General features: G+C 34.5%; 24 protein-coding genes and 1 long non-coding RNA gene across 38 annotated transcripts; 11 read left to right on the top strand and 14 right to left on the bottom strand.

Moving 5' to 3' along the window:
• Positions 1 to 33,020: 33,020 nt before the first annotated feature.
• LOC128672386 (uncharacterized) lies at positions 33,021 to 38,757 on the bottom strand. The gene is made up of 5 exons (XM_053749507.2): positions 38,597 to 38,757; positions 37,082 to 37,144; positions 35,992 to 36,081; positions 35,318 to 35,411; positions 33,021 to 34,119 (listed from the first exon to the last, which is right to left on the bottom strand). Exons 1-5 carry the CDS (start codon positions 38,688 to 38,690, stop codon positions 34,074 to 34,076), a joined length of 387 nt encoding a protein of 128 aa, XP_053605482.1. The 5' UTR covers positions 38,691 to 38,757; the 3' UTR covers positions 33,021 to 34,073.
• An 8,406-nt stretch (positions 38,758 to 47,163) lies between these two features.
• Positions 47,164 to 56,574, bottom strand: Tsp26A (Tetraspanin 26A). 2 transcript variants are annotated; one of them, XM_053749612.2, is made up of 9 exons: positions 56,184 to 56,304; positions 55,595 to 55,715; positions 54,477 to 54,550; positions 53,984 to 54,058; positions 53,608 to 53,706; positions 52,719 to 52,898; positions 51,720 to 51,833; positions 50,880 to 50,996; positions 47,164 to 50,486 (listed from the first exon to the last, which is right to left on the bottom strand). In XM_053749612.2, exons 1-9 carry the CDS (start codon positions 56,271 to 56,273, stop codon positions 50,418 to 50,420), a joined length of 939 nt encoding a protein of 312 aa, XP_053605587.1. In that variant the 5' UTR covers positions 56,274 to 56,304; the 3' UTR covers positions 47,164 to 50,417. The 2 variants fall into 2 exon arrangements, with proteins under 2 accessions (XP_053605587.1, XP_053605586.1); XM_053749611.1 differs by lacking the exon at positions 51,720 to 51,833 and having other exon boundaries at positions 56,184 to 56,574.
• An 878-nt stretch (positions 56,575 to 57,452) lies between these two features.
• LOC128672684 (transmembrane protease serine 9-like) lies at positions 57,453 to 77,042 on the bottom strand. Its single transcript, XM_064436178.1, has 22 exons — positions 76,888 to 77,042; positions 76,456 to 76,519; positions 75,903 to 76,065; positions 75,287 to 75,492; positions 74,896 to 75,098; positions 74,498 to 74,695; positions 67,694 to 67,804; positions 67,544 to 67,622; positions 67,092 to 67,257; positions 66,284 to 66,492; positions 65,688 to 65,890; positions 65,394 to 65,460; positions 64,734 to 64,778; positions 64,384 to 64,449; positions 62,438 to 62,505; positions 62,213 to 62,243; positions 61,819 to 61,990; positions 60,197 to 60,405; positions 58,750 to 58,943; positions 58,327 to 58,384; positions 58,013 to 58,057; positions 57,453 to 57,580 (listed from the first exon to the last, which is right to left on the bottom strand). Exons 1-22 carry the CDS (start codon positions 76,936 to 76,938, stop codon positions 57,507 to 57,509), a joined length of 2,682 nt encoding a protein of 893 aa, XP_064292248.1. The 5' UTR covers positions 76,939 to 77,042; the 3' UTR covers positions 57,453 to 57,506.
• LOC128672454 (acyl-CoA Delta-9 desaturase-like) lies at positions 68,832 to 71,610 on the top strand. The gene is made up of 6 exons (XM_053749605.2): positions 68,832 to 69,096; positions 69,180 to 69,310; positions 69,593 to 69,798; positions 70,001 to 70,186; positions 70,329 to 70,524; positions 71,129 to 71,610. The coding sequence occupies exons 1-6, from the start codon at positions 68,847 to 68,849 to the stop codon at positions 71,354 to 71,356; spliced, it is 1,197 nt and encodes a 398-aa protein (XP_053605580.1). The 5' UTR covers positions 68,832 to 68,846; the 3' UTR covers positions 71,357 to 71,610.
• On the bottom strand, positions 71,615 to 74,497 carry LOC128672459 (serine protease 33-like). Its single transcript, XM_053749613.1, has 6 exons — positions 74,035 to 74,497; positions 73,854 to 73,908; positions 73,309 to 73,444; positions 72,834 to 73,036; positions 72,328 to 72,521; positions 71,615 to 71,994 (listed from the first exon to the last, which is right to left on the bottom strand). The coding sequence occupies exons 1-6, from the start codon at positions 74,071 to 74,073 to the stop codon at positions 71,809 to 71,811; spliced, it is 813 nt and encodes a 270-aa protein (XP_053605588.1). The 5' UTR covers positions 74,074 to 74,497; the 3' UTR covers positions 71,615 to 71,808.
• A 549-nt stretch (positions 77,043 to 77,591) lies between the features above and the next one.
• On the bottom strand, positions 77,592 to 91,242 carry LOC128672683 (transmembrane protease serine 9-like). The gene is made up of 14 exons (XM_053749979.2): positions 91,011 to 91,242; positions 89,844 to 89,958; positions 88,941 to 89,103; positions 86,687 to 86,892; positions 86,335 to 86,540; positions 85,633 to 85,693; positions 83,688 to 83,807; positions 81,055 to 81,086; positions 80,688 to 80,778; positions 80,413 to 80,575; positions 79,931 to 80,136; positions 79,110 to 79,318; positions 78,639 to 78,696; positions 77,592 to 77,812 (listed from the first exon to the last, which is right to left on the bottom strand). The coding sequence occupies exons 1-14, from the start codon at positions 91,059 to 91,061 to the stop codon at positions 77,691 to 77,693; spliced, it is 1,803 nt and encodes a 600-aa protein (XP_053605954.1). The 5' UTR covers positions 91,062 to 91,242; the 3' UTR covers positions 77,592 to 77,690.
• A 2,350-nt stretch (positions 91,243 to 93,592) lies between these two features.
• Positions 93,593 to 106,736, bottom strand: LOC128672455 (trypsin-1-like). Of its 3 annotated transcripts, none has more exons than XM_053749606.2 (8): positions 106,217 to 106,736; positions 101,433 to 101,562; positions 100,466 to 100,507; positions 99,416 to 99,578; positions 97,847 to 98,055; positions 96,505 to 96,665; positions 96,010 to 96,100; positions 93,593 to 95,300 (listed from the first exon to the last, which is right to left on the bottom strand). In XM_053749606.2, exons 1-8 carry the CDS (start codon positions 106,310 to 106,312, stop codon positions 95,179 to 95,181), a joined length of 1,014 nt encoding a protein of 337 aa, XP_053605581.1. In that variant the 5' UTR covers positions 106,313 to 106,736; the 3' UTR covers positions 93,593 to 95,178. The 3 variants fall into 3 exon arrangements, with proteins under 3 accessions (XP_053605581.1, XP_053605583.1, XP_053605582.1); XM_053749608.1 differs by lacking the exon at positions 106,217 to 106,736 and adding an exon at positions 106,022 to 106,152; XM_053749607.2 differs by lacking the exon at positions 100,466 to 100,507 and having other exon boundaries at positions 106,217 to 106,734.
• A 3,717-nt stretch (positions 106,737 to 110,453) lies between these two features.
• LOC128672453 (heterogeneous nuclear ribonucleoprotein A1, A2/B1 homolog) lies at positions 110,454 to 113,368 on the bottom strand. Its single transcript, XM_053749603.1, has 6 exons — positions 113,047 to 113,368; positions 112,559 to 112,782; positions 112,076 to 112,320; positions 111,665 to 111,793; positions 111,254 to 111,574; positions 110,454 to 110,973 (listed from the first exon to the last, which is right to left on the bottom strand). Exons 1-5 carry the CDS (start codon positions 113,362 to 113,364, stop codon positions 111,264 to 111,266), a joined length of 1,227 nt encoding a protein of 408 aa, XP_053605578.1. The 5' UTR covers positions 113,365 to 113,368; the 3' UTR covers positions 110,454 to 110,973; positions 111,254 to 111,263.
• Positions 113,369 to 114,799: 1,431 nt separating this feature from the next.
• LOC128672457 (heterogeneous nuclear ribonucleoprotein A1, A2/B1 homolog) lies at positions 114,800 to 119,533 on the top strand. Its single transcript, XM_053749609.2, has 7 exons — positions 114,800 to 115,066; positions 115,629 to 115,852; positions 116,037 to 116,281; positions 116,642 to 116,809; positions 117,081 to 117,293; positions 117,863 to 117,969; positions 118,585 to 119,533. Exons 1-6 carry the CDS (start codon positions 115,037 to 115,039, stop codon positions 117,952 to 117,954), a joined length of 972 nt encoding a protein of 323 aa, XP_053605584.1. The 5' UTR covers positions 114,800 to 115,036; the 3' UTR covers positions 117,955 to 117,969; positions 118,585 to 119,533.
• Positions 118,862 to 132,606, bottom strand: ro (rough). The gene is made up of 4 exons (XM_053749615.1): positions 132,294 to 132,606; positions 122,374 to 122,494; positions 121,893 to 122,006; positions 118,862 to 121,278 (listed from the first exon to the last, which is right to left on the bottom strand). Exons 1-4 carry the CDS (start codon positions 132,571 to 132,573, stop codon positions 121,176 to 121,178), a joined length of 618 nt encoding a protein of 205 aa, XP_053605590.1. The 5' UTR covers positions 132,574 to 132,606; the 3' UTR covers positions 118,862 to 121,175.
• A 467-nt stretch (positions 132,607 to 133,073) lies between these two features.
• Positions 133,074 to 134,186, top strand: LOC128672460 (uncharacterized). Its single transcript, XM_053749614.1, has 2 exons — positions 133,074 to 133,362; positions 133,633 to 134,186. The coding sequence occupies exons 1-2, from the start codon at positions 133,218 to 133,220 to the stop codon at positions 134,166 to 134,168; spliced, it is 681 nt and encodes a 226-aa protein (XP_053605589.1). The 5' UTR covers positions 133,074 to 133,217; the 3' UTR covers positions 134,169 to 134,186.
• Positions 134,187 to 134,938: 752 nt separating this feature from the next.
• Mpi (Mannose phosphate isomerase) lies at positions 134,939 to 139,600 on the top strand. 2 transcript variants are annotated; one of them, XM_053749753.2, is made up of 7 exons: positions 134,939 to 135,144; positions 135,396 to 135,719; positions 136,019 to 136,160; positions 136,296 to 136,472; positions 136,927 to 137,094; positions 137,506 to 137,708; positions 138,339 to 139,599. In XM_053749753.2, exons 1-7 carry the CDS (start codon positions 135,085 to 135,087, stop codon positions 138,546 to 138,548), a joined length of 1,284 nt encoding a protein of 427 aa, XP_053605728.1. In that variant the 5' UTR covers positions 134,939 to 135,084; the 3' UTR covers positions 138,549 to 139,599. The 2 variants fall into 2 exon arrangements, with proteins under 2 accessions (XP_053605728.1, XP_053605729.1); XM_053749754.2 differs by lacking the exon at positions 134,939 to 135,144 and adding an exon at positions 135,217 to 135,288 and having other exon boundaries at positions 138,339 to 139,600.
• A 20,152-nt stretch (positions 139,601 to 159,752) lies between these two features.
• Positions 159,753 to 189,257, top strand: cysu (Curly Su). 2 transcript variants are annotated; one of them, XM_053749525.2, is made up of 14 exons: positions 159,753 to 159,895; positions 167,544 to 167,693; positions 172,184 to 172,260; positions 173,131 to 173,221; positions 178,099 to 178,290; positions 178,905 to 179,101; positions 179,319 to 179,492; positions 184,854 to 184,932; positions 185,353 to 185,498; positions 185,889 to 186,130; positions 186,437 to 186,569; positions 186,918 to 187,380; positions 187,615 to 187,761; positions 187,893 to 189,256. In XM_053749525.2, exons 1-14 carry the CDS (start codon positions 159,885 to 159,887, stop codon positions 188,029 to 188,031), a joined length of 2,241 nt encoding a protein of 746 aa, XP_053605500.1. In that variant the 5' UTR covers positions 159,753 to 159,884; the 3' UTR covers positions 188,032 to 189,256. The 2 variants fall into 2 exon arrangements, with proteins under 2 accessions (XP_053605500.1, XP_053605499.1); XM_053749524.2 differs by lacking the exon at positions 159,753 to 159,895 and having other exon boundaries at positions 167,530 to 167,693; positions 187,893 to 189,257.
• Positions 189,258 to 189,487: 230 nt separating this feature from the next.
• Positions 189,488 to 192,136, top strand: LOC128672681 (uncharacterized protein DDB_G0283697-like). Its single transcript, XM_064436177.1, has one exon. The coding sequence runs from the start codon at positions 189,488 to 189,490 to the stop codon at positions 192,134 to 192,136; it is 2,649 nt and encodes an 882-aa protein (XP_064292247.1).
• A 2,173-nt stretch (positions 192,137 to 194,309) lies between these two features.
• Positions 194,310 to 194,907, top strand: Pfdn6 (Prefoldin 6). The gene has a single exon (XM_053749644.2). The coding sequence runs from the start codon at positions 194,447 to 194,449 to the stop codon at positions 194,813 to 194,815; it is 369 nt and encodes a 122-aa protein (XP_053605619.1). The 5' UTR covers positions 194,310 to 194,446; the 3' UTR covers positions 194,816 to 194,907.
• A 527-nt stretch (positions 194,908 to 195,434) lies between these two features.
• Positions 195,435 to 200,470, bottom strand: Tes (Testin). Its single transcript, XM_053749642.2, has 6 exons — positions 200,282 to 200,470; positions 200,045 to 200,174; positions 199,719 to 199,871; positions 199,391 to 199,470; positions 198,087 to 198,245; positions 195,435 to 197,579 (listed from the first exon to the last, which is right to left on the bottom strand). Exons 2-6 carry the CDS (start codon positions 200,172 to 200,174, stop codon positions 195,975 to 195,977), a joined length of 2,127 nt encoding a protein of 708 aa, XP_053605617.1. The 5' UTR covers positions 200,282 to 200,470; the 3' UTR covers positions 195,435 to 195,974.
• A 631-nt stretch (positions 200,471 to 201,101) lies between these two features.
• On the top strand, positions 201,102 to 205,024 carry Mtl (Mig-2-like). Of its 2 annotated transcripts, none has more exons than XM_053749426.2 (6): positions 201,102 to 201,286; positions 201,371 to 201,486; positions 201,576 to 201,725; positions 202,099 to 202,181; positions 202,479 to 202,639; positions 203,160 to 205,024. In XM_053749426.2, exons 2-6 carry the CDS (start codon positions 201,371 to 201,373, stop codon positions 203,235 to 203,237), a joined length of 588 nt encoding a protein of 195 aa, XP_053605401.1. In that variant the 5' UTR covers positions 201,102 to 201,286; the 3' UTR covers positions 203,238 to 205,024. The 2 variants fall into 2 exon arrangements, with proteins under 2 accessions (XP_053605401.1, XP_053605402.1); XM_053749427.2 differs by having other exon boundaries at positions 201,146 to 201,286; positions 201,363 to 201,486.
• Positions 205,025 to 209,433: 4,409 nt separating this feature from the next.
• Sur-8 lies at positions 209,434 to 211,849 on the bottom strand. The gene has a single exon (XM_053749425.2). It carries the CDS (start codon positions 211,497 to 211,499, stop codon positions 209,796 to 209,798), a length of 1,704 nt encoding a protein of 567 aa, XP_053605400.1. The 5' UTR covers positions 211,500 to 211,849; the 3' UTR covers positions 209,434 to 209,795.
• A 1,347-nt stretch (positions 211,850 to 213,196) lies between these two features.
• CstF64 (Cleavage stimulation factor 64 kD subunit) lies at positions 213,197 to 220,768 on the top strand. 2 transcript variants are annotated; one of them, XM_053750118.1, is made up of 11 exons: positions 213,197 to 213,377; positions 213,497 to 213,765; positions 214,475 to 214,600; positions 214,872 to 214,979; positions 215,505 to 215,592; positions 216,273 to 216,332; positions 216,977 to 217,112; positions 217,620 to 217,649; positions 218,905 to 219,008; positions 219,435 to 219,517; positions 219,943 to 220,768. In XM_053750118.1, the coding sequence occupies exons 1-11, from the start codon at positions 213,314 to 213,316 to the stop codon at positions 220,063 to 220,065; spliced, it is 1,191 nt and encodes a 396-aa protein (XP_053606093.1). In that variant the 5' UTR covers positions 213,197 to 213,313; the 3' UTR covers positions 220,066 to 220,768. The 2 variants fall into 2 exon arrangements, with proteins under 2 accessions (XP_053606093.1, XP_053606094.1); XM_053750119.1 differs by lacking the exon at positions 217,620 to 217,649 and having other exon boundaries at positions 213,200 to 213,377.
• LOC128672754 (uncharacterized) lies at positions 219,586 to 222,125 on the bottom strand. The gene is made up of 2 exons (XR_008404998.2): positions 221,985 to 222,125; positions 219,586 to 220,143 (listed from the first exon to the last, which is right to left on the bottom strand). It is a non-coding gene; the product is annotated as an uncharacterized LOC128672754 (long non-coding RNA).
• CREG (Cellular Repressor of E1A-stimulated Genes) lies at positions 221,381 to 227,718 on the top strand. 5 transcript variants are annotated; one of them, XM_064436184.1, is made up of 6 exons: positions 221,381 to 221,541; positions 223,550 to 223,770; positions 223,997 to 224,151; positions 224,481 to 224,600; positions 225,064 to 225,145; positions 226,668 to 227,718. In XM_064436184.1, exons 2-6 carry the CDS (start codon positions 223,560 to 223,562, stop codon positions 226,811 to 226,813), a joined length of 714 nt encoding a protein of 237 aa, XP_064292254.1. In that variant the 5' UTR covers positions 221,381 to 221,541; positions 223,550 to 223,559; the 3' UTR covers positions 226,814 to 227,718. The 5 variants fall into 5 exon arrangements, with proteins under 5 accessions (XP_064292254.1, XP_064292255.1, XP_064292252.1 ...); XM_064436185.1 differs by lacking the exon at positions 221,381 to 221,541 and adding an exon at positions 222,052 to 222,193; XM_064436182.1 differs by lacking the exon at positions 221,381 to 221,541 and adding an exon at positions 222,206 to 222,328.
• Positions 227,711 to 231,616, bottom strand: LOC128672749 (uncharacterized protein). The gene is made up of 6 exons (XM_053750116.1): positions 231,457 to 231,616; positions 230,874 to 231,370; positions 230,413 to 230,550; positions 229,910 to 229,971; positions 229,106 to 229,490; positions 227,711 to 228,804 (listed from the first exon to the last, which is right to left on the bottom strand). The coding sequence occupies exons 1-6, from the start codon at positions 231,482 to 231,484 to the stop codon at positions 228,661 to 228,663; spliced, it is 1,254 nt and encodes a 417-aa protein (XP_053606091.1). The 5' UTR covers positions 231,485 to 231,616; the 3' UTR covers positions 227,711 to 228,660.
• Positions 231,617 to 231,964: 348 nt separating this feature from the next.
• On the bottom strand, positions 231,965 to 233,382 carry Grx3 (Glutaredoxin 3). The gene is made up of 4 exons (XM_053750121.2): positions 233,104 to 233,382; positions 232,694 to 232,862; positions 232,344 to 232,615; positions 231,965 to 232,195 (listed from the first exon to the last, which is right to left on the bottom strand). Exons 1-4 carry the CDS (start codon positions 233,151 to 233,153, stop codon positions 232,018 to 232,020), a joined length of 669 nt encoding a protein of 222 aa, XP_053606096.1. The 5' UTR covers positions 233,154 to 233,382; the 3' UTR covers positions 231,965 to 232,017.
• On the top strand, positions 232,819 to 236,219 carry Pfdn5 (Prefoldin 5). Of its 3 annotated transcripts, none has more exons than XM_053750124.1 (4): positions 232,819 to 232,960; positions 234,310 to 234,392; positions 234,861 to 235,070; positions 235,307 to 236,219. In XM_053750124.1, exons 2-4 carry the CDS (start codon positions 234,324 to 234,326, stop codon positions 235,478 to 235,480), a joined length of 453 nt encoding a protein of 150 aa, XP_053606099.1. In that variant the 5' UTR covers positions 232,819 to 232,960; positions 234,310 to 234,323; the 3' UTR covers positions 235,481 to 236,219. The 3 variants fall into 3 exon arrangements, with proteins under 3 accessions (XP_053606099.1, XP_064292256.1, XP_053606098.1); XM_064436186.1 differs by lacking the exon at positions 232,819 to 232,960 and adding an exon at positions 233,915 to 233,990; XM_053750123.1 differs by lacking the exon at positions 232,819 to 232,960 and adding an exon at positions 234,137 to 234,157.
• A 268-nt stretch (positions 236,220 to 236,487) lies between these two features.
• Positions 236,488 to 283,753, bottom strand: pb (proboscipedia). The gene is made up of 4 exons (XM_053750115.1): positions 283,502 to 283,753; positions 273,201 to 273,839; positions 239,117 to 239,259; positions 236,488 to 238,886 (listed from the first exon to the last, which is right to left on the bottom strand). Exons 2-4 carry the CDS (start codon positions 273,676 to 273,678, stop codon positions 237,489 to 237,491), a joined length of 2,019 nt encoding a protein of 672 aa, XP_053606090.1. The 5' UTR covers positions 273,679 to 273,839; positions 283,502 to 283,753; the 3' UTR covers positions 236,488 to 237,488.
• Between the last annotated feature and the right edge of the window lie 4,605 nt (positions 283,754 to 288,358).

The raw sequence follows: 288,358 nt of genomic DNA, 5'->3' as shown, positions 1-288,358 counted from the left end.
AATCGCTTATAAAATACAAGTAGTTTCGTCTTATATACCTACCTACACATGAAATCAATTTATAGGATTACCAACACTAAATGTTTTTTATTAATTTGTAGATCTGTGTTATAAAATAAGTATTATATACTCGCATAATATATTACTGATATTTGGTCATTTTAACAAAACAAATTCAAAGAATACGTGTCAGAAATCGAATAATAAGAAAAAGTGTCAGAAATCGAAACCACGAAAATATAATTACTTATTTACCTACCTGAAATTTATTTTGCGAAATAAATTTCATTTGACGCACAGAAAATTTATTACAGACCTTTTTTAATTTTCATTTGTTTGTTTTCTGTATAGCTCGGCAGAGCTAAGGCAGGTTTATACGAGTACTGTTTTTTTTATACTTTCCGTTTTATGGTTTTGTACTTCTGATATAAGAGAAACCATTGTCTGTATGATTTTACAGTTTTTTTTTTGTATTTAATAACATAAATAATACACAGATTAATTTATAATCTAAGCTCTGTAATATTGATTAAATACTATATTACATTGTACACCGAGAAAATAAACTAACAGATTTTAATGAGGCTTATGGAGTGGTTTAATAATCAATTAGGTAATATGCAGGTTTGCTGGAGGCAAGTAGTGGTTGATGAAAACTCGTGTGGCACCAGTAGAAATCGAACCTGGGACCTGTCGATCTACAGACGCTTCCAAACCATCACACCACCACCGCTTCAAGATCTATGACGACAATAAAAGCATGTGTTAAAAATTTATTGTAAAAAAATGTATATAGCAATAACCGTTTAGAAAAATATTAGAAAATAACTAGATGTAGACGAGGCTTTATAAAATCTGAAGGTTGATTCAAAGTTGGAGACAAAGTATTGGGAACAAATTAAAGGTAATTCGAAGTCTTTCCCTGCCCCTTTACTTTATTATTTGGCCATTTTAGCTGATTTATTTATGAAACTTATGTTCAAATTGTTTTCATTAAAATTTGTGAAATCTTTGCTACTATTAATAGCGATATGTTTTTTTCAGTAAATACAACTGATCTTTTTGTCATTAACTTCTCACGTTCTTCGACATCCTTAGGGTTGCGCCAGTCAACTTTGACGTTAACTTTAACCTGGGAACTGTTTTCGTTTAAATAAATTGGCTTGGCATTTTTCTGCGCAGATTAAAGTTAACGTCAACTGAATGACCGATAAAACCGAATCTCAGTTGTCATATCATTAGCACATTTATAAAGTGGTAAAGGGTAGTGTTGCTGCTCGATAGTCAACTATCAATAGCGTTTCGATTAACTATCGATACAGATATTTGAGGAAAAGCAATAGTATCGATAGTCTTCTCGTCATAACAGTTCGATACTGCCGATACTATCGATAGTATTGCTCCAAAATAGCTATCGATTGTATCGACACTATTGCTTTAAGCTTGTCGATAGTACCTATGGCCTTTTTCGATTGAAACTATCGATTGTAAAACTATCGATATAGTTCGGCAACACTAGTAAAGGATACAATTAATGTTGGTGGTGTGGGTAAAATTGTTTTATCTGTCCAGCATAAATACATACCAATCATATCATATTAAATCATCTTGACATTAAATAGAGGATTTCGAGGATTTCAACGTGTTCAAAACCGTGCAAAATCTTACTTACTTATCTCTTCATGTTGATCACCCATCGGTGCATGCTTAACTGCAACCAGTTTAGCCCTAGTGCTCGTACCAATGCATCACGCAGCCATTTTGTAATAAATCCTATTAATAATATTCAATGTAAAAGTTTGAATATATTATTATGATAGGGTGAAGATGTTTATTACTCAGGTATATCACACATACAACACAAATCTTTATATTGTTACTCATGATGCGGTAGTGGTGACCAGTGTATCAAAAGGTCTCACGTTCGAATCCTACTCATGCCACATGAGTTTGTATACCAATCTGACTTATGTATAGTAGATTTCATAGACCACCTACCTACTTCCGGTGAAGGGAAACAAAGGTTGATGAATTGGTGAAGGCAATGGCAAACCACTCCAATAATAGTGCCAAGAAAGTTGTTGTGTGTGTTTTATTCCACGTAATAACCAGACCCTCAGACATGAGGAAATACGACTATGAAGAGAGATTGTTACTCAATCGTGTCAATCTGATGATTTCTAGGATACACTAATATTAAATGTGAAAGTATAGTTATTTGTTTAGTTTGTTACCTTTTCACGCTCTATTACTCAAGCAATATTCTTGAAATTTTGCATACATGTAGTTTGAAGTATTGAGAAGGACATAGGGCACCTTTCATCTTGAAAAAATAACTGTTCCCGTGGGAAATTAACGTAAGTGAAGTCGCGGGTAAAAGCTAGTAAACTATACGGTAGTTTTTTTATCTCGAAATGACTTCCGAGAGCCCCAAGGCGCACCTAGTAAAATATAACAATGAAAATTCAGCACACTGCTATAAAGTAGAGCCTTCAACAGGAATCGCATAAATCGTTTAATTGTTTTACATAATTCACGAAATGAATCTGTAGCTTGGCTTGACTTATGTGAGCAATGTTCAGACATAAACCCTGTTTTAAATGGTCCATTAAATTTTAACGACTTTACTTACGACTGACAACAAAAGTCTTACAAACGATGACTTTTAAGTTTTAATGTGAAAATGAAGTTGAGGTTGAGGTTGTGGAAGTGACCGGGAAAACATACAGTATATCAAATGGGGATATATCAAAATCACTTTCAGTATAGAAAATGCTTTATACAATTATAATATTAAACCTCATCGCATCAATCACAAGTTTAATTTGTTTTCATTTATGTGTGACGGCATAATATTAATCTAAAGGGAATCGGATCCTTGATAACGTCATCGATTTAGCCCAATATGTCCGTATTAGGAACATTTTATATTGTAAGTAAAAGACGAATGTGGGATTTGCCTATCGCGCGCAATCGAGGACTGTAAGCCACTTTAAGTATTTCACTAAATCCGCCCAGGGGATCGCAGAATCTCTGCCCAGATCTTTTCAATGAAATTCAATTTCTCGCGATGCGCACATTTGTTTTCTTTTTGCTTTACCCCGTCAGTTTTATTCGTATTTTATCTTAATGGCACATGAGTTTGAGTTATCTTATTTTGCGAGGATTCCGAACGAACGCCTTAGTTGCCGATTTCATTTTTTTTAGTTGTAGAATTGAATTCCTCTATGGAGCGGATTAAATTAGAAATAATATTCTTTTTAAAGGTGATTTTTAATTCTAAGTTAAATATATTTATATTACAAGCAAACCCTAAAATTCGACGCTTCGATGCTTCCTGGCTGAGAAGACTGCCTGGAATTCGCCGACCCCAAATAATGGGAGCTGGTAAGGAAGACGACGATGATGGCATAGGTATACTAATCCAATGTGCATTTTATGTACAAATTTGAACATTATTCTTTTACAGACTTCCTATTATAAGCAAGTAAATAATTTCAGCAATACCTTTAGTTTTATTGTCGTGCAAACTCATCACACACTTGCTTGTAAAACCAAAGCAACGCGTAAACCTGAACTTTTATTACCAGTGGCCGCTTTATGGCGCCCGTAAAGAGGCCAAGTCGACGCTTTGCAATAAACACGACGCTTCTGTCGTGTTAAAGTGGTAATTGCGTATGTGAGCTATCCGTGAGATAGGTTTAGATAAAATCTTTGTATCCTCCCTTGGCTCCTGATTTTCTTGGGAATTTTAAAATCTGCAGGTATATAGTGACGCCCGTGTATGGTCAAACGGTTTCAGGTACGTTCTTGGTTAACCCAGTTGTAATTACAGTAGTTATCCGCCAATCCACGATCGGCCCGCGTGGTTGGTCATGACCTATTCTTCTCTTATCCAAAAGGAAGAACAGTGCCCCAGCAGTGGTGATGTTAAAATGGCTGATGATGACAATGAAGATGGTGCAAGAATAACAATTTTAATAAAATCTCATTATTTTTACTAACCCGGTTAATAAGTATGAGTAACAAAAGTTTTGAGTCCTTGTACTTGCCGATAAACATTCATTAAATAATAGCATATTTCTCGAATATGTGAGAGCCATAGAAATAGTGATTCCTCGGATATATAAAGGTTCGTGGTGAGAGCACACGCCACAGACAACCTGTCGATGCCGGACCCTTGTCAGCCTGCTGTGAAATATTGTCGTTAAACCTGCATTTTACTTTTAAAAGCCAATTTGTTTTCTTTGCTGCCAGTATTTTTGGACGATAAAATATTGACTGAATGCGAAAATAAAAAAAATTTAAATAGTATGTTTAACATGTGCTCTTCTTTTCTTTTTTAACGTCGCCTGTTATTTGTTGATTCGGGGCTGCGATGTAACAAAACCCTGTTTCAATAATAAACTTTAAGATTTTGAAGATTCAACTATGATTTTACAAGCGTGTCGTACCTCAATTCACCTTGAAAAGACTATGTGTCTGTTAGTCGCCTCATACGACATCCACGGGAGGATATGAAGTGGTCCTATTCTAGGGCGGAACCACACACCATGAAACTTGCTAACGTTCATTGCTTCATCAACGGCATATAATATATTATCTTTTTGAAATAACTAAACATGTGAAACGTTGCAATAATCGCTCTTATATAATCTTTGGATTGCCTTAGTAAGTGAATACAGAGCTACAAGGCGTCTGTCTCATTCCTGAGAAAAACAAAAAAACTTATCAAAACGTATTGACGTTTTGATAAGTTTAAGTAAAAAATATTTTTCAGTTCAGTTGGGCATTTTATTGAAAATGCCCAACTGAACTGAAAAATATTTTTTTTTGTATCGAACGTAAAATAACAATATTAAACCACAAAAACCTCTCATTGTCGCTAGATGGAATCTAGGTCACAAACGGAAATAAAGTATAACAATACTTATTTGGTATTGTATTGACCCAGTCTCGCATAAATAATGCTTTTAGCTCGTCAATGGCCGGAGCTTAAAAGCATTTAGCAGACAACCACTCGCATTATAGGGTTTAAGTTATTTACATAACACTGCCTCCAGTGTTATGTAACTTAAACTTGACTTAATATCCTCCATTTATTACATCTGAGCGAAGGCGGCGTATTAAAGTCACAACTGTTACTGATTGGCGATATTATGTACTAGACCCCAACCTAAGGTACGTTGTGACTTTAACACGCCGCCTTTTTTTTTTAATGCGTTGCACTAGTAAACCAACATTGGCGTTAACTTTAACCTATGCAGAAAAACACAAAGTACGCCATTTTGTTTAAATGATGGCGGCGTGCAAAATCAACGTCAAAGTTGACTGGAGCAACCCAACTTAAATTATTAGGGGAAAAACATTGACATGTTTTGGGAATATTTTTTGATAACGTAGATTTATTTTAAATATCATATGATCATATTATTACTTAAGCTTCAAGGACGCTAGGCGTCATAGCCCTGGATGAAATCAAGGGCATGCGAAGATGTGAGAGAATTTTTACAAGTCTGTAAATTCTTCTTCACCTGCGCTTTGTAAATTGGCAATAGTAGACGTCAATAAGTGATGTTTACATCTTTAAAAATAAACATACACAACGATAAGCAATTTATCAAGTCCACGAATTACACAATGTTAACTGTGAAGATTAAGTCGGGTTAAGCCAGATAAATACAAAAGATATTATTTGGATATACCATGTAGTCTAGTAGCACAATTCCACAGAGAAACAAAAACAGACGTAGTTTGGGAGACGGGTGACATTTAAACAAAGTTTTTGGCGTTGACGTGGGTTTCACAACGGACTGTTGGACATATTTATCCGGAGAATTAGCACAGGTGACTCGACGTAGCATTGTCTAACAGGCACAAAATTAATTTAATAATAACGTTATTTACGTTCAAGAAAAAAATGACATGATTAGACGATTCTAGAGTCCTAGATTCTTATATAAAAAAGTGCACAGTTGATTTTGGTCCATTTCTCAACTATTGTCTATTATATTACTAAGAAAAATGTCCAATTGCTAATTGAATATAGAAAAATCACTTTTTTCAGCTGTCGGATTTTCTGCATCAGTATATGAAAAAAACCGTTTCTTCTGGGACGTGCTGTTCAAACATTATGTGCTGATTTTATCAGTGTTATCCAATTTCATAGACAATATTTCACATATTTTTTAACTGTGAAGGACGTACCTATTAGAAATATTAAGCTAACTTAAGATTATCTTACAGGAATATTAAATAGTCACCTATGTATATAAAAATAAAGGCCTTCATCGAAATCTCCGCTTTTTCATTTGGTTTCCATAAATAGACCGGTTTATTTGTGACATATGCCGATCCAGCCCCAAGCAAAAACTTTGTAATTTGTAGTTTAAAATGCGGACACTATGTATACTGCAATTTGAATATTGCTACTTTAGCACATCATCGCAATAGCAGGCAAGGCGATCGAAGACACAAAAGCACAATCCTATTAAATAATCTCAAAATTGACGAACAAAGAACGTTAAAGCTTTACTTTAAGCTTTGCTAATGAAAGTTACGATGTCATCAAATTTTACTCTACTACTGGTAAAGAATAGTTTAACATTACCAGTTCGGTGAAAATTCCCAACACCATTTTTGACATTTTTTTCGTCTCCACTTTAACTTATTCGAAAGTTAATAAAATTGTACAAGACTGACATATTTCTCGAATGAAGAGCCAATTTTACTAAAAATAAAAGAACACAACTAAGTATTTAATTTTTAGCTTGCAATGTACTTATTTAATCAGCCATATGGTTTTTATATTTTTGATTGGTGTTATAAAACCAGAAACGAAACGGAAAAAATATGAAAAATTTAATGTAATGTATGTAAAAAAGAAAAAATATTAAAAGAGGTAATAGTCCGAAACTAACACCCTTCTGCACCTGCCGCGCATTTCTAAAAATTTATTATATTAAACGGAATATTAAAAGAGCACTTACCACTATTCTAATTTCTACTTAATAGTGATAAGTGCTAAGTAACTAAACTATAAGACCAAATCAACTAGAATTCTCTTCGAGTTTCGCTCTATGTATATAAATGTTGCATTACATGCAAAACAAAATTGATTAAAGTCCTTATGGAATTAAATTTAGAGTAGTACACATAAATAACAACAATAATAATTTTAGAATATCTCCTAACAAAGTATAATAAAGAGTAGACATATGCTCTGTTTATCTATACCTACATATATGTATTTGTTATAGAATATAGCATCGTTGAGTTAGTATCCCATAACACAAATTTCGAACTTATTTTGGGGCTCTCAATCTGTGTGATTTGTTGCTATATATTTATTTATTTATTTATACTGTGTTGCATTGTCCTATTGGTAAAACGAACATATTTGTACACAAAAATATTTGTAATTTAATATTTTAATAAATGCCTGTGAAGGTCTAATTTCTGAATTCATAAACTTACCTATAAATAAAATATAAGTTATATAATGCCTATACTGTCCAAATCCTATCTATATTAAGCGGTCCAAACAGAACTAAGCACTGACGTCAAATATACATTCTACACTGGATTATATAAAGACATTAATATCTATCAGACAAGCTTATTCCGAGTATTTGTTTCCGAGTATTTAAGCTAATATACACAATTCATTCTTTTCGATGTTGATTTTTTTAAGTACATCGCAGAAAAGCCGTTGTTACCGTTTTTTTTTATATTATTACGATCCGTCAATTTTCTTGAGAAAGGATTTTCTAAAAAAATATACAAATTCTTTATTTATTAGCCAGATATATTATAGAATTTATTCTTGTCTTTCTTAAAATTTGAAAACTTGTAATAGACTTCATAATAAAGATATTTTAGATATGTGCGGCCGCAGCGGTCGAAGCGCTCTGAGGTCACCCTATAGTGATAGATAATACAAAAGGCATAAGGATTCTTCGTTCTTCGTGTCACCAGCCTTATAATGTGTTGCCTTGCTGACTTCTTAAATACATACCTACTTATAAATTATACTATCAGTAATAAGTACACCATAAAATAATGTCACTGGCCTGAAGTCCAGCTTTCTAGTATATAAGTCAGTGAGAGCTAGGTACATGACGTTTCAGCGATAATGCCATTGTCAGTCCGGCACACAATGGCTCAAAGACGGCAAACACAACTCGACTTCAATTAAAACGCCCGCATAATGCACAGAGAATTTGAGTACTTGAGTACTAATAAAAAGCGTTCATTTCAAACTAATTCTCATATACCTATTTGATAAGTAATTTCTCGTATTCTCGTATCTTATAAGGCAAAGATAAGGCAAATAAATAAAAAAACTGTCGTTCTTATTACTTTGATAGATAAGATAATCTATATAAGATATATGAGTATTTTTTGTGATAGCTGAGTCCAATTTCCAAGAATGCCGAGCGAATTAATATCTTCATTGTGGATTTGATTACAATACGTAAATAGTTTTAAAGCCTGATAGGTGGTTCTAGAACTATGTGACTATGAATTATTTTTGTAAGAAAATCGCTAAAATAAAATGGGGAAACCATTTTAGCACTTGTCACGTGCTAAATGTATTTTCACCGGAAATAGAAATTGGCCGTTGGATATTTGACGCAAGTGGGCCACGTAGCGTACATACTGGTAGAGGTCCATACTGGAAATACACACACATAACTTTTTAGAAAGTATAGCCATAGTGAGTACATCAGCCAATTCATGTAAGTGTCTATAAAATTCCATGTATTTGAGATGCCGTCGACTGATTTTCTGAATCAGGATAATGTCTGGCCAAAATAAAATGCGAACCTTCTAAAGATGCAAGTTATTCAAACAACTTTACTAGACTGCTCTCTCACTAGAAAATGGTTAACGCAATTGAATCTATCTCACATACTATACGATCTCAGAATATGAAAAGAGAATCGAGATGATAAATGTGATTTCTGTGTTTCGATATAAATGTTTCATATCATATTCTTGCAAATCCATCGCGCCAATTATGACACATTTTAGACTCTTGAAAAAGTATAAATATTTGCAGTTAGCGATTAGGAATAAGTATTCCTAAGAAACAATTGTAAACAATGTATCGATTCATCGAAACGTACTCGTTATATTTTGAAATACGCAGAAGCAAATACGTTCCAGTTAATATAATATTTGTTTACATTATTTAAAATATAGCGTTAGTGAGTCTAAGCAATTCTTAGATATTATCAACAATAACTGTGCTATGTTCACTGTTTAGTGCTCAAATGAAATCATATAGTATGCTACACGACACCACATTGTAATATTAACTTCATGGAAGGTAAAGTTTTGAACTAATCAAAAAGAACAAAAATATCACCAGTACAGAAATGGAAATATCTTTAAAAGTTACTTTCTCATTAAAATGATTTATAAGCAGCGACTTCCTCACTCGGCTACATGACCCACTTGTTCTGTTTACGATCCAAGGGAATTATTTTTTTTAAGTGATACGTTTCACTTTCCTCACCTACTAAACTGCTTGGCATTTGAATCGTTACCTATTTAATACCGCCATACCAAAAAGAAAATGTGTAAACGCCCAATTTATTTTCTAAATGCTCGGCAAACAATGCCAATAGTTTTTACATACCTAGATACTGAACATTTGGAAAAAGTTCTTTCTTGCAGTACTTGACGTTCCAAGACAAAAATTGACGACCAAGAATGATGAAATATGTCATCCTTTTTTATAACATTATGACAAACATTCACTCTTTCGTGTTCGAAGTTCTTTTAAATCTAGTTAAATTTCTTAGCGAGTGCCACGGAGTGTTAGCATTGAGCCAGGTGGTGTAAGTACCGTCAGCCAACAAGTCTTCAAACACCTGGAGCGAGCTAGCTGTTTGCTTTGATTTCACACACGTGTCCAAAACTATATAAAGGAATGTTACTCTGTGAGAAAATCTTTCTCGAAACGGAGAAAGGAGGGTTAGGGGTTTTAAAGAAGTGTTTTATTTCAAATTTATTAATCATGATTATCATCTTCCTCGTAATTTCCCAGCATTTCTGGTCGGCTTTCTCTGTTTCATTTTTTCATGATTCTGGGATTTCCAATTACACTTGGCTATACCCCTAACAGATTTATATCTTCTCTCATGTACAAGTACGTGTTAAGTGATTGACTAAGTGGTCCTTACATCTTGAAATGCGCTCTAATAAAATGTATAAAAATCGTAACTGAGAAAGTTGAGTTTTCGATATTTTGCGCTAAATTGAAAAAATATATATTAAAACAAGTTGTTTATCTATAGCATTTTTATATTGCTGAATGCATAGTCTGAATACGATAATTAGTATTCATACGAGAAAAGGAGCATGCTTACACATTCCGATGTTCTACAATTCTAACAAAGATCAACAGTAAATCTTAACTTTTGGCTAAACTTCTGGCATCGCAATGCAACACAGTAGTGCCACAAAGCAGGTACTGAGTACAGAAATAAAGCTTCGTTGGGGCCATTCTAACACATAGACAGAAGGAATTTTGTTACACTGATCCTACAGGGTAGAAATAGAATACTCAACTTATAAAGGTTTACACTGAAGTTTATCTAAATATTTTTAAATTGTTTTTTATTAATAAAATTGTTCAATATATAGATGAAAATTTAATAACTAATATTACAAAGACATTATTATACTTAATTACTATGGTTTTGGATGAAAATATGCAAATGCTTCAATTCCTTTCCACTTAATTAATAATTATCCTCACTAATATTATATTATAAATGCGGAAGTAAGTTTATTTTTCTCTTATCTCTTCATTTTTCTACTTATCAATGTTCTTAAAATTTGCATATATTTAGTCAAGACTACGTCTTGAAAAAGGCCATCGCGGAAAAAGAACTGTTTATGAAATTGACGCAGGTGGAGCCGTGGGCAAAAGCTGTTGATAAATCCGTACTACACGCGTACCAATCGGAACCATAATATCATGAATAGTACATAATTAAATGACATTTTCAAAAGTTTCATGCGTAGTTTTCGCATGGCTTTATTTATGTATCGCCTGTGTTTTATGGCCAGCATCTAAACAATGTAACAGTTCGAACATCCACGGATAACTAGTGTACTCCGACTGAACGTCAGACACACGTTAACACCTGGGAAATCCTAGTGTCTGTTTCGTATTAGGCACTCCCATCCATACATGGGTTTATTTACGTTTCTTCCCAAAAAGTCGCTGACAAAAATAAACTAGGAAAATACGCAGCAGAGATCGCCCAATCTCTGCTCCTTACTTAAAAGGTATAAGTTGTCTGGTATAAGTCGATTTTCACCCAATAATATCTCATATCATCAATATTCTCGCAAATATTTTTGAAGGTTTAACATAGTTCACAGAAATGATAATCGCAAAAGTTCAATCCACGGATCGACAGATTTTGTAAATTTTTGTACATATTCGATTGTGAATTTGTGTACACCCTTAGAAAAAATATTGAGAAAATTGCTAAAATTCATGTCGATTGCGTGTCAATCATACATAGGTATAGCAATTATGTGTAGGTATATACTCCAGAGATTGTCACGCCATCTTACAGCAACCTAAATGTGGAGAATTTTGCCTTAACTAATATGTGTCGCATACCTACTTAATTCGCAAATTAATTTTATTTTAAAATCATATCTGTAAATATCTCGTAAGTTAACAAAACTTAATGCCAAGTACATTTCAAAACTCTATACGGACACTCCGTAAAACACGAGCTGTACCTATGCTGTGGACAGATGGCAGAAGCTTTGTGAGCGGAACAACCCACCTCGCAATAAATCTTAGGCACAAACTCGCAGCTGTCGATACAGTTTGCGAGACCCGGAGGTTGCAACGGCAGCCATAATTTTGAGTAATTCTTCTTTTTCAGCCAACTTTTATCTGGAGCACGGTGTGTGTTTTTTATGTCCTTCAATTGCATGCAAAACACATCTCTCTCATCGTACTTTGTACCAAAACAACCTACATGTGGAGAATATTGCCTTAATTAATATGTGTCGCATACCTACTTAATTCGAAAATTAATTTTATTTTAAAACCTGTGTAAACATCCATTCTGTTTTATTTGGAATACGGTATAAATGTAGTCAAAGAAATATTGTTTTCACTTCACATCTTCACAGACAATTCATATTGTATATTTAATACATTGTGTTGTAGCACACAGCGTTTTAATGAAAATATCTCATTATAATATGCAATGCCTGCAAGATAAGGTCAAATGTAAAAAAATGCTTATTCAAATGAGAGAACGTTTTCCTAGCAGCTTCCGCGGTCATTAAGCATCTCTCTCTCACGTGTTAGCGTGTCTCTCATCTCACCCTCACGTGTTCCCGGTTTCTTTCGGAGCTGCGACACCCCTTAGTCCAGGGATCACGTAAAAATCAACCATTAAATTTTGAAGATTTCGCTATGCTTTTACAACCGGCTGCCAGCCGAACGTCAATCTTCCCTGCGAATGCTAAGGCATGTGTCCCTTAATCGCCTCGTCATCCACGGAAGGATTTGGAGTGATCCTATTCTAGGGCGGGACCACACGCCAAAATACAGCTTATATTAACGGCTAAATTTGTTTCGAAATCAAACGCTTCATTGCTTTCCGCTTGTTCTAAACCAAAGCTGGATGTTGACAACTATTTGGTCTCCAGAAACTATCCTCGTTGGCTCGGACAGCGCGCATTGTATTGCTCTCAGACAATGAACCGAAATCATTGTTCAACTATTTTGAATTCTCCTATAGATTTAGTTTAGATTACTACTTGTTCTAAGAAAGAGAAATTCCTCGAAGTAAAATTCCTTGATCGCGAAGAATAGAGGTAATCCGACCGCCAACTACGATTCAGATTTATTGCAAGCCACAAGTTTGTAGTTGTTACATAAATATACTTATAAGTACAAGTGACGCCCTGCAAGGGCACAGCAAACATGAGGGCAACTAGTTGACAAATTACTTACAAAATAAATATGTCAGTAGTGAAGGGTTAATATGAATATCCTTACATATTACCCTCATGGTAAAAGTCACAATTTACAATTTCGCATACAAATTAAAGCTTCACAGTATTTTTAATTTGGCTTGTTTGTTTTTTCATTTATTTATTTGGAAGACCAACATTAGTTGTAGTTTAACAACTTGTGCAATAATAGATTTGTTCCTTTTATTTGGCAACGGCGAATCCGATTATTTACGGCATGTTAATTTTTCTGTTTTATTTCACACATAGCAATGGAAAATAAATAAGCAAAATTGGAAATGGTTGGATTGGAAACCTTGTTAAAAAAAATATTATACAAAAGTTGAAATCAATCGACGTAATAGGGCTAAATTACGCAAAGCCCAGCGCAGATGGCGCTACTGGTACAACTAAGGTACACAAACATTGCCAATGGAGGCAAAAAGCGCCAATTTTCAATATTTTTGTAGATTTACGACCAAAAATACCTTCTACGCAATCGTGGTGCGAGTTTAAAGAAAAAAGGAAGGATTCAGTGGATTATCCTGAAAATAATAACACTATTTTAGGATATGGTCAATTCATTATTTGGTCAATTGAGGTAACAAACAAACTCACTTTCGCATATAGTATTAGTTAAGATATAAATAATATAAGGCATCGAAAGTGGGTCGCGTCACGTATAAGCTTTTCGTAAGACATAAGTCCGAACACGGAGGATCATTAATAGTATTAAATAAGAGTTATAAGTATAAAGAAAGGAAAGACATAGTAAGTCTATCAGTTGAATGCACTATAGAACTTTCTTGTGTGGAGTTGGATAAATAAATTATTATTTCTGCTTATAGACCTCTTCACGCTCTATCGACTCAACCAAATCTTCTTGAAATTTTGCACATATATGTTGTTTGAAGTAGAGAAGGATATAGGGTACTTCTATCCCGTAAAAATAATTGTTCTCGTGTGAAATTTATGCAGACGTAGCCGCGGGCAAAAAACCAGTTTTATTATATGTTTGATCATTAGGCTTAAAATTATATGAGGAAATATTATCCACTGAATGAAATCTTAATTTTTTAAATTACCCATGTCAATATAGACTTGATTGATTCAGCAGTACCTAAGAACATCAATCGCATCCTAACTTTGTGCGTTCAATAAAAATTGGTTTATGAACTTCCAATCATTATTATGAATCATTTCACTGAAAGTGTTATTTAATTTTTAAGCTCCGTGGGGGACCCTATTATTAGCTAAATACATATTAACATAAACATTTCGTAATTCGATTCTCATTCAACATTCATGTCCAATAAAATGTTAAATTTTCATCTGTAGACAGATTCGCATTACTCGAATCCCGCGTGTATTTACAATGTTCGGGATGTAGATATTCTTTCGTATTTATTCTGTCCAGATTTCGTGAGGCATTAAATTGGGTTTGCGGTTGGCCGCAGATGTCTTCGCGGCTTTCCTTACCCCGGCGTCCTCACTGAGCGGCTGCGCGTTGTGCGTTACAACGTGACGCTGTTGAAGGCTACAATATGCGCAGCAAATAGTTTTATTTGTAGGTATTGTCTCAACGCGCCGCGCCGCGGTGCCTTGTCGTGTTTGTAGCTAAGCTACGACCACGGGTAAGAACCGAAGCGTATGCCGACCCGCGGGATTTGAATAGGCCCGTTCTGGCTATTCTTCGGATCAGTGCAATTCGGGGTTATTTTTGAATTTAGAACTATCTGTTTTCTTTTTCTTTTTTTTGTATATTAAAGACTTTTTACGTTACTTATTTACATTAGTATTTGTGAGCGACAATTAAGTTATAATATATATATATATAACTTAATTGTCGCTAATAGAATATACCCATTACACTATTTAAGGACGACCTACGTCTAGACTTAAGCCTCGAACTAAATACGACTTATTATCAAAATCATAAATAAACTGATATAACGTCGCGAAATCGCGAAAAAATACTGAATTCTAACATCATAGAGCGTTTCACCGTCATAAAATCCCTTTTATATATCGACGGAACCCGAATGCTGTCGTAGAAATACGTGCTTGGCACACTTTATTATACACTTATAGAGGATCTCATGACGTACGTCTCGAGTAAAAGCCACAAAAGGAGAAATAACGATATTCAGTGACCTCGTGTGAAAGGTTAATCGAATTCCCTTGACATTCCATAACTGAGTATTTGCATTGTGGAGATAGAATTGATTTGTTTGTGCATACTTTAGTTTTAATAAATTACAAAAATGAAAATTTTGCACGAAATTTTATCGTTGTCAGAGATATGTTAGTGCTTTCAATGTGGGACAAAAATCATGTTACTATTCGATATGTCCGAAGCTACCATCGATCTAAAATCTACTTTTATTATTCAAAAGCAGAGTTTTAGATTTAAAATATGGTACAAATTTTGCATCGACATTATATGACAGTAATGTATGGTGACGTCACAAATTTTGGAGTCAAAAAAGGTTTCTATTATAATTTAATAAGACCGAAAGAAATATTAAATCTCGTAATCAATAAAATTTCTTTGTAAATACTATATATTTGTGCTAAATTTAAAATAGGAATAGGAGACGTTTATAATAAATGTCGTGGTTGCACTAAACTACCCGTCGTGTCTTTTAATAGTTTGTTGGCATACAAAATAGAGGGTATTACTGCACATTTATCCCGCCAGAGTACAGCACTGTATGTTAGGTACACAAAAGCTTTGCCGCCTTTTGCTATGTTGATTAAAACGTTTATTTTAGAGTAGGTACTTTATGAATCCTTTCATTATGTAAGCATTCGTTTATGAAAATATACAACAATGTAGCATATTCGGGTCGAAATATTGGGAAAAATAGTTTTCTATAAGATAAAAAAACTTCGAAAACCATGGGATACGCCTTACGCTGTAAAATTTTCGTGCCAGTAAACAGTCGAAAAGAAGCTCGGAACACTTCACACGTGAAGACTTATTAAAATATGGACTTCATACAGGTAAGATCTTCAGTGAAAATCAAGTTTATTATCAGTTTATGACCTCAATTGACCAAATAATGCAGAACATAAAATAAAATTCTGATTGTGTACTGCAGTTGCATTTAACTACGGACATCAGTTGTGACATTTTATTCTTTAACTCAGCGTTTAATCCAAGCGTTGTCATCATTCCTTTCGCTTATTTCGAAGTGTTATTTTGGGTGTCGAGTCGTAATCCATTGACGTCAGATTTGGCTGTGATCCGCTCGGTCTAAGATTGTTGTCACTTCCAGTCGGTGATCGTTGTACATTCATTGTATATCGTTGGTGTAGTTCAAACAGGCGGATTAGCGCTACGCACAATGGTGCGAGCAGGCCAAAAAATAAAGAGCTTGTCTCGTTTACCCGAGGGGGTGAAGAGCTGTCACCGCTTCGTCAGCTCCGGGTCACTAATAGCACTCAGATGATAATGGGCGTAATTAGAGTATTTAAATTTTTAGTAAACGCGCTGTTATGTTTGAGCTGATCAGGTTCAATTTTAAGTAGATGCTGATTTTCAAATTTAAAATATATATTGCGACACGTCTGCTCCGCATGCGCATCAGCTGATGTCTTACCAATTTCCCTACTATATTATATTTGGTCAATACTAAACCATAATGGATTAAGGATAACTATATTTATTTTAGTTCAAATTATTACAATAGGCACACAATAACCAGATTATATCATCAAAGCCTACTTGCAGTTGGTCGCTATCACAGACCTCAAACGTAGACCTCAAGTAGACCTTCACTACTTAATCGGGGGAAATGTGGCCACAGTCACAAGGATCAATTAATTAGTTGTGTGTAAGTATATGTTATTATAAAAATACTATTATTATAAAGTGTAAGTTTTTGCGAGTTTGAGACGGGTAATCTCCGAAATTACCGAACCAATTTCAAAACCATTAGAAAGGTACATTATCCAAAATTGCTACATTTTATCTCAAAATTCAATCTTAAACATCTTTTCTGTCCCTTTGTTTTTATGTGAGCTTGAAGCTCACAAAAAATAAACACTAGAATTTTTTTATTATATTGTATATATACGTTTTTTCAAAAGTACTTATCAATGCATAAAAACCACAGATGGCATTACTTGGTGTGCGATAACTTTTAAAAAACTACTATTAATTTTGTAAACGTTGTCATTTTTCTATGTTGGCATGATGATAACGTATTAAATTAAATTCTCTAGCCATGTAGCGCAGCCAAATTCATTTTTCACGGCTTCCCAGAGACGTACTCGAGAGTTATGTTTGTAAAAAATTTAATTTGAACATAACTTGGAAGGGTTATTACCCCGTAGGAAAAGCTACCAATAACTTTGACGACTTTCCTTCATTCAAAATTTAAACCCTTTAAATTTCAGAACACCACTTTGCAAAGTGCTTTAGAAGTGGAAGAAAGTATTAAATTACAATACAGAATGGACGAAATTAACAAACCCGTATAAGTTGGGAAGAACGAGAATAAAAATAAGAATTTAAAAAAACAGAATTGCCTAGCATTACGATAAAATGCAAAATCAAAATCAAATCATTTATTCAGAAATTAGGCCTTCACAGGCACTTTTTCACGTCATATTCTAAATTAAATGATGTTTACCAAAGCTACAAACTACTAGCATTTCGGAACGACCACTGCTGAGAAGAAATGCCGAAAGAAACTCATTCAAACAGTGTTGGTCCCTATTATGCCAGAAGGGCTTACCATTTTTTAAATATAAATTTATGCTTCTGCAATGATAATGCAACGAAACTATGGATTAGTTTAGTTGCATTATCGTTGCTGTTAAAGGAATTTTGTAAAAAATTAAGTTTTGGTTTCAGCAATAAAGGCTTTATTATATCTGTGCAGGACTTTTTTGTTAGTTATTTGAATATTTTTAAACTACCTAATAAAATATTTCGTCGATACAAAGCACTGTCCTTTTATGTTTAGTAATGAAACAAAATACTTATATGCAAGTAAAAAGAATACGACCATTTTTTGATTGTGTACCTAAGTTTACTTTTGATTTTTGTATTATTTATCCGTGACTAAATAATAAATTAAATATATTTTATATCCATAATTTACCGTATTATTGTATATTAAAAATATATCCATGGTTTGCCTGCACCTTATTCACTGTTCGAATGCAAGATATGATCAGCTTTTTCTCATAAATGTGGTTAAAATACCATAACACATATAACCTTTTCTTTAATGATACTTGCTGCTAATTTTACAGTCAATGTATAAATACAATACCTACGTATACATATAAAAGAAAAAAGCATTTTTAATGTCACTTAACTTACGAGAGAGAGAGAGAAATTTAATTGTACAGACAACAAATGTAACGATACCTATACATACAGAAGATGCTAATCAGACTGAAACGGTATGTTTTCTATAGTTTCGCTGAACTATTATTACTCTTCTTCGGGTGTTCCAAATCTTCGATTTTCATATCTCAACAGAAAGTGCTTATCGGACTGAACAATTTTTGTGAAGTCGTCATTTCTATATTCCCTATAGTTTAGCTGTACCATCATAAATCTACGTCAGGTGTTCCAAATCTTCGATTTTTATATCTCAACAGAAAGTGCTCATCGGACTGAATAAGTTTGTTAAAGCTTCATTCAATATTTCCTACAGTTTAGCTGTACCATCATTGTTCTCCATCCTGTTGCTGTGACTCTATCGCCTAATTTTATTTTTATGTAAATTTATTCAATGTACAGGATTTTTTTTCTACTGTTTTATTATATGTATTGATGATGTATTGATGATTGATTAAGTAACAACACACATAACAATTTCCATTGGTTTATGTTATAACAATTCAGCTATAAATAATATTGCATTAATTCAAAGGTGCATTACTGTTCAAAATGGATAACTATTACCTTATGAACATTTTGTTTTTCCTTGCAACGAGTAAGTGCTCAAAAATTATATTTTAATTTATTTTGTATATACATATATTAGATTTTTAACTTCCATCATTCTTTTTCAGTTTCATTAAGTTTTATATTTCTTTCTGCTATTTGACTATTCTAATATTAAGATCACATATATGATGTTACTTCAATATCAACGTACCAATATTGATTTGATTTTGGGCAATGAAGTTGTACAATAAGTCTCATTACCATACCTAATTTACCTTAAAGAAGTGACGACCTCGGTGGCGCAGTGGCAAGGTTCTTGCCACTGAACAGAGAGGTCCCGGGTTCGATCCCCGGTCGGGTCATGATGGACAAAATGATCTTTTTCTGATTGGCCCGGGTCTTGGATGTTTATCTATATATGTATTTGTTATAAAATATAGTATCGTTGAGTTAGCATCCCATAACACAAGTCTCGAACTTACTTTGGGGCTAGCTCAATCTGTGTGATTTGTCCTAATATAAAAATAAAAAAATAGTATTTCTCTTTTTTCTTTTACGTCTATGATCTCAACTATGCAACTTGCTGTCTCTTTCTCACATATCGTGTACGCAACCTGTAAAAAACGAGAGAGAATGTTTGAAGCTACGTTTTTATGTTTCATGGTAAATTAAACACCCCAGATGACCAAATCTTTGAGTTTGGTAATCATAACTTGCTCTAGAATGTCCTGTAATGACACACACACAAGGATACACAATAACTTGACTTAGATTGATGTGCTTCAAAACATAACACACAACGCCAAAACACAACACAAGCAATATGTTTTATTTATTTTATTTTTAGCTTCGGTGGTTACCGCAGTACCAAATTGTTTATGTTATCTCACTGCTTCTCCCTTGTGTGCAAGCGATGGCAACACATATATGAATGAATGTTATATGAATTGCGCCAGTCCAAACCTATATGTTTTATACTACGGCGAGTGCAAATTGCATCAAGGGAATCAAGGTAATGCAAATTAAATAAAAGTTTATCAAAAAATTCACCATGAAAATTCTTCCCCTTATATATAGTATTTTTATATCTTCACTTTAGAATCGATAATCTACAGAAATAAGAAACTTATATGATATAGATCTATACTGCCAGGTGGTTTCTTCATAGTAGTGATCATCGAAAGAGTAGGTACGTATAACATCCTTACGGTAACCAACAAACCAGTTAGATTTACAGTGCCTATACCTATAAAGGTCTTGACTTTACACTTGACAACATAGTTTTTCCATTGTTTTCGTACCAAGATTAAAAAATAAAAGCCGTGAAAGAAAGACAGACACATTCCAGTTTTTTTTTACTTTCCTTTTTTAGTTGATGACCAAAATCCTACCGAGAGCTGTGGATGTCCATATATATACCGGCCAGTCTGTGGAAGCGACTGGAAGACATACCCGAACGAATGTGCAATGAGGTGCAGTGCTGGAGGGCAAGATCTTCATGTATTATATTATGGTGAATGCAAGTACTGGAATCAAATGCCTGTGAAACCCTAAATGAGTTGAAGTGCTACGAATAATGGCAAGACTGTATAAATGAATTACGTGAAATAAATGTGATCATAAAAAATATTTTTATTAAATTGTTACAAAGGTTGTAACAATGTAACACAATTATTTTGAATATTACACTAAAATCACCTCTCCATTTTAGTTTATTCATTTATAATTATTATAATTATCAGAATAACATGATACAGACAGAGAGAGAGAGAGAGAGAAAGAAACATAATCTTAAAACGTCGAATGCATGCATGGAATAAATAATGATTTGAAGAAATATTGAATTATCTATATGCCAATATAATGGTAAGATCACTATAGACATACTCTTATTTATTAGAATAATAAAATGCCTTTTGAATCTGTAATCGTAAAGGCTTTAAAAAGTATTTAATTAAATGCATAATTTGTGAAAAGCAGTGGATGTTATCTGGAATATTTATAACGTTATTAGCTAGAGTATTTGTCTGGGCAGATTTTCACGGATTTTCGCCAAGTAAATGGGTCCCGGCTTGCTTACCCGGGCCATTTGGCACAACTATTAGCGCGCGAGACCGTCGCCAATTCTATGAAGTTTGGTGCTTATGTTGCAACAACTGTTAGGCTTGCATTCACACCAGCTTGTTTTACAAACCTCTCTCTCATTTTAGTATTTAGCGGTTCCTTTCGCCGCCATTGTGCGTCGGAGCCCAAGGTCTGCTTTCCTACTTTTCTCCTGCAGTCTTTGGCACCCTTGATTTATTATTGCTACCATTATTGCTTTGGCACATCATCCTTGACGCCATCAATCCAGGACTTCTTAAGTTAATGTCATCAAGGATGCCTACGATGGTATGTGTTCGAATAGTACCCTATCACCATTGCCCAGCTTGTTAGAAATATACTATACCAGCTGTTGCCTACAGCACCGCCCAAGGTATGCTATGTTTTCGGGTCATTAACTTTCATTATATCATCTTTTATACATTGCTAAATTATATAAACTAAAATTTCGTAGATAAACTACTCGACCGCGAATGTGTAAGCTGGTGTTTTTAATTAATTGCCAAAATGGCGACCCGACACGAGCGATGGCTCCCAGTTCATTAAACAGAACACTGATTTTATTTTTTATGTTGCGATCGAAAATTAGAGAACAAAATACGTCTTTGTTAAATACGAATAAATGCATAATTAATCATTATTTTAAATATGTCCGTGACTTATTTATGATATAACATATTATATTTTTATTTTTGAATGAGTACAAATATAAAAAAAAAATATAATGTCTTTACACCTTTTATAAAATCTATTTACACCATAATGGACCGTAAACCATACAACAATTATGAGTATAATAATATTTTCTGATAAAATAATTTGCTAAATCATCGACATACCTACTCATACTCGTATTTAATCCACATCCGTACTAATATACTAATATTTATAAATGCAAATGTCTGTCTGTCTGTTCTTTCACGGCTAACCGCTGGACCGATTTTAATGATAATTTCATTAAAATTGGCTACTTTTTTAAAAAAAAATCAACCCCTATTAAAAGGGGAGTGAAAGTTTGTCTGAAAATCATCATGTTCCGCATTCACAGAGAAATTCACGCGGACAAAACTACTAAATTATATACCTAAGTACAAATACCTACCATATCTGTTACGTCGCAATAACTAGCAATTATTTTTGTTAGTCACAACAACTTCGATTACACTGTTTTATAATAAACTAGGTATATACCTATATAGGTATCGATAGTTTCACAACACTATTTTAGTTGTAGTTGGCTTGAACAAATGGAGACTCTATTAGTGTGCCAAAAATTTTATCGAGTTAGTTAGGATCGAAAACTGTTATGTAGTTTCAAAACTAGACTAACAATTACGTACCAACATATATAATTACATACGTATTATATGGAGTTAGAGGTGGTCATTGTTTAATATATGGTAATAAAATCAATGGAAATATAAGGCTGAAAAAAAATTATTTAGTTATTATGTTTAGTTTGTTTCATATAATTATCAAAAATAAATAAAACTTGATAAATATTTCACTATTCCAGGTGTGTACCAATTTTTTTCATTGTGAGTCACAAATATACATAGTCATACATTAGTAGAAAACTCTTTTCTTTTTTTTTGTTACTGTTGTATTTTAACATTATTGAAAGTCGGAATAACATGATTCATGTAATTCACACACATTATTTCAGTGTGTGTATATTAATTTATCACACAGGCACCTCATCCGAGGAAGTTTCATATTAATGTCGTAATTACAGTGCAGTTCCCAAAACGTGAATATTTGACTAAACGAGGTGGCAATTAATATCTTTCTGACATAGCGGCGTAGCTACATAATCATAGACCCAGGTGCAAAAACTATTAAGACACCCAGCCCAATTAAATGGACGGGCTCACCGCTCCGCCGCGCTGCGCTCCGTAAACGCATCGCAGTATTGTACATTATACGCTACTATATCTATAATAATACAAAAAAAAGTTTAATTTAAAGTTTATACACGCAAACATTCACGGGCACTTTTAAATGTCAAATTTCGCAAATTTTCATTCCTAATAATGATTCATAAAGCTAACTAGACACTATCGTTTCGGAACGAAATTAATAGATCTTTATTAATATATTTTTTATCCACTTCGCCCCTTAGATTTCGTCTGTGCGTTGTTGTTGATATCAGCAAGTGAATAAACAGTCACAGGTGTCGCCCGCACATACGTGTGACGAACTAAAGAGGTGAGGGCCCCTGAACTTTGGAGCCCAGTTGCACGGCACTGTCTAACCCTTTGTTAGCTACTTGTCTGACATCATTCGCATTAATTTAACTTAACAATACAAAGTTGGCATTTTGCGTGGATGCGTAGTCGGCGGGAATTACAAGTGATTAATTATGTCCTAGAAGTATTATTTAGGGATTTAGCTGCGAAACATGAACCATATTGACTAACGGCTTTTAGAAGTCATTTAAATTACCTTGGGTGTTATTAGCGTGGCATCTTTAGAATCATAGTATAGAATTAATGAAGAGCTGCAACGCATAGATAATGTTTAGTGTTAATTGACGACCTCGGTGGCGCAGTGGCAGGGTTCTTGCCACTGAACCGAGAGGTCCCGGGTTCGATCCCCGGTCGGGTCATGATGGAAAATGATCTTTTTCTGATTGGCCCGGGTCTTGGATGTTTATCTATATATGTATTTGTTATAAAATATAGTATCGTTGAGTTAGCATCCCATAATACAAGTCTCGAACTTACTTTGGGGCTAGCTCAATCTGTGTGATTTGTCCTAATATAAAAAAAAAAATATATTTATTCACACGACATCTCAGCTCTTCATATTGTGAACAATGAACTCAATGCAAACAATGATCACTAAATAGGACGTTGTCTATAAGCGATATACGCTTATAGAATCGAGATAATATGCTTGAGTACTAAAAGTCTATTTAATGTGCCATTGTACAAGTGTACGTAGACTTTTAAGGACCACGACAGTTCTTCTCAGACTCAACAACTTAAGACAAAACATGCCTATTACACGAATCAAAATCTAGTTACAACTAAACTTTACTTATCAATACTAAACGCTATTGATTTTCAATTCAAGTTGTTACACTCGAGCGCAGTGGTAGCTAACTCCACTTTAGCAACACGTCTACTATAACAGAACGTCTACTTTCGCAAAACGACCACTTTCCTTCCACTAACAGTAAATACTCCCATAGGACTTGCGGCGTTGAGATCAACAATTTAACACAACCGGTGCTCGTGTTAATTTATTAATGTACAAATATATAATTATTGGATCATTTATTTATTTGACAGTTTATGTATAAAAAGAGAAAGAAAACAAGAAAGAGACAGACAGTAATTTATTTTTGTATGATTAATTCGGGGGCCACAAAGCGCGTTTTCAACACTTGGTGTTGAAAGCAATAAGGTGCGGTACGATCACCATTTGGTGCACCGCATGTTGTTTGCTTGCTGTCAGTCGTATCAAAAGAAATTGACGCGCATTTTAAATAACAATCCTTCATTGTTTTCTTTCCAGTGAAAAAAGGTTTAAAAAATTTTGCCTGTGCCTTAATTACGAAATGGGGGTCTAAATTTACGACTCAGTATAGACCTGTTTTGAAATCATTGCATAGTATAAAACAAAATCGCTTCCCGCTGTCTGTCTGTCCCTATGTACGTGTAGATCTTTGAAACTACGCAACGGATTATGATGCGGGTTTTTTTAATACCTAGTGTAATTCCACAGGAAAGTTTAGGTGTATAATTTGTTATGGTTTTGCCCGAGCGAAGCTGAGACGGGCCGCTAGTGTTATCTAAATTGTCTCGTCATAACAAGTGTGATCTCTCACAGGAAACTCAAAAATGAAAAGAAGTTATTGAATCGTATAGACATTTATTGAATTGTAATAACTTGTTACATAGTTTGTACACATAATGGTGTATACCATTATGAATGTTTGTATACTTAGGTCTTATTCACAAATAGATTCATAGATAGGTTTTAATTATTTCTTTACATTTAATTCAATAATTAAAAGTAATATGTACTATTTTAAAGAATCAATGTACAGATCTATATAAATCTCATTCGCTAACATACTCGATTGAGATATCGAAATTATTGCAGAGTTATGATTCTTCTGTAAATGGTGTACTATAGATATAATGATAAATTATTTTTAAAGTATCTAAAGTATGAATTTCAGATTGTATTAGTAGTGTATAAAAATATTACAAAAATATTTCCCTTCGACCACGTAGTCCGACTCCCTTTGTCCGACAGATCGACGATATAAGCTTTTTTTTCCTGTTGGTTCGATCGGACTGCGAGGAATTGTAACTCCTCTGTGTCCTCCCGATGGAACGACCTAAACTTTTTTTGTTATTGGTTAGTATGTACAATTTCTGTGTCCATTTCTTCGCACTCTATATTTTGTGATAGGGTTTCATTTGAGGAAAGTACTTACCACCTCTGTCACGTCCCTACAAATTGATACAGAGTACGTGACCCTCTCTGTGCGATGCCGCTCATTTTTGGTTCCGTACCGGGATAAGAAGATACTTTATGGCTATTGACCTCATTAGAACCTACATCCACAGCGACATTAACAGATAATTAATTTCGTTGATTCGCCACAAACGCAGTTTTGTGATTATTGTTATATTTTTTTAATATTTGACTAAGTACACTGGCGGGGATCACATCATTTTCATAAAATTCCTAACTATTATTCTGTACTAGTTATTGCCCGACGCTTTGCCCGCGTAACTTTGTAGCTTCATCCACTCATACCATATTATACCTGATTTTATGTTAGACCATAAGTCTGTGAAAACGGCATCAAATTCAATTTAGTACTTTTTGCGTGATGCGCGAGCAAACCTATAGATAGACGGTCAAAAAAATCGATTTAGTATCTACTAGCTATTGTCCGCGGCTTCAACACGCGTTTATTATATGTACGTCAGAGAGATCTTCTTGGATTCAATACGTGACAAGAAATCAAATCCGTGCAGTAAACCTTTGAGGAGTTCCCTCATCGGGAGCCGTTCCTGGGTGCACCATTAGGCTCATCATAATAATTCATTTCAGTTTAATCGGTTGAAGATACCTGTTTAAAAATGAGTTATAAGTTTTCCGAATAAACATATAACTAACATATATTTTTATTTGAAATAATAATATATTTTTACATTTTGCTTATTACATAACAGACATGAATTGACATGATTGACCGTTCGTTCGACACAATTTATACGATTTAAATGAATTGTTATACGGTTCCCAGACTAACGCCATTTGAAGACAAATAAACTTCGAAAAGTTGAAAGTTTTCATGTTTATTAAATACTAACTTCGCGTCTAGCTAACTTAAATTGTTTTCGAGATGAGATATTCTGAGGCATATTGTTTTGTATACCCCATATTTCAGGTTAGATGGAGCGTCAAATTAACTATTGACGCTTTCATGCAAATATTTAATTATTCTGCGCCACGAGTCACTCACTGGTAAGGAAAAAGATCAAAAGGGTAAATTAGTCTATTGATTCTCATTTTCATTAATTATAAATGCAAAGGTTTACAAGGGTGAAAGGACAATTAGTTACTAGTCTATAAAATTTTCAGACATTACTGAGCGATTCTTCTTCACGTCGAGACAGTATGTAAGCACCGCTCGCTAGTATGACATGTTTAAAAATTCCAATTCAAAATTATTTATTCAATTTAGGATATATCGCTTATTGACGTGAAAAAAATTTACGAAAATCTACGTCTACCGATTTCCAAAGCGCATATAAAGAAGACACGGCGTAACGAATTTCACTGCAGCCTTTTATTTAAAGACGCCAGTGGACGTATGTACATTAACTATATCTGATCCAAAATTTATCATAAACGGCCTAGCTGTAAAAGCATGACATACCTACCAACGTTCGCATGTATAAGTAAAGAAGTATGGATCCATTTTAGTAAATCCTTATTTACTAAACCGTACACATAATCATAAGAGATTTTATTTCGCTTGGTTTCATAACAGATTGGATTGGTATCTAATGAGGGAAGATACATTTTAATCTAAATATTATACGGGTATTATTACTTGATTACTTTATTTACTACTAGCTTTTGCCCGCGGCTTATAGTCTGTGAGTTTCTCAGCAAAAGCAGAACAGACATGAGTTTCATACAAAAAAATCCCTCATTATACTTATATAGTAATTTTAGGGTTGATTAAACAAAATAGAATATATTTGAACGGGGGTATTTAACTATATGCATACCAAATTTTATCAAAAGCGGTTTAGCCGTGAAAGCGGAACGGACAAACCGACATACTTCCGCATTTATATTAATATGGAAGTATTGCTGTAGGTTACACGAAGAAAACCAAATGTTTACATCAGAAAATATCAGTCAGATTAGTATTAAAACCCTACTTTTACACCATATCATCACATTCAAGACAATTTTCTTGAAAACTAGGCCCAACTACCACATGCTCTATAGACCGTGTGCCCAGATTGCTTATGGGGGTCACGTATTATTCAATAAACCCAAAATTAATACTTGGGACGTGAGGCGCATCCCTGACTACGGGTTTTTCGTTATTTTGCTCTAATAAAGATACAGGGGCCATAGTGCGGGCTTGTAATTAGCTTTACACATCCCACCAATCGCAGTGAGAGCCAGCCAACCAATCACATTGCGGTATGGATGTCGTCGCGTCATAATTTGTGGCATTGTTGTGTTTCTGTTTGAAAAGTGAGAAAGGCAGTGTAATTTAAGGATTTTTAATCTACTGTAGCAAAAGATCCTAAGCTACAAAGTAGTCAAAGCCTTTGTGATATCCATGGTAGTGCAAGATGAGAACGGGGTATCAGGTAACTATAAGTACCATCAGTTTTAAGATATGGTCACATCTCACATGATATGGTCAAAGATTTAATAGTGATTGCAACCCGCACTAAGGCCTGTATATCTAAGTCCGTACTATTTGCTTAATACAACTTATAACAAATCCAAATACAAATAAAAAAGTATAGACAAGATTAATCAAAATGAATTCATAGAAACAGCATCTACTCTCACACGTGAGATAGAAGTGTAAATAGTTATTAATTTTTTTATCGTATATTTTTAATATTTTCTTTATCAGAACTGTTGCCGTGATTTTAATTTTTCATCAATTTCCGTGATACTGGAGGACCCAGGTTCGATCCTCGGTCAATTTAAGATGAAAAATTATCTTTCAATTAGTCTGACTGTAGCTATATTGAACGCAAATTTGACATAGAGGCCTATAAATATATAACATTTTGGGTAATGATCATTTTGGAAAATGCACAACCGAAGTACATTTTAGGAAAGGGAGATTATGAAACTCAACTATTTATTTAGGTAGATATTAAGTGCTGATTCGTGCTCTGTCCATTTTGTTTTTAGTCTACGATTTCGACGAAATGGCGGAGCCATTCACAATAAATCGCGTGAATGTAATTCATTATTTTATCACATTAAAGAAACTTCCACGCCGTGAAAGTTCCGTCCTGTATCTGGGCCAATCAACTTTTGAAGCATTCCTTTTTCACTGCATTAGGTACGTTGAATATTTCGATACCTTTTACAATAAATATTTACGTCGCAATAAAAAATTATACAACAAAAAAAGACAATACATTAAAAATGACATTAAAAAGGAGAATTTTTATTGATATAGGTACGATTACCTGACATTTGGGTGATTTTGTATGAAAATCAAAACTTCCCCCTTCATTTTTATTAAAAAAAAAATTGAGTATTTATAAAGCTAATGATATACATGTCTGAGGGTCTGATTCGGTAAATATCTAGGAAATAAAAAAAAACTCTCTAATAATGTTGCTCATTATCTTTAATTGTATAAGGATAAAAAACGAGTACCTACTTCAAAAGTTTGTTCACCCATCTAATAAATTTAACCGCAATAATTAATAAGACACAATAAATTTCGCAACACCCGGCAAAATTAGAGAAGTCCTACGCGAGTTTGGACGCGGCTCACGTCCTTTATTAATTTCCGACGAAATAGATTTCAAATGCGACTAATTAAGTGCCACGTCATTTGAATTGTGCTCCATTTTTGTCCAGCACTCCATTCGCCTTAACTTAAAATAACAGCAAGTGATAGATTTTTATGACTTAGATCTTTTATTGCAAACTAGCATTTTTTCTCTCAAAAGTATATCTTTTTCAAGTTCATTTATCTTACGTACGCTTCTAATTTACTTTCATATAAATAAATTATTATAAAAATAATTCACACATACTCCACTTCAAAAGACAGAGTCATCGGAGACAGAGGAATGTGCTTTATAAACGACTAGATGTTGCCCGGGGCCTCGCTTCCTTGGGAATTTTGAGATAAAATATAGCCTATATTAATCTTGAATTTCTAATGGTGAAAGAATATTTGAATCGGTTCGGCAGTTTCGGAGATTACCTGCCTCAAACATACAAACTCACAAAGTCACAAACGCTTACCTCTTTGATAATACTAGCTTTTGCTCGCGGCTTCGCCCGCGTAATTTTCCCATGGGAACAGTTATTTTTCCGGGATGAAAGAAAATATACCCTATGTTCTTACCCATAGGTACTTTAAGTCAATGAGCTGAATTTAGACACTTTTATATTATCGAATTATAAATTGTGAAAAGCCTGAATACAATACATTCGCGGTTCATTAGGTGCTTAAAAAACTCATCTCACGAGCTGGAAGTACGATCGCATTTCATCTCGTCAGATCTTTTTGCGGAAATTCTAAAGACACACAAAGACACTCTTTATAATTGTATAAATATTTCGGCGTTTATATTACGATATGTATTTTGCCTTCTAAAAAAAATATTCAATATTTCGATTTTTAAACGGTCTGGGGGCCCGATTTTCACGCAATCGAAGTTCATTTCACATTTTTTTTTAGAATGTTTAACACAGTTTTGATCGAATTTTCCCATTATGAATTTGCTAAAAATCTTTGACTTTTTAAAATACAATTATGAAATCAACCTCTATTGCGTGAGAATCGGGTCCCTATAATATATGTATATTTTGAAGCATGGAAGTATATGAATTTATGCAAAAACTAACTTGCATTAGATATGGTTAATGAAGATTGAGAAGGAAGATTTATTTTTAAATTATTCTAATTTTTATCTTTTATTAATTGTAAAATAATACACTTTAAATAAATATTTGTATGTACAATATACTCGTAACACATTCATATAAAAACAAATATCAAACAATAAATAAAAATATATAAGAATACAAATATATTACAATAGGTTATCAAATTATGAAATGAAAAAAAAAACATTTTTCATAACATAATATCTACGAAAGATTTTATCAACTAAAAATTCAGTTTCAATTTTCGAAACACCAGTTACCTACTGCTAAAGTGGGAAAAGAGTAAATCGCTCCAGACGGGTCTGGCTCTCACGGGAACGAATTACGGGCTCTGGAAGCACTCCCGATATTATCTGGTTTGAACCGATTATATGCAACCTACTTTTTGGACCTTCTAGATTCGACCCAAAGTAAAAAATGCCATTAAGCCGTTATTTACAAAGCTCATTCTGACCTGTCTATTTTTTTGTAAATGGTTCAGTGGTTCAATAACCCTTTTTTAGTTGGTACCTTCACAATCAGAATATGAATTTTATTGTTTTAAATAATCATTTTTAAATCAATAAAATGTGAATAAAAAACTGTAATCGTATAGTAATTTCGGTATATCAATACTTATAGGTAAAGGTAGTTTAGTTGTTAGTGAATTGGGCAGTAAATAGGGGTCGAATAATGAAGGCCCATATTAGTGTGTACTAGAACCAAACTTCCACGGTATTCGAAAATTGAACGTTACATTTTCCCCTAGATATTTTCGAATATCGAATTGTTTTAATCAAACCAATTTTTTATTTGCTAACAATGGAGATCCTTTGTTTTGTATATGTAGATCGGGTGCTGTCAATCAAATTTATATAGTGGTATTGTATAATTAGTTCACGCTTATACAATTACCTACTGTATGAACTAATTAGTTGAATTTGCTTTCCGAAAGCTCAACTAATGAATCGGTTAAAATCCCAAAAAAAAACAGTGACCGTGACGCGAGACGTGATTAATCGTGATTCAGTTAACTACATCAGTATATCTTATAAATGGTCAAATCCATCGAAAACCTTGTTAAAACATTCAAATAATTAACATTTGATTCTGAACTTAAACAAATTTAATGTCCTAAGTATTTAGGTACTTACTTAATTCTAAAAAAGGATTTTTATTATTAATTTAATATAGAGTAAGGAACGAAATTTGAATGTTCTAATATTAATTCAGATGTTAAAGCTAATAAACGCCTTTGATTTAAGAATTTCTTTGTTTAGCGAAAGCAAATTCAAGTCTAAGTAAAACATAAATTAATTAAACCCTTTGCACCCTAAATGCAAACGGCTTAGAGGGAAAATGGAAAATTATGAGCTGATTATAATTATTTTTTTAAATATTTTAAGAGAATTTTTATTTTAATCATGTTACTAGCGACACCTCCATATTCAGCTGTTATATGATTTACACGTAGAGGGAAATTTATAAGTATGATAGGTACTTACTTAATAAACCTGTGTCTTTCATTTGCACTCTCCCCAAAAATTGTCTTTTCTCTCTGCATCACCTCTTAGTTGACAGGAAGTAAAGCCTCAGGCTTTAAGAACACCTTTTACATGTTTGAGCACAATACCGGGTTTTTTCACAGCCATAAAACATCAGAAACCAGAGCATGCTTTCATACATTCTCCTCCACGTCGCACGGTCAGTGCATCAAGCCAGCGATGGACGTCAAGAAGGATATGGGTTGGGTACTACCACATATCTTCCTTGACGACATCAAGCCAGCATTTATTGTACCCATATGCTCCTTCTGCCAGGACATCATTTATAATTTGCCGATTTGTAATGTAAATTCCTTGTATATGTATGCTACCTCTACATAAAAGGAACATTGATATAGAAATAAATGCCAGCATGTATGTAGGTAAAAAGTTTGAAAATAGTAGTATAGTCTCTACCAGACGCAATTACCAATTCCTATGAAATCAAACAACGTTCATTCCCAACTTTAAAAAGCTGAAGGACGCAAGTTACATTGTCTTGAATGCATAAGCAAGCAGCTTGCAGGAACTACTGAACGTTATATCTTTTATTCAAAAAAAATTCAGCACAGAAAATGGGGTTGGGATTAATTAGCATTTATATATATGTCTTTTTATAAGTTCTTTCTAAAAGTAATAAAATAGTAAATTATTATTAAAAACGAAACTAAGTACCTAATTTATTTTTGAAAACTGCTTTTATCTAAATGTCAATGTACTAAAAAGTAAATATTTTTGTCATTAAAACTAAAGATGTGACGTGAAACGGGTAAAACGCTTGAAAATTTTACCCACACTCATAATAACGAGGCGAGTTAAACAAAAGCTTTTAAAATATGCCTATGTATTAATGTATGTCTGAATTATAACAACTAATGTTTTTGTTGCGAAAAGTACTGCTTTTGGAGGGAAATTTGCAGTAAACGTCAGCATCTTTTGAGATATACAAACACGGATTAATATCGAATATACTACATATTGTACGTACCTACACACATGATTTAGTAAACGGATTATTGTGACAATCGCTGAATTCACATCTTCATTCGCGATTGACTTAACAATATTGTTGATTTTATAATAATGTTATATTACATCATTGTACAATTGTTTATTTAGCCATTATATTTTCATACACGTCTATTGTAATCCAGTTAAAAATCCCATTTTTTTGTGTATTATTTTATTGTGTAGTTTTTGCTTATTGTGTGTATTTCTCTCATCCTTTGATAATCACTTCATATAAGATCTGTCTGCTCAAAAACTACACGACGGATTTTTGTGCAGTTTTCACCAATAAATAGTATGATTCCTGAGGTAGGTGTACAACTTATAATAGCCTAGATGGGCCGCTAGTATATCATGAATAAATCCATAAAAATATAAGATTGCCGTCATTCTCGATTGACTGCCTTCTGTATTTGGACACGTTTCCACCATCCGTCAATTAGTTATCTAGATTTACTGGACAAGTCAATTTATAATTGGTTATTCAGTTTTTAGTAGGTACTGTACTATTTCGGCCGCTTTCATATCTTTGGATGAAATCTTAAGAACATTAAGTATTTATAAGTAAATGCATTCCATAAGAAACAGTATATCCTAAATCAATACATTACGTATCGATCCCCAAAATTACATGGTGTAAAGTGAATATTAGAAAAAATAAACTTCTACTTAGTAAAATTTATTCCACAGTTGACATCATATAGTGTGTTCCTCTGTACCTAAGTAACTAGCTCGGTAAGTAACCGACATAGTAACTCGCCATATATCCAGTGCATGTTTTTAGGATTTACTTTATATTTATCTTGCATTAATAGGAGTATTCCTGATTATATTTTTTTCAGTTAGGTACGCACTCAAAATGTACAGGTAAAATCATTGCAGTACAAAGGAAACTAATGATACCTCACAAAACGTTATCTGATAAGGCATTTGATAATTATGACGGGTCAAAGAAATTCACATCATACAAACATGAACTTTGAAAGCATTACATAACTTTTTTGGGAGTCCTATAAGAACTAATTGTAGATAAATATTTTCTCAACAGTTTATTTTGTTTTATAAGGAGTGAGGATAATAATAAATTATGTATTATACGCATGCTTAAATCACTTATTTTATTATAATATATATTTGACTTTATTTTAAACACAATCGTACTATTATGTAATAGACAAAAACATATAGATACCTTCATGATTACATCTAATCTAACAACATCTAAGACAGCGATCGAAACTAAAGATTACCATTCGTATCGACATGATTTTTATTTACTACCATAAAACAATTTATATTTGTCTTGGTGTACAATAATATTACCTATTATCGTAAATGCCTATTATTTGAATAAATCAGTCCTAATCGACCGGTATTTCGTCGTTGGTCTCCTGTAAATTTTCGATTCTGAAAAAAAAATAGGTAAATTAGTTTTGTTTCAGTTATAAATATAAAAAAAATATCGTGAATTCGTAACTTGATACAGAATCAACTTTTTTTTGTAGGAGTGACCATAAATTTGTATAAAATTACTATTTATTGACAAAAACATTTATTGTTCTTATCAAATGACCTACCTAACTTCAAACTATTTTCCGTAAGGACAGTAATTTCCTGTGTTCCTGTAATATAATAATAATATAACACTTATATTTTATATGTTGCTATAATTTTTATGGATAAAATATCGTTGTTTTTAAAATCGGATTGTTTTATCATATATAATTCCTATGCGTCATCCCTTCTCATCCCCAATAAAGGTATGAATCTGGACGCTAGCGGCTTTTTGCCAAAGTATCCCAAGCCTAATGTCAAACCTTTTTTTTATAATTAAAGTAAACAGGAATTTTGATGAGGGATGGAAGGCTGACTTCAATTTTGGAACATCAAAATCATTTTATCAAAAAAAAAAAACAAACTTATAATCACTGGATTATGAACATGTTTTTTTTATAAAAATATATTTGGATAAATATATTTTAAAGGGGATCCTTTAACCTAATACGCAATAGTCCTAAGGACAAGTTAGTGATAAATTATTATATTAAGTAATAAATTATAGTAAGTACCTATTTATAATAAAATCGCAATTCTTCCAAACATAATTTAAAAATAAATGGTTAGCATAACTATTTCTAATAATAATAATGTAGAGTTTTCCATATAGATATAAATCGCAAATAGTCTGTAAATGTTAAATTGATTTTCAGAAGAAGCTTCATTTCATACGTCTTTCATTCTAACTACACAAAGGCTAGTAGGGATTGCGTGATAAAAACCCTGTCTTTTTAGTCTATATGTAAAAGTTTTATTTTCATCTTTAATTTTATGAGTACAAAAGATAATATATTTTGAATTGCGGTGATGCCCGCTTGTGATCGAAAGGTCGATTCGAATGCTACTCGTACCACATAACATTGTATCTGACTTTTGTATAATAAGTTTCGTTACATACGAGTATTAAGTCGAAAAACATCATCCGGAAACGCACGCTGGTAGACTATAACGTTTACTAGTGTGTATGCGATTACTTTCCACTAGTTATCTATCTGACAACAGTTATCAACAAAACAATAAAAAATAAAGTATTGTAACAAAAACTTACGCATAATAAGGCTTCCCCTGCAGCATGAGGGAGAGGGCAGCCTTTGAGCTCCTCTTGCCCGGCTGTTCCAGGGTCTCCTTGCTCAACATGTGGTCTACAAATTCAATGAATATGTTCTTTAATTTTTTTTTTATATACTAAGAAGTAAACAGACATGCGACCTTATAGTAAGTGATCACCATAAACTATGGACGCCTGCAACACCAAGGGGTGTCACACGCGCGAAAGTCACACGACATTATTCTTATAACGTGACGATTATTATCGCATTTATAGTTCTGAGAACATATCGAAAACGTTTTGGAAGTGCCAATCTCTCTCTTTTAAACGCTCATGTGAACAAGTCCTTACGGTTTTAATGGCTTGCGAGGCAGTCCCGCGACTCCTTTCTCAACATGTGGCTTGTAACGACACATTCAAACAAATGGCTGCGTTTACAAACTTGCTTTATTGTTACGTTTACGGACCAAGGGACAAATTCAGTAGAGAAATGTGTTGCTTGTATCGCGGGTCCGATGGACACAAATACAAAAATGGGCATAACACATCCAGAACCGCAGTTTTCGAGTTTATTCATTACAAACAAAAAACAACGATGAAACAAAATTACAAATCTTTTCTCTTTATAACATTAGTATGGAAAGGATTTTGTTAAAGAATGATTCCAAACTTACTTTTAAAAGCATTGCCTGTCCTCTTCCTGTATTCTTGCTCAAGCACTGGCAGTAATCCCGGATACAGTTGTACCGGTGTTCGGTAGAAATCTAGAATATATAAAAAAATTCACAATTCATTATATCACTATCTGACGCGACGACTGTCTACTGTAGTACTACTTTTTTAAAGGCTTGATGAGTCCAAGGTATCGCATGTTACTACTTCTAATGTAACGTGTTTCTAATGTGTAATAGAATCGTTGAGTTAGTATCCCTTAACACGAGTCCCGAACTAAATTTATGGCTAATAGTACTTGTATGTGTGATTTTTCTCCTATGGGTAGGTCATACTTATTTATTAACAGTGCTCGTCTCTCCCAGCGGACATTTCCACCCGACTATCTCCACACCAAAAAATCACCTTAATCCCAACGGATTAAACGAAGCAACCTTCGTTTTGATGTGAAAGACGGACAAACAGACACACTTTAAGATTTATAATATTATTAATTTATACATTTTGCACAACAATGACAGTAATGTCATTTCTAGTACAGTGTAACCGCTTAATAACAAACACAATGAGTGAAGCCGCTATGGTTTCTACTATGTAATTATAGAGACACGCCATGCCTGTCTGTCGTAAACGGAATGTACGACTAAATTACATAGGTAAGCTTTAATCATTGGAGATGCTGTTTGGTAGTAATTAAATTACGGTATTGTACAAGCCGAATTCCTAACCCTTGTAACAGACATGTTTTAACCCCAACGGAAAAGAGGCGTTTCCTAAAAACGATAAGTTTTAACTTCTTATTGGCCGCGAATGAAAGAGAGATAAAAACACGGAATAATAAACTTTCCGCGGATAAAAATGACAAAAAAAAATCGCTTGTATGTCACAGCAAAAGAAGTTGTATGTTATATTGCTTATTTGAAGAAAATTGTTCAACAGTTTAAAAGTTAGTCAAGTTTTCATTTTTATTGATTGGGCAAACACTTAATAAATCTAAGTCAATCATCTCTGTATGAAACAAACCTACATCGATACTTAGGTATAATTAAATGTCTTATTAAAAAAAAAAAACAAATTTCAAAGAATACAAACACATCATTCGCTCGCCGGGCGCGGCCTCCAGCATGACCTCGTCGTTGCGCGCGCGCAAGTAATCTGCAATTTGATTAATTCCATTTTATTAAAAAAAAAGTAAAATGTCATACATTATTTTTATGACCTTCCTTTCTTAGCGTACATATATTTGTGTACATTTACCTATTTCATACTTATGTACTTGTTTAAGTCTTATTTTCTGTAATCTCAGGTCTTACTTACTCTCTAAAATCAAATTACCTAAGTCTAAAATTGATGTAGTTTGATATAACTATAAAAAAAAAAGAAAGTATTAACCTCTGTGTCCATTATGATAATGTTCTCATAATACTTAAAATTTATAATCGTGGATGAAAAATCCAGACTCTTTTAGAAATAACTAAGTTATCACATTTGAAAAAAAAATTGTAACGTAATCGCTGCTTTTTAAAATAAATAATACTTAATTAAAAATTTTAAAAGTCTTATTAAAATAACTAATTGTACAATCTCGCTGTAAAAGGCCATAGTGTAAATCACAATTTATGAAAATGCCTTGTAGCTAGCTCTGTTCAATTTAATTAACATTCACTTTAATTAAAAAAGTGTTTTAACCATTTCACAATGCAAAATGATGATATGGAAATGTCTTTAATATATTTTTGCAAATAAAATACCCTCAAACTGTGGCTGAAAATTGTGGGTCGTGTAATATGACAAATGAGCCACATTTTTTTAAACTACTACTTCTTTTTAAACTTAGAGGTAACTAATAAACATATAAAATTACTCAGTAAAATTTCAGAATAATTCATAGAACATTTTGTATTACGTATAACCATGGCATATCCAAGATCTGTTCAGTAAATATGCGTGAACATCTTAGGTTTACCTACGTTTTTATATATTTTTTAAATTAAAAACATAGAGATTCGAATTTACGAAGCAGCTGATTCACATTCATTAAAATATTACATTTAAAATTCTCATTCAGAGTGCTGCGTTAAAGTCTTTGTGAAAACTGTGAAGCTTCTTTATAACGCGGCTGAAAGGCGCGCGAGGCTGCGGAGCGCAACGAGGTTTACTAATTAAAATCAACCGGCAATGGAGGAAAACAATTCCAGGTACGGCCCTCTTTTAATTACTAGCCTCGTGATGAGTATTGAAGTCTTCTTTTAGTTTGTTTTATTCTTGCATAAATTAAAAAAAAACTATTAATTGTGTTTTTATACTAGTGGCCCGTCCGGCTTCGCTCGGGTAAAACCATAATAAATCATACAAGGAATCATACTATCTATTGGTGAAAACCGTACAAAAATCCGTCCGGTAGTTGGATACTTAAACTACTCGATGATATGTCAAACCTAATATTCTTCTTATTCTTGGCGTGTCAGTCGATGCTATCCCAACGCTACAATTCAGAATAACTGCTTAGTAATCTAAATTACATATTGTGTGAAAAGAGAACATTCACGCCATGATATTTATACAAGAGGATCAATTTTAATCCCCGATCGCTTTCTTAATACGTACCTTTATAAAAGTTAACGCCCTTGCCAATTTCGGAAGCCCGCGTCGGAGCCGCGCACGCCAAAACAGCCAGAATTGATATAAATGCCTCCCGCATTTTGCAAGATTATATTAAGAGTAATGAGTTAGCAAGCGGACATTGCAATGCGATTTATCGCTCCCAAGTCCGCCACTGGCTGGGTAAGACGCCGCCTCTCTTTTTATAATACCCTCCCGCGGAGGAGGATTAGCGAGATAAACGGCTCAAGGAGTGCAGTTTGATTCTGTTAAATCAATTAGTAACTGAGTTAAATGAAGAGCCGAAAAAGTATCATTTTCAATCATTTAGAATTGTCGTTCTGAACGCACGCAGCTAAGTTAACCAGTTACCTGGCTTTTTTATGTTTCACGATTTTTGTCTTTTTATATTACGTTTGAAGAAAATAAAAGCGATGTGACAAATAAAAGTTGAAGAAATATAAATATGAGTTATCAAAAGTTACAATTATCTTGTTTGCCAAATATCCTATACAGAGCTTATAATCCTACTTAAACCTTATATCTACAATATATATTTTATAACATATACTTACGTAATACAGAATCTGGTAACGTTCATTTTCGTTCAAAATTCATGTTCATTCCAATGAATAGAATTTTAAAAAATTGAATTTTGACCTGACCGTGATCAAACGCGGCACCTCCAATGTAGCAGTCCAGCGTGATGACCATTAGGCCACAGAGGTCTACATACTTTAAATTAAATATATACTATGTTCTTACTATATACTTAATACAATAATGCAATAACGCAAATATGTCTAATTTCATAATTTAAGGTTTAAACTTCAACATTAATGACTATAAATAAAATAATGGCAAAAAAATGCTATGTGAAGGTAGGTACGTGTATACCTAGTCACCATTTTTCATAAAAACTCCCAAAGGCGTCGCGGTGCCAACTGAAAAACGAATCTCCTGAACCTTAATTAAAACAAAAGCTACAAAAGTTTGAACGACCAACACAAACTGCTTTTCAAGGTATTCTGTTACATTTTACGTCCAGGAACTAGAGGTTATTCACAGACACAATTAGAAATAGATACTCTCCAAAGCAGGTAGTAAGTTTAATATATGTAAACGACCAGACTTCTGTGCGAAGCTATAAACCTATAAACCTTCTAAAATTAATTGTCTAAATAACAGTGAAAACTGAAATATCCGTTGCGTGGTTATAGAAGTAGTCTTAGAAACAGAGGCGGAAGGCGACTTTTTATATCCTATGTATTGAGTGCATGTTGTGCTATGTATTGACTGTTTTATCCTATGTATTTAGGTTAACCATTTGATCTGTATCGATCGAAACTATGAAGATTTAAAAGTGCTACATAATGTTACTTATTTGAAGTGAGCCAATTTTGCCTTTTTCAATATCAATACAGACGCTAGTCAGAATTTTATTACTTTTCCCGAAATCATAGAAAGTAGAGAAAATAATACCTCAATGTATCGGTGTCTAGTAAGTATTAAATTACTAGATAGATTTTTTGATACTTTTATATATAAATACTAAGAACAGCAGCTTACACACATCTGCAACCAATGAGATGTTCCCACTGTTATCCATTTTAATACTTGCCCTTTGCATGCTTTTCACGATAAACCTTGCCACGACCCATCGTAAAATAAAATCAAACGCGAGTGAAGCTACTTCTGTATAACAGATAACTATAAAAATGCTAGTGAAATGTAAAAGGCCACTTTGCCCGGGCAGTGTCGGTGACAGCGCCGCGGGTTACCGGAATCGCTCCCGGAGGATGCAAATGGCGTCGTGGACAGGCGTATTTTTATAGCATTCAAGATGATTTGAGCGTTGGACATAGTGTTTAGTTACGTGAGACATTTTATTTCTATAATTTCAAAGGATTTGAAATACGATATAAAATATACATCGGTTAAGTAGACATGTCACGTCAATTGCCTCGCCTTTTTGAGGAGTATTTTCGATGGTCGTCAAAAAAGTTAAAACTAAATAAATGCATGCGCTACTTTTGTACTTAAATGAACGACTACTACGATGTAATTTTACAGAAATCCCTTTAATTACCGAATAAGTTTGTTGCTTACATATTTACGTTTCAATCTGCTGACACTCAACATTGTTTGTACTTTGCCGTCAGTTTGTTTTAGCAACAGCTAAGATTATCGGAAAATCTACATAATACCAAGTAAAAGAAAAATCTCTTTAATTTTACGAAAATCACGTAGAGTCAGGTACTAAAATTTTAAAACCTCGGTTTACTTTTTAATCTTCTTGAAAAGTGCCAGTCCGTTTTATAGAGGTGCAGTAAACGTCAAAGAATACTTCGAAATTCAAAACATCTCATTTTTTAATGGCGGTGGTGAAAATGGCGGGTTCCTGACGACACTTGAGGCTTTCAGCAAATGAGCGCCGGCCTTGCTGTTGCAGTTGCTGCGGACAAAGAGGCCTCTCGCGTCCCTTGCTCTAAAGTTGGTGACACTACGGGTGTTGTAAAGTTGAGGATATAAATTATTATATTATAAATTAAGACGTTGTCGGAATAAAGGTACCAGATATAACTCAGGAATAATGTAACTTTCTACCGGTGAAAAAAATTTATAAATTGGTATAGTAAGTAGTTTCGAAGATTACACAGTTATCCCTCTGTATAAATTTGTAGTGTGTATGATTTGTAGAAACTTGTTAAGTATACGGCAAAGACAGTTTCGAATACGTATATAAAGTTTTAAATATTAACTTATTTAACTTCCACTACTAACAGGGATAGATCAATAGAGATGTGCGGAACAGGCAAACGGTTTTGTCATACCATCAAAACAATCAAATAATTATTTATTTGTCGCGTGGTATTTACGCGACAACCACAGAATATCATTATAGTGTCCCCACAGTATCACCAACCTAACAACCAACCAGCGTCCCGTGATCCCCGCGGCCTCATCTAGACAAACCAAGAAACCAAGTCTGCATGTACTGGCAGGGACCTGGCTATATTGGACGAGATATGAAACATTCAACAATGTTGCGCTTTTGGCTGTGAAGCCGTTTCGCTCGTCATATAATTGCAATCTTTTTAATCGCACCTGTTTTTGCATGTAATAGTTATTTTTTAAATTATATTTCTAACACGAGTTTATATTGTCTTTATGGGATGATCTTGGTAGTTAGACGTAGATAAAATGCGTTATTTACCTACCTTAGCACCCTCATCCTTTCGTGTTCCCGGTACACATTCTGAGAAACCGTGAAGAATGGCGTAAAAATTAAGTGCATAAGTCGTGAAAAAATAATACCCCCTGCTGTTGTGGCACGCTGATAAATTCTCTCGTTGGATGCCGATCCTGGTTGCGCCATCTGGTTATGCTTGTCCTAAAAGTGTACTGTTATCGAAACTGAGGCCACGTAACTATAAAATTCGGTCAATCTGGGAAGTGGATCAAAAGCCTGCACGATGTGACCCACACTAACACAACATGATAAATTAACGCTTGTAAAAATATCTATGAATTACATCTTAAATGGCTTTCCAGATGTCGTATTATATAAAACAGCTCAAAGACTATGTATACAAGTTCGAATCAGATTGTAGTAGAGTTATTTAGACGACCCAATAACAGTTTACCACACTCCTAAAATAATTATGAAATATTGCATCTCAACCCCTCACAAAGTGAATACTTGTATAGATAATTAGTAAAAAATAACAAATGTTTGTTTTCAGAAACCACTTTGAACATAATTTCACATAAATTAATTTTATTCTCGCTAATGTATCGCTAATGATAGTGTATGATATGATTTATATGAGATGAGAAAGCTTTGTACCCTCCGCTTTTGTCACAATCTGTCATGTATGTAATTTATTAAAAGCCCTCTCTGTTCGTAATAGTTATTATGCTTGTAGAGAGAATACGAGAATACATAATTTATTAACCTAATTTTGAAATGAAATACAATATTTTATTAAATTAAGTTGCCGCTACAACGACATTATATATAACGTCAATTTATTTAAAAAACGTGAGTGTGCGAATTTATCAAAAAGAAATACCTGACAGATTTGCGTAGCATTTACAGACTACCCCTATGTTATTCTTAAAAAAAGTTAAAATACTTTACGCTAAAGTATGTCTTGTCTCTTTTTGTCAACGGCGAATATTATAAATTGCGGTGGTGACAAAACATATTTAGTTGTTTTTTTTTACAGGGTAAGACGTATCTTCTACGTCGTAGCTTTTGTGTGTGTAGAGGGGCTACAGTCGGCCATAGCAAAATCATAGGAAATAAATTCTCTGGTTGATTATATATTATCTAATATTATAAATGCGAAAGTAAGATTGTTTGTTACCTCTTCACGAATTTTGCATACATGATGAAGCCGCGGGCAAAAACTAGTATCCTAGAAATAGTTATTTATATAGTTTTCGAGTGTGTTATTGCTAACGCCTAAAGGCATTTGACATGAATTTTAAAACTACCTACAGGCAATATATTTGACATGATTTTAAAACTACCTACCGGACATTATCATTATTTATGCCCACTACAGAGTTTCTTTAACAAAATTCAAATTTATGTCAACAGAAGGATAACTCCAACCGATTTGTATGTACTTACAGTCGTACACACTTCACTCGCTTTATCAACGCTCCCAGTGAGTCCACCCAGACATTAGTGTACATTGTTAGTTGTTCGACAAGAAACACGTCCCGGACGTAAACTGTGATAAGTCCGACAGGAATGGTGCATTAGTTTTAGTTAGTCCAGCTCCAAATGGACTCGGACGCGACGAATTGTAAATTAAATACAGTGTCACGTGTGGACCCGCTTTATTGGAACGGAGCAATAGCTTTCTATTACTTGTGTTGTGTTGTCGTTTAGTTGCTGACTTATAAGTCAACAAGATACTATTTACAGAATTGGGAGTTACATTTTTAGGACTGGGAAAGCTCGACTGTTTTTTTCTTCTTTGATGTATTTTATTCCTCCGACTCCGACATCAGTCCCACAGAGATGGATACGCCCAGTATTGAGTTTCTTCACAAACAGTCCGGTGCAACCCCAACGTGATGTTGGATTTGCGCCAGTACTGTAAGGTACTGAAGATACTGTACTACCTGAGGGCTAGACGGGACGGCGCCCTGGGCCTCACAAGCTCAGGGCACCCCTCGGAATCTGACTTACAAACTATAAATTGATACATATATATTTTGACTTTTATTGATTATGTGTATTAAGTCGAATGTGGAGTACATCGAATACTGAACAAACGATATTAAATATTTTAGATAGGGCCCTAGTTTATATTTTACTCCAAGGCATAGGCCTTGGAGTTAAATATAAACTAGGCGTACCTCCATTATTCGTAAAGCAACTGGGATAATACTGATATAAATACTACCCATAATATAAATGTAAAAGCACGTTTATTTATTTGACAAAAACAATTTTACCAAAAACAAAATCTCTCATCTCACAAAACCTGGGCTTAACCGATAATCTAAATAAAATGAACCGACGGGTAAATTAGCTGCAACATTTAAAAATTATAATTTAATTAAAAATAATAATATAATGTTATAAGTATCATAAAAAAAAAACAGATTATGATTTATTTATATATTCTTTTGTCTATTCTACTGTTGCTCTAAAATTCCTAAACCAAATTACAGCTGCGCCGTGCACTGTCTACAGTAGTTATGCTAAAATGAATAATTTACAAACAATTAAATATTCTATGCACCGTGTGTTTCTGACACATTCCCGAAAGAGATGGCTGGACAACCTAATCTCCCATTTCAAAGCTAGTACTGAGCCATAGAATATGTAATATTAAAACAATAGAATTGTGTCAAAGTGAAAAAACGCAACGCGCGTTATTTCAGGACATACCTACCTACCTATGCCAGGCATTTCTCTCGCACTCGATCGAATCTTCCGTTCCATTCTCAATGCATATTAGAGAAAATACCCAACGAGTAACTAACGTTTACACGGCATCTGCACTAAAATAATCGAATTTCATGTTTGAACTTATATAAGTGAAAATACATAATTGAAGTCGAACAAAAACCGGCCTGAAATTTTTTATGCAAATCTATTGTTCCTCTTGGGAACAAATGGCATCACAAGTCGCCTGTAAAAGGTGACTAAGTTATAGATAAGCACTAATTGCTAACACTTGGTTGGCAATTATATAATATGAATATGAATTATTATAATGATCGAAATAAATATGAACCATGGAATTAGTAGGTACTTACGGAGTACTTACTAATTCCATGATATGAACATCGCTGCATACAAACGTCATTTAGACAGATTTTTATATAGCAGACAGGCAAAAAATATGATTGTATTTGAAAAAAATGGAACTAAGTAGGTACATAAGGTACCTACTGGGAATGTGAATATTTGATGGACGCAGTTGTAATTATTTATGTACATATTAGAAATCGCAGTTTACTCATTATCATCGTAGTCGTAGCACTATGTATCACTCGCAAGAATGTACGATTCACTACTAGTGTGTTTGTGACACTAATTGTGAATCGTACCTACTAAGAATACAATACAACCTCATTACAATCTATAAATTTAATTTTTCGGTGAACGTACTATTTTATGAGCATAAAAGCGAAGATATAGTAAAAGATTTGCACTTCTAATTTTCCATATTTCAAAATCTGTGACGGCCAGACGGAAAACATAGACTAGCCAGATTTGTAAGTAGGTCCACTAACTCTAATGCTGCTATTAAATTCATGAACAAACAAATTTACACTTGCATAATTCACAACAAGTTATATTCGTGATACGCCCAAATTCTGACACGTAAATTGGACGGTCCTAGTTGAGCTACAAATCCGATAAAGCAGCGCGACCTGGCGCTATAAGTCAATATCAACAACATAATTAATCCTTTGTCTGTTATCACTATTGTGTCCATATAAAAACTCATAGCTTCGTATCGAGTCTTTCAGTGACCCGCCACTCAGTACACGGACGCCTCGTTAGAAAGAGACGGCATGAGCTTAATCTCCCGTTTCAGATAAAGCCCGGGTAGACAAAGTGGGCCTGGACACCATCATACATTTTTAATTCGGTGGCTCGTTAGCTCTCCGCTCAACCACAGAGTAGTGACAATCAAAGAGATTACAGAGGGTTTGCATATACTATTGGAAAGGAAATTGTGTGGATCCATCGAAATAGTACTTAAATCCTTACGGATATGTATCGTCCTTAATAAATATGAATCATAGAAAAATCAAAGAAAGATCATGGAAAACTGAATAATGTACCTAATATTGCACTCGTCCCATCCGAATTTTATTCCCGTAGTTTAGATGAATGTTTTACATCTGAAAATAAATCTAAAAATGCGATGTACTCTTGTCTTTGCATGTTCCCGATTTCATTCAGGGCATCGGAGCTGTGACGCCACGAAACCTTATCATTTTAAAGATTCGGCTATGAATTTACAACCGGCCGCCTGACGACCATCCTTGGAAATGCTAATAGGTAATAGAATAGCCTATCAACAGCCAAGGCTCCCTAACGCGCCTCGTACGACATCCGCGTCAGGCCAGGATATATGGTTCTATTCTAAGCGGAACCACACGCATGCCACCACCAAAATGCAATGTAAATATGGCAAAATACAGACAGTTCATCAATAGTCCATTGCGAACTAATAGTAACTGTTATCGTCATGTTCCAAGCGACTATCGCCGTCTAATCCATGTGTAATCCTCGGCGAATGGAAATAAATAGCAGATCAATCTAGTTTCGATTAGACTCGCATTGGTTTCGCATCGCATCGCGTCGGCTGTCTCGTCACTCGGGCATGTGTCGCGACGGCTCAGCGTGTCATTTGTCACCATGACATATACGATTTGCGCTTGTAATTCTCGAATGAGGAGGTAAAATTGTTTCATGTTTTTTTTTTTGTAGAAACTGATTTGTACGATTAAACTACAGGAGATATTAATACATTTTTGTGCTTTTGTAGGTACAATTATTGCACATATGAATTTTAATTCTTGTCTATTGGAGGTACTAAAGAGGGCATCCCCGGGTCACTAGCACCACCAGCACAATTTTATCGATTTCTTTTAGGTAATTTATACCGAAAACTCATTATTTACGACAAGAATTTATATGGCTACACTAGAGAAATTTATTTTAGTTTTCCATTAGAAAACTATTAAAATAAATATATCTAGTGTAGCCATAGGACATGTCATAACTACTAATAACATTTTTAATTTGCGACCCCCAAAAATTTTCCGCCCTGGGATCCAGCCAACACAGCCTACTGGTAAATCCAAAGAGTGTAGCATAATTTGTAGTAACTTTAATTAAAATGATGAAAAAGTGATGGTTGGTCCATTCTTAAATTAAAATTCTATATTAGTTGACGATGTCCATTACTGATTTTGTCTATGTTACGATTAACGTGTCAACATGTTTAAGCAACATCAATAGTACATAACATACATTTAGGTATGGAAAAAGAGTATGTTTACTATAGAATGAAAGTCAACAGTTTCCTCATAAGTCTATATTTGTGTATAAAAATCATTTTTACCTTCAAATAATTGTAAATTTCTACACTAATCTATAAATACATGGACATTTTACAACATTGCAATACTTTTTGGCGGTATAACAAACAGGGTAATACTTTTTGACAATTCCTAAAATAGTAAATAGCAAATAACGCATTATTTTCAATAACATTTTTTTAATGATTGCATCAAAAATATTGGGTACAACCGTTTAAAAAATGTTTACAACCATTTAAATCTACGTAAAGGATAAATAAAAAATAACAAGATACAATATAATTCAATTACGAATGCGCTCAGTACGAACAATATGATTGTATCGTAGTCATCAAGGCGTAAAAATATCTAAATTGAAAATTGTAAACAAGCGCGGCTTTGCATAAATATCTTTCTAAAATTGAGTCTTTTTCATTATCTAGTAGGTACTTAAAAGCAGAGATTACAAATGAAAATGTATAAAAAAAAATGAAAATGTATATAATAAATTGTATAAAAGTAAAAATCATTTATAAAACTGAATTAAAATTATTAACGCCATCTACTGGCAAGTTGCTAGAAACCATACTCGGTCGTCAAGTCAGAAGCTCCGCCCACCGTAGAACTTTCGAGAATATTACTTCCCCGACTACGGCGCTTGCGGTAGGTAGCACACAAATTTTATATTTTTTTGTAAATTTTCAAATAAAGTATTTCGTTGTCAAATAAAGGAAGTTTATTGAAGAAAACCCCCAATCCTGCACAAAATTGGTCCTTCGAGCCGGATGACGAAGAGGATTCTTCAATCAAGCGAAGAATATATACGTCGATCGTAGATCTATACGTCGTGGACCTCCAAGTCAAGTCAAAGCTATACGTCTACGTGAGAACCAGATCAGCAGTTTAACGGTCAGGTTTTCCTTTTTCAGGTTTCAGTTTTAGCTCAAATTTGAATACTGAGTTTTGCTGTGTACGTACATCCAACATGGCAGAAGCATAAATATTACATAATAGGACGTCAATCCTGCTACCATAAAGTCATAATTGTGTGTCAATGATGTTTCAATAGTACGACTTTTATTGTTACTTTTTTATCAATTAATGACGATTTATCTACTTTATCTTAGCAAAACCAAGACCCAGAAAATGTTACTGTTACCTTAGGCTCCGTTAGTCTACATACTACTAACTTCATACGAAGTGTACCACCGCATTGATATTCAAACAACTATATTCTTATATATTATAGGAGTATATAAAAGGAGTCCCCTGTCGCGTCTGTCTGTATGAACGCGATAAACTCTAAAACTATTTTTGTATGGTTTTCATCAATAGATGTTGTGATTTAAAAAAAAGTTTAATTACACGGTGGTACACCACGATATCTTAGCATTGTAAAATGAGCTTAGTGGAACAATGAGTATTACTAGTTTTAGTATAACTTACATTAACATTATCCTAATGGGTATAGTACATTTTAAACTTACAATATTGTCAGCCATTATTCTCCTACGGCATACGCGACCCAAACGCTCTCGACAGATTAAAAAAAATTTTTTTTGGTAGAAAATGCAATTCTTGAAATATAATTTATACTGTGATAATTATGTTTACAGTTTATTATTTCCTTAATACAAGTCTGGTAAAGAAACAAAAATACAGGGGGCGATGACACAAAGTACAATTATTAAAATAAAAAGTATACTTTTAAATCAATATAGGCAATATTATAAAATTCAACGATTTCGTACACCGGAAAGCATGTTTTTTATGATTTACTTTTACAATGTACTTAACTGTTGTTACTTTTATGGGCTGACTTCTCTAGTCACGATTATAAAAGTGACATACGCACGATTGTTTTTTTTTTATATGACCCAACTAAAAGTATTGGTTATTCAGCAAACCTGTTTATCGTATATTAAAACAGTAAGTGCAAGATGGCAGTGTAATAATAGTTTATCTTCAATACTACATCTCACAGCTCCCGATAAGGCTCGTTTAGCCGATTTTGAACACAATCTGATGTCTGCAGATCTTACAATAACTTCAAATAACATTTCTTTATATACTAATGTTCGAATACTGATTTTAAAATTTTAACGAATGAGATCTTCAAAATTGTAAAAGTATTTTAAGATCTGACTAACATCCTCTGACAGTATACATTAAACATCTGCAACAACGAATCTTAAATTATCAGGCACAGTGGGAGTGAAGAGAAGTGTATCCAAGGGTAAAGGGAAACAGTCCAAAGAGTTTAGAACACAGAGTATGCATAATGATCAAGAAAATGAGATTCTTGTTTTGTTGATACTCGGGTTCTGAACCGGCAGTCTGATCAAGCGAGGCACCCTGACCAAGCGAGGCAAATGCCTCGTGTGGCTGCCTCGTAACGCTACTCAGTCAGATCCGACTATTGAGAAACTTCATAATATAAATAATTTTTATATGGAATTATTCTAGAAGTTAATTGAAAACTTCGCGTGACATGCAAAAAACAATTTGAGATTCATATCTCTATACTAATATCTCATGATAATGCATACTCTGAAGGAAGAAGGTATGACATTGGGACTTGAAATGAGATCACGATAATCGGGAAAATCCTTAGCAATATATAACTTCAGCTATATAAACTCTACAGGCATTTGGCAAAATTGAAAATCAAAAATCAGCCTGACGCTTTGTTTAAGCCTAATAAATTTTGTACAAAATGTTTTTATAGTTACGAACAATTCAACTTTCCAAATGCCTTTAAACAGGAACTTTATGTAAATATCGTATTTAATATCAATAAAGAATTCATTATCTACTAACTTTTAAAAGGCATTGATATAGCAAATTAAAATCGATTATCAAGTCACCGTTTGCAAAACAGATAAATAAATGCCAAAGGAACTTACCATTACGACAACTGGGCAATGTTAATAAAACAGACGAAGCGCAATGCATATTACAACAATAAAAAAGCATAAAATTCCAACTTGTTGCATTAAAATACGAATTTTAAAATTCTATAACTCTGTTAATTTTCAATACTGAACACATCGGTTTACATAACAAAATCATCAAAACCTACCCGATAGTCGGTCAAAAGTTGCGCAAAATCTACACGTCGCACCTGATTGGCTGTCGATTGCCGCGTCAAATTTTTGCATTGCACCTGATTGGTCGTCCAATGATCGTAGAGGGCGCTGTATGGGTCGCCAGTGCGACGATTGGTTCGTCACACGGCCGCAGGAGAGGCTGATTGTCAGTGCCATTTCGCCTTTTGTGCGAAGATGTCCGCTCGCAGGTTTTGAGCGAAACAGATGCCGAGTATCTGTAAATATTCATCTATTGTTATTTTTTCTGTATTTTATTTACAAATTTTAAGTTAAAATAACAACACTACAAACGATTTCCTTGCACATGAATAAACTATGATTTTGTAAATTCAAAACTAAACGCAATTCCTTAATAATTCCTGGATGTCAATTTATTAAGTTATATAATAAATTGATACCAAGCAACCGAGTTTTATAATCAGCCTTTTATCTGACATGCCGTTATTTTAATTACGACTTTCATCAAAACTATCTACATATTAAAATAATAAAATGCAAACATGCTTTTTATAATGAAAAAATAAAACTATACGGACTAGAATTATAAAATATATATATAGTAATGTGTACAAATTGAACCACAAAAGAGTGCATCTAAATACACTTACTTGTGCAAAAGCGGTACAAACAGCGGACGTGGCTACTATCAAGAGGTTGTGGTCGAACCACTCCTCGGCCGCCTCTAGACAGCCCTTGTCATAAATTATCTTACCAATATCAAAACTCTAGAACAAAAAGAAAATAAAACAACTAAAAAAATGTTTCTTACATTGATCTTAGATCTTTACCTTCTCAAACGAATATTTAAATAAAAACTTAAATATTTGTTTCAATGTGATAATTATATAATTCTAAATATATAATAATGATAAGTAATATATAGTTTGATAGTTTGTATAGATTTGTTTGAAAAAGCAAAATCTAAAAATGAACAGGTCAATCAAAACTACACTTCTACAAGATAACGATTGTATGTACAATTGTGCACGCATTGAGCTTCTGGAAGAAACAAATTTGCATTATAAATTACCCTTTATAATAAAATATTTTGAAGCCCAATGCGTGAAACTTATTTACTATACATAGGTACGTATGTAATGGCCAATGATCAAACGTCTTCGAAATCGTGCTTCAATGTACATTTACAAAACTTTACATTAGATTTTTATCTTTTGTTGCAATATGTAAAAAGAGATAAATGTTATATAACTGCTGTGTAAAGTTAACACTTGGACCACGGCTCGACTAAAAAACGACTGCAAATTTTGTAAGGGTTTTTTGTTCGCGATATCACGTCGTGTGAGTGTGCCAAACGGTAGCCAAATAAAGGGAAGGAGAAATATGCTAACAGAATGTGTTTTCACGCCCAAAAAGGCACGCGTTCAAAGTGTTAAGCACTTATTGTTTGATCTTTAGCCTGAATCAATCTACGGTCATAATAATTGGACCTTGAGAGTGAGTGGGGTCATCACAATGGCGGCGACGTAAATGAAATGCACGTGCAGCCAATCCTCCGCCGCCGACATGCAGCCGCGCTCGTAGATCACGCGCCCAGACAGGTGCTAGGCCATACAGGTTACAAATTCAAACCTACTCACCCGGGTGTAAAGAAATATTCATGGAGAAAATTTTGTAGAGATCTAAGTGAGCAGACAAAAGTAAAACTGAGCACGTAGCGCAGACGCAACTAACCAATCACAGTGCGCTATTGTGACGCAACGACAACCACAACGCAATTGGATTGGTTCGCTGCGTCTCACTACTAATAGATTCCATAGTAAAAAGTAAAAGGCAAATACGCACTTCGCCCTCTGAACATATTACGTAAGAGTGTAACAAACATAACCAAACTTTTACATGATGTTATCTGAGCCTGGTGCATTTCCATGAAAATTTCGGAAAAATTTCGTGAAAGTATCCTGTGTTATAACAGGTTCTACCGGTTCTAAATTATATCGAAATTCATCAAATATAATTTGTGTGTTTGGGTAACAATTATCCAAACATACATCCAAATTTTCGCAATATAAATGTGAAATATTAGTAGAATATGAGTAAACAAGTTTTAAAACAATGTCATTTTAAACAACAGCTTTTATTGTAATCAAAATTGAGTTGTAAGTTGCAAGATGCCATCCGAAAAAACATATTTACCGTCATACATACATACTTCATAAAAGAAATTTTAAACGAGTATATAGTCTAGGTATAAACCTAGCGACGGTATAGGCTAGTTATCATTGCTATCAAATAAAAAAAAACCGCATCCAAATCGGTTCACCCGTCGATGAGCTACGATGCTACGTACACAGACAGACACACTTAGCGGTCAAACTTAGAACACCCTTCTTTTTGCGTCGGGGGTTAAAGATTACGAACGGCTGACTGAAAAGTAAATGTGATACGAATAAAAAATAAATCGGTATTGTGAACATATGAAGACTCACATAGGTGGGTTTCCTGACGTCGTAGCCGCACTGCTTGTTGCGGATGATGTCCTGCGGCTTGCTGCGGCAGCAGCTGAAGGGCACGCCGCACGCCTCGCGCGACCCCACGGCGCCGCTCGAGCAGTTGAAGTACGCGTTGCGGTCCCAGTCGCGGGGGCCCTCCACGCCGCAACATTGCAACTACCAAGCCAAGTTTACATGCTACAGTCTCTCTCATATGAGCGTCGCAACCCAAGGTGCGCTTTCCTACGTTTTCGTCTCCACTTCGCAAGGTTGTCGTTATCCCTAGTTGTCAAACCATTGGCAGTATGGCATGCATATCATTCTTGACATCAAGCCAACTTTTGTTTGATTTACATAGTATAAATACAGACATATTTACATAGTATAATTAAACATTTCTTCTTTTAAGCCCCGCAACGGAATACGTAATGTGTAATATTTTACACATTACGTAATCCGTTGCGTGGCTGAAACATGTGCCTGAAATATTAAATAGGTGATCATTTCAATTTATTAATTGTAATGATCATCTATTTAAAATTTCAGGCACAATAACATTTATAATCTTCACAGGCGGCTTCACGGGTTACGTGTAAATATAAACTTTCATCGGAAATCTAACTATAATCAAACTATCTATTGGTGAAAGCCATACAAAAATACGTCCGGTAGTTTTGAGTTTCGCACTCATACAGACAGACGTGATGGCCTTCTTTTTATAATACGTAAGGATACATTATATAGATAGACATATCCAAGACCCTGATCAATCTGAAAAAGATAATTTTCCATCTTGACTGGTGATCGAATCTGGACGACTGCAGCCTAATCACCACTATCCTATGGTCGTCGTCGTCTATAGCCACAAAAAATAATAATGTCTTACCCAGTCTTCCTGGATCCAGTCAATCAAGTTCTGCTGGTCTGGGTCCTCTCTGTAATGTGTGATGAAAGTTTGGAAACCAACCGTCGCTTGCTGTTTTATCTGGAACATTTGTAATGGACACCATCAAGCATCATGAATGAATATTTATTATCAAATACCAAGGGCTCCAATTAAATATTATATTTAAAACACATTGGGTGCTAAGATAGTCCAATAATGAAGCTAGAAGATAGGAGTTCCTCTGGACAAGTTCCAAATTGTCATGTAGAGTAATAACATAGATATAAATCACCTACTAACTCTTTGTATGGATTTTGGAAAATAAAATATTATTATATTAAAAAAAAATTATGAAACTTAATATAATTAAATTTACCCAGTCTTTGAATACGAAGAACAGGATACCAGTCGTCATTTCGGCCAGCAACAACAAAGCCAGGAATACTGCATACTGAAATAAAAAATAAATTGCTACATGTTCTTTTAAAAAAAAATACTACTATTAGGTACATAATAAAAATACTATTGTATTTGTATACAATATAATATTGCTTAAACATAATATTGCTGATATAATTGTTTATATCAGCAATATTATGTTTAAGTTTCGAAAGTTATAAAATGCCAATAAGACTGGAAAGCAACAAATGCCTACAACATTAAATATAAAAATGTGAAAGAAGCCAAAGCCTTCTTTGGCTTCTTTCACATTCACATTCATTTCAATGAAATATTGGTTAAATAAATTTCATTTCAATTCAGAATCAAAATCATGGAACACAAATAATGTGCTGTTAAATCAGTTAAACAATGAAGAGGACAAAGAATGTAGGACGATAATAAGTACTAAATTGTACTGTAATACTCACGCAAGCTAACAAGCAAGTGTTCTCACGCAGTGCGCCGACGCAGCCCGTGAAGCCGATTATAAATGTTATTGTGCCTGAAATTTCAAATAGATGATCATTACAATTTATTTTACACATTAGCTGCGCTGTTAAATGTCCCTATGGGATATTTCAGAATATTTCAGACTACCGGCTCGCCCTGGCTTCGCTCGGGTAAAGAAGTTTTTGAGTTTATTTAATTACAAACAAAAATACAAATCTTTCCTCTTTATAATATTAGTATGGATAGAATGGAAATGAGACTGACAGATTAGATGGATGGATTGTTTAAACAACTATACAACAAACCCATTAGAAACACAATAAGAATACTTTTAACTACTCAGTGCTCTCATGGCCCTATACACTATTGCTGTTCAATTGATCATCTCCTGGCTTGAAGTGGATACATAGGTATAGTGATCAAAAGTGATGAAATACAGACTCAAGAGACGTCAAATGATTCACAAGCATGTGGTGGAAATGCATAAAGTCATTTAAATGCTGTTAAATATTTATGATATCAGCATTAAGAAATAGTTTTTTTTAAAGAGCCTTGAAATCAAACAATGCTAATTTGATTATACACTAACACAATCAGTGAATACAATAGATCAGTGATTTTGTCTACACTAAGTGAATCATATGTGTAGTCTAAAATCATTCCTAAAATGCATTTAAAAAAATAATCTACACTTATAGGGATTAATAAATGCCTGATAGTAGATCATTAGGTATGGATATCCTGCAATGGCACTAGTTTAAAATTACAAATTAACAAATAGTGTTGATTTGTAAAGATTGTAGATCGATAGAAATAGAGGTGGCACAAGAGTATTTTTCATACAAAGTTTCACCTGTCTTGCATGTCCTGTGCGGTGATTTTTTAAAGTTAACTTTTTATAAAAAATCATGAACCTTGGGTTACAAACTATATCCATACCAAATTTTATTGCCCAGCAGTTTAGCTGTGAAAGCTAACAGACAGACTTTCACATTCATAATATTAGCTCATGCTAATCATTATTTTCTTAAGATAGATTCATACTTTCTCTATTGATATAAGAAAACATACATGTTTAAATTCCAATGTAACTCACCAACACAAATAAGAATAAATGCCGGATCCAGCGCAATGTTTGTCAGCCGGGAGAGGTTGTTAAATGTATCTTTTTCCGTCCATGCCCACACACCTACTGCTAACACTATAAGTCCCAGAAACTGTGAATAGAAAATAAGAAATATTAAGCAAATCTATGTACTATAGTAGACTAGAAATTAAGGAATGACATTTCGAAGAAATACATACAAATATTAACTTTAAATTTTGTGTTGATAGTACATAGACTGTCTACAAGATTTATATAGCTATGATGAGCTCCAAAAAAAAAGTATCAGACAATAGAACCCTATTTATTTGGTCCCTTTATTAAGAAGTTTGTTCAATATTTTATTAAATTACAACCACAAAATAATTTTGCAAGAGGTAAATATGTATAACGGTAGTTCTCTATTCATCAAACAACTAGTAGGTTCTACCTAGTTACTGTACGACTTTTTTCTTAGTAGGTAGCCTTGGAGATTGTAACCATGTAGAAAGGCCAACTTTGAAACAGAAGCTAAATTTTAACTAAATCATGAGTACATAAATTTATACAAAATTAATCAAAATATCAAGATGTTACTCACCCAGAACAATACATTTACACCAAATATTACATATTTTAGGCAACAGCTTACTTCGCTTGTATCGCGACGATATTTCCGAATACTGGGCATGTTTAGTATTTTTATGATTCTCTTAGCATTACAGTATTAGATGCTTGAATCATTTTAATAATAACTAATAGCTAGAGATACGTAAAACGACACAATAACAAGTAGGTCAAAGCAAAAGGCCTGCGAGCCTGCCGTCAAAAATTGAACACGAATCGAAACAACAAAAAGCACAAACTGTATTCCGGACTGAGACAACTGAATAATAAAGTCACCCCTTGTACATGTTTATCTCGTTTCTACACATGTATATTTCTTGAAAGAGAAAGAGATAATACTATCTTATTATCTACTCTTCGTTTTTATTGCATTGTAAGTACCTATGCTTGCTGTTGCTTGGGGAGTCACGTCAAGTGTCAAGTCAAGTCAAGGACCGTGAATATGTCAAAGTCAAACTCGACTCATCTGACAAGATGAACAAGTGTTGAAGTATTGATGGTGAATGAATATAGATAATTGAAAATGATTGAATCATGGATTAATAAGTACTGACGGAGTACCTACTAATTCCATGGATTGAATATAATATGGATAGATAGAATATTGATAGTCAATCGTAAGTTAGAAACAGTAGGTATTAGTTCGCTCAAAGTATGATCCAAAAGCAGGTGTAGAGTGCGTGAGCTGGACCCTAAGCACTTTCTTCAGAAATTTGTTCAGTAGGCAAAGAGTAAACATACACTAAAAATCTCTAGGAAAGGAAAAAACGGTATGGAAGTTATAGAGGAAAAGTGTCTGCTACAATGACAGTTAATAAAATTTTCTAGTAATAGTAGTCTTTCGAAATTCTTAACAGTTTTTGAGCAACACGCTCCGAAATAGTGACATTTTCGAAAAAAAAACGATTTATCATTGGATGAAAAATAGCCTGCATTATAATGTAGGTCCTAACATATGTATATATAGGTACATACCAATTTCATACAAATCTGTTCAGCCGTGTTTCCTTCAGAAGAGCTATCGAAACATTTGCCTTTTTTAACTTTTTTATATCATACTAGCTGCGTCCCGGGGCTTCGCTCCCGTGGGAATTTTAGGATAAAAATTACCCTGTGTGTTATTCCAGGTTATATTCTACCCGTGTACCAAATTTCATAACAATCCGTCCATTAGATTTTGCGTGAAAGAGTAACTAACAAACAGGGACAAGGGTGTAATAGGAAAAATAATTTATACCATAAATAATAAAGAAAATACATTTTTTAAATTTTTATTTAGCTTTTTACATTTATGTTTTCACGGACAAGACACGCCGTCACTCGTATGCTCGTGGATCCAATCGATGTAATTGCTTACTTTGGTATAAACGCCTGAAAATAATTTCATAATTAAGTACTTAGTACATATTTAAAGCACCTACAAATTATTTCTATTTAAGTAGGTATATTTAAAAATAGGTACTTATTGACTACCTAATAATAATATCACATACCGCTCTCAAAGATCAAACATATTGTTGTCAGCTACTTCTTTCGTGGCGAGTACTTTAGATAAGAAGGACTTTAAATATGGTCTACTTAAAAATCTTAGCCTATTTGATACTTATGTATCAAATAGGAGGTATCCGTTTAAAATATAAAAGTATTTTAAATGTTACTTTATACCTATCCACTGTATTTTCAGATTTACGAGTTGATGTTATACAACATAGGTACTTATTCGTATACCTAAGTAAGTACCTACCTATGTCTTCTTTTACTAACCAAAATACCTAATAATTATTTTAATAGTCAGTAACATACCTGGATACCGTGGATCAGCACACCCTATGCCCCAGGAGATTATTCCTGCCGGCACAACAAAATATCAGTTACTTATTAGTGCTTCGTAGTTACTTAATTTTATTTAAGTGTATTTTTTAAAGTCCAAATTGGATTGCGGGGTGTTTCAATACCCTTTATCCTGACGTGTTTGCCTGTATGAACGCGATTAACTCAAAAACTACTTACCGGACGAACCACTGTGTGATTTTCATCAATAGATAGTGTCTACCTAATATTACTATTTCATTACATAACCGTAGAATTTAAGTATTATAAAAATTTTGTAAAATTACCAGCTTGTAAATATTTTCCATCTGGTCTTAGTACTATTAATGGTCCACCACTGTCTCCCTGAAAAAAGAAACAAATAGGTACATGACGTAGTTGTGTAGGTCATGAGGTTAAAAGTGTAGATGATGTGAGTAAATTATTAAGTAGGTAGATACCTAAGTACCTAAATTGCGTGCATCACGCAAAATTTACAGAACGAATCTGGATGAAATTTACTAAGAAATATAAAAGAAATAGAAAATTTCTATATTTTTTTCTTAAACAAACTCAAGATCTTGATAAGTTTTAAGTAGGCTGGTAGTTATCAAAAACGAAGTAGTACTTATGTAAAACTTGAGCTTATATTTGAGGTGATTCAGCTTTTATTAGATAGATTCACGACTAATCTTCAAAATTGCAATCCACAAATCAAAATGTCTAAATACCTGACATCCGTCTTTTCCTTTGGAGAAAGCACACATCATGGTTGGTTTCAGGTGCTGTGCCAACTCGGACTTTTCACACTTTTCGTCGGGCAGTATTCGCAAACTGGCCATCAACAGTGTTCGTGACGAGGCCTTCTCGACTCCCACTCGGCCCCATCCAACTATGGTGCCAGCCCAATCGCCAAAGTTTTGATCTGAATAGACATTAAAATCATCATCAGCCATTTTTATATGCCTGCTGGTATAAGGTGGATGTAATATGGGCCTCGCAAACACAATGAGAATTGGCGGGATTTTAACAACAACGAATACCCACACCTCCCGCAATTGGACCCGAGACCAACGGCTGAGCTCCCTTTCGAAGCACATTCACTTTACAGAATGACCATAAACGAAGAAATACACGGCCAGTATTGAAAAAACAGCCTTCACCGATTACCCGTTGAGGGTGGAACACATGACGGGGTAAAAAATGTCGTTTGAAGTAAAATAATACGCAACCTGAATCTTTAGTCAAAAAATGATCTTTCAACACGCATAATATTTTTAAAGACCTAACCAGCAGACCTAAATAAACTTGGCAGCCAAATCACAGTTTTCTAGTACTAGTCTCTCAGCTAAGACGGTGACTAACAGACGGACAGACAGACATGACGAAACTATAAGAGTTTCTTCGAACCCTAAACCCTAAAAATATATAGAGAGATCGCCAAATCGATTTCGAGACCCGGTATAAATTATTATTGCCAAGACTATTAATTGCAAGATCAACTAATAATAGAGTCAATTCTATCCTACACGTCCCATAACCTTACAATTTTCAAAAACTCTCAAACATATTAGATTAAGAAAATGAAACTATCAAGTTTATACAATATCTACAGTTCATTGATAGGCACACAAATAAGAATGGACCATGAAAACGAGAAAATTTTCTTGACACATATAACTAACAAAAATAAATTTTACTTTTGCACGCTACTATGCCGAATTGGTGGCCAATTTGTGAAAGAGCACAGCAAATAATACAATTTATCGAAAACCATTTTGACTTTTACTTGACTTTGAAAAATTTCGTTCAAACAAAAGTATGTAGGTACTCTTGTATTTACAAAAGTATTGTAATTCGGGTAATAAAATTTATATAAATACATTTATTCTGGAGTAAGTAATGTCCTTCCAAATTATACACCAATAAACTTGGTGTTATTGCTAATGCAACTTACCTAACCTATGTCACCACATAGGTACATCAATATTAAATGCGTGAAAGACTGTCACAGTTAAATCACTAGGCCTATTTTGATGAAATTTGGAATATAGTAGGTAGATTTTAGGCAACTTGTTCTAATTCTCAGATGCCAATGTGGCCGGAGGGACACAGGCTACCGCGGGCGAAGCTGCGGGCATCAATTAGTGTCATAAATATATAGGGACAAATACTTGCCTCTATCTGGTAAGCAGACTGGAATAATATAAGGCGAAAATGTAACAGGCTGGTTGAGTGTGGCAATGGCAATGTCGTTCTCATCTCTGACGGCTGTTGATGTGAACTTCTCGTGGATCACCACCTTCGATATAGTCCTGGTGGTCACGTTGTTCAGTTTGTCCAAGTCGTGCAAACCAATGAGGACTTTCATTGTACGCGAATCGTCCCTAAAAAAGAATTGTCTTTAAAAACATAACTTCCGAACATGCATCAATATACATATAATAAAATTGAAGAAAGGCCAAATTTGTACATTGGATATTTTTTTTTAATTCTTCATGGAATATTTTTCTTCATGGAACTTAGTTACTGATATAGATGACGAAAATATAGTTTTGGAAATTTTTGTCTGTCTGTCTGTCTGTCTGTCTGTTTGAACGCGCATCACAATCTACTGGACCGATTTGCTTGAAATTTGGTATGTAGGTATCTTATATACCGGGTTAACATCTTAGATACATTTCATCCCCGTAAATGATCAGGTTCCCGTAGGATAATTGAAAAACTAATTATGAATCAAAAATGCCTCAGAATCTCGGGTTGACATATTATAGACATTTCATCCCGGAAAATGAGGAGGGTCCTGTAGGAAAATTAGATACATTTCATCCCGATAAATGGTCAGGTTCCCGTAGGATAATTGAAAAACTAATTATGAATCAAAAATGCCTCAGAATCCCGGGTTAACATCTTAAGACATTTCATCCCGGAAAATGAGGAGGGTCCTGTAGGAAAATTAGATACATTTCATCCCGGTAAATGGTCAGGTTAGAAAGCATTAGAAAGCTACATTATCCGAGATTCCGAGATTGAAGATTAAATTAGTATTCAGCCAGATCAATCGACATTTATAAAGAAATCCTAAAAAAAGCTCTAGCGAAAATCTTTACGTTCGTGGGCTGGCCCTAACATTGATTATACTGCACACAATGTACTACAAAAATATAGGTTTTTAGTAGATCCATAAAAAAGTCCGCTACCATAAAACGACGCGTTATTTATTTTTTATAATTACCTATAAGGCATTTTATAGTAAATACAAAAACTCTTTCATTTACGTTTGAGGTTAATAAACAACCAGGACGACAAACGTCATGGTAAATAGGACGGCACGCGTTGCAGAAAGCGGGAGTGGAAGTAGGAGCGGGAAATGGGAAGACACGTAGTGGGATACAGGACGGGACACATTGCAAAAAACGTACGGGATATCTACTTGCTGCAGAATGTCGGTTACATCGAACCTCCATTGAACCAAACACCTCCATGTGTGTGTGTATACCTACCTATTAGTCATTTTTAACCTTTTAGTTCCCGCACGCCCCAGTCGGATTGCGATCCTATTTTGTTGTTTAATCATTAATCATGAAAATACCTACATTAGGCCTCTTCGCCCATCTGAGAGTTTATCCATTTCCTTTCTTAGTCAAAAAGTGGTAAATGTCCTCTTTTCTGCTTCATCATCTTCATCTAACGCAGTCTAATTCGCTGATCTTCCATACGATTGGATACGGCTATGACCAAAATGGCCACGATCATGACTACGTGGAATCTGCACGACAATTTCAAAAAAGTTGACTTACCATTTGAAACAGTGCCCAGCACTAAGTATGTGCTTGTCAGTGATAAGGGCGCCTCCACAATGCATCCTGTCGTTCTTCAGGATAGCCATTGCCCAGGGAAACGAGTGGGGTTGTGCCCTTCGACCCCCCACTATCCGCATTGATACTAAAACATCTTTCTGTCGCCCACATTCTGTAAGAGAGTTTCACCAATGTTCTAAACTTGAATAAAAAATCTTCACATTAACTAAGTATAGTATATATCAGCATAAAATATAATTTAGTGTCAGCGAACAATATGGTTTATAGCACTGGTTCTCAGCTCAAGGATGTGAACTCCTTGACTTTAGTGTAATAATAATAAATACCTAATTATTATAATAAATATATGTAGGTCTACCTAATGTCTACTCACCACACCAGTTATTTTCTGTCCCAGACAGCACCTAAAACATGATTCAAACGCTTCAGCTACTGAACCAATTGTTCTTTACATAAATTACAATGTGACGTCAGAAACCCACCTCGAATCCAGTTGCTCGCTCACTAATACATAGCATAACAACACATAATACAATATAAAACATATTAGTCTCTTATATCACAGACTACGACGAGCGAATGGTGTAATTGTAGTCACTTCGAGAACTGTGCCTTTTTTCGTATTTGCGTGTAAAGATGACGAATTATCCACGCGATAATAGGCTACTACATAAGATTTGCATGGTCATATTTTTCACCAAAAAGAAATATTTTCCCACTTTCGACATTTCCTCTTTAAGAAATCTTCAAAAACATTATGTGTCTGTATCGCAGAAATTACTTTTGATATTACCTAAATAACAAAATTTTGTAAAAATATTTGATACGTATCTTCAAGAGTGTTTTAACAGAAAATAGAATGTAATTGATTTCAAATAGGTTTTTGAGCGTTTTGTGCATAAAGCAATACAAAAAGTTTCATATTTTATGAAAATTATGATGTACTGTGTTATTAAATCACCGATTGAGCCTTTACACAACAATTGAAAAACCTAATCGCTATACTTTTCACATTCAGAATTAGCATTAGCGATAAGGACGCTAATATACATCAGAATACGATGTAGTTTATTACCCTAACTAATTACACGCGAATACAAAAAGGGTTTTGATAGTTTTTTAAAACACACAAGAAAAGACAAAACAATAGCTAGTTCTACTGTTCTACCATATACCTAGGTGTGCATAATATACAAAATATATAAATTATTTTAAAAAAATGAAACCAAATCTAGAATCGAGATATCTACCCTAAATGACAAACTAATACAAATATAATTAATGAATAGTTAAATAAAGATTATTAGAAAAACACAAAACGTCCCAAACCTAAAGATTCGTTAAGCTATAAAATAATAATTCAATTTGTTTTATCGCTACCTTTTATTTCTTCAAATCGATTTAGTTGCAAATACTGTGTTTACCGCTTATCAATTTTTTTTCACATGTTCTTTAGCGTTACAATAATAGGGCTGAGGTTTTCTACAGTAAGGACATAATATTATATAATTTATCTACGTGTGAGTGATTAATTTATTTTACTCAGCAAATAAATAGGTATGCGGCCCATACCTAAAGACCTACTACATAAGAAGTGCTCATCGCAACCTATACCGATACTGGCCCTTAATAAATCTTTACACGCCCTTTTTGAATACCTCCAATTCGATTTAATTTCTAGTACTTGTATGTAGTTTTAGTTAGATAAGTACCTACTTAATTAAAATATTTTCATGGTTTTGTTAATTATTCTAAACAAAACCATTGTTCAATTTATCTAAAAACTGCAGTACCTAAGTATATTTAAAAGCCAAGTATCAAGTAATCACAGTGATCTCAGGTCCATGTATGATTAATAGGAACCTGGTACCTATTAGTCTGACGTGAGACGAAATTGTGTCAAGCCGTCAAATGCAATTAAGCATACATAAATCGTCAAGCCCACGTCATTCCGCATACCATTGCACATCATGTAGTACCTAGTTCTCGCGTTCCATAAGTATTTTTTTAATTTTTCGTTTATCTAGAGAGTAAAAACATTTAGGCTTTCTTAAATTTATCTCTGCATCTGTGTGATGTACGTAAGACTATTTAAACTAAAGTAATAAATTAACTCTGGAACGAGATCCCTTTTTTGGTCAATAAAATCGCCATATAATTTTTTTCTTTTAATAACTTAACACAAGTCATTTTCCTTAAAAATATACTAACAACACGAGTCTACTATTGCCATTATTTTTAGGTGGTTTTTCACAAAACGACATCACATATTATCATCAACGAAGGGAATCTTAAAATACTGTTATGTATAAAAAGTGGAAATAGATACGTTATATATTTATCATTTTAAATATATAAAGTCAACGCGAGAAGAATGTTTGGGATGTGCATTTTGCTGAGGACAGTTATGTATGTATTATTTTAAATGGGCATATAAACAACTGAACTGAATCAGGTCCTCACATTAATCTATCTATTCATATCAAATTGTAACTAAATATTTTTTGTAACTGTTGCCTGTACATGTGAATTTCTGCTACGCACAATACATTCCTTCTCTACTTTGCTGTTTTATCCACTTGACATATTTCGACACGACGGTATAAACACCTGAAATGAAAAACAGATTTTATAATCGATGTTTGTTTTAATAAAATAACTTAATGCGGGCAAGGCCTCCCTTTTTTGTAACAAGGCTATAAAATAACAAAAGAAGAGATTAATTACATATCTCACGTGTGATTATCGACGGAAAAGTTTACTGTATAGTTTCAGTCTATTTACAAGACGAGTGTCACTCGACATACTAGATTATTAAACAACACGTGCACACACAAACCCTTTTTGATTCACAACTGTTATGCAATTAATATTTTATGGTACCCATTTCTTACCTGGATAGTCGGGTTTGGCACAATCAATCCCCCAAGATACGATTCCTGAAAGAAAGAAAATTATATCATTATTCGTAAAGCGTGCTTTGAAGCCGTCGGTCCCGGCTGTAATTTCAGTAGTCCCCATTACCCAATCAGTATTGAGCGTAGTCATCATCATCATATCGAGTGTATTATTGCTAACACTAGTGTCAGATTTTATTCAAGTCGCCTAAAGGCAACTGACATGACTTTTACGACTACTTAGCAGGCAGGCTGGTAGTCGCATACACACTAGTGAACTAAACTGTCAATCAGTGTGCAGGTTTCCTCATGATGTTTCCTTCACCGGAAGAAAGTGGTGGAATATGAAAACTACTATCAGGAATCAGATTGGTATACAAACTCATATGGCACGTGTATGGATGGTTAAAATAGGATGTCTTTATATTCATACGTAAGGAAGGCTTGTGCCCCAGCAGTGGGTACGTCTAAATGGCTAATGATGATGCCATATACTTATGTAATTATGCCATTATTTACATGAATAAGACTCGTTATAAGATCGGTTTATTTTCAATATTACCTATGTTTTCCCAGATTCAGTCGACAATATACAAATTATGCTAAGTTATACATGTAAGAGAAACAATGTAATTATGTGGAGTAACATATTCTTACCAACTTGATACCATTTCCTATTTTTCGATTTATCGTGTGTTGCAAATAGGGGCCCACCGCTGTCACCCTAAAAATTTAAATTAAAAAATACTTTTTTATTTATTCATTCATTAACTTTTAAACTACATAAAAAAAGCCTTATCAGGCTTATACGTGCATAAGATTCATTTATTCATCAATATACATTCATCGCTTACTTAAAATTTAAACAACTTTCTAAAATTTAATTGAACTTGAATCAAAATACAAAATCGAATGGATGTATGTACATGGCATAAAGAAAACATTTTTTACCTGACAAGCATCTTTTCCAAGACTGTAGGCACACATCATAGTCTCCTTAACCAGGTTGTCCCTGTAAATGTTCGACTTTGAACACTTTCTCGGGTCCACTAAGCCCACTTTAGTCTCCAACAGGTATCTGGAAGAGGTCAATGCCCCCTGTCTTGTTTTGCCCCACCCGGCTACTGTCAATGGAATTTTCCTGAAATCCATTTCTGAAATAATTTACATCAATTTATTTTTTCTTCTAGTAAGTAGGTATAATATTTACAAGTTGTTTCAATAACTACTACGAATAATTAGACATACAGTATCACGTCTTTACCTCTTACGGGGTAGACGGGCCCAATCGTTGTTGCGAAACTCTAAGGCCTTGTTTCCAGACAAGCAAGAAAGACTAATTTTGAAAGTAAATAATTTCATTTCGTATCCTTACACGGATAATAAATTAAGGTAAGGATATAAATTAATTCTCATGTGAAATTTACTTGCAGACAACGAGTTTGGATGCTTTTTTTTCACATTGAGGCCAATGAATCTAAAATCTAGCGTCATCATCATTGTACCTGTGGTTTAACGTAATTTACGTCCTATTTTAAACCTCCTACCTTCATCTGGTAAGCATATAGGCAACACTCTATCAGAAAACTTGAGTTTCTGACTCAACGTGAGCACGGCAATGTCGTTTATGTCCCGAACAGCGTTGGACGTGAACTTTGGGTGTTTGACGCCATTGATAACGTTTAGCACTGAGTAGGCGTTTGTTTCCAGACGATCGTGCATACCAATGTTTACAGTCAGGTCGTGGAAATGCACTCTGAAAGTCAAATTAAGCATGTTGGATATTGAAATTGGATCACCGCTAACAAGTAGTAAACTTTAAGAAAGAAGAAAAGAAAAGAAAATCCCACAGAACTTGTATTTTAATGTGCCTTAGATTTATCCAAATTCTGTAGAAACTGTTGGTGAAATCTCCAATTTTCATTTAGCAGTAGATCGTAGTTGTCTACTTACAACAGTGAGTGATGGACAGAAAAGAGTTATACCTATAACCTTTTATTCCTTTGATCCACTAAGATTGGACTAAAATTGCAAACTTGACCCAGATTTCCTATTAGATTAACTCGAGATCGCAGATTTCGGGATAGACCTGTCAGATTTCTAAATACAACATGCGTCTATAGCCTATTTCATGTAATTCTTGATTCCATTTCTCGCGCTCACTCATAACAAGAAAACCTTTTTGTATATGACACGAATGTTTGCTGGTGATAATGACATATAACTATCATGAGTTTTCTATTTATTATTCTTTGGAAGGTATTTCAGCGTTTTGTGGTCATGTCACTAGTATACCAGCTATTGTTATCTCTAGAGTTTACATATGTAAATTTTTAGATAAAAAATTAAGCATACCCAAAAGTGATACAATGTCCAGCCGTAAGGACATGCTGGTCAGAGATGATGGCCCCTCCACAATGCAGCTTCTGACCCAACATGAGTGATACTAGCCATGGATACTGATGGGGCTGAACTGTCGTGCCACCGACAATCCTTCGATTCTTTCCAGCAATTCCACATTCTGTAAGGCGGCCACGAGTTATTACGAGTAATTTTTGTTTGATTTAAATTTATTTATTTATCAACTACATTATCCTAACTAAAAACATACTAATAAATTAATTGCTAAAACCATTATGTCTCCGATAGCGAAATTGCAAAAATAAAATAACATTGTACCGTAGACTTCAAATTTAAAAAAAAAAAGGAAAACGAACCGTCCCAAATGATCATTTTATTTTTTTACTTTTCTGTGTTCAAATTACACTTAATATTATAAGTGACTAAAAGATTAACTAAGTTCTTACCGCATGAAGTATTTACTTTCGGTTCATCCAAGCGAAGGTGTCTGTTTTTCTGTTTTTCAGCATTTCCCTGTGAAAACAACTACTATTCAATGTAAGAATATAAGTACTTGACATTTGAGCAATACGATTATATATCTTGTCCTTATTTACCAATTCAATCACCAAACAAATGATGAACCATGATTGTTTCATTTTATAGTTGAACATAAAATCAGGTACATTGACTGTAAAAATTCCAACGTCATCGGCATCATACTCATGATTTCAGCCATAAATTATGAAAAGTATGATGTTTTAATTAAAATTTGCTTCAGGAAATAAATCTCACTCATGCATAGTTTATGTTCTAGAACATAACTCCAAGATTAATATTTTTTATGCACATTGTGCATACACATGCAAGTATGTAACACAATTAACATATTTCATACTGGCAGTGGCTCTGCTTCTGTGGGAATTTTAATGTTCTGGATTGTCTTAGCCTTCTTCACGAATCATACATAGAAAGAATTACCGAAGTCCCTAGATTTTGAAAAAGTTAGACAAAAAAATCATATATATTTTTAAGAGCTAAGTATACAATCAGCCTAACGATCCATTCAGAATAACGTGTATGCATTCGATTTACACGAGTACTCGTATGAAAAACGTTTACGCTTTCTATTACCTAATACTAACTAATGTCGTAATAGATATTTTTTATTAATATAACCTTCAAGAGTTAAACAATTTTATAAGCCCTGTAATGTAAATAGCTTATAAAATGGCACACCAGTATTATTCTGTTTATTTCGTTATATAAAGCAATCCTAAGGCGCAATATCTAAAAATAATTTTAACACGCAGAATTGGTAATAATAACCATTCAATAAAAATGTATTGAATATACGTTTTTTGTTGAATGTTTTTTATTGAGATACATTCAGTAGCGGTAGTTTAGTAGTTCAGTAGCTTTTAACTTTATTAAAAGAATGTAAAAAGCTTGAGAATTTACACAAAATCGCCTATAAACAATTGTACTAGAACATTAAAAGTAGGTCACACCTACTTACGAAAAAATAAGGTACATCATTCCTATTAAAAATCCACAAAAGTACAATCGCTCTCAATAAAATGTATACATATTAATGAATTTAATTGTACTGCATAGATTAACATACAAAAGAACATACAGGTTCAAGATCTAATAAATGACAATGTCAAATGTCTTCATCTACGTCTCCATTAACAAACAAAGCTCCTAATATAAATTGATTTCAATCTTGTTTAAAATTAGTGTTAAATTGACGGTAACACAGTCATCATGACGGTTAATATTATTGATCGTTCAAAACCTAATAACGTCTCTGATATTCACTCTGAAATGGAAACTGAAAAACTAACAAGAAAAGACGATGATTCACCTGTTTCTCAATACATAGGAACAGACTATAAGTACAAACATGAGATCGTTTGGAAAAATGCTATTGGATTTTTAATTCTCCATATACTTGGTATATGGGGTTTTGTAGTGATGTTAACAGGACAAATTAATTTGAAAACGTTTTTATGGAGTGAGTTATTTTTCATTAATATAATCACAAGTATTTTAGATTTATCTAAATTAGAGTTTTTAAATTTAATTCTCTGTTTGCAGTGGTATCTTACGCTTACATTGGAGTAGAAGGAGTGACGATTGGTGCTCATAGGCTGTTTACTCATAAATCTTTCAAGGCCACACCATTTCTTAAAGCTACTTTAATTTTGATGCAAACCATTTCTGGACAGGTGAAATATCTCAAAAATTACTATCTATTGATATGTCAACCTCAGATTTTTCCGAACTACAGGAAGTGTTATTTACAGTGTGATTTTGAAATGATTTCTAAGTATTGTCTGAATTTTAACTATCAGAAAATGACAAAACAAAGACAATGTTTCTCCTGTTCCAAATAAGTATAACAATAGTTTTACGGTGATTTAGAATGGGTCAATTAAAACGTAGGAATATTGTACCTAGTAGGCGCAACAGTAATAGTGTAAATAAAAACCAACAATTTTTGCTTATAGAACTCGATGTTTATTTGGTGCCGTGACCATCGCCTCCATCACCGTTACACCGACACCGATGGAGATCCTCATAACTCAAAACGAGGCTTCTTCTTCTGTCACATCGGATGGCTGATGACGAAAAAACATCCTTATGTCATCGAGTTAGGAAGAAAAATTGATATGAGTGATCTGCAAGCTGACTGGATGGTAATGCTGCAAAAAAAGTAAGTTACTTAACTGAAATGCTTCGTCACTATTCATTTAGATTGGTTTTCAAATTTCTATCTAGATCAACGCATGTTTCCAATATTTTTCCTAGATATATTTTAAAATATTAACAATAAATCTGTAACAGGTACCACCATAAGTCGATGCACGCTCTGCATGCGTAGACGTTCTAAATCTATAACAAGTATTCTATTTCAGATACTACTATGAAATGTACTTTTTACTGGCATTTTTGATTCCTGTGTGGGTTCCAGTGTATTATTTTGATGAGTCGTGGCTAAGCTCCGTTCTCTGCTGTTACTTCTTTCGCTACGTTGCAACTTTAAATGGCACGTGGTTGGTCAATAGCGCTGCGCATCTATATGGGACTAGGCCCTATGATAAGTGAGTACTAAAAGCTGTATCAACAATGAAAATTAGCAAATTATCTGGCTAGAATCATAGGCGCTTCCAAAGGGGAATTCAGTTTTCTTTTCCCTGTCCTATTATGAAAATTCAAAAAATCTATATGATAATTTTGTTTCAGAAATCTCCAGCCGGTAGAATCCTGGTTTGTCTCGTTCATCAGTTTGGGCGAGGGCTGGCACAACTACCACCACGCCTTCCCCTGGGACTATAAGGCTGCAGAACTCTCGATGCATTTCAATCAATCAGCGTCAATCATCAGATTCTTTGAGAAGATCGGGTTGGCTTATGACTTGAAGACCGCTTCGCCAGAAATGGTATATTTGTTTGCTTTTTTCTTAATAGACTAGAGAACTAGCTCACATTTGTGTGAATTATGTTTTTCAACTACATCATTTTTGACATCCGACAATAGAAGGAGGGGTGTTATAAGTTTTACGTGTCTGTGTACTGTACTCTGTCCGTGGCATCGTAGCAATCAAACGGCAGAACCGATTTTGGTCTAGTTTTTTTTATTTGACGAAGAATTTAATTGAGAATGTTTTTTGATATGTTTCGATTGTTGTTTCGGTTGTTATGATCGTCAGTTCTTTTCTAGCGCATGAGAGGAGGCCAGCAACTTAGAAGTCAGACGTTTCATAACTTTTTATGAATTTATTTTTAAAAAATATTGTTTTTGCATTGCATTCAAATCACTGTTTTACGCTTTGATACAGTTTGACCTTGAAAGTGTGCGTAATGCATTCTGCAAATAAAGAAATAATTAAAATTTAATCTACTAGGTACCTAGATAGGTACCTAGTAGATTTAATTTTAATTATTTATACACATACAGTGACACATTGTCGCGTCATTAAATGTACCTGATTTAACAGTTTCGGTATTATAAATATTATTAATTTACTAAATTTTTCCCTCTAGGTAAAAAATAGAATTAAAAGAACTGGTGATGGAACCCACTACGAACTAGGAAATGAAGAATCTAAGAAAATGGTGGACGCACGTGGTATTCTACACCCATTGAACCCTAGCTATAATGTTGTCTATGAACCCCCCCAAATAAAACTTAAACTTGAAGGCCTGCCTCTCTTCCACGAAAAGGATGTTCTGACTGATAACTCACCTGTACGTCTTATTGGATCTCACTAATTACCAAATGAAAATTACTATAAATTAATTGTTAACTTACATGTTTTATTGACCTAGAACAAGCTTAATTTAATTAGTGTTAGACTTATGAATGTTTAAGTCCAACTTTTACCTTTTTTTTTTTTTTTGTAATAAAGTTAATGAAACAAAAAATAAATAAACAATTTACTTATATGGATATATATGAATAAGTACATTTTATAGGATATAGGTACATTTTATAGGAATATTTTTCTAATAAAAAAATAAATATACCTTCAATTTTTATTTACTTGATTCAGTTGCAAATATACCAATTCACATATTAAGTATCACACAAAATTTTACACTTTTGTCGTGGTTCCACACATACATTTTTCAAAACGCTTAAAAATGTGCACAACCCTAGAAATTTGGAAAGATATCAATGATAATACCACAAATTCTATTTCATCCAAACATTGGACAAGTGATCAAAAACAATTGCAATCAGATCGTATCCTGTCGTAGATCCATGGAAGGTAGTCTGCAACCTTGGTGAACAAGGATGTGGCGTTAGGTTCGAGCGTGGGACACGTAGGTGAAGATGAGATCACTCCGATTACGAGGAATGGAAAGTGACTGGAGCGTCGCCAGAACACAGGGGCTCCTAGGTCCAACTGGAATTAATAAGAAATAAATAATCACAAGCTGTTGGTGGTCCAGTAGTTAGGACTCCCCAGGTTCGGATCCTACTCATAATAAATGAATTTGATTTATATTGGTATTCGATAAAAATCACAATGTATGGGAATATATTACATTTATAAGTGGTACCTATTCGATAAAAATTACAATGTCCCATACATTTACACTTGCAAAGAAATTGGGGTTGCTACATGTACATAGTATGTAGCCATATGTATGAGGAAGACCCTCATAAATATGGCTATAATCCTGTGTTCGCAAAATAGCATTTTCATGCTTGAAAACTGACTATTTGAAGAAGTTACCTCACAAATAAAACTCCGTGAGCCTAAAGGATTAAAGCAGCCTTTATCAGAAGTCAGCAGCTCATGGTTCACACTGCCGGCACACGAGCTGGCAGGGAATACCGGAGAGATAGCCAGACGAGGAATACACGAAGAAAAATCTGAGTTTAGACGCCAAGCCGATGTCCATGCTATTAGTCCGTAGTCTTGCATACCTGGTATTTTATAAAATTACTTTAAAATATTGATCACATTGATGATGATCGAATTTTAGAAGCTTCAATAAATGTGTATGTATTAGGATATATTAGGACAAATCAAACAGATTAAGCTAGCCCCAAAGTAAGTTCGAGACTTGTGTTATGGGAATACTAACTCAACGATTCTATATTTTATAACAAATACACATATAGATAAACATCCAAGACCCGGGCCAATCAGAAAAAAATTTCGAAAGAAAAAAAAATAGTTTGTATTACTCACAGAAATTCATTAAAAAAAATAAAGTGAAGTGGTGACTTACTAACCCAAATACGGCAGGCAAACAGGAGAAATAAAATCATTAAACGTGACTGGATATCGCAGTTTTATCAAAGCTAGATTACCCACTGAGCTGGTGGGAGAATACCCTGGGTTTATGGACACCAGAGCTGCGCTCACGTTAATGCTGTGACCTCCTCCGCAGCGGTCATGAGAGCCTAAGGTAATACTGATTTGTGTGTGAGGTAAACTGGAATGTTAAATAGCAAAGATTAAAATTAAAATAAAAAAATTTACAAGTTTAGGCCAGTTTCACCGCTTGCTATATGTACTTAAAATATCAAACAGATACCTAGCGTAAAAAATTGTGTTTCTCACACAAGAGTTGAAGAGAGCTAACTGGCAGTTTTATTTTTACTTAACTTATAAATACGGTGTTTAGTAAAAAATTCCAATCATTGATATAACCATCATTTTCGAATAAACAATATACAAATTTTCCTTTGTATAATAAATCCATACCCAAACAGTTCGGACGCTGAAGTTAAAACATGCTGGTCTGAAATTAATGATCCTCCCACGAGTTGAGAACCAGTGTGCACGACCGCTAACCATGGAAATTGATATGGATAAGTCTTATTTTGTACCACTCCACAACCTGTAATTATAAATAACTATTTACTTATACAAGAATAAAAAACAATGATAGCTGAATAGGCAATAACTGTAGAGATAGCTCTCCGACAATCGAAGAAACGTTTTCGAGCCAATCGCATGTTTGATCAAACGACATTAGGATTCGAATAGGGGAACTGCATGTATTCACAAAGTAAGTTAACATTAGGAAGGCGGCTAGTCATAAAATCACATAAATGCTTCCGGGCGTCACAGCCGAGAATTACACCGGGGGAGGAATGACTATCAACATACCCTCCTATAGTAACTAATCACTCATCATCTTTAGTTGAAACCACGCGTGTGTCATTTACTAGCATTAAGCACGTTTATATGTTAAACAAGATAAGTAAATAATGTAATAGGTGAGTAATTTATGTAGATACACTTACGGCAAAGGCACATTTTCCTCAAATTAACACCAAAGACACTTCCATTGGCGTAGGTCTGAAATAACACTGTAAATTATTAAACTATTCTACATCAATCAACCATATAATGAGATACCATATAATGAGAATGGTATCTCAATCAACGAAATATTTGTATTAACTATTTAATATTACAACTTACCAGGAGAGTTCCTATCAATACAACTGCAGGAATCGACATTGTCTTCTTCAAAGGTATTTAATGAATGTGTTTTGGAAGTGTAGTCATTATCTATGGGTTTGTATGCATGCGGGTAAATGATTTCAACAGCTTGATGTCAATGTCATAGGTATACGTAATTAGTATTTTCAATAAATGTATACCATGCCAAGGTACATTACTGATTATTTTTTATCGTGTAAATTAACAAGAATTCATTTAACGTATTTATTAGCTGGTGTTTTAACTACTTTGCTTATTAAAAATAATAAATAATTACCATATGAAAACTACGTCTAGGTAAATTTTTAAATCTACGAAAGTCTTATTATAAATACTCCAATGATTTTTAACATAAAATATAATAGTGTTTTCAAGCATCTCTCTTCCCAATCATATGGGGTCGACCGGCACAGTATGTTAACTCCTAATCATAGTGTTTTTAATAACCATGAGAATTAGTAGAATTAGTACAAAATCCCCCAGGGCAGCCATTATCCAGGATCCAGTCCAGATACTTGGTGACCCGAGTGTAGACTCCCGGATACCCGGGCCTGCCACAGCCGATTCCCCAGGACACTACTCCTAGAAGTTCATATCGGTTTCCACCCTTATCGGCACATAGAGGACCACCGCTGTCACCCTGAAAATAGAATTAGGTAGTACTTTGAAGGCCTAATTTCTGAATAAATTATAATTGTTTGATGTTAATTTGGTCTGTAGGCAACTAACTATGCTAGTTATTTTCTCTTCAAAAAGTTAGAACTTTAATTTAGGGATATCGATGATTGATATTATATCATTTTAATAATATGGGTAGTTAATTCAATAAGAATCTTTTACTTGGCACGTGTCCTTTCCTCCCTTGGCCAGTCCAGCACACAGCATATTATCGCTGATCATATTGGAATCATACTGTGAGCTCCTGCACTCCTCGTTGCTGATGATGGGCAATTCCACCTCCATCAGTACGCACGATTGGTTCTTGGACTCAGTCACCGAGCCCCAGCCTGTGGCTATAGCTTTTATTCCAACATACGTTTCATCTGGAAAGTGGGTATATGTATCCAAATCAATTGAAAATAAAATTATTCTTTTTTGTTCTATGTAGTTGCCGTTCTTGTTCTCTTCCATTTATCATGACAGAGAAAATCGAAGACCAAGTTCTGATTCAAAGGCCAACATGAAATTACCTGTCTTGCATTTAATTTCATTCAATAAAGGTGTATCTTACCGTCATTGAGAGGCAAACAGATTGGTTTGATCACATCACTGGTAGCCACTGGTCGGTTAAGCTTCAGGAGTGCGATGTCGTTTCTAAAGGTGGCAAAGGTAAAGTTGTGGGCGATTGCCTTGGTGACATATCTGGTTTCCGGGCGGTGGGTCGCGTTGCATCGGTTGTGCTCCCCCAATGTCACTCTTATCATAAACCACATGAATCTGTAATGGAGATTTGATGAAATTCAACTTTCGTAATCACTTATTATTTTCAAATTTACTTTTACAATCTTGATTAGCGAATTAATTTAATAGCTTAATCTTACTTATTGATTTCTGAGTGATTCTGAGTGAAAAAAAATATCGTACTTTATATCCCATTCAAGGGCAGTAAACGACACACAAAAGAAATTATTTTTTTAAGGGCTATATTCAGATTTTTTATTGCAAGTCACAAGTGTTTGCTTTAGAGTTAAACTAATTAGGGTGTTAGGCATATTGAGATAGATACCAGGAGTTGCCGGCAATAGGTTCAATGAACTAAGAATGAGGTGACATCATCATGATGAGAACACAGGATTCTCAAAAGATGGTTTTCAAATTCGACTCTAGGTGTAACATAACCGACTCACCCCTTGACGCAATGCGCTGCAGTAAGCACATACTTATCATTGATAAGCATGCCGGCACAGTAGAACTTGTTGAAGTAAGAAAGCCGGGCAACCCACGGGAATTCGTTCACGCCTGTCTCCGTGCCGTCCACGATCCGGGGAGGCTCATTACGTTCGCCACAACCTATCGCAGAGGAAATATGAAATACTAGCAGTTGTGAGCAGCTCCATATGCGGTATCCGCTATGTTTAATCTCAGGAACTATATCTAATATATTCTTTTTTTTTAATTAGTCCCTCGGTCCATCTACAGTTTAGGCGTAAAAGCGCAAACAGATAGACTTTTGTATTTATAAATTTTAATGTCAATTAATATGGACGTATAGATTAGCTGTACATAAAACATAACCTAGCTTCGTTGGAAACCACTTGATTAATTTTCATATAAAAGATATCGATGATTCAGCCGTAAAGTGCTGTAATGTTGTGATAATAGCGTTATTATTAAAATTGAAAGAAGTTGGTAAAATACAAAAGTTATTAGGTACGATAAACTAGACAAAAAAATACTTACGACAGTTACATGCGCTGGTTTTGTGTGATGGAACATATTTTTTTGTAGATTCGTCTGCATTGACCTATGGAGAATTTCCTATTAAAATTAATGGATAACCAAGATTAGATCTAATCGATTCGAAAAAAAACTACGGCTGAAGCTCCTCTTCAGTAATATCATAATTTAGATAGTGTCCTACAGACAGATGAGAAAAAAATATCAAAAAATGGTTTAACACTTTATCTAATGTGAGACTAAATAAAATAAATACACAAACATAAACTTTCCTATTTGTATTACAACTTAAGAGTTCAACAATAATAGCATCAACTCATCGCACCTCAATATTTTATCACCACAAATCTTGTATTACTTAGTGGAGTCTAGTACTCGTAGGTCCCTTTAAAAAAAAGCAAAAAAAAACATTCACAAGTGTACAAATCAACTCACCAATACAATTAAACACACAATCACAATACACAGTACAAAAATTTTGCACATAATTGAAATATTTAACCCGCGAGACTCCCAACAGGATGGACAGGCGAGATGCAAAGCAACAGGGTTATGCGGCCGTTGCACCTAGCCAGCTATACTATGTAACCAGTCCTAATGCATTTCTAGGCTTATTCCTTGCTCTGTCTAGTCCTAGACGAGCAATGTTGTAGGAAAATGGGGTTTTAAATTTCAATTACATGATGTGCAGTAAATGTTTATTGAATTAGCAGTTTATTTTTAAATACCTCGTGGAATTTTGGGATGAAATTCGTATTCAGTTCATGTTCAGTTTTTTTCTACCAATGTACCAAATGTTATCGAAATTCATCTAGCAGTTTGAGTACTTGATTTTTTTAACGTGTCTAAAATCGTTTCTGTTAATATCCTCGAATCTTCACATTCTAACTCACGTGTATTTTTGAGTTTATTATTTGCACTTATTAACAGGATTTGTTTGTAAAAAAAAACACATATTAAAATAAAACTGACTAAATAAAAGACTATTACCTACTTAAACTTAATTCAATTAATACCTTACCATGTTAGTAAAATTAAGTACGTTATGGCGGCATTCAAAGATGCTCAATATGAATCTGTAGAAGACAAACAAATATGATTTTTATTATTATTTTATTCTGAAATTTTCATTTTATGAAAAAAAATCGAATCCCTCGGATTGAACTGCTAAGATTAATATCACTGGCAAGACACTTCAAAGCCATATAAACGGTGTCAATATTTGACACCGTTTAGTGTCAATATTTGCAATAACATCCATCGAATGTGTTTTCTCTGATCCAGTCTAGGTACATGGTGACCCTAGTGTAGACTCCAGGGTAACCCTTTCTGGCACAGCCATAGCCCCAGGACACGACACCTGCACAAACAAGTTTTTTTGATAGACAAATTAAAAAAAAACCCCGACTTTCAATATTTATTTCGCTACAACTTTTGAACGGCTGAATTGATTTTCATGAAACATGGCTGAGAACACTCGGGATAAAATTACCTATGACACAAAAAAACTAAATAAAAATCGGTTCATCCATTTGGGAGCTACGACGCCACAGACAGATACACAGACAGACACGTTAAACTTATAACACCCCTCTTTTTGCGTCGAGGATTAAAAATAATTATAATTATTTCGAAAATAATAATGAGATGAAAAATTATCTGGGATGGAGCGGGAATTCTACCCACGCCCCTGTCTATCCGCGATAGTGCTCTTAACTACTCAGCTATCGAGACTGCCATCTCAATATTAATTTCAAAATTAGTTAAAAAGCATGTGTGTGCATATATATCAGAACCATTAAAATTTAGCATGTATCGTTGAATTATTTCCACTGAAGTTTTTCCCTTCAAATATTGATCAAATCTTTATACGTATAAAGATTTGATCAATATCTATTAGGCACTAATCTCGCCCTCTCATCTTGGCATGTTCTCGGTTGCATTCGGGATGATGCTATAAAACCTGAGGTCAGCGTAATAAATAAACCTCGAAATCTTAAAGTTTCGGCTGTATTTTACAACCAACTGCGTGCCTAAATTCAACCCCAAATGGGAATGCTTTTGTTGCCTATCAGCTGCTAAGGCTATCTGTTACTTAGTGGCCTCACTTTACATAGTACATGGAAGGTTATGGAGTGGTCCTAATTCATAGCGAAACAACACATTATCGTTTAGTACCTACTTACCTATCAAGTCGTAAGAATGATTTTCATTTTCAGTCACCAACGGGCCGCCACTGTCTCCCTGAAATGGTAAAATAATAATTAAATAATATATAGATGACGTAATAAAAATAGATAATTTCGACGACCTCCGTGGCGCAGTGGAAAAGGGTTCCATTCCCGGTCGGGTCATGATGGAAAATGATCTTTGTCTGATAGGCCCGGGTCTTGGATGTTTATCTATATATGAATTTGTTATAAAATATAAGAAGTATTAAAGGATTAAGTATCTGAATTAGTATCCCATAACACAAGCCTCGAACTTACTTTGGGGCTAACTCAATCTGTCTATACTTACTTTTACTACAATAAGGACAGAAACATTAAATAAATAAATATAAATATATACGGACAAATCACACAGATTGAGCTAGCCCCAAAGTAAGTTGACCACTAACTAGATGATCGTCAATACAAAATGCGAAAAATGCTTACAGTACAAGCGTCTTTGTGCGCGGTGGCAGGGAAACCAGCACACATCATGACGTCCTGAATCTTGGACTCGTTGTAGTTGGTGTTGTGTTTGCAGTCGTTGTTGCTTAACACTGGAAGTTCCGCCTCCATTAAGGTGCACGACCACTTGCCCGTCTCCGCGGTGGCGCCCCAACCAGCCACCACGGCTGTGGTACCAACGTAGTCCTTGACTGTAATATACAAATTAAAAATTATTTAAATCTACGATCGAAGCCATAAAAATTTCGATATTCCCACCTGACCCTCTTTTAATGCAAATAAGTTGTATTGCCAAAACAAAAAATTCCGAGCCTTAAATTTTTATTGATCAATAAAGCAAGGTAATCCTGCTGCGAATGCAGTTTTTAATTAGTGCGTTCCCTGGACATAATTTATAATAATTGTTTTCCTCAAATTAATTTAAGCAATAAAACAAATAGACTAGAATCCTGTTAAAGAATTTGATGCCTAAGATGATGCCTATCCTATCCACGTAAGATATACCAAATATTAAAATAAGATTGTAGTGCTAAATGTTTCTGTTGCAAGAATTTAAAATCAATGAAAACATGTATTATTAATTATTAGTCACGATTCAAATTTTTAGACTACCTTAATTGTAAAGGAAATGTTGCAGCTACTTCAAAATCCATGGTTAAAGCAAGTTTTTGATAGAAATTAGAAAAATAACAAGTAAATTCCGTCAACAGCTGCATATCACCTGTCCAAAATTATTGCAAATTTGCCCCTATCACCATTGTATAAAATGCATGTTGACTTAACTTGGGTTTGATTGTACTTACAAGAGCTCTTCGGCAAGCACACTGGCCTCACAGCATGGGAATAAGTGACTGGTTCGTTGAGCCTCAGTAAAGAGATGTCGTTCATCAAGGTCTTCAGAGAGAACTCATGGGCGATGACCTTCACCACGTAGCGCGTCTCTGGTCTAGTTGAAGTGTCGCAGCGGCTGTGCTCACCCAGAGTCACGCGGAACATGAACCACATGAATCTGGAAGTGGAAAAACATTAAGAAATAAATTATTGTTCTATGCCAAATATGAACTGTTCTAATATTCAAAACGGATGCCAAAGTCGATCAAACGAAAACGTAAACTTTCGCAAAGATTGTTCGTAAGAATATGCGTAATGCCAGAGTTGACTGATGCGTACAAACCTAATCTTTGAATGATACAAGGACGATTGAAGATAATCCCGAACACACAACATGTTCAAAACCAAATATTCACTTCCATCCTTCAATTAATAGAAGTAGTTTGCAACATACCCAATTACGCAGTGTGCAGCAGACACCACGTATTTGTCGTTAATGAGAGAAGCGCCGCACCCGAACGACTTATGGTAGATCAGCCGCGCCAGCCAGGGGAAAGCATTCACTTCGGAGTCCAGCCCACCGACTATCCTGAGCTCTTCGTTCCTTTCGCCGCATCCTGCCGACAGTGAAGTTTATAAAAATCATAAAATACTTAGGTAAATAGCAAGACCAGAAAGACAATCATATAAAAAATCCGTTTCAATCATCATACTTCAAAAGATTCTCACCGCAATTTTGACAATTAGGCCGCTGTCTTTCAGCGAAATAGTCAATGTGCGGTGGACTTCTTATTGACCCCTGTGATATCTGCAATCTATCCTAAAACAGATGACAATTTAAATTTTGCGGATTATTTTATTGCCGACGCATTCATTACACTTACCTTGCTGTGACCATTTCTTAAATTCATCTAGAACTTAAAGAATTATTAACGTTTAATTCAGAATAAATTATTTTAAATAATAATTATTACTATTTAATAAATTAAATTGATTAATATTTAATAGATTAAAATTTACTAAGGAATAAACAAAACTACACAATATTTCAAGAAATACACAGATACTCGTAGCAAGCAAAAATAACATTACTTACATTATTAGCTAATCCAATAGGCACATATAAAACTAGGCACACATAATAAAACCACATTATTTAATATTTTTCGTAACTTAAATGAACTTACTGCTCGAAGAAAGTTCATGTGTATGAGGTTCAATGTTTTCGAAACACTAACTCATGTCTTAAATCCAATGGTACTTTATGGTCAGTGAACTACTAAAATGTTGCATGAATATATAAAGTTTAAAATAAGTACAGTATATAAGAACAAATTCAGGTATGACACAAGTTCGCAATATTTCGTTTTCAACTAAAGTAAGTATCTTTTCATAAATACAACATTCGGAATTTCCAAAGATATACCAGAACCTGTTGCCTCAAAAATGCTACAGATATTGAGTTACTTCAGTACATACTTAAATATAAAACTTGCTTCTACTTAAATACCTATGAAGCTTCGCCCGCGTTCATTTCGTGCGTCTGCTTACTTATTATTATGGATATCTCAAGTTATAAGCAACATATCGTGATGAAACCTATATCAGATTTTAAGGTAGACCTTTCGTTATGCAACTGTTAAAGCCGCATCGAATTTCATCTAGTAGTTTTAGCGCAATGCGCGAACAAACAGACAGACAGAAATTAAAAAAATAATTGTTTTGGCTTCTATCAGATAAATACATACATAGCCAGACATAGCCCACTTAGTTTTATTACATGCATAATTAGTAAATATTTAAATCTAGTTCTATACAAACTAAAAGGAAAATATAAATGTAACCTATACACGACAATGATAATAGATTTTTTTTTAAACCCTTTTACTTTAGCTAACATACAAAAAGCAACATTTTAGAGGCCCAATGGAGGCTGTATGCCCGTAATATTTGGCAATGACCTGCAGATCAATGAACTCCACATGTATGCATAGCGACTAATCATCGATTGATTTTGTATCCTATTCTTCTTTACTCAAAGTAAAAATTATCTGAACCATCCTTTTCAAATTCGTTTGTTTTGATTAGTACTTAAGTTTCGAAAATTATATTGTCATCCAAATTATACCCCCAATTTACACGAAAGATGAAAAGTTTTCTGTTTAATTATTTTATCTTCGTGCGAAATTTGGTTTGAAGCATATAGCGACAAAACGTATCACTCACATAGTCATTATTACTATGTCTTGTGTGATTAATTTCGATCGTCAATAATTTAAAGAAGCTAAGTAGTAATGTAATTCCTCTTATTTTTCTCAGAAATATCATTGAATGAGTTAAATAAAATTCTGTCCTTAAATAATAATTATGCAAGGACTCTAATTATATATTGTTGATACGAAAACGCGCATGTTTTGTGAAAACCACCAAAAAGTGTTTGTAGCTCTTCTCTTTTCATCTCTATTTTCATGGCCACGTTTTACAAAATAAAAATATTTCCGAAATTGAAATTATGATTTTTATACACTCATTTCACGATTAGGTATATTATGAAATACAATATCTTCATAGTCATATTCCTCATGGCTGAGGGTCGTGGTCATTACGTGGAATGAAACACACACAACAACTTTTTTGGCATTATTAATGGAATGGTTTGCCATTGTCTTCTCCATTTTACACACAAGTTAATATTAATCAACCAGTGTGCAGGTTTCCTCGCGATGTTTTCCTTCACCGGAAGCAAGTGGTGGTTGATGAAAAGTACTATACATGAGTCAAATCGGTATACAAACTCTGTGGCACGAGTAGGATTCGAACCTGTGACCTTTCGATCCACTGGCTTAACCATTCTTCTTAACCATTACAACACCACCGCTACAACATATTATCTTGTATTATCTTAACACTACTGTCAACTGCATTATTTTTTTCTTTGTGTTGTACTATGGTTTACTGGGAAAAAGAAAATTAAAACAAAAACTACATAGAGATACTTAGATTTATTGGTATAACAAAAGTTATTTACTGTTGTTTAACAAAAGTTAGTTACTTAGTAGCTAAACTGATTTTCTATGATACGATGATCGATATCAAAAACCGGGACAAAATGAACATTTTCATGTATTTCGTTACCTTTATGACTTTAGGAAGACCAAATAAATGATACAATATTTTATACACAATTTCGCTATAAAATAATTAATAAATAATTTAAATAGGCATTTTTACAGTGTAAGTATATTAATTTAATTCATCAAAATATGGCAAAACAATACTTTGCTAATATAAAGTAATTCAAAATAACCCCTGTAGATCTCCTTACACGATACTCCTTACAATTATAAATGCGTAATACTATAATGAGAATGTAATATTAAGATCACATCATATTACTCTTGTTGCAAACGAGGTGATTTTATCATTTTAATTTGAATAAAATCTACGGAAAATATTAGTTATTTAACTAACACATTGCTAATGTGAACCTTATGAACAAATGAAGTTTTTTCAAAGACACAAGAATGGAATCACCATGCCAGAGAGGCGAACGAAGCTTAGCAGCTTCTGTGTCTGCTATATTTGTATACAATATACATACATATATATAAAGTTGTAATCAACTAGCAAAACCTAATAGTGGCTGGCATCAACGTCAACAAATCGTTTAAATAAACAACTCGTTAAACAACTCGTTTAAAAACTATAACGATCGTCAATGGTAGTTCTATTCGTTGCAGTAACAAGCATCCTTGGTGTTCTCCTTGATCCAGTCCAAGTAGTTGGTGACCCTGGTGTAGACCCCTGGGTACCCGGGCCGGGCGCAGCCGTTGCCCCATGACACCACTCCTGCAAGGAAACTCAGTAAAAGTTTGCCGTAAACTTGCTTCGAAACAGGAGAGCTCTGGAGAACTGTAATAAAAGCCCTGCCTACATAAGTCTCCCTAAGTATTATACAATCACATATGTGAGATTATATAGAGAATATTAAAAACATTTTTACTTAGGGTGTGTTGCACTTTGACGTTGATTTTAACCACCTACGGACCGCCCCGCCGCTGACGTTTAGACAAAATGGCGTATTTCGCGTTTTTCCGCACAAATTAAAGTGAACTTCAAAATTTACTGTTACTATTAGGGTTCATTGTTGTGTGTATGTGAGCATTTTTAGTCCACTATAATTCTCAAACGCCTTATCAGATAACGTTATGTGAGATATCATTAGATTCCTTACTATATGAAATCAATATGGTGGATTAATGTAAGTTGAAAAATAAAATTCGGACACATGTAAATGGATGAGAAGTATCAAAATTAAGGGTTTTGAAAGGTGATCACAAAAATATCTATGCAACTTCATTCCTTTTTTGAAAAAATGTAACTAAATGTCGTTAAATGAAAGGATAGACTAGTAGATAGTATTCTGTGTGAATTTACAAAGTTTGCCGTTTATATCATAAGTTATATCTATGTAATGTAAATAATTGATTGCTTTTCTACTGTATTAAATATACCTGTAAGAATGAATAGAATAGGTAAGCTATGGAGATGGAGAATTTATAGAGGACGCAGTCGTGTTTTTTAATTTTTGAAGATTCGGCTCATTATGACTATTTTAATGCGATTTTGTACGGTGTGTGGGTAATGGTAATGATATGAAATGCGATTTGAAATTTTCGGCTTTCAATTTATTGGTCAAGCAAATGAAAACAAACCTTTTGTAAGTATCATTAACACAATATGTACCAATAATAATTCCTTAAATTAGATTCAGTAAGTGTTGTTAAAGCTATAAATTCTATGAGTCACTTTACATAATACACATATTTAAAGCAACCCAATTGAGAGAAATCGTATCGTTGTATAAACGATTCAAATTACCTGATGAATTATGTATTAATGTTATGTATTATGTAACGAGAAAGTACCCACGTGTCAAATTGTCACACGTGTGCGACAATGAAGCGATTGTAATGGTATTCATACCTTTGTTTTTAACCGATACAATAAAGATATGTGTGTTTGGTTGGACGCTAGTCTCTGCAACTACTAGTCCGATTCATGAGGAAGACTATCCAGAATAAATAATCCTAAATTTCCATGAGAGCGAAGAAGTTGTCTGATACCTAAAACCCAAATTCCCATAAATTTTACTCTACCTCGGAGAGGTGGGGCCTGGTGACTTGTAACACCGTTATTAAACCTTAGTACAAGCACCAGTTACTACAAAAAAATAATGTAAACCAATATAAACATAGATAGGCATAAAATTGCCTTTTCTCACATTTTTATTGTGAGAAATAAAGAAATGTTGTTATACTATTTTTTTAAAGTTCGTCTATTCATAATAAATATATTCCTTTTATCTGTGGTAATAAACTATTTTTATATAAGTTTACTTAAGTAGAAACTCTTTTATTAAACTATTTTTTTATTCAATATTGGTACATGGAATTAGTAGCATGTACTTACTACATCCATGATCTGATATTATTAAGGTATTAGTCAGTCGTGTCAAGATAGTCTAATTTTTTTTTCTGTTAAATCTGGGTTGATTTAGTAAAAACCTGAACTAAGAATTTTGTATGAAATTGGTTCAAAATAGATATTAAATTTATATATAGCTTAATATAATTATACGATTTCTGTTTGTGATATTTCATTTTATAATTACCTATTAGTTCGTAGCGGGTGTCGAACTTTCTCTCCGCGATAAGTGGGCCGCCGCTGTCGCCCTGAAAAATGAAACGGTGTTTAAAGCATTTTATTCTTTACTTTTTTTGAGTTATACCAAAAGAAAGTTAACTTAATTGACTGGAGCAAAAACTCTAAGCTATTTTTTATAATAACGTCTCTCGTATTCTGTTTTCAAAATACTCTATATTCTAGTTTTTCAGGCAAATGCGGGTTATATTACTATAATTATGAACTGCATTATATCTTCCTCTATATTCTTCAGAGGTTCTGCTTAAAGCAATATTAGATGTATTGTTTAGTAACAATGAGCCACTAGATGGCGGCACTCGTAAAAGTCTTGTCAGAGGCCTTTAGGCGGCTTAGAAAGAGAGACGTCAATAATGGCCCGCAAAATAAATACAATACTAAAAATGAGCTTTATTAATTTACAACTTCATATTATGTAATATTCATGTAATAAATACAATACACTTTTATCATAGGTATATATTTAATTATTAATTAGTATTCTTTTATTTACCGAATTGTTTCATATGGCGTTAAATATTAAGTGGGCTATCATCGACGCCTGCATCTTAGTAGTATGTTTGCCGGCAGCTAATTTTGTGTGAAATATCCATACACCCACATCCACGCATCCTTGCAGCAAATAAGATTTAGAAAGCCAAAAATGTCTGACCTGACAAGAATCCTTTTTCCCCGTATCAGGGTATCCAGCGCACAGCATGTTGTCGGTGATCATGTTGTTGGTGTACTTGGTGCTGCGGCACTGCTGGTTGCTCATCACGGGCACCTCCACCTCCTGCAGCGTGCACGACGGCTTGCCTTCCTCCGTAAGAGTGCCCCACCCGGCGGCTAGGGCCTTCACGCCTACGTATAGCTCTTCTGAAATTGTACATACTTCAATGTGTTGCTGAGTCACTGGACAAAATGCAACAGGAACAAATTGCTCACTCATAACACAATTTTGCATATTCTGATTCGATTTACGCATGTTGAATAAGCTCGATAGCAAACACAAGTGAACTTACGGTTATTGCTGGGCAAACAGATTGGCTTGATGGCGTCAGAGATGGGCACCCTCTCATTAAGTCTCAGCAAAGCAATGTCATTGTCAAAGTTGCTCAGGGTGAACTTGTTGGCGATGGCGCGGAGAGCGAATCTAGTCTCTGGCCGCGTGGTGGAGTTGCAGCGGTTGTGCTCCCCGAAAGTCACCTTGATCATGAACCACATGAAGCTGAGGGTGGACAGAATCGAACAAACATTAAGTCACATATTTAATAACCTTATTAGTTCCAGGAACTAGTATAAAAACCAGCAATTCGATTCAAATACGCGAATTCAAAATACGCATATCTGAAAATTTGCTTTGTTTTGGATGTTTATAAGGATAGCTTTTGAATATACTAAACATTATGATTTAGAATTGATTGGTTTTAATAATATGGATTTTGGTTACACATTGATAGAGTAAATCGATAGCAAAAAGATGCCATAAAGTTAATTCAAAGTTGAATCAGTTTATAGCATGTAGTTTTATGAGGCAATAAAGTTGTTTAAGAGCTGTGAGATCTCAATACAATAGATATAAATAAAGTCAAGTTCGTGGCGGCATTAGGCGAAAGTGACATGTTTTTGTGACCGCAGTGAATCTTCTGTTAATGGCGCATTGACGCTTTCACTGTATAGGTACGTTGCATTAATTGAATTGACTAGAATTAGCATTGTTCTCGTAAAATTGCATAATATTTGTCTTTCACTGTCTGTCTACCTACTGTACCAAAACTTACTAGTAGTCAAATTCAAATTGATTTTTTCCGACACTAGACTGCCTAGTGAAACTGAAATGTTTAGATAGTTAATCGGCCTATATTTGTTTTTGCAGTAAGTAATTACATACTTAATTATCTATTAAATGTAGTGTATTTCTTTTTTATGAAAACTTGATCATTATTTACATTATTACCTAAATATATCAGTTATGATTTAGGTTATTAGTAAATATTTTAAAATGAACATTCTACTTTGATAAATTATAATTAGGTAGGTTCGTTTTGTACCCCTATTAAATTTGAACATTGCCTCAATAAAAAAGTTTAGTACCTTCCAAAAATATTTTTCCCCGTAGTTGACGTAAACAGAATTCGGGCGCAAGGCAGGCAGGCGCAGGCGCCAATCGCCATAAACGACATTTGGAGAGGATAATGAACTCAAAATTTGGAGCCTGGGCCGGTTCCAAGGTGAACGTACTTATTGCTACTGATTGGAATTCACAAATTCTCACAGCCACTTTATTTTCGTCTTGTTTGCCGATCCAAGGGTTATCGGACCCGTGCCACAGATTTATGGTGACATCTATTTTTTTGATTCACACGACATTAATTTTGGTTTTAAATATGTCATTCTTATTTTGTCGTTCAATATCGACATCAACATGAGTTATAAAAGTTGCATAGCCACCTTTTCGCATCTCTCTCTCGGCTTAAACTAATAAATTGCTGGAGCATAAAAATGGTGCATTTCCTTAACACATGGATTACTTTGGCGTGTGGTCCCTAAGGATTTCTTAAGGATTTGTTAAGATAGTTCTCCTTTAAAAGAAGAATGAATGTGTTTTTAAAATACCTCTTTTAAGTTCAACATTAGTTACGGATCAAATAAAAATCACATATGCAGTCATTAATTTTAAATGGCTTATTATCACTGGATAAAAAAAAACTAAACTATGTTTTAACTTTATAACATGATGTTGATTACCAATTTGTCATTAACCTGGTTTTCGTGTTAGAAGTCAATGCCTTGCATTGTTATTGTTTATTTGAAATAAAAGAGTTTCATCATTTTGCTTCGATTAACCTTAATGTTGATCCATTTGGAGAAATCAATTTGGAAATTTAGTAATTTTATTGGTCTTAATGACACAATCAGAACAAGCCTGGCCCTCGCAATAGGAGTGAACCCGAAGAAGTGCGGAAAGATATGTTGTGCTATAAATTACGTGGAAATTTATCTAAGTACTCTTTTTTATTTAATGAATATAATTTATATTACCCTTTAAACGTATCAGTCGTTTATGAACATGCCGCCGCAGCAGAACTTGAAGTGGTCGGCCGCGCCATCCACGGGAACTCATTGATCCCCAATTCAAACGCGTTGGTATTGCGAAACTCATTTTTCATTGTTTATTCGTTAAGTGGAAATAGTGAAATGTCGCATGAGGATTCTCTTGTAAGGGAATTTATCTAAGTAATATTTTCTTAATTTAACAAAGATAATTTCTATTACCCTTTAACGCAATGAGCGGCAGTAAGCACGTATCGGTCGTTGATGAGCATGCCGCCGCAGTAGAACCTCTTGAAGTAGGTCAGCCGCGCCATCCACGGGAACTCGTTGTTCCCTGCTTCAAACCCGCCCACGATGCGGGACGCTTCGTTCCTCTCACCACATTCTGAAAAGTAATATCGCCTATTTATCTTTCGGAATTAAGTCTTCTAGAACCCCTGATATATATTAGCTTTTCTGAACTGTTTAAATTTTCTTTACAAGCACCATGCAAGCAATGTAAATTTCATGATAGCCGAGTATATAATAATTCGACAGTAGGTACATTTCGATATTACTTACAGATTTAGATTACCAGACATTAATTTTGAAATAGGTATCTAGAGGAACTGTCTAACATAGCAATATATCTTGTACTCGTATTGCTATGTTAGACTGTAATTTATTTTCATTGATTAGCCCGTTTGAGCAAAGTGTCTAAAAAAATCATTCTGAAATAAGTAGTAATTTATAAGTGCTATGTGTGTATATCTAAGTGGTTAGAGCCTTGCCCCATTGCTCAGTCGTGCTCCGTTGCGACGACGCAGTACGTGGCGGCTCGGTTGTAATCCGATGTTTGTGATACTGACATGCGTTTACATACGTCGAATCTCCATTCGTTTTCCGCATTGACAGATCACAACGGAGGAATGGGACATGGCTTATAAGTGGTACAAGTCCACTTCAGCTCAATTTATGTATTCTGCATTCGGCTGCAGAATGATACAGAATCAGCAGGATGTATTTCTGTTTTGATGAATTTTGGCATTATAACGATTTAGTTACCTGAATATGGCAGAGATTTTGTACTTATTTGAAATCGAACGATTTTTTTTTAATCTTCATAAAATGCAAAGAAATACAAACTGCATGTGCACGTGGTCTTGGGCTGGTTAAGCTCCATGAGCGGTGGCCGGTTTCCCCATACACCGCCGAAGAAGTTCTTGGTGAATACTCCGCGAGCATCGCGAACCTCATCCCCCTGGAAATGTTAACGTTAATGATTGGTTGGTTTGGGAATAGCTAATGGAAAACGATGCGATTACTGATAGGACGATAGAAAACAAGTTTTAGGTGAAAACGAAGCGAGTGTCGTTTACTTCATCATTATCGTCCTGGGAATGTAACTATTTCAATGATAAAATAAATTCTGATGGCTTCAAAAATGATGCGGTTTATGAACGGACTAATAGTAAAGATCTTGGCGAAACCGACATGTTTCTCTGGAAATAGGTAATGAGACATACTTACTTTGTTTCATTCTATCACTCATAGGTCTATGTGACTAGATCTTATTAAACGTAAAAACAACCGCCTACATCATGCCTGCGAATTATTGTGCGATGTTTGCTTTTCTATAGTTGATATATTTGAGAATTTGTAGCGATAGGGATTCAAAATAATCGCAGGCGAAAGCGGTAGACAGCCCCCGAGCAATGTAGTAAATAAAAAACCAACAATGTCCAAGTTTGAAAACTCTAGACTTCTTTTCCGTAATCGTTCCAACACATTTGAGGATTGTGAATCAAAATATTCTTGTCCAACAGTTGTAGCCAGTAATTCAGAAGCTTGATTCAGAACTACCCCGACCCGCATATCCAGCCGTTGGGATATCTGATAGATCCTGTGACTTCATCTTCGTGGTCTTTTGACCTATATTTTTCCTTCTGTCTTGTATTAATACAAAGCAAATTGATGGATGGAAAGGTAAGTAACTTAACTATTTTGGTACGCTACGTGCCTGTACATATCCTTGTTCTTGGTTAAAATTTGCTAGACTTAGTTAACTCATGTAGTTTGATATATTTACATAATTTACACTGACATTGGAAAGAGCAAAATCCGAATAGATTGTTAAAATATTTCTAACGGAAGCAACAAACTTATCGTAAGTAGTTCAAGTGCCAAGTATTTGGAGTACCTACGCACTTCACTGGTAATGATTTGTACAAAGTCTTGTTATCATAAGAGAAATCTTTTAGAAGAAATAAAAAAATACAAGTATATAATGGAAAGTATGAAGATGACACAAACCTGAGAGAAAGTTGCGACCACAAGCACTAAAATTAAAGGACACTTCCACATGTTGGCAGCAAAAATAAAGAATAAAAATTACGCGGGAAAAATGTTCGAAACTTGGGAATTCGTATTTGGAATTTCGCTCACGACAGCCGCATGGTACACGGTGATCTTGTCGCGGTCACCACGGACACACACTGAGATGCGCTGGCGCAGGTTGGCCCGACCAACGGACGTGATTCGGGTGTCAATACCTAAACCCCACTAGTTTGCCATTATTCTTTATCACCAAGAGGTGCGCTAATGGCCTTATATTTTGGTGATAGGTGGACAAAGACCAAGCTATATACTTATTGATATCATCGATCATTATCAAGAATAAGATCATATTGTTCCCAATAGGAATCTAAAATGCAATTGGAAAATGTTCGTACTGGCAAAATTTGGCCGACTGACAAAGTCAAAGGTCCCATTTCATTCGCCCATTCGGATCCAAGACGAGATTTATTTTTAAATTTAGGTAATTTTCTTTTGGATTTTAGAGATTGGATATCTATTGCTATATTGGAAGCCTATTTGAAAGGTAAATAATATACACAAAAATATCAAGGTAGTATCTTTTCATATACTGTTATGTTATGATGTTATTATTTATTGCAGTTCACATATTTTCGATATTACATACATATTTACATTATAACCTTGATTTCAAGATCAAGAACAATACAACCACAGCCGCTTTTTTAAATTTTTTATGTTTTTTGGCGAACTTCGGACTGCCATTAATTCAATCAGTTACATGCTCTGATATGAGCGAGATTTTTATCCCATCGGCTGAACGCCTTACTAGCCTAACTACACTATGGTTCTGAGATCCTGTGAGTTACAGATTTATATTACAGCAATAAATAGTATAGTCGAGTGTAGTAACCGATGTCCTTTTAGTGCGACCGGTCGTGTGGCGAAAGTGACACTTTCCAATTGTCACAATGGCCTATGTGTTTTTGAACATTCACTGATTTTCCGTTGCTACTATGTTACAGTCGATGTGAAAATGTATCTTGCGCAAAGAATAAAAAATCTCTTGTGGCAGAGCAACTTGTAAGGGCTCGTGATTTAGTAAATGCTACTTTCTGAGATCTGAGAGAGAATCTAGGAAAGCGGACTTCTTCGACCAGCATTGGTTGAGGAAATAACTTGGAATACGCTCAGATGAGAGAGAGGTTTTTTGGACCATAGCATAACTTAGTAGGTAACAGTTAATGGGTACTATTTTAGTATTTTTTTTTAAGTTTACATTATATCCGCGGAAAGTGTGCAGATATGTATCATTCGCATAGCATAGCAAATGTATAGCACTATAATCTGCAATATATTTCGTCAAAATGTTTACATAAAATAATCCACAACATGCTTCGTTAAAAACACCATCCTAGCTAGAAGGTTTCCGTTATACCTATAACTATTTTAGTTACTTTCATGCGAAAGGAGATAGCTGTGGTGGCGTCTTGGTTAGGGCGTCTTAACTATTACACACCACCGCTTCTTCCTGTTGATCGAAAAGTCCCAGAATACAAAATCGTGGTACGAGTAGTATTTCGAATATTTCGATTTTGTATTTTGTTAACCAATCTGACTCATGTTGCACCACTGGGTTCGACAGTATACCCAACCCATACTGTTATATATAGGTACGAGTGATAATAAAGTTGATACAGGTGTACATCCAAAAGAAAAAAAATATAGGTTTATAAGAATTCTTGGAGTTGGATAAGAATTGCAAAAGAAAATAAAGTAAGTATTGAAATAATATTTTATTGTTCTAATTGACACATGTAAACAACCGTTTATAAAATTAAAAGATCAATCAACAATAGAACTAAACTTTACCACTTATAATCAATAAATTAATTTTAACATAGGTTATCTGTTATAAATTACTTCAAACGAAACTATCTACTTACATAGTTCTATTAAAAAATACTTTATCGTGAAAAGGATCACAGGTATAGCCTAAAGAGCATTTTCCTTAACATATTATCATCTAAGACTAAAAATTCATCATAATTTTAAAAAATAATTGTTTTTAAAACAAAAATAAGAACACAGTTAAACTATTTAGGTACTGGGCTCTTAATATTATTAAAATTAAAGTTTCGCATTGGACATTATATGCAAATATGTATTCGATAAAGAGTATTCGATGTTTCGTAATTTAATAGATAAATCACCTAAATAAAAATAAAAAAATAACGAAAATATCTATTACAAGTATACGAGTAAATAAAATATAGTATATTTGAACGAAAAACCCTTTCAATTTGAATAAATCCATAAGAAAATAAGATAACGCTTATCTAAAGTCAAATTAATAAAACATCTAAACCTTACATATTTACAACAAATCGATTGAACACTTAGGTAGTCAACAGTAATCACTAACAATATATTGGTAATCTGCACCACCGGCCTGACAAAACATTAACTTAACTATACTTAAGTGATCTTATGTTAAAGTTAACAAGGAAAATGACAGTGAAATTAACAACCTACTATAATGGAGACATGATTGAATAAATGTTAATGGAAATTTGAATATTTGAATGATGTTTTAAATAACGTGAAAATTCATGATTATCATTCTTATCATCATTACGATGAACTATTTTAATGTGCCCACTGATGGGGCACTGGCCTTCCTTTTGAATGGAGAATACGAGCCCTGATCCACCACGCGAGCTCAATGCCGATTGTTGGGTTTTAACGACTGCAAATGCAAGATTGTCTAATTTATTTCAGAATAAAGACAATTCGCGTAGAATTATATATTTATCTAAGTTTAAATTACATATACTTTTTATAATTTTGTTATAGACAGTTGTAGCATATAGAAAATACTATTTACTTTAATATCTTGTGGGCAATATGACGGTGATACTTAGAATGATGATGCATAATGAACAGGTCTTTCTCTTTTCATACTTATTATGAACATATTATAAATGACTCCGATGATTTTATGATGATATCGTGCATGAATGATGAATTACAAACTACAGTATAAATAAAGCCATTAAATGACTTTTCGTATGCTAAAATTACAATTAAACTAAATAATAAATAACGAAACAAAATGTTTGTTGACAATTCTCATCATTAATAAATTAAGTGATTAGTAACAAGTGCAAGTTGATAAGAACCAGAAGTGACCTTAGAAATTTCATATCGTTTTATTCTTTCACTTTGTTTTTTTCTACTTAATATAACCGTTTGTCGTACAAATAATCTAATATTTAAAATAAAATATTATAAAATAATAAAATCCTATGAGATTCAGATACCCCTCGCAAAATATCATTTAGAAGTAGGTACATACTAGCTAAGTATTCAACTCAACTCCATATATCAGTATGATCGTTTGCACCAATGAGGATTCTTGCTCTAAAAAATGACATGGTTAATGCTGGCTCCACTATCCGCGAATAGTTCGCCGAACTTTGGCGAATTCGGTAGAAATTTCAAATATTTACTACCTATACTGAGTAAATACTCAATATAGGTAAGTTCGGCGATAATCCTACATAACAAAAATATGAAGGAAGAGACATACCTACCTATTTGTTGGACATTGGAAATTTCCTTAAACATGCTATGCTATTAACGTATATTTGAATATGTTCAAACTTTGTTTTAAATGACGATACTTAATTAGAACTTTGTCTCAACCAACGTATGATTTTGTCATTTAGCAACAGGTTTTTATCTAATACAATGATATAACGAACTTAAATTACCAATATTTAAGTTGAATACGTAAATAGTTATTCTTCTATTCAGTGTAAGATATTTTTACAACTTATTTGCTAGCTCATTTGTCTTCTTTTTCAATGGGTAATTGTCACAGTTTATTATCGAACTTAACCATGACTTAGTTTAAACCATTAAAGATAACACCTATACTTCTTCCACTGTTTTAACTAAGACCTATCGTGAAATGATTCATGAAAAACTATTTAATCATGAGAGAGCTTCTTTCTGAACATAAGATTCCAACTTTTACTTCAATAATAATGTAACACTATAGAAACATTTCAAAATTCTTGTTTTCTTTTGTGTTTAAAAAAATCTGCGATCACAAAACTTAGTAATGGCTATATCTGAGTATCGTACGATTTCGTTCGTATCAGTTGGTACATAGACAGCTTCCGTTCAGATTGGACCTGATCCACTTGAGATACTGGGTAATCCTGGTGTAGACACCTGGGTAGTCCGGCCGACCGCACCCCACTCCCCACGACACGATGCCTAGAACAGACGAACCGCAATGTTATATTTATTAAATTCTACAACGATTGCCTTCCATTATTCTAAAGGCAATGAGAAACGTTTATGCCCAAACTACAAAAGTATTAAGTATACCCATTCTCTTATCTTACTATTGACATACTATTTACTTTAAGCAAGCCATCTATTATACAATTCCAAGCAGTAACCATGGGTACTGCTGTCGCAATGCCCATCTTGGATTATAATAATTACATTTTAATTGCCATCACAGCAAAGATACAACAAGGAGTTAGACAAGAATGCCGATTATCAACAATATTAACATGTTTATTCAAAATGGTTTTCAAATAAGTAATAAAAGTAGACCTATTGGAAGGATCAAATTTAATTGTGAAAAAGTATAGTTAACTTATTCGATATGTTGATGATATACCCAGAAGTACTCACGGGTATGAGAGAACAAATTTCATTTGATATAAGCAGAACCTTGTTACTATTATTTCCTGGTTGAGGACGCCAGTGAAAGCACCAGACAGATAATCGTCCTCCCATTCTAGGACCATTTCACCCATTTCCGCGAGACCCCTTTTTTGGAGTGCAGATTAACTGGTAAGCACTTAATACTTGCTTTCTTATTTACTGTCTGTCTCTTTCTTATATATATACTATTAAATAATTGAATGACACAACTATCAATGTGCGAACAATTTCCGAACAGCCGACTCACCAACAATTTGATATCTGTCCCCGTCCTGCACCAACAGAGGGCCGCCGCTGTCTCCCTGACACGAGTCTGTCGACGCCCGACCCGCACACAGCTGGAAATCAAAGGATATATAGTAATATAGTAAAACTCTTCTTTCTTCCTTATCATTTCGTAAAATATTCCTTACATTCATTAGGATCCACATTTGTATTGAAAGATACGTTACTCTCCTTAAATTCACGTTTTCATCGAGGAATAAAACTACCTTACCACTTATTTTCCTTTCGTCTTAGATTCACAAGAATTTATACTTGTCATTTTTTATTTTATGTTTAGAGTTTGTATCCTAACCACTTGCAACACCAGTGTTAGCTATCCACCCTCAAATATCTGACCCACCGACCATTCCATACATTTCTTTAGAGAAAATAGATCAAAGACAATAGGCAAAAGCGTTACAATTAATACATGAAATAATAACTAATCTCTCAATGATCCATTCCTAAATCAACTCACCATATTAGAAGTAATCCTGGAAGCTTTATATCTCTTCCTGCGGCACTGGGCTAACGACAGGATAGGGACCCTGACTTCTTGCACCACTGCCGGCAGTTGTCCACCCTCCGAGGTTCGCCCCCAGCCCACCACAATACCTTCCTTGCCTGCCGGGTCGATGCCTGAAAAATATTGATAAGTTTTAGAAAATTGATTTTATTGAGGAATGGATTCATATTAATAAAAAAAATGTTTATTGGGTAAACATATTTTTTTTTTACATTTCAATAAGTTGTGGGAAACTTCCTTTTAAGCAAAGCGTGCGTGTGCCAGGAAGCTCCGCTCTTTCATAGCTAGTTAGAAGAATATTTACCTTTCTATAACTGTAAACAAGACTTATCTTAAATTTTTTACAATCAACAAAATTTATGTGATATACATAGCCGTGCAATTAGTAAGCTTATAAAACATAGTATACTTATATATACATACATAAATAACATACATTTATTATGATACATAAATAAATAGTATTTGTAAGTATAATAAATATAAGATATTATAAATATAAACAATATACATAAACAATATAAATATATAATTATAGAAAATGTCATAATCTATAGTGTGTGTATGTATGTGTGTCTACATATAGGGGAATTGTTAATAAACGTCTCGAGTTCGTCATAAGTTTTGCCTTTGAACCATGCTAACAACATCGATTTACACTCATAATATGCTTTGTCATAAATATATAATACTTTGTTTATTTTATTGTAAATGATAGAAGCACGAGAATCTAGCTGTGTCCTTGCAAATTGAGTATTTACTAAGGGGGTGTTAGCTACAGCCGTTTTTCTCCTTATCCCTCTCCCAGCAATATCAGTAATATAAGGTAGGGTTTTATGTTTTTTTAATATAATTTGTAGAACGTACAATTTTCTCACAGATAACAAATCACTAAATTGGTATAATTCCACAGTAGGAAATTACATTTTTTGAAGTACATAACTTTTATCAACATTCTTTGTGCCCGTTCAACCTCTAGAAAGCAAGATTTTAAAGCACCACCCCAGATCCGAATACAGTATGTAATAACCGATTGAACTAATGCAACGTAAATATTATTTAAAATTGATTTTGATGTAATATGGCGTAGTCTTAAACATCCAAATAAATTTTCGGACCCTAGCCGATATTGGAACGATCACTGAGTAAATTTGGATAGTAATGTTTTCGATGATTACGTGTAAGCTTTATTAGGAAACTAAGTATAATCCGGTTCTCCAGTGCTCAAATTTGACTCTCAAATGTTTTTAAAAATAAATTCCAAATCCATACCACTAAGTTACTATCTACTCACTTGCAGGAGGAAGACACACCGGCTTGATGATCTTGGAAAAGTTGACCGGTTTCCTCAGCTTGAGCAGCGCGATGTCATTGTTGTAGGAATCCGCGTTGAAGCTGCGATGTCTAACGATCGCTACCACCGCCCGCATGATGGCGGCACTCTCCGTCGTTATCGTCTGATCGTGGTCCCCCAGGATCACTTTGATCTTCGAACGTTTTAGTCTGAAAAATTGGAAAAAAAATTCATAAGTTCCAATTTTTTAAAATCGAATGACTGACCTTTTATTTGTCGTCGAACTTGTGGGCATGAATATTCTCATGGCGAATATTTATCTTTACTGTGATTTGCGCAGTTTCTTCATGGAAAAATCTTAACTTATGTATTTTGGACTTTAATCTTCAACGCCAATAATATCTTAAAATAGTGCCTAAATATAATTTTCAAAAATCAAAGAAGTTCAAATGTAACGTCCGTATTCGTCTAAGAAATAATAGCATTATCCAATATTGCAAAACATCAATTCAGCGGCGGGATCCTGTTACGCAGACCAACTAGGTCCGAGCTTATCGTGTAGCCTGTACAACTTTCACTTGCAACATTTGGATATGTTCGCTAAATCTCGTTCTGACATGTAACGTGCACTTCGTGTCACTACATGCATGTTTTTATGCTAATATTTATCGATGTAGCTGTTTTATTGATGTTATGTAATGATAAAGGTACCTATGTATAATTTATTTATATTTTGAATGCCTCAATATATATTCAATTGCATTGCAATTGTATACACAAAAACTTGGTACTTAATAATAATTTTAGGTAAACATTTTAATAACTATATTGAACCGAACTACGGCCGATCCTAAACCGTATTTATGGAATTAGTGGGACTCAAGCAAAAAGGAAAAGGGCTTATGAATTTTTCAACAGCTTCTGTTACTTTCATGTGCAAGTGTACAACATAGGTAGTTTTTTTACGTACATGATACGCAGTTACGAGATATCTACAACAAAAATGTAAGCAGTTGTATTATACCAAACCGGAATAGAAGTGAACATTTGCATAATTACGACTACCACGGCAAAACTATTGCAATAATGCGTGTTGATGTTACTCGCCGTAGTTCGTAACATTTTGAAGTCAGTTGGGCAGACAACTAACTATATTCGTGTTAGTGTGTTGGTAGTTAAATGCTAATGCCTTTCACAGCTTCCTTTTATTCTTAGGTTACGTAAGCTGACGGTTGAATAAGAACTATGATCGTAAAAATCGACAAGGTGATCTAGGTAGTGTGCTAGAGATTTAATACCAATTTTCTTTAAAATTCTACAGTCATGACAGTACGTGGTATATGATTTATAATGACTCACAGCAAAATCTGATTAAGTCATTACTTCAGTTTTGAATAAAGGCTTTTTTCGCTAATATATATCTCTGTGGATTTTTAATATGGTGCTAAAATATTTTAACAATAGGGTTTCAGTTAGGACGTTGCATTACGTTGTGCGTATTTACTTGCGCCATTTTCTCTGATTAATGATCTTTTCCTTTTTTGGATTGGGTTAATTACTGATACTTACTTCCTGACGCAATGCGCGGCTGTCAGCACGTAGTCCTTGGTAAGCAGCGAAGCTCCACAGTGGAACTGGCCATCATACACTATCCTGGCCATCCAAGGGTACCGGTTGAGACTGGCCGGCATGCCGCCCACTATACGGTTCTCCTGGTTCGCCCCGCCACACTCTGCGAAAGTAAGTTTGTTGAACTAAGGAAGGAAATGTCAACCAGCTCAACAGGTTTCAGGTTTGTTATTTATAGTGTAATGTTAATAACATCAGGTACGGGAAGATAGAGCCGTTACCGGAAATAAAAAGTTAGTTTTTCACTTCTACTTTTATGATTATCTACCGTAAAATTTAGATACTTTATAAAAAGTAAATAGAAGAATAGAGAGAAAACTCAAGTAAATAAATTAGTATTAAATAATATATACAATATTCGATATTATATAGTAATAAAAAACATGATATAAAAAACTAGGTACGAAAAATATCATTGATCAAGTCAGCTGGCTTGCCTGTACAATTAGAGACATAAAATTAAAAAGTTAATGTCTTCAATGGCTGAATCCAAAGGATGCTATATTTCTCACGGCTTGCCAGGTCGCATCTGAACGCTTTCACTGTCATTTTCATAGTTCAATGCACAATCTCGACACAGTCAATGGCTTACACTTTTTGCTAGATAGATAGTTTCCAAGAATCTTTCATGTTGCGAGAAATACGATATTACGTAGATACAAATAATAGAAAAATCGAAAGTTAGAACCAAGCATAAGTACAATCACATCTACTTAGGTAGTTAAAATTATTCATAAAGTGATTGCAGTAAGGTATTAATGCCTAAACCACTAAAGAATAATGAAAGTAACAGAATTATCAATAATAAATGATTACTTCATACATGGACGTACACAAGGTAATTAAATGTTATAGGGTTCAAGACAAATAGCGTAAGACCCATTTTAGCACATACAAATATAAGAATACATATGTAAGAATCAACTATAAATACATAAAAGATAGACGTAAGATACGTGCGTTGGCATTTCAGTGATACATGTAACTTACCCTTACCGATCTTCCTAGGAAGAATGTTTGCTCTCCCGCATTCTAAAAGTGGATGTGAATAACGACAGTCATCAATAAAGGTGTATAGACAATACATTCATTAATTTCTTCATCTATTACGAACATGCTGAATGAAGAGATAAATAAAATAAGTCTATTTAATATTTTCAGTGCAGAATTTCTTGCGTCGTGCAAAATATTGAAAGATAAAATTAGTTTAACGGACGAAAACCGCTATTTTCTCTAATAGTGCAATGATTGTACTTACTATAGAGAATAAGTACACATAATAATATACATCTACGTGTTGTACGTAGACAAACTACGAATAGTAGCAGTGCTTTCAAAAGAAGATACATTTTTACAGATTTTCTTTATTTCATGAAAATTTATATCGACGTGCCTGTTTTCGATCGACTTGTTTTCGATGACCTATAAGCATTTTGTGAAGTCGCGAAAATATAAGTACTTACTTAACTTATAACTTAATTTTTAATAATCCTACTAATATTATAAATGCGAAAGTTGTGAGGATGTATGTATGTATGTTTGTTACTTTTTCTCGCAAAATCTACAGGAACGATTATTATGAAATTTGGTACACGGGTAGACTATAACTTGGAATAACACATAGGGCACTTTTTCTCCCGAAATTGTCACGGGAGTGAAGCCCCATGGGGCTTATCCTATCTATCGTAGATTATCCGAGAATACAAATGCACATTACTTATCTACAATACACTTTTTTCTCAAAATGCCACGAGCGCACTAGTACTAACTAAACATGTAGAACCATTGTTATCAGAGGCAACAATAGTATTCCTAAAGAGGGTTGACATCAGACAGGCCGGTAATAAAATAAGCTAAAACTTCATTTAAAGTTTTATTTTCACGAGGATCCCATGTATTCGGGACGTCATGGCCCGGGATTGGACAAAGGGAGAGATAGATATAGATCTCCACGTACCGCATGGGCAGTTCTTGACGTTGGTGGTGGGCTCGTCGTCATCTTCCACGCTCTGCTCCTCCAGGATCGGGACCTCCAAACCGAAGATCGCGTCGAACAGAAACCTTTGGGATCTGTTACCTGATGACACCTGGAAAATGCCAAGTTGCCCATTTACTTAAAAAGCCTTTATCTAGAGTTACTTGTAGTTTGTGAACACCAGCAACCAACCACAAAAGACAAGATATTTTTTTAAAATTCAGACCAAAATAGGTACAAAATACCTACTCAAAAACTTATGTAACATAATTTTTATGTTTTACGGCCGGCTATACATTATCGCCATACAGTTTGCTGAAACTTTGACGGATTCGGCATACATTGCCAGTTTTTCATTGCAATAAATAAAAGCTGTTACCTACAAACTACGCTATTATCACGCATTCACGTTGTAGTGCATTACATAGATCCACATATGGCGCTATTACGTCACTTTTAAGTGCGACATCTGGTATTTCCGTCGAAAATGGCCTTACATAATTTTGTTTACCATTTTGTAGGTAAGCAACGCAACAGCGCTTTCGCGATATGCCTCAAGAGCCTCGACTCTTGCGCAATCGCCAACTTAATTGGGCCGTAATGTCAATGTTACTTTCACAATCTCAACAACCATGAACTAAACTGCCATTATTCGTATTTTTCCTATTTTACTTTCTCATAAGAAATTGCAGAGTTAGATAATAGTTTGGGATTGGGTACCTAAAATATTTTGTATCTAATATTTAGTGTTCTGAGCTTGAAGCAATAAAAGTCATAGTATAAGTAAATGGTATCTTGGTAAGTCCTTGTAGTTTCTATCAAATTACGAAACTGGCGTCTTGAATAAAATCTGACACTAGTTGCAATAACACACTCGGTAACGAAGAAGATCGATCTACTTCTGTACCAAATTTGATCGAAATCCATCCACTAGATTTTGCGTGATTGAATAACATTCTTCATTCATTCTTTAGGAGTAGGTACCTACAATTATTACTAGGATTCATTAAATAGAATATTGTCCAAAAACTAAACCATAAAGCTGGTAATAAATGAATGATACTATCAATGTAAGCCCTACTTTCTCTCACACGGCCTATCAGAACCCATGTCACATATATCGTTACGTATAGAAACGTAATGTGTGTTGTTAAGTGTTATGTAATAGCATTAAAATGAGGCTAAGGTTGTCACACGACTATGGACTTGACTTGCTACCTGGGAGGCATAGACCATGAATATTTCAACTTTTTGTTGAAGTCACTCATGGAATCATTGATAATGTCTTCGCCTACATTCAGTAGTTATTAATTCTAGCTAATCCATCCGTGACAGGGACGTCAAAGCCGTTAATGCTACTAGAAACACATGAGAATGAGTGACAGCATATGTGACTTTTAAGCATATTATTGCTACATGTAGAATTATGAAGGAAAAGTAGGCAAACGCCCCTCGATGCTCTATTGCTAAGGTTTAACATTAGGTATTTTGTAAAATTTTATTGAGGTCTTGTGTGAAACTACGGAGCAGTAGTGATAAATGCTCCGCTCTTATTCAAAGACGATTTGAATGGTAGTAGACAAAGTTATCTATAAGTAAGTAAATTGATTGTATTGATATCAGTAAGCGATGATTTAAACCGTACTTATTTAAATATATAGCTCAAATGTCATTTTAAATGCTACGCTGCATGCAGAATGTAGCCAAATAATGTATCATCATGTCGAAGAGTGTATCAATCACCTACCTATGTAATTAGGTTCTTGAGCGAATGAACTTATCAAACAACGAATGCAATGATATAGTTAGATAGATGCTCGATTAAATCTAGATCTGCTGTACCTATTGTAATAACAATTTTAAGTACAGTCTCTGTACCAAAGTTAAAATCAATTAGCAGTACTTTGGTATTACCTAATTATTTAAATACAAGGCCACGACATAAAAAGCATAATTATCTTAATCTAGAAATGAAAAGTGCATCTAACTGCAATGTAGTGCCGTGACCCCATTTACCAGATGATTTAGCAAGCGACCCTGACTGCGACCTCATTGCTGGTTTCGTCGAAGTTCAATGTCAACTACTGTCTGCTTCGGAGGATATCTTGAGCTAGGCCTTCCTCAAGCAATAAAGTATATTATTGACCGAAAGTGGTTCAGTCCTAGAACAGGACCTAACCTAACCTACCCCCTATGGATGTCGTTCAAGGCGATTAAGTGACATCTGATAGGCAACCATAGCATTACCAAGGAAAGCTGACGTCAGGCAGACAGCCGTTTATAAAATCACAGCCAAATCTTCAAAACTCCATAGCTCATGTTTTACGCTGTTGCTTATGTTTAACTTTAAATGTAACCGGGAACACGCAAGAATGAAACAGAGATTGAGAGTTGTTGCGAACATAGGTAAATGAAATATATGTTGCGAACATAATTAAGTAGTACTTTTGATCATGTTTCGCGGTTAAGTGAAACAATGTACTTAAACAATCTTAATTCTGCGTCACGATAAGTTTACCAGTTCAAATATTATTCTGAACGTACCTACTTCAACAGAATTAAGAGTTACGATAAAGAATTATACGTCAAATCGTTAAAAAAACAAGCAAACGAGTATGCCCACTCGCAAACTGAATGCACGAAACCATTTCCATTTGTAATGCTAACTGCAAGACGAGGAAACAAAAGCAATAATCATTTTATTTCTTTGTATGCAACTACAATGTTATATGCAAAGCAAAAACTGATTAAAGTAGCACTACCATTGAGCACAGGCCTATTCAATCCTATGAATTTGACCTACGACGTACTCGTATTTCATCGTTCTAATTGCAATTTACTAAGTTAATTAATAAAAATATTATTAAAATGAGTAACTTGTCTACACAGTAATATTTACAGAATCCCTTCTTACGCGCCTGCTGAAACCTAGAAATCTCATAGATAAAGTACCTACTTACTTACTTTACATCCCAAAATTCCCTCGGGAGTGGAGCTTCGGGACTCAGCTTGTATTTTAATAATTAGGCACTAATTCCTTACAAGTTCTTGTTTATTTTGTTCCAGTGATAGCTATGATTTCGTAAGGTCGTACTTTCCAAAGAATTGCGAGTGCCTTTCACGCAGTAATTGTAGCTCTCGTTTTTGTTATCCGCCGTTTATCAAATATAAGAAAGCACGCGGCGCCGCTCGTAAACTTGATACAGAAAGGGTCCATTACTTGCGTCTGCAACTAGCATAGCAGCCCTATCTGTCTTTTAGGAAGTGCTAAGCATTTATTTTAAAGAAATTAGATATGATGATTTGTCTTTACCACTAAGTTGTTTTATAATTTACCACCTACTTAGGTTTTTTGTGAGAATCACCGTCCTCAGAACAGCAACCTTCAACAAGCCCAGAACCTCACTTCCTATTTGAGTTTTACATCAGTATAGGATACCTAGTTGAATATATCATAAGATTTATTTTTTCTAATAAATTGTTGTTTTGTATAATTATGTAAGTACCAATGTAAGTTAAATCTGGATTGGCTGTGGAAATTTGGCTAACATTAAAACAATAGGTATTCTTCTTAGCGAGTCTACTGGATGGTTTAAATTTGCCAGAACTTCGCAACTGCCAAAGCTATGTGCGTTATATTGTCAGGTCTTGGGTAATTTGATAGATAAGCCTATGCTTATATAGGTACGGCTATCCGTACCTATCGCTTAAGTCCAAAGTTATACTACCTAAATCAGAATTTTTCAACTCAATCATTGTGACGGAGAGTTATTTGATTATGGAAGAACACTGGGCCAAACGTTTATAGAATTACATAATAAAGTAAAGCTAAATTGTGGCGCCGCTTCAACGACCATAGATCGTATCTCTCGTGATCATAATATTTATCTAATTGGAGTAATAACTTCCGTTCCAACTCGGAACTAGCTGAGAAATTATACTAATTGGTGGAGCATAACAATTTACATAATATGCACCGATTGTAAATGTTGTTCGGATACATAGAGATATATCTACTTGCTTTCTCAGTCTCTGTGGAAGTCTTTGGGAGAGACCTGAGTATGTCTAGCTTTGGATTTTGTCGTTGAGATGACGATGATACCGTATAAAAGTAATAGTATATATATAACTAGTAATCTATGTATAGTCTACTATCAACTTTATACGTTCATTAATATTTTTTTGAGATGACAATGGGAATTAGCGGACGGTTTACTTAGAAGGTAAAAAAAGCCCCTTTGAATTTAATTAGCCAAAAACAGCTCGCTTAAGACCTCTGCTCTGTATAAGTGTCATTAAAATTCTCAATTTTGTATTTGTATCTATTATTATAATGTGACAACTAGTTGCGTACCCAGGCTTCCTTCTCGCGGGACTTTTGATAACTTTCTTATAATAAAGCAATTATATTTATAACAAAAAACCGAAACTTTTGGTGAGTAGCATCAGACTGTCGTCATCGAGATATTTTTTTATATAGGTAGGTATCTGATTATAGTTTCTAATACGTAGTTAAACGTAGTTGTTTATATTAAAATTGTAAACTAAATTCAATACAAAACTACACTCACCTATACACCTATTTACCCAGTTCACTAATTCTAACAATAAATAATAAAATCATTGATAGGTACAATTTGTTATTATCAAAGGCATAAAAAGCGAATGCGAACGGAAAGTAAAAGTGCAATTGCCTACAAGTCGTTGCACCGAGGCGTGCGTCTGACCGATTGCGGCAGTTCATCCACTATCACGGTAATACTCACATGATTATGGGCCGCTTCCGAGTAAATCTCCTTGGCTTGGCTTGAACTAAACGCAAGGACCATGTGAATTATGAGCACTATTTTCCATTGGCACATTGTCGAGGGGATTCGTCGTCGATTGTGGACACCAGTATTTATTTCGGCGGCATCTCCGTCACCCGCCGCTACAGTGCGTCACAGTTGAATTCGGTGGCGATTCAATGACATTATTTCGCAAACGCAACGAGCGGCCGCAGCCGCGCAGAGTCGACCCGAAGTGGCGCGCCGGGGTCTTCGTCCACCACTCACGGACTTTCTCCTCGAACCAAAAACCCAGCAGATACAACCCCACCCCGGCACAGCATCGGTAGTACCAGGCTTCAATAGTTACCTAATCTTTTGTATACTATAATATGGTTGTCTGCTGTCTAGCTAGTGACGACTTAGCAAGTAGCGACCGAATGCGGCTACCTACCTAAATAGTTACTACCTACTTAGGTTAGTTACTATTAACGTGATTTTTCTAGGAAGACTTATAAGGTACAGAGTTATGGCGAACACATTAACCCAATACTGTAAATATAATACTTATAATACCAAAACTGTAAGGTTCCTAGATAAAATTACAACCTTGTTATCAACAACATCCTGATGTTCAGTGCCTACCTCAAACTCAAAATGTTTATTTCTATTATTATATTGCAATAAATAAGTACCAACCTCCTTCGGTTGGTAGTATAAGTCTCCTGAAAAGTCTTGGTAACTTACTGTGTACGTTAGGTACCTACCTAACGTACACAGTAAGTTACAAGACTTTTGCTTTGCTTTTGCTTCTAGACTAGGTAAGGTACCTACCTTACCTAGTCTAGAAGCATTTGAACTTAGTAACACCGCAATAATTAACCAGTTTGTGGAGTTAAATGAGATACCAATGTGGAATTAGTCAAATGTTTAATAATATAGGTAGGTACCTACTTAATTTAAAAAATCCATAGTAACAAACGACAAGTCAATGAGAACAACGACTGCGGATGCCGTTGGATTTTCCATGTGGTTAATATGAAAGTGAAATCAACTTTGTTTCCGCAACACGCGCCTCGCTGCGCGCCCCTCTACATAGGTATAAGTAATCGTGTATACCTACCAAGTACTACCTAATAGCGTAGTTTAATTTTGGTATGTAAAATATAATCATCAAGTCAATCGATAATACCATAAAAAGGGGAATGCCTTTACCACCTTGATCACAAGCGTCGCCGGCCATCTTAGGCGATCTTCTCTTCCTCCTCTTCATTGCTATATCCAAATGTACAGGCGGAGTAGTATTGGTGTATATTTATAACAATAAAGTAACTCAACTCAATATAACAATACTGTTTTATCTCCCCCCACTCATTCCTTATTTCCACACACATTTTATTTTTATGTTGATCTGTTTCCAAGGTTCCCCACACACGATACCAACGGTTTTCAATTTTTTAAGGAAACCTTTTGGAATTCAGTATTGACAGAGACCCTAAATTAAAACTAGAAGTGTTCGTTCGCCGTTTACTATTTATAACAAAAAAAGCCAAAGTCGAATACCTACATTTATTGCAAAATCTGTGTTTAGGTAAATAAATACCTAATTATTGTGTACATATGGTTTATTGTTCTTTGGTTTCCTGAATGCGTGGTGTGGTTAGAACCGGGATTTTTTTCTTTTTATTGAACATACTCTTATATGGACATTTCCTTAAAAGCGGATACGATGGAATTGTCGGGAACAATACAAACAGCACTACTTATAAATGCGAAAGTTTGTGAGAACGTATGTATGTTTGTTACTCTTTCACGCAAAATATACTGGACAGATTGTTATGAAATTTAGTTCACGGGTAGAATATAAACTGGAATAACACAGGGTAATCGTATGCACACACCATAGATTAAGAAGGGCCTCACGCGCGAGTCCGGCCGCACACACTAACTGTTGGTCAGCAATGGAACACCATTTGATGGCAAATTGGAAGGTAGGTAACAATTTTCGAGTGGCAAGTTCTTAGTCACTCGACTTCAACGTAGCTTCGACTCTACTGATCAAAATCTCCCAACATAGCTTCGACTCAACTGATCAACATCTCCATGAGACGGTAAGACAGGTACTTCTAAATGGTCTATAGGATTTTCCCATTTTGAAGGTAATTAAGTTAATAATTATAAATAAAACAAAGAATATTTAAAATTATTTTATTGTAGGTAAATAAATTGTTAATTACAAAAGTAAATTAATAAAGTTACTTACTGAACACATCGACTTACCTTCAGGCGAAAGAACTTTGGTAGATGACAGAACCCCGGTGTCTCCGAAGTTCGCCATGGAAATAAAATTAACTGATTAGAAACAAAAAGTGAAACTAACAAAACTGATACGCAACTCTGTATGAAATGAAATGATTTTATTATTTGTAAAGTATTAGGAACAGTAGATATGGGTGTGGTATAAATGAAGACGGGAATAATTGCGGTGCTGGAAATAATAAGTGTAATATGGGCGGTAAGTATACATAAGCCTATATAATAACTTTTTAGCTAGTTCAGTGCCTAAGGACGTCTAGAATGTCAATAGTAATCATGACTAGTAAAAAACGATAGGAGAGTGGGACTCATAAAAAATACATGAAGCGGTACAGATTACGTTAATGCTTCAGGATATCGATGCCCACATACTAACCTGCACAAATTTTAACCCTCTGTTACAATTAGCTTGCAGCTCTTATTGGTAGCTATGGATGTCTATAAGAGCAGACAGGAAATGGGTAGAAAAAAACTAAATACCTACATTCAAGTTGTTCAAAATTTTAAGTTTATTCCCTGAACGACCACATTTCAAAATTGCCTCCCAGTCGTAAAATGCATTTTTCTCATAATATCCCTTTCGTAATAGATCGCTTTCGCAATTTCATAGACATTGTGTGATTCTAAACATCCCTTGCGACATCATGAGAAAGAGACATTGTGCAGAAGTGGCATTATTAGTAATATTTTTAATGACTAAAGGACATTTTATAAAATGGAAGATCTACGAACTATCGTATCTATCACACATTGTGTAGTTGTTTTTGTATTGGTATCTAATTATTTAATTACTTATACTGTGCACTAAGAAATTATTCTTTTTTTAGCCTTGTTATATTACGTTTATACTGATGCGTAACGGTAATGTTTGGTCTAAACTACTAAATCGATACCTTACTAATTGCGAAGCCCCGAAAATAGACCTTTTTTTTAATTAACCTTTTATCGCGGACGTTTTTTTATAAAAAATAAATAATAAGGGATGTTGAAAAGAATGCAGTAAAGTAAATATTTTTATTATTATAATAAAATATTTAATTATTACACCTATACAATAAGTTTTCACTTTAAAAATGTAAGAATTGTTTACCATACTAACATATTGTGATATAAAAATGAAAATATCTTCATTGTTTTATCAAGAGATCTATTACAATAAATACAGTTCTGTGAATTTACCATAAACCTATTCATTCTATATTCATATAATTTGTTTTATTTTTTTAGAAAACAGCAGGCTACTTTACACCTAACAGGCAGGTGTAACATAACAATGGTCGGTTTCGTTATACCTATAGGTAGGTAGTGTATCGGTTAGCGATATCAGTGTACAGTAATACCGGATATATGTATAAAGACTAATTACTTTTCTTCGATATAAACCGATAGTTATATAGGTACTTACGTAGTGTAGAACGTGAATAAATGAAGTTGTTATTAAATGGAGAAGACAGAACAGGGAAATATATCATTCAGAGACATCTACATTTCTAGTGGTGCAACGTAATTTCACGACACCGACAGATGGCGTTGACTACCTACATGTGACAGGAATACCGTTGTTCATACTTTACTGTTACATGCCCTCAATAAAAAGAAAAATTAGAAAGGCTTTTAGCTGGTATGAAGCTCACAGTGAACCTAAAAATTTGAACTGATACTGTTACTCGACATTAATATGAAAGTGTAATAGGTACTACCTATTTTCCAACTTTGGACTTTAACAGGAAAAATAAGCTCTATTAATAAAGACATGATAGGAAGTATGGGAAAAATAAAAATTTATTCGATTCTTTTAATTTTACAATCTTGTCAGCTTTGATAGCTCATGTCATATTGATATTCTGGTTGACATAGCTATATAATAAAAGCTTGTAGTAATAAGGAACATATTTACAAATTCTAAAGAAAAAACCCCTACTGATTTTGTATTTTAATTTATTTTTACATTATATTTATCCTACAGTCATAATTAATCATTAACCTACATTAAAACAGCTATTTGAGAACTTAATACTGAGTAAAGTCTGGAAAAAATTGATTGTATTTTAAGGTCTACCTTTTAACTAAACTCCAAATAAGTTCGCCTAGCCGCTACATTCAGGTGGAGTTCTTACAAAGATTATCCTAAATTGTACTTAATTATTCGTATAAAACGTAACTATCCTCATTTTACAAACTATTTCTTACAAAGTATGTCACGGTAAGTACCCAAAGTACTACAATAAATAGAAGACCAACTTACAAATCAGTACACATTTTAAATATTCTAGAATTGTCTATAATAATAATGAGTCAAGAGCTCCAGCTACATGTCTATTGGTTTCCTGACGGCTTCTCCTAGGTGGTCTCGCGGGTGGACCAGAGGTGTATCTAGTGCTCCGGAGCGTACTGCCTACACTAGCACTAACACTGCTTTACTAGTGTACTTAGCACGAAACCTAGAGATTGAAAAAACCTTATGAGTCACATACAATTAACATACTAACAGATAGCTACCTGCATAGCATTAATCACAAAACTATCATTGGTACAATAATAATGAACTATCGCTGCCTAAGCTCAATTAATGCTATGTAGTGCTTAAAAGACCTAAAAGTAAAAACAGGGAAATACTAGATCACAGTTCCTAGAATGTGTAATATGTAATTAATGATTCGATGGGACCTTGTTGTGGTGTGAAATGAGTGCCTTTATCTTGGAAAAATGTTTTATACTCACATAGCCTATTCTAGAATCTGCCTCCGCGGTTGCCCCCCTGTCCGCCGCCATAGTTTCCGCCGTAGTTGCCACCACCGCCGCCGCCACCCTGGTTCATGTTGTAGGGAGCAGCACGGTTGTTGCTGTACTGTTGATTTCTAGTTGGTCCCCCACCATAACTTTGTTGGCCATAATTCCCAAACTCCTGATTACCCCAGCCTCCTCCTCGGCCTCCGTTACCACCTCCATAGCCGCCACCCTGGTTTCCTCCCCAACCTCCTTGGTTATTATCCCAAGGATTGGAATTATTCCAACCTCCTCCCTGATTATTTCCATATCCACCTGTAAAATTAATCAATCAATTAATATTTGATGTTTTGAATACACATACAAGTAACAATGTTACATACTATTAAAATATGAAATACTGACCAGCATTACCCCAGCTGTCATTACGGCCCCCACCTCCTTGTCTGCCTCCACCTCTCTGATCAGAACCATCTTTGGGTAGGGCTTTTTTAACATCCAGTTGCTTTCCATTGATTTTATGAGGAGCATTTACTGTAAATTAATATATAAATAATATTAAGTTTAAATTAATAAGTAAACTGAGATTAAAAGCAAATAGAACAGAGGTCAATACCCTACCAACAAGTTACCAGTAAACAGTAAAATTGAATCATTTGTACATTGACTTGCGTACCACATCTCCCACAAAAGAAGTAAGGTATAGCTTATGTCAATAATTACTTTCCACAATCAGAGAAGCCAGACTTGGACACATACTTCCAGTCTGGGGCAAAATTGTGGGTTTCAAGAACAGAAAGAGCTGTAAGTACTTACAGCAAACTTTATCCACAGGGTCATAATCATCAAACTCAACAAATCCAAATCCACGCTTCTTGCCAGTGGCCTTATCAGTGACAACGCTTACATTCTGCACATTGCCATATGCAGAGAAATATTCTCTCAGTTGGTCTTCATCATGATCATCTTTAATTCCACCAATGAAAAGCTTCTTCACTGTAGCTCCAGCCTCTGGATTTTTTATGTCTTGCCTTGCTACAGCACGCTTGGTCTCAACAACACTAAAAATGTATAAAAAATAGCATGTCAGTGAAATATCAATTAGGGATGTTCAGTATTATTAGATCCAAAAAAAAATATCGACTCCACAGAAAATGCCACGTGTAAGACGACGTAACATTCACCAAGTGGTGTCTTATGATTTATGCAGTAAAAAACGATATGAAAACGAAAGAAGAGCTTTCATATAGCTGGACTGCAGTTATATGTATTTACAAAAATATTGTAAGTATCACTCACCGTCCATCAATGCGATGCGGCCTATTATTCTGTGCGTCATCAACCATGTGTGCCTTGGAATATGTAATGAATCCGAAACCTCGGGATCTTTTCGTTTTCGGATCTTTCATAACCACTACATCTACAATTTCTCCCCATTTTTCAAAATGGGATTTCAGAGACTCGTCAGTGGTGCGGTAATTTAGTCCGCCAATGAAAATCTTGCGGTGCACCTCTGGCTCATCCTGAAAGTAGGACGTGGGTATGGTTAAGTGTGTAGGTACGTTGTGATAACAAAATGGCGGCTAGCGTGGTCTTAAATACGCATCAAAAGGTACTTTATACAGAACGAAAGAGTATAAAAACGGAATACAAAATATAATATTAAGACTAAAAAACGTAAAAAATGCAAAATTGTATGCCAACTAAAGGTAATAGGTAGATGACGATGACGCTAACCCAAATAGGCAAATCAATAAATACAAAATAATTTGCATTTAAATACTTACAAATCCATCGTCTCCATTTTGAGGTCTCATTATGATATCACTGAAATTATATCTATGTAATAAATTCACAAAAGAACACTTCTTTTTGACGTGAAAGGCAAAGCGTCGACACGAGACAAGCACGACACAACCGTTCGACACCAAAGCCACGCCAAAAAGAAAGAAAGGTAGGAGGAGGAGGAGGAACAAACGAACGAGCAGAGCAGCAGGCCGAAAAGAAGAGGAAAAAAATCGGTTTTCTCCCTCTATTCTATAGAGAGAGAGAGCTGACGCTTTGACTCTGTTTACGCCGCAATGATCGGTGACCAATGGCAACATTTTCAAAGCGTCCAACTACTAACAGCCAATAAAATACTGTAGACACTTTCTAATCTAGTCATTGATTGGCATACTGTCAAATTTCATTCGGATGAGCATTCGTATTTGATTGGATGAAATAAGGAAGCCAGCAACCAAATATTGACAGTTCCATTCCATTTTTAATATCGATGAAAATGTAATACCTATTTCTCTAATTTCTGTAAATTTCAGTAAAATGGACCTAGCAATATTATAGCCTTGCATTTCGCTACCTACAATAGTTGTTTCGCTACGCTCGCTAGCAATAAGTACCAATTTCCCCGTGATGATACGAGTTCCCTTCAATATTAAAATATCGATATCTTTTAGATTCGTCCATTCGTTCTGTCACTGTGGAACTTGATCCAGTAGCTGTTTACATTAATATAGGAATCATACTAACAAAAGACATGATTGCCACAAGGAAAAGAAAAAAAAATACATTCTGAGTACATTCCGTCGCGAATACTCTTCAACAAATCTTCTATTGTTGCCTCGGGGTTTTAAATTTCAAATAGAAGTTACAATTTTTTTTAAATTTATAATTTCAAAATTTGTTTTGGTAACTTGATTTTGACTGAAGATCTTACCTATACTAAGATCTTACCCTAGCTTTACGTAATATGCCCTATTGCCAATCCAATTGACGTTACTTAGATGTGTGCTGCCGGACTTGACACTGAACTCGAACGTAAAACATGTCTAATGGGGCATATTACGAAAAGCTCAGCGCAGATGGCGCTACTGGTACAACTAAGGTACACAAACATTGCCAATGGAGGCAAAAGGCGTCAATTTTCAATATTGTTGCAGATTTACGACCAAAAATACCTTCTACACAATCGTCGAGCAAGTTTAAAGAAAAAGGAAGGATTTAGTGGATTATCCTGAAAATAATAACACTATTTTAGGTTATGTTCTGCATTATTTGGTCAACTGTGATCATAAACTAATATTTAAACTTGATTTTGACTTAAGATCTTACCTGTATGAAGTCCATATTTTAATAAGTCTTCACGTGTGAAGTATTCCGAGCTTCTTTTCGACCGTTTACTGGCTCGAAAATTTTACAGCGTGAGGCGTATGATGGATACGTAGGGTTTTCGAAGTGTTTTTATCTTATGAAAAACGATTTTTCCCAATATTTCGGTACCCGAATATGTTACATTATTGTATAATTTCATAAACGAATGCTTATATAATGAAAGGATTAATAAAGTACTCTAAAATGAACGTTTTAATCGACATAACAAAAGGCGGCAAAGCTTTTGTGTACCAAGATAAATGGCAGGATAAATGTACAGTAATACTCCCTTCCGTGGCTGAATCCAGTGCCATTGGATCCAGTAGCTGGATCAATGTAAATCAGTTGTAGATTTTACTTGGCAACACTACAAAAAGCAAACAAGCAACATGGCAAACCGTCCAAGGCAACCAACCATGGCTGAGCCTGATTGCAAACTTGCAAACAAGTGACTGACATTTTATTTGTCATTTTGTTTTGATTGCGTTGTCGAGTTCGGTCTGCTTTATCGAAATCGAAAGAAGAATACACCTATTTTACTTTTGAGAATTAAAATATTAGCCGCAGTGTTCAAGTTAATAGGTAATTAATATAAAAAATTAGGTTGCAAATCTTTACAAACTCAAAATGAAACCGAGCGGTGGAGGTGATGACTATGTAAGTGTAAAAACAATAGTACTCAAATTAAAACTAATGTAAAATGCCACTATGCCAGAGCACGATTCAGAGAAAATAAACTATAAAATAGTTTTTTATTCTACGCACCCATAATACTTACTCTGCATGCGTATCTTATTTTTACGTACCTATTTCACGATTTGTATTTCTCCATCGAGATGTACTTTAAGTAGGTACCTACCTATTTATATCTTTAGTCATTTTTAAATTAGTGTTCCTTTTTTGAAAAATGGATTTTGAACTTAGTCATTAGTGTAAAATATGTATGTAGGTACTTTTTTACCTGCTTATCTTAGTTAGATATTAGAATATGCTGGATATCAAGAAGCTGAGGGCTATATTAGGCTAGGATGTTTGTCTGTCTTTAGTGTTGATCTTGTACTGAGCACTTGCTTTAACTGGACATACCAATGCTTGTTTCACCCATGCTTTAAGAATTTGAATTTTAAGTCATATAGTGATCCCATTCAGACTGAACTTAAAAAAGAATTATACCTACCAACATTTGATGATATTTTAATCAATTTTTTTTCAATGTCAGGAGGAACCAGAGCACATGCGGAAACTTTTCATCGGAGGCCTTGATTATCGCACTAATGATACCTCACTGAAGGAGTTCTATGAACAATGGGGGGAAATAGTTGATGTAGTTGTGATGAAGGACCCTCAAACCAAGAGGTCCAGGGGATTTGGATTTATCACATACTCCAGAGCACACATGGTTGATGATGCCCAGAATAATAGACCTCACAAAATTGATGGAAGGTACATTTTAAATAATTTTATGTTTTAAATGCAAAAGCTTGAACTGATAAAAGATTAGCTAGATTAGCATGATTGATACACTTATTACTGTTGTTTTGTACAAGATGTTAATTAGTGATGAATTGATTGATGATGGTTGGTCTGAAAATATCTTTTGTGAAGTGATAGTGTAAAAATTTTGCAGAGTGGTTGAGCCAAAACGGGCAGTGCCCAGAGAGGAGATCAACCGGCCTGATGCAAGTGCCACTGTCAAGAAACTGTTTGTGGGGGGTCTCAAACAGGAAATAGAGGAAGATGATCTGAAGGAATACTTCAGCTCTTATGGGAACATTGTGTCTGTAAGCTTAGTAACTGAAAAGGAGACTGGAAAGAAAAGGGGTTTCGGCTTTGTAGAGTTTGATGATTATGATCCAGTGGATCGGATTTGCTGTAAGTTGTTATTATTATATATAAATTCGTGTTTGTACCTTTGTACTCTTTGAGTGAATTTATGACATATTATGTTAGCAGAAAAGCCTTTACATCATACACATTTTATATTCTACTTGAGTTAGCTTACCTTGGGCTCTGATCCTCAATGACTGGGAAGGAATCGGGAAAATGCTCAGATGGGAAAAAGATTTTAGAATCTGTTAATTTGTTGATAAGGAGAATCTTAAGTGATTTGTCCATATTATCTATTAATCTAATAAAAATTCATTTATTTGCTTCAAAACACGGTAGAAAAGGTGTTATACAAAAATTATAGTCCTGTGTACCTTTTTACTAAATATATTGTTTATTCTGTAGTGCAACAGACTCATAAGATTAGAGGCAACCGGTTGGATGTCAAGAAGGCACTATCTAAGTCCGAGATAGCTGCGGGTGGTCCCGGGGGTGGCGGCGGCGGGCGTAGGGGCGGTGGTCGCGGCGGTGGGGGAGGGTGGGGCAACCGCCAGAACCAAGATTGGGGCAATGGTATGTAACGTACTTCCTAATCCTTTCATTTGATCCTGTTTTCGAGTCTGTTATTGCTAACACTGGTGTCAATTTTATTCAAGTCACCTAAAGGCGTCTGACATGGCTCTCCAACTATCCTAAAAATTTAGGTTTCACATATTTCAAATTTCGTCAACATTTGTTCAGTACTATTAGTATTAATAGTCTAGTAGTTCTGTATTGACAAATTTTAATAATATTGTATCAAATACTGAGTAATGACCTAAACAACTTGTTATTGTTAAAACAGATGGAGGTTACAATTCTGGATATGGACAAGGGGCTTGGGGAAACCATAACCCATGGGACAACAACTCGGGCGGGAGTTGGGGCAATCAGGGTTATGGTGACCAAGGTGGATGGGGACAACCTAACAATTTTGGTGGTGGCTACCAGCAAGGGTACAGTGGTGGCCCAATGAGAGGCAACTATAACGCTTCAAGGGCCCAGCCATATAATGCTGGTAAGTAAACATGGTGATATAACAAAGTTCTCTGCCGTGTCTGTTTGTCTACTCGCAATAAACTCAAAAACGACTGCACTGATTTTTATGCGGTTTTCACCAATAGATAGTCTGATCCCTGAGGAAGGTTTAGATGTATCATTTATTTTTACCGCTAATATAATAATAAAGGATGGATGGAAGGTCCTAGGGGTAATTATGAAAAAAGACACCAAATCTTATAAACACGAACACCAAATTCACTTATTTCTTTTTAAAAAATACTTAGTACTGAGCTAGTGAATTTACATGTAGATGACTCTGAAAAACAACACAACTCTGGAAAACAACATAATAAATCTTGCAAATATATGACGATTTTTCAGTGTTATAGGTAATAAATGTTGGAATTTTTCTCTTTCTAATAAATCTCTCTGCCTCTGTCATTCCCTGAGCCTGTTAGGCTTACTCTTCTTGAACCACGATACGGATTTTAATGTCATTATCTCTGTTTGATAAGACATTTTAAAGGACGGTTTATACTTGAGTCATTGAAGATAAGTTTAATGATATGACTGTTTTATGTTAAGGCGGAGGTGGTGGCGGCTTCGCTAATAATAACTCCGGAGGCGGCTACAACATGGGAAATGCCGCTCAGAGCGGCAACCAGCGCAGATTCTAGTCCGCCATCCCTCTTGTAAGTATATCTCCTTCTCTTTCTACTTACACTCTAACTCGACTTTGACTGGAAGGGTGTGCAGAATCGTAGATTACACTAAAGCTTATCAAGCCAGATCAAGTGAACACTTTATGGCCAAGTACCTAACCCACTGCTGGCTAAATGCGAGTGGATTTTGCGCAGGTTCATACTGTGTCTTTCTCTTTTTACTCCATAGCTCTCGCTTATTGTTGTTGTTGCTGTTTATTCGCGCCATAAGGCCATATGGCGCTGTAAACTGTAAGCGCGCTATAAACCATGATGAAATTCGTATTGGCACATGAAAAATTAAGTGTGTAAATGTAGTTTTTTAACCAGACATTTTTTTATTTTACTGACCTCTTATAAAAGCCAATATCAAAATTGATGTATCAAGAAATGGGGCCTTATGTTTAAATTAATATCTGACAGTACCATAAAAGTTTAGTAGGGTAGGAATTTCTGCACGCCCGGCGCCCATCCATTTCCACCATGAGCCTTCAAACAACACGACACTATAGGCCATATGGTCTGAACACATGTTACATAGTTTGCGGTGATTTTTCAGGTATATTACTTGAGGTGTTACTTACAAATATATTTTTCAATGTGTAGGTCTCAAGTTGCTTAGTTGAAGCTAGGCAGGCAGGCGGTAGAGTAGGCCACGACACTAGCTAGTGAGGGCCAAGCGGACTTAGTGAAGCGACCACGTTTCATAGTCATTTAACTATTTTTTTCCCCTTCAATTAAGGTTTGTTCACAATAAGGTATTGTTCAGGCACTAGATTTCTTTCATATAAGTTTTAGTCATTTAGCACTGAGCACAGTTTTTACATTTGAAGCGTCACAATATACGTTATGCACTATTGTGTCAGTCAGGCTCATTTTTAAGAAAAAAATATGAATTTTATTATGACGATAATCACAAGTTTTATTCTATTGTAAAAGCTGTGGCGATAGCAATTTGCGTTTCTAGTCTGTAAGAAGATATATTCGATAATATAAGTACTGTTTAATTGACATTATGTTAATGAATGAATCATCCGATTAGCTAATGCTAGCTATGACATTCCAGAATGCATACTGAATATCTATGCAGAGGTCATTTTATTATTATTAATTTTAAGTTACGACTTATATTAATCACAATAATTAACTTGAAAATATATAAAACAAATAGCAGTGTGTATGACATTTTAACAATCTCGGTGTTAGATATGTAGGATACATTTTTATTAACGATGAACTGTTATTCGTTTAAATACAATATATAGATTGTTATAGTTTTGACTGATCATAAAGAAAATGTTTTGATTTTTTCACATTGACTGTAAAATTTGTAATTTATTTAGTTACATTTTATGTGTTATTGTTATATTCTCTTGGGATACAATTTTATTTCGCCATTATAGAGTGCGAAGTTAAAAATATTTTTGTTATATTGGTGTGCCTAAAATTAAATATTTAAATACTATTTTCCATGGACTCTTCTACACGTGGACGAGTCGCTGGTGGAAAAGGCCATGGTAAGTGACTTTGCCTGAATAAAACATATTCAATAACATTGTTTATCTTTTATTTCAACCGTTCTTATCTCGCGTGACACACAACGTTAATACTATATTACGTATTTACATTATTATACATAGTGAAGAATATTAGGAACAATATGAAATATCGTATGTTTTTTACACGAACTAAGGACAAAGAGATTCACGAATTTACAGATACATAGCTATTGATACCATACGTTAATAAATAGATATCTAAAGTATATACAATTGTGAACACACATTTCATATTTTACTTACAAGGTTGAAAATCATCCGTCCATCAATAATATGCATTGTCATTACTATCTTATGCTTACATAAACCTTAAACAAAAAAGAGCCAGACAATAGATATAAATAATATAGCAGCGTGTATCGGATGAGGATGTGATCATTGTTATTATATTATTCATAACTAGCGACCCGCCCCAGCTTCGCTCTGGTAAAACCATAATAAATTATACACAGGAATCATATTATCAATTAAAAAACCCACATCAAAATCCGTTGCGTAGCTTTAAAGAACTAAACGTACATTGGGATATAGACGCGGGGAAGCAAGTTTCTTTTATACTATGTAATGATAAATATCTATCTTACAAACATATGTAGAACAAAATGCAAACTTTGGCCGAATGTTATTAATAAGCATTTTGAAGAGACTAAGTTATAAGTCTGTGGGAGACTTCCTCAAATCTCGTGCTGACACCTCGCTATAATAGAAAGAGAGACACAAAGACACTTGTCTGTGTTTATTTGAAATCTGTTTCTTGAACACACATTTTAATATTATTATCTGTATTGATTGATGGTAAAATCACTGATATAAATTATATTAGTGGTGTTAGTATTTGAGCACTTTTTATTGTCAGATTGTATCGGAGTGAAACTGTAGTTATCTTTTTTAGATTTTTTACATGGAATTTGTAGGAGTTTAGTTATAGCAGGTACTAATGACACTCATGTAATGCCGACTCCACACTATTGTGGGACAGTTCTCCAAACTTTGACGGATTCGGTATACATTGTTGGTATTTCATCGCGGTAAATAAAAGCTTCCATACGCAATGTTCATGGATTCGCGTGATCTGTCTGACCTCGGCGATAGTGTGGAGCGTGTGGAACCTAATTATATACGTAGTTAAGTATTTCAATAGACAGTAGGGACTAGAATATTGATCACTAACTCATGGTTATACGCAATATGACGCGACCCAGTATCATTTTCCATGTCAAGTTTTACAAATAAATTGATAGATTGATAAACCATGCATGACTGATTTAATCTTGATTAGTGTGTTAAATTTAACCGTAAGCGAGCTAAAACATGTTGCAGTGGTTCAATCATGTTACCTGTATTTAAGTACGATTTAAGTAATATTTTAAATATTTTATCAAATGATTATTTGACTGGTTGACTATATTAGTCACGATTGACGTATTCAGTTATTAGTCTGACTAGATTTTAGCCTGCTTTACTTCACTGTCGTCGAGTCAACATTGTCGAGTACTTAGGCCCGTGCACAATAAATTCCTATGGAGCACTTTAGCAGCACGGTTATATGGAATTGTAACGCATGTGTGTGCACGTGCGAAAATTACCATAGAATTTTGCTATGCACGTGCTAGATACGTGTCAGGTGTACACGGGCCTTTATTTGTCTAAAGTCGGTGCATGAGCCGGCAGGCATGGACACGGAGGGCAATAAGATTGCGGCAACACTGTCGGAAACAAGCCAGATGCGGCCGCCAAATGCCTGCAAATTAAAAAGATTATGTAAATGTCATTATAACGCGCCTTTTGCATAAACTTCAAACTCATCACATGTAGGTATGTAGGTGTAGAGTATTGTTCTTGTTCAATATGTAAAACAAATACTCGAAATAACTGAAAAAGCCAACTGAATTCCTATACATTTTTAAGTAAATATAGGCATGAAACTGTTACTTAGGTGTACAAGGTCGTACATATACCTATATGCCTATTATATTGCAAGCTGTATTGCAAATCGCGATAGGTACTATGTGGAAAAGTAAGAGAATTTACTTCGAAGTCATGATTCGAGGCTGACATACTCTTATTAACAACTATAAAGTTTGAACTAAAGACAAGTCATATGGTAGGTCTATTTGATTCAAACAAAGGAACATCTTTTCTATATCTGTCTGCTACTACCACACTGTGGCCACTAAATCCTTTTTAGTTTAGATACTGTGACCACATTGTATTATAGAAAATTATAATAGATACTTTCAACTAAAATTCTGTATGGAATAATCTGTTTTTTTCGCTTAGAAATAAAATAAATTAAAAATGCGAGGTAGCGCTAGCGCGCAGAGAGTAATCGCACCTGTATTTTTTTTAAGTTACCTGTACTGTTGATCAAGATGCGCCTTTTCAATCCTCTTATCCTTGGCTCGTCTGTTCTGGAACCAGATCTTGACCTGCGTCTCGCTTAGCGATAGCGCCGAAGCTAGTTCACATCTGTGTACATAAAAGTTTGTATTGACTGTTTGTTTTTTTTTTAGGTAAGTACCTAATTGATATCCATACCTACGCCTGTTCATTTATACTTCTATGCATACATATTTATTTTTATTAAAATACGAAACCTATCCCAAACTACATATTTAGAAGTAAGTATTTCGTAAGTTCCGTAACCATCGTCGTAGGTTTATACAAGACCAAGTACCTATTACTTAAGTGTTATCTCTTATATTTTATCTTAGTTATTTGTTAATATATATTCTCAATGCCAATGCAAGACCCACAGGTTCAAAGTGCAATAAAAACGCGCACCTCTGGAACATATAATATTGCAAATAATGCAACAGTTAGTAGTTATTCTTGCCTTCTAGCTCTTGCTACATATTCTCCTCTCGCGTACTCCAACTCCAGCCTCAGGGTCTGATGTGCAGAGAAGGTGGTGCGTTGTCTTCGTGGACGGCTCTCCTTTCGACGTCTTCGGGCCACTGAAATTATTTTTAGTCAGATATTTAGGTATATTACAAAACTTATTAGGTGTGTCCACAGGGTTGCTAGGAGGAAAATAAAGTTAATTATGTAAAGGGCAGATTTAGTGATTAGATTTTATTAAACTAACGATTGGCTAGATTTCAAAAAATCTCATGTAGGTGCTGGTTTAGAAGTGAAAAACCTACTGAAAAGTTTCATTAGTTTGGTAAACCAGACTGTTACTAGATAGGTAGGTAGGTAATGCTACTAGATCAAACAAAAACATGAACTGATGTGGCTGATCTTCCCTTCCGCGTAGATTACTCGCAAGGGAAGATCAGCCACATCAGTTCATATTTTTTAAGTTCTCTTAATGTCAATTGACAGATGGGCTAGCATCTACTATTTTGAAATGTATTATAAGTTGAATTCACTAACTAAATTCTCATTAACCATAAAGTATCGTAAGGATTCCCTGTGGTTCCTGTAGGCGTCGGCGAACGATTGAGTCGTGTCGTGAGCCTGAGAAAATGCAGCGCGGGTCAGATTGCACGCCAGATTGCGGAAGCGATTCCCGGGTGAAACCTGCTAGCGACATAGGGTTTGCCAGGAATTGTAATTATCGGTTTTATTTAATAAAATGTTGCGAGTTTTTTTTCTATCCGAGTACATGCAACCAAATATCAAAACAATCCGGTAGGTTTTGCAAATGTTATTGCAAGCGATAAAATTATTGAAAATAGATGTGTACTTGAGATAAGTTTTCAATTCTAAGAGAATGACAATGCAAAATTAGACACGTTCTCATTAAACGTATAGCATACCTAATGATAAAGATAAGCGTTCGATCGTTGATATGCGATACGATTTATTTCTAAAGAGAAGATATACCTATAGGGAAACAAGCAACATTAGGTCTAGACATTGTTTAGATTAAATTTGACGAGATTCAGCTTTAGAATACACATATAATTATACAAGGTTCCATCCACATAACCCTTTAATTAAATTATGGCCGATTCCGACAAGAAGCGCTACAATACCACACGCCATATGGTCACATATCAGTGCGCCATGGTGCCGTAGTGCGCGGTGTCCGGTGTATGTCCGGCCAATTACACTGATTCGCTCTCATCGGAAGTAATGAAATCGAATACAAGTACCATCTGTTTGAAACTGTCCCAATAAATAGAATTTTAAAAAAATTTGGAAAATGGGATTAAATTCATGACGATTAATCGTTAGCTGTCGCCAATAGTTAACATAACTATATTGCATAGATCGACAAAAAGAAAAAAAATATTACCGGATTTTTTTTCCAATATTTTATTCGACCACTTCAATATACTTACAGTATGTACATGTAAGTACAACTAACAGAATATTAGTAAGATAATTACTAAGATTATACCTAAACCTGAAATAATTATAGAATCACTGTTTTTATTCATATTCGTTATAGCTTAGGTCTAACTTCGCTGCTATTTATCATCATCTCAGTAAACAATTAAGTCCTCCAAACAAATGAACAATCAAATCATCTCCAAATAAAATAGGTAGGTACTCCGAAACGGAGAAAGCATCATTTCCCCAAATAAAACGCTAATCGTTCCTTCTTATTGTTGGCATAATCTATATCGTTAGCTGTGCGTGCGCGATCTGTTGTTCCCATATTGGGCGCATGGCTGTATGTTTATTATACTAGAATACGATCATTCGACTAATGATCCAACATAATAATAGTAACAAATGAACAAAAGAATTTTCAAAGGCCTAAAGCGTGCAAGGTTTTTGTCTCAAAGAAACAAAAATCCGTATTTGGTGCACGTTTCTATCAAAAGATTGTCAACGAATTTTTTATTTTTGTTTGTTGATCTATTTTATTTTAAATTGCTGATGCCTGCGACTTCGTTCGCGTGGCCGAACAATTTGTAAGAAGTGTAAATTATTACAGAAATTTAATTGTACAGACAAATGTAACGATACCTATATACATAGATACAGAAGATGCTAATCAGACTGAAAAGTATATTTTCTATTGTTTAGCTGAACTAATAAGACTCTTCTTCAGGTGTTTCAGATTCTTCGATTTTTATACCTCAACAGAAAATGCTCATCAGACTAAACAATTTTTGTTAAGTCGTCATTTCTATATTCCCGTTTAGCTGTACCATCATAGGTCTACATCGGGTGTTCCAGATCTTCGATTTTTATATTTCAACAGAAAATGCTCATCAGGCTGAATACGTCATTTCAATATTTCCTGTAGTTTAGGTGTACCATCATTGTTCTCCATCAGGTGTTCCAGTTTTAATATCAAAATAATTTATACAATATATGTTGCCCAGGATTAATAACTATTTAACAAAAAAAGTTTCATTGAAATCCGTCCAGTAGTTCCGAAGATTAGCGTGTACAAACAGACAGACATACAGATATTTTTTTCAAATTCCTACTTTGTTGTTGTGACTCTGTCGTTTAATTTTATTTTTATGTAAATTTATTCAATGTACAGGATTTTTTTCTACTGTTTTATCATATGTATTGATTTATTTCTTGGCCTACAAAACAGGTTTACAACTTAACATGATATGAATTTCAAAGATGTATCGGCAGCAGATGGACTAGGCATTTATAAGTATACTTATTTGAAAACTATTGACATTAATACCTCCTAGATGTTTTAGCTTAATATTTTTAATTATCGTAAATTTTAAATCAAATTATTTAGGGTGGTTATAATCATGTGAGCTGTCAGCTGCGGTCAGCCCTTTTAAGTACGGGATGTGATTGTGCCACAAAGGGGCATTATCTGACTGAGTGTTGTCAGATGTCATCATGCGCTTAATCGAGTCGAAAGCGAGTTGTGATAGAATTAAGAGCTATTAAAACGATTAATGCTCAATTCGTTTGTCGTGGCTGAAAAAAATGTAATCCCTCGTGGGACTCTGCACGTGATATCATGACTTCATCGATCAATAACTGCATGTTTTATTCTGCTGTCATTGCCACTGCACCAACTTCAATAGATAGGCTTTTTAATGATTTATGCAAATCGATTATACATACGTTGAGAGATTACAAAACTACATACTTACTAACTGCTCACTTTTTATTACGACTCTTGCCGTTTTCTTGAGATACGCAAATGCAACAACTTTATTTGGAAAATCACTCCATTTTGCCTTCTCCACACCTAGGTGTAATAAATCATTAATTAGAGTGCAGGTTTCCTTACGATCTATGGAATTATTTCACAAAAACTTAACCAGAAATAAGTATTTTAACTTATAATAATGTCTAAAAGGTTATATAGCTCAATCTGTGTGATTTGTCCTGATATACATATTTATTTCTATTCTACTAAACAAAAAAAATGTTTAATTTGAGTATGTAAAAAGATAAAAATATATTTGTATTTTCCAACAATCAAATATTACAAACGTAAATACCAGATTGGAGGAGACTGGAGCCTGTAGAAGGCAAGGTCTGAAGTATGTACCATTTGTTTATGATTAACCATGGAATTAGTAGGTAAGTACTCTACGGAGTACCTTACTAATTCCATTTGGTTAACACATACGTCATGAATATAATGATAATCACAAATTAGGAAAACAGATCGATTTTTCAACTCTTTCGCTCAGAGACACTCATGAGTTTGTTAAAATCAAAATTTAATAGGTAAGTATAAAACGTTAATCATTAACGCTCTCATGTAAATGATTGTTAAGGGTCATCTTTTAACAACTATTTATTTCAAAACATTCCATTTCCATTATCAGAGTCCAATCAAAACGAAATGGTGATTAAAACTCCAACAATGCTCATCGGGGCTCGACCCAGGACCCCTTAATATTTATTCCAAGATCCTAATTACCCAACCACTGGAGCATGCCCGATCGCGATTGCTTGCAACGATGGCGCACCTGACCGCGCGCTTTATTTTTGATTTCAATACAACAACATTGATATTGCAAGAACGATTCAAACACAATAGACTGCAGAAGATTGGCTATAGAACTTCATGATTAGGTATCATGAAGGCAGTTGTAATAATGGCTATCATCTTAAATTTACTTAAAATTTATTTAATATTTCCCTCCGGCATGATTGGTCTGTTTTACTCATTCTACTTGTCCAAAAGGTCTTCTTTTCCGGTTTGAAGCGTGTAACATATTTTGACTTGGTATAGAGCAAATCATCTACAAAACAATGAAGCATTTACAATTATAGACTCATGCTGTAGTATGCAATTTCATTAGGTCGGGGAATTCCATGGATCAATAAAAAGGAAAGAAAGTACTTAATGGGGAATTTCGACTAAGTAACTAGCTGTTCTTCACAAAATTATTGTTGACCTTTTTATTTCTATAATATAAGAAGTAGGTATCTTATCCTGTGATAATTTTACTTAGCCAAAAAGACATGAAGATTACCTAAACATATTGCTAAAATAAGGTTTATGTTTACTAATTCCCAAGATGACTGTAAGAACTCCACAGATTGCTGCTCCCAGCCCAGCTAATATAAATCGCAAGTATCGCAACGTTACGTTTCTACACGGCCGCTCTAATTCTGATTCCCTCGCACGTGGCGCTTCCCACGCGATGCGGCGCTGTTGCAGTGCACACGAGAAATGCAAAGGTGCAATCACTATTCCCATTTAGAAAGAAATCTTTACACATTATAGTATCTTTGTACTTATTTTTATTATGTAATCTATAAGTTTTATGTGTACATTAAAAGATAAATTTTGTTTATACGTTATCCACCCATATCATTATCTAGTTCTAAGTAGGATAAATAGGTACCTATTAAATATTTATTGTTGCTAAATTAGGCATGTATCTATAGTGGATACCTAATTTAGCACCAAAAACGAAATTTAGATAATTACCATAAACAAATCTTTAGTGATTTTCTTCCACCAGAGATAATAGCACTGTGATATGAATACTTTTTGAATTCAGAGGGTGTATACCGGACCTTTACGCAAAATGGGAATATACCTAAGTAATTATAGTAGTAAGATATTACTAATACTTATAATGAATCGTAAATTTGTGAAATCCTATCATATTTACAAAAAAAAATATCGTTCAACATAATTTGAATACTTAATAATTTCAGCGCAAATAATACCTATTCAGTTAAATGTTTCATGGACTGTTGTTTCGTAATAGTTATTTGAGTTGAACAATGGGTAGATCGTACCGAGTGGGCGAACAGTGCCGGCAATTTTCACATCAGAACGGGTCCGAATAGCCGGGCTCGTTGGTATTCCCGCGCAGCGAGACGTACCGCGGTAATCGCATCAATTCGCCGTCACTCCATTCCATAAACCTCCCGTTTTTCACCGACGCGTCAAACCATTATGATTCTATTTTCATGGCAATAAGAATCCCCAAACAGAAACGATGAGAACGTAATGAGCTTAAGTTGAAAATTGTAGCCATTGTAAGAAAATGTTGCGGATTTGTTGACGTTGTTTTCGTAATTGTAATTTTGTAAGCGTAGGTAAGGTACATCATATTTGTTGTAATTTTTGTCGTACATAACCACAGAAGTCAATCTAGAAACATAATGCTTATGCTTCCTACCTACAATACCTACCTACATGTCCGTACCAAATACAAAAATTGCATTAGGTAAGTCTAAATTTCACTTAAATAACCATACCTCAACATTTCTTAAAATAGAGCTTTTCATTCTCATTTACAATATTAATTTCGATATTCAGAAAATATAAACAAACCACTGCGTATCTACTTATCTACTTCATGTTTATAAGAATTCTCTTTGAAATAAAAATAAAATAAATATTTTCAATCTTTTTGCGAAGACAGATATTGCGCGATATGGAACGTTTTCTATTGAGTTTATAAAGAAAAGTCCGGCAAAGAGACAGGATTACTGAGATGCGGAGGCTTATCTGCCGGACGACGGCTATTATTCAAATATTTTTCTAGTGATATTTTATTTTACCACGAAATACGGCCAAGGAATAGAAGGTGTATCTTTGATCTATCCATGAAAGAGTTCTCAAGTCCAATTGAAAGTAAGTAGCTACAATTCTGAGATTGTATTTTTGATTTGAAAAGTTTCGAGCGAGTTTTTTTAACTATGGATCATTTATGAATTTGTTTTTTATTGTATTATCGCCCAGGATATTCTTAGCAGAATTTAGCAATTCCCAATACTATTAAACTTAGATACTTATTTTGAACTAGCTGATGCCCGCGACTTCGTTCGCGTGGCCAAACTATATATTTTCTATATATATTCCTACCTCAACAGAAAATGCTCGTCAGACTGAACAACTTATATTAGGGCGTCATTTCTATATATCCTGTAGTTTAGCTGTGCCACCTTGGGTCTACATCAGGTGTTCCAGATCTTCGATTTTTATATCTCAACAGAAAATGCTCATCAGGCTGAACAACTTTTGTTAAGGCGTAATTTCTATATTTCCTATATTTTAGCTGTAGCATCATTGTTCTCCATCAGGTGTTCCAGTTTACAAAATTATTTATACCCTATATTATGCCCAGGCTTAATAGCTATATAACAAAAAAGTTTCATTCAAATCCATCCAGTAGTTTCGAAGATTAACGTGTACAAACAGACAAACAAGACAGTATTTTTTTTCAAATTCTTACTCTGTTACTATGACTCTATCGCCTAATTTGTTTTTTTTTTATGTAAATATATTCAATGTACAGGATTTTTTTTCTACTGTTTTATTAGGTATATGTATTGATTTGACTGGCGATCTGAGGGTTCCGTATAAATCTGTACAAGGTTACCTACTTAGCATGTACAATGGGCAGCGACCTCGCTTATCTTCTTTATACAAGGTTACTGGTATCAAAGGCAAACCCTCATAAAGACTACTTGGGTACATCAAAACAAGCAACATTTATTCTACGACTTTTCGTGATTCGTAGTTTTTTTCATAAAAAAGAAACAATCCAATTTGCGATTCTACACATCTTAACTCTATGTAATAGCCAAGCAACACGAGAGAATAAAGTACAGTAGCGGAATCGAACATGGTGTTAACATAATATAGAAACGACATTAAATCTAAAAGCAGTATTTTTTTGTATATAATACGTTTAGACAAAAGTCGTAGAACAAAAGGTGTTAGTCTCTATGTACCTATGCGCATGTGAAAGGTTATGCGTTAGATACCAGTAACCCGCTGTATACATGGTCTCGTGTAATTTGCGAGGGCCAGCCGCAATTCGCATACGTTAATGTCCCATGACAATGCATTAGGTATTATGATAAACATTGACCAGATGATGCACCCAGGATTGGCTCCTAACGAGAATTCTCGTCAACGGTTTACTGGGCGGGCATGACTTTTTGTCACGTGATGAATACAAAAAGCTTTTAACACTACGACAGAAAAAAATGTTACAAATAAAATTACTTATGTGTCTACTGTTACTACGGTTTAATAAAATACATATAAGTCCCATGTATTGTAAAACGTTCTAAAACACCGTTCTAAGTAAAGGGCCATTTATTGAGAGAAATATTAAAGGGTTTGGAATCAATAAAGTTAAAAAATGTGGAAAGTGATTTTTCTTTACAAAAATAAGTTTTTTTTTAATTTGCAATTTATTAAATATAGGTACCTAATTCCATCATCTTAACCGCAACATTAAATTATAATATGCTTAAAATTATATTTTTTTTCCTTTTATCTGCATTATTAAGTAATTTAAACTTCTTGCTAAATGTCATGATTCAAAATGTTTTTATTTTCCTGTGAAATTGTAAAATTTTCAACATACCCTATATCTATGCCCTAAATGGTCATATATTATTTTGATCGCGTAGATTTACAAGTTTGTTTTTTTAACAGCTTCAAGAGGTAAAAAAACACCCTTAAAAGTTATAAATAATCTTTACCCGTAAAAGTTATTAACAATCTTATCTAGGTAGTTGATTTTGTAGCGCCGCCCGCCGCCGCGCCGAGCCGCGCCGCGCCGCATTTTGCATTTTCATTTGCTTGTCTTACAATATTAAAATACCATCGTTTCAGTTCGATTTAATGATAAGATAAGCATAATTTAAAATATGTTTCCAATGAGTAATATCCTCAATATTTAACTGCAAACCTTTCATACATTAATATATGGTCATACGCCCGCCCGTATTTATTTAATAATATTTCCCCATAAACTCGGAAAATTTTAATGTTAAGCCAGCTATGGTCATGCTTTATTTCACACATTTAAAAATTATAATAAAAAATATGGGTGTACAATTTTATTTACCTATTTGATAATACCACGCGGACATAATGTGGCATGCAACATCCAGCACATAATCGTGGGTAGACTGTTGATTGCTGTATCTTTATGTAAACCAATGTTGCACTATTGCCGGAGTGCAGGAACGAGCTGGACAATCATTGTCTTTTTTATTTACCGGTTATTACTATGACTTCCCTAATAATTCTACCTGCAGGTGCAATTTTACATTACCAACCGACACTTGGATCAATCATCACTCTACTTTCCAAGAGAATTTTTAATTTCTCACACTCGATAGTGGGATATGCGAAAATTTCCCCCAGATTGGCAATAATCATAGAAATTGCTTTTCTCTCAGGGGTGAGAAGGGGATTTTAAAAATAGAATTGATTTCGCCTCGGCATCTTGCGATAAAAGAAAAAAGTCGATAAAAAAATAAAATGCTACGATATTACTATCATAACGGCCAGTATTTTGAAAAAATAAGCGAGCCTGTGTCGTGGTGTTCCAGTTAAATTTAAAAAAGATTTTGTGATTGCACTGAAATTAAACATCTTGATATAAATTTATCAAAAAAACATTTTAGAAAGCCAATATTTCACGCTCCTTAAAAACTATTTTCTATACGGATGATGTACATAAAACATTTAACAACGTTTTTTTTATTTTTAGTAACGGTGACCTATATTGGTCCAGCCGTTAGGCTTTCAGTTCGCAAAGCTCATGGCCGTGATTCTCTTTTTTTACAATTTTTTTGAGTACACTGATGAGTATATTAAATGAAATGAATATCACATATTATCAAATTTACGTGACGACATCAAAAAGTTCGACAAAGAAGGGCAAGATAACACAAAGGATAGGAATATTATATTTCAGAAAAAATAAGTAAAATAAAATCTGTAATTTATGTACGTTTATTTATGCTCTGGTGTTATAATCATATAAAATATACCTAGGTACATCAACAAATTAAATCTACGATGCAATCCTAATATCCGTTTACTTTTTTCGTGTGGTATTTATTTAGATACTTGCCTAATGTATATATTTTTTGTTCAGAATGTTTAATTTATCTCTTTTTTATTATGTTCTGATTCTCAACACTTAGGTAGATATTATTAAGATCGGTCATGGTAATGTAAACATTATAATGAACACAACACGAGAAAACACTTTCATTTCTTACAGTATTTACTCAATATTACATTAAAAAGAACTTGTTTTACAACCATCGTCACGACCACGAGCACATTTTAAAACCCAAGTGTGTAGCGGCTATGATGCGTTTGGTATCTTGCAATTCAATTTTGTTATAAATAAGTCCGTTGTTCTTCAGGAGACAATTAATTGTCTCCTGAAGAACAACGGATTGTCTTGTGATTGTGACCGAACTCCATACGAACGAGGAGCCTTTAGAGACGTTGAAGATAAATGATATGGCTGCGCGGGGCATATTCACTTAATACCTACTTAAATAAGTGTATTGCAAATTAAAAAATAAATAATCCCTTTGTTAGGTAGTCAAATATAGGATACTTACGAAAAGCAGCAAGACCAGCTCCAAAAGCCAGCTGCTGATGCGGCAGCAGCATCGGCCGCGGACAGAGCGGCAGCGGCGGCGGCGGCCAAAGCGGCGGAGTCCTGTCACTGCCACTCTCCTCCACCTCGACCTCCGACGACGATCCACTCTCACACCCTCCACGCACCGGCTCACTCTCCTTCTCCTCCAGGTGACCATAGATACGCGCGAAAAACTTTCGCGGCGACGATGGACGCGGCGCCTGAATCGATGTCTTTGTTTTATCAGATTCGACGCTCATATTTCCACTTATCCCAAAACACGTGTCATCGAAACCGAGGTAACACGTGCATTGACTGTCAGGTGTACATCCCGAAGTCCCCAGGAAACTTGCCCCGCCTCCCGAAATCATCCCGCTCTGGAGTGAGGGCGCATTATAGGGAAGCAAGAGCTCCGACCAATAGCGAGCCAATCGCAAACACAGCCCGACCCACAGGGCGGGTCTCTCTCAAAGTTTAACTTTTTCGCAGTTTGAAAACATTTTCATTTCTATTAAGTACTTTGTAAGCGTTTTTTATTTAGTTTTTTTTTATTATCACAAATTTATTTGCCATTATCTGTTTTTAACAATTTCGTTTCTCCTACTTCATTTCGTAATTTGATAGAGCTATTTTTGTTTTATGTTAAAGTGCTCCTACCACTTTTACAAACAGTCAATAGGTAACAAAATGTTATGTGAAAATAACAACAATCAAGTTTCCCATAAATATTTATTATTCTTGCAAAAAAAATAAAACCTTTTTTGTTGTTTTTGGATTTAAATAGAGTAGGTAGTGTCATTTCAGATTAAAATGTCAAATGAAATACATTTTTTGGAAACAAATTTTGAAGTGGGTAGCACATAGGCTAGAGTAGTACCTGTACTGTGCTTTTGTTACAATCTCAATGTCACAGTGTTGTATTGCTAGCATCATGCATAGAAACACAGGCTTGCTAACCACAGTGTGTATTTTAATGTGCTTGGCGGTCAACTACACTTTTCCTTTGCATCGGGGCAGCAAATCCTTGACCAGTGTCTTTATAGGAAACAGTAAGTTTGTGGCTTTAGAATAGAAACATTTCTGTAATTTAGGATTGTAGAATTGTTGTACATTTTTTATTTTATTTTCTTCCATTACTTATACTTTCATCCTTCAGCTCACTGCGGTCTGTTTCGTTGCCTTCCATAAAGGTTTATTCATGCGACTTTTTTTTTGTTTTATTCAACAGATCTATTTCTGTGGTTATAATTATATGAATGGGTCAAATGAAACATAGTTAGTCTTAGGTATATGAGAACATTGAACGTATATTTTTTTAGATACGCCTTCCTGCAAACCTGTAAACCACATCCATACGAAAATTGTAGACAGAACTAAAAAAATGGCAAATAATATAGAAGATACATTGAAAAAATTAAAAGTTTCTGCTCAAGAAGTGTACCACAGCGCTATGGAGAAGAAGAAATTAAGCGATGAAGATCTACGCCAGTACGAACAGCTCGTTATTATGAAGAAATACCCATATTTGGATTTCAAAGAACTGGAATATAAATATAATTCTGCTAATAAAAATACAAGACAGAGTATGAATGGAGATTCTGCTAATAATATTGGGGAAAACGAACCAGCTATATGTGAACCTCTAGACAATATCAACGTGGAAATATTCAATAGAGGCCTTTCTGGTTTCAGTATACCAAAGAAATTTGTCAAAGGTTTGACTTCGATTACTAAATTAAAAGAAAATGATTTAAAGGCGATTCAGGAAAAGATCGAAGGAGTTAAGTCATTAGACAAATCGCAAGATACTTTGCGAAGTCTCAGAAATTATATTGAATCTTATGTGTATAACTAAATAAATTATTTAATTTATTACGTTACTTTTAATGGTGTAGGTCTGGTAGAGTATGGTTTTATTTTTATTTATTTTTTCAATGTAAGCTAAGAATGACGACTGCAGGCGACATTAAGTAGGTATCTTAGTAGTAGAATGTGGTCTACAGTATTTAGATCTGCTAACTACCACTTAAGGCTACTTCGTTATGAATAACAGACATTTGTTCTGATTTCAAAGCTGACACTTTGAAATCAGAACAAATATCTCAGTGTTTTAGAACCATGGAATTAGTAGGTATTGTATAATAAGTACTTACTAAATCCGTGCTCAGAACAAATATTGACATTTAGGGGTCGCGAATCTTTCTGATCTATTCTTAAGTCGGACTTTTGTTTAATCATCTGTTTTACAAATTCTAATAATAATTGATATTTGCGCTACATTAAAAAAACAAAGTAACAATGTTAAAGTATGTTTCGTCACTATCGCACTTAACAAAATTTGGCATTAACAGAACAAGACAAAACATAATTGTATGCTTTATATTTTTATGAATAACAGGGCCATGTTATAATATTTAACTTTCAGTATTATATCGATAAAAAGCCTTTTTTATCGAATAATCGATTATATTATGTCAGATCGGCATCCCATATCCATAGTTAATCAAGAAGGCCATATCGATAGGTTTATGGATAGTATCGATAGTGGATAGTGGCAACTCTAGTTGTCATTGTGTCTGTCAGTTCTACAAAACGTAATGATTATATATGTCACTGTCACTGAGAATGGTTTTTTTTCGGTCGACGATCTCAAATTCAATCCGGCCGCCGCCGATCCGGCTCTCTCTATATCAGTCGTTTTTACTCGTGTAATCGTGTTGTGCCTAATAATATTTTATTGCTAAATTTACAAGTATCAGTATCATCGTTTTATGTTAATTGGCTTTATAGGTCGTTATTATCTTTATTATTATCATCGATATAGCGTGCAAGTGAGTGTTCATTCTTTACAATTCTTTGTAACAATATAATTTTTATTAATTCCACGTATTGGTCCGGTAACATTCAAGTTTATTGATTTCAATTGGGTATATTATTGAATATTAGTGTGATCTTACCAACAAGATTAGTCCTCTGTGCGTGCAGACATATTCCCTTTAAATTCCATTAGTATTGATTGTTATCATCCCTTTTATCTGGACTATATTATAAAGAATTAATAAATTATGTTTTATCTTTTCAGGTAACTATGGAGTTACAATGTAAAATTCAAACATATGACTGGGGTAAACTTGGTTCTGAGAGCACAGTGGCAAAATTAGTAGCCAGTAATGACCCTAACTTCGTGGTAGAGCCCTCCAAACCCTATGCTGAACTTTGGATGGGCACACACCCCAATGGTCCTTCTTTAATTATCGAAAGAGACATCTTACTGTCAGAGTATTTGAAAAATAATCATGATGCTGTTGGAATCCTAGTCAAAAAAAAGTTTGGAGTCACCATCCCTTTTCTTTTAAAAGTGCTATCCATAAGAAAGGCCCTGTCGATACAAGCTCATCCAAACAGAGTAAGTGTATATTTTGTTAAATGACTTAATTACCTTATTGTTAATGAGATAGAGTCTAAAGAGATAAGTTTCCAAGGGCAGATTCCATGGCATTTAATTGTTGTATAATTGTTTAATGATGGTCATTACCTAGATTACACATTACTAAATTACCATCAATAGAATCCTATTGTGAAACATAAATTAATTACTCAGAAATAGTGTTAGAATAGATGGATTTATACTGAGTAATAACTAAATAATAAAAAAGTAGCTCAGGTCCTATTTATATTATCTAAAATTTTGTATCTTTCTCCCAGGAAAATGCGGAAAAGCTCCACAAAGAGTTTCCAGACTTGTACAAGGACCCCAACCATAAACCAGAGTTAACAGTAGCTCTGACGCCATTTGAAGCCCTATGCGGTTTTAGATTGTTGACTGAAATAAAAGAATATTTAGCAAGTAAGTAAAAATTTCTTAACAATGCTTATCAAAAAATGACTTTATATTCTAAAAGTAATTAGACTTTTATGGTATATCAAATTCCCACAATTAATATTTGATATCAATGTAACAAATATTTTCAACTAATTACAGAATTGCCTGAACTGACCCAAGTGTTGCCAAAGGAGAGTGTAAGCGCGTTACTTACAAATGAGGAACATGGAGACAGTGACAGAGTACTGAAGAAAGTGTTCCACGAGCTAATGATATGTGACAAGGCAGCTATTGCAAATGCCTTGAAGAGTTTCCTTAAGAGATTAGAAAATGAAGGTATTAATTTTTTAATTCTTATTTTTGCAACTCTTTCATGTTTGCAAAGTTAATATTAAAACTACTAAAAAGTAGTTGTCAGTCATGACAATCAATAAATTAAAATTTCTTTTATGTCAACTATAGCGAAAGAATAAATGTAATATTAAATTAAAACTGTGCATAAAGTATGTACCAGTTGCTGAATCTTGCTACTACTATTTCTATAAGTATTTTGTAACACCATGTGTGTCTAATATACATATACTAAAGTAAATATGTGAGTCTAGCCTTGCATATTTCCTGATTTATAATATTTGTTCTGCATACTTCATATACATTTTACCAGCATCTAAATTTCACTATGCATGTTGTGAGTCTTTAAAACTAAACAAACTAGAAAAATCTATTCTGTATCACATTACGAATACATTATATTGGTTTTGTTATGGATAGTATTATATTTATTTTGCAGATGCAGAGACTAAAACATTTCTTCTATATGATTTGATAAAGAGGCTTCACAATGATTACCCTGGTGATGTTGGATGTTGGGCGCCTTTCTTCATGAACTACTTGCAGTTGCGACCGGGTCAAGCTATCTTTCTCAAGGCCAACTTACCACATGCTTATTTGAGCGGAGGTAATTTATATAATAGTTTTGATATAATGTTTATTCTTCTTTATTTAAAACTTGAGAATGGTTCTAATAATTATAAAATACATTTGTCAGTACTTAAATAAAACTATAAAAGTAGCCATACCGTGGTTATAAATTGATATGTTTAAATTGAGATCAAGAAAACGAAAATCTGTTTTTTCTTTTTTTTTTTGATAAAACATTGAATTTATAATAATATACTTATATATAACTGTGTCGGCTTATTTGTTGCAAAAATAATACATGACTAATCCTTATCCTAAAATCTATTTCATACTATTTTTGACTCTAATTCGAAAAGGATTAACCCAAAACTATTTTTAGCATTATATCTATCAAGGTTTTCTATTGTGCCTTATGTTTATTATTTTAACCTTGTCATTACAATTACAGATTGCGTGGAATGTATGGCCTGCTCCGACAACGTGGTGCGCGCGGGTCTGACACCGAAACACATCGACGTGTCCACTCTAGTGGATATGTTGGACTACAGCAGCTACTCCATACAGCAACTGTTGTTCCAGCCTCAAATAGAAGACGGTAACACTTGCATATGGCGGCCGCCCGTGCCTGACTTCGCGCTTGTTAAAATTCGGGTGAGTTTGTTGTCTATCTCTTCTTGCATGTTCTCAGTTACATTCGGGGCTGCGAGGTCTCGAAGTCCAGGGTCAGCGTGAAAAACAAACTACAGTTTTAACGATTGGGATTTGCAAACTGTCGCCTGCACAAGGCATTCTATTTGAGAATGTTATTGTAAGTGGTGGTCTTACTTTTGTCTTACAATTAAATTTCGGATTCGGAACTCGGATTTTCCTTTAGTCGCCTTTTACGACATCGACACAGAAAGAGATGCGAGTAGTCCTGTGTGTTTCATTCCACCTAATGACCACGACCCTCAGCATTGAGGAATTCGAGTTCAAAGGAAGTATTCTTATGCTGGAACCTCTATCTATAAATAAATAAATATATAGTAACAAATCACACAGATTAAGTTAGCCCCAAAATAAGTTCGAAACTTGTGTTATGGGATACTAACTCAACGATATTATATTGTATAACATATACATAAATAGATAAACATCCAAGACCCAGGTCAATCTGAAAAATATCATTTTCCATGTTGACCTGACCCGGGATCGAACCCGGGGCCGCCAGCGTAGCAGTTCGGCATGATGACCGTTAGGCCACGGAGGTCGTCAAAATGTATGAAATGATATAACTCGCAGGTGGAAAGCTCCTCGGAGCCGTACAACACAGTGGTCCGCGCGTCGCCCAGCGTCCTCATTGTGACGTCCGGCGCCGGCCGCGCCGCGGACTGCGAGCCGCTGCGCGCGCGCCCCGGCCTCGTGCTCTTCCTCAAGGCCAGTCGCCAGCTCACGCTCACTCCCGACGAGGGCAACCATCTTGAGGCCTACCAGGCTATATGCAACGTCTGACTATACATTATAATAGGACTATAATACATCTGTTTGACAATACCATATATAGGTGGCAATATTTAGTCTACATGCTCAGTCCATGATTCTGGACAACATTTAGTATGGGAGTAACACCGAAATAGCGAAAAACAAATCAGCCCTTATATACAAAGGTTTTTTCCATACGAAAAGTTGTTCAGTACCATCGACTGAACTGAGCATGTAAACAAAATAATGCCAATGTATAAGAAATCATCGTGTATACATTTGACAATATCATATACGTCTGAAAATAGATTATAAAGGCAAAGGTCGTGGTGTTCCTCAAGGCCAGTCGAGAGCTCACTCGCACCGGATGAAGGCAGTCATCTTGAGGCGCACCAGGTTATTTGCAATATCTGAAGAAGTTCCTATTTTGAGGTATGCTTCAAGATTGTTTCTCTTGTTCATAGCCATGTGCTACTATAACTTTAGTTATTTTACATATTTCTTCAATATTGTCCTTTCTTCGACAGAAGACATTTTTCATTCACCATTTAGTAGAGCCAGATGTTACATATCATATGCATACGTTCACAACCTATGTTTTTAATTACATTTTAGAGTATAACAGACAGACATAGGACATTTTTGTGAGTTTGATTTATAAGTTTTTTTTTTAATTTTTGAAAACTTATAATGTGCCAGTTTTTTATACAAAAGCAGAGTCTTCCTGTGACATTTTTAAATGTGGATTTATAAATATGATATTGAAGCTAGCTCATTATTATGTGCTTTTCAACTTCGTTCTATGGAGTGTTTTCTTGTTATATTTTGATTTTACGAATTAAGTTCCTAACATACATGTTTTATAACAGCATGTATGACATAATTTTCCTTACAATATCTATATTATAATCATTAAAAAATTAAGTTTAAGTACATTAATTATATTTTATCACTATCAATTTTATGTTTTTTTCCGCAAATAGTTTTAAGTCAGGAGCTATTTTTTAATAGTAATAAATACTTAGATTAATACTGTATATTCTATACAGTATAGTGTTGTATATTCAAATATTTTAATTAATGTTAATAAATGTATTTTCATGGATAAATCAGTGTATTTTTCTTCTATTCTATTACAATAAATTAACTTTGAATTTTGCGACTTAAAACCATGCATATAACATTTTATTTAATGTAAAGTAAGCTGATATAACTTGGTACAATAGTTATATGTATACTCAATTTCGACATAAGGTTAGCCAGTTGCGTTGTCCATATAAAATATCCATTTGATTTGCTTTGATCTAGTTTAGATCGGGTTGGGCGGATACACTAGTTTTAAGAGGTGCAAAAACCTATAATATAGCTGCTATATAAGCTTGATAAGGCCATACAATATATGACTCGGGACCGTTTACACACAACTAAATCTTTGACATTTACACCACTAATAACTAGGTAAACATCTGAGTAAACCTTATTTAGGTATATCTAGACTAGTGGTAAAACAACTGCTTAGTTATCGAGTAATAGTATGTAATATTATATTACACATACATAATCCATCTGGGTACTTAGATTTTAGGTACCTTCATGATTAAAATTATAGGTAGGTTCCGATTGCTATTGCTCATTATGATGATGCAAGTGCAATCCCAAGGGAACATCCTACCAACGCAATTCAAATTTATACTTAGATATATTGTATTGATGTTATCATACCAAGTTAATCTGTGAGTGTATAGGTTACGACCATAACAATGTACCCATCATGGGAAAAAATCATTTAAAAGAATGCGTGGAGTTAAATCTTCTCATTCAGTGTTATCTTCGCGGAAAATTTGCATCAAGTGCGACTCACCATAAATAATAGGGCGCTTTCGCAAAACACTGCCATAAATTAAGGAAAATACAGATAGACTAAGTATAACTAAGTATAACAGTATGACTAAATAGGTACGATTTCTTTCAAAGAGTACAGGCTGAGGCTGTTATATTATACTTATAAACGTTGTAAATGTTAAATTAAGGTGGTTAGATTGTTTACGCGTAGTATCAAGTTATTAACTATTAAATAGGGTGCTCTTAAGGAGTTTTTCGTAATCGTTATAGTGGATGTGACTAGCGATTATTTTTTAACTTGGAACCGAGCTGGCTCGGCCGGTATTCAGTGTTCTTTGTCTTCTGGATGCAAATGCGAGATAAAAATAAAATAAAATACCTACGAAATTAAACGGAGCGTTTACTTAAAATATGCATTGCGATCTTTCTGTATTCCCGCTAATTTGGGATATTGCCACATTTTAATTCCCACAAAATTGCTTCTTTTGGACACAGCATAACATTCAAATTGTGTACCAATAGAAGATTATTTCCAAATTGTTGGATTGAAATCTTATTTTTGTTTTTTAAATTATTAGGATTTCATTTCATCATGAGTGGTATATACCTAATACTTATAATAGATGTTATAAGTATACAAAATCATTAAACGTAAATTTAGCTATTACGGTAGCTGCCAATTTTTTTAACCTATTTCCCAGCAGTGAGAGGGAATTCTCACTGCTGGGAAATAAACGGGGATGTTATTGACACACACTGCCATACAATTTTGTTGACAGTGTTCATTATATTGTTAATCCTTGTACCTACTAGCTTGTACTGCCTCAAGCGGCAACCTACGCGAGTGAGATATTGTAGTCGTGATCAAATAACAATTTGTAATGCAGAACTGACACCATTTCACACTGTATCAGATGAACATGTATAGTAACAATCGATTCCAACTCGCCGCGTGACTCCACAATTAGGTAGATATCAGTGCTCACTGCTCAATCATTTTGTAACTTGTTCTGTACGAGCGGCTTATTCTAAATCTCCTATAATGCACGAATTCCTTATTATCTTCGCTTAATTTACATATACACTTATACGTCCATACACATACAATACATTTTGTTCTAGCTTTTGCCCGCGCCTTTGCTCGCGTCCATTGCGTGTGTCCGCTCATAACTTATTTTTGTCAATATCTCGGGTTCTACACATCGTCGACTTTAAGTAAACTATCCGTTAATCGGCATCAAGTTTCGAACAAACATACAGGCAGACAAAAATTATGTTGTTTGGTTATGCAGAATATCTTGTTAAATGTACCTAAGCAAAATGGCTTTAAATGTTTTAACCCTTGAATACTTAATTTAATGTACCTAAGCGAAAAACAGAGTTATAACACTAGAATACCAATGGAGCAAGTGTAGTTAGTACCTAAAAATTCCTCGCTTGTTTCAATATGTGTTTCATTACACAACCAAGTCTAGACAGAGGCAGAACACGTTGTGCTGATGCATTGTCTCGATGACAGGAGATAGATTTTATGATTTATAAACCGGTTTAGGACGAGAACAAGGTTGCTACATATTTTACCTAATTTATCAGATCTTACTCGTCACGATATCTTGAAAGCAAGGTTGTTTATTGATCAATAAGTACCGAACTAAGTATATGGCAAAAGATTATATTTTATTCTGGTCTAAGTTGGCAAAAATAACTCTGCTCATCCTCGCGTGTTCCCGATAGTATTCAGGGCTGTAACGCCGCGAATTCACCAGAATTCGTTAGCGTAAAAAAACCTTAAAATTTTGAAGATTTGGTGTATATGCAAACGGCTTCCTGTCTGTCGTCAATCCTCATTGGGAGTGCTATTGTTGCCTATCAGCTGTCAAAGCTTTTGGGTTCCTAAATAAATATAATATATAGGTAGGCAAGAACATTTTGCCGTCGTTGCTCATGGAGAAGACAATGGCAAACCGACTCCTAAACTTAATTTCGACAAACTGTATCCGGACAAAAACTTTTTAGACTAGCTATAACACCGAAACCATTTCATTTCGACAAATTCTTCAACTCCGACACTACAAACTATTTAATCGTCTGGAGGAACGAAGCCCTTATCAATCACTGAATTGTCACATTCACTGGCCATGACCTGCCGTAATTTTGACAGCTACCTACAGATATGTGTCGTGCGTAGATTGTATCTGCAGCCCTCGTGGGCTAGTTAACCATTAACTGAAACCATTAAGACGTAATCATTTATTTTAGAATTTACTTGTAATATTCCTATTAGTACTATAGTACTAATGCACACGTTTAAAAAAATACCTACTTAAATTGAATGTGTTAAAGTACTTAGTAACGTAGTTCCTCACAATACTTCTATGGATAATCATTTTTCCTTTCAATGTCATCCGATTAGCCCACAAGAAAGTAGAAGTTAGAAGAGTTAAAAATCTCCTATAGGCTCTATAAAAACTACCTATATTTTATGGTATTAAAAGTTATAATAACAAAAATAAATCAATATTTTTACTTACTTATTGGACAATCTACAATTAAAATATCATAAACTAGTTATGAAGATCAAAAGCTCATGCACGCATATCTTACAACTTGACAGGCTTCACAATAAATCTTCTACTCGCTTTAATTGTTCAAGGATATATCAAACAAATTGTGAAACATCGAAATCCGCCCAGCGGCGCGCCCTCGCACGCCGCCGTAGTGCATGTATATTGGTAACACCGAAGCTACACATATATCTATATCGACCCAACATGTCTGTAGGCGGTCAAGGTCCATCCGGTCACGTCAGTTCAGATTATTATAATTAGATTTATTGTTAATTTTCACGAATTATGTCGTAATAATCAACAACTTATAAAACTTCTTGACTTGGGGAAAGTAGAGGAAGAACGAAGAAGGAGTGCGTTCGGCAGGATGGCGAAGAAGAAAGTAACAAATTGGTAAACATCAGACAGGTATGAAGAAGAGGAGGAAACTGACATGCACAATGCAGTGCAGTGGAATAAGAGAAGGCGGATGATGAATGACGCCTTCGTGTCTTGATGCAATATTGTCGTCGCGTCGCCTGTGGGGGTTACCAAGCTCTAGTGGTCATAGAACTACTATAATAATAAAAAATATAAAACATAGAAAATAACATTTTTTAGACATAACATAGTTACTGGGGTATTATGTAATCTGTGGAGTTAGACATAACATAGTATAACTATGGAACTATCCATACCACCAATTTTTTGCATTAGGGCTAAAATTAAATGAGTATCAGATCATGTTAAATTCAAGAATTCAATACGAATTCAACCAGATTTATTTATTGGCTTGACTTCTCTTCTTTTTTGGTAGACAATAAGTTTATACTATATACCAAAGTATGTTTTGCAAGTGATTGACGATGATGCTCAGCCGAAGTGGAGCAAGGTCGGAGATGATATCTTTGTTCGTAAATGCTTATTTCTTATTTCTTTGGTAACGGCTCGTAATTGCGCAATGTAGGCATAGGCGCAAGCGCAACTGAACTCTACGAAATCTCTCGATAAGAATGGCGTCTTATAGATTGGTTGACAAAAAGTGATGATAACAAAAAGTGACAAACCGTGATGCAGTTTATTAGGTTATCTATGGAGTTATTAATTTTATTTAGTTACACAAATATATACTTAGGTAATAAATATTTATTAAGTTAAGAATGAAGATTAAAAGGAAGACTTTACGTGTGTACCTAAGTAAACCCTTTTTATTATAAGTATTTAGCAACATTGTCGTGAGCAGGAAATTTATTCCCAAAATGCCCAGCTTAAAGCCATCTGTGACTGTGCTTTATTCGGAAAAATCTTTCGAGATGAATTCCTACAGTTGATACGTTGCTGCTTCATTTGTAATGATAATGCATTGTTATCTAAGCAAGCTTGGTGCACCCAGGAATAACTCTCCAGACTCTTGAACATTAACTTTACGGACTTGTAAATAAAGTGATCATTAATTACGGAATCCTTGTGTGAAAATCCTGTTCTCTCTTGACGGGTATTTACTTTCGTTAAGTTATGAAATATCGGTCAGCCGTGCAATGGTCTGCGGTTTCATATTGCTACAAAATAAAGCTTATTGTATAGATTAATCTATTGTTTGTTTTCACTTTTTATCCCAGTTATCTAGTTAAAAGGTGCGAGTTATATTTATTTACTTACTGGACTACAACTTAGGCGACTAAAGTCTAAAAAGAAATATGACGAAGTATAATAATGTCCACTAGTATACAAACGTCTGATATAAATATGTCAACAATGCAATTTAATGCAAATAAGCATGCAATTTAATGGATTCAGTATACAGTATACTTCAGTATATAGTATACTTCAGTATACAGTATACTTCAGTATACAGTATACTTCAGTATACAGTATACTTCAGTATACAGTATACTTCAGTATACAGTATACTTCAGTATACAGTATACTTCAGTATACAGTATACTTCAGTATACAGTATACTGACATGTATTAATGCAACTGTTTAAAAGAATTGGCGATAAGTAGGTATATATTTATTTGAGTATAATTTTCTTCATTTAGCACTTATATATTTACTAAATTGAAATTACTCCCAAAATATAAAATTTTGCATTGCGTACCTACCTACTTATTTCAGTTCTTAAGTTCTCGACTAAACATCACTTTACTAGTGAGTAAAGTGATGTTTTGTCGAGAACAAGAGAGAGTAAGTGTACTCTTCACTTAGTTTGTATCATTTTGTAACTACGAAATAATTGACTCCTCAACAAGTAATAACATTATGTATGATCCATTGTTGAAAAATATTAATATCTCATCTTGTGCCTGTACCTGTCAAACTTATTGTCGTGGGCGGGAGGAATCGAACCCGCAACACCCACACGCCCAGACAAGATATTCGTCGTCAATCTGTCTCGAGCATCGGCATAAACTTTTTTTTACTTATTGATCCATTCATTCATTCTTTTTACATTTTGTAATTTCCATGTAGGTCTAGTAGCCAAGAAAAGGTTAATTGTTTTCTTACGCACTCTGCTGCGAATAGTAAACGTTATCGAGTTCGAAAGAAGACTTGTACCCTTGTCAGGTAAAATGTTTTGCCAGAGACACAAATGAAAATTTGAAATGTAATATAGTGACAATATAGACCACTTCTAAATTACGACCATTGCAATATCACTAAAAGTCTAATGTTTATTTAACAATGTGTCGATATCACGAGTACTGATCTCGATATCTGAAATTACACAACCACCTTGTCGTACTTGCATGATGTGGAATTGTAGACCAACTAAATAAATAGACTGCAAAGGTAAACATTTTTTGGATTTGACAGTCATTTGTTATTTGTTATGTTGACTACTAAGACAGTGGCTGGCTGAGAATCAGACATTAATTTAATTAAAACTAGCTTCAAAATGTAAAATGACATTACTTAAAATAATAAAAGTACAGGTCAGTCACGTGTCAAGATGTATTTCGGCGCAGATAGACGCGGGTCTACTCATAGAAAGAGATTGAAAATATAGACGATATCTTGTAATTACACACAAGTGACACGTATTTTTTATTATAAATCAGTCGACTTTGAAGATTGGCTGGTTTTGTAAAGTACAAGGATTTTCTTGCCTTGGTAATCCAAGTATAACAAAAATATTTTTGTTCGAAAATTACCATATACTTAGGTACACAGCATAGGTATATGTTCTAGAAGTGTGTAAGTCTGTGTAGTGCGTGCACTAGACTACATGTCGCATGTGAATACACACCTTAAATCGCCATTAGGAAAGAATGTGGACAAAACTCGGTCAAGAGTCGCAGGAGCAGTCGGGTTTGAGAGGAATACGAGTATTACTATACGAGTATAGTAATACTGTTGAGTATACTAATTCCTCTCAAACCCGATTATATCCAGTTATACCCAGTTAATATTTTCAAAACATATTAACTGGGTATAACTATATCGTACGGGTTTCATATACTTAGGTACACATAGATCTGTATCTGGCACTTAACTAGTAAAGTATTAGTAAAGTGGACTGTATGATCGTATTATGTAAATAAAACCGTTTAGGAAATAAAGTGACTTAACATTAAATTGAACATTAAACATATCTAGAGTAAGATCGTCACGGCTAATACATACAGACGAATTACTTATCGACCCTTGCTCAATATCCGCTATAAAAAATGCCATGTGATGTCTGTCTGAAGGCCGTATTCCCACGGTAATCCAAAGAGCGGACGCTGTAAGATCAGACAGGATTTGACGTGACACTTTCTTCAGCGACATTGATTGTCACTATACTAAGGTCGATTTGAGATAAAAAACCAGTTATTGGCGTTGAAAACAATGATTTATGCGTGTCGTTTATCGCAAAACGGAGCTCATGAATTTTGCGATAGCTTTTTGGGTCCTTGTGTAATAGATTAGATAAGTGCAAATCCAAAATTATAATTGTACGTGAATTTGAATTTATTAGCGCTGATATTATTCAAGTATTAAACAATTGCTCGTTCAATTCAAGATGCAAACAGATCAATCTACTAAGATACACAAGCGAGGCGCAGCTAGTTGCGAATTACGTTTTTAAGTAATAGTCATGAATCCACTTGTAGTCAAATCCAGTGTAAATTAAAGCCTACCATAGAATTCGAATTTAAATATAATACTTTCACGTTCAGTGGGTCGATTTGTATTGTATTGTGACCACTATTGCAGAACAGATTGATATTATTACTTAACGCTGTAATTCTATAAGTCACTGTAATGAATTATCCAAGGCAATGTTATTTGAGAAGTTCCGTTATCTCATCCATGTGACATTCAAAGTTCCTTTCTCTAATCTATATAACTTTTACAAAGTAATTTTCTTACTTTATCACCAATCGCCATTTCTATACAAGTACTTAATATATTTATATTCTACTAGATTTCATTAATCATGCGTGAGGCTTGATAAGTGGGGAGGAGAGTTCAGCAAAAATCACAAAATATTTGTTAATATTTTGTTATTTTTGCCACCCTTGGGTGGAAGAGGGTGTAGCAATAAATTACTTGTAAGTATTTTTCCGTCAACTACGCGATTACCCATTTCATTTCGTAGGTAATTTATATATTTTTTATCGATCAAAACTTATATAAAATTTATCACTAAGTTTGATACTCGTACTTGAAGTCCCAAGAGTTCGCTCCAATAGTACTATCTTGTTTTATTTAATTGCATAACAACTGGCGAGACTGTTTGCATAGTTTCACAACGCGGCATTGCCGAAACTGGCGGAAATCACCCATGAAACGTCAGCGACCGGAAAATCGCGGTATAGCATTCTTAATTAAATTTCTAAATTTTCCTCAACCAGCACCGCACCAGATTTCAAAAATTAAAATTTACTTCGGATTAGAAAATAAACTATTCATCTAAACCTTCCTCTTGAGTCACTCTAACAATTAAAAAAACCGCATCAAAATCCATTGCGTAGTTTAAAAGATTTAAAGCGACATAGGGACAGACAGCGGGAATCTACTTCGTTTTATACTATGTAGTGAAGTCTAAGAGTGAAGTCCGCATTTGAAACCTTCCACCAAACAAAATGAATACGATATATAATATCAAACTATTTACTATGGTAATTGCTTTATCAAAACTAAAGGCAGTTGTCCACTGAACGGCTTGACATGACATATGGATTGGGATTTTAATTGGTTTCGAGATAAATGTGATAAAACGTATTAGACCTAATAAGTGGACCACATTGTGCAATGTGGTATGCTGTCATTGAACATGTTTTAACGTAGGAGCATGGTCTGGTTTCAAACTTTATTAGGTGGTACGCTAATTTAGGTGTTCCTTAGCCAGTTTTTCCTTTTTAGGGAATCCTTATAGCTATAGTGAGTAGATAAAACTAGTTACAAGTTAAGTTTCAGATATTTCAAGTTCATCCGTGAAGTAAGTTAGTTCCTAAATCGCAACAATCAATTTTAACATTTTAACCTTGTATGCATTTATTTTAATGCATTGTAGGATTTACAAAAAAAAACACAACTTAGTGATATGTATGTAGTCAAGGTACTTTTCAAAATGTAAAATAATTATTATTACACATTTTGTGAAGGTTATGTTTAGTAAGGAATAAAACAATTTTTTTTATGAAATTGTTTTCAATCGTCTCTGAAATAAAATATGCATTCTGTTAATAGGAATCGTATATAAATTACTTGCGACCTGTCCCGGCTTCGCTCGGGTTAAACCATAATATAATAAACACCTAAACATTCCTCAATAATCACACTATTTATTTAAAAAAGCCCGCGTATCAAAATCCGTTGAGTAGTTTTAAATAAATATTCTAGTGTGACTTTAATATTTTATTTTTGATCTCTGTGAACCACACAGTGATCAGAAATTAGGCGTGGTCAGTTTAATAAATATCACAGTTTATTATGAAAGCAACTTGGTCAATTGCAAGATAAATAACACGATTATAACTTCGATGAAAAGTTGACATTTTCAAATTGATCGTTCTTCATCTTATAGATCGTTAAATACGTATTTTTCGAATAAAAATATTCACTCGCAATAATTTATCTTAAAAGAGCCAAGTGGTGCTTAAGTTCGAGAAATCATATTATTCATGTCGAGTTACTCTTTTATTCATGTCGCCTAAAGGTATCTGACATGACTTTTAACCCTCGCTTACTAATCGAATATACATTAAGCATGCTATATAGTCAACCTGGGTTTCCTCATGATGTTTTTCTTCACCATAAACTATACAGGGATCAGATCGATTTGAATATGGGACCATTGGGTTTAAAAATATATAATAATTTCTATTGGGTTTAATAACATAGAGAAGCTCGAACAAGATTTTAGTCGAACATTTAGGATGAACTCCTTATTTAAATGGTTCTAAGTATATATTTTCCTTTCTATACCTAAATGGTACCTTATAAATAACATACTTAGTTTATATATCAGCTACAGTGTACTAATAATATATCTAGTTAGGATAAAGCTGTAAGTTTCCCAACCAGATTAAATAAATATCCAAACGAATAACCCATTCTACGCTACCGACTATCTCCCATTTCATTCATTGTACAAAATTGACGTTCCCGAAACATGATATAAATGACGTAGGCGTTAATTACAATGCCGTACATGTTGTAAATAGTCGAACACGTTCTTACTAAGAAGGTCAATGTCGCCAGCACTGGACGACCATGCTCTGCGGCTGCAGTCGCTCAACTGATGCTAATAATATTGCATTTGCTATGCGTTATATAGAGATTTTGTGTAAGGGTTCCGTTTCAATGAAATATTATATGTTGAATTGACTAGTTGTTCGCCACGAACTTGGACCTCGAGAACACAATAATTTTTTGATGTTTTACAAAATTGTGAATATTTATATTTTAAAAACGGCTTAATCGATTTTGATGTCCCACGAACTAAAACATTCTATTGACAGATCCTATATACCTTTTAAATTTCATTAAAATCGGACCAATGGTTCGAAAGTTATCGCGTTACAAAGATATATTATACATACAAAAAATGTATTTTTGCCCCAAGTAGAATGTTAGACCTCGCTCGCTTCGCTCGCTTGGTCATTATTGGCCAAAAATGATTTAAACGATTATACAGAAAAAACAAAATGTTGTTTTATATCCTTAGAAAATAGAAATTTTAATCATAATAAAAGTTAATTTTCGAACAGTGTCCAAATTGGTAGGTAGAAGAAAGAAGAAAGAAAGAAATCATTTATTCGGCAAACACATAAAATCCAAACATACAAAAGAGTAACAAATATATATCGAATAAAATATGTAAGCCGAAATGGCGACCAGCTCAGCATGGTGCCAAGGTATCAAGCCAAGGCGCTGATTTTCAGCTGGAACCAAGTACAAAAGTAGGTATGGTGGCAAAATAAACAAGTTAATATGTACGGAAACAGAAACAAACAAAAACAAACAACAGCAAACAATAGGATTAAACATATGACTTAGGAAAAAATGTAAAAAAAGGAATAAGGATAAATTACATGGAAGCTATGGAAAATATATATATATATAAAGTATAAATATGAACCTAAAAATAATTCAATGTATTGCCCTCAATTTGCCGCAATAAAGTAAACTCTTTGATGCGTTTACGGAATATTGTGACAGATGACAAATTACGAAGAGGGGGAGGTAAATTGTTCCAGATTTTGGCTGCGGCATACTTGAAACTACCTTTAAAAGCTGTTAATTTGTGACTCTGAACAATGAGAAGGCCAAGACGAGATCTAGAAGACCAGTTTAGCTTTTCTAATAAATATAGGGGTTTACGGTATTTAACAATTCCAAAGAGGAGAGTAGATAGATGAATGTAGCGGCGTGACGACATGTTTAGCATTTTTGCAGAATTGATGAAGGGTGATACATGTTGTCGCGGTGGAATGTTAAAGCAATATCTTGCACAAGCATTTTGAACTTTTTGAATGAGTGCCTTAGTTTTTGCTAAAAGTCGCGGTCCATAAACAGAGTCAACGTAATTAAATTTTGACAAAATTAATGATTCAGTAAGATTTATACGAAGTTTAAGGCAAAGATAATCTCTTATTTTGTATAAAAGTTTTAAACGGTAAAAGCAGTTACGGCAAATTTCTACTATGTATGAATGAAAACGAAGTTCAGAGTCCATCAACAGACCTAGATTACGAGCTTCTGAAGTAGAAGTAATAGACTGTCCATTTATGTATAATTGTGGCGATTGAGATTGAATTTCATTTAATTGGTGCTGAGTGCCTAGTATCATATACTTGGATTTATTTGGGTTTAAGTGGAGGAAATTCAGTTTAGACCATTGGTTCAACCGGTCAAGATCATTGTTTAATTTTGTAACGGCTGAGTTAACACTATCTGGTTTGCATGATATATATAATTGAAGATCGTCAGCATACATATGAAATTTAGCATGTTTTATAGAGTAAGATATGTCTGACATGTAAAGAATGAACAACACAGGTCCAAGGATGGAGCCTTGCGGGACTCCCCTTTTTACTGGGGATGAAGACGAAACCATGGGAGATCCGTTACTTTTGTAGATTTTGACATATTGAGAACGGTCACACAGGTAGCTTCGAAACCACTCGAGAGTAGACGCTTCGAAACCATAAGAAGATAGCTTGTGAAGTAAGAGAGGTATATCAAAGCTATCAAAGGCATTAATGCCTTTAATCAAAGGCATTATCAAAGGCAATTAATGATTCAGTAAGATTTATACGAAGTTTAAGGCAAAGATAATCTCTTATTTTGTATAAAAGTTTTAAACGGTAAAAGCAGTTACGGGAAATTTCTACTATGTATGAATGAAAACGAAGTTCAGAGTCCATCAACAGACCTAGATTACGAGCTTCTGAAGTAGAAGTAATAGACTGTCCATTTATGTATAATTGTGGCGATTGAGATTGAATTTCATTTAATTGGTGCTGAGTGCCTAGTATCATATACTTGGATTTATTTGGGTTTAAGTGGAGGAAATTCAGTTTAGACCATTGGTTCAACCGGTCAAGATCATTGTTTAATTTTGTAACGGCTGAGTTAACACTATCTGGTTTGCATGATATATATAATTGAAGATCGTCAGCATACATATGAAATTTAGCATGTTTTATAGAGTAAGATATGTCTGACATGTAAAGAATGAACAACACAGGTCCAAGGATGGAGCCTTGCGGGACTCCCCTTTTTACTGGGGATGAAGACGAAACCATGGGAGATCCGTTACTTTTGTAGATTTTGACATATTGAGAACGGTCACACAGGTAGCTTCGAAACCACTCGAGAGTAGACGCTTCGAAACCATAAGAAGATAGCTTGTGAAGTAAGAGAGGTATATCAAAGCTATCAAAGGCATGAGAAAAGTCAAGAAGAACAAGAAAAGTGCCCATTCCATTATCTTGGGCTTCTAAGATATTACTCGTAACGTCGAGCAAGGCTGTGGCTGTACTATGTTTCTTTCTGAATCCTGACTGTGCTTCTGGGAGAATTTGATTGGTCTCCAGAAATTCAGTTAATTGTAAATGCACTACCTTTTCTAGTATTTTAGAAAGAATTGAAAGGATACTTATTGGGCGAAGATCATTTACGGTGAGAGGGTTTGAATTTTTTGATAGAGGTCTGACAATTGCAGTTTTCCAGGTATCCGGAAAGATAGAAGTAGATATAGATTCATTGATGATGAGGGTAATAGATTCAAGAGAATAGGGTAGGGTTAATAAGATCATGTCTAGGGAAATCTGATCAACTCCTTGAGCATTTGATTTAAGATTATGTACTATTTGAGAGATGATTTCAGAACTAACAGATTTAAGTTTGAAAGTAGCGTCTGTTTTAGGTATGTTATTATAAGACGAAGGATTCGATGGATGCAAAACAATATTAGGAGAGGGGTTAAGAAAGTGTTTGTTTATTTCTTCAGGAGAGGAAATGTGATTGGGTAAATCGTTTTCATGTTTGGATGGCAAGACATTGGATTTAAGGTTTTTCCACAAAATTTTAGGATTATCTAGGTTCTTGTTGATATAAAACTCAAAATATGCTTTTTTTTCCCTTTCAATAGCAGAAGTCACATAGTTTCTTAGTTTTTTGTAATATTCAAGATGGTTATCTTTCCTAGTTTTATAATATCTTTTGTGGGCTTCATTTCTAAGTTTAAACATTAACTTTATATTGTCGGTTATCCAAGGATAATAACGATCTCTAATAACAATTGATTTTAATGGTGCATGTTTATCAAATAGTTGAAGTATAGTGTTATTGAAAGTAGATACCATCTCATTAACGTTATCTGCATCTTTAATAGAATCCCAAGGAACAAGTTTCAAGTCTTTTTCAAATAAGGTAGTATATATGTCTTTTATAGGTCTATAGGAAATATGTTTGGGACATGGTTTATCTTTTTTAAAATTTAACTCACATGTTATCAGAGCACGGTTGCTCAATTTACAGGTACTACTCAGATAACAGATACCGCTACATAATTTAGTTAACAATTTGACGTGTGTATTGGTGAGAGACACGGCATTGTCATTAATTTTATACCTCACCCCGGAGTCCTATAATTCGCTGTCATATCCAAAACTAAAGCTCAACCCTAAAATAAAATGGATCACCACAAAACACGTAATTTTCGTTCATGATGTTTGTTTACATTCAACATTGAAGGCTTTTAAAGTAAATGTTGCCTCGTTTGGTCAATTAGCCATTTTATAGTTCATTATTGGAATTAATTTCACACGCGTATTATCGATTTTATTTTTACGGTTTAAATAATATGTTTGTATCTTGTATAACCTTGAGAAGATGAAGTTCTTAATTTGTGAAATTTCAACATTTGGATAATTGGATAATCATAATTCTCTTTTTATTGCTATGATATCGAACAAGTATTTTTTAATTAATTATTTTTGAGAATTTTGGTAAAGTAGTTTTCTTTGCATATCGACTGCAAAACCGAACCTTTTTTTAATAATAAAATATATAAGCCACAATCGCTTCATCAGAAGCTGCAATCAAGTTAGCCCGATTATCTATATAAATGACTAAATATAGGCAGATTTTTACGAAAATTTCATGCACACACAAACATGACAAATAAATAAACTTTACTATACTTATACTTTCATAAAACAAAATTTAAACAAATATTTTTTTTAATACTGGCCACCTGTACGACCGATACGTGTTACATTAGTTATTTGGCGGTCGTATCGACTTGATTAATGACAGGAGCCGGTATATCCCGGGGCGGGGTTTCGACATATCGATACTTAAGACAAATCGACACTTAGTCGACTAATAAGAGCTCGGCCTCGGACCACATTGCGGATTCGGTACATGTGTGAGCCATTCGTTTGAATCAAAGTTACGCCGCATTCAATGAAGGTTAAATTGGAAGATCCGGCGTGAACTAACACCAAAGCTCAATTTGAATATACTAATTGATAAGACAGTTTTTATGTAGGTTTTTAAATAAAAAATATGGTCAAACGTAAAATGGAGTGCCTTGGTCGATCGAGCAGGAGTATAAGCAATATATCTGGAAGCTAAAAAAATAATTCACTATACGTAGTATCAAACTCTTCAAATCGTTGAAAACCTTGCAGCTTCACTTATGCTAAGCTTTTTAGCTTTAATAGAAGACATGTACTATAATGAAGATGAAGAAACATTGATAGTCATAATTCATATGGAATATTATGTATTCTGACATCGATACATAAGTAAAGGATATACGTAGCTCTCATTCATTGTTCAAGCTCGTAATTTCTATTTTAAGGTCATGATGAGGCACGAGATGATAGTGAGGACGCTCATTGAAGCTCACGATGTTGTAGTGAGGCAACTACAATATAAGTAAGTAACAACTGTAGATTTGAAGATTGCTCAAATATAGTCTATAATCATCCCATTTTATTGAACCTTGTTTTATGTGGTGAAGGCACGGAGAATGGGGTATCATAAAATAAGTATAATCTATTAAATTAATTCGATGTTAGCTTTTCGTACTTTTGTTTCGATGATATATTTTGCTGTGTCGGCCATTTAAATAATAATAGTCAAGAATATGGTGTAAAATAATCGTTGTGTATTCGAACAACCAATTATGAGCGACTTGTGCAATAAACTCTATGAAACAATTTGCACGTGCACTGCACGTACACGCCTCGAGCTGGACTGGAGGTAGACAAATGTCAAACAATTTGGAGCACTAGGGGCTTGGCAGATCAAAGAGTTTATTTGTGCATGTGTTATGTCACCTTTCTCTCTCTTGGCAAATCGAATAATTAATTTAAGACCGGCCCATAGGACTAAGCTAGTAAACGTAGAAAAGGGCACAACACACCCCTGTACCGTAGACAAATATTCCTGATCACAAGTACAAATTTTTGCCCAGACTGGGAATCGCACTCAGATCTCCATATAGCAAACGGGCGTGGTGACCACTACGCCTCGGAAAACGTCACTAGTGCACAATAGGTATACATTTTGATCACATTTTGATCAATATATTAATTAATAGAGAAAACTAAAAGAATACTACTGGAGATTATGCTACGCTAGTTCATTGATTTTATTATAAAGTAGAGTTTTCCATTGGACACAATTTTGTTCATACAATTACAGGTTTTATAGTCTATTAGGTCAGTGTTGTGCAAAAAAAATACTGGAATATTTTACGAGCGTAGCTGTCTGAACTATCAAAATGATCCATGTAAGTTATAACCACCATGAATAAAATCCATATACCTAAAACCTCTATCTATACCGTTTTTATATGCATGAACATACAAAACGCTAAACAATAAATGAATGGGCGACCGCTTTTTCCGCCTCCTATTATGCGAGTTATGTTTGGATGTCGCTGGCAGTTCTTGCGGCCACAATGCGGTTCCCACGTGCGCTGGCGCAACGCTTTACTTATCTAATTTGCAGCAACAAGTGCGACCACTCGGCACAGCCGTAATAATATTAGCTGTACCCCGGGGCTTTGCTTCTATACGAATTTCAGGATAACCTATCAAAATGCCTTTTATGGAAATTAGTACAGTTTATTTTCCGTGCATGACACAGCTCGAACAAATTCAAAAATTCACGTGTTACAAATATGATCATTTTTTTAACTTTCTAGCAGACAGTAAATGAGGCATAAAGTAAGTTTAATCGTATAAGCTGATATCTCTATCTATATAATAAAGTCGTCGGGGCTCCAAAGGTCCGTCTATTCACGATAATGTATAATTATGTGTGTATGTATATGTATTAATATGGACAGGATTAATTGTCAGTTTTATTCTGGTTATGCGTGAAACTCAACTTGCGTGGATCATGTACTGTTTAATTGTTGGCTATTTTGACAAGCACCATTACGTAAAAATTATTACTTGGTCAAAAAGATTTTATCACGTTTTTGCTTATCGTCTAGAGAATTGTATGTACTTTATATGAATGACAAAGCTTGATTCTGAAGAGGTTTAAGTTGTTGTTTGATAAGGTTATGAATTAGCTAAATGAAATTTATTGACAATGTTGTGTCCTAATTTGAAAATGAGAAAAAAAACTTTTATGTAAATTGTATAAAATTAACCTTTTTAAGGTTAATATGTAAAACTCTTACTTAGTATAATTATCTAATAAAAATAATTGACATAATTTCCTAACAGTATCTGTATCGTTTATGATACAAAATAATGCAATACAAGCCAGGTAATTAACACAGTTCTAAAACATTGATTAGAATCATATTATCTAGTAAGGTGATCATGTTTACGATATGTCTGTACGCGACTAGTTTACCAAATTACCAAATTTTCGTATACAATCTAGTGGCATAATATGTTATATGTCGTCGAGAATCGAGTTTTCGATAAATTCGAGTGTTTTATAGGACTAGAGTGTCGTAATACTAACGCATGTTCCGTACGTGCGAGCTAGTAGGCGCACGCTGGAGTACCAAGAGCGACAGGTTTCCATTCAAATTCTTGTATGCATTACATTTAGACTTACCTTTAAATTCTCAGCTCTAAATAACCCTTTTTGGCCAGAATTGATCAGTCGAATACGAACATGGCGAACTGTTTGTTTTTTCTAACATATCGTCCGAAACGATAATAAAATTGAATGTCTTTCCACTGTAATGGCGGATAAAAGTATAGATTTTCTTCTAATATACACAATTCGTTATTACAATGACATTTTTATTTTTTAAATAGTTATTGTTTTTATTTTATTAATTGTCGAATTCATAGATAAAAGTAATATATGTCGAATTCTATGTTAATGGAGAAGCAGAGCGATCAAGACCACATATTTATCGGACGACTTTGCTTCGGTACAAAAAAACATAAAGGAGATTTTACACTAAATTAATTTAAATTGTCTGACGAATATAAAAGTATATCTAATATTTAGTAGTGTTTATATAAATCGTCAAAAAATGGTTCCATCCTTATATGTTGCTTTAAGATTTTATACTGAAGACAAGATATAAATTTTGTTGTTATCAATGAAATATTTAGTTAAGGCTGTTGTTGTCTACTGACGTTAAACTACTTAGTTAATTCTACCTACAGCAATTTAATGCAAGTTACTTCTGAAGTGAATCCTGTAGGAAGGGGCAAGATACTAACACCCATATTATTTTCTCATATTTTATAACGACAATTATTAATCATTGGCATATTTATTCCCTTGCCCCAAATACTTGTAACTAAAGCTGGTAAACCGCGTAAACGCATAGTTGAAAAAGAACGACAAATGTTGTTAAAAAGACATGTATGCAGTCGCCTTTAAACAGCACGTGACTTACCGTGAAAGGTGCATCGCATCAGCAACAGACAGAGAAATCTCAGCCCACAAACATAATTTAATGGCGTTTTATTATGTCCAAGTGAATCTCTTTCTATATTTGGATTTTAATATTTTATTCATGAATTTTTAGAAGAATGCGTCTCGTACTCATTTCTATCTATAATTTATTTATAGATAGATAGATGTTGAATATGAAACATATCTTTTGATACATCCATGAGCTATTTGATTTTTAATTTTATAGGCTGTTTTAAATTAATTTTGTGTTATATAAATATTATGTATTATAATCGAATTTCAAAACAAAATTGGCAATTTTCTCCAACCACAAAGACGAAATTCAAGTAAATAGATATTTCTTCACTATTGCGAGACACCATCAAGTATCGATATTAAGCTGTCTCCATTATCTTCAGAAAACGATAATATCGAACAGTTGGGACAATTCTGCCGCAAACGACTTTCAATTAATTAACCAATGCCACGAAATAAGTTGCTTCTGGCACTATTTTGGATATTCTGTGAACCGAGGGATCGATGTAATGTAATCAATGGGTCGTTTTGCATGTCGACGAAAATTGGATGGCGGATGGCTGTTGTTTCGTAAGTGACACAGATAACTGTCCACCGATTTGTTTGGCGCAACGCCGGGATTCTAGAATAAAAACCACTGAAACTGAGTTGCATCTGTTACGAAAACGAGTTGCATGCTAAATCTCATGGCATCGAATAATTTCATTGATTTCCCGCTTAGGTAATGTTGACTCTGCAAGTCGCGGCGAACCGTTCGATCCGCTCACATAACTCCCGATTGCCGTTTTTGTATTCATAATGAAACGCTGAACACACTGACAAAAACCTCGAGATGTTTTATTGACAATAAAATGGTTCATTGTTAGAAAATAAGTGAATTTCGTATTTCTTTTAATTTCGTGGTGATTTAGAAATTCTCATGGCATTTGCGAGTAAGCTGTGATAATTTAGGGCAAATGTAACTAAACAAATTATTGCCCAATATTTATAACTATAGGCAATTTCTTTATATATCTGTGAAAGATAGCGGGATGATCTTGAAAACCATTGACAACACAATAGAAAAATTCTCAGTGTTGATTAATCCACGATTGTCTTATAAATAAGACTATTTCATAAATATAATTATTTTCTTTAAACACCATAACTTACAGTGCAATGTAGTTTATTTTCTTAGCCATCTAGAATTATAAATATGTGGAAAGTTATTCCGATGGCTATATCTTCAACCAAACAAGGATAATTGGTTAGTCATGCCAGTATATCACAGCTTACAACCAAGTTTAAAATACCGTTCGTTCAGTCTAGTATAAACGGAAGTGATCTAGACGTCTTCTTCACCTTGTGTGTTCACACAAGGTTTATACTACCGATTTATACTACTAGATAAATAAATAATGATAATTGTTATATTACACATACGCACACGTATAGATCAAAAGATAAATTTATTTGTTAGACAAATTAAAAAACCCCCGACTTTCAATATTCATTTCGCCACAACTTTTGAACGGCTGAACCGATTTTGATCAAACATATCTAAGAACTACCGTATAACAATTAGCTATCAAATAAAAAAATTGCACCCAAATCGGTTCACCCGTTGATGAGCTTATGTGCCACGTACACAGACAGACAGACAGACACACTTAACGGCCAAACTTATAACAACCTTCATTTTGCATCGGGGGTTAAAAAATGAAAACAACGAAAAGCGTGGAGAGCAACCACGCTAATTTGCTAATTTTATTGTTTAAAAATGTATTATTATGGTAAGTCTTATTATAGACTCACCGAGTTGTCGAAACTAAATTATAAAATAAATAGTACACGACTAAGTACATTAATCCGGGAAAAAAATGTAATTTCGATTTTTTTAGTGTTGGCTTATTTTACCAACATCAACTGATTGCATCTTCGGGGTTGCATTGACGGCACCTTCGTTTCCCCCAGAGCCTTTGACTCGGCTGCGCCTGCGCACCCGGCCAGTGCTCACGCAGGCGCAGTGCCGACTACACGCGCCATCCGCTGTCACGTGACTGATACACTGTGTCCATGGTATAGTGTCTAGTGAACTTTGTGTGTGCTGTGTTTAATAACATGATATCAAGGTACTTGTTTTATGACTTTTATAAAAATATTTGTGGGTTTTTTATTATTGAGAAAAATAATTTGAGTAAGACGTTATTACAAATAATCATTGATGTAATATCGTGATTTATCTCTATTAATCACATATGAATTGTTACAAAGCAGTAAAATAGCTATAGCTTATAAAAGCTTCATTGGCTACAATGTTTAAAGAGCTAACATGTAATTTCATACATGTTAAAGTTTTACTGAAAACGAACTCGTTGAAGTCTATCATATCTGTCGTAGCAGTGCGCTACGAGCACAACAACGCCACGCGTCGTAGCACTTTGTAGACGTAACGTGAAAATTATTCAGTCAGTACAAACTTTGTGTTATTTTAAGTCATTTACAATAATACGTATATTATCATGTACTGTTTAATTATTCGGCTCGGCTGACGGACTTAAAATCCAATATAGTAATTCAAAAAGTTTCAAAAGATAAAAAACGTCGTTACGTCAGACGAAAAGATAAAATATTACAAATACTCCAGTAATAATTAAGTGGAAGTCTTCAAAAATAAGTTTCTTTACAAAATTACATTACATTTTTGCCTCAAGCTATTATTGTTCTGAGAGAGATCTAGTGGCATTTAACGCCTGACAAAAAACCCATGTCCGTGCCATTAACCGTTCAGGAATTGCCTCGTTGGAAGCCAATCCTGGGTGCACCATCAGGTCACGCTGTGCTTATGATGATAATGCATTGTCACGGGAACTAAAGCGACGTGGGAAATTTCAACTCTGTAGGACAACTGGAAGTAGATCTAACTTGCAAGATTTGATTACAGACAGACAAGCAAACATCGCGACAAGTGAAACTAAATAAAAGCTTGTAAAATAGGAAATTTGTTTCAATATTTAAATGTCTTTTACATTACACAAAAATAACACAAACAAAATTGTGTAGGTAACAAAGATTTGCGTTTAATAAATTATTATATTCACAGACGCTAATTTGAGTCTTAACACAATATGATTAGAAATAAAGTTGTTTAAATTGCTTCACTTTCATAAGCGATTAATTAACGTATATTCCAGGAACATGAAACAAATTGTAAATAATGTTTACTATACTTTCGAAGCGCATAAATTTGTTTGCAAACAACACCTTGAATTATTATGTTAATCTCATTAAATTATTCCTAATTACGCATTTGATGTAGGCCAGTGATTCAATGTCAAAGAATTAACCTCCAGTTATTTAAGTAGAAAGTGAACGCATGTCTTACTCTCTAAATTGCGATCGTCTGCTAAAATATTAAAGGTTATAATAACGATAGTAAATTAAAAAGTATTGCTAATAAAACCAAATATTCTTTTATCTGCTCCGTCAATAAAAAATAGTTATTCCTATATTTGAAAATAATAATGAGATGTAAAAATTCTGGAATCGAGCGGGAGTTAAACCCACGCCCCTTTCTATCCCTTTCTCTCCAGGTATCTATGTAGTTATTTTTAAGAAGAAAGAGTAAGATTGCTGCCTATTTTCCGTCACTACAATAAGATATGGTTATAATTTTAAAGTGCGAATATATCAAGGCATGAAAATAGCGGATTTTTGCAATTATTTGATACTGGAGGTTTTGTTCGACATTAGACAAAGATTTTAACTGGATTCAAGAACTAAACTTTTGTCATTGGAAACTTGTGGCCTGCGCCCCTCGTGGATGTCATGCAAGGCGAATAAAGGATATACAGTCTTAATACCTCAGGGGCAGTCAACAACAGCATTCTCAGGGGATTGTCAAGTGAAGTAGATGAATCATAAAATTTTCATATCACGTAAATTTGATCGGAAAAATGTTCAAGTTCAAAAGAAAGTGACACTGATTCCAAACATAAAATACTTATTATAAGTCTCCAAGATGTTTAAAGATAACTGTGAATAACTATAACATTGACACCGTAAGCATATAAATAAAGTTTAGACACAAGTTTCACAATATAATGAAGGTAATCATCCCACGCGTCTTCAAAATAGCTGGAAACAAGTAAACAGCGGACATCATCTGCGTACAACTATCAAGAGACTGATGTTTTTTAAGTAATGTCGGTGAAATAAGGAAAAATATGCTACAAACAAGGTCGCTTTAGCCTTACTGTGGACTTTCAAAAATAATTGTTAACAATTTATAAGGCCACAAATCAATGTTGCTCCATTTTGTCATCAAGTAATACGTATGTTCATCCGCAGGTTTTCTGAGAGATCTTTATAATTCTGGATTTTAACAAACTTGGTTACGAAATAATGTATCTAAACTATAGCATTCTAGCCAAATAATTGCAAAATATTCTAAGGTAATACCTCCATTGATCGTATTGTCCGCCCGCGACTTCATCCGCGTTTTTTCATGTAGTAAGTCTCAAGATCGGTTAATGATTAAATTAAGACAATGCTTTCTGAAATTAAATTAGAAAAACGAAATATTGTAGATTTTTTTGATTTAGAGGTTTATGTTATTATTTTCCTCTTAGGATTACGTTAAACCCACTATAAACCTTTAAAAAAGCTTATACAACTGGTAAGTAAAGACATTATATATCGTTCTGTTTATGAGTCAACGAACAATCGTTCGCCATCAATAAGGATACATTGCAAAAAGCGAAAGTAATAACAAACAAAACAACCATAGATTGTTGATCCATTTGTGGTGTACACTTGGATCTATACTTAGATCTGAAAGCGAGAGTGGATGCCACAGCGGACGTTAGAAATTAATGATTTTGTGATGCCTTTGGACGTCACAACGAAGAATGGACTTTATGCTGGTTCATTTGGTCAGATTAACAAATATAAAATGTTTTGTAGTCAGTGATTGTAATATAGTACAATCAAGATTTATATTATATTTATGTTTTTTTTATTTTATCCTTACTAATCAGATTTAAAGTTTGATTTACCGCTATAAAACTGTAAAAAACGCATCAAATTCTATATAGTTGTTTTAGCGTGATGCGCGACATACAGACCGACAAAAAAATGTTTAGCCTTCTATTAGTACCATTCAGACCCAATTATTTTCCCTTATTTTTTAATTCATAAGAAGTTGAATTCATAAGAATTTAAATAAATTCCATTAAGTTGGGCATCTTATGAATATCAATGATTAAAATGTTTTGTCTAATATACTTATTAACTTTAACGGTTATTAGCTTTTCTATAAATATTAAAAATCGGTCAATGTCAAAACAGTTTAAGGTTATAAAATTATGAAACAGTACAGAAATTTTAATACATATGAAATATGTTTATACTATTTCGTAGTTATTACAATACATGCTATGCAAGGAAAATGTTAAATTTCAAATTATTGCTTCTTATACCCACTCAATTTCAAAGGTAAACATCGTTATATGCAACCATGTTAGTATTTAAGTGTGGTTGCTTCGTGTATTAAAATACATACTTAGTTATAAATTTAGATCCAAATTAATTTAAGTAAATTTTGACTTATGTCATTTTGACTTTGTTAACAACTAGCATATTCACGTTTAAAGATCATGAACTTTAACAGCAGTACATAAATTAAGCTCATGACGTAACTGTATAGATAGTTTGTACAATCTCGTGACCGTTTGCGTAACGACTATTAGTACATCGCTCTATTAAAGTTTATTACGCTGTTGCCAAGATAATAATACTATATTTTGAGATAAATCTCGTTTTACTACTCCCAGCTTCGAATCCGAAGTGTCCATTGTGAAACGTTGCAGCCTGTGGCGTAGCTATTTACCTAAACATAGCCTTGGTGCAAAAAATATAGGAAGCCCTAAGGCTATTTTCATTTTATCATATGAAATGATGAGTACACGAAAAAATACCCGAGCCGAATACTACACTGGTTACATTGAAATAAGAATGCAATCTAAAAAAGAAGGTATGGGTCCCAGGACCCTGTCCTTATGTAGCTACGTCGTTGCAAACAATCCTAATATTTTAGTTGTGGCTGTGACTATTACGTCTCCATTTGATAGGATGGGACCTTCATTTTATGTAAATGTGAATACGTATTAAATTTTTAATCAACGTGTCATTTTCGAATGGCCGTTGCAATACATTATAAAACCTTGTGTAATGAAGGTTTTATATTACATTTGGATTTAATAATCCTACAAAAATTGTAAGACATCTTAATCGCTCCCACATTTTATAAACAGTAAGTTAGTAAACACTGTAAATTATTTTTTTTTAAATAATAGAATTGAGAGGTAGATAAGCAGGCTGTCATTCTCCTACTTACTGGTAATAATGACATTCAAGCGCATCATGCTAATATAATAATAATGATTGTTTCACGCTTTTTGACATTAGGGTGTGGCCAAACTGTCAAAGTAGATTCTACACGCTTGTTCGTCCAACTCGTATTGTCTGCTCATCGCAAATATACCTACAATTTGTTACATACAACCATGACGAAAGATACCCTTAACTATTGTTGGAATATAAACAAATATTTGGTTCGTTTTGTAGGCTCATTATTACGAAATATTCGTACGCTACTAGTTAATGGATTGAATACAAAATAAGTTTATGATGATGTTGCAGAGCCCATAAACATGGTCAAGCCGATAGAGAGGGAAAATTTCGCAAAGTTTAATGAATAGCTGATTACGTATTAAACAGATATACTTGCTAAGACCTTACGCATGTGGAGCCATTTCAAAATATTTGCGTGATTTCTCATTAATGATTACCATTAATATAATTTGAGTTGAACTTATAACATGTTATTTTTTTTACAAGTCATATCTAGTTATGAAAATACTTTATCATCGTGCACTATTGGAGCACTGATCTTCCTTATGGATAGATATACTGAGGATGAGTCATGACCCACCACGTGGCTCCAATGTGGATTGGAGGATATTGGCGAATAAAACGACAGATTTTTAAATGTATTCTATAAACAAATAATTTTATAAAGCAAATGTTTTAAATGTCAAATCACCATATAAAACCGATATAATTACTGCTGCTGATTCGCGGAACTAACTGCAACGATCAAACATAAATTAATCTGCACAGGATGCATACAGTCGAGGCTAAGTATGGTTTTTTTCGAAGCTCGGTGAAAGGATTAATGGACAAACTCTGCCATTTAGTTGGCGAGGCCGACTTGTGTCGTTTCAAACAATTAGCGACTTGTGTGTATGACTAGTGCACGGGGCTAGGGCATACGTATAAAACCAATAGGTATGTTAAAAAATGACAGATTATGTTTCAAACTATAAACTTTTTTAAAGTATAGTAGTACATATCCATCCAACAATACGTATATACACAAATTCCTACCTATCTCTATCGATTAGAGATTCATAGCGCGATGAATAAATACACCGGTACGCGTCTCATCCATTGCAATGACACGCTTACGGCTTTTGCCGCTCACCTAGGTCACCTGGTAACGTGACGTCACATACAGTTGACCACTGTCAAAACTATACATTTGACTCACACATAAATAACCCAGTGTGCACTTTGTACTTTAATGTTCAAATTGACAAAAAAAGTTGTATCCTTAATGTCATGCACCATTGAATTCATATGAGGACTAAGCTTTAGACTATATAGACAACTGTTGGTTAATTGGTGCAATTAAATGGACGATTATGCTATAATGTACTCGTATGTAGTGGCTGATTTTTTGGGTTGATTAAAACGTAGAGTCGTCGTACCCATAAGTTACGGTTTTTGCAGTATTAACTTAAATTTGTGGAAGCAAAAATTTTATAGTTCAATGTGTGAAGAAAAATTTACTTGATACTAGTTGACTTTAAACTGTGAGCGACCATGGGGACTACCATGAAACATAAACAAGTCATTTTGTCCACACTATCTCACTTTTTTACACGATGGGAAAAAGAGACAGCATGTGATATGTTTGTATATTTCGTGGTAGGTTTTCATATCATGAGCTCCTGATGAAGCCTATGTCGGGTTAACTCTACAAAATATGGAATCGGTATTATAATACAACGTATAGTCCTAATTTGATCTCGATGATGTATAAACTTCATAATTTTGTAGCTGTCTCAGTATTATTTTAGCGATATAACTAAATAAAAATGCTTAATTTGATTAGATACGTAAGTTAATTTATTATATCTTGTCTTGTTCTACATTTACCTTCATAGTCTAGATTTTGTGGTTAACGACGGACCTAGTTTCAAATCTGATATAGCTGATATATGCCTTTCACAGTTATCTATTGAATTCTATCCGCATATATACAAACATACAACCTACATTTGGTGGTAATTTTGCAATTAAATGTTTTTTAATTAAAACCCTTTTTTATGGTTAAATATTAATTAAATTCTCTTACGTTGGAATGTCGAATGGTCTTGAATTAAGTGTAAAAACGACAAAATAGCTAGTTCTATGAATTATTTCACAAATGTGGAAACGAAGCTTGTTTTTGTGTAACTTACTAGTTACATGAGATATAAAGTTACACGTATATATTATATCAGCGAAAAATCACTCTGACTAAAAATAATAATTTAAATAAATATCATATAGTTATGATTTAGATAAAGATTTTGGAAAACTTGTTGTAACTACGTAAATACTTTTAAAGTGGCGCGGCATTAATAAATAGATAAACTCCTCAAGCTCTAAATACTGTGCTCCAATGTGAAGTTGCGGAATTTGCTAGGTTATTTGGAAACTCAGTTTAAGTGCAACTCATATACGGTCCGTATGTCCCAACGAAATTGGCATTGTGTGCAGTGCACAATGCTTTGTTTCGCTGATTATGGGCCAAGCTAATAAAGCTACTGCGTGCCTCAGATGCTTAGAAGTAGTTCTCTCTCCCTCTCTTTTATCTGAGCGTTTTTCCGATTCCTTCCTCAGCCGTTGAGTGTCAAAGCCCAAGGTCGCTTTCCTACTTTTTCGTCTGCACTTCGCACGGGGCATCGTGGACATCTCTAGTTGTTAGACTATTGGCACGCATACCATCCTTGATGACATCAAGCCAGCACTGATTGGGTTTGCCCCTTCTGACAGGGCCAGGCGGGAGCGGCATATCCAAATATTTGTTCCCTACGAAATTTGCCGTTCTATTGCTAAGCAGTCTTGACAAATAGCATCAATATTTTTATGAGTGACTTGACTTCTATCATTCTTTAATTGATACACGCTTTTTATGATTCTCCAACAAGACAACATGGCCTGAATATCTTCTATCTAAAAATGCATATTCGTTAGTACCTGCTAAAAATATCTTAACTATCACTATCACTTGCGAATTGACGGTCAAAGCATATAAGCATATGGAAAGTTTGCTCCGCACCCACAAACCGGTAGCTGTTAATATCGTGCAAGTAATAGTCGCAAAAAGTTTTCTTTTTCTAACCCAGATTCAGTATTAAGTTCTTATTTGATAAAAATTTCGGTCGACCTTAATTAAAGGGGATTCTAAATTTATATAATAAGGACTTCATTCTAAGCTGAGAATGCTCCTAGGATTTATATCTATACTCTATCTGATGAGTTGCTATAGCAAATCATAAAACATTAGGCTTATTCTAAACGCAGCAACTGATTTAGATGAAGTTTTCACTGGAAAGGAAACTAGAAAATGGGTCAGGGTCACTACAATACATAAATGTATTCTTCCAGGGCGCTATTGATAGCGCTATGCTGCGCGTACGCAGCGGCGCTGGCGCCACTATCCGCGGCCGGCGACGACAACGAGTGCGCCCTCTACCTGACTGGGCCCGGCAGAACCTCCGCCTATGACTACAGCCTCAATCTACTGAAAGGCAACTTGTAAGTGAAAATTTTCATAATGTTATAGCCTAAAAAAATTTTTTTAATGACATATTTATAAACTAGTTGTCCTAACAAGTTGTTTCCTACCTAAGAAATCTACAGTATATACTATGAATTTTATTCAAACTAGCAAGATGGAATTACCATCAAATACACAAAAATCTGAAGAAAAAAAACTAAGCTACACATTTAAAATATAAGCTGTATATTTTAAATGTTTTTATCACACTGATCTCTCAAGTCCGCCCTGAGGAAATCGAAAGTGTTTATATAAAACAATCCAACATCGTAGTCATAGACAATACCACCATATGCAAATGTCAGACTGATACTAAGAAAGATACCTAAATACAATACAATATATGAACAATGTTATGTTCTCCGCAGATTGTATCTACGATAGAAGTATCGATTAACACCTGTCGACACAGTGATAGTAACATCTATCGACATTCGAACCTGTTGAACTATCGATTGAAACAACGATGTTTGCTTTATCGATAACTTGCTTTTGAAATTATTTTTCCCAAGTGAATATAATTTCATCTCGTGAGGATCAAAATAAGATTACGGGTTATTTATAAATATTGTAAACGTCAATAAACAGGTACTTTGGCCCAAGCATTGGAAGGTATCAAAATAAAGATCGTACTTTACCACTGTCGCGTATTATGGGTAACATCTATGTCGCCGCATGTACTTATTAATCAAAACAAAATTACTCTTTCTAAATCTCCTGTGATACACTCGTTTCTTTCACGAAATTACTCCCACAGATTGAAAGAAAATGAAAGGAAAGACTCAAGCTTATAGATTTATTAGCATAGACTTATTTTTTTTATTCTTTTACTCGATATCTTTGTCATATCAGCTGATGTCGCGAAGTCTGCTTATTGCGTCACCTGCAGTCCGAGATCGCACGCTAATGAACCGGCGATAGCACAGAAGTTGACGCTTCTATCGTTGTATGTTGAAGAGCTACTTGAAAACAGTTGATTATCAAGCTCTCTCAGTACTTACTTACTGGTAAATTTGAATAATGGCCTATAACATCGTCAAATAGACGCTTCCACTTAGGAGTCGACGTCTTGTCTCGAATAGTCAATAAATGGTAACAGTTACGAAAATACGTTACAAATGAACTTGCGACAACAATCAACAAAGCCAACAAAATAATGTTTGGCTTTATGAAATTTGCAAACAACATTTGAAGACACGCTTACAAGAATACATCCTCAAACCACCTTTAGACCAAAGTACTTACCGACGTGGCCCTTTCGTATTCTCCATAGTTTGCTGGGCGATGTCAAGTCGTCACCGGCCGCAATCTTGACACACTTCCGCGACACACTTCACACTCGCCGACGAACTCCGTCTTTCTCCGCAACTTTGCTTAGTATCCAATATCCAATACTCATCACTTAGCTGCCGCTTCGGTACCGCAATGTTTGTTTTCCATTTCTATTATGATTTCTATGGCTTTGTACACTTTATTTATTATCAATGTGGTACTAAATATACATTAAATATTAATTTTTATAGTCAATACGTTATCATTTATTGAATATTCAGTAAGCTTCAAGAAATATAACACCTGTGCGAATTATAACTTTTATTTCGTCAAGTCCATAAGTGTGTTTTATTGTGTTTATAGTTAAATGTAAATTTACAAAACGAAAACTTTTAATTGCTTTATTGCCATTAAAACCTTTGCCAGTCACTAAACTTCATCGCCAACTTCGTCGACATGACATGGCTGCACGTATTTTTCTCATCTGACGCTCATTACATAAGCTAAAGCTCGCCATTCATTTCGGTGGTTCCCATTGTTGAACACCGTTTACTTTTGCATTCCCTGGCTTGTCGAGAGGTGACCCCGAGTGTTGTAATCTACCTATCTGCCTCTACAATTGCTTTCGTCTGCACACGCATTGCATTAGGCAACGTTTGGATTGGGCAGCCAAATGGAGGCGCTCACTTTCAAAATCCTTTCGCTAGCCGGACCATCGCACCTGAAATTTCAACATTGCCTAGCATCATATTATAGACACAATAAGACTAACAAAAAGAGTACACGACGGTTACTTTGTTGAAGAGATATTGACCTTGTGGAACTATACTTGTTTATTTATTTTATTGGTGAACATAACAGTTTACAACTTAATTAATAGTATAGAACTATGGATACTCGTACAAGACTAGTTGTAAGATCAAAAATTGGTACAGACAACATGCTTATCATTTCTGGACAAAATAAGTAGGTATAATGTAGACTAACAATATTAATTAACTAAATATAGGTATAAGAGAGTGTTACTGTTAGGAATGTTAGGTGCGATATGTTCGTAAGTATAGAAAGAAGTACCTACCCAAGTTTAATGGGTGAATGTGGACGGATGCTTCCTTTCTTTCAAAGACTTCCACATGTGCCCGGGCATTTAATTTGTAAATAATATTTTACGGTTGACCCTAACACCGTTTTCTTGTTCATGACCACACATGTTATTGCCTCGTAAGTGAGTCGTCAAGTAACGGTGCGCCGACCTCTGTGCCCAGCTTGTTTTGTCCGAACTCACGCCGATGATAGCTATTCATGAATATTCACACTATTCTTTAAGCTGAGTACACAAAAGATGCTGGCTCAGAGTTGTTGAGCAATGTAAAGAAATTATTCAGTATGTGCACATAAGTATCATTAACAAACTGCTAACCGTAAAAAGATATGTGAATTAGTTTTTTTAAAAGCTTAGGTCAGGTGCTATAGCTCAGTAATCGAACACAAATAGCCCAGATAATTACAAAAATGACCCAAATCACTCGGTCTAGTCCTATGATTCTTTATCTATATATCATAAAACTTATCATAACAATATTGTAAAACTCATGTCATATGACTTTAAGCGACTTGAATACCATCTGACATTAACGTTAGCATACAACATTATCATAACCATGGATTTAGTAAGTACTACGGAGTACCTACTTATTCTACGGAAATAACACACTCAATAAAAAATAAAAATAACAATACGATGCACACTCAACCTTAGAGCCATAAATAAACTCTCAAATTCTTTCTGGTTTTTCCGGTTGCCATCACCTAGTTCTATAGATTGTCTGATCTAATAGACGAGATTTTAAGTGAACGAGAAATCTAAAATAAATTACCGTTCAATATCGCTTGACGGTACAAATATAATGCGGTAGAGCCAGTACTTTCTAGAAGCAACGAGCGCTGAAATCTTGCCAAAGCCATCTCTGCCATTATGTCATACTCATGCCCCTACATCGTGTCATTTATTACACTGATTCAGCAGTTTATCTGTCACGGTGATCATTATCTCAGCAGTATCCGTACTGTATTGCTTATCAAATTTTTGATAATCATTATGCAATTACTGAAGTTATGTGTTAAATAAATATAAGTATTATTAATTGGTTATAAATTAATTGAGCTTAGAAAATAATTAAACCTCGCGCATGATTAAAGAATATAGGTATAGGTGAACAACTGACATGTCATGGCGTCGACATTCAAGGAAGAAGAAGAAAGAATATCATATGTTAGCACATATGATACAGATTAAATTAACTAAATTCTTCTAACAGAATATGAAAACATTCCACAAATTCATTTAAGATGATGATTTTTTAATAATTTTAATTATGGTAGATTAACTAATTTTTGAAAATACAGTTAATTTATATTGAAGTAATTTTGAAGTTTATCTAATCGAGTGCAAACAAATAACCTACTTTCAATAATCAGTCTTGTCTTTATATCACGCTAATTATTGTGAGAAACTGCATCTTTCCTGCTTCCGGAATATTGATGTGGGAATTGATTGCTTTGTCTACAATTGTGTGACATCTCCGAGGTTAACGTCATTTGATAAATTAATTTTCAATAGTTATGTTTATCAATTTAGCCTATTTCTCTAAGTATTTCATAATATAGGTAACATATTTAATTAAATCTAATTTATTGTATAGAAATAAAAAAGAAAACGATCATTTTAATAAATTTAACAAACTTTTTTCAGCTTACTTGAATAATGTTATCTGAAAACCACACAAATCTATCAAATATCCCATGCCGATAATATTATTCCGGTTGTATTTTTTGTGCAAATTGTTCACATCTACATCTCAATATTACACTCGACTGATGTAGGAAGCTATTTCTAGATATTGCACATGGTTTTCTAGTTTGTCGGAGCTTATTGAACATTTTCCTGTTGAAATGTCAACCCAGGGCAATCAGGTAAAGCGGTAAAGCGGTAAAGTAAAAAGTAAAGAATAAATAAAAATGAATAATTGAAATTTTGTTAATTGTTACACTTTTTTATAACCAGAATACAATGCGCTTACAACATATATATCTTTTTAATTTAAATTGGAATTTTAACTAATACTTATTTAAAACAACAAATTTTAAGAAGGAGAATATAGGTGCTTCTCTAAAAGTGTTAATTACTTTGTTGCAGTGGTTACGAAGGACAACATACGTGTATAACCTACGACGCAGTCAACCAAGCTTACCTGGAGGCCAGGAACAGAATCGGTGAGACATCTGGAATGACAGTATTTAATGAGTACTAATCGTAATCGTAAACCTGACAGGCTCGATATTATCATGGCCATGACTTCTGTTCATGCGATCTTCGTCGCAGCGAGAGCTTTAATTTTACTTTATTGGTAATTATCCAAACCCTAAAAAAACTAACACTAGTACAAAATCAGTATGAACATAATTTCTTCTGTTGAGCTGTTACATGGACGCCAGTCTTTTTGCAAACAAGCACGTAACAATTGATGACGGATAACAAATTATAATAAAATTATAATAAATTATAATAAAATAGAACTAGTACGCAGACCTTACTGTGATTGAACATACTCATTTGTAAGTATCATAATAACTGTACTTATGTTTCAGTTTGTTGATCTTTGATGGATAGCCCAGTAATCTTGCGATTAGCTTAATGTTACATATTAATCTTAACGTATATTTGATTTTCTTAATAGCAAAAACATTGAGACCAAAAATTTAATTATATTTTGAGCATACAAAAATATTATTCCTAATTTATTTGGTGTCAAAACTACAAAGAAAGTAATTCAGCATAGTTGTGAAAAAAAATCGACTATTTGCCCTCACCGAGTATCTTTCAATAGTAGTAGCCCTATCAATTTGATCAATTATATACTAATCAATTCAGCTTAGTATTATTATGATTTATGTATTTGCACTTATCCATTGTGTAATTGTAAATAAAAAACGAATAGTATGTTGTGATTATATTTTCACAGTCACGCAAAATCTACGAGAAAGATTTCGATGACATTTGGTACAGAGGTAGAATGAAATCTGAAAGTCTTGTCTAAGTAAGGCACGTTACAACTATTATGACCTAAATACATTTCTGTGCAGTGGTGTCGCACCCTAAAGGAGACTGGAAGGCGGAGGATTTCGCCAGCGTCGGAGAACTGCTGCTCGACATCTCCATCAGCCTCGCCAGGACGTGAGTTTCATTTACTTAATACTCACTCAATATTCATCTCACATTATATAAGTCCAGCGCTGGACATAGACCTCTTTCGGTCGTAGGGAGACATCGATCGGTCTACTTGGAAGTCTTTGGGAGAGGCCTTTTTTTACACTATACCTTATTTTTTCACTTTAAATACGTCTATTATCTTCTGGCCTGATTTATAAACAAAAAATATAAACATAAATGAAATTTATAAACATAAATGAATGGCCAGATTTATAAACATAAATGAAAAAAGCTTGTAAAATATGTCCATATTATTTCTGGACAAAAATCATTAAGTTAGCCTTCATTGAGCTTCCACAGCAAATATGTATACTTATGTGCATTCCGACCTTGCAATGAATCGAATCTCATACTTACTTACAAAGCAGATCATTTAGAAAGGATCAAGGCTAATAGTTCTTCTGATAGATTACATTCATCTTTTGTCTTCTCTGTTTATTTGTTCATGGTCTTCACGATGCGGAAGCCTTAGCCTTATGATCGTGATTGTGACATGTACACCAGGTATCATTTAACGGCTGTTTGTTGCATTCAACTCGATTTCATGTGCAATTACTTCTCGTTTTGACTGTACGCTGATCCAGTTTTAAACAAACAAGTATTTTTAAAACGCGGATCTTCCAAGACAATGGTTTACGCAAGGCAATATTTTGTTCTCACTAGATTTATTCTCGCAATTGCGGGCAGGAAGAATACTGGTTGGGGTAATGCAAGACAACAAGTGGCTCAAAAAACATAGCAAATTAATTGATGTAGTAAAATGTATTGCTTAAATTCATTAAAAGAAAATTCATGGTACAAAGCTCTGGTTGAGTGGTGACAGTGGAGCGGAACACGCCCATATTGAAAACCACAAATGGTTTTATGATACTAAGAGAAAAGCAGGTGTGAAGTGTATAAAGATTGCCAAAGATGGCATAAACTGATTCTTCAGTTTGTGTTGTCGATCTTGGGCAGTCGGGCTCAGTCTTCTTTACCACAAGGTAGAAAAAGACTGAGGTGAAGAAAATATATTATTTTAAGGTTTATAAGTTTAATTTTAAAATTATAGTTTTAAACTATATAAAGTAATTATTTATTTGTTGCATAAATTTTCAATGGACAGTCATAATAAAAAAATATACATAAATTTATATTTTAAAAATGGTAAGCCCTTCTGGCATAATAGGGACCAACACTGATTGAATGAGTTTCTTTCTGCATTTCTTCTCAGCATTGGTCGTTCCGAAATACTAGTAGTTTGTAGCTTTGATAAACATCATTTAATTTAGAATATGACGTGAAAAAGTGCCTGTGAAATTCTAATATCTGAATAAATGATTTGATTTTGATTTCATAAATGGTCAGGAGTAACGAACCACTTTATTTTTTTATTTAGTTAAAAATATATAGTCTAATTGCACAGATGCTGCGTCAAACTGATACAAGGTGAAAAATTCGTAATTTTAACCTTAGCTATTATCACCGGCATGCAGCATAACTGAAAGGTGCAAACTCTAACAATGCAGATCGCGGCCCTTGATCTTACGATCGCCTACTCTTGTCCACTGACCTTTAGTGACTGGAGCACGTAAATGCCATCTTGTCCACTCATTACCGCAACCGAACCAGGCCGAACCAGATTGCATATGAATCACAAATCGGAAGAAGTTATACAATCACAAAGGATCATTCGGCAATTAACTGTTTTTAAACTATTAGCTGCATTCTCCAATTCATATTTTATTCAGAAAAAGTATTATACAGAGTTTCATTAGTAGGCATAGTTTTTATAATAACTTGCCCTTTTAAAATATTTATATATTCTTTGTTTCTCTAGATCACAAAAATTAAATTAATATTTTCCATTTCCAATTTCTCATTTGAATGCAAAGCATAAAGTAATTTTCTAAAAAACAATTTGTATATAATATTGTTACATTAGATTTAATGTTACGTGAGAAATGAAGGACAAGTACGGCACGCTGTGGAAACATGCGGAAATGTACCTTAATGGTGATACACTAAAAAGATTAATTGCTATATAACCGTTAAACTGGATAAGATTCATAACAATAAAGATTATATTAAAAATTGAATATAAAAATGTTTAGGAAGTAATAATTCGTCTTTTCGTGACATTTTACGAAAATTCGTTAATAATATATATCACAATATTTTAAAGTAATTTGTAATTAAAGTCTTTATTACTATGACAAAATTACTACCGTAATTGTAATAAATCGTATATTATTATCAAATAGTATATAATAGTAATTAACCTTAAAAATTGAATTAAATATTAATTTAAGGTAAATTGACAAGAAAGAATCATAAAATGAGTTCGATAATAACTTTTAGATTCAGCTACAAAAGACATCAACGCCTTGTATACTCAAATAGGTATGTAAGAAAATCTATTTTTTATATAGCCACTCGTTCCATTGTATTTATTGGACATTTATAGGATCAATAGAAGCTAGAACTATCTTTATCTGTCTGTACATATGTACGCGCATCACACAAAGCCCACTGGATGGAATTTAATGCATTTTCACAATTGTATAGCAGAGTATAAAATAAATCTGGTATACGTTTCATCGCGATACATTGTTTGAAATCCGATATATGCACGAAATAAACGAGGGCGAAGTCGCAGGCAAAAGCTAGTTCATAGTATTCCCAGCCAAATCATCATACAAATCACAATAACACTTACATAATATACAATACAACATCCACATACGTAACACATGTATAACATTGTCTAGTAACATAATGCTCAAAATAAAGTATGGAACCAGTTTTAAAAAAAACCCGTCACATAATGCACCAAGCTATTAAAACATTTAAAGTCAAAAATAACAATAATTCCTCAGCATTCAGCTACAGAAATAGCTTACGCAAGCTATAATGAAAGTACACGCTGTATACCGTTGTTATATTTACATATATATAAGTCAGTTTAACGTTTGCATGCACAGACGGACCAATACCAATCTTGTAGACCTGAGAAACAACGGATATGTGGAATATACTTCCAATCTGTTGCATAACATAATGTATTGTGTGGACGGAAAGGATGTATCGAATTTTCTAGATCATTTTGAATATTTTAATGTACCGGACACATCGAAATATCTAGAATATAAATCCTTACAACGTTAGATATATTCTACTCTCTCTCTCACTCTCTCATATCTTATTACGAGTTGCGTTCGGAGCTGTGACGCCCGGGGTTAGCATAAAAATAACTTTGGAATTTTAAAGATTCGACTGTAATTTTACAACCAGCCATCTGCCTGACATTAACCCTCCTTGGGAATTTTATTGTTGCCTATCAGCTACTCAGGCTATGTCCCTCAGTCGCGTCGCACGACATCTCCGGAAGTATATGGAGTAGTTCTATTATATGGCGGAACCACAAGTCACATATTATAATGCATATAAATAATGTTCTTTTCCGGACTTAATTTTTATTAGGTTCACAAATCTAACAACATTTGTCTTTATTATTCAATTATTTTTCACATAACTCCGATTTAACTGAATCAAAAATAGAAACACATAATTCATATTTATCGAAATGAACTGAAGGTATCAGCTACTCGTATACTAAACTTATTTGTACAAATTGAAGTTGCATCACTCTTCAAACTAGTTATAGCGCCCACATACACATTCCAATAAAGTAGAGCTTAAATACTAGCAGTTTATTAAATTAATTAAAAAAATATATAATAATATGTATAATTAGACGTTTTTATTACTTTAAGCACTTGTCGGTAAACAGAATTAGCATATTGTATGAGATATAATTATTGTAATAACAAAACATAAATAATGAAATACCGTTTTTTACCATTACCCCTAGCATAGTGCAATAATGACTTAACGTTACGTTATGCGCTCTCCATAAACGTGTATGCTTAAAGACAGAGCTTAAGACCTTCAATCCTTGAACCACTTTTCAATCTGATTTGACCTCGATTTGTTAAAATTATGCGCCTACCTGTACTTAGTTGTTATCGTCATTTAAAGTGAACTTCAATAACGTTTACAAAACAAACAAGTAGGCTATAAGATCAACAATAATATACTACTGAGTACTATTCATTCGTACATAAGATCACACCAACATAAGAGATCGGTACCACCGGTTGCACCAGTCAAAATTGACGATAACTTTAACCCGCGTGCCGCTGATGTGTATAGATAAAATGGCGTATTTTGCATTTTTCTACGCAAGTTAAAATTAACTTCAAAGCACCCTTACGCACCATATTTCATTCCTTCCTTTACAAATATCGCAATGACATCATAGAAGCCATCACTTTCTGAACGGGCGTGTTCCAATAAATTGAATATATTTAACATCGTTTGCAGTTCATAATGAATTACATTTTAGATTTAATTACCTACCTAAATGAATTTTATTTCTAAATTTAATTTACCTACTTGCAACGAAGTCTTGTAACTAACGCAATAAACCTTGGCATTTTAAGCATCATTACTACATTACAAGCAGCAAATGTTGTAAACTATATCAATCAATTAGGAGGTGTGGTTAAAATCATTCTCAGTAAAATAATTATCTAAGAGCAAATACTAAACCTCAGGTAAGTGATCCCACAAACGATAAACTATGACAATTTGCAATTGTGTAAAGCTTAGAGCCAATATCTCATTCTTGAAAATAAAATATCTGGATTTCAGCAAACAAAAATGGTCTAACGAAATTTTCATTCAGACGATAACCTCAAAAAAAACCTATCAATAATATAAGCTTACACAGTGTTTTATCACGTTTAAAAACAACTAACAATAATATTTAGTTACTAATACAAACTGTTCACCACCAGGTACGGGCTCACATATGAGGAAATCGAGAAGGGCTTGCCGCTTATCGACACGTCGCGCACGCTGATCCGCGAGGTGTGCCCGCCCATCTTCTCGCACGTCGAGTGCCGCGCGGGGAAGTACCGCCGCTTTGACGGACTCTGCACCAACCTCCAGCACCCAACATGGGGCGCGACCATGTCTCCCTTCCAACGGTGAGCTCATATTGTTAAACGTTACTAGATGTAATCCGCAGCTGGGCTCGCCAGAATTTAGCCAGTAGACTTTCCAGCACACGAGTGGAGATAGTAATCCCCACTTTGAAAAATCACATCAATCCGTTTGACGTGAAAGAAGGGCAATTTAACGAACACACTTTCACATTCATACTATACATTTTAGGTAGTTCTTTTTTTATACTACTAAGCAAGCAGACAGGCATGCGGCTCAGCTGATGGGTAGTGGTCACCGCAGCCTATGTCTATCACACACATGTTGCCGACCCTGAATAAATCTTTTCACGCCCTTTTTGAAAAACTCCATGTTGTAGTTTCTAGGGAAATGCACGGTATTCTACAACCTCAGAGTACGCGGGAGGAAGTTCCTTTTAAAGCGCACAGTACACGAAATCTTTGGCTTCAAAGTGGGTGGATGAATTAAGGAATAGATTCAATAGTAGTAGGTTTAGTAAGGTAAACTCACACCAGTTCACAACTATTATCTAAATTTATTAGAAAAATAGATATATCAAAACAATATATATTTTGCTAATTAATAAAACATTGATTATGTCATCAACGTGACATTTTAACATTTTTTTAATTCACAGATTGATCGGTCCCCTGTTCGCGGACGGCATCAACGCCCCTCGCATCGCGCACACCGGCCGCGACCTGCCTCTGTCTCGCGTCGTCTCCCGCACCATGCATCCTGATGAGGGCTACCACGACCACGCCGGCACTGTGATGGTCATCGCCTGGGGCCAGTTCATGGACCACGATTACACGCTCACTGGAACTCCACTTGGTAAGCCCTGCACGTATTATTGAATACATTTTCATTTCAACGTTTTTTGGTCAGACTTATTTGCCAAATTTTAAAAATGAAAAAGTGGAGTTAAACTGTGACTGACCCAAGTTTGCTTACAACACATTTAGTCAAAGCAATCTATACGCAATATTGACGAGTAAACCCGACCGTAAATCAAAATCGATTAGCCAATTGCAATCGCTTATTCTCGCAGACCCGGTGAACCGCAACGACCCCGAAGAGTGCTGCAAGCGGCCGCCGCACCTGAAGCACCCTTACTGCAACGAAATAAGGGTCCCCGACGACGACTACTTCTACAGACTTTTCGGAGTCAAATGCATTGACTTTGTCCGAGGCTTCCCGTCACCCCGTCCCGGCTGCAGATTGGGTAAGTTCATCTTGAAAATATTTAAATTTCACACTGCAAATATTGAATCTTCCACTCAATGTTACGGCTTTTGCAACGGTTATCTTTCTGGTGAATCTTATTCATTCGTCACACCGAAATTGTAGCGGTTGTTTTATATTTTCGTAATTTAATTAAAATGTGTATATTTCGCCATAACCACATAGTTAATGTCATGGGATAAAGCGACGATACACCAGATAAGTGACGACCTTACATCGCAATTTCGTTGACAGGGAAGATTAAAACTTAATTGAATGTAATTCGAGGGTCAGCTTCTTGTCAACGATATCTCGACGGCTTGCTTAATTTGGACAACCACCGACCACATTGCAGTTGCGGTATGTCATACAATCGATACGGTCACAATATAAAGATACAGTTAAATGTTTGACTGTTTAATAGTTAGTTTGTCAAGTCATGGCAAATGATACAATAATTTGCAGGTAACTATCATACTGTGCCAGCCACACATTTTATTTATTTATTTATTATAAAATCAACACACAGCACTCATAGTTGCCCAACACATGCTTTGAGCCAAAGGACATAACTACTTACTAGACACAGAGTCTATAAAGTCAACTTTTCTGGATTATTATTTTAAAATAGCTCTTTATATTTGTATGGCCATAACATAACACAACGGTCACGTGTAATTTGAGCAACTGTAATCAACTTTCTAAGGCTTTCTATTAATTACTCATTCTATATCAAAAGCAAAATTAAATGCCGCTTACAAATCTACCCTTACTCCGTGTTCTTACACGCACGATAAGATACAGATTAAGATCACATACACAAGAGCGAAGCAGTCCGCGACCTCTGAACCATCTGATGTCGGCGAGAGAGAAAGTAGTATTACGTCCTCCTCAGGAGTTTCGCAATCTAGTGCAAAATATGTTCAAAACATCCGAGCGAATTCTGCCGGCGGCAATGCGGCCAAATTTGGTATGTAGATGATCTGATAGTGTTTTGTGTTGAATGGGTATTATAAAAAATTCTTCAGAATTATTAAAACGTTTCATATTTTTCTAAATTCAGTAGTATTTTTGAAAGGAATGTCTTAAAGGATGATACTTTTTTAGTCCCAATATTACCTACTTGGTTTACCTTCTGTTTTGATCTTTATATCTTCTTGTGGATACTACTATAAACTGAATCGTTTGCTTACCCAATCAATGAAGTGGGTATAGGTAGTTACTATAAAGCGGTCTACACACCAAAGCCGCTGACCCGGCGGCACGGATCGCCGGCCCAACCCGCCGGCCTTATTTTGTACAATCATGCCGCCGGCTTGCGCCCGCGCGGGCAAGCCGGCGGGGCAGCATGCCGATGCCGACGGCATCCCTCTCCACTCACTCAGTCAGTTGCCCGCCGGCTTTCATAGAGTAGTGACGTATCACTTATTCATTCTCTGTTGTTGTGAAGTGTCGGCACTTTTATTTTTATCAACTAACCAATATGGAGTGGGACGATGCAACAGTTATAAAACTAATAGACCTCTATCATTTAAAAGAAATATTATGGAACCCAAAAAACCGTGACTACAAAAGCCGGCCAAAGCGTTACGACGCATTTAATGAAATTGCCAGCGAATTTGCTACTGATGTTCCGGAAATCGAGAGAAAGATAAAAAATTTAACTAGTCATTATTACCGAGAGAAAAAAAAAGAAGATAATTCAAATAAGTCTGGTGCGGGTACTGATGGTATTTATCATAGTAAATGGTTTGCCTACAAATCACTAAATTTTCTGCGGAACAAAAATGTGCCTACTGGAACCACCGATACTGTAAGTAAAGATATATTTTTTTTTTATTTATAATCAGGCAACTAGGGCCCCATAGACATATAATTATAATATTAGTTTATTTATTAGTGTATCTTGGTATTTACATTTTAACCCTTTCCCGGGCATTGGCAAAATAGTTGCCACTCAGGTAAAAAAAATGTGTTTGAAAAAAAAGTAATTGAAATGTTGAAGACTTATTCAGTGCCTTTAATAAAATCCATAATAAAAAAATACACAATAAATGTTGATTTTGACTAGAGATACTTATTTATTTTTTATTAAATTAAAGTAAAACGTCAGTCTTTTTCGTCTTTTTTCGCAGGACACACCGTCGACGAGCCACGATTCACAATCGAGACGAGAATCACAATCAAATCAAAATGATTTACCACAGATGTCACCAGGAGATTCACAATCAAATCATAATGATTTACCACAGATGTCGCCAGAAAATACAACTTGGCAACGAAATAAACGTCCTAAAATCAACCCTAATAAAGAGTTGATATCCGAAGCATTGAATATTATGAAGAATGTCTCCCAACGACCAAATGTGACAAAAGATGAGGATGGTTTATTTGGAGATTATATTGCGGGTCAGTTAAGACAAATGGATCGACAAATGAAAGCTATTGTGAGACATCGGATCAACAATATAATATTTGAAGCCGAAACTGGTTATAGATCCGATACATTTACGGATTTTGCAAGACCAAGTAGTGTTTCTAGTTCACACAGTCATCCAGGATACTATACAGCATCTTCACTACAACAGGCGGTTGTAAGCCCTTCTACAAATAACTTAACTTCTTCTGAATACTCTGCCCAAACAAACTCAGATCCACAAACAATTCAACCTTCGTCACTAGAAACATTTGCTGAAGAATACCTAGCTCTAAATCCTTCTGATAGTGTTATAAAGTAATCTTCAAAATATGTTATAAATATTTAATTTTCTTTTTGGTATAATAAAGGTAGCTATAGGTAGCCCCATTAAAGTTAAATTTAAAATTAGTGTTGACTATTCCCTTCACACGAGTAGAGCTTGACATATGTGCGTAAGGAATAGCAAGGTTTTAATTTTAGTTTAGTGACACTTCTACCAATAGTTAATATCATGTTATTGGTTTACAAAAACACATTTCTTATTTTGTTTAAAATTTTATTATACGAATCACAATAAAAGTGTATCTCACTGTGTAATTTACGATTTTAGATTTAATGGATAATACATGGAACTACTTTAATGATTAAAAATAATATTGATTATATGAGTTGAGTTATTGGTTATATTGCCATTCTAATCCTCCGACACTAGAAAGAAAATAATGAGTCAACTCCACTCTTGTATCCTCAGCGGTCACTGTAGTATCCGAGGTTTGATTGTCTTCTCCTGACATATTATCTAAGCAACTGTCGTTTTCAAGATGTCTACGCCATTCACCGGGAAAGATTTCTCCTTGATTATTTTCAGTATCGTATTCATTTTGCTGAGTTGCAGCGGTTCGTTTGATATAATTAAATAAATGTATACACGCCAAAGTTACAGTAGTAGCTTTTTCTGGGATTAGCTGAATAGGTCTATGAAAAATCTTAAATTTGTGTGTTAACTGCCCAAACACGTTTTCAACTACTCTTCGCCCTCGACATACGCGATAGTTAAAAACCCTCTTAGATGATCCCATTGTGTGATTACCATCATAAGCCTTTATAATATGGGGTTGCAGAGGAAACGCGTCATCACCCAAAAAAAAATACGGTACTGGTAGATTCCTTCCGGGTAAAGGGGTTTTATGTGGTATATTCAATTCATTATCATTTAACAATCGACATAATGCTGAATTATTAAAAACCCCACCATCTGAAATCCGACCCTGACATCCCACATTAGCGTACAAAAAGTTGTAATCAGCATCTACCAAAGCAAAGAGCACAATACTGAAATATTTTTTATAGTTTATATAATCACTTCCACTTTTTGGGGGACATTGAAGTTTTATGTGTTTCCCATCCATTGACCCAAGACAATTGGGTATTTGCCATCTTTTTAAATATTCATCTGCAATTTCTCTCCATCCTTCCTGACTCCTTGGAATTTTCACATAATCTGAAAGTCCTTCAACTAAAGCATCACATACTTCAGGAATAATGCTTGAAATTAGTTGAGGAGATACTTTAAAGACGTCGCACAGGCTACTAAAAGAATTTCCTGAGCTTAGGTATTTTAACGTTATTGACAATCTTTCTACTGGTGAAACTGCTTTTCTGTAATTTGTGTCTTGTTTAGCTATTTTGTGTCCAACAATATTCAGTAAATATTCAAAGTCGGTACTGGTTAATGACAGGAAAGTCTTAAAAGAAATGGGTTTGTATAGAACCAAGTCGTCTTCCCTTAAATCACTTAATCTTTGACAAGTACTGTATTTATTGCGACTCATTAAACTTGGCCTAACCCAACACTTTCGTGTGTTGAGGGATCCACCGATAATAACTCCACAAACTGCTATTATTAAATCACTGTTATCGTCCTCCTCCATGTCAATCTGAAAATACTACTTCTGAATTATTCGCAACACACACGTCCAATCTCTACGACTATTTGGCAATTACTAGAACACCACATGCCGCGGCTGTCGTGCCGCCGGTATTGCCGCCGGCAAAGTCGTTCGGCTTGGACATTCTGAAGCCGCCGGGTTAACCCGCCGGCACTAAGCCGCCGGGCTGTGCCGCCGGGTCAGCGGCTTTGGTGTGTAGACCGCTTAATATTCTAGTGAATAAATAACGTTTCAAACTATGTACTCCAATTTATCGCTAAGTCTCGTGGTAAGCGAGTAATTTATAGCTCCCGTATCATGTGTGGAAAGATTAATTTCTGTATCTAGAGCAGGCTCAAATATGGCGCATTTAATAAAGTTGCTATTATATTTTATGGTGCCTATTTATATCGACTTGGTAAATAGTAGGTTTATAGTACCTTTTGGTTCAAACTTCCATGATTGCTAATGCTATGAATACACTTATAATTTAGAAATTGCTTTATCAAGCAATATAAAAAATTGTTATACGTTAATTTAATAACTGTGCCACTTTATCTAATACACAAGCTAATTAATATTTAGAAGGCTGACTGGTACTACAAACAGGATGGCTTAAATGTTATGAATAATTATGTAGTTTATCAAATACTAACCAGTGTGCACTAAAAGTTAATAGCTAACAACAGGTCATTCGTACAACTGAGATATTTACGAGTACTAAGTAATTATTTCATATTAAACCCAATACATATTGTAACAAAATTCATACTCAGTTGATAGGACAAGTCTTTTCAAAGATCTATTTTTGAATTTAAAGCTTTATATGGAAATATAAAGGAACATATTAATTTTTAAGTCAAATCATCACTTTCACACAATGATGATTATGTTGCTTGAATAAGATCCTATATCCACCATTCTGGACACCATTACATCCGTTATATATTAAGGCATTTAATGTTTACATATTAGGCATGTTAATCTTGACTTTTACACTTTCTTTGTATTTAAGGCTCAAGGGTTCCGTTCAACACACTGACTGGAGTTATCGATGGAAACACCGTGTATGGTGTCACTGAAAAATTCGCGAGGTAAAGAACATAATCTTATTTGTCACTAGTCTGTTTCAGGTAAGGCTACTTAATTTTATTAAAGCTGTCAGGTGTAAGATTTGAGTAGAGTATTGAGATAACTAATCGTCTAGTTAAGTCATATTTACCTATATTCGACAACGGCAAAAAGCGACAGCCGCAGCATCTATTCAAAAGTCTGCAAAATCTAGAGTACTCATGTACTGTACTTTCTTATAAAATTCCAAGGCGAACTTTACTAAATTTGTAAAAATTTTGGATGTAAGTACCTCTATACTTACCACCTCATCACCAAAATGCTAAAAATATGACAATATCACTCATGTTTAAAGGAACTTCATATAGTTCATAGCAATCGATATTTTGACTAATACATTAAAAGTAGTCAAGAGTATGAGAAGTAACCGGGCGTGTTTGCAGAAAACTGCGCACTGGCTTCGGTGGGCTGCTGCGAATGAACCCTGTCTTCAAGGAGTACGGGCTGAAGGATCTGCTGCCGCTGAAGCTGGACATCCCGGACGAAGGCTGCACCAGGCCCAACAAGAACATGTACTGCTTTGAAGCTGGTTAGTTTCAGGTCACAGATTATAAAATACTTAGGTATAGTAGTAGATTTTTCATAAATAAACAAATAATGGTGTATCTATTATACATAATTTATTATTAATTATGGTATTCTGTGACACATTTTTGTGCATCCCGCTATTTTATCTCGACATTTACTAGGTTTTGACTAAATTATAAATATTAATGTTATGTACAGTCAAAATTGAATCTTTTAAAAAAATATGCTTACTAACATATTTTTAGTTTGTCTCTTCTTTTTTATATAAAAACAACGTATCGATCAACAAATGCAATATAAAATAACATATTCAATCAACTTAAGAAGAAAAGAAGTTACCAATTGGTCGCAATCACGTTATAACGTCACAAAATTTATAAATTTCAACCAGGTGAAATCCGAGTGAACGAGCAGCTAGTCCTGACCGTGATGCACACGCTGATGGCCAGAGAACACAACCGGGTCGCCCGAGGTCTGGCCGAGGTCAACCCTCACTGGGACGATGAGACCCTGTTCCAAGAAGCACGTCGTATTAACATCGCTGAGATCCAACACATCACGTATAACGAGTTCCTGCCCATCTTACTCGGAAAGGACGTTATGGAGAAGTTCGGATTGGTTTTACAGAAGGATGTAAGTATACTACGACTACGACTGTAGTATATATTATAATGCCTCATTTGTGAAAGTTCGAGATACCAGGCACAGGTTACCGGTCAGTAAAAAGTCATTAAATCTGGACGACATCTTCAAAAACGTTGCAACGTTCGCAGAAAAGCGTTGCACACAAGCCGCTTTCAATCGGTTTTAGTGTCTTTACTTTCCCAAAGATAGCCTATGTTACTAGGTAAAACGTCATAACTATAACATATTAGGTAATTAATAGGATCACATTTGTATGTAATAATTTCTTAGAGTGTCTTATTGTTATATTGACAGGGATACTGGAACGGCTACGATCCTGAAGTGAACCCAGACGTCATTGACTCGTTTGCTGCGGCTGCGTACCGGTTCGGACACTCGCTCCTTCCCACAGCTGTCGAGAGGTGGTCCAAAGCACACAAGTTCATCGGTGAGTACATCAGATAGGTATGTAGATTAAACAGAGCTGTGGAGTTTTGAGATAGCACTAACATGAATGAGAAAATGGCACAACGGGCAATGCTGGTAGTATGCGCATGCCGTGTACTACGAGTACCTAAGCAACCAATAGGTATATAAAAAGTAACAATTTTTTTACGAATGTGGTTAATTTGAAAAGAATCGAACAGTCAAAAGGTATTTTATAACTGTAAATGTAATAACTCCTAATTGATATCGACCATTGGGATAATGTTTTTCAAATTTTCTAAAGGTAACTGACATAATATTTTTACAATCAAGTGTTGACAGTACTTAGATTTTTTTTTTCATATTTCAGCATCAAAGAGACTGTCCGATCTCATTCGTAGACCATACGACTTATACAGAGCTGGTGTACTCGACGAATACGTAATGGGTCTAATGAACCAAGTGGCCCAAGCTATGGACGACTCCATCACTCAAGAAGTAACCAACCACCTGTTCAAGAAAGTAGGAGCACGATTCGGAATGGACCTTGTGTCGTTCAACATGCAAAGGGGGCGAGAATTCGGTCTACCTGGATATATGGAGTTCAGAAAATTCTGCGGCCTCTCTGGAGCAAACAACTTCCAAGATCTATTCGGGTCAATGCCCAATGAAACTGTTCGGAAATACGAGTCGATCTTTGAACATCCCATAGACGTGGATCTGTGGTCTGGTGGTGTATCAGAACGACCTCTTCCTGGCTCGATGTTAGGACCCACTTTCGCTTGTATAATCGCAACCCAATTTTCATACTCAAGACGAGGAGATAGATTTTGGTGAGTATTGTTGTTTTTTAACATTAGTTTTAATTTAAAAATACTACTCGAACATTGACTAACTTTACATAGCCCGAACTCTCCAAGATCCTTCTAGATTGTGGTAGCTAGAAGGAGAGAGTTTTGACCTCGGTAATTATCGTAACTAGTAAAAACGCTCCAAGATTGGGACATCTGTTATTCGTTGGTACATACTGTACTAGTAGCCACACCTCACGAAAATCTTGATTCCAGGTTTGAACTGCCGAATCAGCCATCATCGTTCACACCGGAACAGCTAACAGAATTGAGGAAGGCACGCCTTGCGCGCGTCATTTGTGACAACACGGATATCATCGATACCGTCCAATTGTACCCAATGGTCCTACCGGACCACGAACTGTGAGTAGGACTTACTTACTAACATAAAAAATCATTTGAGCTCTCAGACATAGCTCTGCTAATTTATAACGATATTCAACAACTATGAAACAATATCAATTGCTAACAAATTGTTATTTTTCCTCCCTTAGGAATCCACGTGTGCCTTGCAGAAGTGGTATTATTCCTTCAATAGACTTCACGAAGTGGGCCGAACCAGCGCCCTTCCATGGCGCCGCTAAGCAATTCGTGAGTAGCTTCACATATGACCCCTATGTCGGGAAAAAGTAGTCGCACTAGCACATACATGTAGTTATGTAGTCACTAGAAATAAATAAACCGAATATTTTGTTAGAAACAAAAGTCAAAACCGAAACTAAATTTTAAACATGAAACAATATACGCTTAAATGCAATGGCAAATAGATTTAGATATGGTGTTTTCGTCAAAACTGCGGTAGTTGGATACTTTTTATTGATTTATTTGTTGTATAATATTTTGTTAAATTTGTGAAGTTAAAGTAAGTGAATTAGTCATCTAAACTCAGTTCATATTGATTTAAAATTAATATAACTATTAAAGTCGTATTGAGAACTTAAGCAAAATAGAAAAACTGTTATCACAGCACCATTAATTTTATATTCACGTAGTTTTAGTAAATAATGTCGGTTGTTTAGTTAGTTGCAATAGCACCAATCGCCAGTCAAATATTATCTAAAATATTGTCAACATGAAGTTATTTATATCGTAGATTAGTAGATTAGCAATAAGATTAGACGCTTCTAAACAGGCAGCTTTTTCTATTGGCAAAAACTATCGAGTTAGTCCATCAAGTTAGGTACCAATACTTTACACAGAACAGAATAATCAAAAAAGTCATTACTTTAAACATAGGTATGTTTCAATCAAAGGTCTTAAAAAATGTCTATTTAGAAGTGCCTAAAAATGTACAAAATTAAGATATTACTCGTATGTGGCTATTTTAGCAGAGGCCAAATGCTTGATTGCCATATATTTTATAGCTATAAAAATATATTTACATTTAATTACCTACTTGTTTATTTATTGTAATGTTTGTGAAAGTAGTGAAAATTCACAAATTTTCGGGGTTTTCGAAAAAAGCAATGTTTAGGAAATATCAAGTTATTCAGGTTTTGTATTGTTAAAAATGAGGCATCTTTGTTATTCAAATAATATTATAATTAATAAGTACTATAAGCCTGTTTTAGAAGTATATTAAGTTTAATAACGCTTGTACATATAATGTTCTACGTAATTATTCGATTTAAATGAAAAGAAACCTATTTATTAAACTTATATTAGGAACATTTCCGAGAACAGTTAATACAATAGTAAGCTTCTTAGTATTTGTTTAATCTATAAGGTGAACTATTTTCTGTATATTTATTTTGTATGTAAGTAATAATAAGTATAATATTATGCATGCAATAATGGTAGATCTTACATAACTAAAGTTGTATTTTGTACATATATACATTAGCCAATTAATAAATCTTAGAAATAAATGGGCACATTGTTTTATTACCTAGCTGCTTACATTTAAAGTAGATAAAACACTATTTAAACAAGTACTTTGTACCACGTAGATGTTTTAGAACCAGCACAGCAACCAGGATGGATTAGTAGTTAGATCAAAGTGGTGTTGTTCGGTAAGTAGTTTTCCTATCTTAGTATTTAATGTTATTGTCAGTAATAATTTAATTGTTATATTTTACAGATGACCGAAATGTATATTCCCCCCAAAAATGAGGTGGCTTGTGAAGATGACGTCGTTAACACAAATAATACTTCGGAAAATAATACGGTGGCTAACCAAGGAACTGTTTCTTATAATAATTATACCTTAGTGAGAGATGAAGATAATAAAAATAACACCATAGGAAAGGAAATATTAACCGTAACTATAAATGTTTCAACGAATAAAAAGACCGATAATGTAATTCAAAATTCTAATCAAGATATTGTCGTAAGTGATTGTCTTGAAAATGCAGAACTGGGCAGTAATATCAATGATAACGATAAAGTTTTTAAATACATTTATAACAAAACCGATAAAAATGACATAAACCAAAAGAAAGTCGGTCATTTCAAAAACAGTTTAAAAAGAAGAAAGCGCTCAGTAAATAAACAGACGCCTGATGAAGATGAAAAAGCTCACGAAAGTAAACATGCACCTTTGATAGTAGACTATGAAACTTCTCATAAGCCAAGCCATTCAGATTTGTCTCAATTTAGTTCAACAGATAATGTCAAGAATTCTAATTTAAGGGTTTCTCAAGAACCAAGTCATATAGAAATAGGATTACCAACACATAAACACAGTGTAGGAAATGTCATAAAAAATTCAGACTTAGCTGATTTTAACATTGAAACATTACACGAAAAGGAAGTTCATCCAATAAAAAATAACTTAAGGTCTGAAATTGAAGTCGTAGACACCGATAAAACAAAACAAAGTAACTTAAGTAGTGAAGAAAGCAACAAAGGTGATCGCCAAACTTTTAGAGATAGTGAAGAAAGCGTAGAAGATGGAGTATATAACGATAGTAATGAAAGCAGAGAATCAAAGCGACAAAATGACTACTCTAGTAATGACAAACAAAGCAACAGAGACCGTCTCAGTATATCAGATAACACATCTTTTAGAGGGAATAGTGACAAAAAATACGACGAATTTCCAAATAACTATAGGGATAACAAAAAACCCTTTGTATCAGAATACAATAATAGTCCAAAATCTTTCGGCGAAAGGGAAGAAAATGACGAAAAAATAAAGTATCCAAATAATCCTTCAGACAGCCAAGAAAACTTTGAAAGTAATGAAAAAGCCAATTTCAGGCAAGACAAAAAAATATATTCTGATGAATCTGAAGAAAACTACGAACCTAAAGAAAAACTGTTGCCTTTTAATAATGATTCAACATATCAAAAAATAGTTACAGATAGGCCAGAATTGGTGGAGAGTAATGAATCTAATTCAAAAAGTAAAGAAAGTGATGAAGCCGATAGTTTTGAGGCTAGTAAATATTCCAAAACGAATAGCGAAGAAAGTGCTGAAAAATATCAACATGATAGTAAACCTTACCGAAATGATCAAACTCAAACAAGGGTATTTAATAGTGAAAAGCCCTACAATCTACCATACAATACTGAAAGCAGTAATGAAAATAAAGATTCTAACGAATATAACAAAAATGAATCAAATAATCAAACTGCATCAAAAATACAAAATGTAGATTTAGGCGACTTTAGCTATGAGAGGATAGAATTGAATGACAAGGGACAAGTTGTACCAGCTAGAGATAGTTATGAAGAACCGCTCACACCTAGATCAAAAAACGGCCATAATGAAAGTAACGAAAAACTGTCTTCATCCAAAGAAGATTCGAGTGGTCATTCTGGCACAGAAAGCAATGAAGACAAAGGGTTAGTTAGAATTAATGACGGAGAAATAAAACCAGTTGTTGAAATTAATGGAGATAACAATAGTGGTGAGTTTATCAGTAAAGAACCCATTAACTCAAATTTAAAAATAAAAGATGAGAGTCTGGAAGAATTTCTTGATGTAAAAGATTTATATAAAAATGATCAAAATGAAAAATTGAAGATAGAAACTAAAGAAAACAAAGAAGATATCAAACAGCAAGTTGAACGAATTCCTTTAAATTATGAACACGATAAAAGTAAAGGCCAAGATGAACATCAATCATTAACAACGGAAAAAAATCTAAACTTAAAAACTAAAGTCGAAATAAGCGAAGGAACAATAGAATCAATACCAACTGATACTGATAATTCTAAATATGATGAGAATTTAAAATTTAAATTTGATGACGTAACTGTTTCACTTCCAGAAATAAAATTACCAGACGACATCTTAACATATGCCTACGAAGAACCACAATACCAGAGGCAAAAGAAACAGAAAAACAAAAAACATGAAAATGATTCGAAGTTTTATCGTTATGGTTCATTGAATAGAGACGAGAAAGATGATAAAAACAGAAGACCACATGATGACACAGACGATGATGCCCATAGTAATCATGATGATGATGATGATGATACATATTATGGAAGATATAGAGAAAGAGATAACTATAAAAATAAAAATGATGATGTTGATGCAGAAGAAGACGAAGAAGATCACGCTGACTTGTATGAAAAATTCGTAAGGGAAAGATTTGGCAAGCGAGGTACTTTTACACAACGATCTGAAAACTTAAAAAATTCTAGGCTTGTAGCAGATCCTCATTTGTACAAAAGAATTAAAAACGTGCTTAAAAAAACGCATGAAATTGAAAAGCAGGCTCAAAAAAGTGGAGATCCCAATGCTGGTTACATGTGGACCCTGGAATATGGTCAAAAATTATAATAAATTTAACAAATATTCATATTTTACCAGAGCTTTCGGAAACAATAAAAAGTATATTAATTTAATTAATTATAAATGAATTGTGTAATGTAACATGGCCATATTTTCGGAAATAAAAGTACTTAAATATGTAATGAATCTGCGTTAAAAACTAGTCTGTATAGAACAATGTTACGTATCTATTCTATTATACTTTTACTAATGTTAATTTCATACCTATTGCTTACTTTTGAAATGAAATACTTTTTTCGCATGCATTATAAAAATAATTCTCATTAAATAAATCAATTACTTTTGCTATTGCAATGCAAGAGATTAGATTGCAAATTTATTTAAATTTCCTAACTACTTACTATGAATTTCTAATCATATACTCATTATATTAAGATTTTTAGGAGTACTTACAATAAGTTTAGAGATTTCTGTGTGTGATAATGATCTATTTATTAAAAAATCATGAAAACTTTAAATTGTTTCATTTGTATAGTCATTTTAAGTTTATCCATGATAAACAGATTGGTACTTTGGCACCAACATTGTTGTACCTATTACCTATTTTATTATTGTAGGTACCTTATTTTATGTATTGCAATAGCTCCATAGATATCAGAATATATACGAGGTAGCTACTTTCCCAGCATCTTTCATAGGTGATCGACAGACGGCTTAACTCGTTGCTTTTCACGTCATGCGACTAGTGCGCAATACTGTTCGTATAGACATTTTTAAGCGTCGACGGCAGCAGGAGTGGAGTTATAACTTTAACGTTTGTGGCGTTTTTTTTATTGAAAGATAATTTAATCGAGAGTGTGCTATATGATCTCTATGTTTGGAAACAGACCATGACATTTAATTTATCTTGTAAACTTAATGTATGTGGAAATTCGTGCTCTTATAACAGATCTTCAGCTAGAACAACTTGAGAGTCGGAGGTTTCTTAAATATTTAATTTGGTTTTTATTAATCTATATAGGAAGAAAATAAATATACACGTTCACCGTTTAACAACAACGCGTCTTTGCAGTGCAGTGATTCACTAGAGAGCTCGGCCGGCTGTCGGTGTCGATCGAAGACATGGGCCGTGGCATGGCATGGCCTTTCGATGTAAGGAAGTAAATAGTGTAAACACTAGAAATAAGCACAAACTTTGTATGAATAGATTCAGGCTTAAAAAGGTTCGGCGGTCCTTCGTGGGTCAAAGTGTAAAATTATTCAATAAACTCCCTGCAGAGGCTATTAATCTGCCAATGAAAAATTTTAAAATTTATGTTAAGAAAAATTTAATGGATAAAGCGTATTACACAATTAACGCCTATTTGACTGATAAAAACGCTTGGATCCTCCCGACAACTTTGCCACTCCACACATGATCTCCTAATTTTTATTTTACTGTTTTTTATTATTTTATTCACAATTTTGAATTTTGTTATAATAATTCGTATGGCATTTAAATTTTATTTGTAAAACATGTACGTGATTTGTGATCTTCAAGTGTCTGAATTATACTTCTATTTCGACGAATAAGAATTGTAATTATGAAGTCATGGGAATCGAGTGTGTCATGCTCACTCAAATGGTCAATCTGGTGGTGGCGTCGTGGGCCGGGTCGTGAGGTTCCCTCTATTATGGTTGAGCTACGCGATGGCTGTCCCATGCGTCAACTCGTGAACTGGTGCTGCCAGAGGGAACTGGTCATCTCGTTTCTCATATATTTTCATGTAAGTTAATTGTGTTTCACATCGATATATATATATATATATATATATATATATTATAATCAGCACTCAGATCACAATCATAACCTGTTTTGATATACCTTTTGACTATGTACATTATGTACTTTTATATATTATTAGAAAGAAAAGGAAAAAAAAAATTTTTGTAAGAAACAATAATGGTAAGCCGATCTGGCATGATAGGGACCAACACTGTTCAAATGAGTTTCTTTCGGCATTTCTTCTCAGCAGTGGTCGTTCCGAAATGCCAGTAGTTTCTAGCTTGTGAGAAATAACTATAAATTTAAAGATTGACGAGAAAAAGTGCCTGTGAAGGTCTAATTTCTGAATAAATGATTTGAATTTGAATTTGAATTTGAATTTGAATTTGAATAAACAAAACGCAGAACAATAATACACTGAACCTGGAATTACTAGCCATGTACAAAACGCAACTACGAAATGTCAAAATAAATCTAACCTAAAATTTTGCGTAAAGACGAGTCATAAATTGAGTCAAAATAATTGGCATTTATTTAAATAATTGAGTAACCATTCCGTTGTTAATTATTGTCAAAACGTTATTTTAATTAAAATGGCTGAAGAGATACAAAGAAAACTACAAAAAGAGTTGGAAGTTTTCCAAGGAGTACAAAATGAATACCGTAAGGCAGTGGCACAAAAACAGCAATTAGATAGTCAACTCAATGAAAATAAAGCCGTTAAAGAAGAATTGATGTTACTTAAAGAAGATTCAGAGGTTTACAAACTTATCGGACCAGTATTAGTGAAACAACAATTGGAAGAAGCTAGACAGAATGTATCAAAAAGGATGGAGTACATTAGCAAGGAAATTAAAAGAACAGATGATCACATATGTGCGTTAGAAAACAAACAGGAGGCTTTGCAGGAAACTTTGAATAAATTAAAGAATGATCTTGGAAAACTCAAGATAAAAGCTTGAAATTTGCAATCACAAAATATGCTACTTGTGTAAACTAACTGTAACTCTTTTACTTTGTGTTACTATTATAACTAATATACTATAGTACTTTATGAGACATAGTTTCACTTACGTAGATATATAAAAGTACTTTTTGAAAAATTTACAGTATCCTCCTCACCTCTATTCAATTTCTATAGTATCTATTCTTACTCTTGTGTATTTAGTACACACAAAATGAGGTATTGCTTGTGAGAGGCTAAGGCCATTACCTGCTACTGCAGGATCAGCACAGTATGTTCTTTCAAATTGTCACTTACTATTTTAATTGGTAGCAATGTGGCAATAAAATTGCACTATTCAAGGAATCTCCAGAGAACATATTCTTCTTATTGAATGTTATTGCTTACTACATTGCCTTTTTACCAAAACTGCCATCTAATGGCAGAAGACACAAACACAACTTTTCAGTCCTTGCGGTGTTTTGCAATGAGTAAAAAAACAAGTTTCTTGAGCATCTGCACTTGACAGGTTAAATGGCCATATTCAATGTCCCAGTGTTGGGCAGACATTTTTTTTCATATAGCCACCCTTTGTACTTATCAAAATTGTGGTGTTTAGGTGTGGAAATAAATATGCATTTTGTTTTGACAAATATATTTATTTTAGAAAATCGCACAGGGAATGGCACCTACATGACAATGATTATACATATTTTAATATCTATCAATATCACATAATTAAAGAAAATAATCAAATCAAGGAATACATGATTATCTTAGTCTTACAATTCAATATAAATATCATTCCTTATCACAATAAATTGAATACTATCCAATATCAAAATAATTTGCAAATTTCCAATATCAAAATAAATTGCACAATACAAAAGTTTCCTCAATAAAATATTAATGTTAAAACATTATTTACTAATACATTATTATTATTTATTAACAAAATTATTTTTTTATGGTCCCTGTCCTTATGTTGAAGTCTTTTTTTTATAAAATGTAAATATCATATTTTTGTGACTTATACTCCTAATAATACATGTAAACCTCTAGGAATGCAATGTAAATATTGAATGCCTTACAAATATGTAAAGTACTCATGTTTACTTAAGAGTAATTGGAACAATTTTATCAAAAATATGGTTTTTATTAGAAATATTAGGACACATTTAACTGATCCTACTCTGAACGCAAGGCACGCTGCAGAAGGGCATCTCTTGTTTGACGACGAAGCGTCCGCTGAGTAGACTCTTGGCGCAAGTGCGGCCGCAGCACACGAAGCAGCCGGCGTGCCAGTGCAGCGCCGCCCAGGACACGCCCTGCTGGCCGGGGCCGATGACCCCGGCGCAGGCGCGGCAGCGCTCGGCGTGGAAGCGCTCGTAGCACGCCAGGCACGCCGGCAGCCCCGAGCGCTCGTCGGGCACGTACTGGCGCCCGCCCAGCGCCGCGTCGCAGTGGTAGCAGCAGAAGTGCTGCACGTGGAAGGCGCGGCCCTCCGCCGCCGTGTACGGCCGCGTGAAGATCAGCTCGTCGCAGCCGGCGCAGCGCGGGATCTCCAGCACGTTCGCCAGATCTCTCGCGCAGTATATCTCGCCCTTGTAGAAGAAGTAGACGAGGTCGGCCAGCAGCTCGCCGCACTCGTGGCAGGTGAAGCACTGCGGGTGCCAGATGGCCGCCTGCCCCGCGCGCTCCGCCTTCACCGCCACCTCGCCGGCGAACATCGGCTTGTTGCAACGTTGACAGTCCACTCCTTCGTTGTAAAGCTTTCTGTTGAACTCCATTTCGTCCGGGCTGAGACTCATGTCAGTTAGCTGGTCGATAATAGGGTTGATGGGATCGTAGTTGCCCTGAGAGGATCCTAAATATCCATGATCACTTATTGGAGTTTGGTTGTTGTCAAGATTAGTCTTGCTCCAATCGTTATTGGCCCCAGTCGGTGGAACAGCTCCAGGGTATGTGCTGTAATTTGGCAACGGTGGAGGTGGAAGATCATCTTCAGAATGACTTCGAAGATATTCTCTCAAAGGAGCTGTTTGTTGTGGTTCTACCTGGTTTATTGGTTTTGTAGTGGTTGAATACTGTGGATTTATCTTAGTAGAGCATATGGTTCCACTGTGCTCTGGAGTAGTTGGCTCATGTTTCCAACTCCAAATTTCCCCATTGGGGGCAAATATTGTTCCCTTTTGTACTCTACTCTCCAATAACTTAGCTGTCCCCATGATGTTGTTATTACTGGTCGCCCACACATCTGGCATAATTTGGGCCCCCAGGGTTTTGCCGACAAATTCAGTTGTCTCTTCTTTAAACTGGGCATTTTTATTGTATTCATCACGGAAGAGCTTGATTGGTTGTAAATATACATCATTTGTGACTGGCATGTTTAGATCGGCCAGATTTTTAAACAATTTATCATAAACTGGACCATGTTCAACAGCACTCTTAATCCTATCAGACTCTATGTGCATAACATTAAGTTTATCTTTAACGGTACGGCTGAGTATTGGACTTGATTTATAATCTGGCAAGTTAGCAGCACTGCTTACAATATTTCCTTCAGCATCTAATACCAATTTTTTGTCTGAGGCATTCTTGGGTACAATGTTGTACTTCACGCCTCGGGAAACGTTGGATATCTTCAAAGGCAATGCATATGATTTGGGCGCAGAATGGGTCTTGCTGTTTTCCACTGTGTATATTTCTCCACTTTGTAGTGGTCCCACTCTTACCACGTTACCCTGCCCCACGACGTGATCTTTGATACGCGTGATGTATTCCTGAAATACATTTTAAAGTTCTTATTAAACATTTTTTTTATTTAATAATCGTTATGAATAAATAAATTTCAGTAATATACTATCCCACATCCATCCCACATCCCACATGAAGCCCGTGATTACATCACGGGCTTCATGTGGGATGTGCTATGGCCGTATCTGGTGGGCGTGAAAAATGTTTATAGTTATAAGTATAATTTTGTTATATAAGTATAATTTTGTTTTTAGCAGTCCATATGTCCATACTTCATTGACCACAGCACGTCACGTTAAGGCCTGATGAGGGCACAATATAATGAATTTTACGAAGAACGTAGAGATTTTACGAACTCATATCATCAGCTAGGAAAGAGACACATTTTCCAAAAATAGCTAAGAACAATCTCGATTAAATTCTCTTTCAAATGAAGACTAGATCAAAATTGGTTCAGCAGTTTGTCTATAACTCCAACTCCCCTACTTCAGCCGTCGGGGGTTAATAGAATGTATAGCGACAGTGCTACCCACCGTGTGCTCGGACTTCTCCTGCTGCGAGGCGTGGTGTCGCGCGGCGGGCGCCACGTCGTGCGGCGGCAGCTGCGTGCGGAGCTGCGCGCGTCGGCGTCGCGCCGCCGCCGACCCCGACACCGGCGCCAGCGCGCCCAGGCACGACATGTACTCCGACACCTACAACGTGGAACAACGACACAAATAAATTCATATATCACTGGCTCTTCCTGGCTTCGCTCGGGTAAAACCATATTTTCCTCAATAATCACACTAGCTATGTAATAGTTTTGTGTTCATCGTATTCATATACAGACACGAGCGACACAATTTATAATATATTAGGATAGGATATAGTATATACGTAAAATACTGTACTGTCTCTATAATTTCAAAATTGTTAATTTTTCCGCTGAGCCACTAACTTTACATGAGACATCTACCTATAGCCAGAAAAGCTGGTCGGGTGATTGAGAGTGCTAGTTTTATTTTTTCTCACCATTGCATTATAATGAGAAGCATGACCTGATGGTGCATCTGAGATCGATTCCCAACTCTCAATGGTTTATTTCCAAAATAAGGTATGACCACCCTACCGACCTACTGCACAATTTTATTTTATTATTAGCCAACAAACAATAGAATAATACAAAGGCAAATTACTATAGTGACACCACCATGAGTACTACTACATCTTAAAAAAACAAGCATCTAAGGAATTCAGTATTAAAAAATTATAATCTTAAAATATCTGATTGAACATTATCATTATCACATCAAAATTATCGCGATTATTTCCTGTTGTGATAGTAATAGTTATTTACATCATAATTTTATTGGAAATTCTAAAGTACACATTAACATGAACTTAAAAGAAACTCATTTGAAGATTATTTCTTTTCCATTATTTTATCATAGATTGTAACTAAAAAAGTTATATTTATTTATTTGTAAACACAGGAAAAATTAATCAGTGTATACAACTGCTGTAAAATATTAATTAAAAGAATCAAGATGATAAGCAGATATGATAAAACAACTAGATAATCAATATATATTCATAATAACAAACCATGCATTAAAGAAATAAATATAAGACTACTGAGACTAGATAAAAAAAGCTATGTTAGCACCATGACTTCTTTTGCTAATTCCTTTCATGCTAATTCCTTTAATATTACAAATGCTGAAAATTTAGATATGCAAGGATGTCTCATTTATGAAATTTAATAAACAGATAGCATATAATCTCGATTAGCACAGTGTATTTTACAATATCCACAACACTTTTTTACTTAGAAAGATAAAATCAAATTTGCATTTACCAATTCAGTTGAAGCATTTGGAGGCACCCAGTCTACTTTGACAGGTTTATCAGTCACACCACGAATTTTGATAAGCGGCACTGAAATATTAATTGAGAGAACATTAAAACAAATTTGCTACACAATAAATAAAATAATGGAAGATAATATGGCAAAAATATTTCGCTCACAGGATTAAAATTGTATAGAGGGCTGATAAACACAGAAATGGCCACAATACAAACAGAACCACAGACAAATATTTGGCCTCACTGGAAATCAAACCCAATAACTACAAATAGTGGGCGGACTACCACCATTGTAGCTATAATTAAACAAATGAACTTACATGTTCCCTTCTTAGGTTTGGCAGTGCCCAGTAACTCAAACTGTGCCCATCCCGACAGGTCATCATCAGGCACATCATGGACATCTTTACTGCAATGACAGGCTCTGCACACCTTCCTCCAGAAGTGCAGATCCAGACCAGGACATCCTGAACCTGAAAATATAATTATTTTTCTATTACTAACACGATAATGTTAATGTTTGCTACAGATAAAAGTAAACATTTATAACAGTTGTACTAATTTTGGGGTACCTTGACTTGTCACCCCAATGCAGTAATACTGTGTCCTATTATGGAGGGTTCTAAGAAATAAGATGAACATTTACCACAAGAGTTGCAAGGAGCGCCAGCTCCGCTGTCGTGGCCCAGGCGAGCTTTACTGAGTTTTTCCCTTTGGCTTTCGAGTTTTGAGAGCCAGGCAGGTGCCTCTGGAGTTTCCACACATGAGTCACTCATCTGCAATGCGTACAGATCAATTACGTTAATGTACATGATAATACACGACTGCAAAATATAAGCTTAGGCGCAAATGCTTCATTATTTCAAATGACATAATAACTAACCTTATCGCGACAATGAAAAAATAATGGCTGGAAAAACAGTTATGTTGCTAAATAAATCATATTTTTCCAGCAAAAATTATCAGCAGTTTCAATTCAACCTAAAAAAAAGTCACAAAAATCTAATCAAAATTAATGAATCACCGTCCGGCCGTGATCAACAAAAACCAAAACAACGAAGTACCATAGACAACTGACAAGATTAATAAGGAGATTACTGCACATTTATCCCGCCAGAGTACAGCACTGTATGCTAGGTACACAAAAGCTTTGCCGCCTTTTGCTATCTCAATTAAAATGTTTATTTTAGTGTACTTTATTAATTATTTCATAATGTAAATATTCGTTTGTGAAAATATAGAACAATGTAGCATATTCGGGTGCCGAAATATTGGGAAAAATAGTTTTCCATAAGATAAAAAAAACATAAGATAAAATTACTAAAATTTTCGAGATAGTAAACTGTCGAAAAGAACCTAGGAACACTTCACACGTGAAGACTTATTAAAATATGGACTTTATACAGGTAAGATCTTCAGTCAAAATCAAGTTTATATTAGTTTATGACCACAGTTGACCAGATAATGCAGAACATAACCTAAAATAGTGTAGTAAATCCTTCCTTTTTCCTTTAAACTCGCACTACGATTGCGTAGATTTGACGGTCGTCAATCTGCATATAATATATTGAAAATTGGCGCTTTTTGCCTCCATTGGCAATGTTTGTGTACCTTAATTGTATCAGTAGCGCCATCTGCGCTGAGCTTTTGCTATTGTCATGTTGATCTGTCATTCATTTCCTTCTTTCCTCTCTAAATGCTCTATGGCCGTCATCCATCTTTCAAAGCGCTTTCAACCTTTCAATTTCTTGTCTAGTTTTACAATTTCTGATTAGATTTCGACTGGAAAAGCCATTAGTCATAATTTACTTGTTACAGCATAATTCCATATTTTTTTAACTGCTACTTTAGTGAAGACCACCTACATTAATAGACGTTCTGCCATAAGGTATAATTTCGGTTTGTTATTTACCTATGACGAGATTTTCTAATGAGTCATAGGCTTGTATTCTAATGAAATACAGTCTTACAGATGTCTTCAGGAAGACCTATTAAATGTGTTGTCGTCGGCGATGGTACCGTGGGGAAAACATGCATGTTAATTTCATACACTACAGATAGCTTTCCAGGAGAATATGTACCGACAGTGTGAGTACCTATCTAAATACCTTTCATAAATATTGACATACAGGTGGCGTTCACAAATATGTATATGTCGTTTATAATATTTTTTACAGATTTGACAATTACTCTGCACCAATGGTTGTGGATGGAGTTGCAGTTTCCTTGGGTCTTTGGGACACAGCTGGGCAGGAAGATTATGATAGACTTAGGCCTTTGAGTTATCCACAAACCGATGTCTTCCTTATATGCTTCAGTGTAACTAGGTAACTATTATGTTATGATCAGTTTGATAGTATCGGAGTTCTAAAGGTAAAAATTGAACCTTTAGGTGTAGGATCACTTTGTAAGTCCATCTGTCTGACCCTTATAGAATATTTGGGTCTATTTTGTCTTTAGTTAAAAAAAATCAAATTTGAAAGCCATTGCAATCAAAAATTTAAATCATATTATTATGTCGCATATTTTGCCATTTCATAATGAAATTAAAAACTATAGCGATTTGAACTTCCTCTTGACTCAGAATCATGAAAGTTGGCACAAAATCCTTACTTTTTGCCTATTTCCAATACAGATTGTGGTCCAACTTGCACTTGATTTTTTTTTCTCTTTCACTATTATGTTATGATTTTATTTCAGTCCTTCGTCATATGAGAATGTTACTTCCAAGTGGTACCCTGAAATAAAACATCACTGCCCAGATGCACCAATAATATTAGTTGGTAAGTGACTCACTGCATCTTTTTTTTTCTTTATTTTTGTTTCAAGTCTATATGGGCAACAGTATTTAAAAAAAAATACTGTTTGCTAGTTGTGTAATTTGAAAAAGAACTAGTAGAACAGTGTCACATGAAATATAGGTAGGTACTTACTAAATTAAATTTCTTATGTGAGGATATGATGAGTATTAAATTAATATCAGTTATTTATATGTATGCATAGAGAACTAAACCCAAAATTCTAATAGTTTTCATTTATTCATATAACATTTTGTCTATACATAAATCATAATGTTACAGGCACCAAAATTGACTTGCGAGACGACAGAGAAACTTTAAGTCTACTGTCAGAACAAGGCATGTCTCCTTTGAAGAGAGAGCAAGGACAAAAACTGGCCAACAAAATAAGAGCTGTGAAATATATGGAATGCTCTGCCTTAACCCAGCGTGGTCTAAAGCAAGTGAGTAGCTACCTATCTGGTTTTGTCTCCTAGATTTTCATAATAATAAGACATATTGTTATCAATATTGGGCCAACACCTCTCAATTTTTTATTCTTCCCTTTTTATCTGGAGGGTTGACTCGCAAAGACTACTTTTACTAATAAGTCTGTCTTTGTGCCTTATAATTTTTTTTTCTTTGTTCTTTATCATCTTTCTCTCATCTTTATGTGTCACTTTCATGCGGGAGTGCAAGCGGCGAAGCCCAGGTTTAGCACAAAAATAAACCTTAAAATTTTGAAAATTTGGCTTTTACAAGTAGGCTGCCTGACGTCATGTCCCTTCCACTAGTGAATGTTATTGTTGCCTATCACCTGCCAAGGCTATATTTCCTTTGGTCGCCTCTTACGACATTCACGAGACACATGCCACATCGTCATTATTTTAAAAAATTCACTATCAATTTTGATGTTTTGTTAACCCTTTTACTCTTTTTTCCCCCGATTATTTTTTTACCTTAAATTTAATTTTCTAATTACAGGTGTTTGATGAAGCTGTGCGTGCAGTTTTAAGACCAGAACCACAAAAAAGGCATCAGAGGAAATGTTTAATTATGTAAATATAACATATGATTGACAAAATAACAATAATAATCACTAAATAGTGGGAATCTCAGACAAACAGTAATAATGTGTTTCTATACCACATACAATAATACTAATTCATGACAATATGTGCCATAAATTTAATTAATACTTCCATTAGTATATTGGCAAATACCTGAAATTTGTTAATCACTCATAAAATAACATAAAAATGTATTTCAATATGTTTATAAAAATAACTGGAGTAGTAAAATAAAAATTATGTTAAGGTATGTATGTGGTCGCTAGCAAAAATGTTTGTGTCTATAAAATTATGAACATGCTCTTAAATCCTAATTAAATTTTATTAAACTTGAACAAATCTCAGATATTTACTTCCACATCACAATTTTATATTATAGTGATATTACTTGTGCTTGTTCACTAAGCAAAGGAATGCCAAAGATAAATTACTTAGATTTTAAGTTTCAGTGTATTACAGTTTGTTTTGGAAACCTTTTTTATGGGTAGAAACAAATTGTTACTGTAAGTATTGTGAAATTATTAAGAATCTTATTTTTATACAAGCAGGAACCTCGATAATATACTCTTATGCAACATGTGAATAATGACTGATAGTAGACACTAGTGTGTACTATTTACATACTCAATTTATTCTTGAATTAGTTGCCTTCGAGTGGTAAGCATTTAATATAAATATTCAATGAACAAAATATTCGTTATTGCATTTTTAGGTATATAGAATGTGCTTGTAACTTATATGGGATACTTGCTAAAAGTATTTTTGTAATTAAGTGTATCTAACAAATAATTTGTATAGGGCAATAAATTGACAAACCTTTGTTGTTATGCAAGGTTTGAAAGCTGTAGAGCAGTTAAGTGCATGTGTCAGAATAGTTAAGCTCCTTTTATGACCATGACATGACTGATAGACATGTACATATTGTTCTACATGTAAATTATGTACATTTTGAAGTAATTTATTGGCAGCTGAATGTATGCTACAATAATGGTGGTGATGTTTCTTTCTCTAATATTAGGAATTTTTAATTCATTTATTTACTAATTCTTAATATACATACTGATATTATTTTCCAACTTTTTTTCAATTTTCTAGAATGAAAATGAATGTGTGTTAAAGTAGTTCATTATAATGAAGTATTTTTCTATGTGAACCTGTAGAATTAAGAATAAAACTTATGCATTTACAAACAAAAGTAGGTACTGTACTTGTACACCATGTGACATTTTATAGCTTGAGCCTTTTTGGATTACTCATTGAAAATATTAAATTCGCCAGAGTATTTACGAGTATATTGTAATTATCTATCGGTTAGTTATGCCATAATCAATGTATTCCACTTATGAATTCATTCAATGAAAAGTTTCTTTAGCCGATTTAAAAAATATGATGTATGAAATTTCTTCTTAAAATAATTTGTATTTTTTATATTAAAAATGAGATCTTTTTATATTTATGTGCTATTTTTCTTATAATAATAGGTATTTATTTAAGAAAGTTTGTGTGTTTATTGCGTTGAAAAATCACATTTTCGTAGGAATAAGTTTTGGACATTTTATTATATCAAATAATACTTTTTGTATAGGCCTAAACAGAATTTCAGAAAATTGTAGAAAAGACGTAAAACTGACCAAAATAATTTTAATTATTTGACCATTATGTTGGGAGTGGATTTCAGAATTAACTAACTACCACAAAATGTGAATTATTTTCTCGTTCAAATTAAACTATTATTTGTATATTCTTTGACGTTTATAATAATATAAACTTTTCAACATATTGTGAGTTTCTTTGTGCTATTGCCTCAAATCCTTATTTTTCAAATTCAAATTTATTTCTTAAATCCATATTAGTGATACCTCTTATAATATCGCCATTATAACAAGTTTATTTTGGAGCCATCTACAAACCGGACAAAAGAAAAACTAAAGAGTTCCTGGATACACTTTCGAATCATCTAGAAAATAAAAAAAGGGGGATTGTCATCGGCGATTTTAATATTGATCTCCTTGAGAACAAAAAAGATGCTAAAGATTATAAAAGAGTATTAAAAGAAGCTGACTATAAGATACTTAATTGCATAGATACCTACCACTGTACTAGAGAGAAAGATAACAAAAAATCTATAATTGATCACGTCTCCTCGAGCCTGAATGAAAATCCCTACAAATTAACGATTATTGATGTACCGATATCCGATCACAAACAAATAGTTGTAGAAGTTTTTTTTAAAAAAAATCACAATCTCAAGGAAAAAGTAAACTATTTCGCTGTCGATTATATAGGCCTACATGAAACATTTAGAAACGCAGACTACTCTAATCAAAATCACTCATACGATCACTTTGAAAACCACATCAAACGTAGCATCAACAAAAATAAAATAGCAAAAGTTAAGATACTGAATACACCTAGAGAAGATTGGATTGCAAAAAATGTAATTGAAGGAATTAGAGAAAGAAATTTACTATGGGAACAACAAAAGATTGACAAAGGAAGGAAAGAAGCATATCTTAAAATGAGAGATAATGTGGCTGCCTTAATTCAGAAAACGAAAGAAGATTATTATGCTAAGAAATTTACCGATTGTCTAAGTGATTCTAAAAAGACCTGGGACTTACTAAATTCTCTTGCTGTAAACAAAGTCAAAGACACCGGTATTCCACCCACACTTGTTATAAACTCCGATACTATTAGAGATGGCAATCAAATCTGTAAAATATTCAATAACTATTTCTCATCTGTTGGCACTCAGCTTGCAAACGACATTCCTGTTAGGTTTCTAAATAAAAATATAAATACACTAACATATATAAATTCTAAACCCAATGCTGAAGTATATGAATTTGAACCCTGTACTGCGGATGAGATTATAGATATAATAAAGGATCTAAAGGACGATGCTAGTGCGGGTATTGACGGAATTAGTCTTAAATCTATCAAATGCCTTTCAAACCTTATCGCACAGGACCTTGCAAACTGCATTAATAAATGCTTGTCAACTGGCACTTTCCCTGATTCCCTAAAAATTGCGCGTGTCACACCAATCTATAAATCTGGCAAAAGAACGGACCCTAGTAATTACAGGCCGATTTCTGTCTTACCTATCATATCTAAAATCTTTGAAAAAGTCATGTATCGTAGGCTCAATAATCATCTTATCCAATTAAACTTCATCACTGACAAACAATATGGTTTTAGGAATCAATCGTCAACACTCACGGCTGCTATGGACCTGATTTCTCAGATTAAAACAAACATAGACCAAAAAAAGTTCTGCTTAGGTATTTTCATCGACTTCAAAAAAGCCTTTGATACCATAAGTCATTCGCTACTTTTAGATAAATTAGAAAACCTAGGTATCAAGGGCACAGCGCTAGAAATTTTTCGGTCATATCTCTCGAGCAGGTATCAAATCGTAAAGATAGGAGACTATCGCTCCGAATCAAAAAATATTACATGCGGGATTCCTCAAGGATCTATATTAGGCCCTCTCTTGTTCCTAATATATATCAACAATGTCACAACAATCGGACTCACGGGCGATATCACACTATATGCCGACGATACTTGTCTGTTCTATTTTGGAAGTAACTTTTCGGAGTTAGCTCAAAGAGCACAAACAGACCTAGATATACTTAATTATTGGTGTCAATGCAACTTACTTACAATTAACATTAAAAAAACAAATTATATGATTTTTTCAGCTAAAAATAAAAAAATACCACACTATCCTGCTCTAACCATTAATAAAACTGATCTACACCGCTCGAATGAAGGAAAATACCTAGGACTGTACCTAGACGATAAACTCACCTGGAAATCTCACATTGAGCATCTTAGAACTAAACTTAGCTCGGTCTGTGGTATACTGCGAAGAATTAGAAAATGCATTCCATCCAAAGTCAAATATATGTTATACAACTCGTTGGTGAAATCACATTTAGAATACCTAATTGAAATCTGGGGAAGTGCAAATAAAACCAATATTAATTCAATACAAAGATCCCAAAACAAAATAATAAAAACACTCTTTAACTTTCATTACCTAACTAGAACAGAATACATATACAAAAAAACTAACCTTTTTAACTTAAAACAACTTTATACATACAGAATGTGTATTCTCGTCGAAAAGATTCTAACCAAAAATATCCACTCACAAATCACTTTTAGCAAAAGAAAATATAAGCACCATTTAAGAAATACTAATAAGATTAATCTGATCACACCACGAACCAACTATGGTAAGAGAAACATATTGTATGAAGGGGCACAAATGTACAACAGACTACCTAATGAACTGAAAGAATGCAAATCTTTGACTTTGTTTACAGAAAAATTAAAAAAACATATCTACGAAAGTGAAAAATTATTAATGTGACAGCTGTGCTTATTTTAAGGTTGAACACTGTTTAAATGCGTAAAGTACTAATTTACTATGATTTGTATTAGTTTAAGACTCGTTGTAAGTGAATTTAATTCTTATGAGTCAATAAAGATCTTTAAACCTATTTTAAATAGGTCCTGATTTAAGTTATTACAAAAGCTAAAATTAATAAAATTATCAATATTAAGTAAAAGCGAGACAAAATATATATATATTTTTTTTTATAAAACTAAACTACTGTTTATCTTCAATTATGATTATACTTACATAATTATATAGGTATATGATGGAAATAAAAATCTTCTAATTATTACATGTTATTTATTTCTTATAACACAGTTACATTGAAATGATGCAATTACATGAATCAATATGGAAGATATATCAGATGGATAAATATCATTTTCCTACGGAACAATGCACCAATAAATTAGGATCATGAGACCCATTTGTGACATTGTGCCCTATTTAGTACCTGCAAATGAAAAATAGACAATGGCCTAATGAAAACATTATGTCACGAACCAAAATACATTAAGGACATCCAGATGACTAGAAGACAAGTTTCAGTAAATAATTTGGATGATCAGGAATATAATATGGATGATCTTACATTGCATCTTGTACACACTAGACATTTACCAGAGAAAGTTCATTTTGATCAGATATTAAGCTAATTTTAAGTAGAAGAAAATTATACTATTATAGTATAAGATAACTAACAAAATAAACTATAAAATTAATCCACTTGAATAACCATTATTAACCTATAAAAGTGTACAAAATAAATGCAGTATAATAGGAAAACTAGGTATAATTAAAAACATTTTATATGCACAATGCTCTTTGAGTAATACTCTTAATAAAAAAAATTAAGAGCTTAAATATTCCACAATTTGGCCATATAATAAGTCTGTCTCCAGAAATGTGTTTTAAATCTATCATTGTATTGACACACCAAAATAAAGGTGTTTTTTTTTATATTATAACCATGCAATGTCTTAAGAGTACATAGATAATAGGATATAAAATGAATGCTTATTGTGATATATACTTTTAAGCTATAGATTACATATACAATACATTTCTCAAGCATAAATAATTTCATAGAAATACATAAACATATACATACATAACTTAAATGAAAAGATATTACTTTTACATTTAAATGACAGACATTACCTAAAGGTAATTTATATGGATTTACAATATTATATATGTATATTTTTTATATATCATCAGCATTATTAAATTGTACATGTTATTGAATCATTATTTGTTCTGGCAAAAATTTAATTTATGCAGATGATAGTTACAGAATACTGTTATCAGTATTATATATTTTAATTTACTGTTATCAGTATAATATTTTAATAACTGCTGAGATCTTAAAATTCATAATGTATACTTAGAGAGGATTATATCCTCAATGATACAAGACATCAATTGTAATATTATAAAATACTGGTTATAATGTATTTCCAACAAAACTACACTACATTAAAACACAATGAGAAAATATTTTCCAATCTAACAATCTTAATTAACACTACATATTGTCAAAATTATAATTCTTTATGGATTTTTAATAAGACTTACAATCTTGTAGCTCTTTGTCATGATTGGAATTAATTTATTATTAAAAATATATATGTTTTAATCTCTGTTTTTAATAACACTTCAAGATTTCAATATATATTCAACACCAATAACATATAATTTATTGTGCATATGCGCAGTGCATATACACTTTATACAGCAACTTGACATAACACCTAATTAACATTAATAATTTATTTTTGTATTTTTATATATTTTTTATTACACAATTATTATAAATGAATCAAGTTACTAAAAGAATATAACATTTAGTAGCATAAGAAGTTATAATACCTACCGACAACATATTAAATTGAATAGGACATACAATAAAATGTAGTATTTAAATAACACAAGTGTCAAACATGATGGATAGTAAAATTAAGAAAGCTGTAAAAATGTCTTAATTTGAAATAATAGTGTTATTAGACAGACATATATAATATTAATTCCTTATGATAGGGAATTAATAAGTATAGGTACATTTTTGAAAATAACTTGGACACTTGCTCCTTCTGTTTAAGTGCCATCACTGCCTGGTAAGTAATCATCTTCCTGATATCACATAGCTCTGTATGGCCCCTGAGACTTCAAGTATTGGATCACCAGTGATGGGCCAGAGGACACCACCTCAGGTGGAATAGCAGTCAAAGGACAATTCTCAATACTCATAATTTGTAAACTAACACAAAGAGCCAGTTCGAATGGAAGATTCATTAGGTTTGGGTTGTCATTCAAATACAAAGATTCTAAATTCTCAAGGGTACCAATTTCTTCAGGTACATACTGCAGATTATTCTCCCCAACACTCAATACTGTAAGATTAGTTAAGTGGCCAATGGAACGAGGGAGAGATGTCAACTGGTTGGATTGGACAATTAACTTTTGCAGGTCATGCAGAAATCCAATCTCATTTGGTAATACTTCCAATTTATTCTCTTCTAAATCCAAAACTCTTAGCTTCCGCAAACTGCCAATGCTTGGGGGCACTCTCTTTAGCAGGTTATTGGAAAGAATCAGTATTTCTAAATTTTGGAGACATTGAATATCATCAGGCAATTTTGTTAGTTGATTAGTACCAAGGTTGAGCTCAACCATATTTGCCCAAGTGCCAATATCAAGTGGTAAGGATGTAAGCAAGTTCTCTTTCATATTCAACTTGGTTAGATTCTTTGCCCTAGAAAATATTCCATATGGGATTTTGTCAATCTGATTATGCTCCAGGTTTATAGAAAATACATTAGTAAACTGAGCTGGTCCTCCCGATGGGTAACTCATGAAGGAGTTACGAGACAATGTAATACTAGAAAGCTCATTCAAACTAGCAAGAAGGCCTTCAGGAAGTTGGGATATAGAGTTCCCTTCCACATTAAACTCGTCCATATGTTTACAATTACTCAATGTTGGAGGTATGCTGGTCAGTCTGTTGTATCTTAAACCTAGACGAGTCAAAGCCTGGAGATTTCCAATAGTCTCTGGGATGTCTAACAAGTCATTGTGTTGCAAATCTAATGTTGATAAATTAACACAATTTCCAATTTCTTGAGGTAAATGTTCCAAATGATTATGAGAAACATCAAATGTTACAAGATTTACCAAATTGCCAATCCCTGAAGACAATTCCTTTATTTTATTTTCTCTTAAGCTAAGCATTGTTAAATTAGTCAAATTGGCAATACCATCACCCACAACTCTGATCCTATTGAAGCGTAAAAACAGTGTTGTCAAAGATGTGAGCCTGTATACCACTTCTGGAATATCATTGAGCTTATTGTGTCTCAGATCCAGGACTTTAAGGCATTTCAAGTTAGCAAGTGAGTCAGGTAAGCTGGTTAATGAATTCTCATTCAATGCTAATGTCTGTAGGTTTGTCAGACAGCCAAACTCTGCAGGAAGTGCAACTAATTTGTTGCCGTACAGATAAAACTCCACTAAATGAGTCAGGTCTCTAACGTTTGGAGGCAGTGATGTTATAGACGACTTACTGAGATCTAATCGCTTGACACCTTCGTCCCTGCATCGCATGAACTCTTTGATGACATCTAAATCCGCTTGAATTGGCTTGTTTTTTTTGGCGGTAGGTTTAGGCTTATTAGACTCAGGATGTTTGACCGTCACAACTTTAGGGCGTGCACCTTCAGTGTTAGTTAATGATGCAGTAGATAATTTCTTTTCTCTCATACTGTGATACTTTTCTCTGGGGCTAACGGTGCCGACTGTATCCAATGCTTCCGAATTTTCTCTCGACGAATTATCGAGATTCATTCCGTAAATGCTGATTTTAACTTATAAGTCAACGATAGTAATCTATTACGTGTTTCTAGATTATCTAGTAAAACATACTTGACATGGTTTTGTCATCTCATCCAACAGAAACAAATCGATAACTATTTCAAAACCACAGGGTTCTGTCTGACGTCTTCCTGGGATACGATATTAAACACTTTAAACACAGAACTAATTCTAGGATGTCTATTTCCTTATAAATGAAATAATAAACACAATATGACAGTATTTTTACGCTTAGTGAGCTTGAGCCTAAAAATAAATTTTATTCCAACAAATCGACATTTTTCTTTCTCTGTTTCACGATTGCACGATTCAGTCCGACCACAGACTTCTTTTTTGTTTAGTTTATTTATCCATATGGAAAGGCAAAAGGATCTATGCTTATACAGCCATCAGGCCACAGACAAAGATGAGAAGAAAAATATCAGAATGTCAAATCCACGAAAGTTGCCTGTTTTAGAAAAAGAGCCCGCGCGCGGGTTTGGAGTCGAAATAGTAAAAGAAAATTAATTTAAACCAGTGCGTAGCCACAGCAATGGACTTTTCATTGGCCTCATACAGGTCTATGGAGCAGGAAAAGGGACAGTTTGGGCAAGACAGAAGATGAGTCATGGATTAAACCGCTCCACAGTCACACACATCATTATTAAAGAATTAATTTAATTAGCCCCATTTAATGATTTTCTTGGCATCCCAACACCAGCCCGGAGGTGTGTATACTCGGTGGTAGCTTCTTGGTCGGTGGTGATAATTTTGTTGTAGAGGAAACCTACATTTCTGAAGAAGCTTCTTTGGAGCATAGGCGTGACCATAAATGGTGTCTGCTGTCTATTTTGACGACCTCGGTGGCGAAGTGGTAAAGTGCTTGCCTCTGAACCCAGAGGTCCCGGGTTCGATCCCCGGTCGGGTCACGATGGAAAATGATCTTTTTCTGATTGGCCCGGGTCTTGGATGTTTATCTATACATGTATTTGTTATAAAATATAGTATCGTTGAGTTAGTATCCCATAACACAAGTCTCGAACTTACTTTGGGGCTAGCTCAATCTGTATGATTTGTCCTAATATATTTATTTTCTCCACTGCACACATGTATGTAATGTCGCGTCTGTCACTTGGTGAGGCTATGCTATTTTGGCGTGGTAGATGTCGCCAGGTTCCCCAGGCGCAACACCTAGCCTGGCGGGAAGATCTTCCTTTTGTGGCGGTCGAGCATAATCACCTAGCTCCCGCTACACTATGTATATAGCTGGGATAATGTTTTTATAACTGTGGTTGGGATTTGGGATAGAGCAGCTGAATAATTATAAATTCACCAGCTGAATAGAACAGAATAGCAGTTGCCTGTATTTAAAAATATTTATAAACATAAAAGACCTGCTACACACGCTCCGATTTAAGGGACTACAGAAAGGGATGCAGGTATTTAATACAAAAGGAAGGTCGTCCTACATCTCTTTCTTTTAAATACCTGCATCCCTTTCTGTAGTATCTTAAATCGGAGCGTGTGTAGTCGGTATTATAGTCGATGCAATCGATTAATCGTATAGCTGTGTAATAAATTAGTTTCGAATAAGAGAACTCACTAGGGCAAAGCGATTGAAAAGATACAACTTTATTTATGATAGGTACCTTCTTGTCATTGTCAAATCAAAGGCTGTCAACGAACGACACGGAAGTCAAAGAAGCTCAGAACAACAGAAAAAGTGAAGAGCGTCATTGTCGTGAGCGAAGCGAAGCGCGGATCCTAAGGTTATATTATAAATTCGACAACATTAATAATTCCCAAAGATGGATAAAAGTAAAGAAAAGGAAGAACAAAGTATTATGGATAAATCCATGAGATCTGTCTTCGGTAAGTAAATCTATAGATTTAAATATAAATTGGAAATGAACTTTCCGGCTTAGTATTTTCCAAAATGATAGTAAATTTGTACGAAATTAACTTTATTCTTCTACGTTTTAAATTTTCAGTCGGTAATATACCTTACGAGGCGACCGAAGAAAAACTAAAAGATATTTTCAGTGAAGTAGGTCCTGTACTTTCATTTAAATTGGTATTCGACCGTGAGACGGGCAAACCAAAAGGTTATGGATTCTGCGAATATAAAGACCAAGAGACAGCACTTAGTGCTATGCGAAATCTTAATGGTTATGAAATTGGTGGGCGCTCTCTCAGAGTGGACAATGCTTGTACCGAGAAGTCAAGAATGGAGATGCAAGCTTTAATGCAAGGTCCTCAGGTACAATAAAAAAATGTTCTTGCTTTATACATAGTCATCATATTATTCATTCTATAATTTATTCTCTTTTCTAATATGTATTACAAAAAATATACTTATTTAAAAAATAAGAAGGGGATGATGGCAGTGCGAAGACCTAAACTCGGTAGTTTGGGCCTTGGCACCACCTTTGTGGGATGAAATGGAGCCCTAAACACACCATTATGGTGTGTCCCAATATAATGGCTAAGACACCCGCCTGTGGATCAAAAGGTCCCAGGTTCAAATCCTACTCGTGCCATATGAGTTTGTATTACAAATCTGACTCATATATAGTAGTTTTCATTTACCACCACTTGCTTCTGGTGAAGGAAAACATCGTGAATCCTGCACACTGGTTGATTATTATTAACTTGTGTGTTAAATGGAGAAGGCAATGGCAAACCACTCCATTAATAATGCCAAGAAAGTTGTTGTGTGTGTTTCATTCCAAATATTGACCACGACCCTCAGCCATGAGGAATAAGGACTATGAAGAAGAAAAGTGTGAAGATGACAAACATTTTGAAAAGACTTAATTATATTTCAATTTAACATTAAAATCTGTCATATAGTTTAGGAGGTGTTATATATACTTAGCAGTAATTCAAATGGATTTATTGAAATTTTTTTCCACATTTATAACTTTAAAAAAAACTAAAACTAATTAGAAATTTACTTTCTCTGACAGATAGAAAATCCATATGGAGAGCCAGTGGAGCCTGAAAAAGCCCCAGAAGCTATAAGCAAGGCTGTGGCTACATTGCCCCCGGAACAAATGTTTGAACTGATGAAACAAATGAAATTGTGTATTCAGGTAGAGTATTCAATGGAATAAATAATTTATTTTCCAATCAAAGATTCATACACATAAAATAAGAAGTAAATTTGGCACAGTGGTAGTGCCCAGTCAAGTCACTGTACCTTTATTTTCTGGACATTTTATTACTTGTAAGGAATAGTTCCCACCGTCAGGTCTGGTACTTGAGCTGGGGTCCCCAACTAAGAAATAATAAACATTATACTCCTAAGAACTTTTGTCTGTTATGTTAATTTAGTTCTTGTAACAGCATTTAACTGTATTTCAGAATAATCCAACCGAAGCTAGGAACATGCTACTCCAAAATCCTCAGCTTGCGTACGCACTGCTCCAGGCCCAGGTGATCATGAGGATTGTGGGTCCTGCTACTGCTGTTGTAAGTAGAGAGATTATTCTAATGACCTAAAGTATATTGGACTTAACGTCCTTATGAACCAGTTCATAAGGTAGAGGTTAAGTCCAAATGCATGCACCGGTCAAACAATTTGTTTATTTGTTGTGTCTTGATTATCCACAATTGATGGATTAAATAAAAAGATTAATTAAATGTAGTGTACAATATTGTTAGTATTACTACTCTCAAAGTTATTTATTTATTATATTTATTTTTTTAATAAGCATGTAATTTTTGGATTCAGTGCACTGATGTTTTTAAATTAAACATAACTTCTAAGAAACTAAGATGAATTTTACATCAATATAGATTAAAATAGACTATTTAAGAAATTAAATTTACTTTTTACAAATTACTTTCATGGTTAATATAAATATTTACTTTATAATGTAAGATTATAAAATAATTGTACTGTTGAGTTAGTATCCCATAACTCAAGTCTTTCTCTCAACTTTGGGGCCATGTGTGTGATTTGTTCTCGTACATATCTATTTTAACAAAATCCAGAGCATGCTGCACCCGTCCAACCCGGTGCCGCCGGTGCTGCAGCCGGGAGACAAGCCGCCGCCCATGCCTTACAACCCCCCACCACCAGGTTCTTAAATTTTTTGTAATTTTTTTTGGAGCCTTCATTCATTGTGAGTGTTAAGCGATCCGCGAACAGTTTTGCCAAGCTTTGGCGGATTCGGTATACGGGAAATAAAAACACTCATGCAATGTTCATGAATTTTGCGTCGGCATCTCTCCGAGATTAACGATAGTACGGTAGATGGAGCACATTACACTATTTAGTACACGATCTCGTAAATTGACTGTGCCTATAAAATTTGTTTAGATGCGTAGGTAAACCATCTGCATGTATTTTAATTGAAAATCAAAATCTTGGCACATTGCAAATTAATCACTTTGTAAATAGTATATGAAGTTACTCTACATGAATTTCTATGGCGCTGTAATAGCGGTGAGTTTGCAATGAATTTGGATATGTTGATGTGCCGTTGACTTACCAACTTTTAAGTAAATACCTAAACAGACACATTATACATGGCAAATCATTATAATGCACCATATGAAATAAAGAAAAATATTTAACCCTAAAATGAATATGTATTTCCGGAAAAAAAATACATATTTATGAATGTATGTGGTATGTATGCATCTTGTTTTGTGGATTGAAGGGTAGTATTTTTTATAGAACTTCTGTGTCCATATCATATCTATGGAATGCGCCTTGCCAGGCCATGATAAAATGAAGTTTTAACTATATTTTTTCAGTTCAACAACCGCCGCCATTGCTAAGCAATCCTGTGCCTCCTCCACCAAGTCAATATAATCGTAAGTATATTGTCAAATTAATTTATATTTTTTGCCATGATTTAATGGCTTTATGGAATATAACCTGGTGAACTAATATTTCCCATCCACATTCCACCTGTCAATAAAAATTTAGGGCGAAATTTTTCGCCTTAGACCACTTTTTGCATTCTTGGTATATTTTTTCAAAATGATGTTTTTATACTAGTCAATAGTTTTACTCAAGTTTACAATATTGTACTCTGATTGTTGCCATTATTATATTTCGGGCCTGTTTCACCACTTTGTGATAAAATATCATATTGTAATCTGACAGATAAACTGTCTACTAGATAAATTTGCCTGGCGTTTTTGGCCAATCATCTTATCCAACACTCGTAAAACACAATTTGTAACTGTACGTAAAGAGATGAATTAATTCAGCCGAACTGGCATGGTCTCGATAGCTCAGTGGTCAAGAGCACTGTCCCGGATAGGCGGGTGGCCCTAGGGGCGCGGGTTCAATTCCCGTTCGATTCCAGGATTTTTTTCACCTCATTATTATTTTCAAAAATTTGTAACCTATCTGACATAGGTCATCGGATATTTTATGCAAGTGGTGAAACAGGCCCTTAGTCATATTTCTTAAGATTATGAAGTCGTTAAATTCGTAATCCGTATATCAGCTGGTCGGTCGATGGACACGGACCTGCGGAGCTCGCGCGCGACCGCGCCGGCGCCGGCGGCGCTGCTGGACCAGGACATGCGCAGTCTGCCGCCGCCCGGCCCCGGACACCCATCCAGGCCCGCGCCGCCCGACGCGTGAGTCACACACCCTGCCACTTACTGTCGGCCGTCATTCATTACATTGGACGGTTTGACTGCCTTAAAGCAATAACTCATGGGGTTAAAAATCGATCCTGATTACATCGATCAAGATTACTTTCAATCTAGATAGAGACGAGTAATGAGATTAAAAGTAATCTAATTACATTAAACTTGATTTTTTCAAAGATCAAAATTTGGAAGCGAGGTCGGTTTAACGTTTTTTTAGCTTACGGGGTAGACAATTCCCTGCCAAACCTGTCTGGATTGCAATTGAATCTTTTAAAGACAGACTACTGTATAATCTTAATTTTTGTGCATAATTATTTTGTGTAATCTGTGATCTACAGATTACGCAATATAGTCGCAATCCTCAATCGTTATTCCGACTACTTTTTTACTATAATGTAGCATATATCTAACATTTGAAAAATGTAGAAGTTGTAGATTACTTTATCAATTACTGACCTATTTAAAAAATCTATAAATATTTTTCTTCTCAAGTCCTGTCCTTTCTACGGATGTCCCTGACATGTAAGTTTAGTTTCAATTAAGATTGTTCACACACACTGGCACTTTTATTTTGGTTTTTATACTGTCCAAAACAATGTTTACAATGTTGATTCCACGCATTTAGAATTTGCTAATCCATATTACATACCAGCGACGAAGTGCCTCCTAATTCTATTAAGGAATATTACTGTAATATTGTCACACCAGAAAGCAGCACTACCATTTGGTGTAAACAGCGTATTTTGACATTGACAATGACCGGTTTCCTATATCTTGCGACGGGTTGTTTATCGAATATTTAGTTGGCACCATTTACCTTGTGCATTGCTTAACCTACCAGTGTAGGCACCTCGCCGTTGACATGTATTTAATATTACATGTATCCTGCTCACAAAGAATCGTATTCCATGTAAACATGGACTTAGATGCGAAACGAAAAATGCGCCCGGAAATATTTTATGAAAATCTAATCAAGAAAAGTTCCATCGCTGGTCACTTTTATGTACTTATTTTCTCATAAGTTAAGACTGACTGACGTGGAATGTTGTTCTTTTTCGAACAAAAAATAAATTGTTAAATTTTATTTTCAATTTGTAGTTTATTTCAAGATGTAATGGATAATCCTTTGTCTGGCAATTCTTTTTTTCATTATCTTTGTAGGCAGGTATCGTATAAAGCACTATGCATCACTCAGAAAAAAGTACGATTCTCAACTCGTGTATTAGCGCCCTCGACTACGTCTCGAGCTTAACATGTCACCTTCGTTGAAATCTCTTACTTTCTTGCGTCGGTGAACAATTCACACTTGAACATTCAAAGTTATATTTTTAATCTTTACGATTGTTCGAATACCATATTTTTTTTTAGCATTTCCATACAAACTAACTGATATATGGAAAGTTGAAAATTTATGTTATTTTTTTCACAATATTATTTGGAAGTTGTTGTATTGAAAATGTTTAAAAAGCCACCCTGCATAACACCAGCCGAATGTTTACAATATGTTGCTTAAATGGTAATTTCCAACTATAATTTATTGTGAAAAAATTAATATATTATATATATTATTTTTGACTTTTCATTCTAAGCCAGATCACCAGATCGGTTAATGTGTATAAAGAATACTGTACTATTCTGCTATAGAAAAGTTCGTAACAAAAAATACCAACTTGCGATTTTCATAGCTAATCTATTTCGTCATCGAAACCTGCTGTAAAAATGTGGCTGGCGTTTAAAAATCAACCCTATGCCAATAAAACTGTTTGTTCCATATCAGTGGTTTCCCCCGTGACCCCCGACTGGCCAGCGGCGCCCCGCCGCCCTTCAGCGCGGACCCGCGTGTGCGCCCCGACCCCAGGACCCTGCCCAAGATGACGCCGCGTGAGTATCACACAATCTGACCGCACATACGTCGCCTGTATTTAAAGATAATATTCTACATATTTTAAGATTCTAAAAGCATAAAAATTTGTAGCCATAATGTAATATTGCGTACTGTATTTATGGCATTAGCATTTTTAATCATAACATTGTTATATTATATATATAATATTTGAAGCATAACTAACCTATCCTAACTTAAAACATAATTATGCTACATTTACACGGGTACAGTTATAATGTGACATACGGATGTCAAAATCAATTAAGCCTTTTATGCCAAAACCTGTACGCCAAAGATCAATAGGACAAAATAAATTAGCGACGTTCGGTAAGTTTCAGTATGTATTACGTAAGTTATAATGAAACGCGAAAGTCTACAATTAGTTATAGCAAGTGTGTGATACCAATTTGAATGGTTTGCAGAACAAATGCCGCCAGGAATGCCCAGCATGGCGCAGGCGAGGACGATCCAAGGCATACCGTCTGGTGCTTCTGATCAGGAAAAGGTACAATTTAGTATTATTAAACTTTTATTTTAAATTCAATGTTCTTCATCCAACCAAGGATGATATACGTTACTTATTGACGTTAAAAATTTACTTAAAAATATCTTCACCGCAGCCTCCAAGGAATATTAAATTCATATTGGCATATTGGCTGATCGTAATTATACTTATTGTGTAAATGTCTGAATTGAATGTTTACATTCATCATCATAGTTATATCCTCATGAGGGTCGTGACCAGCATATCGTCTTGAATTTGCTGCGTCCATCTAAATGGTGTTCATCCTTGACTTTGACGTCCAGGAACATAACCCAGCAGGATGAGCTTCTCAAGGCTGTTCACGAGGCGCTACGTGGCCAAAGAACACTAGGAGACGCTGAAGACTGTTTACATGATGTTGTTGCAATGTTCACGCGATGTTGCAGGCGGCGCTGATAATGCAGGTGCTGCAGCTGTCGGACGAGCAGATCTCGCTGCTGCCGCCCGAGCAGCGCTCCAGCATCCTCATGCTCAAGGAGCAGATCGCCAAGAGCACGCAGCAGCGCTAGTCTCCTTACTTGTACACTGGCACAGTGCGACGCATGTCACCAGTCACGGTGCGCCATTGTGACGCAACGACAACCACACTGCAATGTGATTGGTTCGCTGCGTTTCACTTCGAATCGAATCGATAGTGAGATGTGAAATGCAAACCCATACTTCACATCAAAACAGTTTCCTGTGTCACAAATTTCACGTGTAAACGTAAAGTTTTACAACGTGAAATTATTGACCAACGAAACTATTTTGTTGTTAACTGTAAGGCTTGATTTTCATTAAACGACACTAGCGGCAGAATTAGCGTCTGGAAACTATTTTCGAGCCATTAGTGTCGTTATAAAACTTAGATTTTATTTATCAGTCACTCTGCTTACAGAACATTGAGGGAGATTAAGAATGATTTATTGCAAAACGAATCAAATGAAAGAGATACCTCGCAATATATGTACATTGCATCAGAAAGTTCTAAACAGTTGCATAAGGTTTTTGTTACACTACTAGCAGATAAATTTATGTTATGTAAAATGTTTGAGTTTGATAAATACAATAAATAAACAGTGACCTATTTACCTATCGCCTATCGTGGGGTATGTTTGCATAAGGTGACATCTATCCAAACCTCTCTCGGTGTTGCTAAAAAACGTGACAATATATTGCGTTAAGAAAAATTAATTGTAATGCTATATTTGGAAATAAATATGTCCATAAATATTTTCTTTTATTTTTCTTCGTCGTTGTTTTACAATTATGTTTTTATCTTTAAAGTAAACTGATTACAGTCTCATTGCTAATTTGGCATCGCCAATAATTGTGTTAAGCATACGGACGTGACCGCGTTATCTCCAGTTGCCAGATTAGAGTGGGAGGGTTACGGTTTTATCGGCTACGTGAGGCTTTTATCGTTATATTTCATGTTGATCGTAAATGTTTACATACTCTTTCTATATCTGACCCGGTTGATATTACTATAATCACAGGCGTTGAATAAGACTTATTGAACACTTTCAATAAAATTAACGATTAATTTGACGAAAAAGTTCGTCAACACCCCCAAAATAAAACTGTTACAATCCAATAAAGCTATTTGTAAAAGAAACTAATGCACCTAAGTAACTAGATTTAATATATTTTTATATTCAATTTAACAATGACCTCTTTCTGTCTGATTGATGATTTCTCTATCAAGTGTGCCGCATGCTTTTAAGGCTGCTTGGTAGGTAGTATACAAATTTGGAATACAAACCACCCTGAGATTAATTAAAAACTGTCAATGAAACGATTGACCGACGATCGATCAAAATCTTAGCTACCTACAAACAGTCGGGTGTCGATTCTGCCAATGTCAAGCCAAAGTCGTGTTTTAATGGATTTTCAATTGTAATACTTATACGAGATAAGAACCACAATTAACCATTTAGACATGATTTTTACTGAATGTAACAAAACAAGATTATTAAAGACATCAGTTTGGAGTTACATAGTAGGTAAGTAATCAGTAAAATTGTTAGGTAATTATGTTCCAGAGAGATACACCCCTCCGTCGGTCATATGGTACCACTAATTAAGATTTTTGTGCTTTATTATAATTGCTACATAATTAGCATTGCAACCTACCTATCCGTCGACCCAAATGTGCTATCAATACCTACTTGTTTTTGATCAATGCGAACTTTGGTTTTATAACACCTGACATTACCACAAATACCTGTATATGTCTGTGTATGTACTTTTGTATATTTATTTACAAATACTCGTGACGTAACGTATGATGCCAAAAATAGTTACACGAGATCAGTCTATCCCAGAAACATTCATTTGTTCCCATTCATTGTTAGTGTTTTGTTTTAAACATCAAATACCTACTGTGTCACATAACCTAAAATAGTTTATCAAGTTAATAATTATTACGAGTAAATAGAGTACTTACATAATTATCAGCTTGTAGTTTTAAGGATATCGTCGAGATCCTCCGTAAACATTGTTACATACATAAATCACTAATAATCTTCGATACCCATTACCGTGTTGGGTATTATTGTCCAATGTGAAATTCTGTTAACAATAAGCCATTATAAACCTAATTCTCTACAACATAGGGCTGAATTAACAAAGTTGTTTGATTTACAAGTCATGCTGGTACGTATCCATGCCAAGTGCAAGGTTTGACAGTGTTGAGTTTTCTGTTTTATTGCATTCTAGTCTTACAGGAATTGTAAAGAACATCGATTATTGAAATTGTTTAAGATATTTTATATAAATGTATCTACAAAGGTACAGTTTTGTCAATGAATTCGTTCTCACTGTCATTGCTTAATGAATTTGTTGTGTAGTGAGTTTTTGTTTGCTGTCATTTGTGTATCAACAGTCAGACAGTGCGGTCTACTTGTAGCGCGCAATATTAATAAAGTTTCTGTTTGGTGGGAAAGGTGTCCATTGCTCTGAATTTAAAGGTAGGATCTTCAAGCGCCCTTTATTTTAGAATGTATCCAAGAAACTTTCGCTTGAATTACTTAAGCATTTTAGGTACCTAAGTTACCTTTGATCATTTAATGCAAATTAAGATATTTTTAAATATCTGTTTTGAATTTAAAAAATTGAAACCTTTATATTATTTGGTACTTAAAGACTCTGATAATGAAGATGCAATCGAATCTGCCACTCTATTGAAACACTATGAAGACGCAATTATGTATAGTAGTTTCTATACTTTTGCATTTGCATTACGAATTAATAAAAAAAATGCATTTACGAATCTGATTGTACTTATTATAACATTTCATTTAAATCTGACCCTAGATATTAGGTACGTTTCAGAATTGCAGATATCCTCGCAAATTTTCGCATTTACAAAATATTAGTAGGATACACAGGCGGGTTGATATGGATTTTGTTTTATAAACATTATTAACTTAGTTTGTGTATTTTGAACTATTTTAGAAATACGAGAATTAGGTAACTGTCAAACAATAACTATTCTTGATTGTATATGCTTAGTGTTAACTGCATTTCCTGTACGAAGTAGTTGACTGTCTAGTTTTTTAAGAAAATTATAACTTTTACGTAACATAGTTTTAATAGGTAATTTGTAACGTCCTACGAAAGTTTGTGGAGTATCTGCCATATCTACTAAATATCTTGAGGTAGGTAAAGAAATTATCAAACAAAGACTTTTATTCGATTTCATTTGATTTTTTCTATTTAAAAATACTTGCATTTAACTACAAGAAATCGATTTCTTAAGTAAGGACTTTACTGTACAGAGTACGTGCATTCATGAACGTAGCTAACATTACGTAGGTACCTACGTATACAGTCACTGTGTTGATAGGACAGGGAGGAGCAAAATAGTCTATCCCATCCTGCCGACCGATCTCCCGGTTGCTTCTGCCGCACATTGAGAGTGTCTGAGCCCAGAGTCTACTTTCCTATATTTCCTCCTCCACAAAATAAGATGGAGCAAAATAGTAACACGTGAATGTTTTTTTTTTTCAGAAATAGCGCAATGAAGGCTCTTTTTGTTTGTATAATATCCTGCTTGGTCATCCTGAAAAGTGATGGCCTCTCAAGTAGGTATCGGCCCAGATACATCTCTATGGACAACAGGATGACATGGGAGGACAGTGTCGACTCCTTGAAGGCAACAACACGTGTGCCCGACCCTCCAGACCATACAAAGACGATAGCTATGGCCCGATATGTGCTTCACAATACTGGTGCGTTTTATTTTTTCAAAATGGTTAAGTACCTACATACTAAGTCCCAAGTCTTGTACTATAGAGGTTATGAACGAGATCAAAGACAAAGCGATCAGCGGATTATGCGGAAAGAGAGAGAGAGGAGTAGGTAGATACACTTTACTTAAATAATTTCCCACATTAGGTACAGGTATACTTAAGTAAATTAAAATGTCTTATACTTAAATAAATAATTTGATTGCAGATTGGGCGTCCGTAGCCACGATTTCAACTCAGACTGCTATCAAGGGCTTCCCCTTCACAAATGTTAAATCCATCGTAGATGGTCCAGTAGACAATTCTACCGGAATCCCTTACTTCTACATGTCACCTCTGGACTTTACTGCTAAGGATCTCATGGTACCTAAGCATATCATAAGTATTAAGAATTTATTTATTTATTGTCCAAGTCTTGTTCTAATAGATATATTAATAGAATATTTATAATAGAATAGAATCAGTAATGTTTAACAACCATGTAAATTCCAAAGTTGTATATTGTAAATATGTATTAATATACATATTACCCATGTAAGTAGATAAATGGTCTGTGAGGTAATCGAATATTATCCAATATCTGCGTGATTCAGTAAAAAACACCTCATACACCTTAAAACAAGTGGAAACCTTAACACAAGACGCAATGTAAAGTGGTGTTTAAGTTACGAAAAATGATATTTTTTATATAGAAAAACAGCCGGGCCACCTTGCTGGTTTCGCTGCAGCAGTTGGACTACTGTGAGAAGAAGAATTTGGACCCAGAAGACCCGCGCTGTACTCGACTCATGTTGTCTGGCATAATGAAAAAGGTAATTTATTAAGAAATTATATTATTTTATAATTATTTTAGTGTCCATTGGACCTTAGATGCAGCAACCCCAGTGTGAGCCGTTGATTTTCTCCACTTATTTCTTGCTATTTATAGGTGGGGCATTATGTAATCTGTGCTATAGGTAACAATTACTATTTCAATAACATTACTTTGTTGTAAAAATAATTAACAGATTCACACCCATAGTACCTACCTAGGTACTTACTTGCCGCCAAAATGTTAATATTTGAAAATTGTTGATTCAGTTTATTTCAATCTACATACATTTATAAATATGATTTGAGATTAATATTGTACTTATATACTAAGCTTTTATCCACCGCATAGGAGTTAAGATGAAAATATTTTATAATGAACATAGCGAAGCGTGGTCCTAAACGGCTTTTATTCATTTATCTGATCATTCTAGCTACTTATTTATCCTGTCATCATACTTCTAGGTCAAAGAGGGCACTCCAGAGTACGTGTTCGCAAAGGCTGCTTTGTTCGCGAGACATCCAGCGATGGCTGACTATCCAACAGGTCCGTATTTACGGTGTCGTGCAATGATATGCTTTAAAAGACCAATCTAATCTAAAAGTCAATACCTAGGTAAAAAAGTAAAAAGCGCTTTTGTTACCGACCGTACCTATACAAAAGCATTCAATTTTAGAGTTTGTTACATACATAGTGGAATACGAACCGACGTGTATAGGTATTAATGAACATGACTGTATATTTGTTATTTCAGATTTTATTGTATCCGTGTACTAATTTTTATCGAAATATCTTCAGAAGTTTTTGAGAACGAAATAGTCTCAGCCATCGAAATTCTTACGTTTAAATTTTTTAAAAGACGTGTTTACCAAACAGTCTAATCACTGGCCTAAGTGACAACGAACAAAATGACATTAGCTAACCTTTATCAAGGCGTGCCAGGTAAACAGATAAATAAACAGATGATGTTTATTTTCGGCTTTTCGCATCTAAAATAGCATGAAAGTAGGTAGACAATTTTTCCAGGGGTGTGTCTAGTTGCCAGAGCCATGAATGCCTCTGAACTGAAAGCTTTTCGAGTCACCTTAATAACATTCACAACATTTATATAATATATTGTAAGACCTTATTAGGTATCACAAAATATCTAAGATGAGATAACATAGACGGGAAATCCAAACGTCCAGGAAAAGTTTATCACCATAAAGAGAAAGTTTGTGTCATGCCCCGACCTTATTAATAAAGCATTATCGTCTTAACGCCATATTAATAGGGTCAGGGTAGGGATCAAATTATAGCGATTGTATTAAACTAATTAATAATTAATCAGTTATGACGTCACAAGTGAATTTATTTTATCAATTGCACATACCTGTTAAAGATATGTTCAGTATGTTCCGGTCCGGTATGCAAATAATTAGGCTACAATGGAAATTTATTTATTCAACTATTTTTAAACTATTCTATGTGTTATCAATTAAGGTTAAAATACCTGCTAAAATTTTACATGCCTGCATTTATTTGAAGGTGTCTTTTTATGACACATTTTTATATAAGATACGATACTACGATACGATATTATAAGATTTTTATAAGATATTTTGGTAGGTATTACGTTTCAATGGGAAGTCGATTATATATCCATGTATTTTTATTAATCTAAGATCCATGCACCATAACTGGATTTATACACTGTAATAACAAAAAAATCATAAGAACAAGTACGAAGAATTGCAAATATGAGCAACGGCTTTAATCAGATAAGTACAAATGAAATCAGAGCCAAATTTCAAATATGATAAAAAAGATGAGTGACAGAGAGAGCAAATCGGTCGAAAGATCAAATTTGTTTTCAAAAGTCGGATTACATATTTCAGAAAACTACCAAATTCATAATAAAGTTAAAGTGTACTTTAAGCTAAATTATGCTTTGTCACTATCGCACTTTACAAAATTTGGCATTGACAAAACGTGACACATATTCTTTAGCTTAAAGTATGCTTTGTCTTTTTTATGAATTACAGGGAAGTAACTAAGATTTGTAGTTAAAATTGTCATTTTTTTGCAGATCACAACTGGTTCGTGGCCAAGATGAAGATCGCGCAGATCGCCATGATAGACTGGTTCGGAGGCGCCACCTACATCCCAGTGAAAGACTACTTATCTTTCAATTACACAAACGTATTTCAGCGGCGTCATTTTAGAAGATTCTAATCATGCAAATAAGGCCTAGATGTGCATTATGTATTTTATGATTTCCATTTGTTTTTTCTTTTTTTTATTATTTCACTAATAGAGTAGATGGAGATTAAGATATAGGCCAATTTTTTACTTCTCATTTTTTATGCTATCGGTTCAAAATAAACTGAAATAAAGAGGATATTAGCGTTCGGGCAATTAATAGGTATCTGAAATGTTTTGTGTAAATATATATCATTGGTAGGAAACAGCTCATTGATTATTAGTTGGATGAGTATTATGATGCAAATTAAATTGTCTTAACTGTTGTGGTATAGAGATAAGTGATTTTTTATATTATAGTTCCATTTACCAATGTATATAAATAGTTATAAATGGAATTTAATTCTGTGATCGATCGGAACTATGACGGGCTTTTTTTATGCGTTCCGTATTATTACATTATGCAAGTTCTTATAGGCTGTGCTATTTGTCCGTAGTCATTTCTATTTCTTCTGCATAATTTAGGCTATGTTAGTTAATGTTATACTCAGTATAAAATGCTTTAATGTCCAAGGATGTATTGTATGTATCGTAACAAAACTGTGCCACATTTAAAATTCAATGAATAGTTTTTGGCATTCAGTTTTGACTAATAGCGAAGATCATTTAAGTTGTTTAATTCCTGTTATTCATAAAAAAGACAAAGCATACTTTGAGCTAAAGTATGATTTGTCACTATCGCATTTTGCAAAATTTGGCATTGGCAGCACGAGACACACTAGCTTAAAGTATGCTTTATCTTTTTTATAAATAACAAGGTAGAAAGTCAACTTACCAAATCTGTAACATTAACTTAAAATCGAACATCTATAAAATAGATTATTTGTTCAAAATATCAATTTATAATGTGTTTGCAATAAAACGTTAAAGTTCAACAATATCTATTTTATTTCCTTAACCAGTTCCAGGTACACATTTTATAATGGAATTATGTTATAATAAAATATAAGTAATTAGCACCATTTAAATTAACTAATCACCATTTAAATTTAACGTGATTTCATATTTACATAAACCTAACTCAAAGTTTGGCTCAATTCGAAGTCAAATAAAACGAATATGATGACTGAATTAACCAAACACTAAACATTAATATTATACTACCGCTTTTAATCATCGCATAACATATTTAAAGGGTATTCGATTATAATACTCGCCTTAAAGAAGTAAATAAAATGCAATAATCGTTACTAGAGATAACATGCACGAAAATTGGAATTGTGCTTTGTTTCACTCAAATCTGTCAGATCAAAATGAATAGTAATACTCAAAAAGAATACAACCAACTGATTGTATTGTTCGTGACTTATACTAATGCTCTCGGGTAGTGCCATATTATTATTCTATTTCAAGTTTATAGGTCACCTCGGCAACGTTCGATGGTGAATATTAAATCCCGTGCAGATTCAAACCGAATAAAAACATCAATCAAATAACGACTTTATTGTTGCTACATAAGATTTCAAAAATAGTGGGACTGGTGCTATTTCGCTTAAAATATTATTGAGTGTTTAGCAATTAATTATGGACGGGTTAGGCAAGTTATGATTGGTCGAAATATTGTACTATATATTTTTGCGCGATGTAAACATTTTGATTTCTGCCCAGTTACACATAAGAGTTGTAGTTTTGTTAATATTGACATAACTAAAACAGATTCTTTCATTGACAATACACTTATTTATCAATCATTCAAATTAGTTTAAAATATACAATTGTCTAACCAAAGTCTCTCTCTCTGTCAACTGAGAGTTTTTCCGGTTTCTTCAGTCGTGAGCGTCGTAGCCCAGGGTCCGCGTTCCAACTTTTTCACCTCAACTTCACAGCAGTTGGACTCTACCCTTGCAGTGGATACAGGAGGCTATGGGCCGCAGAGTGGTCGTTGTGTTATTGTACGCGTGGTGAACCAGAGCATTCACTGGTTCTTCGTTTACTTTCCTCACTTCTAAAGGCATCGCCATAACCTGAAGAAAATCATCTTTCTTGAATCTATATTGATTTGGTTATTAAACAATGACATATTGCTTTAAATCCACTTCACTGGCTATGAATATTTTTTTAGGCCTGGTGGCCTGAAGAGGAATTTACGTCAAAAGTTATCATACATTTTATGCAAGGGCTAAACAATAAACATTTTATTTTTACTGAAGGCGAGTTAAGTGATTTTTTTAAATACCTTGGTCATTTTAGCATTTTGGTCTAGCCAATCTGAAAAGTCAAAATACAAAATTATTCATAATTATAGATAAATAAATATGAACTTACATTTTCTGCATTCTTTTCACCATCTGTCACTGAAGGTAAATCATTAAGATGTGAAATATCGTGCTTTTCTGTGGAGCTGCTTATATTCTCAGATAGTTTCAGGTTGACAGAGGCCAAGTCTAGGATATTTGTGGATTGGAGTGTGGTGGCATTGAAATTGAGGTTTCCTATTGGTCGCCCATAGATGGCGCTGCCCCTTACATACTCCGCGATAGCAATATTTTCCAGAAACTTCTCATGAAGGCTGTACAAGTTCTTGTATGTGCATAACATCATGTCTCTCCCGCGACATCTCTCGTCTAACAGTTGTTTGATTGCCTGCTGCAAGTTTTCAGTCTTGTCAGTTAACAATTTCTTGCATTGCGCTAGTTCTTCTACCATGAGACTGAAAATTAAAATAAAAATGTTGCCCAATACGACTTGTTGTTGTTAGAGTCATGAACATAAAGATTTAAGTTATGCAGTAAGTCAAGGTTATTGAGCCGGGTCACATATACATTTTATCTAAAGCAATACATTTAGCACTAATCCGTCTGTCCATTCACAATAAACTCGTAAATTACTGCACAGATTTTCGTGTGGCTTTCACCAATAGAAAAAAATTGTGTAATTCCTGAGGAAGGTTTATAATTTATTATGTTTTACCCGAGCGAAGCCGGGACGGGCTGCAAATATAAAAACAATTATACAATATACAATTGCACACTGCTTAAGCAGGTTTTTATTTTCAACCTCATGGTAATCTACAATTATGCCACAGTACTTATCTTAGATGTTAAATAAAATTACTCATAAATAAATCACCTGCTTGCCAAAAATTTGCTCCTCCACACCTCGCACTGACCTGCTAGCCATTCAGTTTGTTCCTGTCAAAATATATTGGAAATTTATATTTAAATCACATTCAGATATTGGCATATTTGTGTGAAAGTGTTAAGTTTGTTTGTTTACATTGGATATTATAAAAACTTTATTCTCAAAGTGTCGAGACAAATCTAGTTACATAATAAATCCAATTCCAATATTGCTTATCATTTTACATACTTACCAAAGGTATACTTACCATGCATGAAAGTGGCAGTTAAATTTTATTGCTTTTTTGATATTTTGTAAATTTATAGTTTAGTTATGCTGCCCAGTAACTTAATAAAGGAAAATGGGTAAACTTTTCATTATTCTTCATTAAGTTACTGGGTAGCTAAACTGGTAAATTACTACCCATATTTATTAAAACATTTTAGAAAATGTACACATTTTTCTTGGAACCTTTTTGGGTTGTATCAGCTTAATCTTAAGAGTAAACTCACCTGATGGGTTGAAAGATGCTGTGCAGAATTTAGCAAAGCGTTTGCAAGATGTTTCTTATCCTCATTGAGAGACTGCACTTGTATCTCAAGGTCTTCTCCCATTGAAGCTACTAACATTGTCTTCAGTTCTTTGTTCACCTGGAAACCCAATTTGATATATTTACTAATGAGAAATGTATAAAAATATTGAATGTAATAAATATAAAATAATAAATATTGGAGAGGAAATTAGTGTGGTATCTGAGTATTTCCCCAGTTACTTCCTCAGCCATAGAGTTGGAGCATAGGATTTGTTTCCAACTATATAACTAACAAAGCTATAATATGGTAAAAATTATAACAGAATACTTACTTTATTTACCTTTCTTAATAGAAAAGAATTCAACATCTGAGTGAGAGATATTCTAAGAGAAACACTGATTCATATTTCAATGACTTATATTAATACATCTCAACCTTACCTGGGCCTGTTGTTTCAGTTGCTCCTTCAAAGACTCATTTTCTTGTAATAGCTCATCAATTTTTTTCTGCATTTCAACTTTTTCCTCACTTGGTTTATCAATTTCTAGGAAAGATTTCTCACTAGTGGATAGAAGCTTTGGCCTCGGTTTGAATTCATTCAAGTTGGTATTCATTTGTGACATTTGACCAATAAGAGTATTTATGTCCATGTTGTTTCTGGATTTTTTAGAGCCTTTATTTAACACTTGGGGGTTTATAGGCTTAACAGCACCAGGATAGGGCTCGTAGGGGACAAACTTAGGGCTTTTAGAGTGAATATGAGTTGATTTCTTTTCATTTTTAATGATATTTGTAGGAAAGACTTGGATAAGACGAGGGAGAGGGTGCGAGATCTTAGTGGCAAAAGTAGGTGGGACATCTGGTTTGTTGGCATTTTCTAAATTGCCATCTTCTGACTCCATGCCATCACCGGCTGTCCTTGCTTTTCCCATTATTTCTAATAGAAGAAAGTTAAAATATAACGATTAGGTCCATAAACTTAACACATCGCTAACTCACGTTACAAATCAATTAGGTACTTACTTGGATGAAAAGATGTTAATTTATCCATTTTAACTGAAAAAATATATACTTTCAAGAATATGTAGTAACGCTGATAAATTTATTATCACCTACAAAAGACTAATACGAAACGAAGGAATACTTTTACAGTCACAATCACAATTTCTTGATTTGGTGTCATGAAGGAAGTTGTCAGCGTCAGCTGTTTTAATGTCAAAATTATTTTCCCGAAATGCATGCGTTCGTAAATTTGATATTTATTTTATACACGCAAATAAACCTAAAGTATACGTAGTAGGTACCTACTTAGTCAAACATACAATTTCTTTGTATACCTATGTTGGCATTTTAAAGGATGAATTACTTAATAACATTTGTCCCTTATCCAAAATCTTTGATTTAGTCAGTAATAGCCATAGCACAAATACTTCCAGTATCTGTAACAATAAAATTGGTTTCTCAGGTTTTGGATTTCATATAGTATTGCAGTCTTTTTACTATTTTTAGGTAAGAAGATAAATAAAAAAAATTTATAGTCCCAAAAATTTTAATACAATAAATAAAAAAGTTCCCACTACATTATTAAGGAGAAAGAGTAGTCTCTAACTCTCCATTTGCTTGAAGCTCCTTGACTATATCTAATCCACCAATCAATTCTCCTTTGACGTAAAGCTGAGGATAAGTAGGCCAGTCAGAATATTCCTTTAGCCCTTGGCGGACTTCTTCGTCAGTTAATATGTCAAATGTATCATAAGATACGCTAAAAACACATTAAACATTTTAGTAGACAACATTACTTTTAGCAAATGTGGAGTAAAAATATCAGTAAATTAAATTAGAAGGGAATTTTTGTTTTACTGTCTGAAGTTTTCATTTTAGATACTGTGCATAGATTCAAGTAGCCTTACCCAATTCCATTTAGGATTTGTATAAGGGTCCTACTGAATCCACATCTAGGAGTATCTCTATTGCCTTTCATAAACACCATAACATTATGTTTGTTGATAAGAGTTTTGAGTCTATCTTCTAGTTTCAATGTGGGTTGTGTGGTGCCCATTGCAGCTGCTTTACCAAGGCTGTGATTCTTAACCTTTGCAGTGATTTGGGCTGCATCAGCACCATCAACCCTGTCTACTTGCACATTATTCTTAAATAACATCACTGTAGGTACTGAATCAACCTGTAATCAAAAACAGCACATAAAATAAACCAATGTAATATAATGCTTCATCAAAATTTATTAGGTAAAATCAATTACCTTGTATTGCAATGAGATTTCAGATAACTTTTCAGCATCGCACACAGCAAACTGACTACCACTGGATTTTATTTCTGGAAGGTTAAGCAGTTCTTTTAGAACTTCGGTGACTTGGGAACATTGTTCTGCCCAATCAGCTGAGAAATGCACTACTGATAAGGATGGTGACCTGTAAATTTGTAAAAACATGCAAACTGTTATACAAATGTTATGAGACTTAGAATAACTTTTTGTCGTTGAAAGTAAAATTGTCATAATGAGAAAGATGTAAGTATTGTTCAAATAGATAGGTACCTACATCCAACTTAGATTTTTTTAACAAGCTAAATATAAAAATATGCTTGTGTAAATATCGGTTACGTAAGCAGGAAGGTTATGTTATTAAAACATTTAATATGATTCAAACTTACTTAATAAAATTCAAAAATTGTTCAGTTGTATCTAAAACACAGACCGACATAGTGAAACTATGATAGGTTAGGTCGCTGGATAAGTTTCTTGAAGATAATTTATGAAGAAATGGAAGACAAATTGTCTTATATTATTAACTGACTATGGAAAAACCAGAATCCAAACCAGATCACTAATATAATTAATTTAAAAAGCACTAAAATCTGAACCATTCAAGTATTTCTTCGCAAATTTCCTCACACAACACACACACAAGTGACTGAAGTGAAGAATCAAATTGACGTAAAATAAAACAAACAAAAATTTTGTCAATGTCAATAAAATGTCACTTCTTTAATCGACTACAAATCATCGTTTTGGTGATCGATGGGACCATGAAGCACAAAAAAAGGAAATGTGCATAGATTTATTACGTACTTGTACGGAGTACCTACTAATTCCATGGAGAAAGCACCCTCTTTAACTTATTTTTATTACTTTTTTACGGACTGTACAGTAATTGCAATTAAAAACCGTAGACGGAGAAAGTCCCCGTTATCTTCCATTTCGCTCATACAAAAAGTACTGTCACCGTAGTATACCTTAGATATATAGATATAGAAAGGCCCCGCGGTCTGCCAGAACCAGAAGAAAAGGTCATGCCACAGATGAAAGTTATAGTAATTTATTTATACATGTACAAATTTTTTGACATGTACAAATGTCCAAATGTATTATTTTGTAGCTTTATCTACACCACCTTAAAATGTATTATTTTTTACGGTTCCGTACCCTAAAGTGTTAAACGACACCCTATTACTGAGATTCCGAACAGAATAAATACCTATGGGACGCTCCCATCTTCTGTACAACAAGCGTGATTTGTTTCCCGTTTTTAGTTCGACATGTACTTAGCCGCTTTTGTTTTAAATTTAATAAAAAATATACTATGAGGAGACAAACAAACTACATACCTAAAATTCTAAAATTGTAGATTAGTTTAATCGACTATTTTAGGTAACGTGATTCGATTCATCAAATTTGAATCATTCAAGTTTGAAGTTTCTGTTTGAGGTTACCTATCTTTTTTTTGCTTGAACTCATTGAACTCAACTCAAAAAAAGAACTAGAATGAACAGCGACTGAAATTCATAATATCTTTGACTTATTTATCGTTGTAATTATTAGAACCTAATATTTTTGTACAATGGCGTCTATGTCTACAGCACCAGCGCCTGGTATGCATCAACTCGATTTGTCGAAGCTCAATCTCCACCAGTTGGCTCAGCTAAAGCAAAGACTGGATGAAGTAAGTGGTTATTGTCTCAGTTTTTCTCCGATAAAATCTTAATGGTAATTGTAGAATCACATGTATACGTATTGGTGAAAACCCTATAAAAATCCTTCCCGTAGTTTTTTAGTTTATCGCTTTATACAGACGATAGACGCGATGGGAGACTTCTTTTTATGATATGTAAGGATTTTATTTTATAACACATTAGCGTCCCATCACGGCTTCGCTCGGGTAGAACCATAATAAAAAAGTTGTCTATTAGTCTTGAAGGTCTCTGTGCCAATTTCATCAAAATTTGCCCAGTAGTTTTTAAGTTTATTCATTGCTGGTCCATATACCAGCAATGAATGGTTTGTTGAAATTTAAACGTTACTTTTTATTGGTAATATAGATTACTATGAATTCTCTGTTACTATGGTCCTTAATCAGTTTAAGCTGGAGTAGCATTGGTTAATGTTTTTAATCTATTATTGTATTTTTCAGGAAATGAGTGTATTTCATGAGTCTCTGCAAACACTTAAAATGGCACAAGGCAAATTTGTTGAATCTGGGGAGAGTGTGGAAAAAATTACACCTGAGTCAAAGGGAAAAACAATTTTAGTTCCATTGACTGGATCCATGTATGTTCCTGGCACCATAGCGGATACTGATAATGTACTCATAGATATTGGAACTGGATATTATGCTCAAAAAGTTAGTACCTACTTTTATTTTTTTATTATACTTACTATGGTTTTATTATAGTTTTTAGTTATTTGCTACAAAGAGTTATGAATACCTTTAAACGGATATATTTTTTATTTGTACTATTACAAATTAACCTAAGAAATAGTATTATAACAATTTGCAGGATATTTAGCAATTTACATAATCGGAAAAGTTGAATCTTGAAGTAGTAACATTTGAATACTTTATTCTTAAATTTCCAGGATATTGAAGGTGGCAAAGATTATTTCAAACGGAAAGTCCAATTTGTCACAGACCAGATAAAGAAGATACAAGCGATGGGAATTGAGAAATCTAAGGTACGGGATGCAATCTGTATGGTCATGGAGATGAAACTGGAACAACAAGCGCAGACACAGAAGGCATCCACCTCATAACACTCACATATTTTGCTTAATGACAAGATTTTATTCCTTATTAATTAATATTGAAATCACTAACAGGAAAACTACATAAAAGAAAATTAAAAGATTTTAAATATTTCATGATGAAGTCATTATGTTGTGTATTATTTTATTAGTGATTGAAGATTTAATTTGTAAGATGCTTGAATTTGTGTTACAGTATATATTTCTTTTAAGTTCACATAGTATTTTTCAGTCATTAGTTTTTAATGACATTTTTCCCATTCCTATGAGGTAAAAAATATATTCAGCATCCTTTTCATTATGATGTCAATTCGGATATTTAATTATTATTTAATTATACACCTATTGATTGGTAGCCAACTACCAGATAACAATTGTTTTTGCATTGTGCTTCAATTCTTCTTGATCAAGAGAAACTAAAGTAAAGTAACGTATGCTGGATATTGACCTCTTTAATATTTTGATTGATCAAAATTAATGTAACTTAACATTAAGTAGATCTCTTTTGAATAATATTCTTATGAGTTGTATTCATAAAAATATTTAAGGCATCATTCAAGGCAACATTTTGAAATCTAACTATAACTGAAATATATCACAAAACTAAATAATTTTAGCATTCATATTTGAAGCATAGTTTTACAGCAAATAGTGTTTTTTTCTGTGTCCATGCATAAAGAACAAAACTTTGTTATAACCTGTTAATTAAACGCTAGTTTGTTTAATAAATTAATAAGAGCTTTTAAAACGTTTTTGTCATTTCATCTTTACTTAAGTTACTTCTACTGCTATAGTAGACATTGTATGGAGTTTCGACTACATCAACGCAAGATCAATGTCAAGACAACGACACACAACAAAGCAAGTAAATAGCATGTGGCGATGGTGGCGCTAGTGTGCGACAGGTTGGCGCAGTCGGTTTGTTTCAGTGGGAATAATTTCGGGATAGGGTATTTAAAAGTTGTGAATTCTAAATTAAATTCAGGATATAATTAAAACAACCTAAAACTTGTGACACCAAAATGATTTATTTTTTAATAGGCCAAACTGATAGCGCTGATATCTACAATATAATGACTTATTTAAACTATATTATTTAAGTATCTACAATATGTTTTATAGTCACAAAACAATATTAACTAAATAAGGCAACGACTATTCCTTAAGTTTGTAAACAATTTCTATATGTGTAATAAATCAAATTAATTTTTATTTGAATAATTCTTACATTGAACACGTGAAAAGGTGTTTGGATACAAGATAAACTTTAAATATATGTAATAGAATATAATTTACATTGATATCAGCTTTACAAATAATACATACATTGCAAATAGTATTTATAAGCTGTAATGATACTCTATTTATAGCAAATCTGTTTACACATTTTTATTCTGTTGTGTATGCTAATCTTCATACAAGTTTTACTTACTGGAAGAGGTTGTAAGAGCCGTTTCTATTAATTTCTTCTAATATTGACTGATATCAGCACCTAATTTTAAGTCGTGTACAATATCAGTAAAAATATTCATAGTTAAAAGTAAAAGCTAAATAATTATTTACAGTTAATTACATTATTTCATAATTTAATGCAACGTTTAGTTATTATCGGTACAAAGACTTGTACCTCGCCTTTGGCGTATATCTTGACAATATCGATCCATCTCGTACATGGTCAAATACTCAACAGCACTTTTATTCAATCTCTAATATGATTGTCTGTATCTATATCTGTGTAACGACATAAAAAGAGACACCATGGTGTTCACACGTACTTGGCCATTATCAATACATTCCATTATGCAACAATTTATTTTATTTCTATCTATTGTTTAAAAAACAATAAATCAATGTGTTTCAGAAACACTGCCTTTCTTAACCATTATCGCACAGCATTTGTTATATTGTGGATATCTGTCTATATTCATACGTCCTTCCTCGGAAACAATGTAGAGAATTATCGTGCTAATCGGTATTACACGAACAGATCGCTCGCCTGCTCGGCGAAATCCTTATCTCAAATGGTGTAGTACTCGGGGGCGAAGTCGTTAGCAAGATTGCTAAGGAAGTGGAAGTCAGAGGAGGAGTTGGAATTGTCCCCAGCGGGGGCGGCGTGCGTGGCCTCGTAGAACTGCTGGAACGAGCCGTAGCCGTCTCCGCATTCCGCGGCAGTGCTGCCGTAAGCCTCATTAGAGCCCCCACTCTGGGAATTCCCAGCTGCGGCGCTGTACCCCGACGCTGTCGAGGCCTGCTGCGCACCATACGTGTTTGCGTCATAATACGCGTTCTTCGTATATTCATTCCCATGCGCATTTTTCTGTCCCTCTGTTCCATAGTAGTTATGTGAATGATCGTGCTGGCCATCGTGGTAATGATAGCCGTAATGGCTGTTAGGATACGCCATATGCTCACCATAACCTTGCGATTGGTCGTACCCGGGATGTCCATAACCCACTTGATCCTTGCCATAAGCTGGGTAGCCGTAGTTTTGATACATTTCGTGTGGGTACGCTTGTCTCGATCCTATTCCATTTGTAGGCCTGGCTGGTGATCCATCCTGCTGTCTAGCATGCTGATTTCTTCCATAAACGTGTTGATCAGCACTTTGTATTGCTGATCCATAACCTTCGTAGCTTCGGTTACCTTGTGGGTATTGTGCCAATTTGCCCACAAATTGCTTTGAATCCATGCGGAAATCAGGATGAGGTACAAATTGACCAGGAGGGGCGTTCCCTCTAATGACATATGGCGGCATTGCGTTGGGCACGGCTTGGGGATGAGGCGGACCTGGAGGCGCATTCGGAGGTGAGGGTCGCGGATAGTGACCAAGGGGACTCTGATGCATGCTGGACGTTGTGCCCGGTGTGGATGACGGGGTCAAATTGACAGATGAATATTTCGCGCCATCCGGTAGTCCCGCGATTGTACCGAGGCCATCTTTAGAGGAAGACGGCGAGACTTTGGCGTCTAATGAAGGCGAACGTTTTCGTGATTCTTGTTTAATTCTCTTCGCTAAGCTCCTAGGGGCTGTAGGCACTGCATTGACGGGCGGGTGGGCGTCCCTCGAGTCATCTTCAGCTAATTTGTCAAGGGAAGAAGATGAGGCGACGCTTGAAGCTCCGTCGCTGGCGAAACTGTTGTTATTTGTTGCACTGGGTGTGTTGTTGTTTCGAGTACGTGAGGCGAGCTCTGGCAAGTCTTCTGCTGGGGAACACAATGCGCCAGGGGGTAGCTCACATCCTTGACAACTTTTCTTGCCAGAGAGTGGGCCGTCGTCATCCAGGAATTTGTCAAGGCCGGTCTTTGAACTCTTGCCGCCCTCGGATGTCGTGGAGTCTTTGTCATCACCGTCCTCGCTTTTGCTGAGCGTCTGCCTTTTGTGTTTCATTCGTCTGTTTTGAAACCAGACCTTCACCTGTAAATTAAGATACATACATTAATAAAGTTTTTCCATTTCACGTTATGTAATGTTGTCGTTGTTATTCGCTTATAAATGCGTAGTTTAACAGTCTCTTTTTAGAAGGTCTCTGGCTCTGAAAGATCTCGGATAAAGATCGTCATTTGTTTATTTGCGATTTTGGGTATGTGCTAGCAGGCTTAAAAATAATTGTAGGAGGTTGGGTGCCCCCAATTCGATTTTGTTACCTGTCTTTCAGTGAGGTCGAGTGACGCGGCGATCTCGATGCGTCGCGGTCGACACAGATACTTGTTGAAATGGAACTCCTTCTCTAGCTCCAGGAGCTGGGTGTTTGTGTACGCAGTCCGCAGCCTCCGTGGCAGGCCATTTTCTAAAAAAAATTAAAGCAAATTTTAATATTTCTTTATCACAAAATGGAATTAAAATATTTACAAGTTACAGCTGATATGTTAGGCTATAACAAATAACTCGCATAAAAACAGGTAGTGGTGTCATGAAACTAACAGTAGCTGACAATTAATTTTATGGAACGCTATTCCTGGAAGCTTTCAAGAACAGTTGCGAGCCGCGGGTACGCTTTCCTTTAATGTAATAACTTGATCGCATGTCGGAGCGCCGCCCTTGACGCCATTGTGTCGAAACGCTGCTCTTTTTATTTTACCACAAAATACGAATTGGAATTCGAAATTCAAATTACAAAAGGGCGGCGAATAATGGGCCGATCGCGTTCGCGTGCGGCGTTCGTGTGTGTTCGCAACGTACATTATGCATTTAGTGTAGTTTTTAAAAGAGTGGAATAAAGTTTATTTTTGAATTGGTCGATTGGCGGACGGGGTGGTGGGGTTGGCAGTGGTGGCGCTTGATTGACGTGGCTCGTCAGTTTTCTGTTTTGCTATTGGACAAGGGCAGCTGTCAATCATACCGAGCGCTGCCCTAAGTTGCGCTTCGCTGGGCAAAATACAAAGCGGATTAGGCTAGGAGACTCTTCCATTTACATTTAGTTAAGCTATATAGGTAGGTAACCTATATAATTTAAGTTTTATTTGCAGTAGGTATAGGTACTGCACATCCTACTGAAGTTCCCGTATAAAAGTTATATTGTTTCCTAATTTAGCCCCAGTTGAAGTTACTGCAAATGTAATTAATCCCAGGGAGCGCATACGTCGAGCGGTTGAATGTTACCTACTAAATTACCAGTGTACTGGAGCCGAAACTCGATAGCCCTTGGTCAGCCACTAGAATTATTATGAGTTGTGTGTACAATGCGTGACAAAAGTGTTCACGAATTAAAATAGATCTCTGTCATTTTTCCATCATTCGTCACTTGGTTTGTAGATATTTTTTTAAATAATATCTAATAATCTTTATTCAAAAAAGTAAGAAACATTTACAATAATAACTTAATAAATAGAAATCATCATGGTACCTGAGCTATATAGCATGTAAAACATCCTGTGTTTCAGGTGATAAAATTCTAAAATTTAAAACTAAATAAACAATTTTACATATAAAGTATACGTTATTATAGTTATGATACCTACTTAACAATAATTAAGGATGGACAAATTATATTTTGTTAGTGAGGTAATCTCTTCAGCTTACATGACGTTTTTGATAAGCACATTTCAATATCTTAAGAACAATGTAAATAAAAAGAAGACATAAAAACGTCCTATATGTAACAATATAGAATCGCATACATAATGCTAAACTAAATCAATTATTATATAAAATTTTAGTAGTAGTAACTTTAAAAGGGTATTGCCGTCATCAAAAGAAAGCAGAAGGAGCAGAAGCTTGAAACGCCACAGATAAAGCAACGACTTGTGAGCGCGCGTGTACCCGAGGATGTATACCCGAAAGCTGCAAGTTGGTGAGTTTTTGCGCTAAAACAGGCATGATTATGCAGGCTTCGTGGCGTCGTATAATGCGCACATTATCGCAGCATACATTCCGATCCACTGCACACCGACAAAGTTGATATTTTGTCGTAACTTGTGTTTCCGCATTTATTTTCTGGACGACGCGACGTGGCGAGTTTTATTGTAATATAGAATTGTTGGTGGTTACAACAGATCTATTTGATAAGGAGAACTGATATTTGAAAATTATTTAATTGAAAATATCTTATATTGTGTTTTTTCATTCTATTTACTACAAAAAATTCTAGGTGTGTCAAGAAATGTCCTGCATTCTTAAAAAAAATTACACCCCGAGGAGTATTTAACCCCTTGAAATGCTAATACTCCCGAATCCCTCACGTTGTAAACACGGTGTAAGGTAATAAATGATCGCGAAGTTATGTCGGCTTGTTTAACCCCCGATTGTGGACACGGGCCTCCGTCCGAAGATTTACTGCGGATTAAGGGTCACTTACTACTAAGGGTAAACGTTCCGCAACCAGACTGGCCGGAACTGGTATATTTTCAGCTGGGTTGGTTGGAATTGGACATATTGGAAGCAGTCCACTTTTGGTCTGACCGTAGCCCAGCTCTGGTCCTTACATTGCTCAAGTCAAGAGTCGACTTGTCCGCACATAATTCGATGGTATCGCCGGCCCCACTCGCTTTATTGAATTATTTCACTCTAACAAGTTGCCGGTGGTCAGCAGAGTGCGAATTGCCGTGTTCATGCTTTAAAATTATTTAAATTGAAATAATGATATAGCCAAAAAATCTTTTACTTACAGTTTTAAAAATACAAATAAACTCACAATGTAAGTTTGTTTAAAATAAGAATTTACCATTAATAAATGGCCTTTGCGGCGATCGGCCTTTTAAAGTAGTAGTAAACAATTTGCGAAGGATACGTGCGGCCCCAACTTGAAATAATTAATCAAGAGCCAAAGGATTAATGCGGTGGCCAGTTGGTGGGATACCATTAGAGATCGTTCAATGCCCCTAAACTGCGGTTGTATTGCTGAGCGGAACATGTGGCGTGAGTGGGGAAACTCACGGAAAACGACTTATTTGTTCCTTAATCTGGAATTCCTTTTTCAAATTTAAAATTCTGGTTCTTGTTTTTGTAGTTTCTGTTGGTACTACTTATTGCATATCGTTTGAAGCACAGAACTACAAGAATGCTGTGCATATTATGCTGTGTGTATATTTCTGGCACGAAAAGTATTAGCGTGTGGAATGAGAATAGACAATTTACATTTTTTTAGTATCTATCTAATCTTGCTAATATTATTGTGATCTTGCAATTTTATTATTGTACCGCTTACGGAAATAGGGATTTGTATATGGGCTTGTTTAGGTCACATGTTTGAAATTGATAAAGATTTTATTAATGTGGCTTGTATGTATGTGCATAGTAACAAGTAGGTACAGAATGATGATTCGTTAGCAATATTACCAATATAAATATACATGCTTGTAATACTTTAGTCTGACGGTTTATATACGACCGGCAACTTTCTGCCAACCAAAAGGACATAAAATCTCAAGAACAAGTGAAATGTTTACAATAAAGTTTTCCAGTGGCAGCATGCGTGGCACACCGGCTTCCAGCTGATAAAGCACCAACATTTATTTTGAATGTTACCGCTGCGAAGGAAAGTTACCAAGGGGAGCTCCGGGAAATATTACGTTATGAGGTGTGAAAAGCATAAATGTAAAAATTCAATATTTCAAACGCTAAACGTGTAAATTTTTCCGCAATTTTTGTCGGTAACAGCGCCGTTTTTGTAATCGCAGAGGCGCTACGAGCTACAATTTGCGTCGTAGAACCTCTACGAGTGTGGAATATAATGTTTGTGATTTAGTAAATAAGGGATGATGAGTATTTAAGTTAAATCGCACTTAATCCATACTAAGATTATAAATGTTTAAGTGTATTTGTGTACTTCTTTCTCGTCAAAACTATACGTTGGATTGCGGTGTAGTTGGAGAGTAACAGTATGAAATAGATAACTGTTTTCTGTTTTATGCGATTGCATCATTTGTTAGTTCTCTTAGAAAGTAGCTAAAATGTTATTTATTTATATTGGAACTTTAGTAATTTTTATCTGCGCAATCTAATCATTTTAAAGAAAGAAAAACGTATGTGGTAGGTTACTAAAATTTAGGTGGTTAAAGTATTGCAATCATAGTTTCTACATGGTAAATTGAAATTTTGAAAATGAAATGATTTGTTGTTAGAGTCCAGGATAACAAGTTAAAGTAATACATTTATAATATGTTAATTTTAGATTGTTTTAATAAAAAAGAGATATTGTAGCCTTCGCAACCAATTGTACAATCATTAACAAAAGTCCTAATTCCGCAACTGCCAAAACAAACCAACGGAGTTGATCAAGTGAACAATCGATCATGTTCAGATTTGTATTTTTCCGATTCTCTGTATCTCTGTCGCATCAATTATAAGCGGGGATTACCGCAGACAGATCTAAGACGTCCAATTTCGTTTGCGGGCGAGTCGAAGGAGGGGAGCGTATCAGGAAGTGAGTGGGATCTCCTTATCAGCTGATGAAAGCCCTTTCTGATTATGCACAGGTCATACTACAGTTACAGATGGGGTAAGATTTTAGATTTGAAGTGTTATAGGGTTTGTGGTTTGAAGTAATCATGCTAAGATATTCGGTGGTGAATTATTAGACAATTTCAAACCGATCTACCGATATTAAAGTTTATTGGAGATTCGATTTTGCAATTTGCGTACCTATAAGTAGTTAATAGCAGTCTTTTCTTGATTTTCAAAACATAATATCACCCAAATGACATAATTTTGTAGTAGGTACCTCTACGTAACGTGTTGTCCAAATTTGTTCGCCGCCGAAGACAAAGTTTGCAGCGTTAAGTTTGTCGAAAATATTACGAGTGTCGTCGGATCCTAAATCCATTTGGCTGATACAGGGGTTATTAAAAGTTGTAGCAGACGTGCGGGTCTCGTTTCCAGTTTGACAGGCCCGCCCCGGGGACCCGTTCGATTTTGTCAACTGAGGAAATTCATTAAGGACATATTACAAAGTTATTTCCCCCAACTCTTTTGTTTACTGTCCATTTATATAATCCTATTAATATTATAAAAGTGAAAGTTTGTGAGGATCTGTGTGTATTTTGAAGAATGGTTGTTACTCTTTCACGTGAAATTTACTGGACGGATTGTTATGAAATTTGGTACACGGGTAGAATATACCCTGGAATAACACAAAGCGATGCAGATATAAAATTATTTACAGTTAAAAAATATTTTTAAAAGAGCTAAATGATGCGTTTTCCGCAACGTAAGAACGACCTTTACTATCTTTATTGGCTCGTGTCAGAATATGCAAAGCATTTAAGACTGGTGGTATTTAATTGCCCTTGAAAGGGGACAAAAAATTTACTGTCGGGGTATAAATAACGGTGCACTTTTCATAATCGCAATTGTCGCCGGGAGAATATTTAGTACGCAGTAAAAGCGTCCCGATTGTGCTGGGGAGGGGCGAGTAGTTGGGGTGAAATCTTAACTGAAGTATGTGATAAGATGCATTTTATTTAGCATCTTCGCAGGTGGAATGGCAATTGTGGTGTTGAAATGATTAGATAATATATAAATGTGTGACGGATAAGATTTCATAAAATTATTTTTTAAGACTTGTGTCTGTATTGTATACTCAGTAACAAGTCACGTGGAAGTAGAATACACGAGCGAGTTCATGACTGAAATCGTTCGGAACATATAATCATCATCACCCAAGTAATTAGTTTAAAAACTTACATGTATAAGTAAAAGTATACCAATTTTATGAAATTAATCTCATATAACGTAATAATGACTTTTGTAAAATTAAGTACTACTGCCAAGCAGGTCAGTTATAAAGGTTATAAACCAAGTTACCAACATTCTAAAAATAACCGACGCACAAAATCAATTTGGCTAAAGCCAAACTTAAAACAAAGAATATCGTTAGTAGGAAGTGGGCGCAAAGAAGCAAGGAAGCCACGGGGCGGCGAATAAATTTTATTTATCAAATAAAAAGGATGGCTGGCTCGTTTTTCACCGCGTCGGGACATTATCGCTCTTTTAATTATTATCCCGCCGATATTTTATGCCACTCGAGCCTAGCTTAGGCACATTGGCGGAACGAGAGATGCTCTATTTTCATACAAAAATAATGATAATGACCAGATAATCATACAGAAAGATAACATCTCTGTATCATAATAAGGAAAAAAACCTGAGGTGATCTAAGTGTATATACTCGTATACACGAGTACTATTGTTTAAAATTAACGTACCGTTGGTTACTGATATCTCAGACTCTTGCGAGATATCAATTTGATGTTATTTTTATATCCGTTAAAGAGCTCGTTAAAACCACGCAATACGACATTCAATGTCAACAGTTGCTAACAGTAGGATAATATCATTCCACCCAACGATATAATTTCAGAACGCATATAATTATGCTTAAAATTGTCGACTTAATTCGGTTAGTACATTATGTTATAATTATGTACAAGTATAGAAAAACAAACGTTTTAATTCATTCGGGGCGGTTCGCCCCAGCCACGCGGCCTCAAGGAAATGAAGGAAAAAAGCGGCGGAAGCTGCCCCCCCTGCACCCCTCCCGCTGGCTTGTGGCTTTTTAAATGGAAATTTATTGTTAAACACTTCGTCAATGCAAGTAGCGCTTAAGAATTTTAGCCAGTTTCTGTGTTCGCCGTTCGAATATACTTTGCATTTTGTCCAGTCTACATATAAATTAGAATACAGCTACTTTTTATATGTATATATTTAGCAGCGTGTATATTTATTTATATCTTTTCATATTGTTATTAAGCAGAATGAGAGCAAATTGCTATAATTATGGGCAAGTTTCTATTTTCTTTTGTTGATTAAAGTACAGATATTGATTTTAAAATATCAAATAGTTGTAGTAACTAACTGTGCATCTACAGAACTTCATTCCTAAACTTTTCTCAAACACCCTTCATCCATCTCAATGAGATCAACTGAATTAAAGTATGTTTATCTTCCGGCGGGTAACTGAACTCGTTCTAAAGTCAGAACTCTTTGCGACTTCATAAAATTCAGTGCAGTCGAAAGCTGGCCGCTTTCCCCACAATTGAAAAGCGCGGGGGAGCCGAGATAGGGCACTTACTGTAAAAGTTAAAGCTAATTGCCCTTAAGACATATTTTTAATTTCATTGCCCGTTCCTTCTTTCTTAGTGTTTGTCGGAGTTCACTAACTCGCGGCATAAATGGTGAGAAAACAGAAGAATAACTCTGCGACATATTTTGGTGAATATATCTATAATAATTGTTGCATAACTCTGGTACAGAATTTGCAATGAATTTAGATCGATTTGCACTTTGACTTGTTCATGGGGCTTAAATGAGACTACGAAATCGATTTTAATTCTTTGATCTTAACTCACGGCATAATAAATTATAAGTACATCTAAACCATCCTCAGAAATCACATTGGTGAAAGCCGTTATACGGTTTTATATATGTCCGGTCGTTTTTGAGTTTATCGCGTTCATACAGACAGACCCGACATGAGGATTTCTTTTTATAATATGTAAGGATTTTTAAGGATTTTTTTCCGGTGAAGGAAAACATCGTGAGGAAACCTGGATACTGGTTGATTATTATTAACTTGTGTGTGAAATGGAGAAGGCAATGGCAAACCACTCCATTAATAATGCCAAGAAAGTTATTCTGTGTGTTTCATTCCACGTAATGACCACGACCCTCAGCTATGAGGAATATGACTATGAAGAAGGATTTTTAAAAATTTAGAACGCGTTAAAAATGTGATCGTGTACAGGGTGTATGAATTTTATTCTGCACTATCCATATTTTAGCTCCGTGGTCGACTGTAAGGGTAGGGATTAATTGCTATTTTTACGAGATAAGGTCACAACTTCTGAATGTCAAACGTATTTTATGAGGCATTAGGGTGTTTATACGACTTTTAAAGTGTATTGACGTATTTAAGAAGTCAATGCAAAATAATATAGCAAATATGACTACTAGCCGTATTAAAATTAAATTGTAATATTTACTATATTATTTTGCAAAGAAAATATGCATGCACAGATGTAAAACTCTGCATGTATGCATTAGTAGTATGCATAGCAATTTTCTTGGCATAATTACAAAATAATAGAATTAATTTCAAGTAATTAGATAAGTAGAAGGAAAGAGAGTGGGGAGGAGGAGGAGGTGGGGCGAGGAGAGAGTTAAAATGAAATAGATTTGCTCTAGGTTACAGTGAAAGTAGATATTGTTTATGCAACTGAGCAAGCAAACAGGCATGAGGCCCACCTGATGAGAAGTGGTCACCGCGCCACTGGACTATTAGCACAGATTTACGTTCTGTCATACAGTTTTCTTGGACTGGTGTTTATAATATGCGGTAAAACAATAATACAGACAAGAACAAAGGCTTGAGAAGTGAAAAATAGATAAAAGTAGCATACCGATGTATGGACTTCCGTTCAGTTGTCTCCTGAATGTTCGGATTGTTTCTTTTAATCTGCCGGTTGTGAATGGAGCTAATGATGGCGCGGGCGCAGATAACGGTCGTGCTCATTCATCAGAGTGTCAGCGACATCTATTGGCTTCTGTGCCACGCTGCCAGAATGCACATACGCTGATTGAGATATTTCTTTATTGAACTCTCGATTCTGACTTCAGTTGCGATTTCCAATTATGTATTTTTTAAAGAAAGTATAATATTTTTGACAGTCAAGGTACAAGGTCTTTTCGTTTTTTGGTCTTTTGTATCTTGCTATTCCTATGTCTTAATAGAGAATTTGTTGTTGAGAAATTATTTGAGACTTTACACAAAGATCATATATGTGCATAGTTAATCATCATTAACAGCTTAGAAGCAGAAGATTAGAGAAAATTTCCATATTTAAATTTATTTTTATATCATTTTATTGAATGCCTTGTGAATATACCAGTTACAATTCAGTAGGCACACTAATAGAAACGGGAAGAGTTTTTGTACAAGGCAAGTCGGCAGCTACGAACTACAATAGTGATAAGAATGTTAAAGAAAAATAAACCATTAAAATATCATCAGTCATCGGCGACCCCCGCCGCGGGCAGGTCAGCGGCGAAGGAAAAAACCTCAGAATTCAAATGAAGAATGATTCATTTACGAAAATGGAATGACAGATTGAATGAATGAATTGAACGTGGAGATTTGGCCACAAAGAGTAGCGGCTACTGCGGCCGCCGAGGTTTTGTGTCGCGTGCTCCCACGCCTGTGTAGGCCATAGGGATTTCTCACAAGCCGCTCTGGCTGGATAGAAGTGTAAACTTATTTTTTTTTATTGTATTGAAAACCGTGGGTGAGATGTGTCTATTTTAATTGACTGTTCCATAATAAATTTTTCTTCTTATTTATTCGTACCTATATAGTATTATTTAATTTGTACTTTTGCATTGCTTTAAAACATTTTTGCCTAGATACTATCATTAGTATTTATTTAGGACTATTATACGAATTACTATATATATATATTTAGATCTTCGGGGGGATTTTAAAATAAGACAAATGTAGACAATACCATTTCTAAAGAAGCTTCTTACACACGTATTGATTGTAATATGCACTTATACTATCGAAGTATTTGTAACACTACCTAGTGCTAAAAATAATTTAGCATTCAAAAAGTTGTGGAAAATAAAAACCTATTTTTCGAACTGTGACATTTGTCTTCGCGATATGTCCGTCCGTCTGTTGTTTCATGTCGAACATAGTTATTTCTGTGAGCGGCGAGGTGCCGATAGATGGGAGACGGAGATGTGAGGAGTTTTGTAGGCGTTACGGGTATTTATTTACAGAGCAAACACATTCTTTTGACGACAGATAATGACATTAATATGTTATTTTTAAATTAATTGCTGGTTAATATTTCATTACAGTTGTTACTATTCATTTGAAAGCGTTACTATGTGATGCGCTATTCTACTAAATCTGAATTTGATTTTAAACTTTTATCAAGAATTCCGAAATTTTCATTGAGACGAAGATATATTTAGAAGTAACTCACTAAATATATTTTTCTACTCATAAAGTACTACATAATCGAAAAAGAGAGAACAGGATGGTGACATCTATTTAAAGTTTTCATTGGAGTTTCTATTAAAATTTTGACATTTGTCTTTTTAATGCGATGTTAAATACTTTTTTTAATGTACCTAACTGTAAATGTTTTGGAAAATTTCCATTAATTTTCTGTTTTTCCAAATTATCGAATCACCGCGACTGTACTACCTATTTATAATACAATAATTTAAAAGCGTCCGTTTAACATGTGTATTATAGGATCGCAGCTATCTCTGGGCGACACTTTTTATTTGTTTAGACGTGTACGCGACGTATCCGCCAACACGCCGCCGCGTCGACTGACGCGCGTGACAGACGCCCGACGAAATGTTCCATGTGAAGAACGATCATGTCTGTATCTAATTTCATAGAAATATATTGTTTCAACTAGTTGTTGTCGGCCTAAGTTTGACCTCGGCTCATTAACTATATTCCGAATTTCATCAAAATCGGCCTAGCCTGGTAGCCGTAAAAGCGTGATAGACAGTCATATACGTGATAGACATCTTATTATGTCTTATGTGTATGGGTTTAATTTAACAGCCTAATTATAATATTTCAATTCTCACAATCCTTCAGTTTGTCTCTACACACATAGGTACATCTATTTCTACTGACCGGAATATAATAAAAAATCAATATTTTGTCATAAAAATATGGATATGGACCAGGGTTCATAACCATTTGATTATACAAAATATAAACTGTGCGAACGTTATTATTTATAAAAAACACATAATATATCTTCAGCCAGCCATTACATGAAGCACTAACATGAACGGTCACTACCGTTACATCAAACCTCAGTTTATAATGGTCAAACTTCAACTATTAAGTAGAGGCGCTCAAGTGGGTATCAAAATAAGCTTACACAGCAATAAGTTACACTATCGCAAAGTTTAAGGCTTCATTAATGACAATACACGGCACATGGTGGCCAGCTCGGCCCGTTTCTTGCAAGTGTCGCTATAGAGTCTGGCCAACTGTGGCTAACTCGGCCAAACTTTCCTCTTGAATATTCGTGTCTCGCAGTGTCCACTTGTTTATGGATGTGGCAGTTTAGCCCGGTTTGCGGCTTCAACTTTGGTGAATGGACACTCGATGTCGTTTCGACAAATTTATTGGTCTTTGGTGAAGGACAAGTGCTTGTAATGGCGAATGATTTTAATATTTTGATAATAGTGTTGAAATCAATGTTTTGATTTATTATTTATACACAAGTATACATTGTATTTATGCTAACTTAGCTGATGTAAAATAAATAGAATTTATCACTTTTATCTATATTTATAAGTCCTCATTAAAATAGACGAAATATTGGCAAGATTTTGGGAGATAGATAATGTAAGCGTCTACTTTGTACTACTTTACATATGGGTTTTTGTCTTGTTAAAGACAAAAGGGATGTCCAGCTGCGGGATACATGGTTATATAAAAAAACTAAATTTTTTTATAGTTACGAGTACCATATTTCATCCAAAAGTTGAAAAGATATTTTGAACAGAGATTAGGACATATCATCGCAACAAACGACAACGCACCACCAGGGCGCACGGGGCGGGCGGCCGACAAAGGGCGATAACTGCAAGTCACTCATATCAATATCAGGGCCGCCACCATCCAGTGGCGAAGGTACAGAAGTTGTCTTTAGCTGTTGGAATGAGGTTGAAAGAAAAAGACGAAAATTATACGGTCCTAAAGATTATAGATTTGACCCACTAACGCGGTTGGTCAAGATTAATATTTCGATTTAGTTTTCATTTAGTTGAAGTAATATGAAAATTTTGAAATATTTTATTTTTCCGCGATACCTATACCTATATCAAGTAACATGGCTTCTTATCTCTCCATAGTTTATATCCCGGGGCACTACTCCGGTTTTTGCGTAACAACTCGCAAACTGGCTACCAAGTTACAAATCGTCTCAAATGTTTCCTCGTGTTACAAATTGATACGTTTGATCTAGCCTTTAGCGATGGTTGTGTGGCAGTCTCCATGATACATGTTTCCCGTTTGTCTAACTAAAAAGAAGTTAGTTATATGTACACACTGGTAAGAAATAAAACCCTATTATATGTGAATGTTCAAATAAGATTTTTTGCATCTCAACAAAATTATATTATTTTATAGTAATCAGAAAGTAGGTTGTATTTTTTTAAATGAGAAAGCTGCACACGTCTTTTAATTGTTTTAGCGTAGTTGTTTTAGGGTAAGCCTTTAATAAATAGATATGTGTTCGATTTCATACATGTTTATTCGGAAAATATAATAATCTTCATGTTCATACTTTGAACAAATTTTGAGCCGAAGAAATCTTTTTTAAGCAGAAGAAGAACCAAATTAGGTATTTCTATCCTGCGTAATTGTTACTTATAAGTTTGTGACATATCCTTCGGTAAAACTAAAAACAACAAAAACTCATATACAAACTTTACTAGAAGCAGTTCATCGATATTTTGAACAACATTAGTTAGATGTTATTGTGTGTACAATATCGTTCAATACGTTTTCAGTACATGTAGATATTATCACAATCACATTCATGGAACCTCTTTGTTTTTAGTCTAAATTCTATGAATTTATACAAAGTGGGAACAGTTGGACGTAAATTATCACGCTATGATATCGACTTTCACCGCGTTCTCAATACTTGCGGTGTAATGATATAAAAGTGGTCCGCGCCTTAGACCACATAGTTATTATTGTTAGTAAAAGTTGAAATTTGAAACATGAAAAACATGGATACAGATCTATTTCATTTAAATCACTAGATTAAATCTATTGATTGAAATGAATTTTGGGGTAAGTCAATACCTCTATGTAAATTTTCATTGGCATAAGATATCATTACGCTTGGTCTATCACAATGGTATATATTATACTTATCTCAAGATGGTCCTTATGGTGGATTTCCAAAATTCCATAAATGCATAGAATATTAAAATAAAGGAATGCCACAGGCTTCCATCTATTTTGGAATACTAACAGAAATTTCTTTTTCTTTTTCCGACATCCGCAAAGGAGGTAGGGTAAACAGTGTTACTGCAAGTTGGTGACAGGCGCAGGTTTCCCGGAAAGAGCGCAGTACGTTTGTCTGATTGCAATTTACGTAGAAACGCCCCGTTGCGGTGACGAGGCGGACCGTTACATTTGCATCACTACTGTAGGTTGTAGCGTTGGTACAAAAGAAAATTGTTTTTTTTATTCATAAATTTTATTTAGCCAGCATTATATGCATTTGGCAAACAATTCTGGCTAAATAAAAATGGCAAAGCCGCCGTCAGGTAAAAAAGTAATTTTTTTCCATAGCCAAATGTTAATTTTTTGAAGAGGTAAGAAAGAAACAGATTTAAATTGCGGAATTTTTCAACTTGTTAAATTCCTGTAAGTAGTTACTTGAGACTTCTTTAAAGAAATTTGTAAAAATCTTCGTACAAAACCAATAATTTTATATGTTTATGCTATAAAAATCCTTTACATCTCTTGGCTGCCCGTTTCGGCACGATGAAACTGCATTTATACAAAATGTTTGTTTATTATGCTGTCTTTACTAGCGTCGTGAGTGTGCAACTTTGCCCCCATCGCTGTGGATTTCTATGTTCGCAGATAAAAAATCCGGAGGCGCTCTTACTCTGCAATATTACTACTTTTAACGGTATGATGAAACACGACAGATATATACTGTTTATCTTATGTTATAGTTGGGATAGATCGATATATGTAAAATAAGTATTTTACAATTATGAAATGTCAGAAGTCTTACGTCTTGATAAAAAACTATATCCATTAATAATATGTACTTTTATCAATAAACTAATTCCCTGATTTAAATAGATAATATATTCCCCTAGATAATATAGGTACTGATTTCGTTAACTATGGCGAACAAACGAAACAAACAAAAAACAATAGCTTATTTGATTAACGTGCACCATATTTTCTTTTTATGACTTATGTCTGCGAGTGCCAGCTTTTAATTTCGCCAGTGAACGACTTCGATTTTCCTGCAGTTTAAAAAGTTACTTATCAGTTAAATAGAGCAGGAAAGAATAACAACGAAACACAAGTTAGAGCGGGACAAACGATTGCAGAAGAGGGAACGAAAAATAAAACAGGGGAAGAAAGTTAAGCGTCCGTGACTTTTCAAGATTTTTTTGGCGTTTATTTTTAAACTTTACGCGCGGCGCTTTCTGTTCTGAGTATATAAAAGCAAGCGTTTTCCGATTTGTCTTTTGTTTTTTACTTTTCCTTATTCCGTTCCATTTGTTTTTATAGAAAGTAGCAAAGACACAAAAGATTTATTTTCAGAAAAGTTATCGAAAAAGTTAATTGAAAATCTTCACGTTTGGAATATCAAACTAAAGTTACACAAAATATTGTATTCAAATTATGGTCAAGAATATAAAAACGGAGGTCTCTCACGCTTAAAACAATAAGAACAAAACGATAACAAATGAAATCTATATTAGAAACAGTAATAGGTTCATAAGCAATAATGAAAGTAAACTCCCGAACCCCTAATTATGAGAGCGTTGGAAGGTAAATAGTAAGAAGGCGCCTTCGATCATCCATCACCGATAGAGAGCCGCTTTGTGGCCACCGACCAATTACTGGCATGAAAATTAAATTCACGAAATCTAATTAAGAACAAATTGTTTTATTTATTATGATGCGTGTTCGTCATTTGTTCTTGTCGCCGTGAGCGGCGGCGGCGCCCGGGGCGGGACTCCTGCCTGCCCATCAAACTTCAACAGTTTTTTGGAGCAAGGCTTTAGAGACAGCTCCTCTGTGACGCAACTTGACGGGCCGTTGACCTTGCCGTGAAAGGCCTTTGGTCATACATATATACAAGATGAGTAAGTTATTACAGTTGTGGTCATGGATAATTGTCGGATTTATTAACAAATAGCTTCAGCCTGAGGCTTGCTCTGGGATGCGGTATAGTCAGCGTGAAATTTCGTTTAATTTATTATACCCATGTTAGTCTTGAACTCATTTCAGTTGAAGTATTCTAGTTTTATTTATAAAGACTAGAAATTGAGTATGTTGGGTGAGGTAAGTAATTGTAAGACTTATTTAACCTATCAAATATATATAAATATATAATGCATAATCCAAAAATGAAATAAATGAGGAATGCATAATCCAAAATCTGTTCCTATAAATTGAACCAATAGTTGCTACTATTTAATTTTTTACAAGATTCAAAATTGGAATCTGTAAATCAGGTAAAACTATATCAAAACTACCAGATATTGTAATATTATCGGTTCGTATTGGCATAGTGTGTCCACGGGCCGCCTTGGCGACGGGCACTCGTAATGCGCTCATTTGTTATGTTTGCCAAATGGCCGTATTACGGTGCCGCCGACAGCCGCACAAAGACTGACAACGTTTTATTGTCGAGATTGCCTACAAATTGATCACATACATTCGCTTCTGGCTCTCCGCTCATCGCCCTTTTCGAACTTCGTGCGCCGTTTTATTTATGATCTTACCTCTGTACTTCCCTTGTAAGCATGTTCTACGCAGGTGGATTTATTTATTGGTAAAAGACTTTATTGAAGTTAATTTCAGGCTCTTTGCTTAAATAACTTTAAGTTTTTATTTACATTTGTTAGTTTTTCTATACATAATAAGTACTCTATAGTTGTATTAATATAGATACCTATTTTAAACGAAATTTGTACAGTGAGAAATCTCTATATATTTTTTGGCACTTTTTCTAATTCATGTTGGCTATTATTCCAACCTTTGATCTTTTTATGTGATTTTTGCTACAATATCATTAGGCAATAGATTTGTTTATTAAAAATACCTAGGGAAGTCCACACAAAATTAGACATGCTATAATGACCATTCACTTTGTATAGAATGTTGTGTGACCTTTTAGAGTTATTTCTATAAGCCTTAATAGAGCGACTGAAGACCGAGACCGGCCTGCCTGGGCAGGAGCAAGCCATTATCTGTGCAGCAGCGTGATAGATGATGTGACGCTCTGACACGTCGCCGCTCTATTAACACGCCGCGGGGGACCGCTACTGTTCGATCTATTGATTACTACAATACCTAGTCGTTGTTTTTTAATTTCTATATGGACGTTTTCGCAAAAGACTAAGTAAAAGCCTTTGATTTTCGTAACTCCTGGCTTTGTCTACCCCGTAAGGGGTAAAGATGTATCTAAGTAAAGGGCAGATCTGAGTGGTAAAATAAAGACTTGCTTATGTTAAGTTTTATGTAGATTAGCATTATTCTCAATTTCACGTATTGGGTATGGTCGTAATTTATCACAGCACCGATTATTTTGACTTGCACAAGTTATAATAGGTACTAGAAAACAAACGTACCCACGGATGCTGCAGGTCCCGCTATCCATCACAGGTGTCGCCATCTCGCCGGGTCAGGAGATCTGATACAGCACCCACTGACCTCGTGACTGCAAGCTTTGGGGACTAGCCGATAATAAAAGGGTCCAGGGAAACGAAATTTTCAATGTTGATAATAGAAAAGGTTATATATGTGAGTAATGTTGGAATTCATTTTAAAAGACATGACTGGTTTGGTCATTCAATGATTTTTGTACTTTTATGTAGAATGTCAAAATGTTAGAAACGTTTACTTGGAAAACTCAAATACGAGTAAATAGGCATATAATTAATGTGTATAACTTAAAAATGTCGATGATAAAATATCAAGAAAAACTGAATCAAGGTGATCTAATTGCCTTTAAAATAAAACCTACAGTTTGCTTCTGCGAACATCAGAAAGGTAAAAAATATTCGCTGCACTGACCCAATTCAGCATGAAATTATTCTGAGATTGAAACAGTGGCCTCGGCCACGTCTGGCTCTGCTCCGGACAGTTCATTTTTAATAATAAATGAGATGAAATCAAGACATGACGAATAAATGAATCCAGAACTTGACGAATAAATGAATATGGAATATGATAAATGGAAGGCTCGGATCCCTCGCAAAGATTTTTTCTTTAGCTCCGGCCCAACGGAAGACGCTGGCTTTTTCCTTTTGTAGTGAGACAAGTTAAGCGTTTTTTGGACGAGCCTGGATGGCGGTGTGATATTTATCATTTCATAATAAAATGTTGAATCTCCCGATTGTATTTTACTTTGATTTCGGCTGCCTCTTTTTGTAATTGAAGCTATCGAATGCCAGTTATTATTAATCAGCTACTATCATTCACCTTCGTCAAACGATTTATTGTGTTGGGCTGATCAACCTTAGGAAGAAAGTTATCTATAAAGATTAGTAAAACATTAACATACCCTAAGTAAACAATTTAAAATTCCACTACCAAATATCAAATACGTCTCTGTATTTATTACAAAATATATAGTTCCTATTTCGTAAAATCCAACGACGCCTTGCATTCGCAATCCAAAGTAAAACTCAGACTTTTATTCCGCGTCGAAAAACATAAAGATTTGTAGAGTGAGTGCAGACGCGTGATGCAAACGACCTCGCCAGAGAGCGTTTTAATCCGGTCTTGCGTAATCCACTGCACTAGTCACTGCCACGTGGTTCTTTGATAAAGTACCCGAGCAGATTATGCAAATTCTCAAAATTCAATATCCGTCTCGTTTCCCCACGTACGTTGAGCCGTCTATCTGTCTTGCTCCACACTGCTCACCCTACTGACGAGCGCAACGTCTGATGGATGATGCGTTATTCCAATAACAATTTGGATATCGTATGTTGAATTTGAAAGTCAGTTGCGATCTATATGTGTATTCGTGTATATAGATGATGTGATGTGTTATGTTCAATGTTAAATCAGATGCATGCACATAATCTCACAACAGTGAAGAAACCATTCTTCATAAAGAGAAATGTTCAAATAGAGCTTGATGGTTCGGATTATGTTGAAAATAGCAAATTTTAAGGCACAAAGATTTTATCAGTAGCAGTATTGAGCGTAAATATACTTTCTAAATATACTTTTGATTAATCATATAGGTTTGCAAATTGGAAAGAAAATTAGATAAAAATTGGAAAATCTTCCTGCTCCGGTAGATAGATGCCAAAAAAAAAAAACTTTATCAAAAATAGAATATATACCTAATATATAATGTAATATTAGGTATATTTAATAATATACCTTACATTTTTAGGACACTTGTTGAGAAACAGTTCAGTGCCTGATTGACTTAATCAACTTATTTTTTACCCAACTTTAAGAGGTCCTAGGCTAGGGGGTCCCTGTCCTAAGGGGTCCGGGTGCACAGTACCGCCAAACCCTCTGATAGCTACACCACTATCTAGAATAGACCACAGAGGCGTTCCAACGAAGCACTCAGGCGCAATCATGGTAAGTATAGGTCTGAGCATCTCCGTAATCGTGGTGCCGTGCGAACGGATATTTCATAGCTGTCACACATTTACAACTAAACGGACCGTCTTTTTGTTTTTGGCCTACTACCAAGCATTTCATATCTATTTGTAAAAAGAACGCTTCTTTCGATTTGCGGTTCCATGAAGGAAATACTAATATGAATAAGAAAAATAAATTATCAGCAATTTTAATGTCTCTAGTGGTAATGCACCGGCCTTCCTTATGGATACATTTGAAGGTTATTTAAATGCTGTAGATATTCAATACAATACAAAAGTGTCAATTTAATTTCTGATAATTATTTTATCAAAGTCTAAGACGAGACTACAGTATCTCGTTTAATAGTGGAGAGGAAAAAATACGTACTCTTAATTAATTATCAATTGATTCACTATTCGGTCTAAGAGGACGTATTTTTTTTAAGGACGAAAAAAAAATCATTGTGTCCTAGTTGGCGCATGAAAGTGGAATGAGGGGTATCAGTTTAAAGTTACAAATGTCAGTTTGGCTAAAGTTGAACCTCATTGTAAATATGATATTTCAGGTTGGCAACACATGCTGAACAGGACTGTCCGTCCAGATTTGACGCGGGTCCATGACGCAGCACAGTCAGCACATGCACGCTCGAACGTGACTGGCTGAAAACGTGACAGCTCTTTTTTTAAATTGGTTATGTGTTAATTGTGTTAACAACTCCATACTCTGGAGGCCGTTGGAGTTTTGACGTTTTAATAGATTTATTGATGCAAATAATGACAAAAATCATTTCAGCAATCTACAAATAGGTACGATTTCAGTATATACGGGTAAAAATTTTGTTTGATGTTTATAAACTAACCTATGTTTTCCCACTGTTGGGTTAAGGTCTCCTTATCTAGTTCCATTTAATTCAAAAATTCAAACAATTTCTTTCATGACATCGCCAACTTTTCCTACTTAAGAAGGCAAATTCGTAAAAAGGTAAGTTACAAAATTATAGTTACCTATGAAAGAAGTTTAAATAAAACTTTAAGTGACGTATAATTGCGTTTATTGACGCCAAAATACCCGAGTACCTACAAACTGTATTTTACATTCCATCATCAAGCGAACGCAAAGAAACGAGTACTATCGCGGGAAATCTCGCGAAGCCCCAACTTGTAGCACTTTGTAGAACACGTAACGAACAAAGCAACCGCAACTTGCGAGTTTGACTCGGTCCGTCAAAAGAAAATAGTGCACGTCGGAATAATAACTAAAAAAACAGAAACCTTGGCCTGTGTGTGTGAGGGAGTGTGGGTAGGCAGCCTGCTAAACGCAATATAAAGTGTGGTTGTGGTATAGGTAGGTAGTGGCTCCCCCCGCGCGGTCATTAGGCCCGCGCACCCCCCGCGCCGTCCTGGAGAAAGTATGATTTTACTCCTATAAAGCCGTATTTCTACTCCATACAGGAATTCGAATGCGAGTCCCGAGTTCCGAGGACATGTGGCGGTTGTACATAATTCCAAAGTTTAAACAATCTCAATATGGCGCGGGGCGCGATAATTCTCTCGCAGAGGATGGAAAGTTATTTTGCAAGATTAACGAGTTGCATTTCTAACTGGTTCGATGTGGAATAGGAAATTGCATTAAAAGAAGAATCGAAATGTGAAATCAGAAAAATGAACGCAATAGGAATTTTAGAGTAGTGACTTTGCCACGACTAGGAAATAAACCCTATCTCAGCTTACAAAGCTAAACGCTTGCGCCTGCCTTAGAACACATTCCTTATTTCTTAAATGTATCTCTTTATTATGTTGTTATACTTCATACGATAATTTATTGTGCATTATGTAATTTGTCTTTATGCCGACGATAAAATTTTGTTACAAAGCAGTTGCTCAATCAACAAAATATATGGACAAAGCAATAGTTCCAAACTATTATGTAATGAATATATTTTGTTTATTTGAGTAGAAAACTCGTACCGGGTAGATTGGGGCGTCCCAGCTGAGCAATTAGTGACCACCACGTGGCCGGGGGGAATAACCGCCGCGCCGCCGACGAAAAAACATGCGTTCAACACGCATGGAATTACCTCTGTTTAGAGAAATACGTTCTATTTGTGAGTTAAGACGTAGTTAATAATGAATATTGAAAATGAATAACTATTTAGGGTACCCACGATTTGGTCGGATCGTATAGTTTTTAAAGGTTATCGAGCTTCAAGCAAAAATTCGATAGTAGTTATGTAGAGTAGATATTCCCTATGTGGCGTGTGGTTTCACGACAAAATACGACCACTATATAAGGGACACAAAGTAATGGCAGCTGATATGCAACAATAGCATTCCCAAACAGGGCTGAAGTTAGACTGGCGGCCGGTTGTAAAATCAGCGAATCATTATTCTGGCTTCGTGGAGCCATAGCCTCGAATGGAACTTGGAACAGGTAAAAATTAGAGAGAGATTCCATGTGCATGTGCCATAAGTACGTTTGTAATATTTAAGTAATTCTTCAATCAACTAGGTATTTGATATTTCAAATTTTTTAAAAGAGTCAATGGTTTTTCTTTTTTAATTCTTTGCATAGCACAAAACGATTAGCATCAATATCAGAGATGGTACTAGTCTACTGGTATTACTACACAGATCCTCAGATCATCGTCCTGATATATATTTTAACTTATATAGAATACATACTTATATAGTGGACGTTGACGATTCCATCATGGTCTCATATGAACAGTAAGCAAAGGTACCGAGCGCGGGAGTCGCGAGGGCCTCGGAGGTCGTTGGCACATCGATTTTCGATTTGCTCCCGGTGCAGCAGAAGTGGGTCAAGTGCTAGGGATCATCCTAAACCAAACATTGGGAAAAATGCATACGATCCTGCCTCTAGTATTGTTTTAAACTTATAAATTTAGTACATCCAAAAAAGGTGGTCCAATATTTTATGTGAAGCATTTTTATTACTAGTCACTTTTTCTTTTACGAAATTGAAAGAAAAAGTGAATTGGCTTGTAATAAAAATAGACTACATATATAACATCGATATAAATATGTATGCACTTTATATATTTTTTTATTGAGTGCACTTTGACAAACGCCATTTTTTGTACATTGAGATTCTTGTGTTGGAAATAGTCTCACTTTTCTGATTTGAGAATATAACAATATTGTCAGATCAGATAAAACTAATGTGTACTTAGATAGGGAGTGCAACAGCCGGTTATGCTCTCGGAAAATAGAAAAGTTATTGATACAGAAATGAGGAGTTTTCAACTTTTCATTAGGGTGCGATTGAAGCAGTTAGAGCCCTTTTATTATCTGCTCGCCTCTAAATTGCCGAAAAGAAATTCCTCCCTTGAAAAAAAGGGGGACTGAGGACAAAAACCTTGTCCTCAACTTAGCTACCAATGGCGCACCGTTATTTAAAAATCGAACACGATAAGAAGTGAAATGTTTTTATTTTTGTAAATGGAACGAATTTATGTCTTCTTTTAAAAATCGATAACGTTTTATTGGCTCGGGTACAGTCGGGATCTCGGACTGCGTAGGTACCTAATGTAGCTTTCGATTTTCGGTAATGGTCAGCTGATAAGCAAATGACGTCATTATTGAGCTTTACTTTGTACCATTTTCAGTTGATTTCGCTCTGTACGATGTCGGTTCAATAAATATCAGTTGGACCCGGAAGCCTTATTATTGGTCCGATATGACAAAATTTTATAAGTTATGAAATATTTTATGACGTTGACGTTGTTTTGTTAAATATTGTGAATGTAATAATGAGATAGATTTCGTCAAGTTATAGATTAAGCGGCTCGGTCGGGGGTGAATCCAGGCAAACACAGAGATCCCCCCCACAGCGCTGATAAAGAATTGAGGGTATTAAACGATTACAAATGCTTCGCGGTTCAATAAACAACCCACTGGAGAAAACCAACGTTTTAGATGAATTGCTTATCATCGCATTTGAAACGATACAATATTATAGATTTAGATAGGTAAATTACTATTTGTAAATATAAATGAAAAGGAAATTATAGTGGCATTCAATATGATTTTGAAAATTATTAGATATCAACAAAAAAATTAATAATTGCAGATTATTTCTTCTTCAGCCCATTGACATACAATGCTGTAGGCATAGGCTCAGCAATGTACACCATTATAGCTGCAGATTATGATTAATTACAAAAATCATATGTTAATCAAAAAAGATTGTGTGAAATTAACTTTTTTATTACGCTCTCAACGCTTAAAACTATGACCTTGTCCTCTGTATAAACTCGGTGTAAACTTGTAAATAAACCTGGATAAACTTACCCTCAGATATTTACTTGTAAACTACGACAGACGTAAGAAAGTGGCGAGATAAGGACACCTTCATCCAGTCTTATTTATGTAGCCACGATTGAGCGGTGAGGCCGGCGCATTTGTCGCTATCTACCCTCGAACCTACATTTGTTTCCGGACCGGCTTCCTTGCGAACGATTGTTGCTACCTGGAACTTGATACTTTTGTCAGTCTAAAGGTATAGGTAGGATGTACGTAGAGTGTGAAAAGCCTTATGTATTCTTGACAACCATAGATTTGGAAAAAAGTCTATGATAATTTTTCCAAATTCGTGGAAAAACGATGGGGAAGGCTTTGCCAATAGTGGGGTGCATTAATAGGTTTAAAAAGGTACTTATTTATCTGTTTGGGTATTTCCTAAATAAAATGTACATGAAATAAAAAATACAAAATCCAGTCCATTAAAAAGAGGTCACTGGCTAGGCACAACTTCGAAACTCAATATCGATAAAGCTATTCTAATCCACGGATTTGATAAATAAAATAAATGTATCGTAAAGGAGGACACCGAAACAATAAAATCGAACCGGGGGTAATATTTAAGGAGGAATTTTTGAGCGGGATTCGTAAAGTTAAATGAGTTTGTTGGCACGGGCTAATCTGCTTTGTTGCGTAACTGAATCTGATAAAAATTTCAGATACGCTTCGCTGGGTGTGCAATTTATATACACATTATGTTTATTGGCTAGATTATGTCATTTTTGTAATATAAAAATAATATATTTATGTAATAAGGGATTAGGTAGGTCAGTGGCGATTATGGAAAAAGCACGTGTTTAATGTCACATATGGTGCAGTTTTTAAGGTGAAAGGGTGATTAAATTATTACTCTAATTATATAATGATTTTAATTCATCATAATCTTAAGGATGCCAGTTTGCGACACAAACTTGCATTGTAAGTATTATTTTTCTGAATATAGGACGTAAGTACTGTCCAGGAAAAGCATACTTACATTAGTAGTAAAGTTACTACTACTACCAAAGAAAATTGAGACTTCGCCACGCATGAACAATAAAAGCGGCAAATTAATCGACCAACCTCACATGTAAAACTAATAATCTTAAGTGTTTTGTCTGTTGAACATAACATTTGAAACCCCTGTAGCTTTTCCCGACGATTTTTACACTTCCGTGTTTCCATAGATAAGCAAATACGGGGACGCGTGTGATGGATATTAAGGGCACACCTTACATCATTTGCGTTATTACCTACCGCCCGGCGGGGTGGCAAGACGCGCTCCTTATATCTAGATGTTGCACCCCCCTTAATATGCTAAAATCAAATTAGTTCCAAGGCGGAGTGATTCCCTCGGAATCGATCGCTCGATATTGCCCCTCAGTCGTTATATTTAAATAGCATGCGTGTTTAATTAAAGTTTTTTTTATCGAGCCTCGATCGATGTCATCGTTAGTGGGTGAACAAGTGACGGTCTGAAAACGCCAATTTCCTGAAACGTCTCGGTTATCGGCGTGGGATCGGAGACGTCGGCGTAAGTCGTGGCTTTCATTAGCACGTTGGGGTCTTAGCAAATTAACGCCCTCTGCCGATCCGACCCGTATCACAAAATAAATAGAGCATAGAATGAATGAATTTCTTTATTTTGGATAAAATGCTCTTATCATATGAGTGTGTATTAAATTTACTACGGTTGTTTAATGCGTATCACCTATTAATAAAAATATTGGATGCTGTGCAATTTCAGATCTTTTTTTTTTTAAAGAATAAGTCTGAGTTTCTTAGCAATTCATATAATAGGCACACATAGTTATAAGGATACTTATATAAATTAGATATAGAGAATAAAGAGTCTAACATAAACAATTGTATAACTCAGTCGTCTCTCCATTTCGTAAAGTTCCAAAAATGTAAGCACTGATTCGTGTTATCAATCTACATTTTCTTTATTTTGAACCCGTACCCACTTACTGCGGACAACGCGTCACATTATTGCTATTGTTAATGATCGTGCTCCGGCAATAAATAATTTTGTAGTTTGTAGATCATTGTCACGAACAACCGAGTTTTGTTGTGTTGACGTAGCTTTTCATGAATATCATGTTCATGATGATAAGTTGTTACTTCAATTGATAACTGATATGCATTATCCGTTGGCCGACTTGACGGTCATATTTTAAATTCAAAAGTTTATGACTGTTTCAAAATTTTGACGACCGAACTTATGAAAGTTTAACGACGAATTTATGAAAGTTTCAAAAGTTTGACGACCTCGGTGGCGCAGTGGTAAGGTTCTTGCCACTGAACCGAGAGGTCCTGGGTTCGATCCCCGGTCGGGTCATGATGGAAAATGATCTTTTTCTGATTGGCCCGGGTCTTGGATGTTTATCTATATATGTATTTGTTATAAAATATAGTATCGTTGAGTCAGCATCCCATAACACAAGTCTCGAACTTACTTTGGGGCTAGCTCAATCTGTGTGATTTGTCCTAATATATTTATTATTTATATTATTATTTATTTATGACTTATCATTCATCAAATAAATCTAGAATATCTTTTTTTTTTTGCACGGCCCTGATTATATTATTAGTTCATTGACGGCATCTACTTATAGTTTGATAATATTTTTCATTTAAACATCTGTTTTTGTACATAAATTACGTCACATATGCTACGAAGAAAATTTCGTAGCCGATAATGGGATCTCGTAGCCGATGTAGTTGTTTATGCAGACGCAGGAGCCGGGTAAACGTTGCGATGACGGTGACTAATGACAGATGCACTAATAGTTGTGTCGCAGCTCAGTCGCCGCACTGCCATATATCATGCGAGGGTAATGGGGAGAAAACGCTCCTATCACTCCCGGACGTGATAAGGTCAAGAATCGTTTGTATGGACCTTTACTGTTAGCCCGCCAGCTATTTTTCATGTCGTAAGTCGATTTTATTCCCGAATTAAGGAAAGTTTGGTCAGTGGTGTAATTTTTTAAGTTACTTCTATGGTAAGTCAATTGATCATGATGTCACGTGATTAGGGGATGGCCTTTTTTAAAGAATTTTATATTTAATTCTGTATTGACAATATTCATGCTAAATAAATATCTGTAAAACAATTTTTTGTCAAGACGTTACTATATTTATTTACACTTTTTGAGGTTGATTTAAACATCAAGGACATAGAAATAATAACGCGCTTCATTCAAATTTTCTTCTTCGTGAAAATGTTATTGTGGTTAAATAAGTATAAAAATAGAGTTTTTTTAAGGGCTTCATAGTCGAATTGTGTGTGCATCAAAAGTTAAAATATTTGTGTGAAATTTTATTTATTTCTTTTGCTTGATGCCATAACTTATCCAATTACATATGACGTCAGGTATTCCAGATAGTGGTCACATCTATTTTCTTTTTTATAATCTGAATTTAAATAAACAGAAACCTCATTGTCATAGTATTATTATAAAAATAAATATACCCGACAACAAATATAGGAAAACCTATCCCTCTGCAAATAAAGTGTCGTAGAAATCTCCCCTTGCTATGAGCTTGTAGACACGCTACGACCGCTACGAGTGCCACGACTCAAGATTAATACATCGTAGACGTAGCACAGTGGTGCAACAATTTGTCTCTATAAACGTTGACTCAGCTCGCCGCGACGCGCGATTAGCCCCGCTGAATTTATTGTTTAATTTCAAACGCGTTATTAATAACCCGATGATTAAACAGATTTTGCGGTGAGACGAGCATCTTTGATGTATGATAGCGGGATTTGCAAACGTGTGATTACATATTTAATGTTGACGAGATAAACTCGACAGCGATTTGCACAGTTCAAATTGATCGCTCAGACTCAAATTGATAAGGCTTTTAATTAAATTATTGTAATAATGTTGCATGTTTAAAAACTTCTGAAATTAAGGTAAAAATTTTAAAAAATGATATGTTCGAACAACCTGTAATTAGACTCCTATATGTCTAGTTAGGTATCTTGAATATACCATAAAAATATTTTTTAAAATTTATAATTAGTTTTAACACATACGAAAGATACATAGTTTTATCAATAAACGTTGTGAAGCGTAGTGCTGAAACTTAGTTCATTAAGGGCCAGTACTCATGTCGTCCGGAAACCGGACAGCGATACACGGTTCACCCTCGTCTCAGACAAGCTTCGCCGCGTCCACCATCAAAACATAAGTTATTTCCATCAATCTAATATATACCTTATCTTCTAAACTTAAGGTTCAAATTTCATCGCGTGCAGCTTTAGCAGCAATGACGTTTTGGATTGTTTAGTGCAGGGAAGATGATCTTATAACGTTAGTCAAATGTGTGCTTCAAGTTTAAGTGCATATTGTCGAGTTTTGTGGGTTGCGGTCGCGATACGAGGGTTTATGCGTGTAAGATGATGCTTGTTTGGCAAACTCCTGATATGATAAATCAGTTTAGAGAAACATTTCACTTGGGAGGGTGCGAATGCAAACAATCTAGCGTTAAATGAGCAAATTGTTTGTGCGCGGTTTGGAGTGACTCCAGTAACGTTTTCAGTTTAATATTTCAATAATGGCTTTGCAAATCATCATGCTCGCTTATTGAAACATTTTTGCTCTCTGCAATTTACATGATTTTTTCTAGAGTTATAGGCTATCAAACTTTTGATTGAAATATTAAGACTTTAACTATAAACAATAAATTTATGTTCTGGACTCGATGGACAGAGTATTATGGTCATGATGGAAATTTTGTACAACGTAGAATGACAAAATTAAGAAAAAAAATAAATGAAAAACAACAGAATTAAAGAAAACCATTGATGATTACCGAAGAACTAGTTCAAAAACTCCAACTCATCGCTATACTATATACATCCATTGATAGTTATTATCCCGTGATCCAAACTAGCAAAGCTCTCTGTCGCCTTTGACCGCCCAGGAGGCACCTGTCTCGCTCCCACACTAATAGGATTATCGCAGACCGTGGCAGGTAAGTGTCTCTAATTGCTGTAAAAATCGGCCAATACAATGGTGGACAAAAGCCGGCGCCCAGTGCGCGGCGGCCCTTAGTGAAAGTGATTTATTGATTGGTCGGTTCTTTATGTCGGCTTAGAGGATTACTCTTTGTTTGTTTGTTAGCAGCGGCTCCTGTGTGAGCATTGTATCTTCGCTACTGGCTCGGAATCAAGTTCAAATTACTGCTTATTCATCGTAAGAAATAGATGCTGAATATGTATCAAAATCTGATGCTGAGATGGTAAATAAACCAAAGAAACTTTTGGCTGCTGTAAGTTAGAGAAAATAGTATAAAATTTAGTCCAGGAGAAATCTGACAACCTAAATTATATTTTTGTATAGATTTATGCAAACCTACGCTGCACTTTTAACACACATGTTACAAATAAGTTATTTTATTGCTTAACGCTTACTTCACCCATAAATATTGGAAGTGTCTAACGTTATTCCAATCGGTGGCTCATAAAACATAATCACAGCAATCGAATGGAATCAGACCCTAATGTCAACAATTTCGATTCACAGTAAGTAAATATATCACGTTAACTCCTCGGTGTATTATTTGAAATCGTCGATAAAGGCCTCCGAAGGGCAGTGTCGTTCCGCATTGATTTATGTCTACAACTTAGGGTTGGCGCTGTGATTTTAGAGAAAAAAAGAACATGATTTTTTTATTTTAAAATTCAATACATTGAATCTCTAGAGGTTTGATCTTGGACTAAACTTTAACAGATTTTAATAAACAAAAGTATACATGTGCTTTATTTAATTTATATGCTATATAATGTCCCCTACATTACAGCTCCCCGATAACTACGTTGTTTTGACATCCGCAGAAATGTGGAATTTTTACATTGACGTCGACGCACGTCAATGTCAAAACCTATGGAAAACACTAGAGCATAATGGTGCGCAACGTGCTAAGTGCAATGGAGCCGGGCTCTAGTACTGTATCTAAATATTTAGAGCTGTAATTCACTCTCACACACAAAACTCATAAGTAGATCCTATGAAAATATAAAAAGCAAAATAAAAAATTTGGTACAGTTTTTATAATTGCAAGCTAGAAAGTAACTTAATGTATTTAATATCTTAAATATAAATTGTACAACTTTGGCAACCCTGTTCCTGGATGATATAGCGGCGGAGGTGAAAGTGTTAAGGCCGTGGGTTCGCTGTAAATCATAACCGAAGACGTATTGACAGCTTCTGAACACAGCACAAAATATTGTGTTAACTAATTTCACAGTTTTTGTAATTATGAAGAAGTTATGCCATACATTTTGGGTAAAAATTACGAATTCGTTTTTGGATCATTGGTAATTTTTTTTTCTTACGGATTTCCATAAGGAATTATTATTTGCTATTGCAGTGCAGAAGTTTTACAAAGTAGTTATGTGCAACTTTAAAAGTCTAGACTTTTCTAGCTCGAATTAGAGCATTTAGACTGTTTTCATAGATCACCTGCGATCATTAATGTTTTCTCAGGTAGTGTGTGAATTTACAGATTACATGTAGCTTTATATATTTAATTTATTTGCTCTTTAACAATCTCTGGGTATATATAATCAGCTGCCTTTAAATCATTACTGTATCGGAAATGAACTGTTCGTCTGTCTATTTATTAAATTTTATTGAGAATATTTGCGTCTTAACAAAAAAATCTATTAATGATTCAAAATAGCCTATTTCCTTATCCTAAAAATTGTTTCAAAGTCAGTTCGTAATAGGAAAGAGGAATCTTATAATCTGTGATCAGGGATCCCCGCCCTTTGGCTATCATCTAACCTCAAATTTACGGTCATTTTTCACATAAATCAAAGAGAGCCCGCCAAAAGATTTATTGCTATCTGTGGCAGCGACAATACCCATAGACAAACCTTACCTGAACTAATCTTCGCAATTTTTTTATACCGCAAATAATTTATGACTTATTTTTGAAAATGAAAGTGTAAACAGCATGCTAAATCGTACAAAAGTGAATATGCGAGTGTTCTTTTGGTCATCCTCTTTTCAAACGTTTTCGCTATTCAATTGTTTGTTTAATAGAAAAGGAAAGTGTTTTGAGCAGGAGTTGCAAATACAATTATGGGCGTGGATAAATGTTTTTTTGGGAAAATTCATTAAATAAAAATAAATTACCAAGCAATGGTTATTATAGTAAATCGTTAAATGGCATTAAAAAAGTTGCATTTTGATTTTTTTTAATTTCAAGATCATTCGTTCAATAAACAGTGAATAAAACTTGTTGAAATAAATTACATATGGACAAAGAAGGTACAATTCCCAAGCTATTACCATTATATGTAATGGTTTCGAATTACAGTTAATATTTCACCGGTGTAGTTACTAGTGCGGTGCACGCACATCGGTCTTGACGGACTTATTTTGCGTTACTTACCATTTTTTCTTTAAAATCCTTGTGATAACGTAATGAATATAATTATTTTAATATAAAGTTATAAGCGAAGCATTGGAAGAATTATAAAATATACTTCTATCTACATGAGGTAAGAGGAATTTAAGTACACATTTGTTGACTACATTCATGTTCTAACGTAATGAATATTGAATATTGAAAGAATGAAAATTGATGGTTGCAATAATTACGCGCTATCGTAAAGTCAGTATAAGTAGTATTCATTATTAATAGCACTAAATAAACATACAATCAATAGCACTTGACGGAGTTTTAGTTCACTATGAAATACTTTAAATGAATGGAAACGACATCGACCCCAGTAGTTTGTAGTCCGTCTGTCTCGTCCTTAATTACATAGGCAGTGTATATCGCGAGACTTAGTAGCATCATGGTTTAGATCTGAAACGCATATTTCCTTATTACTGGCTCACGATATCTTTGATAGGAAGTAATGTTCTATACCGTTAGAAATAAAGTCTAATTTCGCGCATAATCATTTAATTGTTACTGTTGCAATTTACTGCACGGAGCCGAGTTATTTCGCGAGTCCTTTTGTTACCATATTAATTTTAATCGTCAACAAAGGAGTTTATAAATTCGCATCACACGTCAGTCAAGCGTGGTCGAGCAAATTGAGGCTGTGAAAAAATAATACGGTATTGTATTAAAGAGGAATCGAATGATCGATCGAGTCAGGGCGTTCATTTTAATTTCGATCAACGAGATTCGCCGGAGGCGTGGTCGACGAACAATTCGTTTCGTGTCCCTATACCTACCTCTGTAGTCGTTATGTTATGTTACACGGAAGTGGCTCTATGTGTGGAGGTTTTCTTAGTAAGCATGGTGGAACAAGGACATAATAATATAATTTATGCTGAAATAATAATTCAAAGGAATATGTAAGGAGAACAAACGTCTTGTTTTTCTTACACGCCTCTTCGAATTGTTACTCATAGTCGTTTACAGTAAGTTACTGACTTTTAATATTATAAGGGCAAAGATGCAACAGTAATATTCTTTATTCGATTCCCACATTGACAATATAATATTTGAAACTAGGAGTTTTCTAAATGCATACCTAGTTATCGAACAAAATATTTCTGAGCGACGTGAATTTTAGCATATTTCCGAAACACTGTCGCTACCCGGATATCTATATAGGAAACGTCAAAACGCTGCGCCGTCACTTTAGGGAATCAGTCAAAACTTGGTAAATCCAATATCTAAGTTTAGAGCGGTAGCTCGCGGCGCGGAGTGGCTTATCCTTCCGACGAAGTAGAAACAGCTAGACTGAGCGCGCAGAAATACAACACAAAAACGAAAACTGATCCAAAATTGAAATAAATTCTGGATTAGTTTGGTTAGAAAGATATAGAAATAGAAAGGTAGAAATTATAATATAGAACCTCTACTTTCACAACTTCCGCTTGTAAATTAACGAAATAAGATACGTATTAATTAACATAATGGCTCTTCATGCTGTAATTAGATAATGTTTGGTACAAACGGAACCAGTAGTAAAGTACTTGCATTCTATATTACGATCACGGGTTATATTTTTAACTACGTCATCACGTTATTTATCTTGCAGTCCAATTAAAATTTATAAATCAGGGTAGGGAATTTAATTTCCTGACATCCACACTAGTGCGTAGGACGGGAAATTAATTAATTTCCCTATTACTATTATTATAAATCTATAAATATTTTACGACTTATCCACTGGGTAAGTCGTGAAATAAAAATTAGCAAACATTACCTCGAAAATTAGCAAGGACTTCCACTTACTTGGTTAAGTTTGAGCCTTCACAGATGGGGAAATTTCCCGATTTTCACACTTTTGACTTCCAAACTAGTGCGAAAGCTAATAATAATAATAGTAATAGGGTAATTAATTAATTTCCCGTCCTTCGCACTAGTGTGGATGTCAGGAAATTAAGTTCCCTACCCTGATTTATAAGAAAATTTAATTGGTCTGTAAGTTAAATAATGTAAGAGGTAGGTCACCTCTACACTGAGTCTTCACACCGATGGTTTTAAGGTCCTTCGACTATGGTTTCTGTGTAAGTTTTAGCCTCATGTGTTTTAGCGTCTGTACTTTTTAGCTTAGGGATGGTGCAGTGCATAGCGCGGGCGACGCCGGGCGTGCATCGCTCGATATCTGTGACAGTGATGGATTACCTCGGCCTCGGTTCAGGATAGCCCCTGTGTATAACCTACACTGTCTCACAGGAGATGCGTTCGATACCATTCTTATTATAAACATTATTGTTACTATTTGTTGGATCACCGCTGCTCGTTTTATGATCTGCCCCGCTTATTTAAAGCCAAGTCTAGAGCTGTCTTAGAGCCTGTTTCACCACTTTCGGATAAAATATGGTAATCTGACAGATAAGCTTAACCGCAGCTAGACAAATCTATCTGATTTGATCGACTAGTTAGCCTTATCCAACACATGCGAAATGCAATATTAAAGCTATCTGTTCTATATTTTACATATAGGTATTATCAGCAAGCGGGAAATATGCCTTAAGATTTAAGTGAAATGCTGAATATTCTGGAAGAAAGATTTCATTAGATTTCCGCTGCGCTTCCCTGTGCCATTCTGGAATGGCTATATTTCAATAAACGTTGTGTTGAGTGCAAATTTTACTGCATTGTTCTTCCAATTTGTTTCAGACTATAAAATTATCTGAATATGAAAGTGGGTATTAATATTTGGTGAAATTAATACTTTTCTAAAATAGTAATAAGTAGTTGTCTAAAATAGTAACCATGAACTCTAATCACCTCAATATTATGGTAAGAATAGTCCAATGTTATAATTATGACAAAAAAATCTTATATTAGCCGTAAGCGTCAATGGCTATTAGATCGTGTTAGTTGTCGGTGTGAGCCCCCGCGGCGCGCGGCGGGGGGCCGCTTCTGTTTGCCCACCGACAGATAATCCAGGCAAATACAAAAATATTGTCTATGATACGCTTCATGTGCTACGGGTTTGCGGTAAATCACCGATTAAAGAGCAGGTTCTATATTTAAAATTGAAGTCTTTGTATGGGTATCTGAATGTATCAGTCAATGAAAAACATAACAAATGTGTCACAGAAAATAATTATTTTTATCAAGATCCTAATAAATAACAATAATATCAACAATTCCCAAGGATTAAACAGGACAATTGGTGGAGATATGACGTAATTTGTAGCAGCGTATCTAGAGCATGATGTATTGGTTCAGGTGAGGTCACGTTCCCACAGGCGCTCCGCTCGACGCGTGGTGATGGATCATCCAGACCGCTTTGTTCTGCGCCACGACGCGTTTTGTCTCGCCGACAAATTTGGGGTCACTCCGTCTTTTGCCCATAATACGTCGTTTGACTGTGCGAAATAATTGTTTCACAAACAATAACCATATTTTCATAAAATACCCAACGGGACTTCTTAAAAAGAGATTGGGCACGGAAACGCTTTCATTGTTATTTTTATTTCATGAACGATGAATTCGAATTTGCGTATACTTGACTTGTCAGCATATAAAAATTATGTTCTAAAATGTTCTCACTTATAATTTGTGGTTATAGTGCATGTCGAGTATTCCGTTCCGTTACACGGCATGTTGGAGGCGGGTCGCTGGTTGGAATAATGTGTACCAGGCCCGCCGACACCACTCCCACAGCAACTACAGTTACAGAAACGAAACGTCGTCGCGGCATACAATTCAATATATTTCGGAGTAATTTGATGTTCATTAAAGAAACTCTGGGACCGTGAACCAGAACACAATGGTTGAATGGCCATTTGTTGTTGCCGTTGAAAGGCACAATAATAATTCTGAAGTAGTTATTCACAAGGCAGTTAGGCGCACTTACGAAACGAAATTTGTCGTCGTTTCGTGATGGACGAGCTATTTTCTCATTGGCCACCGCTATTCGATTGTGTGGAATGATAAGACTTTACAATATTGTAATTTTTATACGCAGGCTACGAAACTCTAGAAAGCGACGTCGAACTAGACGAACATAAATATAAATAATTGTAGGTAAGTCCAATGCACACCACTAAATTTGGGATCTGGTATCTATGCTTTACCTGCACAGCTGGACGCCATTTAGTCATTCTGCAAGCACTATAGACACATCACGCCAGTTCCCAACTCTGCATATGCTTATTGTTAAGTTACTATATAACTTACCTTGCTGACTGCTTTTTCTTGTCGTTTTTTTCTCTTTCATCCAAGGGTACTCTGGGACGTTGAGTCCTCCTCCAGGCGATGGGAGGTCGGGAGGGTATCCTGGCGGAGTGTGCTGCGGGCTGAGCTCTCCCGCCCCTAACTGAGGGAGTGCGGTCATGAACTCAGCCATGGAGGGTTGGCTGTTGATGAAACCGGTTTCGGTGCAGGTCTCCAGCATTGGATGCGGCGCCCCGGCGGCCGTGACGGCGGCGAGCCAGAAGCCGTTGCCGCCGTGTTCCATCCGCGGATGCTCCCCCGCGGGCCCCATCGGTGGCGTATTCCTCGTCTTCACCGCGAAGTCCTCTTCCATCTCATCGCGTACCCCCATGCCCACTCTAACAGCTTGCTTTCCTCTGATAGGAAACTCTTCGCATTTTATCTTGCGCACTAGCGGGTTAGTGTCAAGTGGCAGGGCGGCGGTGTTGCATATCTCTTGCATCGCTGCCGATGTGCGCGACTGTACTTGGGATCATTCACGAGACGAATTCGTTTTTCGTCTCGCTGCATATGTCAACATTTTTGGGAACGCATCGAGTTAAAATGTGTATCGATTTCTAAATCCTATTATTCTTCTGGGTCGTAATCGCCGTGTCATGGTATCTGGAAAACAAAAACATCATTACGTTTTTCTTGTATTTTATTTTACCGAGCTGTTATTAAGATCAATAAAATTAAGGTCGATTAATATGTTTAATTATTTTGTTTTGCTTTAATTAATTACAAAGAACAGTCCAACTTTTAGTCATATAATATGCAAAACCGTGACGAGGTACGTAGGTGCATTACTCGGTATGCGGAGCTCAAATGGTTTGAAAATAAATACATAAATAATAAGGATCTTTGACAAAAACCGTGTCCACAAATCTCCTTTCCTTGGGCCCAACCAACAGGCGCCAAATTAAATATACTGGGGGCTGTCTCGTGGTTTATTCTGCAATTATTCGCGGACGTTTGACATTACCGCGGTTTTGTGTCGAATAATTTGAACGCCCACTTCGTGATGAACCCGCGAATAATGAGCGCTCCAAATTGTTTATTGTAATTTAGCAGGCATCATGGAGTGTATAGCACGTGACGCTCCACAATAAAGTTATTAAAATTGTCATGAACTCTACTGAATAACAACGGAATAATGACTGCAAATGGACGCTCAAAATGAATCTCAATTGGTGACTTCGTGAGTTCAAAATCTGCAGAAAATGTTAGTGTTTAATTGCTTGTGAAATTATTATTAACATGACTATGCAATCACATATTTTAAGTGTACAGGAGTACAATTAAATGATTCACACACTATATGTTATTATATTCTGATGTAATTAAACTTAGCCTTGCAATTATCCACCTAATTTGCTGTAGTGTTAAAAAGAATAGGTTATATAAAATCTTTAATTTATAAATCTTCGAGCCAAATGTACATTGTTTGCATAGGCATAACTCTGTGGCACGTTGATTTTGCTAAGATAGCTTTCTACATTTTTAAAAAATGAATGGTTATGTATTTAGAATATGACTACATATTCTAATAATTATCAAATAACAATAAAAAGAATCCTTGCGTTAACCTGGGTGACAATGGTGGAATCATTATAAAATTAATACGACACGAATGTAATTTGGAAGTTTAAAAAATAATATTTTGCGGCCATAGGATGGAAATGAAATACATTATAAACGAGATGTAAACTCGTAAACGTCCTCGAGATCCTGGCCACCCTACAACTGGCTGGTTTCAGCGCTGACTGAATGTCAATTAAAATTCAAACCGCGTTCGAAATACGATTTTTTCCACTGGAATTTGCGGCGCGCCCGGGAGAAATGGCGGGAACGCGCCTTTTTTGTTTTATTTTATTTTGAAAATGGAACGGCTGGCGGTTAAACCTATTTTAATGCGTATGGGTTGCTGTGTGTTTTGAATTAAAATTTTCCTTCTGTGGCGCAGCGGACAATGAAATGTAATTTCCTTTTGAGCTTTTCAACGAATTGTATGCTGTGCGACCACTGCTCGGTTTTAAATGCACATACCTATGTAATGAGAACATTGTTACGCCATATTCTGTGAATTACAGTTGATTAATTATATAACATGTTTCAAATAAAATGTGGTATATTTATTTTTGTAATTTAGGTTTAGATTTTGGTTATGAAATTAGATATATAAAATTGTTTTAATTGATACAGCTTTTCCATTAATTTCCAATTTCCTGTTTAAATAAAAAAGAATCAGTATTTCAGTAAAACTCGTGATAAAATTTCAGAATTTGAAATATTCTGAATGGCAAACAAGTATTTCCCCCTGGTTTCCTGGCGGGGCGCCTCACGCCGCATTTCACTTACCCCAGAGAAGCCTCTTAAAAACCCATAAAACCAGAACACAGCCTACTTATGAATTTGTTTATGGCCCATTTTTGGAGCATCTCTGAAACCTCAGTGCTCTATAACAATATTCCTAATTTAATGGTATTCACCTTTATTGATATGGATTATGTCATTTTTATATATTGTTGCATTGTTCTACGATAGACAGGTGGGTTTAGCTCTAACACAGACTGAGCCAACTGCTTCTTTCGAGAAGATTGCGAGAAAAGTCAATTAAGGGAAAGAGATATAAATTTATATGCCGTAGCAACCTCTGTTTCTAATCAATATTTAATCCAAGCTTGGCCTTCGAGTTCTGGAACTCTTGGCTTTGTCTACCCCGTAAGGGATAAAAACGTGACACAGTATCTGCATTATCATACTGTACTGTCCAATGATTACCTAGGTATAATACATCACATTAACACACAACATGACCTAACGTAATATACAAATGGGAATGAGAGTCGCACCAGTTAACGTAAATACTGTTGTTATATATTTTATATAAAGTAAATAAATGTAACTGTGCGACGTGTAGTTCCGCCCTAAAATAGAATCACTCCATATCTTTCCGTGAACGTCTAAGCAGCTTATAGCCAACATAAAACAGTACAACATACTTATAAAACAGTAATCGTATTGTAAATGATTTGATATCACACTACCTACCTGTATTCTCTTTATATTATAACACTAGCTGTTACCCGCAACTCCGCCTCAGCTTCGCTCGCGTTTGCCTATGATTGACCTCGTGTCATTAACTATATCTATTCCAAATTCCATCAAAATCGGCCCAGCGGTTTACGCGTGAAAACGTAACTGTCTGCAACAGACTTTCGCATTTAATATTAGTATATATAAATATTAGTATAGATAGATAAATACGTATGGTCACATATTTTATCCGTATTATTTTGTTTAAAATCGTGGAGTAGTTTTATTGTGCATTTTAAACTGGCTTGTCCATGTCTGCGTGTCAAGGCACAAACCCGTGGTTAGGGCCCAATTTGCTGTTAACGATTTCCTCTTCTGGGAATCGAGTGGCGTGCGCCCGGATACCGCCCACTGCCCACCACTACGTACCCATAGGTATGTATGTTAGGTATATGTAATGTAAAAGCAAGGTATGTAAGTTTGATGAAATAAAAACTAAAAATCGAACGGGAATTCCATATTTTTTCATCTCATTATTATTTTCTATTTATTTATGTATAAGTAACTCATTTAAATAGATGCTTGAGTATTTAAAAAAACATAATTTCTTGCTTGTAACAGTGGGGTATGTTGATTAGTTAAGAGTGCCTACTACTCTCTAATGAAAATACTGTACGTCGGCGTAAGACGAAAGAGATGAATTAATTCAGCCGAACTGGCTGGTCTCGATAGCTCAGTGGTTAAAAACTAAAAAGTTTAATATTATTTATTTTTTAGCTAGAAATTTATTACAAGTATAGTGAGATAGCATGTTTAAAAAGGCGTATTTTAATGGTATGAGACGGCTAACAAGCAGTGGTGTCACCACATGGGAAGTGCGTTGCCGCATCTTTTCAAGAAGTTGTATACGTTTCTTGAACGTGCCAATATGTCGTATTGAATCGGTAATCTCATCGGGAAACCGTCGCATGAAGGCAGGAAGTTTCTTAAAACCTATTAAAATGTATAGTGGTGAATTATAAAACTATCAATATCACCATTTCAGCCTTTTTCTGCTCATTGTTAAGCAGAGACCATTCTTCGCTTAAGCAATTCTCTTCTATCCTTTGCCTTTCTCATGCATCGACCTTCTACTTTTATTACATTGACCAACCATCTCATTGTAGGGGGTTCTCTCTCACTCAATCGAAGTCCGTTTCGCCAATTTTCTCAATTTTTTTAGAATGTTTAACACAATTAGTGGATTTACGAAAAATCACAATTGAAAGAGTTTTCAATCGATCGATTTTTTCAATTGTGAATTTGCTTAAAACATTTGAAAAACAAATTGATGAAATCTTCGATTGTGAGAATCGGGCCCCTGGTTGTCCAACACTTTCTTTACATGTCGACTTAGGTGGTTAAATTTGTGATGGCCAGTAAGGTCAATATATATTATTAGGCAGGACATGGGTTGGCACCTGTCTAAAGCCACTATTCAGTCATTTAGTCAGTACACTATTCCACCTATAATATTTTTCATAGTCGTATTCCTCATGGCTGAGGGTCGTGGTTATTATTACTTGGAATGAAACAGGCACAACAACTTTCTTGGCATTATTAATGGAGTGGTTTGCCATTGCCTTCACCATTTCACACACAAGTTAATAATAATCAACCAGTGTGCAAATGGTGGTCGATGAAAACTACTATACATGAGTCAGATTGGTATACAAACTCATGTGGCACTAGTAGGATTCGAACCTGGGACCTTTCGATCCACAGGTCTTAACCATTACACCACCACGCTTCAATATCACACCTTAAAACTATATTTTTTTTTTTTTATAACTTAGCTTTTATAGTTCGTAGTGACATAAGTAGTGTATTCGCTACGATGAAATGGCGATCTTATAGGCTATAAAACGGAATGAGTTCCATTGTGAATTATCAGGTCATTCCCACACTATGCACGAGGTTGGAGCTCACTCAGTTTATGAGCAATTAGCTATGAATATGCTTGACATACCAACACGCAAGTTTGGATTTATTAGACTGGACATAACTCACGTCGGCAGCTCATTGGTCGTTGTGGAAACACAGAGAATTACTGAGTGACGACAGAGAAGGATGATTTTAAGAATTGAAATGTATTTAAAATAAAATATATGAGCACTTAAACTGACTTAAATCAATTTTTTAATTTTCAAGCGTTCGATGTTCAGTCCGCTGTCTTGTAATTGTAATGCAAATGAGAGGAGTTCCTCTTCAATCAATTTCCAGTATAATATTCTAAACACATTTAAGTAGTCATAGTAATCTTTCTACATTTTTATAAAATGAATGGTTATGTATATATGAATGGTTATGTATATATATATATATATATATATATAATGGATATGACTACATATTCTAGTAATTATCAAATAACAATAAAAATAATCCTTGCGTAATAGATTTCACCATTGTCACCCGGGGTAACCCGGGTAACAATGGTGAAATCTATCGGGTAATAATGGTGAATCTTAAAATTAATACGACACGAATACGGCAAATTAAAAAAAATACAAACTAAAAAAAAAATCTGACTGAAAAAAAATTAAAATCCAAATTAAGTCCTTCGATTTTTTTCAGTATAAAACAAGTTGGTAACTATAACCTAAATGCTCTAGAAAAAGATATTTTTGCAATAAGAAATCCACATACTTAATATCTCATAACATAACCAAGACTATGAAATAAAATAGAATGCACCAGAAGCCAAGATGAAAAGTGCCGATGCTCGATTAGAAATTTGCTTACCACCCGTGAGGTCCGAGAAACCACTTTCTACTTAGATGATGTTTTCTTCTAATCAAAACAGACTGGCTAGCTTTTTGTGAAGAGGTTTTCATAATAATCAAGCTTATAAATTATTCAAGAATATAAAAAACTAACTAGGTACTACTCCGTGAATTTTATGGATATATAGATACAGGATATATAATGTAGTCTTTGTCTGTCGCCTATGAGAAGAATCTCATTTTTACAATAGACTAGCTGTTTCGCTTTTACAATCATCAGCATGGGAGAAGCCGTTGGCACATTCTATACGTTTTTTTCGTGTATACGGGCTATGATTTACTGTAGCACCTTTTCCTATCGTGTTTTAAGGCAAATATATAAGTAAATTTGAATTTTTGATTCGCTCTCAGAATAGCGTGAAAGATTTAAGAATGTAAAGAAAAATGCATAATTCTGATTATCTGAGAATGAAGTATTTAAACTTCATGTTGTATAATAATCATAATCTAACTTCATCATGTAGAAATTTTAAAATTTTGTAATCAAAAAATGATCGTTAATTTGACATAAAAAGGTCATTTGTGTCAATCAAAATATCAGACATCTTGCAGGACTAGAACCTCATTTATAGTATTAAATTTATTATTTTTGCCTTGTTCTGGTTTTTTTTTCTTTATGACATAAAAGTCATAAAGAAGAAAACAAATAGTTTGTAAATAGAATGTTTTAAAAAATCTTTCAAATGTCACAAAGGGAGTATACGTATAGTACGTGAGAATATTGATTATAAAAGTAACTCAACTTACTGATGCCCTTTGTATCAGTAGGTTTTGTTAATTATCTCTAATACAGGGCTTAAAGGGTGATGTTTTCTACTTACTTCAAAGTAGAGGTATCAGTGTAGCGCACTTTGGCACCCCTAGCCGATCCATCACGCGTGTCTCCAGACAAGAAGATGCTTTCATATTTGATTCACTTAATTGAATTTGTCAGAAACTTTGTGATGTCTCTATTTTTAACACTATTTATATTTACAAGATTTTGAAATTAAAAATGAAAGGAGAAACCCATTTTTATACACCAAAATTAGTTCATCAGTAAAAAAAAAGAATTTAAAAAATTAGATAATAAATTTATTATTAAGCTTTTAAGTCTTTATTACTTGCCAATAAACATTCATTCATTCAGAGAAATAGGTATTTTATTTCTTGCATATAGCTAGTTAAAATAAATTGATATGCGTGAGATTTAATAAACATACAAATAAAATATATAGATATGACATGTTTTTTTCGTAATTCAATTAAATTAAATCGGTAAACAATATCATATACTACAAGCCCGCTCTGTTCCCGGTGATCCATCAAGAATCACTGCACACTCACTTTTACGAGCAAAATGATGTACTGCTTCCGAGGACAGGCCTCACTCTTGTAACCAGTTCCCGCGTGTGACGGGAAATTTATTTTCTTATTTATTCAAGACATAATGATCATTAAAGAGAATATATATTTGTTAGTTTAAAAAATTATAAAAACACCTTTATATGTTTTAGAATATTTCAGAGGAATATATGTAAAGAGAAACAGATCTCGAACTTACTTTTAGGCTAACTCAATCTGTGTGTTTTGTCCATACATATTTATATGTACTGTAAAAAAATTTATAATTAAATATAGGTTATATTATATGTAGTTTTTTAGATTAGGTATATGCTGTCAGGTTTTAAGAAAAATATTTTTTCGATCTAATTTTTAAAAATAGAAAAAAACATATCATAGATCTACTCGAGTAAATCGCCGGACTACTAAAGCAGCACTGTAAGGTTTATAGTACTAAGATTCATCGAACCAACATAACATTGCGTTGGCAAAGCGTCGTTAGAACAAATAATTGTACTATGAAAATAATGGAATAAGGTGTTAGTATAGCTAAAAAAATCGCATGAAAATTGTGATCAAATAATTAGTGATTTGAATTACCTAACAGAAGCCTACATTGGTTGTATCTCTAAATACTTTTATTGTTTGCATGCCCTAGGCCCTAAATTCTACATTACAAAAACATTTCAAGCATTCACAATCAAAACTAACAAAATAATAAAGCGTGGTGACCTAGTTATTTATCTGTTTTATACACCCGAACACAAGTTTCGCTATATTCACAAGAGCTTCGGAACATTATATTCGAGACATGTGGCGCAGAACATACTTGCGAACGTCGCGTTACATAATGTATGAGGTTATTTCGTGTATCCCTTGTCGTAGAGTTTCTATGTGAGTGTATATGTACTTAGAGTAAAAATAATATTTGCTGTTTACCTTCAGTCAAAACAATCAAGTTACTAATTACTTTTTCTTGATTTAGGTTTAGGTGTTGTAGTCGTTTCCATTCATATTTATGATTTTATCTATAACTACATTATAGTATTATACAAAGTCGCACTCCGCGTCTGTCACTTCCTAAACATTCATGTAGACCACGCAACGGATTTTTCTGCAATGCATAATTCACTGTTATTTAGACAATTTATTATTTTCATCAATTTATTAATTTATCCCAATGATTTATACATTCATAAATGACTCCGGCGATGCAGTCTTGTAGTCTTATTTATAAATTTGTGAAACACACCTTCAATCGTGATTTTTTTGGTTCCAGTTTTTGTGGGAAAATGATGTGAAGTTTTCATTTTTCCTCTCACCGGGGGAATACAAGGATCCAACATGTATAAATATTATGTGGCCTGTTTACATGTAATAGATTCTTTTTCTAAAATTTATCTTTTCAATGTGTGTTTAATTCTTTTTTGTAGGCTTTATTTTCAGAAAAACGAGGCAAGCTAGCTTTTTCTTTCGATTAAAAATAAATATAAACCTTCAAAAAAGTGTCAGTACAATAAAGAAGAAGTTATAGAAAGATAATTTGAATAGAAAAGATAGATAAGAAGATATATCTGTACCTATGTAAAATATATAGGTACGAGTATAATTTACTTGTCAAATATTCAACACACGTTTAAATTAAAATTATTTATTTTTTTCTCCTCGTAGACTAATTCTATCCACATATGGCTTCAGTGCGTCGCCCTATGCGTCAATATTCTAGCTCATGTTAAACTACCCTTTTTTTTCTTAAAATTTTCCATTCTATTCCAAATTCAAATCAAGCATTTCCACATAAAGCGGTGTATGTCGGCGGCATATAGCGGTGGGCGTGTCTGGACGCCGCCGCCCAGCGACGGAGGCGGGCCCTGTAATGTATCGCTCATGTTCCAACTTTAGCCCAAGTCTAGGAAGTCTATACCTATAAATTGTATATATATAATTCTATATATAAGTATAGGATACTTGAAAGACTGGATTTGGGATTAGGTACTGGAAACTTCAGCAGGATAAATGCCCTCTTCCTTGTTTAAAAGTTTTACTCCCATGGTATTTCTTTTTAAAGGTTTTAGAACAGTTATTTTAATTTAGATGATTGTCTGTGTAAAATGACAGTAAACTAGCTCATATTACATTTATGAAAATTTTATATGCTAAAACCCAGTTAGAAATGAAAAAAAAAAAAACTTCAAATTTTGTTTAGATAAACAAAAATTAAAAGTACTTGTATGGTTTATGAAAAGTATTATTCTTTCCATTATGCCAAATATAATAATAATAATTTTGTTTTATGTTTAGCAACTAGCTTCTCGTCTCGGCTTCGCTCAGGTAAAAACCATAATAAAAAAGTAGCCTATGTTATTCCTGAGGGTTTCGTCTTTCACTCTCTGTGCCAAATTTCATCAAAATCGGCCCAGTAGTTTTTGAGTTTGTCGATTACAAAAACAAAACTAAAATACAAATCTGTTCTCTTTATAATATTAGTACGGATAAGGAGGATGATGATCAACGAGCTTTTTCTCCACTGGAAATACTTATAAAATGTGTATCAAACAAAACACACACAGGTATGTACAGGTATTATGTATACCCTTATATTACTTTGTTTGAATACATGTAGTAGATTTTCTCAATTCTATTTAATCAAATTTGAATTCTGAAAAGGATTTTTGAGTATTTTATAAAAAGGATTGATTAAAATTTTGGTTTAAACATTTGATTACACGTGATTGATCCTTATTTTTATTTATAGGAAAATAATGTGAAAATAGTTTATGTAAATTAAAATAAGAAGTCTGTCTACAAGAAGTCTATGTAGAATTTAGAACATACAACGGTGAAATAAAAATTCAGTCTACCCTCATTTTTTATATTAAGCTCTACATGTAGAGCTGTGGCAATAATGTATAAAAACTATGAAATTTAACTACAGTTATGGCTTTCTTATACTAGAGTTAGATTCTATTAGAAAATTTAACTACCATTTATACATAGTCTTTGTTGGATTAGCTTTTAAATTCTTAAAGCTTTCGTTTTCTTATTTGGCTTCGTAAACTATAATTAAACATTCTAAAAATAATGAATTATATAACTTACAAAAACTTCAGATTCAGTTTCAAAAGTACAGTCAACAACACCACTGTTTAGTCATTAAAAACCACCACAACACTTCACTTTATCACTTTAACAAACAAGTTTCGTAGATAATAACCAATAATGTCACACAGCTCGGATCAGTCCATTCAAACTTCGAACACTAAGCACCAATTGAAGGGTCAGCAAAAAAAAATCATCAATAGAAAATTGTTATCAGTCCTACTATCGGAATGTCAGTGTGGCGTGGCGACTGTCAACTGTCTACTAAACGAATCGTCACTGCTCGTTTGCCGCCATGCCCACTTCCATACAACAACTGAATATCAAAATACATAACTCACAATTTACAAAAAATACCTTTCAGCTCTAGTGACCGGATACTCGATTCAAAATTTCAACTCCTATATTCGGTGCTTACGACCTTCTGATCAACATGTGCGAACTCTAAACAGATTTTCTGTATCCTTCACTCTCCATATAAAGGTTATCTTGTATCTCTCTCTTCTGAAGTTTGCAAGTTTTGTTTTAGTTGATATGAATTAATTAAAAAATAAGTCTTGATTATAATTAAATATTAATTTGTTTTCTATAGATTATATCGATATTTCTGAAATTTTACTGTAGGATTTTTATGCATTTTATAATAATTTTTGCTCTCACCGACACACTTCGTATAACGCCGTCCCATTCACTCGACTATTTCTTGTTTGTTTCACGTCGCACGATTGGGCCAATAGCGTTTACGGAGCAACCCACCTTACAGCATATAAACTACCGTGGAATATTGTGCTCTATTACTTGTGAATAAAGTTTAACTTTTTACAATTTAATTCGAAGTTACCGGCGTTTGTCACGCAAGAGTTCTAATTTTAAATCAAGTGTAGGCGGAGCTCTCGTGTCGGAGCTTTAATATAGAAAAACGAAATGTCTTTAAAGAAAACCTGTTTTGAGAAACTTAAGCCTTTTGTGTACAGAGGCTTTAAGTTTAGCGTTGGAAGTGAGATAGAACCTTTTGGCTGTGAGAGAGAGCAGTTCGTGCTAGTCTCTGAAATAAAGTAAAAAAGTTTAGTAACCGGCTTGTCGGTATTTTCCTTTTGTTGCTTGATTTTTGTTTTGTGAACGGGACATTGCATGAGAAATGCAATGCAACAATATGGCGGCGTATTCATCTGAACGTATGCAGTTTGATAGGTTATTGAGAATTGTGAGAATGTTATCTGCGCTAGAAGGGAAATTGTTTTTGGTTTTTATTATTTTTGAGTTATGCAGTTTGGATGGGAGATTTATACTGGAGGTAGTGTTCGTTCAGGGTTGTCTCGCTCGGTTCGTCTGGCGTCGTCTCAGCCGGTGAACTCATTAGGGTTGTCGGTCAAGGCCTCGAGGTCGTTGTGGTGGGTGGTCGCCTTAATTACACCCTACGCCGATTTAGGACTCTTTCTCTCGTGTGTTGGAGATTGTCTGTTTGCGTTGTGGGGAACTTTCTCCTGCTGTCTTTACTCTTATTTTCTGAAGGAAAAATAGTGTATTGTATCTTTTTCCAATATATAAAATTGTTATATTTATTTTTACCTTTGACATTTTTAATTTGTCTACTATATGGATGCCTGTCATCCAAGTAGGGATAAAATGGCTGATGATGATACAAATTTATCATTACATACTTCGCAATCGACTGTAATGATGAATATTTATTTATTAATTATTTTATTATTTAATTTATGTACTTACACAACATATTAGTGTAAATATAAAACTTACAAATGTACAAAGTATATACAAAGGTACTGATTTGTCATAGAAATTTATTCCAGTAAGCCCGCTTAGCATAGGTTTAGCATATCAATATTATTTATCCTATTTAGATTTGGTTTTATCAGAAAAAATCTACTTACCCAATTCGTATTTATTGTAGGACATTTCATTGCCTGAATTCATTATAATTATGCAGTAATTTTGAAGAAGAAAAAAATGCCTTACCCATAAGTGGATTTATTTCAATATTTTATCTGACAGCCAGCTATTATCGTCTTGACCACTTGCATTTACAATTAACTTTAATACGAGCCTTCTGCATTGTTACATATTCAAGAGGGTGAAGGAATAATTAAAAGAGTAAAAACCTATTTAAGTATTCCTGGGCGGTTCTGCCCATTTGATATTCAGAGCCTGTTTTACTCATTAGGTCTTGCTATTAGGTTTATTCGTTTTTAATTTTATGGTCTTTCTAATTGAGTACTCAAATATACAACCGTCTTATTTCTGTTTTAGAAAAACTCTCATTAACTCTCCTTTGGGTGTTTTGATAAAACGCAGCTTCCAAACACTATTCCAGCTCTTACTCTAGGAGACGGACGGGCAGCTCCGAAGATCGCATGCCGGCATCATCTACAACAACCACTGTTGAGAGTGTCCATTTAGGAAAAATTATATTCCCGCGTAAACTACATACGAGTATACAAAATTTGTCGGCGATTATTTAGTTCTCAATTTTCCACGACTGAATGTTAGTAAATTATTATCGGGGTGGATATAAAACTTGATGTCAATATTATTATATTGTAAACGATATGAGAATTAATGATAAAATTAAATGACATTTAAAAGGAAAGAGTTTGAAGAATATACAAAAGTCTTCAATAAAAATATCAAGAAATTACAAGGAAAATGTTTGTGAAATGATAATTTGGTAATTTACGTAAATACAGTAAGAAGCACATCAACCTATCCAAATTTAATACAAATTTCGCAGAACAATGACCCATACGAGGTATCTTGATATACGGTCGACTGTATGATGTTTCAAGTATCCTATAGTTTTTCTTTTCCATACTTGACGAATGGCTGACACCAGAGCGAGGTAAAACAATTACCCATAAAAGAAAACTGCGTTAATATCATAGAGCATTTAGATTAATAGTAAATACATAGAATCTACATAATCACAGAGTGCATGATTGATGTCGGCTGGCGGTGTGAACTGTTAATTATCGCTATCGGAGGCTAATATGCCGTAATTATTGTAAGTACAAGTGGATAAAATATGTGCGAGAAAAAGGTTCTTGGATGGCGTGCGTGGAAACGCAGGGCGTGTTTGAACGACACCTCCGGCTAGTCAAAGGAAGTATTATCTTTATAGCAGCTCTAAAAAGGATTTTGAAAATATAGAATCAACTTCTGACACACAAAATCGTGAAATAAGAGAGTTATCAGCCACTTAATCTCACTAATATTATACTTACATGCGAATGTTTGTGTGTGAGTGTGTAAGGATTTTTACAATTGAGTAGTTTGTTACTAAATCACAAAATATTTGCTGGGCGGATTTCGATGAAATTTTTTACACGACCCGTGTAACATGAGACATATTCTGGAGTAACATATGCGGTACATTTTATATGAAAAGTAATACATTTAAAGGTCAAAAAATACCTGGGAAGTTCGCATCTTAAGGACAATTATGTAGAAAATAATAAATATAGGATGCATAGTGAATAGTCAATACTTACTAAGTAAATACATTAAAATGTGCTTTGAAGTAAAATGAATAACTCGCATTTGACCTTAAACAACCTGTTTTTATAATTGTATGAGGTCTAGGAATAGCTTGTTTATAAAATATTTGGTAAAAAATGTGATTAATTGCTTTTGAGCCTACTATGCCACATATTACATTGGTACCTATAAAAAGTATGTAAACTTAATTGAATATTATTAGCTAAACTTTGATCGCGTGTTAAATTTAATAACATAGTTGAGGAATGCTACTCACGTGAGTAAATTTACTAGACATTAACTTCATGCAAACATATAAAATTGTAATTAAAATCTGATATTGTGAGAGCACGTTATTATGCCGTAATCTGATGATGTTAAACACATGTAATAATAATTAAAGATTTTTGATAAGGCGTGTATGCAATTTGTTATATTTTTGCAATTTTCAAGAGCAAGCTAGGCTGTGATGCAATTAATTTTTATGATTTTATTCCTGATTTTTTTTTCGACGTATTGTAGGATGCGATTCTATGGGGCCCTTCAAAGTCTTCTCAATCACTAATAATGTTTCCTCTTCGATATTAATAATAGGTATACATACGTTATACTATATTTATGATTATTTAAATATTGTGATCTGCAAAATGGGCTTATAAGACACGGTGAAGCCAGACCTGTACAGTACAACGAACGTTGGAATAAATTTAGAAGACAAAAAACTCGTTGGCTGGTCGTGAATTTGTAACCCTCTCGATAAGAGGATGCTTTCAACTGAAGCAAAACATAGGTTGACAGTCCGGTCAAGTGATAAGTAGTAATTTGAGCTCGTATTCAGCCGCCATGTGGTTCGACCTCATTAGCAGTCGCTAACCGTCTGTCAACCAACCCAACCAGTTGATGCCTCTGTTTTAATGCTATCAATGCTTTGTTTTATTTGGGCACAAATGAGGGAATTTACAAATGCTTTTGTTTCAGTTGGTTGTAGCGTTTTTTCGTCATTATCTACTCAATTTTATTTTTCCCCATTGTAGTGTACTTACCATTATTCGTAAGTTAATAGGAATTTATAAAAAACTAAGTTTTTTTAGATAGACAGTAAATTTACTATACCTATGGATATAAAAATAATTAAAAAAATAAGATAGTACAAAAAAAATGAATTGCGACGGTAAATTTTGCCATAATTTTAATTCACAGAAAATCATTCGTAGGAAATACACCACCTTCACCTTTTCAGATGTTCGCAGCAAACATTAAACATCCAATTAAACAATATACCCGAGCAGCTGAAGGTACCAACGGTACATTTGTTTCATCAATCGGGGCTTCCTCTAATGGTCCCGTTTCCTGTAGATTTGCCAG

The sequence above is a fragment of the Plodia interpunctella genome, chromosome 9, assembly GCF_027563975.2.
Source record: "Plodia interpunctella isolate USDA-ARS_2022_Savannah chromosome 9, ilPloInte3.2, whole genome shotgun sequence".
Taxonomy (NCBI): Eukaryota; Metazoa; Arthropoda; class Insecta; order Lepidoptera; family Pyralidae; genus Plodia; species Plodia interpunctella.
The sequence above is the reverse complement of the archived record's forward strand: the minus strand, read 5'-3'. Positions and strand labels throughout refer to the sequence as shown.

Coding starts and splice junctions, on each gene's coding strand:
- LOC128672386 (XM_053749507.2), bottom strand. CDS start 38,690: ATGCGGGAGGCATTTATATCAATTCTGGCTGTTTTGGCGTGCGCGGCT. Junction 37,145..38,596: donor GGGCGTTAACTTTTATAAAG/GTACGTATTAAG, acceptor ATCAAATTGCAG/ATTACTTGCGCGCGCGCAAC. Junction 34,120..35,317: donor CAGGGGAAGCCTTATTATGC/GTAAGTTTTTGT, acceptor TTTTTTTTTCAG/AATCGAAAATTTACAGGAGA.
- Tsp26A (XM_053749612.2), bottom strand. CDS start 56,273: ATGCCCAGTATTCGGAAATATCGTCGCGATACAAGCGAAGTAAGCTGT. Junction 54,059..54,476: donor ACACTTGCTTGTTAGCTTGC/GTGAGTATTACA, acceptor TTTTTATTTCAG/TATGCAGTATTCCTGGCTTT. Junction 51,834..52,718: donor ACGTCAGGAAACCCACCTAT/GTGAGTCTTCAT, acceptor TGTATGGCCTAG/CACCTGTCTGGGCGCGTGAT.
- LOC128672454 (XM_053749605.2), top strand. CDS start 68,847: ATGACGGTTAATATTATTGATCGTTCAAAACCTAATAACGTCTCTGAT. Junction 69,097..69,179: donor TTTGAAAACGTTTTTATGGA/GTGAGTTATTTT, acceptor CTCTGTTTGCAG/TGGTATCTTACGCTTACATT. Junction 70,187..70,328: donor GGGACTAGGCCCTATGATAA/GTGAGTACTAAA, acceptor ATTTTGTTTCAG/AAATCTCCAGCCGGTAGAAT.
- LOC128672459 (XM_053749613.1), bottom strand. CDS start 74,073: ATGTCGATTCCTGCAGTTGTATTGATAGGAACTCTCCTG. Junction 73,445..73,853: donor GAGGAAAATGTGCCTTTGCC/GTAAGTGTATCT, acceptor TTATAATTACAG/GTTGTGGAGTGGTACAAAAT. Junction 71,995..72,327: donor CACGGAGTTTTATTTGTGAG/GTAACTTCTTCA, acceptor TATTAATTCCAG/TTGGACCTAGGAGCCCCTGT.
- LOC128672684 (XM_064436178.1), bottom strand. CDS start 76,938: ATGTGCAAAATTTTTGTACTGTGTATTGTGATTGTGTGTTTAATTGTA. Junction 67,805..74,497: donor CTACTAATTCTCATGGTTAT/TAAAAACACTAT, acceptor TATGGCTGAAAT/CATGAGTATGATGCCGATGA. Junction 64,450..64,733: donor TGCCAAACCCGACTATCCAG/GTAAGAAATGGG, acceptor TTTTCATTTCAG/GTGTTTATACCGTCGTGTCG.
- LOC128672683 (XM_053749979.2), bottom strand. CDS start 91,061: ATGTGGAAGTGTCCTTTAATTTTAGTGCTTGTGGTCGCAACTTTCTCT. Junction 79,319..79,930: donor GTGCTTGCCGAAGAGCTCTT/GTAAGTACAATC, acceptor TGTATATTACAG/TCAAGGACTACGTTGGTACC. Junction 77,813..78,638: donor TCATTCTTACGACTTGATAG/GTAAGTAGGTAC, acceptor TTGTTTGTGCAG/GTGTCGTGTCCTGGGGCTAT.
- LOC128672455 (XM_053749606.2), bottom strand. CDS start 106,312: ATGTGCCAATGGAAAATAGTGCTCATAATTCACATGGTCCTTGCGTTT. Junction 100,508..101,432: donor CGTCAAGAACTGCCCATGCG/GTACGTGGAGAT, acceptor ATCCACTTTTAG/AATGCGGGAGAGCAAACATT. Junction 96,101..96,504: donor CCAGGATTACTTCTAATATG/GTGAGTTGATTT, acceptor TTTGATTTCCAG/CTGTGTGCGGGTCGGGCGTC.
- LOC128672453 (XM_053749603.1), bottom strand. CDS start 113,364: ATGTTGCCATTGGTCACCGATCATTGCGGCGTAAACAGAGTCAAAGCG. Junction 111,794..112,075: donor CCCTGTGGATAAAGTTTGCT/GTAAGTACTTAC, acceptor ATTAATTTACAG/TAAATGCTCCTCATAAAATC. Junction 111,575..111,664: donor TGACAGCTGGGGTAATGCTG/GTCAGTATTTCA, acceptor TTAATTTTACAG/GTGGATATGGAAATAATCAG.
- LOC128672457 (XM_053749609.2), top strand. CDS start 115,037: ATGAAACCGAGCGGTGGAGGTGATGACTAT. Junction 115,853..116,036: donor CCTCACAAAATTGATGGAAG/GTACATTTTAAA, acceptor AAAATTTTGCAG/AGTGGTTGAGCCAAAACGGG. Junction 117,294..117,862: donor GGCCCAGCCATATAATGCTG/GTAAGTAAACAT, acceptor TTTTATGTTAAG/GCGGAGGTGGTGGCGGCTTC.
- ro (XM_053749615.1), bottom strand. CDS start 132,573: ATGAGCGTCGAATCTGATAAAACAAAGACATCGATTCAGGCGCCGCGT. Junction 122,495..132,293: donor AGCTGGTCTTGCTGCTTTTC/GTAAGTATCCTA, acceptor AAATAATTTCAG/TGGCCCGAAGACGTCGAAAG. Junction 122,007..122,373: donor TATGTAGCAAGAGCTAGAAG/GCAAGAATAACT, acceptor TTATGTACACAG/ATGTGAACTAGCTTCGGCGC.
- LOC128672460 (XM_053749614.1), top strand. CDS start 133,218: ATGTCACAGTGTTGTATTGCTAGCATCATGCATAGAAACACAGGCTTG. Junction 133,363..133,632: donor CAGTGTCTTTATAGGAAACA/GTAAGTTTGTGG, acceptor ATATTTTTTTAG/ATACGCCTTCCTGCAAACCT.
- Mpi (XM_053749753.2), top strand. CDS start 135,085: ATGTTAATTGGCTTTATAGGTCGTTATTATCTTTATTATTATCATCGA. Junction 136,161..136,295: donor AATAAAAGAATATTTAGCAA/GTAAGTAAAAAT, acceptor AACTAATTACAG/AATTGCCTGAACTGACCCAA. Junction 136,473..136,926: donor TAAGAGATTAGAAAATGAAG/GTATTAATTTTT, acceptor TTTATTTTGCAG/ATGCAGAGACTAAAACATTT.
- cysu (XM_053749524.2), top strand. CDS start 167,530: ATGTATTCTTCCAGGGCGCTATTGATAGCGCTATGCTGCGCGTACGCA. Junction 179,102..179,318: donor GCTCACTGGAACTCCACTTG/GTAAGCCCTGCA, acceptor TTATTCTCGCAG/ACCCGGTGAACCGCAACGAC. Junction 184,933..185,352: donor GTCACTGAAAAATTCGCGAG/GTAAAGAACATA, acceptor GCGTGTTTGCAG/AAAACTGCGCACTGGCTTCG.
- LOC128672681 (XM_064436177.1), top strand. CDS start 189,488: ATGTATATTCCCCCCAAAAATGAGGTGGCTTGTGAAGATGACGTCGTT.
- Pfdn6 (XM_053749644.2), top strand. CDS start 194,447: ATGGCTGAAGAGATACAAAGAAAACTACAAAAAGAGTTGGAAGTTTTC.
- Tes (XM_053749642.2), bottom strand. CDS start 200,174: ATGAGTGACTCATGTGTGGAAACTCCAGAGGCACCTGCCTGGCTCTCA. Junction 199,471..199,718: donor CAAACCTAAGAAGGGAACAT/GTAAGTTCATTT, acceptor TTAATATTTCAG/TGCCGCTTATCAAAATTCGT. Junction 197,580..198,086: donor AGGAGAAGTCCGAGCACACG/GTGGGTAGCACT, acceptor AATGTATTTCAG/GAATACATCACGCGTATCAA.
- Mtl (XM_053749426.2), top strand. CDS start 201,371: ATGTCTTCAGGAAGACCTATTAAATGTGTTGTCGTCGGCGATGGTACC. Junction 201,487..201,575: donor GGAGAATATGTACCGACAGT/GTGAGTACCTAT, acceptor TATTTTTTACAG/ATTTGACAATTACTCTGCAC. Junction 202,640..203,159: donor CCCAGCGTGGTCTAAAGCAA/GTGAGTAGCTAC, acceptor TTCTAATTACAG/GTGTTTGATGAAGCTGTGCG.
- Sur-8 (XM_053749425.2), bottom strand. CDS start 211,499: ATGAATCTCGATAATTCGTCGAGAGAAAATTCGGAAGCATTGGATACA.
- CstF64 (XM_053750118.1), top strand. CDS start 213,314: ATGGATAAAAGTAAAGAAAAGGAAGAACAAAGTATTATGGATAAATCC. Junction 214,980..215,504: donor TGGGTCCTGCTACTGCTGTT/GTAAGTAGAGAG, acceptor AACAAAATCCAG/AGCATGCTGCACCCGTCCAA. Junction 217,650..218,904: donor TCTACGGATGTCCCTGACAT/GTAAGTTTAGTT, acceptor GTTCCATATCAG/TGGTTTCCCCCGTGACCCCC.
- CREG (XM_064436182.1), top strand. Junction 223,771..223,996: donor ATATGTGCTTCACAATACTG/GTGCGTTTTATT, acceptor ATTTGATTGCAG/ATTGGGCGTCCGTAGCCACG. Junction 224,601..225,063: donor TGTCTGGCATAATGAAAAAG/GTAATTTATTAA, acceptor TCATACTTCTAG/GTCAAAGAGGGCACTCCAGA.
- LOC128672749 (XM_053750116.1), bottom strand. CDS start 231,484: ATGGATAAATTAACATCTTTTCATCCAA. Junction 229,491..229,909: donor AGCAAATTTTTGGCAAGCAG/GTGATTTATTTA, acceptor TTTAATTTTCAG/TCTCATGGTAGAAGAACTAG. Junction 228,805..229,105: donor GTGAAAAGAATGCAGAAAAT/GTAAGTTCATAT, acceptor GATTTTCTTCAG/GTTATGGCGATGCCTTTAGA.
- Grx3 (XM_053750121.2), bottom strand. CDS start 233,153: ATGTCGGTCTGTGTTTTAGATACAACTGAACAATTTTTGAATTTTATT. Junction 232,616..232,693: donor AAATCTCATTGCAATACAAG/GTAATTGATTTT, acceptor TTTTGATTACAG/GTTGATTCAGTACCTACAGT. Junction 232,196..232,343: donor CAAATCCTAAATGGAATTGG/GTAAGGCTACTT, acceptor ATGTGTTTTTAG/CGTATCTTATGATACATTTG.
- Pfdn5 (XM_064436186.1), top strand. CDS start 233,930: ATGGGACGCTCCCATCTTCTGTACAACAAGCGTGATTTGTTTCCCGTT. Junction 233,991..234,309: donor TCCCGTTTTTAGTTCGACAT/GTACTTAGCCGC, acceptor CTATGTCTACAG/CACCAGCGCCTGGTATGCAT. Junction 234,393..234,860: donor TAAAGCAAAGACTGGATGAA/GTAAGTGGTTAT, acceptor TGTATTTTTCAG/GAAATGAGTGTATTTCATGA.
- pb (XM_053750115.1), bottom strand. CDS start 273,678: ATGCAAGAGATATGCAACACCGCCGCCCTGCCACTTGACACTAACCCG. Junction 239,260..273,200: donor AAGAAAAAGCAGTCAGCAAG/GTAAGTTATATA, acceptor AATTTTTTTTAG/AAAATGGCCTGCCACGGAGG. Junction 238,887..239,116: donor TCGACCTCACTGAAAGACAG/GTAACAAAATCG, acceptor CTTAATTTACAG/GTGAAGGTCTGGTTTCAAAA.